Source organism: Lutra lutra, chromosome 16 (assembly GCF_902655055.1).
Source record: "Lutra lutra chromosome 16, mLutLut1.2, whole genome shotgun sequence".
Taxonomy (NCBI): domain Eukaryota; kingdom Metazoa; phylum Chordata; class Mammalia; order Carnivora; family Mustelidae; genus Lutra; species Lutra lutra.
This window is the reverse complement of record NC_062293.1, coordinates 58,978,624-59,237,609: the sequence shown is the minus strand read 5'-3', so window position 1 is coordinate 59,237,609 and position 258,986 is coordinate 58,978,624. Positions and strand designations below refer to the sequence as shown.

General features: G+C 59.5%; 30 protein-coding genes across 83 annotated transcripts in view; 18 read left to right on the top strand and 12 right to left on the bottom strand.

Annotated features, from left to right (window-relative positions):
• DLG4 (discs large MAGUK scaffold protein 4) overlaps positions 1 to 15,918 on the bottom strand; it is a 22,209-nt gene extending 6,291 nt beyond the window's left edge. The window contains exons 1-9 of one of the 11 annotated variants that reach the window (XM_047708488.1): positions 15,820 to 15,918; positions 15,493 to 15,533; positions 6,429 to 6,593; positions 3,035 to 3,088; positions 2,839 to 2,898; positions 2,503 to 2,627; positions 2,236 to 2,405; positions 1,980 to 2,116; positions 1,689 to 1,833 (exon numbers count right to left, since the gene is read on the bottom strand). In XM_047708488.1, coding sequence (XP_047564444.1) covers positions 1,689 to 1,833; positions 1,980 to 2,116; positions 2,236 to 2,405; positions 2,503 to 2,627; positions 2,839 to 2,898; positions 3,035 to 3,088; positions 6,429 to 6,509 — 772 coding nt within the window. In that variant the 5' untranslated portion in view covers positions 6,510 to 6,593; positions 15,493 to 15,533; positions 15,820 to 15,918. Of the gene's footprint in view, positions 1 to 1,688; positions 1,834 to 1,979; positions 2,117 to 2,235; positions 2,406 to 2,502; positions 2,628 to 2,838; positions 2,899 to 3,034; positions 3,089 to 3,742; positions 4,004 to 6,428; positions 6,594 to 9,454; positions 9,515 to 14,416; positions 15,161 to 15,492; positions 15,534 to 15,819 lie in introns of those variants that run through there. The other 10 variants (XM_047708482.1, XM_047708483.1, XM_047708484.1 and 7 more) reach the window with 10 other exon arrangements.
• A 1,208-nt stretch (positions 15,919 to 17,126) lies between these two features.
• On the top strand, positions 17,127 to 22,468 carry ACADVL (acyl-CoA dehydrogenase very long chain). Its single transcript, XM_047708489.1, has 20 exons — positions 17,127 to 17,289; positions 17,376 to 17,451; positions 17,721 to 17,786; positions 17,874 to 17,946; positions 18,034 to 18,098; positions 18,205 to 18,339; positions 18,781 to 18,925; positions 19,180 to 19,309; positions 19,426 to 19,551; positions 19,938 to 20,136; positions 20,280 to 20,384; positions 20,817 to 20,903; positions 20,987 to 21,049; positions 21,146 to 21,247; positions 21,321 to 21,418; positions 21,495 to 21,567; positions 21,661 to 21,733; positions 21,816 to 21,888; positions 21,983 to 22,058; positions 22,174 to 22,468. Exons 1-20 carry the CDS (start codon positions 17,228 to 17,230, stop codon positions 22,312 to 22,314), a joined length of 1,968 nt encoding a protein of 655 aa, XP_047564445.1. The 5' UTR covers positions 17,127 to 17,227; the 3' UTR covers positions 22,315 to 22,468.
• Positions 22,469 to 22,538: 70 nt separating this feature from the next.
• Positions 22,539 to 30,162, bottom strand: DVL2 (dishevelled segment polarity protein 2). 2 transcript variants are annotated; one of them, XM_047708476.1, is made up of 15 exons: positions 29,695 to 30,162; positions 27,279 to 27,348; positions 26,842 to 26,987; positions 26,611 to 26,720; positions 26,351 to 26,486; positions 26,152 to 26,242; positions 25,940 to 26,009; positions 25,719 to 25,858; positions 25,554 to 25,630; positions 25,017 to 25,084; positions 24,737 to 24,865; positions 24,485 to 24,616; positions 24,192 to 24,371; positions 23,625 to 23,846; positions 22,539 to 23,494 (listed from the first exon to the last, which is right to left on the bottom strand). In XM_047708476.1, the coding sequence occupies exons 1-15, from the start codon at positions 29,886 to 29,888 to the stop codon at positions 23,049 to 23,051; spliced, it is 2,211 nt and encodes a 736-aa protein (XP_047564432.1). In that variant the 5' UTR covers positions 29,889 to 30,162; the 3' UTR covers positions 22,539 to 23,048. The 2 variants fall into 2 exon arrangements, with proteins under 2 accessions (XP_047564432.1, XP_047564434.1); XM_047708478.1 differs by having other exon boundaries at positions 26,623 to 26,720.
• A 496-nt stretch (positions 30,163 to 30,658) lies between these two features.
• PHF23 (PHD finger protein 23) lies at positions 30,659 to 34,996 on the bottom strand. Its single transcript, XM_047708490.1, has 5 exons — positions 34,742 to 34,996; positions 33,171 to 33,202; positions 32,910 to 33,002; positions 31,566 to 32,403; positions 30,659 to 31,466 (listed from the first exon to the last, which is right to left on the bottom strand). Exons 1-5 carry the CDS (start codon positions 34,773 to 34,775, stop codon positions 31,252 to 31,254), a joined length of 1,212 nt encoding a protein of 403 aa, XP_047564446.1. The 5' UTR covers positions 34,776 to 34,996; the 3' UTR covers positions 30,659 to 31,251.
• An 863-nt stretch (positions 34,997 to 35,859) lies between these two features.
• GABARAP (GABA type A receptor-associated protein) lies at positions 35,860 to 37,932 on the bottom strand. The gene is made up of 4 exons (XM_047708494.1): positions 37,706 to 37,932; positions 37,060 to 37,138; positions 36,801 to 36,919; positions 35,860 to 36,351 (listed from the first exon to the last, which is right to left on the bottom strand). Exons 1-4 carry the CDS (start codon positions 37,793 to 37,795, stop codon positions 36,271 to 36,273), a joined length of 369 nt encoding a protein of 122 aa, XP_047564450.1. The 5' UTR covers positions 37,796 to 37,932; the 3' UTR covers positions 35,860 to 36,270.
• Positions 37,933 to 39,056: 1,124 nt separating this feature from the next.
• On the bottom strand, positions 39,057 to 45,213 carry CTDNEP1 (CTD nuclear envelope phosphatase 1). The gene is made up of 8 exons (XM_047708493.1): positions 44,421 to 45,213; positions 41,776 to 41,842; positions 41,570 to 41,688; positions 41,282 to 41,353; positions 40,803 to 40,919; positions 40,511 to 40,622; positions 40,016 to 40,100; positions 39,057 to 39,710 (listed from the first exon to the last, which is right to left on the bottom strand). Exons 1-8 carry the CDS (start codon positions 44,520 to 44,522, stop codon positions 39,650 to 39,652), a joined length of 735 nt encoding a protein of 244 aa, XP_047564449.1. The 5' UTR covers positions 44,523 to 45,213; the 3' UTR covers positions 39,057 to 39,649.
• Positions 45,214 to 45,593: 380 nt separating this feature from the next.
• Positions 45,594 to 51,598, top strand: ELP5 (elongator acetyltransferase complex subunit 5). Of its 2 annotated transcripts, XM_047708491.1 has the most exons (8): positions 45,596 to 45,766; positions 45,923 to 45,983; positions 46,073 to 46,153; positions 47,916 to 48,130; positions 49,457 to 49,638; positions 50,343 to 50,438; positions 50,534 to 50,634; positions 51,239 to 51,598. In XM_047708491.1, the coding sequence occupies exons 1-8, from the start codon at positions 45,724 to 45,726 to the stop codon at positions 51,351 to 51,353; spliced, it is 894 nt and encodes a 297-aa protein (XP_047564447.1). In that variant the 5' UTR covers positions 45,596 to 45,723; the 3' UTR covers positions 51,354 to 51,598. The 2 variants fall into 2 exon arrangements, with proteins under 2 accessions (XP_047564448.1, XP_047564447.1); XM_047708492.1 differs by lacking the exon at positions 50,343 to 50,438 and having other exon boundaries at positions 45,594 to 45,766.
• Positions 51,599 to 51,856: 258 nt separating this feature from the next.
• Positions 51,857 to 54,597, bottom strand: CLDN7 (claudin 7). Its single transcript, XM_047709068.1, has 4 exons — positions 53,431 to 54,597; positions 52,522 to 52,686; positions 52,351 to 52,435; positions 51,857 to 52,254 (listed from the first exon to the last, which is right to left on the bottom strand). The coding sequence occupies exons 1-4, from the start codon at positions 53,651 to 53,653 to the stop codon at positions 52,092 to 52,094; spliced, it is 636 nt and encodes a 211-aa protein (XP_047565024.1). The 5' UTR covers positions 53,654 to 54,597; the 3' UTR covers positions 51,857 to 52,091.
• Positions 54,598 to 62,938: 8,341 nt separating this feature from the next.
• On the top strand, positions 62,939 to 68,974 carry SLC2A4 (solute carrier family 2 member 4). The gene is made up of 11 exons (XM_047706265.1): positions 62,939 to 63,582; positions 64,905 to 65,021; positions 65,150 to 65,322; positions 65,413 to 65,537; positions 65,650 to 65,765; positions 65,868 to 66,030; positions 66,129 to 66,316; positions 66,487 to 66,591; positions 66,732 to 66,833; positions 67,272 to 67,475; positions 67,953 to 68,974. The coding sequence occupies exons 1-11, from the start codon at positions 63,550 to 63,552 to the stop codon at positions 68,154 to 68,156; spliced, it is 1,530 nt and encodes a 509-aa protein (XP_047562221.1). The 5' UTR covers positions 62,939 to 63,549; the 3' UTR covers positions 68,157 to 68,974.
• A 540-nt stretch (positions 68,975 to 69,514) lies between these two features.
• YBX2 (Y-box binding protein 2) lies at positions 69,515 to 75,197 on the bottom strand. Its single transcript, XM_047706279.1, has 9 exons — positions 74,873 to 75,197; positions 74,194 to 74,257; positions 72,721 to 72,754; positions 71,802 to 71,891; positions 71,062 to 71,346; positions 70,802 to 70,902; positions 70,371 to 70,548; positions 69,990 to 70,074; positions 69,515 to 69,892 (listed from the first exon to the last, which is right to left on the bottom strand). The coding sequence occupies exons 1-8, from the start codon at positions 75,132 to 75,134 to the stop codon at positions 70,024 to 70,026; spliced, it is 1,065 nt and encodes a 354-aa protein (XP_047562235.1). The 5' UTR covers positions 75,135 to 75,197; the 3' UTR covers positions 69,515 to 69,892; positions 69,990 to 70,023.
• Positions 75,198 to 91,277: 16,080 nt separating this feature from the next.
• EIF5A (eukaryotic translation initiation factor 5A) lies at positions 91,278 to 96,167 on the top strand. Of its 3 annotated transcripts, none has more exons than XM_047706290.1 (6): positions 91,278 to 91,458; positions 93,295 to 93,480; positions 94,764 to 94,868; positions 95,045 to 95,176; positions 95,260 to 95,333; positions 95,493 to 96,167. In XM_047706290.1, the coding sequence occupies exons 2-5, from the start codon at positions 93,316 to 93,318 to the stop codon at positions 95,320 to 95,322; spliced, it is 465 nt and encodes a 154-aa protein (XP_047562246.1). In that variant the 5' UTR covers positions 91,278 to 91,458; positions 93,295 to 93,315; the 3' UTR covers positions 95,323 to 95,333; positions 95,493 to 96,167. The 3 variants fall into 3 exon arrangements, with proteins under 3 accessions (XP_047562246.1, XP_047562245.1, XP_047562247.1); XM_047706291.1 differs by lacking the exon at positions 91,278 to 91,458 and adding an exon at positions 91,721 to 91,825; XM_047706289.1 differs by lacking the exons at positions 91,278 to 91,458; positions 95,260 to 95,333; positions 95,493 to 96,167 and adding an exon at positions 91,513 to 91,825 and having other exon boundaries at positions 95,045 to 95,182.
• GPS2 (G protein pathway suppressor 2) lies at positions 95,818 to 99,096 on the bottom strand. 2 transcript variants are annotated; one of them, XM_047706281.1, is made up of 11 exons: positions 98,957 to 99,096; positions 98,595 to 98,757; positions 98,135 to 98,244; positions 97,943 to 98,055; positions 97,728 to 97,807; positions 97,555 to 97,637; positions 97,202 to 97,355; positions 97,029 to 97,118; positions 96,851 to 96,930; positions 96,669 to 96,764; positions 95,818 to 96,540 (listed from the first exon to the last, which is right to left on the bottom strand). In XM_047706281.1, exons 2-11 carry the CDS (start codon positions 98,686 to 98,688, stop codon positions 96,457 to 96,459), a joined length of 984 nt encoding a protein of 327 aa, XP_047562237.1. In that variant the 5' UTR covers positions 98,689 to 98,757; positions 98,957 to 99,096; the 3' UTR covers positions 95,818 to 96,456. The 2 variants fall into 2 exon arrangements, with proteins under 2 accessions (XP_047562237.1, XP_047562236.1); XM_047706280.1 differs by lacking the exon at positions 98,957 to 99,096 and having other exon boundaries at positions 98,595 to 98,950.
• Positions 99,097 to 99,196: 100 nt separating this feature from the next.
• Positions 99,197 to 110,366, bottom strand: NEURL4 (neuralized E3 ubiquitin protein ligase 4). Of its 4 annotated transcripts, none has more exons than XM_047706251.1 (29): positions 109,841 to 110,366; positions 108,652 to 109,096; positions 108,358 to 108,423; positions 107,909 to 108,207; positions 107,628 to 107,739; positions 107,456 to 107,544; positions 106,879 to 106,951; positions 106,502 to 106,766; positions 106,071 to 106,252; positions 105,661 to 105,746; positions 105,376 to 105,538; positions 105,087 to 105,285; positions 104,917 to 104,993; positions 104,738 to 104,816; positions 104,269 to 104,444; positions 104,050 to 104,181; positions 103,535 to 103,680; positions 103,225 to 103,449; positions 103,049 to 103,147; positions 102,800 to 102,961; positions 102,462 to 102,626; positions 101,794 to 101,952; positions 101,307 to 101,486; positions 101,141 to 101,228; positions 100,951 to 101,058; positions 100,653 to 100,797; positions 100,409 to 100,521; positions 100,166 to 100,331; positions 99,197 to 99,851 (listed from the first exon to the last, which is right to left on the bottom strand). In XM_047706251.1, exons 1-29 carry the CDS (start codon positions 110,120 to 110,122, stop codon positions 99,647 to 99,649), a joined length of 4,686 nt encoding a protein of 1,561 aa, XP_047562207.1. In that variant the 5' UTR covers positions 110,123 to 110,366; the 3' UTR covers positions 99,197 to 99,646. The 4 variants fall into 4 exon arrangements, with proteins under 4 accessions (XP_047562207.1, XP_047562208.1, XP_047562209.1 ...); XM_047706252.1 differs by having other exon boundaries at positions 104,275 to 104,444; XM_047706253.1 differs by lacking the exon at positions 108,358 to 108,423.
• Positions 110,367 to 110,392: 26 nt separating this feature from the next.
• Positions 110,393 to 136,067, top strand: LOC125086802 (uncharacterized). Of its 9 annotated transcripts, XM_047706272.1 has the most exons (11): positions 110,537 to 110,692; positions 110,789 to 111,062; positions 111,591 to 111,767; positions 112,134 to 112,241; positions 112,378 to 112,449; positions 112,675 to 112,763; positions 112,879 to 113,118; positions 113,540 to 113,773; positions 113,866 to 113,994; positions 114,243 to 114,375; positions 114,525 to 114,572. In XM_047706272.1, exons 2-10 carry the CDS (start codon positions 110,992 to 110,994, stop codon positions 114,317 to 114,319), a joined length of 1,197 nt encoding a protein of 398 aa, XP_047562228.1. In that variant the 5' UTR covers positions 110,537 to 110,692; positions 110,789 to 110,991; the 3' UTR covers positions 114,320 to 114,375; positions 114,525 to 114,572. The 9 variants fall into 9 exon arrangements, with proteins under 9 accessions (XP_047562226.1, XP_047562228.1, XP_047562223.1 ...); XM_047706270.1 differs by lacking the exon at positions 110,789 to 111,062 and having other exon boundaries at positions 110,393 to 110,692; XM_047706267.1 differs by lacking the exons at positions 110,537 to 110,692; positions 110,789 to 111,062; positions 114,525 to 114,572 and adding exons at positions 131,439 to 131,442; positions 136,057 to 136,067 and having other exon boundaries at positions 111,195 to 111,767; positions 114,243 to 114,367.
• Positions 115,166 to 126,838, top strand: ACAP1 (ArfGAP with coiled-coil, ankyrin repeat and PH domains 1). Its single transcript, XM_047706256.1, has 22 exons — positions 115,166 to 115,404; positions 115,959 to 116,016; positions 120,020 to 120,139; positions 120,315 to 120,368; positions 120,462 to 120,520; positions 120,752 to 120,935; positions 121,075 to 121,119; positions 121,241 to 121,336; positions 121,486 to 121,560; positions 121,642 to 121,751; positions 122,697 to 122,748; positions 122,844 to 122,944; positions 123,236 to 123,359; positions 123,463 to 123,674; positions 124,115 to 124,184; positions 124,307 to 124,401; positions 124,501 to 124,670; positions 125,204 to 125,376; positions 125,778 to 125,887; positions 125,974 to 126,084; positions 126,425 to 126,474; positions 126,654 to 126,838. Exons 1-22 carry the CDS (start codon positions 115,352 to 115,354, stop codon positions 126,752 to 126,754), a joined length of 2,223 nt encoding a protein of 740 aa, XP_047562212.1. The 5' UTR covers positions 115,166 to 115,351; the 3' UTR covers positions 126,755 to 126,838.
• KCTD11 (potassium channel tetramerization domain containing 11) lies at positions 126,959 to 130,225 on the top strand. The gene has a single exon (XM_047706288.1). It carries the CDS (start codon positions 128,288 to 128,290, stop codon positions 128,984 to 128,986), a length of 699 nt encoding a protein of 232 aa, XP_047562244.1. The 5' UTR covers positions 126,959 to 128,287; the 3' UTR covers positions 128,987 to 130,225.
• TMEM95 (transmembrane protein 95) lies at positions 130,363 to 132,161 on the top strand. 3 transcript variants are annotated; one of them, XM_047706285.1, is made up of 7 exons: positions 130,363 to 130,676; positions 130,826 to 130,882; positions 131,076 to 131,156; positions 131,259 to 131,279; positions 131,432 to 131,512; positions 131,644 to 131,731; positions 131,851 to 132,161. In XM_047706285.1, exons 1-7 carry the CDS (start codon positions 130,508 to 130,510, stop codon positions 132,023 to 132,025), a joined length of 672 nt encoding a protein of 223 aa, XP_047562241.1. In that variant the 5' UTR covers positions 130,363 to 130,507; the 3' UTR covers positions 132,026 to 132,161. The 3 variants fall into 3 exon arrangements, with proteins under 3 accessions (XP_047562241.1, XP_047562243.1, XP_047562242.1); XM_047706287.1 differs by having other exon boundaries at positions 131,432 to 131,546; positions 131,851 to 132,006; XM_047706286.1 differs by lacking the exon at positions 131,259 to 131,279.
• A 5,539-nt stretch (positions 136,068 to 141,606) lies between the features above and the next one.
• On the top strand, positions 141,607 to 148,521 carry TNK1 (tyrosine kinase non receptor 1). Of its 7 annotated transcripts, none has more exons than XM_047706259.1 (13): positions 141,607 to 141,657; positions 142,853 to 143,077; positions 143,215 to 143,285; positions 143,413 to 143,604; positions 143,788 to 143,943; positions 144,070 to 144,353; positions 144,535 to 144,808; positions 145,960 to 146,054; positions 146,354 to 146,518; positions 146,787 to 146,872; positions 147,195 to 147,493; positions 147,576 to 147,671; positions 147,809 to 148,066. In XM_047706259.1, exons 2-13 carry the CDS (start codon positions 142,900 to 142,902, stop codon positions 147,920 to 147,922), a joined length of 2,010 nt encoding a protein of 669 aa, XP_047562215.1. In that variant the 5' UTR covers positions 141,607 to 141,657; positions 142,853 to 142,899; the 3' UTR covers positions 147,923 to 148,066. The 7 variants fall into 7 exon arrangements, with proteins under 7 accessions (XP_047562215.1, XP_047562219.1, XP_047562216.1 ...); XM_047706263.1 differs by having other exon boundaries at positions 141,617 to 141,657; positions 142,913 to 143,077; XM_047706260.1 differs by having other exon boundaries at positions 141,618 to 141,657; positions 142,877 to 143,077.
• A 1-nt stretch (position 148,522) lies between these two features.
• On the bottom strand, positions 148,523 to 153,009 carry PLSCR3 (phospholipid scramblase 3). 4 transcript variants are annotated; one of them, XM_047706277.1, is made up of 8 exons: positions 152,855 to 153,009; positions 152,466 to 152,643; positions 151,965 to 152,203; positions 151,827 to 151,869; positions 151,477 to 151,697; positions 151,054 to 151,215; positions 149,330 to 149,491; positions 148,523 to 149,246 (listed from the first exon to the last, which is right to left on the bottom strand). In XM_047706277.1, the coding sequence occupies exons 2-8, from the start codon at positions 152,470 to 152,472 to the stop codon at positions 149,190 to 149,192; spliced, it is 891 nt and encodes a 296-aa protein (XP_047562233.1). In that variant the 5' UTR covers positions 152,473 to 152,643; positions 152,855 to 153,009; the 3' UTR covers positions 148,523 to 149,189. The 4 variants fall into 4 exon arrangements, with proteins under 4 accessions (XP_047562233.1, XP_047562234.1, XP_047562232.1 ...); XM_047706278.1 differs by having other exon boundaries at positions 152,466 to 152,647; positions 152,855 to 152,971; XM_047706276.1 differs by lacking the exon at positions 152,855 to 153,009 and having other exon boundaries at positions 148,523 to 148,872; positions 149,177 to 149,246; positions 152,466 to 152,848.
• Positions 153,010 to 159,257: 6,248 nt separating this feature from the next.
• TMEM256 (transmembrane protein 256) lies at positions 159,258 to 160,371 on the bottom strand. The gene is made up of 4 exons (XM_047706292.1): positions 160,218 to 160,371; positions 159,901 to 159,932; positions 159,577 to 159,657; positions 159,258 to 159,478 (listed from the first exon to the last, which is right to left on the bottom strand). The coding sequence occupies exons 1-4, from the start codon at positions 160,300 to 160,302 to the stop codon at positions 159,335 to 159,337; spliced, it is 342 nt and encodes a 113-aa protein (XP_047562248.1). The 5' UTR covers positions 160,303 to 160,371; the 3' UTR covers positions 159,258 to 159,334.
• Positions 160,372 to 160,882: 511 nt separating this feature from the next.
• Positions 160,883 to 176,338, top strand: NLGN2 (neuroligin 2). The gene is made up of 8 exons (XM_047706255.1): positions 160,883 to 161,855; positions 164,266 to 164,967; positions 168,630 to 168,680; positions 170,824 to 170,973; positions 171,143 to 171,328; positions 171,457 to 171,649; positions 171,984 to 172,580; positions 173,353 to 176,338. Exons 2-8 carry the CDS (start codon positions 164,511 to 164,513, stop codon positions 174,224 to 174,226), a joined length of 2,508 nt encoding a protein of 835 aa, XP_047562211.1. The 5' UTR covers positions 160,883 to 161,855; positions 164,266 to 164,510; the 3' UTR covers positions 174,227 to 176,338.
• Positions 176,339 to 176,776: 438 nt separating this feature from the next.
• SPEM1 (spermatid maturation 1) lies at positions 176,777 to 178,102 on the top strand. Of its 2 annotated transcripts, none has more exons than XM_047706283.1 (3): positions 176,777 to 177,000; positions 177,110 to 177,167; positions 177,353 to 178,102. In XM_047706283.1, the coding sequence occupies exons 1-3, from the start codon at positions 176,866 to 176,868 to the stop codon at positions 178,093 to 178,095; spliced, it is 936 nt and encodes a 311-aa protein (XP_047562239.1). In that variant the 5' UTR covers positions 176,777 to 176,865; the 3' UTR covers positions 178,096 to 178,102. The 2 variants fall into 2 exon arrangements, with proteins under 2 accessions (XP_047562239.1, XP_047562238.1); XM_047706282.1 differs by having other exon boundaries at positions 176,777 to 177,009.
• Positions 178,103 to 179,984: 1,882 nt separating this feature from the next.
• Positions 179,985 to 182,131, top strand: SPEM2 (SPEM family member 2). Its single transcript, XM_047708011.1, has 3 exons — positions 179,985 to 180,360; positions 180,524 to 180,581; positions 180,733 to 182,131. Exons 1-3 carry the CDS (start codon positions 180,223 to 180,225, stop codon positions 182,064 to 182,066), a joined length of 1,530 nt encoding a protein of 509 aa, XP_047563967.1. The 5' UTR covers positions 179,985 to 180,222; the 3' UTR covers positions 182,067 to 182,131.
• Positions 182,132 to 182,702: 571 nt separating this feature from the next.
• SPEM3 (SPEM family member 3) lies at positions 182,703 to 187,115 on the top strand. Of its 2 annotated transcripts, XM_047705903.1 has the most exons (5): positions 182,703 to 182,903; positions 183,046 to 183,103; positions 183,202 to 183,710; positions 183,807 to 183,973; positions 184,268 to 187,115. In XM_047705903.1, exons 1-5 carry the CDS (start codon positions 182,766 to 182,768, stop codon positions 186,984 to 186,986), a joined length of 3,591 nt encoding a protein of 1,196 aa, XP_047561859.1. In that variant the 5' UTR covers positions 182,703 to 182,765; the 3' UTR covers positions 186,987 to 187,115. The 2 variants fall into 2 exon arrangements, with proteins under 2 accessions (XP_047561859.1, XP_047561858.1); XM_047705902.1 differs by having other exon boundaries at positions 183,202 to 183,973.
• Positions 187,116 to 188,738: 1,623 nt separating this feature from the next.
• Positions 188,739 to 190,878, top strand: TMEM102 (transmembrane protein 102). Its single transcript, XM_047707268.1, has 2 exons — positions 188,739 to 189,442; positions 189,544 to 190,878. Exons 1-2 carry the CDS (start codon positions 189,229 to 189,231, stop codon positions 190,857 to 190,859), a joined length of 1,530 nt encoding a protein of 509 aa, XP_047563224.1. The 5' UTR covers positions 188,739 to 189,228; the 3' UTR covers positions 190,860 to 190,878.
• Positions 190,879 to 191,774: 896 nt separating this feature from the next.
• FGF11 (fibroblast growth factor 11) lies at positions 191,775 to 197,751 on the top strand. The gene is made up of 5 exons (XM_047707271.1): positions 191,775 to 193,135; positions 194,791 to 194,901; positions 195,103 to 195,206; positions 195,476 to 195,674; positions 195,960 to 197,751. Exons 1-5 carry the CDS (start codon positions 192,943 to 192,945, stop codon positions 196,034 to 196,036), a joined length of 684 nt encoding a protein of 227 aa, XP_047563227.1. The 5' UTR covers positions 191,775 to 192,942; the 3' UTR covers positions 196,037 to 197,751.
• Positions 197,752 to 197,859: 108 nt separating this feature from the next.
• CHRNB1 (cholinergic receptor nicotinic beta 1 subunit) lies at positions 197,860 to 206,947 on the top strand. 7 transcript variants are annotated; one of them, XM_047707265.1, is made up of 11 exons: positions 197,861 to 197,992; positions 198,080 to 198,219; positions 198,809 to 198,853; positions 199,372 to 199,481; positions 199,567 to 199,675; positions 199,975 to 200,122; positions 200,446 to 200,655; positions 204,775 to 204,998; positions 205,430 to 205,611; positions 205,935 to 206,082; positions 206,374 to 206,947. In XM_047707265.1, the coding sequence occupies exons 1-11, from the start codon at positions 197,932 to 197,934 to the stop codon at positions 206,512 to 206,514; spliced, it is 1,518 nt and encodes a 505-aa protein (XP_047563221.1). In that variant the 5' UTR covers positions 197,861 to 197,931; the 3' UTR covers positions 206,515 to 206,947. The 7 variants fall into 7 exon arrangements, with proteins under 7 accessions (XP_047563223.1, XP_047563221.1, XP_047563220.1 ...); XM_047707264.1 differs by having other exon boundaries at positions 199,552 to 199,675; XM_047707262.1 differs by having other exon boundaries at positions 198,809 to 198,922; positions 199,339 to 199,481.
• Positions 206,948 to 207,980: 1,033 nt separating this feature from the next.
• Positions 207,981 to 223,291, bottom strand: ZBTB4 (zinc finger and BTB domain containing 4). 9 transcript variants are annotated; one of them, XM_047707257.1, is made up of 6 exons: positions 223,129 to 223,288; positions 220,689 to 220,737; positions 215,094 to 215,184; positions 214,777 to 214,846; positions 213,250 to 214,334; positions 207,981 to 212,581 (listed from the first exon to the last, which is right to left on the bottom strand). In XM_047707257.1, the coding sequence occupies exons 5-6, from the start codon at positions 214,323 to 214,325 to the stop codon at positions 210,622 to 210,624; spliced, it is 3,036 nt and encodes a 1,011-aa protein (XP_047563213.1). In that variant the 5' UTR covers positions 214,326 to 214,334; positions 214,777 to 214,846; positions 215,094 to 215,184; positions 220,689 to 220,737; positions 223,129 to 223,288; the 3' UTR covers positions 207,981 to 210,621. The 9 variants fall into 9 exon arrangements, with proteins under 9 accessions (XP_047563213.1, XP_047563212.1, XP_047563207.1 ...); XM_047707256.1 differs by lacking the exon at positions 220,689 to 220,737 and adding an exon at positions 215,426 to 215,533; XM_047707251.1 differs by lacking the exon at positions 220,689 to 220,737 and having other exon boundaries at positions 223,129 to 223,291.
• Positions 223,292 to 223,351: 60 nt separating this feature from the next.
• On the top strand, positions 223,352 to 227,260 carry SLC35G6 (solute carrier family 35 member G6). The gene is made up of 2 exons (XM_047707269.1): positions 223,352 to 224,440; positions 224,925 to 227,260. Exons 1-2 carry the CDS (start codon positions 224,438 to 224,440, stop codon positions 225,936 to 225,938), a joined length of 1,017 nt encoding a protein of 338 aa, XP_047563225.1. The 5' UTR covers positions 223,352 to 224,437; the 3' UTR covers positions 225,939 to 227,260.
• A 111-nt stretch (positions 227,261 to 227,371) lies between these two features.
• POLR2A (RNA polymerase II subunit A) lies at positions 227,372 to 249,861 on the top strand. Its single transcript, XM_047707249.1, has 29 exons — positions 227,372 to 227,847; positions 235,655 to 235,787; positions 235,929 to 236,065; positions 236,158 to 236,331; positions 236,420 to 236,701; positions 236,951 to 237,112; positions 237,230 to 237,450; positions 237,624 to 237,756; positions 238,208 to 238,332; positions 238,428 to 238,638; positions 239,326 to 239,535; positions 239,622 to 239,790; positions 239,975 to 240,069; positions 240,204 to 240,407; positions 240,524 to 240,746; positions 241,109 to 241,292; positions 241,662 to 241,833; positions 241,922 to 242,027; positions 242,121 to 242,326; positions 244,972 to 245,196; positions 245,339 to 245,585; positions 245,785 to 245,885; positions 246,551 to 246,655; positions 246,732 to 246,914; positions 247,158 to 247,361; positions 247,508 to 247,694; positions 247,796 to 247,909; positions 248,055 to 248,204; positions 248,305 to 249,861. The coding sequence occupies exons 1-29, from the start codon at positions 227,755 to 227,757 to the stop codon at positions 249,459 to 249,461; spliced, it is 5,913 nt and encodes a 1,970-aa protein (XP_047563205.1). The 5' UTR covers positions 227,372 to 227,754; the 3' UTR covers positions 249,462 to 249,861.
• The last annotated feature ends 9,125 nt before the right edge of the window (positions 249,862 to 258,986 follow it).

The window sequence follows — 258,986 nt, the reverse complement described above, 5'->3', positions numbered from 1 at the left end:
TTAGGTGAGACTAACTGGCAAAGTTTAAGGTGTGGCCAGCTGACCCCCCCATTATTATCTCCCCAGCAGCCTTTCACCCAGGAGCTTGAATGGCCACTGAGGGTCACTGCCTGGTTCTGGTTTTTTGCTGGGGACAGCAAAATAGGATATTCTACTTTTTTTTTTTTTTTTGGAGGAAGGAGCACTTATCAGGAGGAATTACGCTACAAAAAAGAACCTTCCCTTGGGCCGCCTGGCTGGCTCAGTCGGCAGAGCGTGCGACTCTTGATCTAGGGGTTGTCAGTTTGAGCCCCACATTGTGTGTAGAGCCTAGTAAAAAATAAATAAAAATTTAAAAAATGGGACGTCTGGTGGCTCAGATGGTGAAGCATCTGCCTTCGGCTCACATCACAATCTCCAGGGTCCTGGGATGGAGCCCCACACTGGGCTCCCTGCTCAGCAGAGAGCCTGCTTTTCTCTCTCTCCAATAAATGAAAATCTAAAAAAATAATAGTAATAAAAATAAAAGGCATCTTGCCATTATCAACTGTTTGGTAATTCTGAGGTGTGGTTTGTCCGAAAAAGCGAGTAGACACGCATCCCTCTCTCCCTGCATTTGCCAGGGGTTCCTAATGGAGGGGCCCCTAGCACCCTCCAAGGGTGCCCAATTACTCTCAAGCAACATTATGATCTCACAGACTTTCATATGGTAAATGAGTTCTGACTGACTCGCCAGTAGGAGCCCCTCCTGGGTCTTTAACACAACCCGGCAATCTTGGCTATCTCCATTGCTTTCTAGGCCAAGACTGAGAACTGGCCCCTTCTCCAAGGAGCCTGGGTCCCTCTTGGTAGGATAACTACCATTCATCGCGTTAAGGAAAACATCTGTGTTCCTGGTTTACTACACTTTCACGTGAAAACAGAAGCTGAATTTGCTCCGTCTTTTCCCTGAGTCTAGCTGAAACAATTTTATGATGTTAGTCCCTCGATTATTGAATACAACGAATCGTATTAAAAAGTTTCCCAATACATAGGGTGCCTGGGTGGCTCAATGGGTTAAAGCCTCTGCCTCCAGCTTGGGTTATGATCCCAGGGTCCTGGGATCAAGCCCTGCAGCATCGAGCTCTCTGCTCCGCGGGGAGCCTGCTTCCTCCTCTCTCTCTCTGCTTGCCTCTCTGCCTGCTTGTGATCTCTGTCTGTCAAATAAATAAATAAAATCTTTAAAAAAAAAAAAAGTTTCCCAATACAAAACCACCTGAAGTTTTTCTGGAACAAACCCCACTTTGAGACAGTGTAATTCCCCAACCTGCTGCTGTGTTTGGTCTATGACTGTGTCCCTATAAACTTCCACATCTCTCTTCAGAAGGAACATGAGGCCTATGTTTTCCTTCTCTGATGTTACCTTTGTGACCATTTGAAATGCCCTCATATGACGAAACGTGAACTTTTTTTTATCTTTTTTCTTGTTCAGAAGGAACGTTAAGAATTATCTATTTCCTGAAAATTTGAAAAAAAAGTGAGCCACAAAACTGTCTGGGCCTTGTGCCTCCTGGGGAAGAGACCACGGATGATCTTTTCTAGGTCCTCCGAGGTGACTGATCTTTCCATCTAGGAACAGGAGAGAGAGTTTCTATCTGGCAGTCACCGGGATGTCCCTGGGGGTCACCAGGATGGGCCGTGGGGAGCTGAGAGGGGTGGAGAGCGCTCACAGGTCGTGATGTCTGGGGGAGCGTAGCTGTCACTCAGGTAGGCGTTGCTGGGCTTGGCCACCTTCAGGTAGACCACGTCATATGTGTTCTTCAGGGCTGCCACAGCGTCCTCGTGCATGACATCCTCCAGCCCCACGCTGTTGACCTGGGGCCAAGGAAGGAGAGCTCAGATGGAACCGGAAACACCCCTGAGACAGCCGCGCCGTGGGAACGGTGATGCGGAAGGTGGGGCCTGCCTGGGTCGGGAGGCGAGCCCCAGGTACGGGCTGGCAGAGGGATGGGGGTCCTCACCGCTAGAATCTTGTCCCCGATCTGCAGTCTCCCGTCCTTGTGGGCGGCACCCCCTTCGATGATCTTCGTCACGTAGATGCTGTTATCTCCGGGGATATGCTGGTTCCCTACACCCCCTGCGATGCTGAAGCCAAGACCTGGGTGGCGGGCAGGGCAGAGGTGGGCGCTCTGGGGCCGGGGGGGCGGGCCGGGGAGTAGGCCTGGGGGCGGGGGTTCCAGCTGGGATAGGGGCGGGGACATGCGCTTGGATTACTACCTTTAGGGCCCTTGATGAGCTTGATCTCCACGAGCTTCTCCGCCGGGGGCTTCCGGCGCATGACGTAGAGGCGGACAATGGAGCCTGCCTCCTTGAGGGCCTCCACCGCGGCTGAGTGGGTCACCTCCCGCACATCCACTTCGTTTACGAACAAGATGCTGTCGTTGACCCTGAGGCAGCAAGGTGGGCCTGAGCCAGGGGCTTCGTGCTGCCCCAGCCCTCCCTTTCCAGGGAACCGGCACCCTAACGCCTGTATCCCCTCCCCACCTGAGGCGGCCATCCTGGGCCGCAGCCCCGCCAGGAATGATCTTGGTGATGAAGATGGATGGGTCGTCTCCAATGTGTGGGTTGTCAGTGCCACCTGCGATGCTGAAGCCCAGACCTGAGTTGCCCTGGGCAGGACAAGGGGAGGAGTGTCAGCCCTCCTCCCTGCCCGCTCCAGGCAGGGTGACTGGGGGTGGGAGCGTGCACAGGGGTTGGGGAGCTGTGACCAGAGCAGGAAGGGACAAGGCTAAGAGCCTGGCACCCACAACACACAGGCACAGAGACAAGCACCGACAGGGAGGCAGGGGGAGGGGACCTCGGAGTGGGGAGCCTGCTCACCCTTTCCAATGTGATCTCCTCGTATTCCATCTCCCCCTCTGTCCCGTTCACCTGCAACTCCAGCACGGACCAGAAACACAGCAACAGTGAGACAGACATCCCCGCCTGAGAGCTGGCCCCCACCCTGAGCTGGGACCCAGGCCTTCCCTCTCTCCCTCCTTCCTTCTGCAAGGGCCCCAAAATCTAAACAACTCACATATCCCGGGGCTTCTAGGGTGTCTGTGTTGACAATCACAGGAGGAGAATTGGCCTGTGAGGGGGAAGGAGATGACGAGCTGCCTGAGCCTTGGCTCAAGAGGAAGCCCGTCATCCTCGGGGTGGGGGTGGGGGGTCCCCACCGGCCTGGCTACCCCTTCAGCCTCTTAACCAAGCCTGCTCTCGAACCCCTCAAGGACCCAGCTCAACCTCTACCACAGACATACATGCACCTGGGCCAGGCGCTTGCTGTGCCCAGCCCAGGCCCCCTGCACGTGGAAGGAGGTGTCTGAGAAAGCAGGAAGGGAGGGAGAGACAGCCAGATGGGGGAGCAGCAGATGGTAAAGAGTGGGGGGGGCAGGCAAAGGGGGAGCTTCTCACCGGATGTAACACCTCAGGCTGCCACTGCCTTATGTGCTACACACACCCCAGTGCTTCCATGTCCACCGGGTCCTGCCCCCCCTCCCGGCCCCCCACCTCGTCCCTGTCGGCCTAGATACACCCAGAAACCTTAAGAACCCTCCCTCGGATCTGCCCCTCACCTTCACACACATCTGCCCTAAACCCTGGGTGCCCGGAATCCGGGGTTCCCCCAGCTGTAGGCCCCTCCCTCCCTCTCCCCCACCCGCCAGCCAATCTGCCCCTTCCTCCAAGGACTCTGTTGCCTAGCAACGGTATCTAAGCCCAGCCAAGGCCTGGCGAGACCCACCTCCAGAAGGCCCTGTCGCCAGGACAACGGGAGGGGGGAGATGGGCGTGGCCTAGGGGCGACCAGAGTCCCCAAGGCAGAAGGGACCCGCTAGCCCCGCCTCTCCTGCCCTGGGCCCCGCCCCCCGGGAGTCCGGCGAGAGCAGTCTGGGCTGAAGAGGTTTGTGGGCGCAGCGCATCCTGAACAGCCCCTTCGGCCCTCGCGTACGCCCCTCACCCTACGCAGAGTGCACAGCACGTCAGGAAGGAGGAGTGGTGAGAGACATCCGGGTCCTATCTTCTCAGCTACAACACCCCCCCCCACGCCCTGCTTCATTCAGGAAAGGGTTAAAGTGGGGCGTGCCCCGGTCCTGACGTCAGTCGCCTCCACGACGCAGCAGGGTCTCTAGGCTCTGGGGCGGGGCCAGCTTCAGCCGGTCCTAGGGGCTTCCCCAATTGCCAGGGCAACCGAAGCCCCGTCTCCCTGGCAATGGGGGAGGTGGCCAAGCGCTTCCTTCCGGGGTCCCCAACCTGTCTCCTCCTTAAACCAATATTTATTTGGAGCCTACCAAGCGCAAGGCGCTCGTCCCGGATTCCCCAGACTCTTCCATCCTCCCCTCCTCTCTCCCACCGCGATTTCTCAACACCACACACTGCTTCTCAAGCTCCGTCACAGATCTCATTTCGTACCCCTCCATCTACTAACGCCACCAACCTCTGACCCTTCCAATCTCAGCAAACGCTGTTATCCAACCAATGGCCACTGACTGCCAAATCTCATTCCACACGGCCAGTCTCCATCCCACAGCCCATCCTCAATCCCCCGCCCATCGCTAGCCTAGAGCCTCCTTCCCCAGAAGCCTCCTCCTCAGCTACCTTCATCTGCCTCCCACCCCTCTTTCTACAGCATCCCACACCCTCTACCCGTATCCCTGTCCCACACTGCAGTTTCCACCTTCCAAAGCAGCCCTTGTCCTCTGCCCACTTTCAGTCCCTATCGCCACACCAGCCCCATTCCCCCTCAGTGTCCATCCTAAGTTCTGACTTCCTGGAGAGATCAGCACCACTCTCCCTCATCCCAGCTTCAAACCCTCCAGACTGTCCCCAAATCATGATCCTTCATTCTCAACTCCCTCTGCAAACCAAGGCTTCTCCTGTCCCCCAGCTCAGGCCTGGTCCCCAGAAGATAGCCAGCTGGCTCAGGGCCTCCAGCCAGTTCCCTTGCTTCCTGAGTCCCGATCCCAACACTCACTAGGCTGAGCCCACTACCACCTGGCACACCTCCCTCTCCCACGCCCCTCCCCAGGGACATCATGGTCCCATCCCACAAAGAGCATGTCTGGTCGGCCTTCCTCGACTCCCTGGCTCACAGCACATTCCATGCTGTCTTCTCTCCTCCAGGGCCTTCCTTCTGGTCCCTTCCATCAGCTCTTTCTGGGCCCTGACTTCATAGCCTTGCCCTGTCCATCCCCTGCCCCCAAGGCCTCTGACCCTTTCGTGGTCTCCCCATTCTGCTCCAGGCCACAGAATGGTTTCCCTTCCCTCAGAACTCCTCCTCACCCCAGAACCTTCAGCCGCCCCCTCCCTGCCTCCTCATCCACAGGCTCAGAAAACCTCCTCTGGGTCTCCTCTGGCAAAATGTCAGCAGCCTCCCCCTCCCCCTGGCATCCCACAGGATTCTGGAATCCCACCCCTGCCCCCATAGCCCGCCTGCTGTCTCCCTTCCTCCCCATCCTGTGCCCCCACAGGAGGAGACTGAAGGGGAAGCAGCAGCGGAGTGGGCTGGAAAAGGGAAGGTCCCAGAAACAGGGTCTCCCAGGGGACCAGAGATGAAAAACATAATGTGAGCACCAGGGAGGAGGAGATGGGGAAGGAAACAGGTGGTGGCGAGCAATAATGGGGGACAGGAGGGACCCGAAGAGGAAAAGCGCGGTGGGGGAAGGATGAGAGAGAGGGGTGGCTGGAACGGGGAGAAGGACCAGGGAAGGGCAACTGGGAGAGGGAGAGCTGGCAGCCAGAGCAGGAGGACTGAGCAGCGTGGAGGGCCTGAGCTGGGGCTCGGGGAGGGAGCAGGAGAGTGCGTGGGAGGAAAAGAGAGAAAGCATCCAGAAGCAGCAGCCAGCCAGCCAGCCAGCCAGCGGGAGGGAAAGGCAGGGAGGAGGGGAGCAGAGGCTGGGGCCAGGACTGAAGCAGAAAGGCCCCACGACTGGGAGCCTCCGACCAGACAGATGGAAAGGGCTGGAGACTCGGGGACACAGAGAGCCAGGCCCAGAGGCCGGAAGTGGGGGGAGGAGGCGGACGAGGGACTAGAGCAAATGAGGGCAGCAGAAGCTGGGAACAGAGCTCAGGCCACAGAAAACAGAAATGGAGATGGGGGTGTGAAGGAATGCAGAGGGCCTGGGGTGGGAGGCATCCTAGGGGCGCACATATCTCAGCACACACGTGCATGCACACACTCAGGCACACGTACCCTGGCTGTAAGCTCTACACCCACTCCCACTGGTCTGGCCTGTTTCTCCTGGGTGGGAACGAGGTGTCTCCGGCCCCCCCAAGGGCCCCCTCCCCAGGCCCCAGGAGCCCAAGCCCCAGGCGCCCCGTCCCAGCCTCCTCCCAGCTACAGCTCTCGCCCTACCGGCCCTTGTGGGTGGCTGGCGCTCCGAGGCTCCAAGGGCCGGCTGCACTGGGGAGGGGGCCACCTGAGTCTCCTACCTTGAGGGGAGTGAGGTGGGCGTGGCCCACGACCCCGTGGACGGCCTCGAGGTGGGACAAGTTCCTCTCCGCCACGTGCATCAGCTCGGGGGCGTTTACCTGGTTGGGGAGGTGGGCCGGGCTGTGCTCCAGAGGGGGCGTGTCTTCATCTTGGTAGCGGTATTTCTGGGGATGGGGACGGAGGCGTCACTGGGGCTGGCCCAGGGCTGCCAGGCTGCCTGCCCGGCGGCCTCCTCTGCCCCCACCCCTGCCAGTGCAGTGCGGAAGGCCCCGGGGCCTGACCAGTTCCTCCCCCTCCCTCTCCTCCAGCCCCATTGGCTCCCCACTTTCCACCCTCCCCCAGCCCCTCTCCAGCTAGGCCACCACCGCTCCACAGGCTGGGCCGCCACCGCTCCCCTCGGTGGGTCCCAAATCCCAGCCCCTCTCCCCAACACCCCCCTGCGCACCCTCCATGTCCCAGGGCCCCGCCTTCCACCTGGCACACCCCTCTTCCGGCCTCCTTTTCTCCAGCCCCACCCAGGCCTTCAGGTTCAAGTCCCTGCCACATCCATTGAGGGCCCTCTGACACTCTGTATGCCCCATTACAACGCCCATCCCCAACTTCTCAGCTTCCCGAGGCATCTTCACCCCACTCCTCGCGTCTGTAAGCTCCCTCCTCCATACTCAAGCTCCAGCACCCTCCCCCCAACCCCATCTCACTCCCATCCCACCCACCGGGCCTCAGTCTCCCCAATGCAGCCTCTACCCCAGGAGTGACTGGCTCTCCAGCACTGGTGGGCCAGAGGCAGGGACTGTAGTCAGGCCCTTGGACTAGCAGGTACTTGGCATCAGCCCCTCAGGCAGGACAAAGCTAAACTCATCCAGCTCGTCTTCCACCGGCCCCACTGGTTCCCAAGTAGTCCGCAAAGGGGCCCCCAGGCGTCTGGCCCCATCCCTACAAACGCCCACAGCCCAGCCAGCTAATCGGATATACTAGAAGGGGATGGAGAAGGCAGGGAGAGGAACGGAGGTAGTAGGGCTCAGGAGGGGGGCAGGGATGGGTGTCTTTCCAGGTTGACTGACTGGGGAAGGGGGCAGAGCCCGGAGTCTCAGAGTCCATTCCTAGTCTCCCTATGGCTTTTAGGGGTGCGAGACTCAACATGACCCCTGACTCCCTTCCCAACTAACCACCAGTCATCTCATCGGACTCCTACGCTAGCTTAACAAGGATGCCAGTAAATGAGATTAACTGGGGCCCAGAGAGAGAGGAAAAGGACAGCCGGATACAGCACTGAAGGGCGGCAACCCTGCCTGGGTCTTCCCACACCGGCCTCGGTCCTCACACTATCCCCCTCCTCAAAAGCCAGCCCCCACAGAAGCAGACCCTCCTGAAACTCCAAGCTCAGGGAAGGAGGAGGAGGGTACCACAGGCACGGCTCCCCCAGAGGCGGGAGAAGACAGAAGACACCCCCCTACACACACACCCCCCACCCCACCGGACACACAGGTAAAAGAAGGCAGAAATCCCCTCTCAAGAAAAACATCTGAAAAGCTGAGCACCCCAACCCTGGGAGGGCAACAGTTACAAGATCCAACTAGAGGAAGCTTATCAAGGTCAATGCCTGATGCTCAAGCAAGATTCTGAAAATGAAAATTCGGAGGATGTAACCCAAGTTCAGCCATAGCTGGGGGCGGGCAGCAGAACAGGTTTGGGACATGCGGCCAGCCACAAGCCTCTCCCACCCAGGACAGAGACGTGAGAGACGAGAAGTTCCCCTAAGAAAGAAAACAGGGGCTCATCACGATACACTCCGTTTTCTGGGCCACAGACTTGGAAAAAGAATCCTGAGCTCCAGGTTTCAAGACCAGCCTTTGGGCGCAAAAAGTAGAGAAGGAGGAAAAGCGAAGGGGCGGGGAGAGTAAGCTGAAAAGCGCCCCCCACCCCCGCCCCAGAGGCTGGGCCATCTTGGATAACGGAACCCCACGACCTGAAGGAGGGTGTTCACTGCACACCCTGAAACGGTGGTCTGCAGCCTGGATGGTGCCCCAGAACTGGGGGTCCAGGGGAAAGGGGAAGAAGCAGCTCCCGTCTGTACTTCCCAGGAGTCCCATAACCTTCCTGGTCCTGAGGCAGGGCCCAGGGGGGCAGCTTCCAGTTTCTCCAAGACTGGGGAGGGTTCAAACCCCCTGCCCCTCCACTTTCAGCCCACCTCACAGGGAAAAATCCCTGAACCTGATGAAGAAATGTCAGGATGCACATAAAGCACATGGGATCGCAAAAATTCATTGTTTATTCTAGAGAGTAAATGAAGGTAAAATTTTATCCCAGTGAGACTGCAGACACCTCTCCCTGCCCCCAATCCCATGGGGGTGGGGGACTGTCTAGGACTGGGGAGGAGACTCCCCTGCATTAGAAGACCATGTGAGGGAAATGGGGTACAGGTTTCAGAATGTGGCTGAAGGAGGTTAGGGCCCATGTTCAGTCCTGGGAAATTTTCAGATAACTACATGTAGTAAGGGTTGGGGGGGGGCAGGGAGGAAACGTCTGGAGGGGTGGGGCGAGGGTAATTCCCAAACTGGGAGGTGGGGGATCCGGGTCAGCACCCCTTGGTCCCAGATTACAGGACCACAGAAGCAGGACAGGCAGGAAAGGAGGGTCCCCTCTTTTACCCTACTGGGACTCAGCCGCAAGGGCTATAGCTCAGATGCCATTGGGACCAAGTCTGAACCCCCAACGTGTCAGGGCATAGGCAAGTAAAAGGCCTGGGGATCCCTGTTGTTCCTTCCCCTTGGTCCTCTCATCACTGGAGCCCCAGCTGTACAGAATGACCTGGAACCGGGGCTTGCACCCCCAAAATAGAGGGGTGTCAGTGAAAGCGGGGATGTGGATAAGAGGGGCGACCCGCTGCCCCTGTCCGCGAGACACTGCAACCCAGAGACCCCGCGCCAAGCAGAAGGAAGAGCGACAGCACTTGAAGCTTGCACCCTGAGATTTGGGGGGTCCGGGAAGAGGGGAGCGGGGCCGGAGCCCGTACCGCGGCACGTACCACGCAGAGACACATGGAGGCGAATCTGTTCCGAGCCGACATGGAGAAGGGGAGGGGGACTGAGGGGAGGGGGCGGGTGGGAGAGCAAGGGTCCCAGGGTTGGGGGAGGGGGAGGGGCAGAGGGGCGGGGGCTGCGGCGGACGCGGCGACTGGAGGCTGCGGCCGGAGGGGGGGGGACGGCGCCTGCGCAGTGCGGGAGAGCGTCACGATGGGAGCGTGGGGGTGAGGGGAGACCCTCTTAGCCATCAACTTCCCAGGTTCCAGCTGTTTCTCTGTGGACTTCGCCTTCCACAGGACACGCCTATTCCGACCCCTCTACGGACTGACCAGTTTACAGATAACAGTTCTCACCTAATCTCCTGCCCCGGAAATCACCAGGCCCATAACGACTCCCAAACCTCCCCGGGCCACTCATCTCCAGCCGACTCCGATGTGCGGGAAAGCAGCAGCACTTCTGCCTCACTGCAGAGGGACCCCCGGAGGATCGAAAATGCCTCCCACAAGCCCCTCCCCGCTACCTCCCCAAACAGGGTTATTACTGCGGACAGCACCCCCCCCCGCCCCCCCCCCCCCCCCCCCCCCCCCATGCCGAGACATCTATTCTAACCTGCAGCCCAGCCCCACCTGCCAGCCAGGCGACGCTCTTCAAGCGTTTACGGACCACCGGTGCTGGTCGTCCTCTCGAATGTAACTGCCCTTTAAATCCTCCCTTTCAAAATCATATCCCCTAATCCGCCCACAGAGACCTTGAAATTAGTGCAAATACTAACCCTGCTCTAATGCAAACATCCAAATAAACAGTCTTCAGACGCGTTTGGGGTCCCTGTCCAAATAAATCCCTGCACATAATGAGATACTCCTGATTTTCCAGTATGCCCGCCCGGGATACCACCGGAGGGGCCCCTGGCTGGCTCAGTGGAAAGAGCGTGCAACTCTTGATCTCGAAGAGTCGTGAGTTCGAGCCCCACGTTGGGAGTAGAAAGTACATAAATAAGCAAATAAACTTAAAGAAACTTAAAATTATCTATATCTACATGTATCTCACCAGCCATCAACTTCTGGGAGTCCTTAATGTATCTTAAAGCTTGACCCTCCACATTCGATTGCAGTCTCTTCAATTTATTTCCAAACCTTTAAATTAGGAAATACTTCCCTATCCCTTTCTTTCACGTCTCAAGTTCATACAGTACTTCTCTTCCTTTCTGGCTGCCCTTCCCACATCTCAACATCACCTTCATGATTCTGAATTCCAACTTTGTTAGGAGAATGCTCCCAAATATATCTATCTCCCCCACCTCCAAGCTTCAAAAAACATTCACCCAAAGTAAGATTTGGCCTGCAATTGGCTGTGACCCACAAATCTTCCAGAACGCCTCAAAACGACTGCCCCTGAGGTTTGCATTTTCCCGCAAACGACTAACCCTGAAAGCACCTCTTCCAAATGTCCTTCCATTAAACGCCCACCTTCCCGGCTCTTAGAGCCCAGCGAGCAGTCTCCTCAAATTTGTCCCTCGGGCTTCTTTATAATGCCCACAGGACAGAGAGGATGGACTCAGAGGCCCCAGAACCTCGCCTATGTCCCTCTCTTCCCGTTGATCAGAATCTGCTGGGTGCGCCCCCAAGATGACCCCCAGCGCCCTAGTTTCATGTCTGGCTGGAATGCTCGCATCCTTCGGAGGTTGCCCAAGCGGAAAGGAGCCAACTTGAAATTCCTTCTAGAATAGAAAATGCACAGGCCCCGGTTCTCCGCCAGCGGGCGCTGTGGCCCCTGAGACCCTCCCCTACCCCCCATTTCCTTTTTCCCTCCATTTTCCGTTTCCCTGTTGCCTGGCAACGCAGCAATCAAGGACTTTGCTGTCGCCTAGCAACCGTCTCCCTGGAACAGAGAGCTGAGGTAGGAGGTTGTGTTCTGATGAAATCTGAACAGGCCTCCATCTTAGGAAGACTGAGACGTCAGACCGCCCAGCCCTCGGATTCTCCTTCTCTCTTCTCCAAAGACCCCCCGCATCCCGCAGTTCCTTAGACAACAGGCCCCTCAAACCCCGTCTCCTGTCGGCACAGGGGACCAGGCCACGCCCCTGCCGGGTCAGCCCCGCCCTCACTTCGGTCAGGTTACCCCGCACTCAGGCCCCGCCCCTTCCCAAGGGCTGCTGCCCGCCTCCCTCGACAGAGTAAGCCAGGCCCCGCCCACCTCCCCCCCATCCAGGAGACCACGCCTCCGTCCACTTCCCGCCCATTCGCTCCCCCGGCCTCGCCCACACTGCCCCTCCGCCACGCCCCTGTCCGCCAATGAATGAGGCCGTTGGCCATCCTGCCCCGCCCCCGGCTTCCCGCCCGGGCCCAATGAGGACCACCCGGAGGGTTTAACCGCTTCGCCTCCGGGGCTCGGGCCCAAAGCCCCCGGTCTTTTCCCGCTTTCCCCCCTCCCCCCCCGGTTCTGCTCCGCCCTCCGACACCCGCGCCCGGCCCTCAAGTCCGCCACGCAACTTCAGTCGTCGCCGGTTGCCATGGCAACGGCGGCAGTAGCGCGGGGAGAAGGGGGAGGGACGGGGGCGGAGTGGGAGCGAGAGGTTCTCCGAGCCCGACGCCGGCGAAGACCCCGGCGCGGAGTAAGACGAGGCGATCGCTAGGCAGGCGGGAGCACGACGCGCGGGGCCTGGCGCGGGCCCTCCATAAATGTTCCCTAAATTACTGCGGCAGGAATCTAAATATAGGCGATGAAAGATGGAGGACTCCCAGACGGGGCTGGGAAGCCTGAGACCGCAAAGCCTGGGCACCCCCGACCCCACCCAGCACGTTGGGCGCGGGGGGCGCTGCGGGGCGGGGGGGGGGGGATGGGGAAGCAAGTGCCTCGTGCCCCCTGCTGGCTCCTCCCGGGCTACCCTCCGCTGCCCTGAATACAGAGGGACCACAACTCCCAACAGCCCCATGGACAGCAGGCCCCTTACACCGAGGGCTCTTGTGCCTCAAGGCCTTATGGGAGTTGGAGTCCCCGTCATCCCGAGACTGACAAGTTTTCCGGCCAAGGAATGTGGCAAGCCTGGGTCTCCTCCACGCCTCTGTAAAACCCCAAAGGCATGATTGATCCTCTCTGCGCAAGGCTCCTTCCCTCGGGGATGCTCGCCGTGGGCTCCATCGAAGAAGTAGGAGTCTGGATGGGAGGCGAATAAGCTCCCCCTCCCAGAAGAGCCTGCCAGCCAAGCAAGCCCCTCACCCTCGCTCGCGATCGCGTGTGCGTTCACATGTTGGAAGCAGAGCCCACACATTCCAACTGGCTTTCTGGGTACACCTGAGCACAGGGTACCACAACCAGGGAACCTAAGGCTGAGGGGCAGGCTAAGGGCAGGAGACGGGAGAAGCAAAGGACCAGACAGACATTAAGGAGACCAGGCCCGAGTAAGGGAGGCATGAAAAATCCACTGACACTCCAGGGAACAGGGGAAGCAGGAGCCTGGGGAGGAAGCCTGGAGCCACAGAACTCGGGGGGTTGGGGACAAGCAAGTAGCCCGAGAGGGCGAGGGGACTCGGGACCCAAAGGTCCTAGGGCTCCAGTCTCTTGCATCCATTGCTCACACGTGCACGATGCATGTGTACACACATGTGTGAGTTTGTGGCAGGGAACATGTGTGTCCTCAGCTCCCTCCCCTGAGAAGCTGCAGTTCCCACTAAATATAACCCCCTCCCCAGCCTGTGACTCACCCGGACCCCGCCTCCGGCCCCCACTTCCTGTCCCACCCCCCAACCCCCAGCTGCCTGCCACCCGCCCAGGCCTCCCTCCACACACCAGGCATCCAGCTTGCCAGTCCCAGAGTCTCACAGCCAAGACCTAGGTATTCTGCACCCCACCAGGAGCTCGCCTGTGTTCCCCATCCAAGATCTGCCCTTTCCAGGCTCCAGCCACAGGGACACCCTCGTCCAGTCCTCTGCCACTTGCTACCAGCTCTGCCCTCCTCCAACTCCTTTTCACCCTGGTAACCTGAAATCCAGGTGTCCTCCCCCACCTTGATCCCCTGTGTCAGGAGTAAGAGGAACATTCCCCTCCATCTTCTCCATCTTCTTCTCTTCCCCTTCTCCTCTTCTCCTCTTCCCCCTCTTCTCCCTCTTCCTCAACAAGGGGTGGATACAGTGTGGGAGGAGACGGGGACAGTAAGCACCTGCCTGGGCCACCCCCAAATTCTGCACCACCCACCTGCTCCCCCTCCTCAAATCCCCTGTCTCCCAAAAGCTCTCCTCCTCCTCCTCCTCAGGGTCTGGCAACCTGGGCTGCTTCTTCTCCCTCCCATGGGAGTATCCCAGACCCTCGCCTCACCTGGTCCATTCCCTCCGGGGATCCTATGTCAGGCCCTAGCCCTCTGACAACTCCCAACTAAACCCATTCTGTAAGATCAAACCCTAAATGACCAGTTCCCTGTAATTGAGCGTACCCCGAAATGTATCTACCACAAGATGCTTGCTCTGTAGGTTGAAGGCCCACCCCTTCTCTGCCCGCCGACACCCCCAGACCATTCAGGCACAACCAATAATCGTCTATCCCCATGCCAAGAGCCCCCTGAAACTGGACAAGACACCTGGAAGCCAGTTTGTTGCCAAGGAGGGCAGAGGACCCCCCTCACACAGTCCACCTTCTAACATACAAGAGCAGGGCTCCCCTGCGAGCCAGGCTTCTCCTTAGATAAGTCCCCTCCAACATCGTTGGTGAACCCCAAAACCCATTAGCCCCCCAAACCACAAAACAGCCCAAATTTTCCATTTCTCTACAGGTACAAAGGGATCACTCCAGGGGGCACCTGTGGCCAAACCCAGCATTATCTCAGATGTGAACCCCAAAACTAAACCATGACCCCCAAATGCATCTTTTGATGCTGTCGCTCCAGGGCCCCCAGCCTGAAATGAGGCCTGCCTAACCCTTCCCCACAAACTCATACCCTCCTCCCAGGGCAAAGCCCCCCCCATCATGCTTACCTTGGTTGTCACTATACAGAGACAGTCCATGTTGGGGGGGCTGGCCGCGGCGGCGGGTAAGGGGCTCTGACTTCATCGGAGTTTCGTTCCTCCCCTCCGTGGGTTCTCACCCCTCCCCCCTCCGCACCCCACTTTTGCAGGGGGGGCCAGGATGGGGGGAGGGGTGAGAGGGGAAAGAGGGGGTTGGAGAAGGGGAGGGGAGGGGAGCGTGGGAGGGAGGGGAAGGGGGCCCTAAAAGGGGTCCCCAATGGAGGGGAGGGGGCTTGGGGAGCACACCCCGATTCTCAGGAGGGGCGGGGGCACCGGGGGCTGGCAGCCCCGGAGTTCGGGGGCTGGGGCATGAGCTGGGGTGGGGGTGGGGAACTGGATTTCGGGGAGCCCCGGGGGAGGGGGGGGTCTTGCCTAACGGCCAGGGGCTAGGGGCCGTGGCGGGGGAGTGGGGTGGGGGGGTCGGAGGCGGCAGCGGCCGAGGGAGCCGTGGAGCCGAGGAGGGAAGGGGAGAGAGGAGGAGAGAGGAAGCAGGGGGAGGGAGGGAGGGAGAGAGGAGCGAGGATGGGGGGGTGCCTTGGCAGAGTTAACTGCTTCAGTGCCGGCAGGAACCCGGATAATGGGAGAGGAGAGGAGAGCAGCAGCAGAGGCCCTGAGGCAAAGATGGAGGCCTGGCCAGGCACCAGCGCAGACGACAGAGATCAGGAGGATGACTCCTGTTTCTCAGAGGGGGAAGCACCCCGCAGTGGGGCTGGGAGCACCCATGCTCCCTTCAGTCCTGGGGCCCGGCCCTGGCAGGGGGCAGGGCCTGAGGGAGGGGCTGGCAGGAGGGACTCCCTGGGGGAGGGGAGGGGCGAGCCATCCCTCAGGAGGTCTGAGAAGTGACTGTCCTGGACTCTTCAGTGTCCTCAACTGGGGCCCAGGAAAGGGGGGAAGCAGGAGGCGGGGGTGGGGGGGGCAGTGGAGAGGGCATTCTCTGCACCCCAGACTCAGGAGTTTGCCCTCAGGGCCCCCAAGTCGCCCAAGCGAGCTCAGTCATCCCCTGCCTGCCCGCTCCCTGAGGACGGGGCCCCACCTCACCCCCTTACCTGGCTCTCCGAGATGCAGGCCTCATAATAGTCCAGGATGTCTGTCACCAGAACAAGCTGAGTTACCCTCCCCCACCCCTGCCTCCCAGGCCACCCCTGCCACCATCTCGCCTCCTGGTGTCTGGCTTGGGAGGAGCACTTCCAACCACGGCAGCTGGATCCTGAGGGAGGACACTCTAGACTCCTGACCCCTGCGTAGACCCCCCCTCCCCCCGCTTGCCCCATACCACCTGCTCGCTCCCGACCAGCCCCCAAGTTCAGTCACTGCCCAGGCAGGCCCAGGCCACCCTTTCCACCACTGCCCCTCAGAGAATTGGGGCTACTCACCCAGCAAGGCCTGGAAGAGGTCACTGTGCAGCACGGCAAGGAGAGGGGGTGCCCATCGCAACAGTGGGGGGGCCAGGAGCCAGAGGGCTGAGCGGGGGGCTGGCGAGATGCAAGCAAGGGACGAGTGGGACAAGGAAGAGACAGAGGGACCAGCACACTCACTCACCTTCCCCAGCCTGTGCTCTTTCGACCCACATTCTATGGGAAGGTTCAGGAGAAGGGTCCCCGAATCCCAGCCCCAACCCCACCCCACCCCGCCCCGCTCAGCCCCCAGGCCTTTCCTCCACAGAACTCTCGAGTTTCACCTCTGGGTCTCTCGGACATCTCTCCCCTCTGACTTTAATCTCCCTAATCCGATGGGTTGGAGCTGAGCTGCCTCCCCACCCAGTTCTAGCTGTTAGCTCAAGTGGGCAGTCCCACCTTCCCCTGGTGCCTCACAAGCCGTCCCCTCTCCCCAAAGCCGGGGGGTGAGTTTGCTACACTTCCCAGAGGGGCTGGGGGACCAGGTTCACCTCCAAGGAGGCTCCTGCAGCCCAAAGGAAAGGCAGGTGAGTCCAGATCTCTCCTCTTGGATGTGTCCCCAGTGGGTGGCAGGGCGGAGGTATAAATCACCTGGGATTCCTTGGCCTAGAGCTAGAGAAGTAGGTGTGTGTGTGAGGAGTGGAGGGGACGAGACTGCCTACAGGTCCTCTGGGGCTGGGAAAAATCCAGTGTCAGAGATCTAGCCTGAACACATGGTCTCAGGAAGGAACCAGGGAAGAGAGAGACGTTGGGGAAGATCTCAGAGGCTCTCAAGGCGAGGCACTGAATTTGCGGGCTCGGAGAGGGTCCTACTGTGAAAACTCAGCTGTTTCCAAAGTCAGTGACACCTCCCATGTCTCAGGACAATATACCTGGTTCCCCCCGCCCCACCATGTCCCTCCTTTTCGTGTTGATGGTGATGGATTCCACAAGGGACCCCAAAGGGTCGCCTTTCCCTCCTCTGCCTCTGGCATCTATCTTAACTTCTTCCTTCCCATCTCTTCCTGCCGACTCCACCTGGAAGTCCTTCTCCTGGTCTAGCCTCCATCCCTCAGGCTGCAGTCGCCTAAGCTCCTCCCTCTTCCGCCCCAGCCTATCCCTTCACCCTCTCCGAGGGCTACATTTTCGTTCGGACCGGCGGGATGTAGGCGTCTGGGGAAGACGGGGACGTTTGGAGATCGCCCTAGGTCAACCAGAATGCAGGGGCTGGGGGGCGCTCCGGAACTACGGCTCCCAGCATGCCCGGGCGACCGGAAGCCCCGCCCACCCGCCTCCCGGTGCATTGTGGACGATGAGTCAAGACTGAAGGGAGACAGCCAGACTTTGGCAGACGGGACAACGGCGGTAGGTCCGCGGGTGTGTCAGCGGCGGCGGGAGCGGTTCGGAGATGCAGGCGACTCGGATGGCCCCGAGCGTGGGGCGGCTGCTGCGGAGGTTGGGGGCCGCAAGGTGCGTGTCTGACGGGAGGCATGGGGCGGGGGGTGGTGGCAGCGGGGCAGGGGACCGGGCCAGGACTGAGCCCCCTGTCCCCACAGCTCGCGGCCCAGTGCGCTCCTGGGGCAGCCCCCGCCCGGGCCGACCCGCCGACCCTACGCCAGTGGGGCCGCTCAGGTGAGTGACGGCGGGCTGGGGCGCGCGGCGTGGGAGTGGGGGCTCCGCCTCGGCTGCCCCTTCCCCACCGCCGGCAGGGGTCTCCCTCCGCGTCCCGGGCACCTGCCGCCCGGCCTGGCGCCGAAAGTAGGGGAAAGGGCAGGCCAGGGTGCCCTGATGATGGAACTAGGGGAAAGGTCGCCGCACCCTCTCTCCGCCCGCACCCAGCCTTTCCCCCTGGCTCTCCGGAAGCCCCTTCCCCGGCCTCGCTAACTGCAACCTCTCCCCAGGCGGTTCTGGAGAAGTCAGATTCCCTCTCCCCCGAGGCCTCGACCAGGGAGAACCAGGCCAAGGCGGTACGTGGCCTCCAGGCCGGGAGGAGCTAGATCAGGGGCTCACCCGCCCCGCGGGCAGCTGCCTGAAACCCTCTTCTCCCTGCGCAGGAATCGAAGTCCTTTGCTGTGGGGATGTTCAAGGGACAGCTCACCACTGACCAGGTGTTCCCTTACCCGTCTGGTAAGGGCTCTGCAGAGCTGGGTGGGGCAGGGCAGCGTCCCTCCGTGACCTGGGTGACCTGACCAGCCTGTTCCCCATCCCCCACAGTGCTCAACGAGGACCAGACACAGTTTCTCAAAGAGCTGGTGGGGCCTGTGTCCCGTTTCTTTGAGGTGAGGAATGACTGTGGTGGGGAAACAGGGCTTTGGTCCCTGATGGCATGGGAGAGGTGTGGAGCAGCTTAAAGAGTCTGGATGTATCCTCCCTGGCCTTCTCCAGGAGGTGAACGACGCGGCCAAGAATGACATGATGGAGAAGGTGGAGGAGACCACCATGCAGGGCCTCAAGGAGCTGGGGGCCTTTGGTCTGCAAGTGCCCAGCGAGCTCGGTGGTGTGGGCCTTTGCAACACCCAGGTGAGAAAGCAACCCGCCCTCCGCCAGCACCTCCATCTCCGTGGGCTCCAACTTCACGGATTAAAGCTCCTTTCTCATGTGACCCAGGGTTTAGGTTTGTGCATGCCCCTGGGGCCTCCGGGATGGTGACTGTGCCAGTCCGTACACACAGTTCCAAACAAAACAAATTTTCCAGCATGTACGCTTCCAAAGAAAACCATGAACTATATGTAGTCCCTTGGGCCCACGGACCTCATCTAGGTTCACAAGTCCTGGCGCAGAGGGACTGACAGTGGGCTAGAAAGCTTCCCTACTAGTGTCCCTCTCTGCTGTGGGGATATTTCCTCTCTGCAGTCACTGTGGGGGGATGCCCAGGTCAGGCCGTGCCCTGTTGTCCACACTTTCCTGCTAAGGCCCCCACACAGCCAGCAGCAGCCCTGGATGCCTGCTTTACCCCCGCAGTATGCCCGCCTGGTGGAGATCGTGGGCACGCACGACCTTGGTGTGGGCATCACCCTGGGGGCCCATCAGAGCATCGGCTTCAAAGGCATCCTGCTCTTTGGTACAAAGGCCCAGAAAGAAAAGTACCTCCCCAAACTGGCATCTGGTAAGGCAGCCCCGGGAGACCAGGGACTGGGGGTGTCCTGAGCTTGGTACAAATTAGGCTGGTGGCATGGAGGTCACCGCATAGCCTGCGTGTCAGCTGGAGGGGATTGTGGGAAGACATCAGTGTGCTGGCTGGGAACAAGAAGAGGACCTTGGCCAGAAACACTGAGGGAGCTGCCTGTGGGCACGGTGGGGGTTAGTGTGGGGCCTCTGATGCCCACAGGACCCAACTTAAAGGTAAGCTCTCTCCGACAGGAGAGACCATAGCGGCTTTCTGTCTAACCGAGCCCTCCAGTGGGTCTGATGCGGCTTCCATCCGAACTTCTGCTGTGCCCAGCCCCTGCGGAAAATATTATACCCTCAACGGAAGCAAGATTTGGATCAGGCAATCTCCTCCTTCTCCGCCCGCCCCCCCGTTTGTCTCCTCCTCTCCACCTCTTCCCAGTTTCAGGCCCCACTGCTCCGTCCCCCGCACCCTGACTGCCCCTCATCTTTCTATAGTAACGGGGGCCTGGCAGATGTGTTCACGGTCTTTGCCAAGACCCCAGTCACAGACGCAGCCACGGGGGCCGTGAAGGAGAAGATCACAGCGTTTGTGGTGGAGCGGGGCTTTGGCGGCGTCACCCAGTGAGTGGGTGTGGGGTGGAGACAGAAGCGGAGCCCGGAGTGGGGGGCGTGGCGCACAGCACTGCAGTCCAGGGTTACAGGTCACCCTGGGGACCCTGGGGACATGCGCGAGACCCAAAGTGGCTGGGCTGGACAGCATGTTCCCTTTGGGATTAAGCTGCACACAACTAATGTAAGGCTTTGGCTCCTGCAACCAGTGAGCTCAACATCTGGGAGGCTAGAGAACCAGGTGTCCTCGCCATTGGGCCTGCAGGTATTACTGCCTACACCCTCTCCCCCAAGTGCAGCTGCCAGGCCTCCGGGGCTCCTACCAACGCCCCACCCCCTGCCCGCCCCCCAGCAACCTCTTGAGCCCACGTCTGCTTCTATACCCTGCCCCATCACAGTGGGCCCCCCGAGAAGAAGATGGGCATCAAGGCCTCAAACACAGCAGAGGTGTACTTTGATGGCGTACGGGTGCCGGCAGAGAACGTGCTGGGCGAGGTGGGGGGCGGCTTCAAGGTCGCCATGCACATCCTCAACAATGGAAGGTTCGGCATGGCCGCAGCCCTTGCGGGCACCATGAGGGGCATCATTGCTAAGGCGGTGAGTGCCCTCCCCAAGTCAGCCAGCCTGACGCAGAGTCACCCCATCCCCCAGGCCCTCCCTCCCCTCCCAGCCCTACTGCACCCCTCTCCCAGCAGAGGGACACTCCAGAGCCACACGGCCACGCACGTGCCCTCTTCCAGGTGGACCATGCTACTAATCGTACCCAGTTTGGGGACAAGATTCACAACTTTGGGCTGATCCAGGAGAAGCTGGCCCGGATGGCTATGCTGCAGTATGTGACTGAGGTGAGGGCCTGCCCCCCTCCTCCCCCCAGAGCCCCTCGGCCTTCCTCCCAGTCGGGTTGGACTACAACCCCCAGCAGCACCTGGGGCAGTGGGTCTCCAGCTTTACACCAATGCCCTAGGGGATGCGGGGAGGCATAGTCAGCTCAGCCGCTGCAGGAGGAGAGCCGGGCCCTTCTGCCAGAGATCCCTCAAGTGGACTCCTACACCCCCACCCGTAACTCTGCACCCCTTCCAAAGAAGTCCAGTGCCTAGATGCTTCAGCGGAACCGGCTTGGGGGAACAAATGCTTCCCTGTGCCTCCTGGGGGGGAGCTAGGAGGTAAAGGCAGGGGCCACTGGGAGCTAGGGCAGACCTGGTCTGGGGGCCTTTGGGTGATCAGGGTGAGCCTGACGCTGCCCTTTTCCTTCCCGTGTCCCAACCGTGCCACCTCAGTCCATGGCTTACATGGTGAGCGCCAACATGGACCAGGGAGCCACGGATTTCCAGATCGAGGCTGCCATCAGTAAAATCTTCGGCTCGGTGAGGTCCCCAGCCTACAGGGTGGGAGAGCCCAGGCGGGGAGCTCGGCTCCAAGACGATCTCACGTGGCTCTCGGTCCCCAGGAGGCAGCCTGGAAGGTGACTGACGAGTGCATCCAGATCATGGGCGGTATGGGTTTCATGAAGGTACAGACGCGCGCTCTGCCTGGGGTGGCCATGGGGGACAGGAGGGGTGGACGGGGCCGCTCAGTGAGGCTGGGGCTCTGGCTTCCTCTGTGGCAGGAACCTGGGGTGGAGCGGGTTCTCCGCGATCTGCGCATTTTCCGGATCTTCGAGGGGACTAACGACATTCTCCGGCTGTTTGTGGCCCTGCAGGGCTGTATGGTAAGAAGGAACTGGGCAGGGGAGCGGTGGAGAGGAGAGCATGTCTTGACTGTTGGAGCCTCTTCCCACACAGGACAAAGGGAAGGAACTTTCTGGACTTGGCAACGCTCTAAAGAACCCCTTTGGGAACGCGGGCCTCCTGCTAGGAGAGGCGGGCAAACAGCTGAGGAGGTAAGCTTGGGCCGGTTGGGGCAGGGGCCAGGATGGGGCGTGGCGACTAACCTGTCACTCTCCCCATTCCTCGAAGGCGGGCGGGGCTGGGCAGTGGCCTGAGTCTCAGTGGCCTGGTCCACCCGGAGCTGAATCGGAGCGGAGAGCTGGTAAGCAGCTGGTGGGGGGATGGCAGTCTGGGGGCGGCGGGGGGCTGATGCAGTTGGGCCCCTTGAGCGCTGGCGCCATCCCTCTCTGTGCAGACAGTGCAGGCCCTGGAGCAGTTCGCCAGCGTGGTGGAGGCCAAGCTGATAAAACACAAGAAGGGGATCGTCAGTGAGTGAGCCCCGCTCCCCCACCCCCCGGTCCCTGCCCCCCCCAGCTTTCACCCGCCGACCCTGAGCCCCCTACCTGACAGATGAACAGCTGGTCCTACAGCGCCTGGCAGATAGCGCCATCGACCTCTATGCCATGGTGGTAGTCCTGTCCAGGTGAGGCAGCAGCCCAGGCCGCAGGGAAGATGGGGGGAGGCACCTGGGGCGGGCTCACGGCCCAGGGTCGTTTTCCCTTCCTGCTATGCACCAGGGCCTCAAGATCCCTGAGCGAGGGCCACCCTACAGCCCAGCACGAGAAGATGCTCTGTGACAGCTGGTGCATCGAGGTGAGATTCAGGTTACCAAGGGCTAGCAGTGGGGCGGGGAGGGGCGGGTGCCGGCGGGGGGGGGGGGGGGATGCGTGCAAGGCCTGGGCCTAAACCCCTTGTCACCTGTCCGCAGGCGGCAGCCCGCGTCCGGGAGAGCATGAGCGCCCTGCAGTCTGACCCACAGCAGCAGGAGCTCTTCCGAAACTTCAAGAGCATCTCCAAGGCCTTGGTGGAGCGAGGCGGCATGGTCACCAGCAACCCCCTCGGGTTCTGACCGCTCCCCGCTGGGGCCTGGCCTGGCACGTGCCTTCTCTCACGCCCAGCTCCCCTCCCGGAGCGCTGGGTCTGCCTTAAAGAGGGCCTGGCCCTGGGGCCCTGCGGCTTACAGGCCCACGTGCGGCCTTTCAAGTAAAGCTTCTGACAAGCCACTCTGCCGCGGTGTCTCGTCTCTTCCTCGCTACCTGCCTCCCTCCCAAAGAAAGGAGCCAGAGGCAGCGAGAGTTTGCCCCTATTGCTTTATTTGGTTTTATACAAGTGACGACTAAATAAATATAGTAACAAAAGCAGCTACGTGGGCCCCAGCACCAGCACCCCAGCTTCGTCTGACTGCCGGTTGGGGTGCCTGCCCCATCCTCCTCCTGAGGTACCGCTGCCCGGCCCCCGCCCTGCACAGGACACAGCTGACGGGGTGGGCAGAGCAGGAGGTCACATTCTGGGGTTAGAAGGGGCCCGGGAGACAGGGATTCTTCATATAAAAAGGGAAAGGTCTACTAAAAAAAAAATCCAAAAATATGAAAGTCTATCTCAACCGCCCCAAGGCTTATAAAAACAATAAAGCTAAAAATAACCAAAGGTCCCTTGTACACCCCCGAGAGCAGGGGAGGGACCAGGCACTGCCGGTGAGAGTCACAGTGGCAAACCCCGTGGTGGGCACGGGACGGGCAGAAGCACCAAACACAGACCAGATGGGCCGAGGGAAGAGACTAGACATGGCCCCTGCTGTGCACTCTACATGACATCCACAAAGAACTCACTGGGGTTGCCCATGGCCATGTGGAAGCTTTGGCGGCTCGCTGTCAGTTCAGGGGGCACAGAGCCCAGGTCTCTGACCGGAGGGGCCCCTGGGGGCTGCACAGCTGGAGGGATGGGGGGTGGAAGCGGGGGCATCACAACCACCATCATAGGGTTGTAGGGGAGGGCTGTCCCCGGGGGTGGTGCATAGGGATGGAGCCCAGGCTGGGCTCGGAGATTGGGCGCACCCCCTGACGAGCCTCTGGAAGGTGGAGGGCCCACATCAGCCCCGCTAGGATCCCCACCCCGCCGGAGGCTGCCCCCGCGGCTGGAGGGCTCGGACTCACTGCCACTGCCGGATTTGGACTCAGGGGCCCGCTCCTCTGGCCTCCCTGTACGCCCTGCCCCCCCATCGCTTCGCGCTGACCCACTGCTCCGGCTCCCTGTGGGGGTGGAGAAGATGAGGCCACCTGAGCCTGGGCCTAGCATCCCTTGGCCGCCCCAGCCTCTCCTCCCTGGTCCCCCAGGGCTGTCCCCAGGCTCCAGCGGTGCTGGCATGGAACAGTGACTTACCCTCACTGTGTTGGCTGCTGGCACTGCCGCCCCCCCCGTAGGTGTAGGACGAGAGCTCATGGTAGGGCGGTGGCTGGGGGCTGTATGGGTGCGGGGTCGGGTACTGGTAGGAGAAAGTAGGCAGCAGGGGCCAGGGGGTGGCCCCGGGCAGAGGAGCCAAGGTGTCCTGGTCCGATGCCCCACTGGAGCCGTCGTTGTCATTCAGGGACAGGTTGACGAGATCTGAGAAGCAAGGACAGGAGACTGGGAGTCACTGCTTTGAGAGAACCATCCAATCCACAAGGGGGATGAAGAAGAGGGCCACCACGGTCAGGGCAGAGCTTGCCCAGGGCCACCAGTCCCACATGCTCTCGTGAGACTCAGGAAGACACGGCCTGCCCCCAGCCCCAAGCCCGGCGCAAGCTTGTCCACAGAACACAGCTCAGTGTCATCAGCCAGGGCAGGGCCTCACGCAGAACACATGCTGCACAACTGTCCACGGCGGCCCTGGCTGGCTTCTGGGCTAGGGGTGCGGCCGGAGGGGCAGGACGAGGCGGGAGGAGCCCCGCTCTGGGGGCCAGGACTCACAGCTCTCGCAGCCACCGCTGAGGTCCCCGAAAACGTAATAGCACTGCTCGGAGAAGGTGATCTTGTTCACGGTGTGTCGGATAAGGCCGGCCTTGAGCAGCCCACTAGCATACTTGCGGGCCTCCCGCCGCTCAGGGAAGCCTTCCACGTGATGGTAGAGCCAGTCGACCACGTCCGAGCCTGGGGGCACCCAGAGCAGAGAAGCTCAGGTTCTCCTCCCCGCCTCCCACCTCACCCCTGCCAGGCCCATCCCCAGCAGGGCCCCCCCCCACCTGCCCAGGACCTAGCCGTACCAAGAAAGGCGTTAGGGATAGTGATCTTGAGCCACATGCGGTCCCGAACTTCCAGCCCAGACTCCGGGGCTGCCATGGCCTTGGTCACAGATGCCATGTCCGTGTGGATGGAGAGACCCCGGCCCTCGCAGCCTGTTAGAGAAGAAACAAGGGATCAGGGGTAGGGCCCATGGCCGAGGTGTGGTGGGCCACAGCACCGGCAAGAGGCCTTCCACGGCAGGGGGCAGGGGGTGAAGTGGGCTGGGGGCTCACCCTCAGGCAGGGAGGAGCCCGATGTCATGGTGCTCATGGACGAGGAGCCCGGATAGGCTGGGAAGGTGCCCGTCAGCGCAGCGGAGTGGGACACCCAGGCAGCGGGGTCGATGGGCTGGATGGGCTCATCTGCGACAGAGAAGCCCCCCCCCCCCCCCCCCCCGTGATGATGGTTTCCCCGCTGCTCCCATCCCACCCCTGCCCCGTCCCTCCCCCACCCCTTCCTGTTGCCTGGAGGCCCAACCCCAGCTCCCCCATCTCCTGCCCCTGCAGCACTCACTTCGAGGAAGAGTAAAGTAGGCCTGGGGAGAGGGGTCCCAGCACTTGGCCACTGTCAGCACAATGGGGCTGTGGGGAAGGGAGCAGCAGTCATGCAGGGGTGGTACAGGGTGGCGGCCACAGATGGGGCTGGGCTGCAGGACTAAGGTGGGGAGACCCCAGTGCAGGGGACCCACTGCCACGGACACCTCTGGAAACACTGCTGACACACGCAAGAAAGCACACGCGGCCCGGGGCCCTGGGGAACCCGTCCAGGAGGCAGGAGGCTAAGCCCTGCCCTTTAAGGACGGGGACAGACATGCGTACACACGCGCAGATGTGTGTGTACTGAGACTGCGCACGCATGGACCCAGAGTGGACAAACCAAGGCAGGACAGCATCCCCACCCCGCACGCAGGGAGAACCGGCGAGGGGCCCTTGGAGGGCTTTGCAGCTCCGAGCTCCCAATCCGGGTGGGGGTCACACAGGCACCCCCTTGCCCCGTGGGTGTTCGTCACGGTCCACGGTGCTGCCCCCGCTCTGCGGGCCAGAGGCTCACCCGGGCTTGTGCACGATGTCCCGCAGCACCCGCACCGCGTCGTCGTTGCTCATGTTCTCAAAGTTCATGTCGTTCACCTGGAAGCCAGGCCAGTGGGCTCAGAGGTGCCCCTGGCAGCCACCCCACTGCCCACAGCCCACACCCCGCGGCTGCCGCGCACCCCACCTGCAGTAGCATGTCGCCTGGCTCGATGCGCCCATCTGCCGCCACTGCGCCACCCTTCATGATGGAGCCGATGTAGATGCCGCCATCGCCCCGCTCGTTGCTCTGGCCCACGATGGAGATGCCCAGGAAGTTGTACTTCTCTGCAGAGGGGGTGCGTGCGATGAGGGGAAGCCTGCCCAGCACGCAACCCCCCTGGCACCATGCCCCGCACCCCCGCGTACCCATGTTCAGTGTGACCGTGATGATGTTGAGAGACATGGTGGAGTCGGTGACGCTGCTGAAGGAGGAGGCCTGCGGGGGACATGGGGAAGGAGCGAGGCTGCCTCCAGCGGCCCACGGACCACCCCAGAGTCTCACTTCCTGTGCCCCTGTGCCCCCTAAGCCAGGGCCCCTACTTCTCCAAGGTCCAGCAGCCCCAGGAGCACCCCCTCACCCTCTCCAGGCGGGGTGGCCGCTGTTTCCTCCGCCGCCGGTGGCGTTTGAGGAGGCGGGAGGCACTGCTCTGCTCCGTGGAGCTGCTGAACCTGTCAGGAGGTCGGCAATGGGGGCTCGTGGGCAGAGGTCGTCATGGGGCAAGGCAGAAAGATGGGAGGCGAGGCGGGGACGCGGGAAGAGAGGGGGCGGGGGCATACCTGCTCATAGTGTCCTCCTCGTCGGAGTCCCCCAGGCTGGTGCTCTCCAGCTCACTGGTCATTAGGGTCGAGGAGCTCTCGTACCCAGCCAGGTGGCGCTCCAGCCGTGAGGGGCCACTGGGCCTGTGGCCCCCCGCTGCGTGCAACCAGGAACCTCAGGAACACAGGCCTTATGCCGCTTACCTTCATCACAGCTCAGGCCTAACCCCAGGCCTACCCAGCTCCCCGTGGACCCGACCCTTGGGGCCTGCCCCCCTCACCGCCATGCTCACTGCTGTCTCTCCTGCGAGGCCGTTCCCGCCGCAGAGACACAACCGACTCTGTTTCTGTCTCAGGCTCCAGGTTTTCCCGGCTGCTGGACACATTGGGGCTGGGTGGGCAGAGATGCATCAGAGGAACAGGCCTTCACGTCTTCAACTTCTCCCCAGCGAGGGGCGCTTGAGGCACCCCCTCACCTCCTTCCCCTGGACTCAAGAATCCCAAAGACTCACTGGAAGGACGGAGGCCTGGAGTCCCCAATGCCACTGGTCCTCTCCGGAGGCACAGGGGGTAACGGTGCGGGGGGCGGCGCCAGTTCTGTCCGGGGCTCGTGGGCTGGGGGAGTCATCTCAGGTTGGGGGTTATCTGACGACACTAGCTGGAGAGATGCCATGACCAAAACCGGCTCAACCAGGAAGGCAGGCATCCAAGATGAGAGAAAGGGAAGGGACTGGGGGACAGGACCAGGTCTGAGCGAGCACAGGGCCAGTGAAAGGCCCAGAAAAGGCAGGAGCAAGCAGTAGGAGCTCCAGAAGGAGGTGAGGAGCTCCGGCTGGCTCTCCAAGCGGGTGAGGCAGCAAGGAGCCAAGGCCTCCAACTCCGGGCCAGGGGGCAGGGGGCAGGCAAGGCTCAGAGGAGCCTGGAGATGTGGGAGGGATGGGGCGCTCACCCAGGACACCACCCTTCCATTGAAGCAGGGAAGGCGGGCGTTGTCATCTGAAATCTCCTCCTTCACCACTCTGCCAAGAGACAGCATAGAGGCCAGTGAGAACGGCCTAGGGCCCCCCACGTGCACCCCATTCAAGGCTCCTCCCGATACCTCGTCCAGATCAAGGACATTGACTTTCCCGCAGCCTGACCAAGTTCTCGTCCCTGATGCCGAAATGCTTCTTTGCTCTCACACCTGGGGAGTCTCCAGATTCACCCCCTTCCTCCTCCCCCTCTCCCCAACCCATCTTCCGGTTTTGACGCTGCTCCAAAGATTTCCTTGGGTCTAATTCAAACCTCTCACTCCAATGTCAGAGGCCGGCCCATCCCCTCCGGTGACCGCAGCTGCCCCAAATGTATGTTTAACCTTAGGAGCCCCGTGGGCACGTCCCCCAACCTCCAGCCTGCTCCTCACACGCCATCCGCGAAGCCTTGGGCCTGAGATCTGTAGTCTCCTACTTTCCTTAGTTTCCCCCATCTCACTCTCAGAAGACCATCCAAACGTGCCACTACCTTTCCCCACATAAAAATACCCGTTACAGGGCGCCTGGGTGGCTCAGTTGGTTAAGCGACTGCCTTCGGCTCAGGTCATGATCCTGGAGTCCTGGGATCGAGTCCCGCATCGGGCTCCCAGCTCCACGGGGAGTCTGCTTCTCCCTCTGACCTTCTCCTCACTCATGCTCTCTCTCACTGTCTCTCTCTCTCTCTCTCTCTCAAATAAATAAATAAATAAAACTTAAAAAAAAAAAAATACCCGTTACAGGGAAGACTGGTACTTCCTCGCCAGGCTGAGCCCTCCCAAGGACAGGTGAAGCCCGGCTTCCCATTCCCCTGTGACTCATCTGGCACAGAATTCTATACTAAGAAGCCCAGCCTTGGGGTCATCTCTCCCACAGGTTCCCTGGGATGGACGGCACTTGTCCCTTATTCTCAGCCACCATAGGCAATGCTGGATGCCTGTTCTGTTCCGCACTTTATTCTGGTCACATGGCAAGGAACCTAATGCTTGGTGAGCATGACCAGCTATCTGTTGAGTAAACATATGAACTATGCAACTCCTCGCCCTAAACAGACTCACTCTCTCATACACACACATCCTTGCCTCCAAATTAGGACAAACCTGTCTGACTAACCCTTTAGCCTAACATGGATCCAGAAGCCTGAGTATGTGATGACTTAAACCCATTTGTTATCAATGGGGCAACTCAGCCTCAATGACGACCACCACTCCATGTCACTATAACACAGTACTCTTTGCCACGTGAACCAGTCTCGGCGTAACCTAGTCTGGCAAATTATTCCACTCTGTGTGACCTCATTTACAGACTAGTCAGCTCAATGCTAGTCACAATTATAACTCACCAAAAAATCACTGTGCATCGCTTACCCGGACTAACCTTTTTCCACTACCTGTGTCCATTTCCCGGATTATGCCGCTAACAAACAGAAAAACCTCGATCTAACTCCCACGTAATTCCTAAGACAGGCCCGCTTTCCCAATGTCCAGCAATCTTTTTAGTAGAGGCCACTCCGTCTGCTATCCTCGAACCCGAACTGTCCTGGTCTAACTCAGCCTGCCTTCAAGTGCTGAGGCGGGCTACCTGGAGGGCTCAGGTCAAAAAGTATAAATGCATTTATTACTTAAAGTCCTAATCTACCCCAAAATGACCCAAATTACCCCAGAACAGAGCAATATGTTTTAGCAACACCCTAGAATGTCCCCTCATGCAGCCGTCTGCACCAATGCAGACCAGATTAACCCAATAGGGCTGTCTGCTCCTCTACAGACTGTCTCCGTAGAAATTAGGCCGCAGCAGAAACTCAGATCAACCAATCCAACCCGGTAGAGATCAGAACGGCCGAAGTTTCTCCAGGAGAGCCCAGTCTGCTCCAAAGCAGGCTAGACCATCCCCATACACCGTTCTCTGCGCTAGTAGGGACCAGAGCGTCCCCAGACAATCCCGCTTGCTGTAATAGATCCCAGAACATCCCAAGTTATCCCGACACGGTTCAATCTACATCAGTGGATTCCGTAACCCTCGCAGAGCCCGTGTGCTACAGCACTGCTCCGAAGACACCGAGCCATCCAGAATATCCCCAAATCAACCAGGGTGCCCCCACCCCATTCCGGTAACGTCTAATCTTCCCAGTCTGGTTTGGCATAGCACGGTGCGTCGTCCTACGGCTCCGTGCGCCCCAATCTGTCCAATATAACCTTGCCCGTCCTAGGATACCCAATCTACCGCCAGCCCAATGCCCTCTGCTGCACCGGCGCCCCACAAAAACCAGCAAGGCCCAGAGCAGACCTGGGCCCCACCATGGAGCCCCATCCACCCTAGCACAGCCCCGGTCGGTGCCAGCCTAGGCCTCGCGCTCACCCGAAATCCTGATCCATAGACTTGAAAAAGTACTTAGCGCCCGCGGGCCGCTGCAGGACGCTTTTGAAATCGCCGAGGGTTATGCGCTCGGCGGGCACCGGGATCTTCACCAGGTAGGGAGTCTCCTCCTCGTCCAGGTGGTAAATCACCTTCGTCTCCCCGACACCACCGCCCCCCGCGCCGCTGCCCGCCATGGTCTCGCCCGCGCGCTCCCGGGCTCCGCCGCCCACCCAGGGGGCTAAGCGCCCCCGCCGCGCCTGCGCACACCCGCACCCCGCCGCGCGAGCGCCCACAGCACCGGCCGGGCACAGGAGAACTGCAAAAGGGAAGGGGGCGGGGCCCCAGCGGGGTGGCGGCCGACGGAATGGGGGGGCGGGCCGTGAGGCTCGACCCGAAGCCGCTGACCGTGCCGCCGCCGCCGCCGCGCGCCACCGCCACCGACGTCGCGGGCGCCCTTCAGCACCCCGCCCACCTCGCCTCATGTCACGTGGTCCGAGTCGGCCCGCCCCCGGTCACGTGACTCCCCGGGTCACGTGACCGACCCGGCTCCTCCTAGCGCCCCCGCCACGTGACCGTTGCTTTCAGCCACGGTCTCCAAATCCTCAACGGCCCCGCCCCTAAATGTGTCCCCACCCGCGTCCTCCCGGGTACCCCCGCGAAGCTGGCCCCGGCCCTAGGGGGCTGGCCACCGGCTCCCACCCCCGCTCTGCTCCGCTCTGGCGGGGAGCTCCAAGCAACGCGGATTCCCCTGGAGCGTGCGTGTTGGGGGGTACGGGCTGGGGGAGACGGGGTTCCTTGGCCGGGGGCGCGGTGGGAACAGCAGGCCAGCTGCGGCCGCGAGGCTGGGGGGGGCCCGGGGAGAGGCGCAGAGCCCGGCCGTTTTCCGCTCGGACTCGAGGTGGGCTTTGGTCTTCCTGCCGGCCTGTCCACCGCCTCCCTCCTAAGCAGGACAGTCAGTGAGGGCTAGAAACACAAAGAGCCCACTCCGCTTTATTTACAACACGCAGGCTGTCTGTACAAACAGCTGGCCGCTAATATTAAAAACACGAGGTGAGCGAGGGGATCGTCACCTTTCTGTTTTTCTTCCTCCCTCGGCCAGACCCTGGTTGGTACTCCGCCTCTGAGCTGCCCTGCCCGAAAGGGGAAGTCCAAAATTAAAAATACAACCGGTGTAGAATAAATGGGGAGATAAAAGAAAAGAGGAGGAAGGGGAGTGCTCTATTTACACTAGAGTTTTATAGACAACTGTCCCATTCCACCCCAGCTCCAACCCTGGCCCAGAAAGTGAGGGGCAGCAGGTCTAAGGGACAGAAATTAAGTGTCTAGGGACCCAGACAGCCTCCCACCCCCAGCTGTAATGGGTCCACGTTCAAGTCCACAAGGTGGGAAGGAAAGGTTAAGGTTGGAACGTGAGACACTCATTTCCAAACGAGCCTCCCTTGGGAATTCCTGCCTTGAAGTGGGACAACAGCCAAGCTCTGGGGAAAGGCCCAGGACCCTGAGGCTCAGTTCCCAAGTCACGTTGTCATTTGAAGTCCCAGCCTGGAGACGGCGGTGTCAGGGCTCTCCGGATTTGGGAGGCCCCCCTACCCGCCGGGCCTCTGGCCGCAGTTCCTTGCATTTCTGGCAGTAAAAGAAGTCGGGGACATTGGTCTTCTTGATCTTAGCACAGGAGAGGTGGATCCAGGTCCCACACAGGCTGCACTCAATCATGGGCCGCCCCGCAAAGGGCTTTCGGCAGTAACATGTGATCAGGTCCCATGAGTCATCACCTGGGGAAAGAAGGTCTGGTTGGTGTTCTGCCTGAGCTCTTGGGTCCACAAGCGCAAGCCATCCTCCCAGCCTACCCTGGGCCTCCGCAGACCTCTCACCTGATTCTACCATGATGTCTTCATCCATGACCCGCATCTCGCCCTCACTGGAGCTGGCATCTCCATCCTGGCTCGTCTCAGTGCTGCCCACTTCCTTGCTCTCGCTGTCAGTGGGAGGGGCTCCTTCGGGATGCACTGCGGCAGGGGGCCTAGGAGCCTCAGGGGGTGTTGGCAGCACCGGGGCTGGGGCTTCACCCCCTACCACTGCTGCCATGTCATCCTCCTCCTCCTCTTCCTCTTCCTCCTCCTCCTCTTCAGAGTCTGTATCACTGGGGGGGGCCCGGGGAGGCCCAGGAGGTGGGAGTCTGTCCCCCCGATCTGCCTTTTTCAACTTCCGTTTCTTGCTTTTCTTAATTCGAGACCTCTTTTCCCCATCCCCAGGAGCGGGCCGAGGCCTCCGAAGCACCCCAAAGCCAGCCCCGCCTCCCGGCCCCAGCTTTCGGTTCTTTCGGTCCTTCTTTCGAGGAGGTTGGGAGAGGTCCCCCTGGGAAAGGGGTACTGGGGTGAGAGCAGCAGGGGGCCTGGAGGCGTGTGTCAGGGATGTGGGGGACAGTGGAGATGCCATTTTGGGCCCATCTAGATCAAAGAGAGAGTCCTTGAGCTTCATCTTCTCAAGCAGGGTTGCGCTGTCAGGGGCCTGCAGGCGAGAGAAAGTGGACCTCGGGGGTCCTGGTTGAGTGGGACCTGACTGAGCCGCCCTTCTCTTGGATGATTTTGCTTTCTTAACAAAGGTCTGGATGGTTCGGAGGTCTGAGGGGGCCGAGTCCCAGCCGTCACTGTCTGCCGCACTCTCACCGCGCAATGGAGAGCTGGAGCCAGAGGCTGGCCAGTCACTTTCCTTGAAAAAGGGGAGAGACCAGGGTCAGTAGGCAGCCTGGTGACATCTCAGCCCCTCTACGAGCTCAGCTTAAAAGCCAAGAACAAGATCTACCCCTAAATATCCTGCCCAGACCACCCAAAGTCACTACACTCAAAACTGCCCCTCTGCAATTCCCCTGAGAATCTCCTCTTGAAAACCTCCCTGTTGTCTCCGCCCTCACCTTCTGGCCATCTCCCCAGTCCCACCTGCCTTACAGCACCATCCCCCCCAGACCAGAACCCGATTTATCTGTTTCCTCAAATGCACTGAGATGAATCTTCCACAAACACCCCCAGGCCATTCACTGCTGTTCAAGCCACCCCAAGGCACTAGTTCCCCCACCGGTTTCCAATCTCCAGGCTCTTGCCCGTCCCATCTGATAGGCTTCTCCAGTAAAGTAGCGCAGTCCCCTCTGCCCCCCCCCCCCGCCCTTCTAGGTCTAGGACCGCCTCCCCCAAGCTAGTCGTCCGTTCTCCACTCCCTACCTCTTTGCTAGGGGGGATGTAACCGGCATAGGCCAAGACGAAACTGCAGAATTTGTTGAAATCCTCAATGGTTCTCCGGCGCTTCTCTGGTGGCTGAAAGGAAGGAAACCTGTATCGCAAGGAATTTAGGAGGGGCATTCCCGAAGGCACAGTCCCTGCAGTGAAGGATCTAGAAAAGGCAGGGGAGCAGGCCGAGGGAAAGAGGGCAGAGGGAGGGCATCAGGCAGTAACCCCAAGCTGCAAAGGGAAGGGAAGGCTCACCTGAGTTTCTGGCTTCAGGGTCGGAGGTGGATCTGTGGAAGCAGTAAAAGCTGAGTCAAGGCCCCACCTCTCAATCTCGGAGGTCCAAAGCGACCCCCCGCTTTCCTCAGGTCCCCCAGCCAGGCCAGCAGGTCCCCAGCTGTGCGGGACCCGCCCCTGCTCCCCCTTCCGCCCTGCGAGGGGCGGAGCCAGGGCGCGGCGCCCTCTCAGGCCTCGCTATAGCGCTCCCCTTCCCCCCACCGGAGGCCTGGCGCCCCGCCCCCCCAACTCACGGTTTCTCTAGACTCCAGTCTACTCGATCTCTTGGCGCCCCACCCCGCCATACCGCTCCCCGGACCGAGCTCGGGCGGCCGCCTGCCCCTGTCCTTCACACGCGCCCAGTGCCCCGAGTTCCTCCCTGGTCGCGATCTACCGCCCGGGGCCCTCCGAGACCGCGCTCGCAGCCGCCGGCCCCCGGGGTCCAGGATGACCACGCCGAACCGCTCCCCGCCCTCTGGCCCCTTCTACTCGAGCACGAGGCCCGGCGCGCCCCTCACCCCCACCCTGAACACACACAGGCACACACAGCCAACGCCACTCCGCGGCCGGGACGGACCAGAGAGCGCTAACCCGGACGCGGCCCCACCTGCCCCCCCCCCATACCGCGCTCCCCACAATTTCGCCGTCCCTCCGCCCCCATCCGGGGCCTTGGCCCCTCCCCGTCTCGAGCTCCTCGGGCTCCCCGCCGGGGCCCCGGGCCCAGTTCCGAGCCCTCCAGCCACCGCCCCCCCCCACCCCCGTACTCACCACCAAGTGACTAGGCTGCGGACCCCTAAACTCTAGCCCCCCCGCCACCGGCTACTCTCTCCCTCTACGGCAACCCCCGCTGCTGCCGCCGCTACCCCCCTCACCCTCCGCAACTCCCAGGCTCTAGCCCTCGCCGACCAACACCCCCCCCCCGCAACTCGCCGGTCTCAACCCCCCCACACCCCGCCCCACCGCCCCTACAACTACCCGGCTCGCCTCGCTTCCCAGCGCTCTCTCCCCACAACTGCCCGCCCTGTACAGGTCTCTCCACCGCAGACAATACCCAGACCCCCTCTTCTCCCCACAACTATCTGCCCACCCCTCCAACAATCACCGGGCCATCTCCGGCAGCAACTACCCGGAGCTCCACCGCCACAAACTCCCCCACCCCGGCGAACTACCGGGCTCCTCACTCAGTCCTCTCCTACATCCTCCCTCCTCAACAACTCTCCGGCTTCCAGACTCCCCCAGCCTCCCAGCCTCAGGGCCCCAACGTGCTGGAGGCCCTTTCGGCCCCTAACCCCCCGAGCTCCGGGGCTCCAGCTCCCACTCCCCACCCCCCCACACACATTAACGACGTCTGATCTCCAACTACCCCCAGCCCAGTCTTCCACTCCTCTTTCACCAAGATCCCTCAACTCGTCTCTCTCCCACCTCCGGGGGCAGGCCCCCGACCCCCTCCCCGCGCTCCCCCGCTGGGCTCCGGGGCTCGACCTCCAAGTTTGCCAATTGATTGCTCGCCCGCCCCCCACCGGCTCAGCGCTCCGTGCCGGTCGAGAGCTCACCTTCGGGACTGGGCTCCGCCATGGCTTCCAGCATCGCCCCCTTCCCTCCTCCCGGTCCGGCGCCCCCCTCCCCTGAGCCGGGGGATCCCGGTGCCGCCTCCGGTGCTCGGTGCTCCTACTGCCTCGCTCCACAGAGGTGTCTGCCTCGGCCCGGTTATGACTCCAGTCCGCTAGCCGCTGCCGCCACCTCCCTCTACCCCTGCCTCCCGCACTCCCGGACCGGGCCCCCTCCCCCCGCGCCACCGGCCGCCTGCTCCCTCCTCCTCCTCTCCTCACTCCTCCCTCCCTCCTCCTCTCCCCCCCTCCCTTCGCGGGCGCCGACGCGCAATGCATCAAGGGACTTGTAGTCCGTCCGGCTACCGCGGAAAGGGGACCGCATAGGCCTCCGGAACTTCAGTTCCCAGCAAGCCGAGGAAGGGCGCAGGCGCACTAAACCGCTCCCCTCTCCCGGGGAGTGGCGGGGAGATTGGGAGCAGAGGGTAGAGCGGAAGAGCGCGCGCAGGTTCCTGGGAAATGTAGGCTGGGCGGGACTAAGAAAGAAGGAAAAGAAGGGATTAGAACTCTCGGCCACCATACTGCCTCTTTCTGCGGCTCTTCTCCCCCCGGTGGACCGTCCCACTTCCGGCCAGACGAAGAAGTGGTTGCTGGGGGATGAAGTTCTCCGGATGATAATGGCTCCCTCCTCCCCGTCTTCTCCCTCCTTCGAGTTCCACCCACCCGCGCGAAGTCTGGTCAAGTGAGATGCAACCGAGGACAGAGTCCTCTGACCGGTTCCCACGCACGATAACCTATTCCTTAATCTAAGGGCTGTAACAAACTTGGATGCATTTCTCTGAAGCAGGTATTTTCAAACTTTCTCCCCAGGAACCCAAGGTAAAAAAACCAAACCATGTATTTTTTCACATGGGGACCCATAAGACACGTCTATAAAACTTTTAAGTTTGACGAAATGACACTCGGAGTATTCCATCGCAACAAAAACGCTTTTTCCCCCCTCAAGGAAAAACTCAGCATCAACAGAATAAACCAAATTACTCTCCCTCCAACCTCCACTTTCCCCACCAAAGGACAACTAAAAAAGGAAAAGGGGGCGGGAAGCAACACAAAGCAAAATCCAGTTCAGCTTGGTGGTTTCCTCTTTATTGATGTGCCTCCTACCTTCCCCCCACAATTTCAGTCCCTTCCATCTACCCCCAAAAAAGAAGGTAGTGAAAGGAAGGGAATGTTGGGGTTCTGAGCCCCTTGGGCAGTTAGAAAGGGAACAGAAACCAAAACAATCACTGGGTGGGGGTGACAGAGATTGACAACCGAGAAGTCTAAAGCAGAGTGGGAAAGCTGGTAAGAGAAAGGGGAGAGAGGAGAGGTCTGAGAGGCCACCTCCCCCGGAGCCCTCCGGCTAAGAAGGGCTGGAGGAGAGCCTCAAACATTAGGAAGTGCAGGTCCTGAAGAAGGGAGGTGGTGGTTGAGCCCAGAGGAGGAGTAGGTCAGGGAAGGGGGGCCACCTCTTTGTAGAATGAGACCCCCCCACCTCAGGGGCAGCAGCTTCGCAGACCGTAGACACTTTCATCACTGTAGGCGATGTACAGAAAGAAGTCTTCTTCGTGGTGCTCCTGGGGTGGAGGCAGAAAAGGCTGACTGGGCTGTAGCTACCTAAACCACCCACTTCCCAGACCCATTCTTCACAAGCCCCTTCCTCTGAAGAGCCCCCAAACCCTCCGGCCCTGGCCCACTCCCTCACTTGCTCCAGGACTCAGCAGCCAAGCCTATTAACCCTAGCAGCAGTCCTGGGCAAAAAGATCTCAACTGTTCTCTGATGCCCTGGGGGAGGGGGACTGGAGAAGAGGGAGGATCAGAACCACAGTTAGGGCTCACTGTTTCCTCCCTCCTCTCTACTCCTACTTGTCCAAACCTTCAACCTGAACTACCCCAAAATCTTGAAGTCAAAGATAAAACTGAGAGATAAACAAGGTGCTCCTCTAAGAACTGCTGACCTGAAACTCTTTTCCCCTCAAGCTCTTCCCACGTCTCTCCAAAGTCTCGATCCCTCCCGCCGCCATACCTGGTATAGCTGACCCATTGTGGCACTGGTGGGTGGAATGACATTGTTGACAAAGAAAAACAAGGCATCCTCAGCTCGGAGATGAATTCGCTTCCGGATCAAGAAGTAGAACTGACCAACTGCCAAAGAGAGAAGGTATGACAAAGTCCCAGAGGTCTCAAATGGCCTCAAACAACAGTCACCGTGAGGAGCCTCTTCCCGCAGAGACTGCACTCCCACCCACAGGAAAGCAAACCCGGACCTTGGGGCAGGACCGCACCTGTGAGATCAGAAGGCACCAGGTATTTCTTTTTGTCCAGGTCTCCTATCCGAGCTTTGGGAGCCTTTTCTACTATCACCTGATAAAGAGAATATGAAAATTAGGAAACATTGAGGGGACAGCCGCACAGTTACACCTGTCAGGAACTCAAGTAACAAAATTCTAAGCACCCAAGCCCACCCGACTCGTCTCTCTTTGTCTCGGAACACGCGGAGCAGCCTCGAGTCGAGATCGTGACCCCACTGCGTCGGACTCACCTAAACGTCCACGATAGCCCAGCAGGGCGTCCTAATAAACAACTCTCTTAACCAGGCAGGGATGACTCTTCTGGGCGGACTAGAGCGTCCATCCCAAGAACCCAGCTACCTGAGGGGGGATGGCCATGTGCAGCTCAGGCTGTCAACCTCCCTGCAGCCTACCACACCGCTCCCCGCGTCTCTCCCTGCCAGCCACGTCCCCTCACCCCCAGCTCGTCCGCTGCCCCACTCAGTTCAACCGCGGGTCACAGCCACAGGAGCTTCGGGCCGGCTCCCAACCCAGCTACCGCCCGGCAGCCCGATGCCCGCGCTGCGCGGCCGGACCCCAACCCCGGGCTGTGGCGTCAGAGCCAGCGCCCCGCGCCCTCGGCCCTGGCTACGGTCCTCACCGGAACCCGGTCCGGGTATTTCTTTCGGATCTTCTCGCCCTCAGAGCGGCGTTTCTCGAACGGATGCTCCTCTTTATACACGAACTTCATCCTCCCGGGAACCGGGCTGGACCGGGCAGGGCTGCGGGAACCCGGGGGGGGGGCCGGGACGGGGGGCGGCGGCGACGGCGGCGACGCGCGGGCGGACTCAGCGGAGCGATCCCGAGACTTGCGCCACTTCCCTATTCACCAACCCCGCCCCCGACCGTGCGGGGCCGCCCCGCCTGCTAGGTTACGCCACTAGCGCAGCGGCCCGGACGCCGCCAGCGTAGCACCGCCTACGGACGGCCCCCTTCACGCCGCCTGCGTAGTCGCTTTGGAACCAACTTGTGGACTACGCAAGCGACGTAGCGAAGGTGGTTGGCTTGTGCTATCCTCGAAAATAACCGAAAACCCACACTCCGACCTTCCCCCAGCGAGCTAGAGACCCATAGGGTTAGGAGCTGCTAATTATAACGAGAGGCTTGGTTCTCCCGAAGTTCTTTTCGGAAACGAGATGAAAGGAGGGGGGATGGGGGAGGCAGAGGTAATTATGAGCCTAGCTATTCACGAAACGCGCTGGTACGCCGAAGGCGGGCGCTGACACCAAAACAAAGTAGTGCCCAAACGGGAGAGCTGGGTCTCCGGAAGGAAAGGAGGGCAGAAACGAAACACCTGTCCGGTGAAACGCACACAACGCTTAGGTTCCAAGAAGTGGCAATAGGGGCCGAGAGGAGGTTCAAAAGGCAGGGACTACGTCGGCGCGGAGGAACACTGCCAGGTCCGTGCCGGCAAAAAAAATCATGTGATCTCGGAGAAGGGCGGAGCATCACGTGGCGGCCGCGGGAAGTAGAGCCGGCTGCGAGGAGGGAGGGGCGCCGAGACGGGGGAGGGGGCGGAGCCGGCGGGAGGCGGGCGCGGGCCGAGGGCTGAGTCGCCCGCCGCCTGCGGGCCGCGGCCGCCGGCTGCCGGCCCAGTCCACGTCGGTGCCCCGGCGTCCCGCCTCTCCGGTTTCTGGTCCAACTTTCTCCTCCCTTCGTACCACTGTGTCCTACTGCCCCGCCCCTCAAGTTCCCTCGGGTCTGACAGCTGTCCTTTCACTCCCCAGCAGGACACCCATCCTGTGGCCAAGTCCCTTCCCGCCAAACGGTCTGAGGTCAAGATTCCTTCTCCTTCCCCCAAAGCCAACAGCACCTCTCCCCGAACCTCGTCCCTGCTGCAGTCTTTCTCCACCCCCCCCCACCCCCGGCCCCGCCCCGTCAGGGGACAGGGTGGATGTGAACAAAGGCTCCTCCCCTCATTTCCCAACCCGGAGAGAAGGACCTAGGGCAGCTTCGGTTTCCAAAGTTATAATGCATGGTTTAAAAGAGAGGAAAGAAAAAAAGAGAGAGAGAGAGAAAGCTGGTTACAGGTCTGAGGGAATCTAGGAAGAAGGGAAAATAGAGGGAAAAGGTGGGGGGGACACGTTGGGGGAAAATCCAGTGGCCCAAAAATCCCAGTTTCCCACCCACAGCCCAGCCCTTGGAGTGAAGAATTAGATCAGTTTTGTACAAGAGTTTTTAAAAAATCAAATCACAACAAAGCTGGCTTGGCTTTTCTTTGAGCCTCGCGGTTACCGAATGTCTGTCTGTCATTCTGGCCAGTCCTGTCTCTCCACCAGACATCGGCTCTCCTAGGCCTCCGCTTATGTCCCAGTCTGGGGTTTCCAGGGAGTGCGAACGCGAAGTTAGAGTGAGGCTGCTTCAGAGTCTGGCCCACGTGTCCATCCAGACTCCATGCGGAGTGCAGGGCTCCCAGGGCAGAGAGGGGCGGGAATGGCAGACCCTGCCCACACAGTCCTCACCACTGGACAGGGCGGCAGACGGCATCCCGAGGGCTCACCCTCCCTTCCCCCCCACCCCGACTCAGGTGGAGGGGGAGCAGCTGTCACCAGAGCCTGTGTTGGTGAAGGTTTCGGCTCAGCACAGAACGAACATCCGCGGTGAACCTGGGACGACAATAACTTGAGTTGGCGGCGCCCTCAGAGTGGATACCCTCACAACACTGGTGTCAGGCGGCCTCATGGGAGATGGGGGGCCAGAAATCATCACCATTTTCACATGAAACTGAGGTCCAATGTGCCCAAAAACCCACTGGCTAAAAGCGATGAGCTTTACTGTAAGGAGTCCTGGGTTCAAATGCTAAGTTCTTAAGGGAAAAGAGGTAAATGAGTCAAACAGGACACATTTTTATTCCCTCTTGGGATTCCCCCACCTCCTTTCATCAGAGATCTAAGTGTCTGACTTCCCTTACCTGAGCGCATCCAGCATCGGAAGCAAGTTGAGAAGGGCGGTATCGCTGGGGTCACTGAACCACGATTTGATGGGGATGGCGTTGTCTAGGGCGGGTCAGATGGATGCCCGTGAGAATAAACAAAGTTCAAGAGACAGGCTGATTTTTCTAGCTAGGGTGGGGATCGTTCCCTTAAAACATGTTCCTCTCCTGACCCACCCAAACCCAGCAACCTAAGTAAAACCTTCCTCATTCAGCCTCCAAAAGGAAAATCAACTTTTAATCACCGTATCTCATGGGAGCATGAGGCTTCTAGACCACTGTGTCAGGGAAGCAAATGTGGGGGGAGCAGCCCGATCTATGAAATGGACATGTGGGGTAGGGGCACCGTCTCAGGAGCAAGGGAAACACCTCGCATCCTGACCCACAGTAAACCAGGAATCCCAGCTCCAGGCTTTCCGAATCCCTCCTCAAAACCACTTCCCAGTCTGCCAGACCCGCCTCCTTGTCCTGTACCTGGGTGGCTCCTGTAAGCCCCTGGGGAGTTATCCAGGATCACGATGCTGGAGAGGTCGCTGTGGACCACAGAGAGGTCCTTGATGTAGCTGCCCAGTTCCAAAGTGCAGTGCTGGAAGGTAGGGCGAGCTGGGCATCAAGGGGAGACCCGTCTCCCCCATGACCATGGCCCGGTCCCCACGATGCCCGGAGTGGCTAACTCCCACCAAGGGGGTGATGCCGCACACCTCCCCTGGCCCTCCTAGAGAGTCCCACTCCAGGACAGAGCCCTGCATGCGGGGCCACGCCTTACCTGTCTGTAGTATCTGCGCTTGAGAATGCTCCTGCTGTTGTCTAGTTTGTCGGCCACCGCAGAGCCGTAGATCTCCATGCTAGCTGTGAACACCACCAGCTCGTACCACTGACTCACCTGAAATTGAGCAGGGGAGAGGGAGGTGTCGGTTCTAGACACTCGGTTCTCTTTCACTAGGACTCCAGCCCTCTAAATTCTGAAGGCCCCCACGCTCCGAGTCTTGGGCACCACACGCCGTTAAGACACAAAGCTGCATGAACAGACGATCAGGCAGCCATGGAAGGACAGAATTACATCCGCACAGCACGTGAACCCAAGCTCCCGGAAGCCATCCAAGCTCTCACTGTCCCACAACCTCCCCTCTCCAAAACCGCCTGCACCCCTTTCTCTTCGGCCCCTACTTCCTGTGAGCCATCTGATTCCCCAGAACCCTAAAACCATTCCTTCCTCAGAGTTCCCCTTAGTATCTGCGAACTCACCACTTCTAAGAAAAAGTCCACATGGGGCCTCTTATGTACAAAAAACCGGACGGGATGTTTGTCTATGACCACCTGTGGAGCAACAGGGAAGGGTGGGGGTGTCCTGAGCACCATAGCACAGGCTGAAAGGACACTCGCACCCTCCCACTGCCCACTCCCCTACTTCAGGGTGCCACTGGTGCCAGAGGATGGGCGCAGGGACCAGACGCTCTGGGACTGGGAAAGGAAGTCCGGGTCGGAGCGGAGCAACAGACAGGGCCATCCCATCACTTCCCATCCCGCACACACCTTAAGGATGAAGTCAGGAGGCGTTCCAGGCCGGACAGTGGGCCTCAGCACCCCATCGTGATGGGAGTGGATAAGCGTCTCATCCAGATCCAGCACCAGGATCTTCCTCTTGACCTGACCTGAACCACAACGCGAGGGGTCAACCTCCAGCCCACACCTTGAACCCTACCACACCTTCCAGGGGTCTTCCCAGCCAGCATACTCACCTAGCCGATTCCGGGACACAGGAGATAAGGGGAGGATATCATATCGAACAGTCTGATACTGAATTACCTAAAAATAGCGAAGGAGGGGATGGAACCCTCGTCAAGGAGATCATGCCAAGGAACACTTGCTGTGTGCTGGGCATCATGCAAGTCAATGAGGGCTATTTCACTGAACCCTCCAAACTCTCGTAGGAGTAACATAAGACAAACAACATCATCATCTCTATTTAAACACGGAAAAGCCCAAGGCTTAGCCGGGACCACGTATCTTATTTGGTCGTCTGTCCCCCCATCCCCCCGTTAGAGTGGAAACTCGGCGAGAGCATGCATGTCATCTCCATCACGCCTGTCCTCCGAGAACTCTGTCACAGGACGGCTGGTTGGTATCAGGGTCAATGTGGTGGTGGTACGAGGATGGCACCCATGCCGTCGGACCCCAGCCCCCACTCTCTTGGCTAGGACACTGTCGTGCTATGCCACAACAGAGCAATGCATGGCCCTTCGCACGTCCACCCCAAGGTTCCTTTGTCACCACTCCCATCACCTCCCTTTGGGACCCGAGAGCGGCAGATTCCTTCGTAGGCTGAGAGGAAGAGTCAGGGGAGGAGGTCCTTGGGTACCTAAGGGGAAGGCAGGATGAGGGAATCCAGGGGTTGTCAGGTCAGCTAAGTTCCCCTGGCTGGGGGCCACCAGACCTATTTTAACCAGCCACCTGTCCGCTTCTGTCTCTACCAGCCAAATCACAAGTGGCACAAGAACTCAGGCCTCTGACCTGCCTCCTTATTCCGGAACCCAGGGCAGGGCGCACAGCACTGCAAAGCCCCATCTGCCAGCATGACGGATGGGGTGTTGGGAAGGCCAGGGTGAAGTAAGGGCCATGAGGGAGGTGAGGAAGGGACAAGGACGTCACCACCTCAACCTTCCAGCTTCTCCAGGCCTCCCCTAGAGGCTCCTATTTCTAGCACCCAGATCTCCCTCACCCAAGCCTGGCCATCCCTTCCTCTGCTCTCCTCTGCTCAGCACAGACGGATGCTCTGCTGTCCATCCCCAGGCCCCAGCCTCAACTGAACGAGGCAACCCCCTTACAAACCACGGGGCCCTCTCCCCCTAATGCCAAGGCATCTGCCCTTTTCTCCCTGGGCCGGGATGAGGGCCACAATGGGGGCCGCGACAGCTCCGGTGTCCTGCCCTGCTATCTCGGGTTGCACATGCTGGGCATGAAGGGAATGCTCTGAGCATCTGCCAGAAAGGGTGTGGGGGTGGGGGGAGACACCAGATTGGAAGGGAAGACAAAAGGCTGCAGGGTCCGCGCTGCCCAGAGGAGACCAATTTTGCAAGTAACTAGCACCCGGATGAGCACCCAGAACAGAAATTTGGTGGGAAGGGGGTGGGCTCGGAGCAAGGCCAGACAGAGAGCACAGCAGTTAACGTAAGAAGAAAACCCCAGGAGCTAGCCCCATACACATCGCAGCATTTCCGACCCCAAGTTCTTCTTGGCTGTTAAGGGTTTCAAGGAAACAGCCCTGCCTACAACTATGACCACCCAGAAACAATCCTCACCCTCAAGTCAGGAAGTGATAGAGGAGACACCAAATTCAAGGCCAGGCCCACTCCCCCAAGTCAGTAAGTCAACCGCCACTGCCACTGCCACCTCCCCAGCCACCACCCAGGGCTCTCTGGAAATTGTCCGGCCGAAGCAGGCCCTAACTGCTTTTATTCTGCCAAGTTTTACTGAGGGATGCCAAAGAGGACAGAGCAGAGAACTTCTGCACCTCGGCGTACTGAACCCTCCCCAGACTCCTTTCAGAGGACTCTCCCCAGTGGTGAGAACACAGGAGCACATTCACTACATGATAGTGGGCTCTGGCTGGAGCTTTGACCTTGGGGAAAAGCTCAGGGGGAGGGAACCCAGAGATACTGGGGTACTTCACTGCCCACAGTGTCCCTCACCATGCTGGGGTCTCCCGGGGAAGCAAGCGTGCCCTCCGGTGCACGTCCACCACTGACAGGCACCCATCTTCCCAGAGAGACACCCAAACTTTCACGGGCTCCCTTCCCTCCAGCCCGATGTGAAAGCATCTCTCTTGGTCCCAGGGTCTTGACAAAACCGGATACCCACACAAGTTTCCAGGGCCTTTCTGGAGGAGTCCCCTTAATGCGACCCGCAGCGGTTTCTCCTCACACCCCAGGCTTCCCCCGAGTTCCCCTCCTCGTTGGTCACACACGCTTTCCCACCCACCCCTACCCTTGACACATAACCCGGGCTCTTCCCTGGTAGGAGACCTAACGCACGGAGGGTCTTCCACAAGCCCACGTCGGCAGGGTTGGTGCCATCAAACAGGTGTTCCCTCCTTTCGGTTTCTCTAACAACTCCGGCTTCCCAAACGGCGCCCCACCCACCACCCTGGCCCCCAAAAGTTGCCAAACCCTGTCCCCGACAAGCACCCCCATCTCCATTCTACTACAAGGGTCTCCCCCCTCCCCATTCCGCCCCAGGCCCAGGGAAAGGTGCCCCAGGTCTCTAACGGGAAGAGCCGCCCGGGGGACTCCGTTCCGAAGCCCAAACAGAGGCCCGACAGTTTGCGAAAACCCGTGAGCACCGCTGACAGAGCTTCCCACCACCACCAGCGCCCACCGCAGCTCACCGTGCGGATCTGCCTCCGCAAAAGGTAAATGAAGAAGCTCCAGAGCTTGGCGGCGAAGGCCACGAACGTGCGCAGCCCCAGCAGACACTGCGTCCGCATCATTCCGATGACCCCGGCACCGCCGGCCCCGGGGCCCCCGCGGCCCAGCTCCGCCAGCCCCCCGGGGGCAGCCCCCCGCCGCCGGGAGGGGGAACGGGGGCCCCGAGTGGCAGGAAAGGCTGCAGAGAGGGGCGCGGAGCGGGCGGCTCAGAAAGCCACCCCCGGCGAGGGGAAAGCCCAGCGGAACCGGGAGCTGGGGGACAGGCGTGGGCAGCCCGCGGGGGCCCACATGGGCGGGGAGTGGCACCGACGGCTTCGCGGAGGTTGCGGGCCCAGACGGGTCAGGCTAGGACGGGGTCCTCCGAGACCAGGAGGGAAGGGGATGGAGAATTGGGGGAGGGGGCAGTGGGGGAGGGGGCCGGGGAGAAGGGAGGGGGAGGGGAAGGGGGGGAAGCGGAGAGTGGCCCGCTGCGCAGGCGCGCTAGGGGGCTGCCCGCGGGAAAGGGCGGGCGGGGGCCGCGGCAGCGGAGAACCGGCCGCTGAGCGAAGGAGCGGGCAAGGAGGGGGAGGGGGAGCCGGAGGGCGCGGACGGCTAGGCCGGAGCGGCCTCCCCCTCCCCGAAGTCGGGGGTGCCTTAGCCGCTGGGGAGCGGGACTGCAGCCTCTGCAGCTGGATTTCCCACTCTGACAGGCGCCATTTTACCGCCCTACGGGCTCCCTCCTCCTTTCTTCCCCCCTCCTCTTCCCCTCTGACACTGCTTCCGGTGGTGACGTGTATTCGCTTCACCCGGACTAAAGTTCCCCCTCCTCGGTCTAAGGGGGCGGGTGAGGAAAAAGGAGTGAGCTCCCCGCGAGGCCGCAGTACCGCGCAAGCGCGGAAGGCGGGGGCGGGGCGGGGCCTGGGACCGAACTGGCCCCGCCTTGAGCGGCGTGGGCGGGGCGGAATGACGTTCCTCGCGGCCGAGGTTGGGCCGTCGGACTGGCTCGTGCAGCCTCCTTCCCCGCCCACCGGCAACTGCCCCAACGGCTCTTCCGGCCCTAGTCGTGCAAAAAAATGTGAAGTGTCTGTGCTCCGGGACTCGGGAGGGGCCCCTCCACGTGAGGGGACCAGCCGGGATGTTGAACATAATCGCCTCATTCCAGACGAGGCCGGGTGTCGGTGGTGGGAGGATTCATGGTGTCCCTCCCCTTTGCCCTGAGGGGGCGGGTCAGCGGGCCGTGACGCCATCAGAGGGCGCCGGAGAAGGGACCGGCGCGGATTGGAGATGGAGTCGGTGCTGGCTCTGGGCGGGCTGGTGCTGCTGCGTGGTGAGGGCCAGAGGCGCAGGGGCTTCCGAGCCGGGCTTCCGGGGCGAAAACGGAGAGGAAGAGCCATGTGTCCCAGGCGAGGGGTGGCCTCCAGGGGCTCGTGAGGACGGAAACCTCCGCTTTCTCACGCTGTTTATCGTCCCCCGCTCTCCCCAGACTCCGTGGAGTGGGAGGGGCGCAGTCTCTTGAAGGCGCTGATCAAGAAGTCTGCACTGTGGTGAGTGTCGCCCAGCTTGTCCCCGGGGTCCCCGGGGCAGAGGGGGAGGCCCGGGCCCGACTCGGTGACACGCTCCATCTCTGCCTCAGTGGGGAGCGGGTCCACATCCTGGGCTGCGAAGTGAGCGAGGACGAGTTCCGTGAAGGTTTTGACGCCAGTGTCAACAGCCGGTACGTTTGGAGCGGGCGCATTCCGTGTAGGGGTCTCCTGGGGAGTCCGCGGGCAACAGCAAGCGCAGAACCCGGTGTGTACTGGCGGCCGCTCAGATGCACATTGAGTGAACGGATGTGGGTCTTTCCGGAGGCGCAGATTCGTAAGGGACGAGCAGTGTGAGTATCTGAAGAATCCAGAGCATAGACCGGAGAAGTGGAGAGGAATAGAGCGCGATAAGAGGCCGATAAAGCACCCCTGACTTTGCGTCAGGGGATAAGAGTAAATACATTCTGGGGCACCTGGCTGGCTCAGTGGGCAGAGCCTGCTACTCCGGACCTCAGGGTTGAGAGTTCCGGCGCCACGTTGCGTGTAGAGGCTGCTTATAAGTAAAACTTTAAAGAATAATAATAATAATAATAAATAAACATTCTGCCTTTTTGTCACTCACAATCTCATGGTACTTTATGCAGACGTGGATTCCAGAGTTGTGCCAGCCCTAGCTGCAAGCTCCTGAGCAATTTGTCCTGGAGGCAGAGGGACGAGCCTGTGCACATTTGGGCACGTGGGTGAAAGAGTGCTGTTTGTGGGAGGTGGGAGAGCTGCTTGTGTCGAGACAGATAAAAAGGCACCTCATAGCACAAGGTCTTACAGAGCGGGAAGGAGGGTTTAGACGTTATCCTAAAAGTGGCGAGAGTCATTTCGGAATTTGGGAGGAGAGTGATAACAGCCGGTGTGGAGAAGCATCCCGAGTGGAGAAGGAGGTTAGAAAGGGACAGCCTGGAGACAGACCTGGGAGGGCGGGCTGCTGGCAGTTTTCCAGGTACACTCAGGCACATATGCGCTGAATTCCGGTTATGAAACGGGTGCTGCAGTAGGTGCAGGGAATGAGACAGGAGTGGTGCCCGCCCTAATAAATCCCAGGGAGTGGTGTTAGGAGGTGACAGGGGTCTGCTGCTTAAGATAGTAGCAGTAAGGATAGAGAGTTTAGGACAAACGTGAAAGGATTCTAGCAGGTAGAATTTCCAGGACTTACAGACTGCTGTGGGGGAAGAGGTCAGGAGGCTCCTGAACCCACCTGGGTGCCTGGTTAAAGACTCCTCTCTGGTCTGGATAGCTCAGTGGGAATCATGCCTGTCTGTTCGGCGCTAAGTTTGTATCAGAGGTTGTGACGGGTTATGTTAAGGCATTGATAAGAGAAGCAAAAGATAGAGAGGAGGGGTCCGGAACAAGTTTGGCCACCATGAATCCTGCCCCGGGACTTCTAAGCCATGCCACGCTCCCTTGCCTGCACTTGCTGTTACTGTTTTATTGGCAGGTGGTGCCTCGCAACTTAGTTCTCGACCTTCTCGAAGCTGTTCTGCTAGCAGGAACCACAGGTCCTGTCTTCTTTTCTCTGTTCCTCCGGGGAACAACACTTAGGAGATATTTGATGATGATGATAGCTGACATTTACCGAGTATTTGCTGTGTGTCAAGCGTTATTCTGAAGATCAAGCAGTTAGTATCCCTATTCCCCAGTTGAAGAAACTGGGCCTTAGCTTAAGTAATTTATGAGTCGGGTGACCTTGGGTCCGTAGTAAAGCCAAGCTTGGCGCTCAGGGCTTTCTGACACCAAAGTCTGTGCTTTCAAACACTATGTTGTATTTCTTGGTATCCTTTTCACTGATATTTAGGATATTAAGTCAGAAAAGTACAGCCCCAAGGATCACAGGGTGAAGTTCAAGATTGAGAGAAGGGGGCAGTGTTAAGTGTTACGTTGTGTCCTGTTTTCCCTTTGCAGGCTGATTTACCATGACCTCTTCAGAGATCCTCTCAACTGGTCTGGGGAGGCCCTTCCGGGGGGACCCCTGGAAGCCTTGCAAGCCATGTGCAAGAGGACGGATCCTGGTCCTGTCACCATCGCTCTTGATTCCCTGAGCTGGCTGCTGCTGCACCTTCCCTGTCCCGCACTCTGCCAGGCCCTCTGTGCCCTCAGCCAGCAGCACTCCCGCCCTGGTGAGACTCCTTCATTCTTCTCATATACCTTCCCCTGCCAAGGAGCAAGCCCCTTTCCAGCCTAAGAAAAAACATGTTAGAGATCTCCGGTTGGGCCTTATAACATCAATTTGTTGTCTGTCTTCCGTCCCGACTTTACCATGATGCCACTTACCACTTTACTATTTCTTTTCCAAGTTCTTTCTTACCTGTTTCATTCATTTGCACAACAGATAAGAATTATGCAACGTGGCGGGTACAGTTCTAGATGATGGAAAGGTAAGGACTAGCTATAGTCAGATTTTTGTTCAAAGTCCCGTAGAGGATACAGATAGGTAAATAAGCAATTATGATAGTCTGATAACAGCCGTGATGATAAAGGAACAGGCACAGAGTGCCTTCGGGAAAGAGCTGCCTGGAAGAGCAGGCCAACTGGGGCAGACCAGGGGCCCTGGGAGTACCCCTGAAGTAGACTGTGGATTCTCCAGTGGGCTCTCTGGAGTCAGACGCCCAGCCTTGTGTTAAGGTGTCTAATCTCCCAGGGTTTCAGTTCACTCTAGAAGCAGGAGGGAGAGGGAGGGTGTGTGTTCAGTGGGCTAAAGCCTCTGCCTTCAGCTCGGGTCATGATCTCAGGGTCCTGGGGTCGAGCCCCACATTGGGCTCTCTGCTCAGCGGGGAGCCTGCTTCCCCCTCTCTGTCTCTGCCTGCCTCTCTGCTCACTTGTGGTCTCTGTCAAATAAATAAAATCTTAAAAAAAATTTTTTTTTAAAAAAAGGCAGGTGGGAGGGTGAACAGGTAGTATTAGGGTGAACCATTAGTCTGTGTGGGTAGGTCAGATGTGCACAGATGTCAAGTAATAGCAGTTTCATGTGGTTCAGCCTAAAAATGCTGGTCTCTGTAGGGACTGAAATGTGACAATATACGGCACAGTGCCTAACACTTTGTCAATGTGCCCAGAAAGGGAGAAAGAAAGGGAAGGAACCAAAGGCGTTGACTGGGATCACAGCGTAAAGTTCCCAGACCTGCAAGGAGTTCAGTGTGTAAGAGACTGAAGCTGACGGGAGGCAGAGAGCAGGTAACGAAGGGGCTGACTCCATCCCGAGGAGCTCCCGAGCAAGGAGCTCCTGAGCAAGGAGCTCCCGAGGACTGAAGTCCAAGTGAGCCGTGTTCAGATTCGCAGTAATAAGGTGAGGGCAGGAGTCTCCAGGACTGCGAGACCAGCCAAGGGAGGTCAGCCCCGGCAGAGCCGCATGGGATGGCGCCTCATCTCCCATGCGTTTCCATCCTACGCCTCCATCCCAAATGTTCCCTCCTGCCCTTCACGCCCCTCCCTCCTTGTCCCTCCAGGTGGCAGCTCCCCAGTAGAGCCTGTGCGAGTGCTCGGCCTGCTGCACGAAGAGCTCCATGGCCCAGGCCCGCTGGGAGCCCTGAGCAGCCTGGCCCAGGCTGAAGTGACCCTGAGTGGGACCATGGGCCAGGCTTCGGCCCACATCCTCTCTTGGAGGCCCCAACAGCGCCCAGCCCGTCAGGTCAGGAGAACCTTAGGGAAACACAGAAGGTCAGGGTCACACAGAAGGGGAAAGAGCTGATGTGAGGGGCACTTCCTGGTGTGTCATCGTTTCCCTCATTGAATCTTCATGGCTGGCCCGTGAGGTGGTTTTATTCTCCCCATTGAGTGGCTTGGGGAAGGTTCCCCACAGTTCCAGAGAGGACGTGGTAGAGCCAGCATTTGAACTCAAAGATGGCCTGACTCTGATCCCATGAGCTTAATAACCAGGGAGAACTGTCACCTTCCAAGAAATGGCAAAGGACAGGGGGCGGCTGGGTGGCTCAGTGGGTTAAAGCCTCTGCCTTCGGCTCAGGTCATGATCCCAGGGTTCTGGGATCGAGCCCCGCATCATCGGGCTCTCTGCTCAGCAGGGAGCCTGCTTCCCCTTCTCTCTCTGCCTGCCTGTTTGTCTACTTGTGATCTCCATCTGTCAAATAAATTAAAAAATCTAAAAAAAAAAAAAAAAAAAGAAAGAAAGAAATGGCGAAGGACAAAAGCCTGGGAGCGGTCCCTGGGGGAGAAGGCACGAGTTCAGATGGGAGAGGTCTGAAGGAGGGCTGAGGAGGCACCAGCAGGAGCTGCGGGCCCCTCGTTACACAGATGCTGTTCCGTCTGAGTTCCTTTCCCTGCTTTGCTCCGTAAGATGGAAAACACCTTTCTGTTCCTACTCTGTCTTCTCCGCAGACCCAGTGGTTCTCCATCCTGCCTGACTTCAGCCTGAACCTCCAGGGAGGACCCCCGCTGGAGTCCCAGCCCGACCCAGAGCCTCACACACCCCCGGTATCTAAGGGTGCTGGGGCCAGAACGAGGGAATGCGGGGGTGGGGTCGGGGATTCCAGCCACGAGCAGAGCGGAAGCATCCTCTGTACCTCCAGGTGGACCCCACAGCTCACGTGACTTTCAACCTGCACCTGTCCGAGAGCGAGCGAGCAGCCAAAGACAGCCTGACGTTGCCCTTCCAGTTCAGCTCTGAAAAGTAAAGCTAGGGGCTGGGCACCCTGTTCTTGGGTAGAGCCTGTCCTGGGATGGGACGGGAGGGCCAGCAGGTTATCGGTTAACCTCCCAGACTTTATAGGGGCTGAAGTCCACCTCCCGAGAGGAGTCTGGGGAGTGGCTCTCTATCCACTCTTCCTCCCAACCAGGCAAGAGAGCCTTTGTGTGTCTCTTCTCTCCAGGAGAGCCTTGGGTCTCTGACCAGCCCAGACCAGACCCTGGGGAAGTTTCCAGGCAACAGTGTTGGGAGGACAAGAAGCTGGATGGGTGTGGTGGGCAGGTTAATAACGGCCTCACTCTGCGCGTGTTCTCTGCCTGCTGTGTGGGTGGGTGAAGCAAGCCGGCCAGGATCCTTGCCCTCAAGCTCTGAGAACGGGAGGTGTCATTAGGAGAGCGGTCCAAGAATGTCTGTCCCAGTCCAGGTGGCGCTCCGGCACCAACCGAACAGGGAGGTCAGAGAAGGAGACATGGACCAGGGAGCTATGGAGGGACAAAGAAGAGGGGGTCTGTCACCAGGAAGGGAGTGTGTAGACATGAACCCCAATCCCTCCCTCACCAGCCCCCATTCTCCCCTTCTCCTTCCTCAGACAGCAGGCTCTGCTGCACCCTGGACCCAGGCAGGCCACCGGCCGCATCTTCTATGAGCCAGATGCATACGACGACCTGGACCAGGAAGACCCAGATGATGACCTGGATGTCTGACTGGCCTGGAACTGGGAGGAGGAGAAAGACCTTGGACCCATAACCATCCTCCCATTGTTTGCGTTGGCCTTGCCCTGTCCCTGTCCTCACCTTTGTTCCCTGGGTCGCAGAGGCCCTGCCCTGTGACCTGTGAGTCAGAGAGTAGCTTCCCCTCAAGACAAAAGGTGGGAAAGGGGCAGTCGGGGAAGGTGAAGAGAATGGGAACCCCTCCCCTCCCTGCCTAATAAAGTATTTTTCTTTTGAAAGGAACTTGGGTAGTCACTTAAGCAAGACTGAGGAACAGAAAAGCTGAGGGAAAGCAAGCACCTGAGTCTTTCAGGGTTAATAGTGTTGGGGCCCGAATGACAAGGAATGGTGGCACAGGGAGAGCCGTGCACACCACTGATGTTCAATATGGGGTCTATTTTAAGCCAAAGCAGGTACATTTAAAGGTTCCGGGTTCCCTGCAAGGATTTGGGCTGGAAGAAAGCAGAGGCCCTGAAGCGGAAAAAAAGAAGCCTACTTTCCAAAACATACTTTTTTATTACTGTACAAAAAGCACACCCAACACCCCCCCTTTGTCTCCCTCCCCCCTCCCCTTACCCTCACCCTGAGGGGAACTGTATGTACACAGTGTGCTGGGCTGGGGTGATGAGGCTTCAGCTCTGCACCCTGCCCATGAGCTGAGATCTGCCCCAGGTTATTTCTGGTACCTGGGCATACCAGAGGCTGACCAGCTGGGGCAGGGGTGGTCCCAGCTCACACGTACTCCTTGGCAGAGTTAGGCTTAGGGTAGGAGCGGGGTGCACGGTACCCAGTTTTGTCCTCACTCCCAGGACAGGAGCAGGAGAGGAGGGCACCTCCCAGGATGACCAGAGCAGACCCTGCCCAGCCAATGAAGATGGCAGGACCAAACTCGTACCTACGGAGAGAGGGGGCTGGGGTCAGAAAGCCCACCTTTCCTGACTGGGGAGCCCAGGCCTGGCGTCCCCTTGGGAGGCAGGGCTCCCATACTTACTTAAGATTCATGGGAACCAGTGGGTTATAAAAGTCGGTGACAATCTGGTGGCCATACCAGGAACACGCTACCAGGGCAGCAAGACCTGGAGAGAGGATGGTTCAGATGTTTTGGCAGACCCCAAACCAGCGCCTTACACACCCTTGGTCCGGGATGCAGGGCCGAGCTCACCTGCCACGATGAAAATGATCCCTCCGGTCGTGGCTATCCGGGCTTTCTTCACTTTGTCGTCTCCCCCGCAGTTGGTGCACTTCATGCCCATGGTGGCCACGAACATGGCCAGGAAGCCCAGCACCAGGGATACCACCATCAGGGCTCGGGTGGCCTGCAGGGCCGCTGCGGGGAAGGGGGAAGGACGCCCTCATTGCTGGACGTGCGGGCCGCTGGCCTGGGGCCCCTTAGGCGCCCGAGCCCGGGACCGAGCAGGTGGGTCCCGCCCCTCGCGGCTCCACGGCCTTCCCGCCCCGCCCCGCCCTCTCTCGGCCCTGGGACGCGCCCGGGGCGCAAGGGTTTCGATGAAACTGCCCGGGGTTGGGGGGGGGGGGGGGGGCGAGGCCAGCGGAGGCCCACGGAGGCAGCGAGCGGAGCACCCCCGCGGCCGAACGGTCCGTCCCGCGGCCCAGCGCTGACCCCGCTATCGTGGCCACCGGGTTTGTGGCTTCGGCTAATCGGCCGATAAGATTACAGGCCGCAGGCGGCGGCCCACGTCTGTCGGGCCCAGCGCACGGCTCCCCGGTCGACCCCGCGCCCTCCGCCAGGCGCCGCCTTTTGTCCGGGAGAAAAGGGCGGGAGACGGAGGCCGCCACCTGCGCGGGCCGGCGCGGGAGGAGAGAGCTGGAGGGGGTTGGGCCGCCGGCCGCGGGAGGGGGGGGCGCTGGGGAGGGAGGGGGCCTGGCCGGCGGGGGCGCAGGCGGACGTGCAGCCGCTGGAACCCGAGCCCGCGGCCGCTTCCGCTTCTTCCTCCCTGCCCGCTCCCCGGCACCCCCGGGCGTCGGGCGGTGGGGCCTGGCGCCCCTTCCCGCTCCCCGTCCCGCGCCCATGGCTCCGGGCGCGTCCGCCCCGTCCGCCCCGCGGCCTTACCGGACAGGGCGAGCACCGAGTCGTACGATTTGCAGCTCATGAGGCCGGTGCTCTGCGTGATGCACTCCATCCACAGCCCCTTGTACATGGCCTGGGCCGTGATGATATTGTCGCCCGCGTACGAACTCATCTGCCACTGCGGGATGGCGGTGCACGCCACCAGGGCCACCCAGCCCAGCAGGGCCATGGCGAAGCCCAGCAGCTGCAGGCCCGAATTGGCCATCTCTGCCCTCAGAAAGACGGGGCGGGCGACCCTGCGGTAGAACAGACAAAGCCTGGGGGGTCGGCCCCACAAAAAGACCACTTGCAGTGGAGTCTCGAGTCACCCAAAGAGAAGGGTTTGGGTCCGGTGATTCCAAATCTTTTTGTCACCCGAAGAAAACACAAACCGATCCTTCTTCCGGCGGGCGAGGGTCTTCAAGCTCAAGGAACAGGTTCCGCCCGAGGACTGGTGGTCGAAAAAGCGATCGGCGAGGGCCAGGCGGTCCCCCCTGGCGCTCGCGTAGACCCTACCCAAACAAAAGGCGGAGGGGCAGTATGCGCGCGATCCCGGGGGCCGGCGGTCCCCAAAGTACCCTGCGCTGTCGGCCTGAGGCTGCCGTGAGAGGGAGAAGTCGCTCAGCCGAGAGCGGGCAGGTGCGGGCGGACAGGTGCGGCGCACCTGAGTATTTGTAGGGCGTCAGGGGCGCGCCCCCGCAGGCACCGGGAGCGCGGGGCGGGCCGGACCGCAGGGGCGGCCGAGAGTGACCTGACGTCACCGAAGGGACACTCACCTGAGCCGGAAGTCCTGGCCCCCACCCCTCCAGGCCCAGGTGAAGAGGAAGAAACCTGAGCGCCAGGGTCACGCCCCTTCTCTTGCAGGGCTGGGACTGCCGGTCGGGGGGAGGTGGAGGCTTCTCCGGAGTTCCGAGCTCGGAGTCAGCCCCTCGGGACTGGACTTCCCTTGGGCACCAAGACGCCTCCTCACCTCTACCCAGCAGGTGCGCCTGGGATACTGCGGAGCTGGCGGGATGCCCCGGGACCCTGGTCTCCGCCTCCCCAACCCCCCCCCCGCACCGGCAGGGACTCTTGGTTTCTACGCACGGCGCTCTTTGTCCCGCCCTACTTTCGCCCCCACACTCTGCTCTTTTTTTTTTTTTTTTCTTTTTTCTTTCCCTCTCTCTAGTTGGCTACCCTAACCGTACCCAGCTTCGGGAATCCTGGTCCCAACCCTCAGAATTCCCGAGCATGGAGCTTTGGCTGCCTCCCTGGAGTCTCTATTCCCAGAGCCACCACCCTGCTGCCCCTGTCCCTTCCCCTCCAATTGACTCCTGGCTTCCTGGCACCGTGCCCCAGCACCCCATCTTGGCTCTCCATTCCATTCCCTATCCCTGACATAATGCAATGCCCGGGCCCCTTGCGTTCCACCTCCCGCCATCACTATCCGCATCCCCCAGCCTCCTTCCTAGCAAAGCGACAAAAACAGAGGCCAGAAGTCAGCAGAGGGTGGGGAGCGGGGTAAGGCCTCAGTCAGATGCTTGGCCACACCCGCCATTCCCCTCCCTCGGAATCTTTCCAGACCTGTCCTCCACTTTCTCGCTTCCCCGTCCTTCTACCCATACACACGTTTCCCTTTCCTTCCTTCTGAGCCTGGACCTGACTCTGCACACTGTCCTCCCTAACGTCCAGCTCCCCCGTGCCTTGGCCTCAGCCTTCAGACTCCCACATGGCCTTCGGGCTTCTGCTCGCTCTCCCCAGACTTGTCCCGGCCTCCCTGCGGGCATCTCTTCCAAGCGCCTCCATTCACTCACCCTCCCTCTGAGTCTGCCTTTCAGTCCCTTCTCTGCCCGGGACCCCAGCAACGCCACATCCCTGTCCCCTCGCCCAGAGCCCTCCTGACCCACCTCTCCTTCACTCTCTGACTCACACCTTCCCATCTTCTTCTTCCTTTTTCTCTCCTTTTGCCCTCAGCTCTCTCCCATTTTCCGTTTTTCTTCCCCCTCTTAACCATTTCTTGATAAGGCTCTCCTTTTCTGCAGTAAAAATATTAAAGGGACACGGCACTACGTGAATTACCCTGCTCTTCTAATGGACTTTAATGAATTATCTGTCATTTGTTTTTAGTTTTCTATTTTTTTTTGACTAATGGTGAGTTGTTGTGTTTTTTGTTGCTTTTTATTTTTATTTTTTTTATTTAAAGTTTTTTTTTTAGGTTTTTATTTATTTATTTATTTGACAGAGATCACAAGTAGGCAGAGAGGCAGGCAGAGAGAGAGGAAGGGAAGCAGGCTCCCTGCCCAGCAGAGAGCCCCATATGGGGCTTGATCCCAGGACTCTGGGATCATGACCTGAGCCAAAGGCAGAGGCTTTAACCCACTGAGCCACCCAGGTGCCCCTGTTGTTTTTTTAAGGTGTTGTCCGGCTCCAGAATTTCATGCTTCTTGTCCCTGCACTATACCCAGCTCGTCCCCAAGCTCGCAGCTGCCCCCCAGGCCGGCCCACCGTCTCCGCCCCTGCCTGCACACCGAAGTTGCCTCTAAAACCACATCCCTGCTTCCCTGCTTGTCCTTCTAACACCCATTCTCCTGAAGCGAACATCTGTTTGTTTGTTTCAAACTTAGGTCTTGTCACTTTCCATTTAAAATCCTTAAAATCTGGGGCACCTGGGTGCCTCAGTGGGTTAAGCCTCTGTCTTTGGCTCGGGTCGCGGTCCCAGGTCCTGGGATTGAGCCCCGCATTGGGCTCTCTGCTCGGCGGGGGGCCTGCTTCCCCCCTCTTTCTGTCTGCTGCTCCCCCTGCTTGTGCTCTCTCACTCTCTCTGTCTTTCAAATAAATAAAATCTCTGTGCCTCTGCCACCCGGGCCTTCTCTCTGCTCCTGACGTGTACGACTTCCCTTCCCACCAAGTGCCCTTCACACACTCTGTTCCCTATGTCTGGATGCTGTCCTGCGTGCACCTCCACGCGCCTCCCTCTACCTGGCTAACTGACCAGTCGCCTGGTGGCGGTGACAGTGGCGATCAGCTCAAATATCACCTCTGCGGGGAAGCCTGGCCTGACCACCCCGCCCTACACTGAGTCACAGCACCCGCTGAATGCTCTCCCTCGCTGCTATTTAAGCCTTAACTTGGAAAGTTCTTATCACAGTTCCAAACTATTTACTCTGCGTGATTATTTATTCAATGTCAGGCTCCCGCTGTAGATGCATCTGGGTTTATCGCCAATAAATATTTGATGAGCACATGAAAAAACTACAAATGAACAATATTTTCAACCACTCGTTCAACAGATACTTCCTGCGTGCCTGTGCAATGACCCAGGCTCCACGCTCAGCTCTGGAGACACAGTGGAAACAGGACCGACGAGGGCACTGTGCTTAGATTCTAGAGGGAGGAGGCGCCGGGGGGCTCTGTGGGTCAAGCCTCTGCCTTGGACTCCGGTCATGATCCCGGGGTCCTGGGATCGAGCTCTGCATCAGGCTCTCTGCTCAGCGGGGAGCCTGCCTCCCCCTCTCTCTCTGCCTGCCTCTCTGCCTACTTGTGATCTCTCTCTGTGTGTGTCAAATAAATAAATAAAATCTTAAAAATTAAAAAAAAAAAGGTTCTAGAGAGAGGAAGCAGACCAAAATGGTGCCTGTTGAAAAGGCAATAAAATGGGGCGATGGGATGAACCACGTCTGATGTTTGGGGCCAGATAATCCCTTTTGTAGGTGACTGTCACGGGCATCATAGGGCATTTAGGAATATCGATGAGATGCCAGTAGAACCCTCTTCTGAGCGCAGACTGACCATCCAAAATGGTTCCTGATGCCGCCAAATGTCCCGTGAGGGGAGGGGCAAAATGGGTCCCCGTTAAGAGCCACTGATTTCAAGTGTGACCAGTCAACATCACTATGACGTTTTGCTCTAGTAGCCTGCAAGTCAACAGCTCGGCACAAGGAGTAAGAAGGATGAATGCTTGGACTTAACCAGAGTTGGTTAAAATCTCCTGTACTCCGTTCCAGATTTCGCCTTGTTTCTTCATTTTATTTATTTCATTTTGAGAGAAGGAGAGCACGTGATGGTGGGGGTAGAGGGAGAATCTTAAGCAGGCTCTGTGCTGAGTGTGGAGCCCGACACAGGGTTCGATCTCATGACCCTGAGATCATGACCTGAGTCGAAATCAAGAGTCAGACACCTAATTGACTGAGTCACCCAGGTGCCCCCATTCCAGATTTTAAAGCGTCGACTATCCGGAGCACCTGGGTGGCTCTGGGTTAAAGCCTCTGCCTTTGGCTCAGGTCATGATCTCAGGGTCCTGGGATCGAGCCCCGCATCGGGCTCTCTGCTCAGCAGGGAGCCTGCTTCCTCCTCTCTGCCTGCCTCTCTGCCTACTTGTGATCTCTGTCTGTCAAATAAATAAATAAAATCTTTAAAAAAATTTTTTTTGGGGCGCCTGGGTGGCTCAGTGGGTTAAGCCGCTGCCTTCGGCTGAGGCCATGATCCCAGGTCCTGGGTTCGAGCCCCGCGTCGGGCTTTCTGTTCAGCGGGGAGCCTGCTTCCTCCTCTCTCTCTGCCTGCCTCTCTGCCTACTTGTGATTTCTCTCTGTCAAATAAATAAATAAAATCTTTAAAAAAAAATTTTTTTTAAAAAGGGTCGACCATCCTAAGTATTAGTGAGGGTATGGAGAAACTAAGCTCTCATACATTGCTGATGGGATGTCAAATGCTACGACCACTTGGGAAAACAGCTGCGAGCCAAGTTACAGACTCAGTTGTAATATAGTCCAGCTGTTCCACTCCTAGGTATTTTCCAAGAGAAATGAAAGCACAGCGTCCAATCAAAGACTTGTGCATGAATGTTCCCAGCAGTGTTACTCATAATAGCCCAGGACTGGAAGTAATCCAACGGCCCATCAGCAGGTGAAGGGATAATCAAACTGATTGCCATTGATAATCAAATCAATAATTTTCAACAATAAAAAGGAATGAACTCTTGAGACACACAACGTAGATGATTGCTGTAAAGTGAAAGAAGACAGACAAAAAGAGCCCACATTGGGGCTCCTGGGTGGCTCAGTGGGTTGAGCGTCTGACTCTTGGTTCCGGCTTGGGTCATGATCTCACGGTTGCGGGACTGAGTCCCACATTGGGCACTACCCTTGCCAGGGAGTCGGCTTGGGTTTCTCTCTTTTCCTCTTCCCCGCCCCCACTTGGACTCACAGGTGCTCTCTCTCTCTCTCTCTCTCTCTCTCTCAAATAAATCAAGAAATTTTATTAAATCTTAAAAAAAAAAGAGTACATTCTGTATATTTCCTTTTGCATAAAATTCCAGAAAATGCAAAGTGCTCTAGGACGACAGACGGCACTGGTTGCCTAGGGCGTGGGTGGAAGGGCAGTAGGAGGGTTACAAAGAGGTAGAAGGAAACTTTGAGGGATGGTGGATGTGTCCATTCTCCTGATGACGGGGACGGTTTCGTGGGTGTATACATCTGTCAAAACTTCCCAATTCAGACCTTTGAAATATGCCCAGTTTATTGTTTCTCAATTATACCTCGGTAAAGCTGTTGAAAAAAGCAAAAAATTAAAAATTCAGTTCAGGGGCGCCTGGTGGCTCAGTGGGTTAAAGCTTCTGCCTTTGGCTTGGGTCATGATCCCGGGGCCCTGGGATCGAGCCCCGAATCGGGCTCTCTGCTCAGCAGGGAGCCTGCTTTCCAATCTCTTTCTGCCTGCCTCTCTGCTTGCTTGTGATCTCTGTCAAATAAATAAATAAAATATTTAAAAAAAAATTTCAATTCAATCTCCTCTGAGCCCTGTGTCAGTGTTAATATCATTCACTTTCTCCTTTTACCAAAGAGGCAAAGAAGGCACAGGGGGTTTGGGTAACTCTCCCAAGGGCACGGCGTTGGTAAGTGTCAGAGCCGGGCTCAGGCACAGGCAGTGTGAGCCCAGAGTCCGTACCCTTCACCGTTGCTGGGAGTCCGGAATGGCAGGACACAGTGTTGCACTGCTGCTGGACGTGGAGACAGGGACAGTCATTCTTCAGAGCAAGCTGGGAGTAGGGACTCAAATTGGGTTTAAACATGCCCCGGGACTCAGAAATCCCATTGTGGGCATAGTTAAAGATAATAGACGTTCACAGAGGCAGAGACTATCTCCCAAACAAGTCCTCCAAGGGGCCCATAACACAGCTCGTTGGAAAAGGGCATCAGCGCATTCTGCGTCGCCACGGGGACTGTGGGTGACAGGGGTCCTCACCCGGCGGGACTGTGAGCAAGTAAAACGTGGTGTGAGTGACACTGTGGGGTACTATGCAATGAACCTGATCATGACAAAGCATGAATGAGGTTAAAGCACAGTGCTTATTGACAATAAGTAGGACCAGGATGAAACGTGACACTATTGGGGCACCTGGGGGCTCAGTGGGTGAAGCATCTGCCTTCCTCTCAGGTCATGATCTCAGGACCTGGGATCCAGTCCTGCGTTACGCTCCCAAGCCTGCTTCTCCCTCTCCCTCTGCCCCTCCCTCTGCTAGTGCTTTCTCTCTCCTCTCTCTCTGTCACATAAATAAAATCTTATAAAAAAATAAAAATAAGATATAGATTAATCGGAGAAAGACAACTATCATATGATCTCCCTGATATGAGGGAGAGGAGATGCAATATGGGGGGTTAAGGGGGTAGGAGAAGAATAAATGTAACAAGATGGGATTGGGAGGGAGACAAACCATAAGTGACTCTTAATCTCACAAAAGAAACTGAGGGTTGATGGGGGGAGGGGGGTTGGGAGAGGGGGGTGGGGTTATGGATATTGGGGAGGGTATGTGCTATGGTGAGTGCTGTGAAGTGTGTGAACCTGGCGATTCACAGACCTGTACCCCTGGGGATAAAAATATGTTTATAAAAAATAAAATTAAAAAATAATAATAATAAGATATAGATTAACAAACACAATGCACAACAGATGGTGTCATTGACTCAATCCTCTGCACCCGAGTCCCCGATCTATAGACAAGATGTGGAGAAGGCACAGAGAGGGGCCCCAGCATTGCCAGAGCTCAGGAAGCAAGGTTGCCTTCCAGAAACTGGAGGCAGAGTGGGCCTGTGGAGTAGGAGCTGGAGTCAGTGTGTCTGCCAGGGTCCCCGGGCTTTCTCAGGCCCCCCCAGCCAATCTCTTACCTATCGTGGGCTGAACACAGCCAGAAGGCAATGATCACAGGAGCTTGGAAAACAAGCCTGCGGGGATTAACGCCCCGTGGTAGAGGGCAGAGCAGAGGAAGGGCTACAACTGGTTCTATTGAATGGGCCACGATCACTCATCAAGGTCCACACACACCCTTAGATCTCCCATGCAAGGTCCCTTCCTCCCCTCACCCCCTCATGTCACGTGCCTCTCCTTCCTTTTCCTTCTTCTTCTTTTTTTAAGGTTTTATTTATTTATTTGACACAGAGAGAGAGGCATGGAGAGAGGGAATACAAGCAGGGGGAAGTGGGAGAGGGAGAAGCAGGCTCCCTGCTGAAGGCAGATGCTTAACTGACTGAGCCACCCAGGTGCTCCCCCTTTTCCATCTTCTATCAGCAACCTTGTTCCCACTTTCGGGCCGGTTCTCCTACTCCCTTCCAGCTCTCCTGGTTTCTCACTCGTCTCCTCTCCCACTTCCCCATCCCTCTCTCTAGGCTCTTGGAACTATCTTCTCTACCTAGTTCTGACTTGGTTTCTTTGAGTGCGCTTTCCCCAGGGGTTTAAAGCATCACTAGAAGCATCACTGAGGAGCCCATCAGAAACAAAACATCTGAATGAGAGCAGGCATGCCCATGAAGAGGACCCAACGGTGAACTTCACCAGCTACACTGACTTTTCATCTGTCCCCCTCCCCTCACCCCTCCACTCCCGCCTGTGCTTCCTGTACCCCCTCCTTGCTCCAAGGCACCTTGCTTGACTTTTCCCTTCTCCCTGTCCTTCCCCCACCCCTTGTAGGAGTCCAGCAGTTGGTTCTTCCTTTATCTCTAGATTGGTCCTTCCCTGCCTCAGTCCATGGCTTCTGCTCCTTTGGGACTCCGCTATGCTTAGCTCTTAGCTCTTCATCGACACCCCCTTAGTGAGACAGGTGTAGCCATTCAGCCAATAGTTCCCTCCTTGGTGACTGTTCCCCAAGCTGCGTTGTTGGCCAGAAGGACCAGACCGTCATGCATTCACTCAACAGGTGCTGAGTGCCCGCCACCAGGCTGGACGCTGGGGACACAGCTGGGGACACAAGGTGACGTTCTCTCAAGGTTGAAGTACAGAGAAGAAATGATGCCAGTAGTCTACATCGGGGACACAGGGCTTTGTTTCCGGAAAAAGCCAGCAAAGGTTTCAGAGAGAGGATGAGCATTTTTTCTGAAGGGCACCCAGGGGAGAAATGGCATGGTGTGCCCTGGTACAAGGAGTTAGGGATTGGTTAGAACCTGAGGATAGAGTCTAGAAGGTGGGGCAGAGATGGGGCAAGAAAGGCAGGTCTTTTTCGCTCTGAAAAGGGGTTTGAACTTGAGAGTGGGGACAACAAAGAACAACTGATTTTTGGGGAGGGAGTGATGAACTTGAGCTTTTTTTATATTGAGCTCCGCCCTCCGCACAGGGGAAAGTAAGGAGCGGGAGGTAACGGTGGGCAGACGACACCTCAGCAGTCCAGGTGGAGAAGAGCAGACGAATGTGCGTTTAGGAGGTCAACACACCCATGCCGGTAACTAGCTGGACAGGGCGTGTTGGTGGGGGAGGGGTTGTGGGGGGGAGGAAGGGAGCATGACCTCCAGGATGCTCCCCCAATGGGGAGAGGAGGTCAGGAGGCAGGGCAGGTGGGGACATGCGGATCATGGGAGCTCCCCCGTGCTGCTGGCAGCTGAATCCCCGGATCCCGAGCTGCAGAACCGGGCCTGCGCTGCACGTAAGGAAGCCTTGGAGAGGTGGCCCGGCAACGGCCAGGGGCCCCCCAGACGGCTCCGCCCGGACGCGCTGCGGATCCTCGCTCTCCCTCCAGGTGGCACCACAGTCCCGCGCGTCCGAGGCCCGTGCGCCGCGCCCGGGCCGCGCTCCGGTCCGCAAGCGCCAGCTCTCAGGTCGCGCCCTCCTCGCGGAGGGTTCACACCCCGAGCGGCCTCAGGAGAGCGTGTCCAAGTCGTCCACGCGGCGGGCACATTCGCGGCAGCTCAGGGACCTCAGGCCGGTGGCGTGGTTGGTGAGACCAGCTGTCCCTCGGGCCGCCTCCGGGAGCCAGTGCGGGGAACCGGGGTAGGGGAAGGGCCAGACAGGCAGCGGCCAGAGCGCGGATGCGCGGAAGGAGGACCGTCAAGCCCCGACACCCGACGCGCTGGGGACGGAACTTCCTGTGCCCCAGGGCCATCCCCACGTGGGAAGCACGTCTCGGACCCTTTAAGGCTCCGTCTCCCTGCCCTCCCCCGCCGGGGACCGGCCGGGACACCGGGGACCTGACATTTGGCGTCTCCCAGCGCGGGAGCTAAAAATAGCCGCGGTGGGTTACTCCAGGCCATTGCTCCCCAGCCACCCCGCGCGCCCGCTCGCGCGCGGTCCCGGGCCGCCCGAGCTCTCTCCGGGGCCAAGCGTGCCTGCCGCATCCCCTCCTCCCCGACCCCACGGTCCCCACCCGCGGCGCCCACTTTCCGGCGCTACCCCAGCCCCAAGCCCGGCTGCCAGGCCGAGTCCCCACGCGAGGTGGGGAGGGACCTGCGTCCCGGGACCCTTTCCCCCAAACTTCGCGGTGGGAGGCCGGCAGGCACCCACCCCGCGCGTGTAGCCGGGCACGCTGGGGAGGCGGGGCCTCGCCGGCCAACCCGCGCCGCCGGGCCAGACTCTGAGCCTTGGGCCTAGGGAGGGGCGTGGGCTTCTGGGCGGGCTCCTGGCCAATGGGTGATGCGAAGGGCGTGGCCCGTGGAGGGTTGCGGGGGCTCTTCGGGCCTCTCCCCCCAGCCCGGCTCCGCCAGATCCCCGGGAGCCCTGCCGCTCTCTGGGTCCGTGGCTCGCGGCGGTGGGTCCCGCCGGTCTCGCCCTCCGCACGCCGCTCCGGGACGCCCGTCGCCCCCGCGCCCTCTGCCCGCCGGGCCGGGGCCGCCGACCCCCAGTCGCCTCCCTGTTAACTGAAGCTGCTGCGCCCCAGGTTCCTGAGACAAGATGCCGTCGGGCTTCCAACAGATCCGCTCGGAAGTAGGGTTCAGCATGCGGGGGCGGGGCGGGGGCGCAGGGCCCGCTTTTCTCGGGCTGGGGTCGCGGTTGGGGTCAGCTAGGGGGCGGTCCCTGCGCAGGCGCAGGGGGTGGGGGAAGTGGGGGCCTGGCTATTTATACACGAGCCGGACAACCCGTGACTGTGGGGTTCCAGTCCTTCCAAGAGGCTGAGTGGGTCTGGGGGGACCGTCCGGGGACATAGGCCGCCCCGCGGTTTCCCGAGCCCAGGGTTCTCCCCTTCTCCAGGGCGCGGCGGGGCGCGCCGGGATCGGGGACACCCTGCCCCAGATCCAGCCCGAGAAAGCAGATCCGGGCTGGTCTTGCCCTCCTGGAGCTGTCCGTGTGTCCCGGCTCGCGGGAAGTTTTTCGAGGAGCAGAGGCTCTCGTGGGCCCCCACCCCCACTCCTGGCCGTCCTCCAGGACGCTGAACTTTCCCTTGGCCCCATGGCTGGTGGAGGGGCTGAGGGGAGTGTCAGCCCCCCCTCCCCCAGCTCAGGTTTCGGCTTGGAGACAGTGTGTGCCGCCAGCGAGCGGCCACCGCTGCCACCGCCCCTCGCACCACCTTCCCGCCCCCATCCCCTGGGCACGGCTCTCCCAGGCAGAAGCTGGGCACGGCCCCCCGCCCCCTGCGGCAGAGCCTAGAGGGGGAGGGGAGCCCGGGGCGGAGACAGAGACGGCCACCCCAAGGGCCCTATGCGGGCAGGAATGACCGCGATGTCCTTTTTGGAATTGTCCTTCTTGGGCGTGTTGGGGGCCTCCAGGAGTCCTCTGAGAGCACCCCCAGAGGGGACAGAAGAGGACAGAGGCCTGTGATAAGGCCCTTGTCGGTTTATAAATCCTGCACCGTCAGGAATCCCCTTAGCATTTGATTTTGATTTTCTCGTTTTCAGGGACAGGTAGGCAGAGCAGGCAACATCATTCCTAGGGCCCCTGACTCAGAGGAAACCTTAGCTTCAGAGTGGGAAAGTGACTTGCCCAAGGTCACACAAATCTGAACTCCAGTCTTAAGGCCAAAAGCCTCCCCCAAGGTCACCGAGAAACAGTGAGGTCAAGATCTTCAAACATTTCTCAGCTCGCTGGACTCAGACATCCCGTTTCTCCTTCATGCACGGTGACATGTCCGGTGACTGCTGCTGTTTACACTGAGTTCCTCATCCCTATTCCTAATATGGCCCAGTTTCCCTCGGCCAACATGTTGGATGGAGCCCAGCATCTTCAGGCTCCAACGGGGCCCGGTCCCCTGGACAAAGGGAAGAAATCATGATTCTGTGTGACCCGCCTCCTCTCTGCTTCTGCCCACCCAGGACGGGGAACCCCCCCAGCAGCGAGTCACTGGGACCCTGGTCCTTGCTGTCTTCTCTGCTGTGCTCGGCTCCCTGCAGTTCGGCTACAATATTGGGGTCATCAATGCCCCGCAGAAGGTGAGGGGTCTGTGGGGGACAGAGTGGGCTGTCCGAACAAGGAGGGGGCAGGGGACAGCGTGGGAGAGAGCCAAAGGGAAGGTCTCCGCAGGCTGTCACCCCTCCATTGTCTCCCCCACACATACCAGGTGATTGAGCAGAGCTACAATGAGACGTGGCTGGGGAGGCAGGGGCCTGAGGGACCCGGCTCCATCCCGCCAGGCACCCTCACCACCCTCTGGGCTCTCTCCGTGGCCATCTTCTCCGTGGGCGGCATGATCTCCTCCTTCCTTATTGGCGTCATCTCTCAGTGGCTAGGAAGGTATGGGGCTGGTGGGCGAGGGTTGGGGTTGGGCAGGAAGAGGGCCTCCGCCTGGCACCCCAACTCTCGGCCCCACTCCTTGTCTGTCAGGAAGAGGGCGATGCTGGTCAACAACATCCTGGCGGTGCTGGGGGGCGCCCTCATGGGCCTGGCCAAAGCCTCGGCCTCATATGAGATGCTCATTCTGGGACGTTTCCTCATTGGCGCCTACTCAGGTACCCACCCAGCCCCGCACCACGCCTGGCACCCTGCTCTCCTCCGATGGCTCTGAGCTTGGGGGTGGGAGTGGCCAAGTGCCCTCACCCCTGTCTTCTTCCCTTTGCCCAGGGCTCACATCGGGGCTGGTGCCCATGTACGTGGGGGAGATCGCCCCCACTCACCTGCGCGGTGCCTTGGGGACGCTCAACCAGCTGGCCATTGTCATTGGCATTCTGATCGCCCAGGTGACTGGGCCTGGCCTTACTGGGTGGCTGGGGGTGGGGGGTTGAGTGGGGGCTCTTGGCTGAACGGCCTGCCCCCTTTCCTTCCCACGCGTGCTCCCCCAGGTGCTCGGCTTGGAGTCCATGCTGGGCACCACCACCCTCTGGCCCCTGCTCCTGGGCATCACGGTGCTGCCCGCCCTCCTGCAGCTGGTCCTCCTGCCCTTCTGCCCGGAAAGCCCGCGCTACCTTTACATCATCCGGAACCTGGAGGGGCCCGCCAGGAAGAGTGAGCTTCCCCCCACTGCCCCCACCTTTCTAGCACCTGTTCTGCAGGGGGGGGCTCCCCCGCCCCATCCACTCAGGCCCCACCCTCGTTACCTGTAGGTCTGAAGCGCCTGACCGGCTGGGCTGACGTGTCGGGTGCGCTGGCTGAGCTGAAGGAGGAGAAGCGGAAGCTGGAGCGGGAGCGCCCGTTGTCCCTGCTCCAGCTGCTGGCCAGCCGCACCCACCGGCAGCCCCTGGTCATCGCGGTGGTCTTGCAGCTGAGCCAGCAGCTGTCGGGCATCAACGCTGTAGGTGGTGGGCAGCCTCGGGCGGGGCGGGGGTGGGGCGCAGCCTGGGAGAAGGGGAGCCCACAGCCCGCCCCCCCGGGGGATCCAGTGCAGGGCGGTCCCAGCGTGGCGCAGCCTGCGAGGGAACGAGGGACACACTGCCAGCCCCCTTCCTTCTTCTCCCCTCGCAGGTCTTCTATTATTCAACCAGCATCTTTGAGTCAGCGGGGGTGGGGCAGCCGGCCTATGCCACCATAGGGGCCGGGGTGGTCAACACGGTCTTCACCTTGGTCTCGGTAATGGATGGTGTCTCCTCCCCCGTTGGCTTCGCGTCCCCCAGATGTCCCAGCCTTCCTCCCCTGGGTCCCCCCCCCACTTCTTGTGCTCCAGAGGCCCCCCACCGAGGACCCCCACCGAGCCCTGACGCTCCCGGCAGGTGTTCCTGGTGGAGCGGGCTGGACGCCGGACCCTGCACCTCCTGGGCCTTGCGGGAATGTGCGGCTGCGCCATCCTGATGACTTTGGCGCTGCTTCTGCTGGTGAGGCCTGGGGCAACCGGGGCAGGAGTGGGGTGGAGGTGGGGGGCATCGGTCCAGCCCCCGGGAACAGCCCCGGGAGGCTCTGCGCCCAGCCAGGGCCAGTCCTCAACACCTGCCTGTGATCCCTGGGGCGACCGGGTGCTCCCGAGGCACGCAGGCTGTCCTGGGGGCCGGGACGGAGAGCCCCTGTCCAGTCCCAGGAACGGTCACTCCCCAGGGGCTGCTGCAGAACCAGGAGAGGATGGACCACCTTGACCGAGAGGGCATCCGCATCCCCTGCGTAGGGCAGCAGTGCGACAGCCAGCTGGGTGTAGACACTCAGCAGGGCTCAGAGGCCTGCGCCCAGCTGGGGTGGCGGGCTCGTCCATCACCAGCCCGGAGGGACGGACCTCAGGTCTCCTTGCAGCCTGAATTCCTTTCCCTCCCCGCCTGCCCCAGGAGCGCGTTCCTGCCATGAGCTACGTCTCCATCGTGGCCATCTTTGGCTTTGTGGCATTCTTTGAGATTGGCCCCGGCCCCATCCCCTGGTTCATCGTGGCCGAACTGTTCAGCCAGGGCCCCCGGCCAGCGGCCATGGCCGTGGCCGGCTTCTCCAACTGGACGTGCAACTTCATCATTGGCATGGGTTTCCAGTATGTGGCGGTAGGTCCCCTAAGCCTCGTCCCTGTGTTCAGCTCCTTAGGCCAGAGGGGGGCACGTCACGACCAGCCCGCTTGCTTTCCCCCTCCTGGCTGGGAATTACTCTGGTGGACCACGTGGGCTCTGAGAAGCACCCACAGTCCCAGGAAAGAAGGGAACTGAGGGGCATGGGCTAACAGCGAGGGGTCTTCAAAACCAAGTGCAGCCCAACTTACAGTAAAGCCATCGGCTTTGGGCTCCTACTGCCAGCGGTTGGGAATCTGCTCCCCGCGGCGCTACCGTGCTCCAGGCGGGAAACGAGGACAGGTGTTAGGAGGCAGGGGACGGAGATCCTTTCCTTCACTCATTCCCGGTTTCCCTGGGCCTGCAAGGGAGCCACCTGCGTGTCCATCATGCCCCCACTGGCCGGGGCCCTGGGCGCCTGCTCCCGAGAGCGCGCCGGCCCTCCCCTCCGCCAACCCCTTTCTCCACCCGTCCCAGGAGGCTATGGGGCCCTACGTCTTCCTTCTCTTCGCCGTCCTCCTGCTTGGCTTCTTCATCTTCACCTTCTTAAAAGTGCCTGAAACCCGAGGCCGGACGTTTGACCAGATCTCGGCCGACTTCCACCGGACACCGTCCCTCTTAGAGCAGGAGGTGAAACCCAGCACAGAGCTCGAGTACTTGGGGCCCGATGAGAACGACTGAGGGGCCGTGCTCTTGCCCCTCCGGGGACCCCTCCTCTCCTGTGCAGCCCTGCGGCCCGCTCTCCCTCCTTGCTCCCAGGGCGACACCCCTGCAGCCTGGTAGAAGTGGGAAGCTGGTGGGGACCGTGGTCTGAGCAATCCCCCATTCCCCTCGCGTGACTCTTGGATTATTTATGTCGTGGTTAGGCTGTGGCCATCAGGGTGGGCCATTCTCCGGACTCCCCCCGCCCTCCTAGCCCACCCCGCCCCCACCTGGCCACCCTTCCAGAATATTCTTGTCCCTTGCTAGAGAAGGGGTTGTGGGGAGGAGAGCCCCCCGGTGGGACGGAAGCAGGAGCAGGACTGGAGCAGAGAAGGTAGCTTTCTGCCATCTTGGACTCCTCCTCCTCGCGGGCACCTTCTCTGAATTCCTGCCACATAGACTCTGGGTGAAGGGGGTCCCGCCTTGACCCCTCCCAGACAAGGACGCACCTCCCAAAGCCCAAGCTCATCTCTCCTGGCAGGCTCGGCTCTCTCGCTCAACCTTCCAGGGCAAGAGGGCTGTGTGCCCATGTGTGGTGAGAGGGACTGCCCCTCACTCCCTTCTCCTCTGCCTTCAAGGATGTTCTCCCCACAAGCTTCTGACCAACTAAGGGCAAGAGGAGTTTGAAAGGCTGCCTGTAAACACGGGGTGGGAGGAGCCCTCAGATATTTTTGTATATGTTTGCAGAAGGGGTAGAAAGAAGAAACCAAAGGTCTGTTGTACTAAATGTATATATATACATATAGATATATATAGATAGATAGATAGATCCATACATAAAGTCACTGTTTGCGACATGCGTCCTGTCGTGGAGGCACCCGGGACGGGCTGGACAGGGACTGCAGTTCCCTGGTCCCCTCTGCATCCTGCTGTCCCTCTCTACCTGCCTTAGCTCGAGGCCCAAGAATCCTGTGGCTGTGCTCACTCTGTCCCCATTTCTGCTTCTAGTCGTTGCCTTTTTTTTTTTTTCCCCTTAAAGTAAGCTCTACACCCAACAAGGGTCCTGAACGCATGACCCCAAGATCAAGAGTGGCCTGTGCTACTGACTGAGCCAGCCGGGTGCCCCTGGTCGTTGTTTTTACGAACAGTAAATGCTCAGTAAGTTGCAGCCCCGGGTGGCAGCCGCTGCCTTTGGCACTTTCCAGAACATTCCTGCAGGGGAGAGGTCAGCCCCAGGGTAGGGACAGGACAAGTGAATCTCCCCGGGTGGGGGGAGGCACCCTCAGACCTGCGCCCAGGAGGAGGGCTCCCGCCCACCGGGCCAGCCCTCCACCCTCTGCCGCCCCCCTTGGCAGGGAGGTACCGGCGAGTCCACAGAAGAGAGGCAGACACCAAGACCATGGGGAAAGCCTGGTTTTGTTTTTACTGGAGGCTCGGGTGGCACATGACAGTTCATTAAATGGCTTCAGAGGTAGGGGCTAGAGGAGAGACCAAAAATAAACTGGGGTGGGAGAGAAAAGCAACCAGGAGGAGGTAGGAGCTGGCTGGTTCCTTCACAGCCTGATTTAGGGGAGGGACGTTGTGCTTCTTAACAGTAGGATGGCTCCCTTTCTTCAGCCCTTGGTAGGGACAGAGAAAAAGCAAAAGGCTGTTGCTTCGGCCCTCCAGAGTCTCAAGGAAAAGGGGAGAGCTGGTGTTTTGATGTCATGAATTCTGGGAAGGGGGCAGGGGATGCTGGGTGGGGTACAGGGCGGTTGGAAAAACTGGCAGATAACCTGCGTGAGAGAGAGACAGCGACAAGTCGTGACCGGGGACCCCTCCTCAGGCCCAGCATCCCATCTCTGGGCCTGCCCCCCGGGTGCAGCCGCTCACCAGATGGTAGCTCTGGGGGTCCTTCGTGTTGGAGTTACTCCAGTATGGTGGGTGGGGGGTCCCCACTGTTGATGGGGGCTGAGGTCTAGAGAGAACAGGGCTGGTCATTTGAGACCCTCTTACTCTTGAGAGCCCCCAACTTGAACCTTCTTCCACGTTTTTCCTTCCCCTTCCTCCCACAAGCAGGGAGGCTGGGGCTCCAAGCAGAGTGAAAGGGGGTCTGGGGGGACACCTGCCTGAAGGTAGAGGACCCAGCAGCAGCAGTCTGGGCTCCCTGGTGTGTGGGGGAAGGGGTTTACAGGGGCAGAGAAGGGAAAGGAAATGGGCTGGGGCTGTTTCTCTTACCCCCCTTGCCCCCCACCAAGCAGCCCAGGTCCTCACCTCCGGGGCTATAGGCTGCCTGGGTCCGGGGGGTTGCTGCCGCCGCCGCTGGAAGTAGGGGCGGTTTCGTGGGCGCTGGGGCTCAGGCCGGGAACCATCAGTGGGGCCTTGGTTGGGCTTGGTCTCGCCATCCCCACCTTCTGTGGTAGGCTGCTGGGGTGGCCTGGGGCGGAAAGGCCTGGGGAGACAATTGGGAGACCCTGGAGCAGGCAGCGAGCTGGTGGGTTCCATCTTCCTCCCTCCCAGGGCTCCCCCAGAGGAGGGAAACCAGCCGGCTTCCCCCCCTCCCCTTGGGCACTTAAGCAGCCATCTCTCAGCTGCTCTGGTCCCTTGCCGCCAGCCTCAGGCTCCTCTTAGCCTCGCTCTCCACCCCCCCACACCCACCAATGCCGGACGGCAAGGGGAAGACAGCCTGGGAGAGGGAGCCTTACCTTCGGTACCGAGGCCGGAATCTGGGAGGGGGCACGCGCTCATCTCCCTGCTGGTCCCCCTCCAATGGGGCCGTCTCTTTGGGCTCTACCCCGTCGGTGCCCTAGGAGCACGCAAAGGCCCGGGGGGGGGGGGGGGAGTGGGGGAGGGGCGACAGCGTCCAGGGCCCCCAGCATCTGGACCCGTTCCCTGCAGACCCAGAGATCTGTGTCCACCCCTCCCCCGGGTGCGGTAGCAGCCTCCACACGCCCAGGACCCCCACCTCTATAGGCTGCTGCTGGCTGGGGGGCCGAGGGCCTCGCACAAAGCGCCTTCGGTAGAAGAAGGGAGGTGGGCGCCGCCGCCTGGGCCTCTGCCCCGAGTCCTCAACTCGCTCGCCTTCGCTGCCCGGTTCTGCCCCACCGGTCGGTGCCTCTGCCACCATGGGTGGGGGGGCAGCCGGGCGAGGCCGGGGGATGAACCTACGGAACCTGCGCCGATTGGGGGCGTAGCGGCTGCCCTTCACGGGCGCACCCCCGGGCCCGGTCACGTTGGCAGCTTCGGCACCCTGGGGAGAGGTGGGGAGCACGGCAGAGCTCGCCCCAGCCACGACCCAACGCCCCCAAACCCGCCTCCCCTCCTCCCAGGTAAATCCACCCCCTCCAGCTGCCCTGCAGCAGCCCCAGGCCGCGGTCTCCTGCCCTCCTCCAATGGCCCGGGTCTGCTTGTGGACGCTTTGAGGAAGGGCCCCTCTCTAACTCGCCCTTCTTGGGTAGTTGCTATTGGACCCTGCGGGCTGGGGTCGGGGAGGAAGAGGGCGGGCTCCGGACTCCAGTAGAACCCACTAGACGTGCTTGGTGCATGACAAAGGAACCTGGAAGTCATCAAGGGCTCTAGGATGTCTGGCGAAGGCCCCAGCCATCCTCGGGACATCACTGCCCCACTCCACTCCATAGCCTGGGCTAACTGGCCCGAGGAAGAGGGCCCTAGGGAGGGTCGCCCCAGCCCCGCCCCAGCCCGAACCTTCTCTCCCTCCACGACATCGAACTCCACTGTCTCCCCGTCTCCAACGCTGCGTAGGAACTTCCTGGGGTTGTTCCTTTTAATGGCCGTCTGGCAGAGGAAAGGCCATGAGAAAGGTGAGGGCAGCAGGCCCGGAGTCTCCCTCACCCCTGCTGGATCTGCCACCCCATTTCCTTCTGTTCACCGTCCATCACGGGTGCAGCGGGGGTGGAGCGCGGAGGCAGGCCAAGTTCAGTGGGGGAGAAGCCGCAAACCAGAGGCAAACCAGACGCCTCCCAGCACCCTCGCCCTCAGCACTGACCCTGGGACACACTCCCCCCTCCCTTCAGCCCTCAGGGATTTCCCAAAGGGAGGCCAGAAGCAGGAACTCAAAGCAAAACCAGAGGCAGAGACTGTCCTAAGTTGCAGAGCAGGCAAAGTGCCCGGTGCTTCTTACCCGAGAGCTCCCACCCCCAGAGTGGTGGTTCTCAAGCTGCAGCCGCACCAGTATCACCTGGAGACCCCTTCAGACGGACGGCGGCCCCTCCCCCAAGCCTGACCACTGCAGCAGCCCTGAGGTGGGCGAGGGTTCCCAGGGCCGGTGATGCTGCTGCCTCAGGGACCACACTTTGAGAACCACCGAAAGTAGCTCCACCCTGTGTCCTCTCTCTCAGAACAAGGCCTAGGGTTCATTCTTGAGTAACAGGTCCCAACGTGGGGAGTGAGCACGCCATGGCCGGGGGGCAACAAGCGCATTTCTCACGCAGAACGCGTGACACATGTGGGGCCAATGGCGGTTAATACAGGCACCTGAGGCGAGGGGGAGGAGGGGACCACTTCCTGGCGGGCATGCTGTTGTGAGGGGAAAGCAGGCAGATGATGGCAAAGGCCTTCCGGGAGGGGGTGCGTTCTTCCCCACTCCCCGCCCCCCAGCTCTTACCTGGTGAACAAAGACATCCTCCTTGGTGTCATTCCTGCAGAACGGGAGGGGTTGTTGGGAGGGGCTTCGGGGAGGCCTCCCCGGGTGGCCAGACCCCAAAGGAGCAGGCCCATCCTCGCCCACCACCCCGGGCTCCCTGGGGGGGGGGGGGTAGACAGGCCCAGGGAGTGATAAGAGCTGGGAGCTGGTATGAAGGGAAGAATAGCAAAAACCTCAGTGAAAACCCTGAGTTTCCTAGGAGGGGGAGGCAAAGTCACCTTGAAGATGCTGGGCCAGCTCTTTACCTGCGGAGGACTCACTTCTCTGCCCCAGGGGCACCTTAGAACCTGGCAGTGCCGAGCAGCTACCTCTGGCCAACACCCCCGCCCCAGCCCCTATCACGGCTGGAAAATTCCTCTCCAGGTCTTCCCTTCTATAGTCTAGAAGGAGGGATAAAGTGTGGATGGGGGTGTGGGGTCAAGGTGCAGAACGAGTCTGAGAAAAGGACAGTGTTCCCAGGGGCTACTCTAAACATCCCCAATACTTTATTCTCGCCCTCAGCCCAGGGGTGAACCCCAGGGTCAGCCACCGCCACCCCAACATACCGAGGGACCAATGGTGGGAAAGAAGAGTGTTTTTGACCATTCTCGATCACGACTTGCCTAATACCCCAGCTTATCCTAGCACCCCATGGGGGGGCAGGGGAGAATGGAGAGATTTTTCTCCAGAACTTCCCAGGAGCCCTCGGTTTCCAGAATTAGAGAGGGATCCTTCCCTAGATCAAATGTGCTGGCTTTAAGGCACTTGGATCTGCACAAAGGTCAGCCTGCTAAGAGGGAACTAGGGCCTCCTGGGAGGGATGGGCTGGGCAGGGTGCCCGGGCTGGGGAAGGGCCCACTGGGGGAGACCTGGCTCAGCTCAGAATCTGCCACTGTAGCCCCTCCCCGAGAACGGGAGGGTTGGAGATGCCCAAATGAAGGAAAGCAGCAGCCTGCGCCGAGGCTGGCTTCCTTCCCCAGCCAGCCGCCGGCCGCGCCCCTCCCCAGCCTCAGCCGGGTCAGGGTCAGGTGGGGGGATGCAGATGAGCCAGCAGCCCTCTATGGGACATGAGTCAGGGGAGGGCTCCTCCAGCGCCCGAAACAGGAAATGAGTGAGAATTCCAGCCTGGAGCCCCGAGGCGAAGACAGCAGGTACATTCTGCCCCAAAGGCGAGGCAAACTAAACCGCAAGGTGAGCCAGACGCTAGCGAGCAGGCAGCGCAGAGCCAGGTTTGCTAGGTTCCTAGGTCATTAACTCTCCGCTGCCCTTGGAGGTGCGCAGGCGCCTTCATCTCGCCCACGTCTGCATGGCGGCTAAAGACTTTCAATCAGCGTCAGCTGGACAGGGCAACCATGTGCCTCAGCAGCCGGGAGAGAGGAGTCCGGAGGGTGTCCAGTCCCACCGGCCAGTTCGGAAAAACGCTCCTTCCTCCCCCTCCCCGCGTTTCTCAGATACCTGTTGATGAATCCGTAACCATTCCGGACGTTGAACCATTTCACAGTGCCCAGGACTTGGATTGCTGGCAGGCAGAGACGCAGCGGGAAGGGAGGGAAGAGACGAGCTGGGCTCAGTTTGGAGAGTCCGCAAATCCAGCCTGCCTCCCCTTTACCGATCACGCGTAACTTCAAGCCACCGGTTTCTCCCAGGAACTCCAAGGCTTGCTTTCTGATCCCACGTCCACCAAATGGACGCGCCCACACAGCGGGGCCCGGGCTTCCAAGACCCTTCCAACTCTAAGTCAGGCTCCTCGTGGGCTACAAATCCACGCCCCGCACCCAGAACCAGGTACTTGCCGGGCCCACCAAGTCGGGCCCTCCCAGTGGAAGGGCTTCCAGGGCACCTGCTTCCCTGGCTGAGATTCGGCTAGGACTAGGCCGAGGGTCCCGCCGCGGGGCCGGGCCGTGCCCAAGGCCCCAGCGGGACCCGCCCACCACGCTCCCCACCCCAGCAGGGAAGGCACAGCGGGATTTACCGCCCGCGGAACTCACTCAGCTCAGCTGCCCCCAGCCCAGCGAGTCCTTGGAGCCGCAGGGCCAGGCCAGCCTTCGGCTCTCGGGACCGCGTGGGCTCCGCGATGCCCCTCCCCCAGCCCGTCGACCCCGCAGAGCGGCTCTGGCACGCGCCCGCCCCTCACCCAGCACCGGCTTGTCCGCCTGACTCCGGGCCGGGGGCACGGGGGTCCCCGACGCTGCCGTCGTCGGGTTGCCAGGGGTGCGGGGACCCGGCGCCGAGGGGGTCCCGGCGGCGGGGCCCGAGGCGGCTCCGACCCCGCCGCCGCCCGCCCCGCCGCCTGCTTTCTGTGGCTCCCCCGCGGGCACCGGTACCACCACTGCTACCACCCCTGCCGTCGCCGCGGGGGCCGCTGTCGCCACCGCTGCCGCCTCCGCCTCGCTCATCCCGCCGGGTCCGGTACCGGCCCCCGCCGCCGCCACCTCCTCCGCCGCCGCCACCGCCCCGGCCCCTCCCCCCGGCTCGCGAACCCGCCGCCCCGGTCGGTCCTCGCGCCCAGAGCCTCGCCCGCACGCCGGCAGCGGGCCCCAGGCCGAGGCCAATCGCAGCCCGCAGCCGCGGCGCGCGCAGGCCCCGCCTCCTGGCCACAGGCCAATCGGAGAGGAGCAGCCCACACCCCCGCCCGCACGCCGGCCACGCCTCCCGGACTTCGCGCGGAGGCCGAGGCCCCCGGCTCGCTGCCCCGTAAGTACACCTGGGCCCCACCCCGCACCCGTCACATGACCGCCGCCAGCCCAGCCATTGGTCGTCGGCCCCTTTCCCCTCCCCCTCCGCCCCTCTCCACCGGCCGCGGGAAATCAAACGGGCTGGTCGCGACCCAACGGCCACCTGGCCTCTGCGCGCAGGGCGGGGCAGGGGGCGCTGCTCCGGGGTTGCCCCTGACGACCCGGGTGGGGGGCCGGGGCCAGCGCCGGCAGCCTCCGCACGGGCTGGGGGCGGCACCGCTCCCCTCCGCCCTCGAGACGGCGGGTGCCCGCACTTCGCCTGTCCCCGGGGGACGCCCCGCACGCCCGGCACCGGTGCCCGCCCGCGCCGTGGAGCGACGACTTTCCGCTCGCAGTCGCGCTCAGTCTTGCTGTCGAGGTAGAAGCCTCAGAGCAGACCGCGGCGCTCCGTTTCCGTGCGGCCCTCGCCCCTGCCATGGCTGTGCGACCTCGCCCGAGGGAGGCGGTTCCCGCGAGCCGCCCCCGGGGCACCCGCAGGCCCCCCACCGATTCGGGGTCCCGCGCGCCGCGGCCGTCCGGGCAGCTCCGGGCCGCTCCGTCCGCCTTCTTCCTTTCCCTGCGGCCTCGAGGCCTTCGCGCGGGCTCCTCCACCTGCGCGCGTCGGGGACCCTCGGCGCGACCTCACGGGCACACCCTCCTGCTTCCCTGGGCACGCCTGCCTCGGCCCCTTCCCCGGCCGGCCGGCCGTGAACCGCACGGCGCAAGGACTCGGCGTGCTGGACGCCGGCAACGCCGCTCGCTGCTTCTTGAAAGCTGCGCGGTCCCCGCCCCGCACGTGGAAAGACGGGGGTCCCCGCGCGACGGCCGCCCGGGTTTCGAGGGGGCCCGGGCGCTCGCCGCCAGCTGCAGTGTCGCTCCCGGCCTGGTGCGGCTCCAGAAGTCGCTCCCTCCGGGGCCGCCCCACCCCGCGATCTGGGCGCCGCGTATTTTTAACCGGACGCTGCTCCCGGGCCTGCCTCGTGCCGGCAGGCGCAGCGGGCTCCACGTGCGCGTCCCCTGTCCCCGGGTCCGCATGCCGGCAGCGGCCAATCCCGGTGCCGGCGCGCCCTCTGCCGGCCGCTCCCGGCGGCGCCGGCTTCCTCGCAGTCCCGGGCACCTGCTCCCCGTCCCGCTCCACCCTGCGGCCCTTCCCGAGGCGACGGTTCTCTCTGTCTCAACGCGGACAGAAAAGAGGGGGAAAGTGAGAATCACCAGGCAAGGCCGGGAAGGATGCAGAAATGACCGCCTTCCCTCGGGCTGTTTAGGACCGAGGCACCTGTGTCCGGCCCCTGCCTGGAAGAATGCAGAAGCAGGAGGGCAGGGCTGGGGCAAGGCAAGCGAGAGACCGCACAGGGTGGCCCCGGGAGCAGAGGGAGCGCAGGGAAGGTGCCGAGGGAGTTCTGGTGTAGACTGGTTCGCTGCACTATGAGACGAGGGGAAGTTTGGAGGAAGGGGAGCCCTGCCTGCGGTAAGGTTAAGAAAGTGTTAGGGGATCCCGGGTGAGGGCAGTTAAGAACTCTTGCTCATAAACACTGACATTCTTTATCTCCACAGACAGGAATTAGCAGATGCCACAGAGATAAGCAGTTAATTTCCCTGTTCTGTTGAAGGGTTTCCCCGTGCGATTTCTTCTGGTGATTTAAGTATGTTTACCAGCCAGAGCTAGGAAGGACTCCAGGCATTCTAGCCCAAGGCCTTCCTCCTCTGCCACTCTCTCTCCATTCACTTCTGTCCACCTCAAGTTCAACGTCTTGCCTTGTCTTGTTCACGGTGTTTAACAAAATGAAAGCAACACCCCCCACCCCCACACCCATCTCCTTAGCTGTCCTCGCCCTTCGCAGCCCTATCAAACACCAGGTGAAGCAGTCTTCATGGCCTCTGCTTCCTTGTATTTCCTTCCCTCCCTACCAAATCTGGTTTCTCCCTGCCCTCCCCGACAGGTCTTCGACAACGGTCCCCAAGCCCTTCCTAATTGGTTTTGGTGGCCACCTGTCCCCTCTGCAGCCTGCATGTCCATCCCTGAGCCCCTCCCACCTCCCAGCAGACCCAGCCGGCTCTCTCCAGCCAGTTGCCCCCAGGATCCCGAAACCCGAAGAGCCCACATATAAGCCCCTTGTTTTCCTCCCCCTCCACCCGCTGCTCCTCGCTGACATGACCACGCACCCACAGTCATTCTGCGGTGTCCACCACTCACCTGGAGAAGTTTCCTTCGGCTGCCCCGGCGTAGCACGGCGGAGGTGAAGATGCTGGTATCAAACCGAGACACTGAATGAATGATCGAGAAGCTGGTGCTGGCTGTGCCCCTCGTCCCAGATGCTCCCGGCGACTCCCTGCCCCAACACACACAACTTCTCGCTGCTCGCACCTCCTCTCCCTTTTCTCAGCTGCTCCAGACCTACAACCTCAAGTACCTCTGCTCCCAGTCCCCTCTTCCACGTTCAGCAAGCACTGCCAGATCCTTGACCTTTCCTCTGCCTCTGACTTTGCTTACCTCCTCCTCCTGGAAACCTCCTCCTTGTCTTGTTCTGTTCGTAATATGAGTTAATATTGATTCAGTATTTCCTATGCACCACACCCCGAGCTAAGGATTTTAGATACCCTCAATCGTTAATTCTTTATGACAACCTTGGGAAGGGAGTGCCGTCCTTATCCCCATTCTCCAGATAAGGAAGCTGAGGCTTAGTGGGGTTAAGCAACCAGCCCAAGACCACACAGCCGCGGAACAAGCCAGCGGGGCTTCAAAGGCAGGGCATATCTTCTGAGTCACCAGCCTCCTTCCACTGTGCTGTGACCATACTTTTCCATCCCTTCTAGTTCTTTCCATATGTCACGCTTTTCCTTCCAAACCAAATTTCTTGAAAACCTGTCTGCATTACCCGGGCTCTGCTTCTTCCCTTGGCCTGGCATCTGGGAAAGACATTGACACCTGCCGTCCAGCCTAGTTCTACAGATACCTTTTTGCCCTTGTTGCTCTACCTCGGTCTATGGGGCAGGTGCACCTGGAGACCGTTTCATTCTCAGATTTCTCCATGGGCTCACCAGCCTTCCTAAAAGTCAGAGCCCCTAGTTCTTCTCTCGTTCTGATGCTATGACCTCTCTTTTGTGTTCCCTTAGGAACCTATGTTGCAGTCTTAATCCCCACACCTGTGAATTGCGACCGTGTTTGGAAATAGGGTCGACAGGCGTAATCAAGTTCAGGGGGTGTCACTAGGGTGGCCCCTCACCCAGCGTGACTGGAAACTGCCATGTAGAGGCAGCCGTGGAGGGCAGGTGCCCCATGAGGACGGGCCGACGCCCCGGTTCCACAAGCTGCAAGGAGCGCCTGGGACCATCAGCAGCTGGAAGACAGAAGCGGCTTCTTCAGAGAGAGGACACCCCTGCTGACATCTGGGTTTCAAACTTCCCTCCTACAGAACTGTAAGCACAAATTTCTGTCTCTTTTTTTTTTAAGATTTTATTTATTTGACACACAGAGAGAGAGAGCACACAAGCAGGGGAGAGCGGCAGGCAGAGGGAGAAGCAGGTTCCCCGCAGAGCAGGAGCCCGATGCGGGACTCGATCCCAGGACCCTGGGATCATGACCTGAGCGGAAGGCAGTCACTTAACCAACTGAGCCACCCAGGTGCCCAGAAATTTCTCTTTTTAAACACCAAGCTTGTGGTTCTTCAATACGGCAGTCCCAGGGAACCCAGAGCCAGCTCAAACCCAGATGACTGTCCAGTCTGTGCCTCTAGCCCCGGCCACCTGAGCTCCAGACCTGGGATGGCCACCTGCCAGCCGCAAATCCCCAGGGTCCCCTGTCCTGATAAAGGGCTCCACCATAACCAGACCCAGAGGTATGAGTCCCACCGTCCCCACCCAGTCCACACCACCGGCAGCCCCTGCCAGCTTGCCCTCCCCTCTCGGGACTGCCCCCTTCCAGTCCATTTTGCAAGAGGTACCCCAGGACTTCACCTGCCAAGTAGCCTACCAGACACCCTGTCCTACCGTCCTGTTTGATTTCCTCTGTAGTAATCACCCATACCTGCTATTTCCCTATTCATATTTTCTTGGTTTTTTTTTCAAAGATTTTATTTATTTATTTGAGAGAGAGAGAGCATGAGAGTAGAGAGGTCAGCAGGAGAAGCAGACTCCCCGCCAAGCAAGGAGCCCGATGTGGGACTCAATCCCGGGACTCCAGGATCATGACCTGAGCCGAAGGCAGTTGCTTAACCAACTGAGCCACCCAGGTGCCCTTTCTTGGGTTTTTTTTGTTGTTGCTTTTTAGAAAAGATTTTATTTTATTTATTTGATAAAAAGAGACAGCTAGAGAGGGAACACAAGCAGGGGGAGCGGGAGAGGGAGAAGCAGGCTTCCCGCCGAGCAGGGAGCCTGATGCAGGGCTCGATCCCAGGACCCTGGCATCATGACCTGAGCCGAAGGCAGACACCTAATGACCGAGCTGCCGAGCGCCCCTATTTTCTTGTTTATGATGTACGAGCTTGAGATCTTGTCTGTCTCAGTGCTGAAAGCTCTAGCAGGGGACCAGTGAATGTTTGTAAATGTAGTAATGAAGGCAGCCAGAAACATCTTTCTGAAATGCAGTTTTTTTCCCTCCCAATACTTAGGCACCTTCAAAGATTAATTTATTTATTTGAGAGAGAGAGAGAGAGAGAGAGCAAGCGAGCACGGGCAGGAGAGGCAGACGCAGAGGGAGAGGGAATCTCAAGTAGACTCTGCACCCAGCGCAGAGCCCCGCACGGGGCTCGATCTCATGACCCTGAGATCAGGATCTGGCTGAAACCCAGAGTCGGACACCCCACCGACTGTGCCACCAGGCGCCATGCCCAGCTCATTCCCTATGGCCTATGGTCCATCCACTGGGCACGTGACCCAGAGAGGTTCTTTTATAAAAGGTCTGCAAGGAGCCGGTCATGAGAATGGGGAGGTGGGCAGTTAGAGGCAGTGTCCGGCCTAGGGGTGTGCTGAGGAAAGTGGAAGGTGTCCACGTGACTGGCTCAGCCTGTGAACCATCTGGCTTCAGCTCAGGTCACAATCTCAGCATCTCAGGATGGAGCCCCGCATCGGGCTCCTGCTCAGCGGGGTGCCTGCTCCCCCCTCTGCCTCGTCCCCTCCCTGCCGGCTCACGCTCTGTCTCTCTCAAAGAAAGAAGTGACAAGTCCGATGCTCTATGGCCACACGGATGGACTCTACCAACACAGCACTTAGAGAAAATGAATAGGAAACCGAAAGAGATGTACCACAGTTTCGCTGGCTTAGGAGACCCCGTCCCACAGACAACAAGTCACTGCCTGCCCTGCATGTTCGTCCTGAGTCCCTCCCACCTCCCAGCACACCCAGCCAGCTCGCTCTAGCCAGTTGCCCCCAGGCATTCCAAGCTCGTCAGAATTCATAAAGATGGAAAGATCTACAATAGCACAATTGCCTATAGGAGGGAAGGGACAGAAATGGGGCCAGAGATCAACAAACAAGATGAACCAATTAAGCAAATTTAGGATTGAATGAATGAAACACTCTGATCTGCTTGAAATGTTTCTGTGACTTCCCAGGAAACACTGGTAGGTAAAAGTCAAAGACCCAAGACTGAGTTAGCTCTAAAGACCCAAGATCTGGCCCTGCCTCTTGTCCTGGCTGCCAAGGCGCTGCACATCCAGGCCTCAAGCACTCCCTCTTGTCAGGTCTTCGGACCCTAGTCCAAATTGCCCGGTAGAGCAGCCACTAGCCACCTGTGGCTACTGAAGTTCAATTAAAATGAAATACAAAACCCACCCATGGACAGCGGTTGAGGTTCGAACACAGACACGGGACGTTTCTGTCCTCACGGAGAGTTCCAGAAGACGCTGTTGCTGCACAACCATCTCTTGAAAGCTCAGCCTCCATCATGCCCCACCTGCCCTCCAGATGCAGGGAATCCTGCTTTGAATTAGTTTCCTGACATTTACTGGGACCTTCCTCTGGCCACGGAAGGACGAAGATGAGGGCACCTGGAGCCGTGATGATGACCGCAGTCCCTGTTGGCACCTCTGCAAGTCGTCTAAGAATATTCCAGGGGCTCCTGGGGGGCTCAGTTAATGAAGTCGGGCTCCCTGCTCAGCGGAGAGTCTGCTGCCCCCTCTGCTGCTTGCCTTGCTTGTGTGCCCTCTCTCTCTCTCTCTCTCTCTCAAATAAATAAATCTTGAAAAAGAATAAGAATATTTCAGGCAGGGGTGCCTGGGTGGCAGAATCCATTCAGCGTTGGACTCCCAGTTTTCAGCTCAGATCCTGATCTCAGGGTCTTGAGATCAAGCTCCTAGTCAGGCTCCATGCTCAGCGCAGAGTGGGTTGGGGAATCCCTCTCCCTCTACCTCTCCTTCTCCTTCTCCCTCTGCCTCTGCCCCTGCCTCTCCCTCTGCTCCTCCCACTAGTGCTCAGGAAGACAGGGCCCGGAGGGACGTCACAGTTTATGCTTTGACCTGAAGGAGGAGAAGAGGCTCTTGAAGTAGCTGGTGCAAAGGGCCTGAGGCAGAAAAGCCTTGAGCCTATGGGAGAAAAAAGTTTAGTGAACCTGGAGGACGGTGGGGAAGGCAAAGCCCAAGGAACCAACGCCGTGAAGTCTGGATTTTGTTCCGGTAGCGACAGGGATGCTCTGAGAGCTTTAAAAGGAGGCGTGAATCCGATGACCTGTTCCATTTATTCATTTTATTTTTTTTAAAGATCTTATTTATTTATGTGATAGATCACAAGTAGGCAGAGAGGCAGGAAGAGAGATAGGAGGAAGCAGGCTCCGTACTCAGCAGAGAGCCCGATGCGGGGCTTGACCCCAGGACCCTGAGATCACGACCCGAGCTGAAGGCCAGGGGCTTAACCCACTGAGCCACCCAGGCGCCCTGACCATTTATTCATTTTAAAGAAGCTTTATTTTTAAGGATTAGATTTCTGCATAATCTTGACACCCAACGTGGGGCCCAAACTCCTGGTCCCGAGATCACCCATCACTTGCTCCACCGACCAGGCAAGCCAGGCGCCCAGTCATACAAACTTGAGTTATCAAAGCACTTGGGTTCACAGCAAAACTGAGTGGAGAATATAGTTTCTCCTACACCCCTCCCCCCCCCCACACACAACTTCCCCAGCTCCATCTGCTAGTAACACCTCCCTGGGCTGCCCTGCGGGAAAGAAACCCGAGGCAGGCGGTGCAGATTTGGTGGGGGCAGCGGGGATGGAGAACACGGACCGCTTTGAAGTATGTTTCTTGGAAATCGCACCTGCGGGGCTTGGTGGTGGGCTGGACGGGGGCGAGGGGACGAGGATCAAGATGTCCAGGGCTGGGCAGGTGGTGATGCCACTTATTTTTCTGCCAGACACTAGAGGAGGGACCTCGTTGGGTGCTTGGCGTGGGTCTTTCTTGAAACGTGGGCGAGGAGAGCTCATGCCGGGGGCCGGAGATGGGTCTGCCTCTGGGGACAAAGCCAGGGCCATGCCCCAGAGGATGGGGTGAGGGCTCTAGGAAGCAGGGAGCAGCTCTCTCTATTTCTCCCAGGTTGGGAAGCAGAACCAGAGAGGCTGAGTGGTGGGGCCAAAGTCAGGCAGCGAGGCCAGGCCTGGGAAAGGCCTGACAGGGTTTGGCAAGTGCTGGAGGCCCACAGGGGCTCTGGAGAGCAACAGGGGTTGGGGAGGCCATGAATCCAGGGGGAAACTTCTCCTGAGCTGAGTTGGCCCCTGAGTGATTGTCCAAAGCCCTTTCCTGGGTTCCTCGGTGGCATCGGATGGTCCCACAGGCCTGACACCAGGGGTGGCACGAGCTTCCCAGGCAGGCTTCAGAAGGTAGCGAGGGTGGAGAGACATTTTTCTGGGAAGGCTGGTCTTTGGGGCCTTTCAGATCAAACTCTGAGATCATAGCTCAGTCGGGGCCGCCGAGGTAGCTCCTGAGACAGCTGGCTCACCTGCACGGAAGGGCTGACGTGGGGGTCGTCCTCTTCCTCCGGAGAAGGGGGAAGGAGGGACCTCGCCTCCACTCCAAACAGGTAGGAGGCTTGGGCCCAAGCAGGGCAACCCTCTTTCTTGTTGAAGTCCCACCTTTGCAGCTGCTTTCCCCTTTGGACAGATTAGGATTTGGGGATCCCGCTTGTCTCTGAGCTGCTCACCTCCCCCTCTTCCTTCTGGATTCCCTCTGGGCTTCTGGACGTTTCTCCTGCTTGGGCGCCCTCTCCCCACCCACCCCATCTACTCCTTCTGTGAACATCCAGAGCTGGGCACACGCCCCAGCTCCATGGTGGGCGCTAGGGAGGCGAAGGCCCAGGTGTCACAGCCTGGCGGGGTAGAGGGCCACGTGGTCTGGAGCTGGGGAGGGAGGGGTGAGTCCGGAGGGGACAAGGCATGGACAATGCCCTCTAAGGTGGCCTGGGCAAGAGCAGGAGGCCGAGCCAGACCCCTTCCCTGGCCACGGGGGCCAGAAGGTCGACAGGAATGGGGTTAGGATTGGGATTGAGCACTGGTGAGCGGCCCGGGGACTGGAGATGCTGGACCAGAGGCTCCGTCTGCCCTTCACAGACGCCGTCTTCCCCTTACCTCCTCTCTTCCGTCTGAGATATTCTTTTTTTTTTTTTAAATTTTATTTATTTATTTGACAGAGGGAAAGAGAGATCACAAGTAGGCAGAGAGGCAGGCAGACTCCCCGTTCAGCAGAGAGCCCGATGTGGGGCTCGACCCCAGGACCCTGAGATCACGACCTGAGCTGAAGGCAGAGGCTTAATCCACTGAGCCACCCAGGCGCCCCCGTCTGAGATATTCTTTTCCTGGGTCTGGACCGGCTCCAAAGGGTTGGCACCGGCTAACGTTTCTTCATCCCCATACACAGAACTCCTGGACCCTCCCTCGTCCTAATGAGGGCCCAAACTTCTGCAGGGCCCTCTACTCGGAGGTCTCCCGCGGTCAGAGACCTGCCAGGCTGCCCAGCTGTGTTGGGTCCTGTCCTGGCGCTCACTGAGCCACCTCTGTCCCTGAACAGGCCGTATCTCTCTGCTCTGCCGTCACCTGGCCCCTCTGAATTCCTTGGCCTGTCCACAGGGCCCGGCACGGAGCAAGGCCTCCACTGCCACCCGGAGAGGGAATGAATGATCACCGGGAAAACTCTGCAGTCGTTTGCCCCTGGTTCCTTCAGCTTCCTTTCCCCGGGGCCAGGGTCTATGTTCTGTCCCTAGCCCCGGACCCTACATTCTTGGTCTGGTTTCTACAAACCTTGCTGACTCCTTTCTCAAGCACCAGACTCAGCAAGGCCTGGACTTTCCTGTAGGGCTTTTCCTCCAGGCCCAGAACCAAACCTACTTCATTCTCAGGCCCTCCCTCCACCTTCTTTTTCTTAGCCTCCAAAGAGTCAAGGTCAACGTCACAAAGATCCCCCAGGCATCTTCTCAGAGCTCCTCCTACTCTCACACCGACTCCCATTCATTAACCTATCACTCACCAGGGCTGGCCACATAGGTACTCACACACTGGAGGCCAAGGCTGTATGTTTGTTGATTATCTGATAACGTCCCCCTCCTGGCTGTTCGGAAAGGGCCCATGCCAGGAAGTAGGGACGCCACCGCTGTGTCTTAAGTAGCTGATATACTTAGCAGACTCAGTAGATGTTCATCACAAGAACGGGTAAGTAAGTCAGTTCAGAGTTACGGCCAGAGTTACGGCTATGACCGCAGCTGGCAGCTGTGAGAGCAGGTCCCCGAGGCCCTGGCCCAAAGGGTTTCCCATTCACCCATTCTCAAGTTTCATTCAGAGTGTTTGACTTTTATGCAAGCCCTTGAGGGTAGATGGAAGAATTCAATAGTCCTTGCCCAGATCCGCTGATAGGAATAAATTCTCATTGTGAGATATTTGTACCCCCAGGGTACAGAGGGTACCTTCTGTACCCCCTCTGACCCTCTCCTGTTTTCTGTTTTCTTTCTATCCGGGAATTGCTTCTGTTCATTGACTTAATTTACCCTCTCCTGCAATGGGGAATCTGTTCAAAGTGATCTCAGATGTATGTTTTAAAAGGCATAGCAAAAAGTTCGTAGGAAAATACAGTAAAGCATTAATAGTCGCCTCCGGGCATTGGGTTTATGGCTTATCTGTTTCTTATTTCCAAAATGTTTTTACAAAAGAGTTCTGTTTTCATAATAAAATTTGACAGAATCTTTTTCATCATTCTCTTGACACACCTGGAGCTGCTTCCCTTTCTGTGAGGGACAAGTCCCACTGAAAACAGAAGGTTTGTCCTCAACCCCAGCCCTGCCCACTTTCCCAAGCTCAACTTGGCTTGAGACTAACATGCACATCCTATCAGAGCTGGCTTCCGAGAACCTCGGGATCCCAGAATCTTTTTTTTCTTAAGATTTTATTTATTTGAGAGAGAGAGAGAGCTTATGAGCAGGGGGAGCAGTGGAGAGAGAGAGAGAGAAGCAGACTCCCCGCTAAGCAGGAAGCCTGAGGCGGGACTCGACCCCAGGACCCTGAGATCATGACCCAAGCCGAAAGCAGACACTTAACGACTGAGTCCCCCAGGCGCTCTAGGATCCCAGAATCTTTTTTTTTTTTTTTTAAGATTTTATTTATTTATTTGACAGAGAGAGATCACAAGTAGATCACAAGTAGATGGAGAGGCAGGCGGAGAGAGAGGAGGGAGCAGGCTCTCTGCTGAGCAGAGAGCCCGATGCGGGACTCGATCCCAGGACCCTGAGATCATGACCTGAGCCGAAGGCAGCGGCTTAACCCACTGAGCCACCCAGGCGCCCCAGGATCCCAGAATCTTAACAGTATTTCCCAATCACTGCATTTCCCTGCAGGAATGACTGTGTCGATATGGTCTATCCCCAGACACATCGACCAAAGGCACCATTGACCTACTCCTTGAGCTCACCTTCTTCATTCAGTTAACCACTAAATTCTATCAATTAGTTCTCTAAGACGTCTCTGGCGCTCCGCTTCTCCTCCCGACCTCACCTCCAGGGTCTTGATTTAGGTCTTCATTCCTAATTACCTGGTTGAGGATCTCCACTGGTCTCTTGCCCCCAGCCCAGCTCCATCCCCCTTCCCCTATAGAAGAAGTTGATTTTTCAGAACAGTTTTGGATGTGCAGCCAAATGGAGCAGGGACCTCGATGTTTCCTGTACACCTCCTGTCCCCATGCACGCACAGCTGCCGCCTCTATCAACATCCCCCACCAGAGTGGGACATTTGTTGCAGCTGATGGATCTACCTTGACATTGACACGTTGTGATCACCCAGAACCCACAGTTTACCTTACGGCTCCTCTGACCTGAGCTGAAGGCAGATGAGATGCTTAACCACCTGAGCCACCCAGGCACCCCAGGAATCCTCTTGACTCTTATTTCTGCCTCCCCAACCCGCAGATTTCACCCATGCTTTAAGGTCCAGTTACTAAAACGCTGCTTTCCGAGGGAACTAACTCCTAGACCAAACCCTGAACCACATGACAGCTTCCTGAAGTCCTTCTTATCTCCCATCCCTCACTCCTTCAATCCATCTCTCTCTATCCTGGACTATCTTGACCTAACACTACTCTGTGTACATCAGAACCACCTTCCCTATCCGTCCGTGCTGTGCTGCGGAGTCGTTAACAACCAGCTCTGGACAGAGGGACCCCTGGGTCAGCACACAGCACCTGCCAGTTTCCGTGGTTGGAAATACTTGCATCATGGCCAATTTCAAGCTACCAGCAAGACAGTATTGAACATGTAGTTAGGAAGAGATATTAGTTAGGAAGAGATATGCACGGGGCGCCTAGGTGGCTCAGTCGGTTTAGCATCTGTCTTTGGGGTCCTGGGATCGAACCCCAAGTTGGGCTCTCTGCTCAGCAGGGTGCTGCTTCTCCCTCTCCCTCTGCCTGCTGCCCTGCCTGCTTGTGCATGCGCTCTCTCTGTAAAATAAATACATAAAATCTTTTTTTAAAAAGGGAGAGATGCGTACAATTGGTTCTTAAACCTATACAAGCAGCCTCCCCCACACCACGGGCTCCCATTCGAGACTTCCCCGGTGTTCCTTAATGTGTTCCTTATATGACTGTTGTGACCCTCCTGTAGATTTAAAATTACTTGGAAATAGAATGTTTAGAAAGTCTCCCAGAGTAGATATAAACTCATCTGGCAAACTTCCTTCTCAGCAGAGCATGGGTGCCCTCTGAATGATGACCCTCTGAGAAAAAAATGAGGAAACAATGAGCTGAATCTCAGGACAGCCTCCAAAGCCATGGAAAGTCTATAGCAGGGTCTCTGGAGAGTTCTGCCCAAATGTCTGAATTTTAATCTTGGGGAGTGGGTGTAATCTCAGAAGGTGGGAAAGAAATGCGACTTGCCGTTAAGGTACGATCTGATCAATTGTATTCAAATCAGTTCTTAAGAAAGAAACTTTTTTTTTTTTAAGATTTTATTTGACAGAGAGACACACAGTGAGGGAGGGAACACAAGAAGGGGGAGTGGAGGAGGGAGACGCAGACTCCCCTCTGAGCAAGAAGCCCGAGGTGGGACTCGATCCCATGACCCTGGTCATGACCCGAGCTGAACGCAGTCGCTCAACCGACTGAGCCATCCAGGTAGCCCTGCCAGGTACAATTTTAGGAGCTGCGAACACAGTAATGAACAGAACAGACAGTTTCCCAGCCTTATTATAAGGCTCTATTCTAATGGGGATGGCCAGACGTTAGCAAAGCCATCACACAAATAAATGGATGTGAACAGTGTGTGGCAGAGGCTGTCATGTTTGCTATGAGAACACAGAATGTGAGAAGCTGACCAAGTCTTGTAGGTCAGGAAAGGTTTCCCTCGAGAAGGGACTCGGACTGGCTGCAAAAAATGTGAGGGCTCACGGAGCAGAGGACTGCGCCCTGGATGGTGGGGACTCTACACATGGAATGCAAGGAAGGTTCTTCCGGGTACGAATCGTCTCATCTCTCTACAATACTGTACGGTATTTTGCCTTTTCTTTCTCTGAATGTGTAGAACTCAGTCTTCTATTAAGATGATTTGTGCCTTTTTTAGTTTGAATGGAAATTCTTTTTTTTTTTTTTATTTGACAGATAGAATCACAAGTAGGCAGAGAGGCAGGCAGAGACAGAGAGCGGAGGAAGCAGGCTCCCTGCTGAGCAGAAAGCCTGATGCGGGGCTTGATCCCAGGTCCTGGGATCATGACCTGAGCCGAAGGCAGAGGCTTTAACCCACTGAGCCACCCAGGCACCCCTTGAATGGAAATTCTTTTTTTTTTTTTTTTAAATATTTTATTTATTTATTCGACAGATCACAAGTAGACAGAGGCAGGCAGAGGGAGAGAGAGAGAGAGAGAGGGAAGCAGGCTCCCCGCTGAGCAGAGAGCCCGATGCGGGACTCGATCCCAGGGCCCTGGGATCATGACCTGAGCCGAAGGCAGCGGCTCAACCCACTGAGCCACCCAGGCGCCCTTGAATGGAAATTCTTAAGGGTTGTTGTCACCTGGCATCCACGCAATATCGTGGAACTTGTGCCTTGGGTCAGCTAGGACGCTTCGCCAATGCCTCCCGGAACAAACCGATGAAGATGGTGCCATTAAGCACACGAGATGTTGCTGTACGACCATGACGGTACTTTAAGTAACAGCTTTATTGCGATATAATTAACATCCCATACAATTCCACTATTTAAGGCATATAATTTAGTATTTTAACATCTGAAGAATGCAGCCTTCGCTGCAATCGATGTTGGAACATTTTCATCACCCTAAAAGTCACCCTCTGCCCCTTTCCCCGTAGCCATCAGCAGGCACTCCGTCTCTCCATTTCCCTCCAACCTCTCAACACTAGGCAACTGCTGATCTATGTAGTCTCCACGGATTTGCCTATCCTGGACTTTTCATGTAAATGGAATTATATACTATGTGGTCTTTTGTGACTGACTTTCACTGAGCATAATGTTTCGAAGTTTATCCTTTCTGTTGCTGAATAATATTTCATCGTGCGGATGCACCCTATTTTATTTATCCTTTCCTCAGCTGGTGGACATTCGGGTAGCTTCTGCTCTTGGGCTACTATGTATAAAGCTGCTTTGAAGATTCCTGAAGGAGTTTTTTAAATTGAGGGGAAAAACCACATAATGTAAAACCTTTTACACCAACAATTCAGTGCCATTTAGTGCATTCACGACGTTCTGCAGCCATCTTTATTGAATTCCCAAACATCTCATCACTCTAAAGTAAAACCCCATGTCCGTTAACCCCACTGGTCATTCCCCTCACCCATCCCAGCACCCGGCAGCTCCCATCTACTGCCTGCTTCGACGGATTCACCGATTCTGGACGTTCGTGCTCATCAGATCGTGGGCTATGACCTTTAGTGTCTGCTGTCTTTCCCTGAGCGAGCTGTTTCTGAAGGTCACTCCGTGGAAGGGAAGACGACGTCCCTTTTTCGTGGTTGAATAACATTCCGCAGCGGGGACAGACCGCGCCGGGTGCCCCCGCGGACGGGTGTTTGGCAGCCGCGCACAGCGCGCGGCCCGTGCTCGCCTGCGGAGGTCGGAGCCCTCGTCTGTGACGCGGGGCACGTGCCCAGGACGGGAACTGCTGGGTCGCGGGGACAATAGCGTCTGGGGGAAGAGCGGGCCTGGGTTTCCGCGATGCGCCCAGGCAGCTGGGGGTCTCGTGTTCAAGCGAAGGGGAGGTGCTGCGGACCGTGGCGAGGAGGGACCAGGGAGTGACGGCAGCTCCGTGGCCCGCCCTTCACTCAAGCGGGTGTCGCAGAGACACCGACCGGGTCGCGGGCTAGCTCGCAGCCCGGGGCCGGGCCGGCGGCTCGGCTTCTCCACCGCGCCGCCGGAAGCCGGGAACCGGGCGAGGGAGACTACAAAGTGCGGGGCCAGGGGGCAGCTTCCTTCCCCACGAGGAGGGCCGGGGGGGGGTGGGAATACAATCCGAGGGACAGGCTGCCTCCCGTTTCATGGTCCTCCGACGCGACTCCGGGGAGGGCAGTGGAACGGAACGCGCCGCCTTCGGTTTTCTAAGGGCGCTCGCAGACGACGGTTTCGGAGACGGCAGGGAGCACATGGGGCAGAGGAGGGGAGAAAGGCCCCCGGCGCCTCCCCGGGGCACAGGCGCACGCCGCCCCTCCGGCCGCCCCAGGCAGCCAGCCGTACCCCGCGCTCCCACAACATGGTGGCCGCCACGCGGCCGTTCTAGCCCGCGGCTGGAACTCTATGGCCGAGCCGAGGCCGGCCGCGCAGGGCGGTGAAGCTGAGCTGGGCGGTAACCCGACCACACCAGCGCGCTGGGAAGTGTGTGCGGAAAGAGCCCTCCCGCGCATGTGCGGGAAGGGGGGATGGGCTTCGAGACTAGGAGCCGACCCCGCAGTGCAAGTTTTCTGAAACGTGTGAGTCGTTTAAGTCCAGTGAAAGCCGAGGTGGGGCGTTTCCCAGACGCATGCGTCCTCGCCGAGACCGGCGATATAGCGGCGTGGTCTTTTCAACGCCCGGCGTACAGACGACGTCTGAGGTGGAAGGGGCGGTCAGGAATCCCAATACGCATGCGCTTTGAGGCCGAGGCGTTCCCTTCAGAGGGTGTGGAGTGCAGGGCTCCTCTTTGCGCAGGCGCAGGTCCTGTCCGGTAGGGCTAGTGGTCTATCACGGGAAGGGAAGAGGAGGTTGAAGGGCTTGAAAAACCGGGTGCGCCTGCGCACTGCCTACTTGTGGGAAGAGTTCGGGATTTGTGAGGGGCGGGGTCACGCAAACGCGTCATTGGACGGGTAGGTGGGAGGGAGGGTGGAGCTCGGGGAGGGTCTTTGCGCTTGCGCAGTGCGGGGGTGGAGGGCGGAGGGGATAGATAGCACGCTTGCGCGGCTGTCACAGGGCTGCTTGGTTGGTCAGTGGGGAGTCGGCGCCTGCGTACTAAGACCCGTGTGCAGCAGCGGCGGCGGCGGTAGAGGCGGCGGCGGCGGCGGCGGCGGCGGCAGCGGGCTCGGAGGCAGCGGTTGGGCTCGCGGCGAGCGGACGGGGTCGAGTCAGTGCGTTCGCGCGAGGTGAGAGCGGGCAGGCCGCGCGTGCGCGGAACCCTGGTTTGGGCCTGGGAGTAGAAATGGAACTGCGCGAGGGTCGGGGAGGGGGCAGAGGGGAGCGGCGGCGGCCGCCGCGGCACAGGGTTCGGCCCGCGAGCCGGGCGAGGTGTGGAGAGGCGCGGGCGCGCGCCCCGGTTGGCGCGCGGGGTGACGGTTGGGGCCGGCTGGGTGACGTTGGAGCGACGCAGGGCGGGGGACGGCGAGCCGCGAGGCCGCCACGCGGGAGAGGCCGCCGGGCGGCCACGCCGGGGCGAGGGCCGGGGGCCAGATCGGCCCGCCGGAGTAAGGGGACCTGGGCCGTTGAGAACCGGGCGCCGCGCGGCCACGTGAGGTGGGGGAGGGGGCTATTCGGTGAGAGGGCATGTGGGGGGGGGTTGGCGGCCGGCCGGGGGGGAGGGGAGGCGGCGTGGCTCCGGCCTGGCGCGGCCTTTGAGGAGGGGGTGCCGGCGGCATCGGAAGTGTCCCCTACCGGAGGCTGCCCTCGGGGTCGGAGGCCGCATGGCCGAATGTGGACGGGGGCCGCATGGCAGCGCGGGGACCCCTCCCCCCCAGATCCCGGCCACCGGAAGCCCCGGGAGGCCACATGGTGGGCGGGAGCCGGCAACCCCCCGGCGCGGGGAGAGGCAGTCCTCGCGAGCGCCCAAGGGAGCTTGGAATTTTGGGGAGAGGGAAGCCCGAGGCCCGGATCCTGATCACCCCGGAGAGCCCGCTGCGGGCATATGTTAGCGCTCCCCTGTCCTATGGGCCCCCGGAGCTCTCCCCCCAACTCCGCTGTGAAGTGAGGCGGCCCGCAGGTGTAAGTAGCGCGCTCCCTTGCCGGGCGGCCGGAAAACCGGAGAGACCCCGGCGATTGGACGGCAGCCCAACTCCTGCGGGCCGAGCCGACAGCGCCGTCCAGTCTCGGGCGCAGAGCTCCACGCCGCGCCTGGTGCGCTTCACCTTGTCACTGCCCGCGCCGCTGCGTCGGGCCGGGGAGCGCCGGCGCCGCCCGCCCGGCAGAATTTCCACTACTTACTAGCACCAGCGTTTTGCTTTCATTTTATTGTCATTCACCACTCCCCACTCCGCTCCGCAAGGAGCCCGCAGGCCCGGCCAGAAAGTCGACAGTGCCGGTGCATCCTGGGAAAAGTGGGAGGGGCCCTCGCGGAGAGGCCGGGTTCCTGGGTTCCCTTTGGGAAACGAGATGGAGGTGTTTGGCCAGGGGAGAAGTTCGAAAACAACTCTGCTTTCCCCTCCTCGGCTGTGTGTGCAAATGCGTGCTGGAGAGGCGGGAATCCCCCAAAGAGGCCTTGTGGTTTCCTGTGCCAGTGACTGGCCTGTGTGGGGATAGGGTGGGGGGTGTAACAGGGCCGGGTGGGGCCCTGTCCTCCGGTCTCCACCCTCCCCTTCCCCCCCCCCCCACGATAGCCCCGCCCTTCTGCTGGCTCATGGCTGCTCACCTAATTATAGCCCTGGTTGTGTGTGGGGAAGAGGGGTGGTTGGTTTCAGTGGCAAGTAACACCTGAGTCTTCCCCCTCCCCGGAGTCAGCCTTGGCCCATCTCCGGGATTGCACATCCTGACTCCCTGCGGCCTGCCTTTCCCCACCCACCCCTTTACGTTCATTTGGGCTGCGGGTCGAGCCTCCGTCCCCCACCGTTCCCAGACACGCAGCAGGTCTTAGGTACTTGTGGTTTCAGTCAGTATTTAATCTGGGCCTGGTGACTCTCCTTTAGGTGGTGGTGGAAGGAAAGGGCTTGGGATGGCGGTGAAGCTCTGTTGGCCTCCACCCTGACTGACTCGGGTTCTCTTTCTGACTCTAGTTGGAATCGAAGCCTCTTAAAATGGCAGATGATTTGGACTTCGAGACAGGAGATGCGGGGGCCTCAGCCACCTTTCCGATGCAGTGCTCAGCATTACGTAAGAACGGCTTCGTGGTGCTCAAAGGCCGGCCATGTAAGATCGTGGAGATGTCTACCTCCAAGACGGGCAAGCATGGCCATGCCAAGGTTAGAACTTGATCTCTCCACATCTTGCCTTCCCCACACTTGTCTATATCCGTGGGGCTCCCAGCAGCAAGCCGTCCTCGGTCCCAGCCCTCTCCGTTCCTTCAGCACTGGCTTACTGTCCTGTTCCTTGCGCTCAGCACTCAGCCCTGGATACTTTCCACCTGTACTTTTCTGAGGGCTTCGGCTCTTCCTTGGTGAGCCTTCCCTTTCTGCACTCTTCCGGGAGTCTCTGGCTTCTGGGTGCTCTGTTCAGGTGCTCACGCCTTCCTCCTGGATTTCACTTTCTGCCTCTATTCCCCTGAGTCTTTGTTCCCAGGGTTTCTCCAGGCCTAATGCTGGAAGCAGCCTTTCCTGGAGAGCACCAGGATACCCCCGAACCTCCAAGTTATCTTGCTGTCCCACAGTCCCCACCAGCTTTCCCTTTGGATCTCTGATGCCGTGTCTGCCAAGCCTCTGCCTGCCCCCTCCCCTTGAGTCCCCTGAGCCGCCCCCTCGCATTCTTGGATCCTGACATTCTGGCTAGTGCTTCCATGTCAGTTAAGACTTTTCTACCCTGGGAAACTTTTTTTTTTTTTTTTTTTTTTAATTTATTTATTTGACAGAGATCACAAGTAGGCAGAGAAGCAGGCTCCCCGCTAAGCAGAGAACCCGATGCGGGGATCGATCCCAGGACCCTGAAATCATGACCGGAGCCGAAGGCAGAGGCTCAGCCTACTGCGCCCTTCCCTGGAAAACTTGACTTGGCCCATCCTTGGGTTTCTTAGGATTTTGTTCCCTAGTTGGTCTGTCTTGCCTTGGCCTGGCGTTCATCCTGGGTTTCCTCGTTCATGTCTAGATCCTTGTCTGAGTTCTTTTCTGGTTTTCTTACTCCCTGGGGCAGTTTGTTCTCCCTGAATTCGTCCTCCTCTCTGCTCTCTTCCTTTCTCATTCCTTTTTGTCGTCCCCAGTTCTGCGCCTTTTACCCTGGTGTCCGGATGCTCTTTCAAAGGTCTTACCTAGTGTCCCATGCCCAGGGCTCCTCGGTCAGTGTTCCCGTAGCTCAGGGTAACTGGTGGCCCCAAGTGTGCCCTACGATTTCCCTTGTCAGTCACCCCCAACCTGAATGGGGTCTGTCTGCCTCTTGTTCTTGCTGGACGCCTTATTTCTTGAGTCGATTTGCTTGGTTCCGCCTCCCCCGATCTTGCCCCGACAGCCTAGTCTGACTTCCCAACTGTCAGGGCATCTCACCCTCTTTCCGCCCTGGACCCGGCTGGGTTTCTCTTTCATGTGATGCGTACATGCAGGTCCACCTGGTCGGTATTGACATCTTTACTGGCAAGAAATACGAAGATATCTGCCCGTCCACTCATAATATGGATGTCCCCAACATCAAAAGGAATGACTTCCAGGTACACGGGTGGGTTCGTGGTTTCGGGGAGGGGTAACATTGACTAGAGGAGCTCCATGCTGTGGCGGGGGGGGGGGGGGGCGCAGGACAGCGGGGAGTTTGCAGCAGTTTGCAGCCCTTGTTTGTACTCAGACCCTTTATCCTCTGCCTGTTGCTTACTCCCCTCTCTGCCCCCAGCTGATCGGCATCCAGGATGGGTATCTATCACTGCTCCAGGACAGCGGGGAGGTGCGAGAGGACCTTCGCCTGCCCGAGGGAGACCTCGGCAAGGAGATTGAGCAGAAGTACGACTGTGGAGAAGAGATCCTGGTACGGTGCCCCCCGTCGTCTGCCCCGTTGCATTTTGCCTCTTCTTCTGAGCTCCCTTCTGACTCTCCCCTTTGTACCCGCAGATCACGGTGCTGTCTGCCATGACAGAGGAGGCAGCTGTTGCAATCAAGGCCATGGCAAAATAACCGGCTCCCAGGTGAATGTAACGTACTCCCCCCAGCCCACGTCTTGTCCCCACCAAAAACCTGCTCTCTTGTCCCTCATCGTTCTGGACTTCTTTCCCGGCCCCCTGCGGGATCCTCACCCTTCCTGGGGGTGGTGATCTCCTGCCTCACCTGGTCTCTCTCTTCTCCAGGGTGGCGGTGGTGGCAGCAGTGATCCTCAAGCCTGCAGAGGCCCCCTCCCCAGCCTGGCCCAGCTCTGGCCTGGGCCTTGGCTGGACTCCTCCTACACAATTTATTTGACGTTTTATTTTGGTTTCCCCCACACCCCTCTCAATCTGTCGGGGAGCCCCTGCCCTTCATCCTGCTCCCTCGGCCAGGAGTGAGTGACCCTTGGCCTTGGTGAAGCTGCCCTCCTCTTCTCCCCTCGCACTACAGCCCTGGTCAGGGAGAGGGGGTGGGTGCTGCTTGTGGTTTAGTGGGATTTTTGTTTTGCTTTTTTTGTTTTTCTTTTCTTTCTTTCTTTTTTTTTTTTTTTAAATTCAATCTGGAATCAGAAAGCTGTGGATTCTGGCAAAAATGATCCTTGTACCCTCCCCCCACTCAGCCCTGCTCTGGTCCCTTGTTTCCCCATGGCCCTTTACCCCAAGCACCACCCCACAGATGGGGGACCAGCCCCCTCCCCTGCCTATGTCTCTCCCCAAATCCCGTTAGCTGGGGAGGGAAGAAGAGGAAAGGGGAGGGGACCTGCCCCCTCCTCAGGCATCTGGGAGGGCCCTGCCCCCATGGGCTTCACCCTTTCCTGTGGGCTCTCTCCCCGACACATTTGTTAAAATCAAACCTGAATAAAACTACAAGTTTAATATGAAGGCCCCAACTCGGTTGCTTCTTTGAATTAAATGGGTGTTTACTGATCAGAACATAAAAGTTAGAAACCACAGGCACTGGACACTGAGCTTGGCAGCTGAGCTCATTACCCGCCCACTGTCCTCCTGTGACCTGCCTGCCACCCCTCCCCCTCCATACAGCCCTGGCCTGGGCAGGGAGGCAACACAAACGGCAGCCAGGGGTGGTGAGGTGGATTTTATTGGGCTGGGACACACCAGGGACCCTCACCCATAGCGGGGGCTGGGGGTCAGCGAGAAGACAGTCTGAAGATCACTTGTGGTAGAATCGCGGGTTCTGGCTGTGCTGGATGAAGGGGAGCCGAGGGCCAGGCTGGCTGGTAGCTGCAAAGCCCGACTGGTGGTGGGGGAAGGGGGGCTCTGTCGGTGTGCGCCCCCCTCCCCAGGGAGAGGGAAAAGGAGGGGTGGGGGCCACCTCTCCTACCCAGTCCTTCCCCCGGAAGCTAGTGGGATTCCCGTCCTTACCTTCCCTGCCGGTTGCATCTGCACAGGGAGCTGGGGAGAGGCAAGGAGTCCCGGGGCTGGATGCAGAGCTTGGGGATGCATGGGGCGCAGGGAGGACTGTGGAGAAGAGAGTTAGGACCTGAGGCAGCCCGGGGCGCCCCTTGGCAGAGAGCTGCCCCTGACCTCCAAGACGCCATACTCACAGAGTCTGAGAAACCGGTCTGCTGGTTGGCGTGTTCCATCTGCTTCTGTAAGGACAGGGCACCGCCAGGCTGGAGGAAGCCTAGGAGGGGAAGGGGGCGTGTGCGGCATGAGTAGAGAGAGGAAAAGGGAAGCGTGGTGGATGCTGGGAGCCAGGGCTGGGGCGCGGGGTGGCCTCACCTGTCTGGGTGGGCTGGAAGTGGCCGTGCACCGCGTAGGGCTGGGGCTGTGGCTGAGATAGGTACTGCACTGCCGGGAATGCCGAAGGCGCTGAGGGAGGCAGGGGTACAGGCAGTCGGGCCTCCTTCCCACGGCTGGGGGAGCCGGCTCCTCCCTCTCTTCCTACTACTCACCTCTGAGCTGCTGACTGGGGCTGTAGGCCGGCTGTGTGGGTCCGTAGTGCGGTGGGGCCTGAGCGGTCCCATAGGCCCCACCAGGGCTGCCCTGGAACTGACCGTGCTCTGGGGTCCCCGCGAAAGCTGCTGCCGAGCCCACGTAGTGCCGGGTCTGCGGAGGGAGGAGGAGCGCTGACTGCTGCGGGAAACTGCCCCAGAGCAGCGCCCTGAGCACCGTGCGTGTGCCCTGCGTCCGCTGTGTGGTAAAGCACCACACAACGCCACGACTGGGACGCAAGTTGCACGAAGGCGCCTGGGTCTGCGTGCAAGTAGCCGGGAAACCAGTGCGCACCACACCCAGTCCTCCTTACTGTCAGCACTTGGGGTCCGAACATCTGTTTGGCCCTGTCAGCTGCCATGAGGGTGCCCGGGCGGCTGTGTCCTCCAGGGCTCCCTAGACAGGGAGAGGGGCTTCGTGAGGCTGAAGTGGGTGGCTGCAACCCCCAGGAGGGCATGTTCTAACACAGTGGTCTTCATTTCTCACCCTGCATGCTAAGGAGGTGTGTGCCTGTGTGAACCGTCAGGCTCTGCGGGTACGCGGCTGACGTCAGAGTGGTCAGGTCGCTGCGATGAAAGGCGGGCAGGTCAAAATCAAGGACAAGGACAAGTGCCCCCTCTTCTGCCATTAGACACGGATCTGGTGTTACCCGATCCTAGTTACACTCTGCTCTGATTTTATTTTTAGCTCTCCAGTCCCACCTCTGCTCCTTTCGCCTCCGTTTCTCCTCCTCGTGTAAAACTTTCTTGAGCTGCAGGAAGAGCTGGTGCTTCTCTTCCTGTAGGGCCAACAGCTTCTCCTGCAACTTCAGGATCTGCGGAGGGAGGGGAGAGGGGCTGGAGACAGGAGGACCAAAGGAGGAAAGAGCTGGGACAGATCGAGGGGTCGCTTACTTGTTCCTTGGTCTCCTCTAGTGACATTCGTTCCTCCATCTCCTTCTTCTTCCTCCTCTCCTGCTCTTCCTTCATCTTCTGTTCCATCATCTTGTCCACTTCTTCCTCCTCTGGAGAAGAGGCAGAACGGGAGGACGGCAGGGTGGTTAGAGTACCGGAATGTCAGAGACCGAGCTCCTGCAAACCCGGTTATCACAGTGCCCCCTTGCCCCCTAGGCAATGGCTCCTTCCGTCGGGAGGGGACGGGGAGGGAGGCTTTGTTCGGTGCTCTCCAAGGTCCTTCCCTACCCAAGGGTTCTGGACCTCAGACCCGGCCTCCAGCTCCCACCACCGGAGGGGCCGTCCCGTCCCATCTCTCCTCCGCGCGGCCCCGGCGCGCTGCTCCGCCCGTGGTGGGGGCCGGCCCCGGCGGAGCGCTGCCGCCCTGGGCCGTGTGTCCTCCCGCTCGGGCCCGGCTCACCCTGCCGCTTGCGCTCCCGCTCCATCATGATGTGCCGGTGCAACGCCCGGGCCATGGCGTTGGAAAGCTTGGGGCGCTCCAGGAGCGCCGGCATGGTGCTGCCGGGGTCGCTCGGGCCGTGGGCGCCCGGCTCTGTCACGGACTGCCAGACCTCCGACCGGACCTGCCGGGACGCGGGTGCTCAGGAGGGTAGCGCCGGGCGGGCCGAGGCGGAAGCCCGCCGCCGCCGTCGCCCCGGGGGATCACGCGCCCGGCGCCCGCTCTCCTCTCCCCCGGCCGATCCCGGGTGTCCCGCGTGCGCCGGCGGGCAGGGGTCTCTGGCCTCGGCGCTACACACCCCGGCCCCACCGGCCCCTCCCTACCCGCCTTCACTGCGCTTTCCCCGCGGCTCCTGCGCGCTTGGGCCGCGCGTCACTTCCGGCGGCCGGGCCGACTCTTTCCGGAGCAGGGGCGGCCGGCGGCCTCGCGGCTCTGGCGCAGGGAAGGGCGGAAGCGGCCGCGACGGGTGCCGGGGGCGGCCAAACCCCGTCGGCGCGTCCGGCGCCCCCAGCTGGGTGGACCCGGGTCTCGGCGGGGGGCGGCGCGAGAGAGAGGCCGAGGCGCGCGCTCCGGGACGGCGTTTATTGGCTCCTTGGAACCCCGCGTCCGTCACAACTGTACAGAGGCCCACCTTCCCCGCGCCCGCCCTCCCCTCTCCGCCCGGCGGCCAAGGAAGCGGCGGCTCCGGGGCGGGGCGCTGGGTCTGGTGGCGGGGGTCTCCTCGGGATTCACAGTAACAGGAACGAAAACGGAAATAAATTAAGTGACACGGGGAAGGGAGTCCAGGGAGTCGTGTTCGCCAAGTCAGTGCATGAGGGGCGCTGCCGGCCCCGAGCCCCGCGGGGGGCGTGCGCCCTGCACGCGGAGACGCGCTCCCCTTCCAGCGCGCGGCGGGCGGGCTCCGGCGGGCGGACTCCGGGCGCGTCCGCCAGGGCGGGGTGCGGAGTTGGGCCGGCGGCACTCGGAGTCCGCGGGCCGGGTCCCCACTGTGCTTGTCGTCGAGAGGCCGGCCCTCACTCCACCCGCACCAGCAGAGCATACAGGAGCGTGGCCCCCTTCTCCTTGGTCACCCACTCGAGTTCGGCGGGGCTGAAGTGCGGGTCGGGAGGTTCTCGGAGGGCGGCCGAAGGGGGCCCGGGGGTGTAGGAGCCGGGGCGCACGCACACCTGGAACGCCACCTGGGCCTGGTGCGTCCGCTGGGACTTGGGGTCCCGGAATCTGTCGTGCAAGGAGCAGAAAGCCGGCCGTGAGGAACTCGGGCTTCCTCCTCCCCCTGCGACATGCACGGCGGCTCCGTGCCTCGGGGTCACGCCCGCCGTCTCCCCATCAGCCCGCTGGCCCCCTTCTCCAGGCCTCTGCTCAAAGCTTCTTCCCGAGGTGGCCCTGACCGTGCTCCAACCGCTTGGGGGGCCCACTGCGCTCCACTCTGTTTTACTCCCGTAGTGCTAGTCACCTTCAAAGCTAACCGTTCTAGAGTGTCCCGGTGGGAAGGCGGAGGGCAAGCCGTGGAGACCCCGCCCCCCTGTACTCACTGCACTTTGGATGCCAGGGTCTCGGCCCCAGCATACTGGAGGGAGGGGGAGAGCAGCACCGGAGGGGGCTGCTCCTCCCGCGGGGGCGCGCAGTTCTCCCCAGGCTCCTCAAACCCTACCCCGGGCTCGCCTTTCAAGGGCCGGCAGCTCAGGATGGAAGCGGTGCCTGTGGGGGAGCCAGGTCAGGAACATGCCTGGGGACCCGGGCCCCACCCGCCCTGCCTCTTGCTGGTCCCAGGGTACCTGCTCCCAGCTCCCCTCGGTCCAGCACCCTCCGGACCGCTGCCACGTTGCTCCCGTGATACGCCATGTGCCACTTCTTGGTCAGCGTCCCAGCTTCCAGGCGTGGATTCACCCTAGGACGGACCCAGGGGACACTGGACACAAGCAGCTGGCTCACGGACACCATCCTCTGTCCCACGGGAGCCTCCCTCGTCACCGGGGGAATGAGTGCTAAAGGAGACACGCAACCTTGGCCCAGGAGTACCTGAGGTTGAACCTGCACCAGCCGAAAGGCAGCGCGTACTCCCGGGGGGGCTCTCCACGGCGCCTGTGGGCCTCGTCCCCTCGAAGCTTCCGGCAAGACTCACAGTAGCACAGGCTCCGTTTCGGAGGAGGGATGAAATAATCCTCTGTGGGAAAGCGAGAGGGAGTCGGCTGCGGCTCCCGCCCGGGGTCTCCAGCACATAGCATCCCCTCCTCTCCTGTGGGTCCCTCAGGCTCCCGGCATGGCCCCGCCCTGGCAGCAGGGAGTGCTGCGGGTTCTGGGGGGACCGGGGACTCACCAGGAAGCAATAGCAGTTCTTGGAAGCGGGAGCAGAGAGCGTGGTATTCGCAGCTCTTCAGAGGGCCAGTGGTGGGCAGAGGGCCCCAGCACACACTCTCCTTGATGCCTGAGAGGGCGGAAGGCGGCAGGGTCGCAGGGACAGCAGGGGCAGCGGGGCCACGCGGGTGGGGATCTGGGGGCTGCCTCACCATCCACCATGTCCGCCTTCTCCATGTCCCCCTGGGTGCCAGCACTCTTCCCACTGGTAGCTCCCGGCTCTGGACTCACGATTGTCACCTGCAGGGGAGGTGTGATGAGGGAGACCCACCCCCGCGCGCCCCGGCACTGCCTCTACCCTGCCGGCAGCCTGCTCACCTGCTCGCACTGCCCGTAGAGGTCCACGAGGGCGTGGCAGGGCTGGGGCACATCTGGCACAGCCACGCCCTGGTCTATCCCGTTCACGTGCAGGTGCAGCCCTCCAGAGCCATCCAGCCGCAGGCCCAGGACGGTGCCCTCAGGACACGTGTCCAGATTGGGCCCAAATTTCTCACAGATCTGGGGGTGGGGAGACCTACTGTCTTCTCAGAGCTCAGACCACAGACAGCAGCCACCCCTGGGCTCTGCTCCACTTCCGGCTGCCGGTGCCTGGGCCTTGCCTCCACGCTCGCCCCGTGCCCAGGCTCTACCCGCCACCCGCTGGGCCCCCACAGCCACACTCCCAACGGCAAGGATGTAGGCGGCCCTGACAAGCCTGAGTCTAGATGATGACATGCTCTTGCTTACTCACTAGAGGATTTCCCCACACAGCGCCCCCGATAGCTGTGACCCCCCGACCAGGGACCTCCCGCCACCCCCCAGCCACCTTGAGACCGTTGTGGAAGATGCCGCGGCCCCGCAGCAGCCAGGCCGCCCGCTTGAGGCCACAGGCTGACGCGGGGAAGTTGAGCCTCTCTGGCGGGCATGTGATGACGCCCAGGACCAGCGAAGATGTCCACTGTCGGTTCAGGGAGTCTATCCGCACCTGGGGGACAAGGCGACTACTACTCCCCAGTCACGGCCCCCTGCGAAGAAGCCACCCAGCGGCCCCGGGCTCTCCATCCAGGGCAGGAAGGGGTGCTGCCCTTTCTGAGGCTGGAGGAACTGCGAACTGCAGATTCACTGGTTTCCTTCCCTGTGTCAGCCTTGGTGCTGTTGCCTGGGCAAGGGTGCCTGTCCCCAGGGGCTGCCTTCAGCAGGCTAACTAAATCTTTTCATCTGTAGCAGAAAGACCCCCTCCTCGGGCAAAGCCCTCCCAGCATGCATGTGCAGGGCCACACATCTTTCTCGGGACTCCCCCAGTCCCTCGCTACTGCTCCCCTCACCAGTCACAGGGAGGGGGACTTCCTGAGAATGGCTCTACAGATCCCACCGCGGGGTACGGACCAAAGCCCCGGAAGCTCCTCCAGGGGGCTTGCCTCCACTCTGTCCTCAAATGGGGGGTGGTTTCTCCAGGAGGGCTGGTCCCTGGGACCCTGGGCAAGAGGAACCCACCTGGACCAATAGCTGGGGCACCAGGGGCTGGCCGATGACGACGACGCCTTGGTTGTAGCTGGCCACCCGCGTGGCCGTGCGGTTCCCGTTGGACAGGAGGATGTTCTTCCCATGGTTTTCCAGGAACTCGAGGGCCATGGGCATAACGGCCACTTGATTCTGGTCCTGGTGCGGAGGAGAGACAGCACTGCCAGGGCCACCCATGCCAGGCCCAAGCTAACCCCTCCCAGGCATTTACACGGGGCTGGTGTCTATGCCTCTGCCCACCGGGATGGAATCAGAGAACCCCAGAGCACCCTGGTGTCCCCCGGCCCCGTTCGCCCGCCGCAGTCTCTCACCCGCAGGCCATGCTCCTCCCCGTCGCCGTCCTCCTCGCCCTCGCTGCCAGTGTCGGAACTGGGAGAAGGCGGCTGGGTGCCCTCTGGCTCCTCCAGCCGTGTAGAGCTCACGACAGACACGCTCCGTACCGGCCCATAGAGATCCAGCACGGCCCACACGTTCTGGGGGCACGCACACGACACGGGAGTCAGACCCCCGTTGGGGGCCTCAAGCCCGCTCCGCAAACCCAAGGAACAGCTCAGCCTGACCTTGGCGATGCCAGTGGCCGCGGGCCCCATGTCCTCTCCGTCCACCAGGATGTGCATAGTGTCGTCGGCGCCCCGACGGATGCCCACGCGGCTCCCCACCTGGGACCCAGAGTGGATGAGCCTCAGCCCACAGTCCCCCGATACCCCCGCCCCCGCCCAGGAGCCAGCTGCCTCACCCCCAGCCTCTCGAGGTTCCGGCCATAGTTCATCCTCTGGAGCTGCCCGTCGCGCCTCACTTCACAGCTGGTCACCATCCAGGTGGTCTTTGACCGCAGCTCAGGCAGAGAGGGAGGCAGCCCCGGGCCGCCGGCTGCGCCAGGCCCCATCTCCCCCGGCGCTAGTGTGGTCAGCCCCAGGCGGAGGGAGCCCGCCCACTTCTCGTCCAGCTCCTCCACCTTCACCTGACGGACAGAGAGCACGGGGCTGCCACGGGCACGGGGACGGGTAGCAGCAGCCTGGCCCCATGGAAGCGAGCCCGCTGCCCACCTCGAAGACCTCCTCCGTCTTGAGCTCCTTGGTGCTGAAGACGAGGCCGTGAGCATAGCCGGCCGCGCGCACCGCCCTTGTGCCGTCCTCCTCCAGAGTGACGTTCTTGCCGCAAGAGCTGTGGAAGCGGTGAGTCACGCCGGCCACTGTGGAGAGATGGGACCCCCGGAAAGGGCAGCATGGGGGCCGCAGGCTCCGAAAAGGACGGGGCGCGGAGCTTTCAGGTGAAACAGGAAGTTGCCCTAAAGGCCCCCTTGGCCGTTGCTTCTTGAACGCCTCTCCCTGCAGGGAGACCCGTTTTCAAAGCAGACGGGCCCCATTGTTGGGCAGGGGGCGAGCGGGGTGCCCAGTCCACGCTCCAGCCGGAACCCCCTCCCACCTTCCTGGGGGCGTCCCACCCTGGCTCCCTCCCTCCCTGCCCTTGTTCCCTGCCCGGTCTGCAGCCGCCGGCCACCCCCACTCCACCCCCGCTAGGGAAGCAGAGCCCGCCCGCCTGCCCTCCCCGCCAGCTGAACCTGGGGAGTGCAGGGGGAAGGACTTCTCAGTGGCGGTGTTGCTGGTCGCCAGGCTGTTGTCCATGGGGCCGGTGGCGTTGGTGATGGACACCTGGACACACTGGCCATACAGATCCACCACCGCATACACGTCTGGGTGGAGGAGGAAGGGGTCAGGGGCCGGCCGGCCCCGGGCGGGGCGGCAGGAGGCTGGCAGGCCAAGCGCCACCGAGCAGTCACCTTTACCCGGGGGCAAGCCTGAGCAGGCGGCGCCCTGGTCCTGGCCGTTGATGAAGTAGTGCAGGTCACCCTTGGCCGTGCGCATCATGCCGATGCGTGCACCCGTGCCCAGTGCGTCCAAGTCGCAGCCGTAGTTATTGCGCATGGTGTTCCCGTCCTGCATGATGGCCGTGCCGCTGTGGGGCGACACGCATGGGCCGCTGAGCACCCCACTCCGGGCCTCGGTCGGGGACCTCAGCTTGGGGCCGGAGACCCGGTCCTGAGTCTCAGCCCTCCAGGATCCCCCTGCAGAGGGGCCGCCGTAGCGCATGTGCGGAGGCGGGAGGGCCGGCCAGCGGCAAGGGGCAGGGGCAGCCACCCCCACAGGCGTGTCCTTGTCCATGGCCACCGCAGGCCCCATGCCTGGCCCCCCGCACCCTCGCCGGCACCACCCAGCCTGCCCGGCCTCCCCCGAGCCAGGGAGCCGAACCTCAGCATCCAGGTGTCATAGTCGATGTCCGTCATGGTGTTGGGGAACTCGAGGTCCTCCGGCCGAATAGCCGTCACCCCTAGGAGGAGGCCGGCGGGGCTCAGAGCCAAGCCCCCGGCAACAGGCAGCCCGCACCACTCCAGCACACACACGCGCACACACACGCACGCGCCTCTCACCAGCCTCAATGGAGCCTGACCAGCGGTCCACCATCTTCTGAATGACAATCTCAAACAGCTCTCCGTCCCGCAGGGCCCTGCCGGGGACACGGTGGCTATCAGACGGGCCCCGCACGGGTGGCTGAGGCCGGGTAGCGGGAGGCGGGGGCCGAGCCAGCGCCGACACTGACCGGTTGGAGATGACGATGGCATCGTTGAACTCGCTGCGACAGTTGTGGCGGAGTGCCGTGCGGCCCCCGTTGGTGATGACGGCGTTACTGCCGTGCAGCTGGTGGAAGCGCAGGTCAGAGCCCCCAGCGCCTGATGACGAGGAGCTGGGGGACACCTGGTTGTTCCCTTCGGGGAGCGGCTCAGGCACGGAGGGCACCTCTGGGAGAGGGGACAGAGCATGTGAGGCTGCAGTGTTCTCTGAGGCCCCCCGAGGCCGCCCCCCACCCTGGCCCCGGCCCCGGCCCTCACCCACGTCGTCCACAATGGTGGCCTGGGCCGCCTGGCCGTACAGGTCCACAACAGCGTAGACACCCGGGGGCACGTTCCAGGCTGCAGGGCCCTGAGTCATCCCGTTGACAAAGAAGTGCAGAGTCCCATCCTCCCGCCGCACCACGCCCACCGTGTCCCCTGCCTTGGAAGAAGGGGGGCTGGAGTGAGGAGTCAGGCAGAGTTCCCGGGGGGGCTGGTCCAATGGCAGCCCCGCCTGCCCCACTCTCTGCGCGCCGCATCCCGGCGGTGCCCCCACTCTCCCACCTTGAGGCGGTCCAGGTTGTGCCCATATTCGTCTAAGATGGTCGTCCCATTGTGCATCACCCCATTCCCAGTCATCATCCACGTTCCTAGGGGGACAGGGAGTGGCAGAGGACATAAGCGGGAACCAGGGCTCCGCTCTGCTGCACAGCAGTCCCCATGTCCCTCCCCAAGGCTGCTGGCCCAGCCTGCCCAGTGTCTCTTCCCAGGGCCGGGCAAGAAAACTGCACATCCCCGCACCCCACAGGCCCAGTCCACATGGTGGCGCTCCGCCCCTAAAACAGTCCTCCGCCCCTAAAACAGTCATCACCAGGGGCATCAGGAACGACCCAGCTGGGGACCCAGTGTCAGGGCTCTGGGGACAGCTCCCTCCCTGGGACCCTCTCCTGGCCCTGGCCTGCCTGGGAGCTCACCGGAGCGCAGGTTGGTCATGGTGGAGGGCAGCTGGAGGTAGGCGGGGTTGTGGGTGGTGACCCCAATCTCGATGGAGCCGGCCCACTTGTCCACCATCTTGTCAATGCGCACCTGGAACACCTCTCCGTCCCGCAGGGCCCGACTGCTCAGCACCACGCCGTGGTTGAAGTCATCAGTGGCACTGAGGACAGCGAACGGGGACTCAGGCGTGAACCTGTGCTCCGAGCATGCCCAAGCTTAGCCCAGAGGTGCCTGCCTGATACCCACTGCTCGAAGTCAACCAGAGAAACTCCGTTCTCCGCAAAGCTCCCTACTCGCCCGTCCCAAGCTCCCCAGGTCAGAATCCCTCTGCCTCCTGCTCCTCCACCCCCCGTCCCCCAATCCCATCAGAGCCCCTTCTGCAGGCTTCTCCCCACCCCATGGGCCATACTGGGGCCTCAGGGCAGTGCGTCCCTCGTGGGTGATAGCTGCTTTCTGCCCGCAGTTGGGGTGGAAAAGCAGACGCTCGGGCTCAGCCTGTGCGGCGGGGGCGGCGCGGCGGAGTGCCCCCTCCGGAGACAGTGCCCGCAGGATGGCATTGTTCCGGCGCAGGCGGTCGCTGTGGTTGTTATTATGGACGATGGTCACCTTCACAGCCATCCCATACAAGTCTACCACACCGTACACCACTGGGGGCGTCAGTGGGGTAGCCACGCCTGGGTGGGGGGAAAATGGAGGGACCAGCATCAAAGAGAGGCAGAACGAGGAGGTCCGGAGCCCCTGCCCCCAAAAGCCAGGGCCGGTGGCCTGCTCTGGGCGTCCCCTCACCCTGGTCGATGCCGTTAATGAAGAAGTGTAGGGCAGAGTTGGACTTCCTCGTGAGGCCAATGTGGTCACCTTCCTAGCCAGAGGAGAAAAACAAAGGTCTCAAATGCATTCCCCCTCAGGCTCCAGGCTTGTCCTCCCGCCCAGGCCGCAGGGGAACAGCTGCAAAGATGCCACAGTCCCGAGCCCCCAGAATGTTCCCGGCTCCCGGCGGGAAGCCACCTTATAAATAAATGTCACCTCGCCCACCTCTCCAAGCAGTTTAAAAAATGCTAACGGGCTCAGCTAAGACATTAGAAGAAAACGGAAAAAAAAATTATACCCTACCACCGACAACCCTCGAGCTTCTCACCTCGGGTCACTGCCCCACAGCCACACGGTGAGAGAGAGTGACCCCCCGACTCCCCAGATCTGCAAGCCTAACCATTGGCCAACCCTACCTTCTCAAAAAGAAACTTCAGACGAGAGAGCAGAGGCCTTGCTCTAGGCCGCAGCAGAGACCGTGCGGACTGGGCAGGGAAGTGAGGGATAAGGTGGCCCCAGAGAGGGGCCCCCACGCTGCACCCTGCCCCCCCCTCACCTGCAGCTCGTCCAGACTGAACTCACAATACTCCCGGCGAGTGCCCTTGCCGTTGGTCAGGATCCCGCAGCCGCTCATCATGATGGTGCCTAGAGAAAGGGGGGACAGCCCAGCTAGAGCCCCCGCGGCCCTCGCCCAAGGAAGGGGCCTCCGCTCTGCTGGGGACTGGTACCTGACTGCAGGTTGGTCATGGTGGCTGGATACTCAAGGTTGTTGGGGTTGTGGGTGGTGACACCGATCTCAATGGAGCCCGACCACTTGTCTACGAGCTTGTCAATGCGGATCTTGGGGGGAGTGACAGCAGGAAGGGGGAGATGTGGCAGGTAAACGCCGAGAAGGGACCCTCAGACTGTTCTCTGCACCCCCCACCCCCACCCCCGCCACTATCAAGGATCAAGCCCGTCTTTGGGTCCCGGAAGGCGGGGTGCAGCCAGCACCCAGCAGCTCGCACACCTCGAACATCTCGTTGTCTCGCAGGGGACGGTTGGTCATGACCACCCCGTTGTTGAACTCATCCAGGGGCCGGCGGCGCTCGGCGGTCTTATTGTTGTTGCTTAGTTTGATGAGCGTCCCGCACTTCTCGTGAAAGAGCAGGGCATCGTTGGAAGTGAGGACGGGCGAGGTGGCGGCACCGCCAGACCCCAGTCCTTCCCCTGCCGGCGGGGAGCTCAGGTTCACATTTAGGAGCCCCCCGTTGTAGGCAGACAGGATGGCGTTGCCCACCACCTCGGAGAGCTCCATGCTGGCAAAGTCTGCGGCAGTGGGATGGAGGGGGAAGCTGGAATGAGGCGCTACCTCCTCAGGCTCGCCACTCTCCCCCTAGCCTTCTCCTGAGGCCCCTCCCCTCACCTCGTCCACCTCACTTCCCGCTCCCCTGCCCGAAGCCTCCCAGAAGCCCTCACCATTATGCGACTCAAGGCTGTTAGGAAACGTCTCCGGCCGGGCCTGCGCTGGGGACACCATGAAGGCTGGGGACCAGGCGGGATGGGAGGGGAATAAGGGTTCAGCCCCTGCTGCAGGGCCCACAGCCAGGAGACCCCACTCCTCTCTCTAGCCCCTGCTTTCCCCTTCAACAGACTGGGGTAGGGAGAGTCTGAGTGACCCTGCTCACACCCAGCCTCTTTGCCACTTTCTCTCTCCAGTTCCTTCAGCCACTCCCTCTGCCCCACCCCTCCACCACTGCCCTGTGTTCTCACCTTCATCCCCGGAGGTCCCCTGTTCGTTCAAGGCAGAATCTTCAGGGGGCGCGGAAGGCTCGAGGGGAGGGGTGGGAATGGGAGTTGGGGGGCTGAAACCTGGCTCAGGGGGCAGCACGGTGATCTGGGTGCACTTGCCATAAAGGTCCACAACGGCCCAGACACGAGCCGGAAGGCCCGTGGCAGCCACCCCGCAATCCCGCCCATTCACCCAGAGCCGCAGCTCCCCGGCAGCTGTGCGCTCCACGCCCACACGGTCCCCTTCCCCAAGCTGGTCCAGGTCCTGCCCGTACTCCTCCAGCACAGAACGTCCGTCCCTCAACACCGAGCAGCCTGACACCACCCATGAGCCCCCCTTCAGCCCCGTGGCGCTGCTCGGGAAGTCCAGTACGCTGGGGTCCAGTGCCGTCACCCCGATCTCGATGGAGCCACTCCAGGAGTTGACCTGTGATAAGGGCGGTGGACAGTGGCTCAGGATGGGCCCCCATGGGTCTCCCACCACTAGGAACCCACATGTCCCAGACCACTGTGTCCCCCTCTTCCCACATCCCCCGGCAACTAACTGGTTTTTCTCTCTGGAGACGTGAAGCAGTGGTCTCCGTGACTCCTCAGCCACGGGGTTCCCAGCTCTCCACGCCCACACGCCCTGCTCTGGGGTCCCACTCCCCTCCCCACGCAGAGTCTCTCCTAGGCTGCGCTGCACTCACATTCCACCTCTTCCCCATCCCACCTCTGAGCACCTGGCCTCTTCACCAATTCACACACAGTACACACACCTCCCTCTCCCCGTGTCTCTCTTCACCCATCCTTCCGCGGGAGCGTATCCGCCAGTGGTTGGTCCTTCCCTGCTTCTCCCCTCCCTTCCCATCACATCCCTGACATCCCTCCATCCTCCACCTCCCGAGGCGATCCCAGGAGATATGGTCCCTAACCGTTCCTGGGGACGAAGTCCGGCGTCCCTGCCCTGCCCCTGGGTCTTGAGGAAACACCAGCTGTCTTCGTCCCTTTCCCCGTGAGACCGAACGTTTCTGCTCCGTGCTCCCCTCCCGCCCGTCGCCCGGTGCCCCGCAGGTCGGTGCCCTCTCGGCAGCCGGCTATGCGAGCCAACCTGGCTGTCCGGCCCGTGTCTGCCGCTCGCCCGCTCCCACCAGCCTCCCCCTATCTCGGTTCCGCTGGCCCCGCTCCGCACCTTGCGGTCGATGCGGACGGTGAAGACGCGTCCATCGCGCAAGGGCTCCCGGCTCAACACCAGCCCGTGGTTAAACTCCTGGCCAGGCTGCTGCCGCCGCGCGGTACGCCCACAGGCCGACAGGCTCACCAGGCGCCCAGTGCGCGGGTGCAGCTCCCCGCCGCTGCCCAGACCCCCGCCGGACCCCGGCCCTGCGCCGCTCCCGCCGGGGCCCACACCCCCACCCGGCCCCGGCCCGGGGCCTCCCCCAGAGCCCCCACTCCCACCCGACCCCGCCGCCATTGCCGCTGACACCGGGGCCGCGCGACAGCCGCGCTTGGCGGCACCGTGGCAACCGCGGTGCACAGACTCCGGGAGGGAACAGGACTCGGGGCTGGGGCCAGGTATGCTTTACGGCACTGCCGGGCGACGGCGCATCCCCGGCTGGGGAATTAATGACCACCGCGGTGGGAACGGAAGGACGACGGGGTCGGGCGGGCTTGCTTTACGGCACGGCGAGGTGACGGAGTGGGCCCGACAGCCGTGCAGACGAGGGCAGGGAGCTTTTGCGACCGCGGTAGAAACGACGGCCGCAGGCGTCTTTACGACGCAGGAGATGCAGGCCCTCCCCACTCCTTCAGCTTTGCGACAGCGGCCCCGCTGGCCCCGCCCTCGCCGAGGCAGGCTACTCCTAGAGATAGTCGCTTTCTGGCGAGAGGGGAGCAGGCGTCCCCTCCGTTGCGCTTTCTGCGGGCGGGAGCGTGGCCTCCGTGGGATTCGGAGAAGAGACCCTGTAGCTTTACGCATGAAAACCTCGGCCCCCCGCACCCCGAGAGCGCACGTTTCGCGACAGTGTCGCCACGCCTCCACTTGGTATCTCCCCTCCCGTGAGAGGCAAAGCGGGCCGGCTTGCGGGGATACTAGGGCCCACGGCATTTCTAAGGAAGCCCACCTTGAACTCCCATCCAGCCAAACCCTTAAGTCGTAAGGCCGCGGACAGAGTCCAGCAAAACCCTGGCCGGCGGTCTCCGGCGACGGCTGACAGTCTGCCCCCAAACCCCAGCTCTGAGCGAGCTCCCGACCCGACCCCGAGCTCGCGCGGAGGTGGGAGGGCCGTGACGTCACAACCAGGCTTCTTGGCCCAGGACAAGGACCCTGATTGTGATTGGATAATGCGGATGAAGGCGGTGATGGGGAAGAAGGGCGGGAACAAATCCCAGAGACAAAGAAAGAAGGCCTTTGGGTGGGACACAAAGGGAGGGGCCCTGGCCCGAGGTCCCTCTATAAAGCTTGATTCCGGGGCCGCGGCTTTAGGGAGCAGAGCGGAAGGACACCCCGGCCTCGGCCCGACGGTCCCCAGCCGGCCGTGGTGGGGGCGGGGCCGCGGGGCGGGGTCCAGTGGAGCTGGGAGGCGGGGCGGGGCCGCTGAGAGCGGCCCCCCGGGTGGGGCCATGGAGAGGCAGGAGGCTCTGGGGGCTGCTAGCGGCCTCCGCGGGGAATCCCCGGGAGCGGCACCCAAGGGTGTGCCAGAAGGAGTCGGAGCGGGCGAGGCCGATGCCGGGCCGCCGTCCGGGGTGGTGCCGTCTCAGGGTTCTGGGCCCTCCCCGCACTCCGGGGAAATCGTAACTTGCGCTCCTGGTTCTAGCCGGCCCACCGGGGGGGTAGCTGTCCTCGGTTCGGGGCCCCACCGGCACCCGGGGGAGGTTGCGGGCCTCAGCGCCGGGTCCGGGACACACCCTGACGGATTACATGCCCCCTTCCCTGAAGCCAGTGTGTGCGGGACCTGCAGCCCCGGGTCGGGGGGCTCTGGGGTGTACAGCTGGGAATGCAGTCCATCGCGCTCCGGGTCAACCTGCTTGAACCTCCACAAACCTTGTGAGGACTGGCCCCGCAGCATCCTAAAGACCAGCACCACCATCCTGATGCAGAAATCCCTCAGCGCTGAGAAGTACGGAATCCAGCGCGGCCGGCTCCCGGCGCCGAGCCCGAGGGAGGGGTGCCGGACATTGTCGGGGGCGGAGCTCGGGGAGGGGGTGGAGTCCCGACAACCTGGAAGCCGGGGCGGCCGAGGGCCATTGGGTGGGAAACCCGAGGTCCCGGGCCTTGTGGAGAGCAGCGGGTGCCGGGTCCACGCTGGCTACACAGTGCGTGCAGATCATTAGGTGTAATCCCGATCCCCAGGCTCCTCTGCATCGGACACGACGAGAGGGTACAAGGAAAAGGTTTTGAATGACTGAAGGAATGAGGGAGGGTTGTAAGGAGGAGGTCGCCGGGAGGTCTCCTCCCCGTTTTTTGTGTCCTTCCCCTACTCCAGGAAAAAGGCCCAGCGGTGGGATGAAATGAACATCCTGGCCACCTACCACCCCGCTGACAAGGATTACGGGTTTATGAAGGTGGATGAGCCCAGCACCCCCTACCACAGGTGTGGAGCACTCAGCCCTAGCCTTCAGCCCAGACCCTTTGCTATTCAAAGGGGGTTTGGGGAGGCAGAGAGGTCTCAGGGACTGGATACTGCCTGGTGCCCCGCCTCTCAGCCCTGTTCCCTCCCTCTGTCGCAGGCTGCAGGACAGTGATGAGGACATGCCTGGGGCGGTCTCTCACACAGTGACTCCCCAGGCGCTGGCCGAAAGGTGAGAAGCCCACCCGAGATCAGTAGGGATGTGGGGCCTCTTCCTTCCTCCACCCCTGGGGTCAGAGCCCCCTCTGCTTTTTGGCCACCAGAATGGGAGGTACTTCAATTCCTAGCAGGACTGACCAAGGCCAAGGTGGGAGAGAGCCAGCCAGCGAGACCCCATCTACCACCTGCACCCCTTGTCCTCTCCCCTTGAGTGCCAACTAGTGTCTCTCCCCTTCAGGTTTGCAACAATGGACAATTTCTACCCCAAGGTCCTGCGGTACCATAATAACAGAAGCTCAGAGTCTTCAGACATCTTTTCCAAGACACGTGAGATGAGGGGTCGGGGCTGAGTGGAAAGGGGGGGGCTGAGTGGAAAGGGGAGGCAGAGTGAACCCTCGGCGGGAGCCTGGCAGGAAAGCCCAGCTCTTACCATGGCCCACAGACTCCAGTGATTTTGACAAGCACCGAAAGTCACACTACGATGAGGGAAAGTTCCTCATGGCTCAGAAAAGCCTTCCCTTCAGTAAGAACAAGCCCTGCCATGGGGCTCGCTCCAGTCTGGGCAGCGGCGTTCGGGTCACGGAGCGCAGGCCTGTGGAGAGAGGCCGGATGGGAGGACTGACTGGAGAAGTCCAAGATGAGATTGGTCTGGTGACCAGGAACCATGTCCCAGAAGTCAAGGGTTAGCATGGGCCTTGAGAGGGAGGTGATGGGAGGCAAGCCCAGGGAAGACAGAAAGCAGCTGGGGGCATCTGGGTGGCTCAGTGGGTTAAAACCTCTGCCTTTGGCTCAGGTCATGGTCCCAGGGTTCTGGGATCAAGCCCCACATCGGGCTCTCTGCTCGGCAGGGAGCCTGCTTTCCTTCCTCTCTCTCTGCCTGCCTTTCTGTCTACTTGTAATCTCTGTCTGTCCAATAAATAAATAAAATCTTTAAATAAAAAAAAAAAGAAAGAAAGAAAGCAGCTGGGGTGGGGTCCTCAGCACGACCCTCAGGAAGCCCGAGAAAGGCGTGGGGGATGGAGAGCTCACTGGGGTTTCCTAACGTGGGAGGAGGGCATAGAATGGAGATGAGAACCCAGGGCCTGAGCTTCTCCCCTGTGCAGGGGACACCTGTGGATCCCTGGATGCCCCAGGCAACCGGAAGACTCAGCGTGATTGGGATGACTCCTCAGATCCCCCTACCTTCAGAAACCTGTCCCTGCCTTCAGCCACCGTCGTGTGGGACCAGGACATTGATCAGCAGCGCAAGGAGTATTATAGCAAGGGAAGGTATCTCAGATGCTCTCCCCACCCAGAGCTTGAGGAGGACACAGAAGACGAGCCCGAGCAGCGGGACAGTGAGAGCTGGGTGGGGTCAGCCCGGGGCAGGGGGTGCCGACAACCAACAGACTTGAGGGGTGCCCCAACCTTGACCCCCTGATCCTGCCAGGCTCCGCACATTTTAACTGGGTGATTGAGAGTCCCACAGGCACTGAGGTCCGTCTACTGGAGCATACAGGAAGCCCCGTTCAGGATCCCCAGGCCTCCGAAGAGTCCCTGGCAGGGACATCGCAGCCTGGTGAGGGCACTGAGCCACAAGGCCTGGCTCTTGGCCAGCTCGCATCCCCCCAGCCGCCCTTCTTTGCATACCGGGGTAGATCGCAACAGATGCCAAGAGCAGCCTCAAGCATCCTGGTGTGCAAGGCCCAAGTGATACAGAGAGGAAGCGGGGAGGCTCCGAAGGGACAGGAACCCCCTCTAGCTTGGGACTACCCGCTGGCCCCACGCCTCCTCCCTGACTCCTCTCTGCCACTCACCACATTGCAGGGGCTGCCCTGTCCTCCAAAGACAGAGCAGAGTCAGGCTGGTGTCAGTGGGTGATATCCAAGGGGCTCAACTGGTGAAGCCCAGAAAGCTTGGAGAAGGAACTTGGAAGCAGCCCACACTCTCCAGTGCAGATGTGAGCCCGGGCAGGGAGGAGGGGCTGCCTGTGCTGGCCAAGGAGGGAGAGGGCCTGAGTGGGTAGCTTCTACGGAGTTTCAGGGGGGCAGGGGCCAGATCTCCCACCTATTACAAGACAGCCAGTGACGCATCCCTTTCCTTGTCCAGACGAAACCCTGCGGATTCGATGGACACAGGAAGAGGAAAGCAGACAATGAAAACTGTAGCCAGCCTGGGATGGGATGGGGGCCAGCGTCTCCCAGGTCTCACCCCTTCCAGGTGGACAATAAAGAGAAGTGCAGGAGCCTGGGTGCTGTGACTCATTCACGGAGGACGGGCTTGCTCAGTCACCGAAGACGGGAGGAGGGAGGGACCTCCGCACACAGGAAACCACAGCGAGCAGAGCAGAGAAGAAAGCTGGGAGCAGCCTGGCCAACTGGACTCAGCAAGGGCCTTCGAGGCCCAGAAGCAAGGCTGCAGCAGGGGGACGGCACTTGGTGTGGCTCAACCAACCTTATTTGTACCATCGTTAGCATCTTTAGTTCTTCCAACAATCCCGGGGGCTGGGGGGGGCCATCATCCCCACCTTCCAGATGAGCTAACCTGAGGAATCAACGAGCTTGCCCAGGGTCCCTCCGAGAGACAGAATGAGGACTTGAGCCTATATCTGCCAGCCCCCCCAACCCCTGTGTCCCCCAAGGAGAAAGGCAGGGGGCCCAGGGCTCCCAGGAGGAAGGGGATAGCCGAGTCTCAGTGGGCGGGGCTGTGGCTTCTCCGCCTGGCCCCGCCTCTGCCCCTCCCGGGCACAGCCAGCAAGTGTGAAGTGAGAGGTCCTCCTTGGACACCCCTTACCCTTGGAGAAGGAATTGAGCTCCCCCCCACAGGCTCTTCCCCAGGAGAGGACCCCCTCCTCCTTCCTCATCAACCCCTCCGGGGGCAGGGAGCGTCTCCATTGTGTACCCCTGCCCGTCAGGCCCAAGACAAGACAAGCTGAGATGACCGTCAAGCTGGATTTCGAGGAGTGTCTCAAGGACTCGCCCCGTTTCCGGTAAGTGTGCACAGGTCTGGGGGGGGACACGGGGTGAGGTCCGACCCCCCTAACACACACACACACAGCCACCGTGCACACAGCACACAGCCTTCCCCAGGCCAGATGTCCTTCCAGGGGACAAGTTCACAAAGGGACAAGATCAAACTCGAGGGCCAGAGTAGCACCTCCACTAGGCGACCCCGGGCTCTGATGCTCTACACCCCCTTTCCGGGCAGAGGGGGCCGCTCCAGCCCGTCTTCCCCCCAGAGTTGACACTCTCTCCTCCCGTCCTGGGGACCCCTGCCCCTCCCCCAGCACCTGCTGGGGCGGTTAGCAACTTCCTGCCTGGGCCACATCCACCCTCCCATTACCCTTCCTGCTCGGCCTGGGCCCCACGAGCTCCCACACTACGCAGAGGGAGGGAGCCCAAGAGGGCGGGTGGTCAGGTCCCCTTCACCTATCAGTTTTTCTGTCTGTCCCATTACACACTAACCCCAACGCCAGCCTTCCTGGGGGGCCCAGACCCAATGCACCCAGACTCTGTTCCCGTGACCCCGTGCCTCTCTTCCCAGAGCCTCCATCGAGCTGGTGGAAGCCGAGGTGTCAGAACTGGAGACCCGGCTGGAAAAGGTGACGGGGGAGAGGCAACCCAGGATGGCATTAAGATGAGAGGGGCGGGCTAGGGAGAAGAGTGGAGACTCCCAACAAGTTCTTAGAGTTGTTGAATGCTAACCGCGTGGGCTGAATACTGTGGGGGCCACAGAGAAGGAGGTGGGAGCTCTGTACCCCCAAGGAGCACAGGATCTTGGAAGACCAGACTCCCTGTGGGCTTCCTGGGTCAGCCTTCCCCTGGGCCCTGGGCCTCCAGACACAGGGACGGCAAGATGTTTGCCCCCCGGGCAGCCCACAGACGGCCTTGGGGAGATAAACCAGTGAGTGAGACACTTAAACCTCAGACAGGAAGGCCATCCTGGGCCACTTTTCATAAAATGGGCACACTCTCTACCCCCTCCCCGACTTGGTTTTTCTCTGTAGCTTTCACCCCACTCTCCCATGGGATCTTTATTTGCCGCATTTGCTTTCTGCTGCCCCCTGATGAGTCGCTGCAAAGGGAGGGAGTGACGGAACCCAGCCTGTACCTGTTAGCACAGTGTCTGAGGCTCAGGACCGGGGCTCGGCCCTTCTGGTCCTCTGCTCAGGGGCTCACGGGCTACAGTCCCACCTGAGGCGCAGGGCTCCCCTCCAAGCTCCTGAGGGCGTCTGCAGACTCCAGGGCCTTGCCCGGGCAGCCCTGAGACCTCCTCCCATGTGGCCCTGGCCCTGGGCAGCTCACGTCATGGCATCCAAGGCCCGCAGAAAGGTCTCTCCAGTGTGTGCTGCCAAGGTGACATCAATTTGGATGGAAATGCAGCCACAGGAGCCGCGGGTGGCTGTCCCCTCCCTCTGCCACATGGCATGACCATGTGGAGCGCTGTCTTGTGCCTTTGGCCATATTCCGTTGGGGTAGGATCAAGTCACGTTTCTCATGCTGGTGGGGAGTGATGCAAGGGAGGGGCCCATCCAGGGTCATCTGAGAGCATGTCTGTCACCCTTGCCAATTTGCATTCTTTTTTTTTTTTTAAGATTTTATGTATTTATTTGTGTGAGAGAGAGAGCGAGAGCGAGCGAGCATGAAAAGAAGAAGGGTCAGAGGGAGAAGTCGACTCCCTGCCAAGCAGGGAGCCTGATGCAGGACTCAGTCACGGGACCCCAGGATCATGACTTGAGCCAAAGGCAGTCGCTTAACCCCCTGAGCCACCCAGGCACCTGCCAATGTGTGTTCTTGTTTGTTTTCCCCTGCTAGAACGTAAGTGACATGAAGAACTTTTATGTTCTGTGTTTGCTCAGTCCTCAGTGCCTATCCCACAGTCTGAAAGTTAGCCAACCACCTATTAATAGGTAACATATTTTTATATATAATTTTTTAATTTTTTTTTACAGATTTATTTATTTTAGCAATAGAGTGCCTACGAGCAGGGGAGTGGGAGAGAGAGACTCTCAGGCCGACTCCTCGCTGAATGTGGACCCTCTCCTCTCCCCCTCCCCTCCCACATGGGACTCGATCTCTCAACCCTGAGATCATGACCTGAGTCGAAATCAAGAATCACACGCTTAAGTGACTGAGCCACCTAGGAGCCACTAAGCCTTTCTGAGTTAATTACAGACTTGCAAGAAGTTGCAAAGATAGCATGGGGAGGTCCCATGTACCCATCACCCAGCTTCCCCCAGTGCTGGCCTCTTGTATAAGGCTAGTATGTTACTAAACCAGGAAAGTGATGAGGGCATGACGCAAGGAACTGCCTAGAGAACTTACTTGGATTCTACCCATTTTGCATATACAGTTGACCTTTGAACAACCTGAGGGTTAGAGGCGCTGACCCTCCATACTGTCCAAAATTTACATATAATTCCTGACTCCCCAAAAACTTTACTGATAGCCCGCATTGATCAATCATGGAAACAGTCTATGAACATGCATTTTGTGTGTATCATATGTAACATATACTGTTTTTACAATAAAGGGAGTTAGAGAAAAGCGTTATCAAGAAAGTCAGAAGGAAGAAGAGTACCTGGTAGGGTCAGTCCAGAGAGCGTGCAACCCTGGATCTCCGGGTCATGAATGCAAGCCACATGTTGGGTGGGGCGCCTGGGTGGCTCAGTCAGTGAAGCTGGGATCAGATCATGATCCCAGGGTCCCAGGATCGAGTCCCACATGGGGCTCCCTGCTTCGAGGAGCATTTGCTTCTCCCTCTGCCTCTCCTCTCAGCCCCACTCGTGTTCCTTCTCTCTCTCAAATAAATAAATAAAATCTTAAAAAAAAAAAAAGCCACATGTTGGATGTAGAGCTTACTTAAAAAAATAATAAACAAAATTTTCAAAACAATGAATCATAAGAAAAAATACATTTACAGTACTGTACTGTGTTAATCAAAAAAATTCACTTAGAAGTGGACCAGTGCAGTTCAAACCCATGTTCAAGATAGATTGTGCTCTTTCTTTCAAAAAGTCTTTGTAATTCAATGGCATTTAATCACATGCATAGGTTCTTGTAACCAGAATCACATTTAAAACACAAAAATCGGGGCGCCTGGGTAGCTCAGTGGGTTAAGCGTCTGCCTTCGGCTCAGGTCATGATCTCAGGGTCCTGGGATCGAGCCTCACATCTACCTCTGGGCAGAGTGTGGTGTCTGCTTAGGATTCTCTCCCTCCCTCTGCCTCTGCCCCTCCACCCCTCATGCGCTCTCTCTCTCTCTCTCTCTCTCTCTCTCTCAAGGAAGGAAGGAAGGAAGGCAGGAAGGGAAGGGGGGGAAGGGCACAAAACTCTACCACCAAAAGGGACTCTTCAGTGCAGCCCTTTGTCCTGCTACCCTCGCCTGCCTTCTGTCACCCGCAGCAAGCTCTTATCTGTTCTTCTCCAGACTTTTGCCATTTCTAGAATGTTCCATAAGTGCAATCGCCCATTATGTGGCTTTGTGGCTTCTCTCTTTTTCTTCTCTCAGAGTATGCCCTTGAAGTCCACTCAGGTTGTTACGTTTCAGCACAAGGAGTTCCTGTGTGGATAGTCCGTGCCTTTGCATCGCTGAGCACTCTTCCGTTGGCACGAATGGACCAGTTTATCCCTAGTTCAGTCTCAGGAAGGCTCATTTTTGGAGAAAGGGTGGTAGGTAGGGAAGAAACAGACACTCAGGATCCCAGCTGCAGCCAGTGACACTGTGAGTGTCTGGGTCCTTGCTCCTGACCACAGACAGCTTGCGGTGGTACCTGATTAGGTCAGGTGGTGGCTGGTCGGATCGTGGCTGGTCTCCCGACCATGACTCACCCTGTCAGCCACCTTCAGGTCCAGCTCTATTTCCCTGCAGCCTTCGCCAGCCCTCAAAAGTGTCTTTCAGTTCAACCAAATTTCACTGATGACCCAGGGCCCCAACTCTCTGAGCCCCCGCCACCCTGGGATTTCCCCACACAACTTCCCTGGTGGTCTCCTGCCCCCTGGGCTGAGCTGAAGGGCTCCTTAGACACTCACTCTGTCCCAGCTGTGTTGACTCAGGTCAGAGCCAAGTGGTGTCCCCTCGGGGACCGTGGTTCCCAAACTAGGGTCCGAGATCAGGAGACCTCACTCAAGTGCCTGGCTCTTCCAGAGAGACCCTCCTCGGGCCAGACGCAGAGGGCCCCCGGAGCACCCTAAGGTGCCATGTTTGCCCTGGCCTGGTGGCCGGACGGCTAATTCATCTTAATGAGGGGGAAGCTCAGTGAGCATGGGGTGGGATAACTCCAGACAGGGAAGGACTGCCGAACCTACCCCCAGCTGGGTGGCCATTTATCCCACAAGCCGGATACTGACTGAGGCTGGGGTTTCCGGGGAGTGCTGCACCCAGGCAATTGGGGGCAGGGAGGGAGATGGGGCAGGGGACAGGGTGAGGTGACACTAGCTTTGGTGAGAGGCTGGGAGGGGTTTTTAGCTGGGCACAGAGCCTTGGGGGCAAAGATGCAGACTGAGAAATCTCCCTGCAGAAGGGAGAGGAGGGGCGCCCAGTGTGGGGGTGTCGGCACTGTGCAGTACAGGGCATAACTCCCCCTTAACCCCGTTGCTTCTTAGCTCCTCAAGCTGGGGAATGGCCTTCTGGAAAGTGGGCGCCATTACCTTGCCGCTGGCCGTACCTTCGTTGCGGGCATTTGTGACCTGGCCCGCCTGGGTCCCCCAGAGCCCATGATGGCGGTATGTCGAGCCGGCTGGGGTCTGCAGTGCAGAGATCCTCTGGGGGGGGGGCTAGGGTCTCGGGGTGCAATCCAGAGCAGGGCTGGGGCTGTGGCCTGAGACAGCCCTGGCAGGCTGAGTGCAGACAGCCCGCCGGCCCACGCCTGGTACTCTGTTTCTGCCTCTCCGTGCCCAGGAGTGTCTGGACAAATTCACTGAGAGCCTTAACCACAAGCTGGACAGCCACGCGGTAAGGGGGGCACAGGAGGGACTAGTGGTGGGGAGCAGCGCTGTCTGTGGCCTGACCCTCCCCTGCCCATTTCTGCTCCCCGCACGCCCGCAGGAGCTTCTAGATACCACCCAGCACACGCTGCAGCAGCAAATCCAGACCCTGGTCAAGGAGTGAGTTGGGAGGGGAAACCAGTCTTCTGTCCCTCTTCCCACCACCGTAAGGGCCCCCCTGAATGGAGAAGCTGTGAGGTTGGGGGTTTCTGATCCGACTGCTGTCCCCCATCCCCACACCCCCTTGGAGTCCGGACTGGAAGGCCATGCATGGGCCGCCCAACTGGGACTTCTCTGCGGGGGCTGGTGGGGGTACCTTGTTCTGCGCATTACCCCTTCCCTCCACCACAGGGGTCTCCGCGGGTTCCGAGAGGCTCGCCGGGATTTCTGGAGGGGGGCTGAGAGTCTGGAGGCTGCTCTCATCCACAACGCTGAGGTCCCCAGGCGCCGGGCCCAGGAGGCAGAAGAGGCGGGAGCTGCCTTGAAGACCGCCAGGGCCGGGTACCAGGGGCGAGCGCTGGATTATGCCCTCCAGGTGCCTCCTGCCACCTGTCCCCCTCCCCGTCCCCTGGGATCCCAGGGCCTCTGGCCCCTCAAGGCTGGCAAGGCCCCCGTGCATTGGGAAGGGGCGCTGTGTTTTCAAGACTGACCTGAGGTCTTTTGGGGACCCTCAGATCAACGTGATTGAGGACAAGAGGAAGTTTGACATCATGGAGTTTGTGAGTTTCGGCGTCCATGAGGGCAGGGTGGGGAGGAGCTTGCTGATGGGGGCCAGGAGGGGAGAGGGAAAGCCAGAAGGGTCCCCTGTCAGCTCTGCACCCTGCCCACCTTGTCGCCCAGGTGCTGCGTCTGGTGGAGGCCCAGGCTACCCATTTCCAGCAGGGCCACGAGGAGCTGGGCCGGCTGGCCCGGTATCGCCGGGAGCTGGGCGCCCAGGTGGGGCCCCGGCGGGCTGTGGGGCGGGCAGTGGTGGGCACCGGGGTGGGCAGGCTAGTGGTGGAGGGAGGGAGGGGGCTCTGAGAGGCCTGTCCGGGCATGGCTGGGGGAGGTCGGGGGGCACCTGAAATGTCCCCCGCTCCGCCCAGTTGCACCAGCTGGTTCTGAATTCCGCACGAGAGAGGAGGGACATGGAGCAGAGGCACGTGCTGCTGAAGCAGAAGGTGAGGCCTCCGGGTATGGTGGGGCCTGGCTCAGGCCCCTCTGCCCGCTTCAGCTGCCCTTTGACTCCCTTGTGCCCCCAGGAGCTCGGAGGGGAGGAGCCAGAGCCAAGCCTCAAGGAAGGGCCTGGCGGGCTGCTCATGGAGGGCCACCTCTTCAAGCGCGCCAGCAACGCCTTCAAGACCTGGAGCAGGTGAGGGGCGGGGGGGCCCCAATTGCCCAAACCCGCTCCATTCAGCGTTTTTTGAGTGGTGACAGGGTACTAAGTGGTGAGAAAACAGGCAAAACCCACTGCCCCCACAGACCTTCCATCCCCAGCAGCAAAGCCGTCCAGTCAATCCTGTTAGGTTGGAAACGTGAGAAAGCAGGGGTGCAGAGAGCTGGTGAGGGGCTGCCGCTCTAGAGAGAGTGGTCTGGCTGGCTTCATGCGAAGGTGATGGCTTCCCAGTGAAGACCTGAAGGACACCTGGGTGGAGAAGGTTCTAGGCAGGGGGAGGAGCCAGCGCCGAACCTGGGAGGGTCAGAGGGACAGAGAGGGGCACAGGGGTGTGGACAGAGAGAGGGAGGAGGGCGCGGGGAGGGGGGATATGAAGCCAGAGCCAACTAGAGGGCCTTGCGGGCTTCCCTGGGGACTTAGGAACCATTGCAGGGGTGTGGGTGGGGGGGGTCACCTGCTCTGACTCGGCTCCTTCCCATAGAGGATATTTGCGCAAATTGGAAGAACCCCTTCCCTAAGATACTTCCATCTGTCAAACTGGCAAGCGACTCAGGGCCTCTGGCGGGCTCAGTTGGTCGAGGCTAGGACTCTAGATTTTGGGGCCGTGGGTTTGGGCCCCACGTGGGGTGGTGAATTACTTCAAAAAGAAAATTACAGCAGGAGCCTAATTTATTGGAAAAAAGCATTTTACTGCCATCTACTGGAACATTGTCTTCACAATTGCTCAAACCTGGGTTGTCTGGGCTGTGAGTAGCTTCTGTGTGCGCTGGCATAGCCCTGTGCCCTCCCGACAGGATGGGAGGGTCTGCCCGGCTCTCACCGCCATCCTTATGGGGCAGAGGGCACAGCCTGTCCAGTGTCCCTGTCCCGAGCTCCTCCCAATGCCCCCCACACTCACGACTCTCTTTCCGCCTTCTCCAGACGCTGGTTCACTATCCAGAGCAACCAGTTGGTTTACCAGAAGAAGTACAAGGTAGGCAGGCAGCGTCCTGGACGCCGGGGCCCAGGGACCCTCAGCCCCCGCTGCAGCTGGCTGGCTGGCTGCCCCTGGTCACCTTCCTCTTCCAGGACCCCGTGACTGTGGTGGTGGACGACCTTCGCCTCTGCACGGTGAAGCTCTGCCCGGACTCAGAGAGGCGGTTCTGCTTTGAGGTCGTGTCCCCCAGCAAGTGAGTATAGGGCCCATCGCAGAGGCATCTTGGGAGGTCCCCATGCAGCAGCAGGCATTAACCCTTCGGCGGCTGGATTGGGGGGAGGCCATCTGGGGGGTGTCCTGGAGGGAGGGGATGGGGCGATGGGGTATATTTAGAAAGATTGGACCATGTGGTCCCAAATCTCTGTTCGGCTGGTGTTTCGCATGTTGGGATGACTGGGCCCCGTCAAGTAGCATGTCAGCTAGCCGACCCTGGCACATGGCTCCCGGGGCCTCAGACTGCCCCCTCTGCTCCCCACTCCCGTAGGTCCTGCCTCCTGCAGGCTGACTCCGAGCGCCTCCTGCACCTGTGGGTCAGCGCCGTGCAGAGCAGCATCGCCTCGGCCTTCAGCCAGGCCCGCCTGGATGACAGCCCCCGGGGGCCCGGCCAGGTGCCTTCCCGTGGATGATGCAGGGAATGGGGGTCCCCGGGGAGGGGAGGCCCACCCCTTCCCCAGGCCCCAGGGCCACTCTCTCTTCCCTTGTCTCCCCCAGGGCTCGGGATACCTGGCCGCGGGCTCCTCTGCTACCCTGGGCTGTGGCGGGATGGCCCGGGGCAGGGAGCCTGGTGGAGTGGGGCATGTGGCTGCCCAGGTGCAGGGCGTGGACGGCAATGCCCAGTGCTGCGACTGCCGCGAGCCAGCCCCGGAATGGGCCAGCATCAACCTGGGTGTCACCCTCTGCATCCAGTGCTCTGGCATCCACAGGTCACTCCCCGCCACCCCCATGGGGGCCCCACTCCTTCCTGCTGGGGGAGGGGGAGGGGGCCAGCTGGAGCCCAGCGTACAGGCTCCGCCCTCCCTCCCACCCTGCCCTGCCCTGTGTGAGCCAGGGCAAGGAGTTTATTGGCTTGAGTGGGGTGTGGGGTCAGGGCTCTTGAGGGCAGGGGAACCCACGAAGAGCAGAAAGAGAGGAGAGGCCACAAGGCCTCTGCGAGTCTGGCAGAAGCGGGGGTCGGGGGTGGGGGGGTGACCATAGGGTGAGAGAAGGGAGGTGGCTGGAAATGATGAGGCTGAAAACTGACCTGGAGGAGAAGGGAGAAGAGGGAGCAGTCGGCAGAGCCAGGCCAGGTGGCCCCCAGCCCTGTGGCCTCCTGGTCAGTGCCTGCGGCCCCACAGCGAGCCTGACCCCCACTCTGGCCCTCCAGGAGCCTCGGGGTTCATTTCTCCAAAGTCCGGTCTCTGACCCTTGACTCGTGGGAGCCAGAGCTGGTGAAGGTGACTTGGGGCACCACGATGAGAAGGGGGGCGGGGTGAGTTCTGAGCTGCGTGCCCCGAGGGCTCAGACACTCACCTCCCTCCCACCTGTCTGTCTCTGCCTCTGCCTGCGCCTCCGGAAGCTTATGTGTGAGCTGGGGAATGTCGTCATCAACCAGATCTACGAGGCCCGCGTGGAGGCCATGGCCGTGAAGAAGCCAGGGCCCAGCTGCTCCCGGTGAGGGTGGGGGTGGTGTGGAGGTGCTTACAGGGAGGAAGAGGGTCTGGGACTGGAGGAGGGGAGACGGTCCCCCTCTTCCCCACCATGCTCTGCCAGGCAGGAGAAGGAGGCCTGGATTCATGCCAAGTACGTGGAGAAGAAGTTCCTGACCAAGCTTCCTGAGATTCGGGGACGAAGAGGCGGCCGGGGGCCCCCCAAGGGGCAGCCTCCTCTGCCCCCCAAGCCTTCTGTCAGGCCCCGGCCAGGGAGCGTCAAATCCAGGCCAGGTATAGCCTTGTTCAGACATTCACGGAGCCCGGCTGTGTGCCCAGCACTCTGCCAGAAGGCACAGAGCATGAGGCCCTGGCCTTCCCCTTGCCAGTGTTGGGGGCTGGGGGGCGGCCCACACCAGCATGGGTTCTTTTTTTCACAAGGCAAGAGTTTCAGGGGTTAAGGGAAGGATGGGAGGGAGTTTAGGGCTGGACACAGGCAGGGAGGGTCTCAACTGCATGAGATAAGTCAGGAGTGAGGAGCCCGCTGGGGGTCCCAGAGGCGGGTGGAGGGCGTGTGCTTGGCCAGAGTGTAGGGAACGGGGCGCGGAGGCTGAGTGCTCACTGGAGATGTCTGGGCCGCCCAGATAGTTGAACGGAAAGAGGTTAATGAATGATACTGTCCCTGCCCCATGCCCCCGGGCCTGACACACCCCCCCAACCCTCCACCTCCCACTGCAGTCCTGGGAGTCCCGCAGGCCTCCCTGTAGAGCATCTGGGGACTGTGCTGAGGATTTCATACCAGACTGACAGCCGATTCCCTCCACCAGAGCCCCCGTCTGAGGACCTGGGCAGCCTCCACCCTGGGGCCCTGCTGTTTCGAGCTGCTGGGCACCCTCCCTCCCTCCCCACCATGGCTGACGCCCTCGCCCATGGAGCTGATGTGAACTGGGTGAATGCCGGCCAGGAGAATACCACTCCCTTGATCCAGGCCACAGCTGCTGTGAGTCTCACTGACCTCCCTGTCCCACCCTTAGGCTCCTTCCCTCTGATCCCTCTCTGATTTGGGGCCCACCTCTCACCCCTCCTCTGACCCTGTAAGGAATGATGACCAAGAGACACTGGTTGCTAGGGTTGTGTGTGGTCTGGGAGCAGACCACCCGGGTTTGAATCCAAGCTCCCACCGCTCACAGTTGTGAAGCTGTGTGTGCCTCAGTTCGCTCATCTGTAAAATAGGGTCACACACCTCATGAGATTGTATTGTGGACTTCACGGGTCAGTACAGCTAAAGAGGTAGAGCAGAGCCCAACACACCATACCCCAGCCCCTGGACAGACCCCATCTTAAAACATCTTGGGTCAGCTTCTAAAGATGCTACCTTCTGTTCTCAACCCTTCTGTGCAGAATTCTCTTCTGGCCTGTGAGTTTCTCCTCCAGAATGGGGCGAACGTGAACCAAGCGGACAACCACGGCCGGGGGCCGCTGCACCATGCAACCATTCTGGGCCACACGGGGTAGGGGCGGGCAGGGACCCCGGCTGTGGGAAGGAAGGGTGCGCGGATGGGGTGAGTGGCCGGCTGAACCTCGCTATCCTTTCCAGGCTGGCCTGTCTGTTCCTGAAACGAGGGGCCGATCTGGGAGCTCGGGACTCGGAAGGCAAAGACCCTTTGACCATCGCCATGGAAACGGCCAACGCCGACATCGTTACCTTGTAAGGAGGTCTAGGGACAGGGCCAGCGCTTGCCCGACCCACCTGGGGCGGAGCTAACGCCGGGCCCCGCGAGTGGCCGGAGCCGGGGAAACCGCGGGCGGGATCCGGGACCTGGCGGGGAGAGGCTGTTGCGAGTGTAGACTGGGGCGTGGAGCAGGAAGGGGGGCGGGCAGGGTCCACGGATGGTGAGGTCCGCCCGCGTGAGGGGCTTCGTGGCCCGTGCGCGTCTGCAAGCACTGGCCTCGGGGGAGCAGGCGACTTTACCACCGCAGCTCCGAGGGTGGGCAGCTGGGAGTGGGGCCGCCACGAGAGTCTCCGGGCCGTAATTCCTCCCCTCCAGGCTCCGCTTGGCGAAGATGAGAGAGGTGGAAGCGGCCCAGGGCCAGGCAGGTAAAGAGCCTCCCGCCCCGCCCCACACTGCAGTTCTGGGCTTCTGGGCCCTGAAGGCCCGCCGGGCCGCCCTGGTTACTTCCACCGCCGAGTCCACAGAAGCGCACCGGGCGCGCGGGAGGGCGCACGTCCCCGCGACGCCGCCGAGCGCCCGCCCAGCCCGGCCTCCCTCCCCTCAGGAGACGAGACGTATCTGGACATCTTCCGCGACTTCTCCCTCATGGCGTCGGACGACCCGGAGAAGCTGAGCCGCCGCAGTCACGACCTCCACACGCTTTGATCCCCGGCTCCCGCGGGCCCACACCCCCGACCCCGTCTCCCCCGACCCCCGCTGCCCCTGGGCCATTAAAGCCTCCGCGCTGTGCGCCTCGCGTCGTGCTTCCCCCGCAGGGCGCCTCCCTCGGGTCAGGCCGGGCGGCGGGCGCGCAGGGGGTCTGCGAGCTCAAGCCGGTTAGGGGCCGCTCCCGGCGGGCGAGGTGGACGCGGCCTGGCCCCGGGCGGGTCTGGGGCGGGGCTCCCGGCCTCGGGCGACGTGGCCAGATGCGTCCGGCCGGGGAGAGGCCGCCCGCGTGGGCTGGGGGACCGGCCTCCCGGAGGGGGCAGCTGGCGTCCGGCCGGGACGGAGAGGTGGGGTGTGGCCACCCCGGCCGGCAGGCATCCCTGGAATGCGGCGGCTCAGCACCCGCCCCCTCGGGAATTCCCGACGAGAGCGACCGGGCGGACACCGCCCCCAAACCCGGAACCGCTTCTCGTGCCACGCGCTGGGCCGCAGACGTGAGGTCGGGCACACCTGGGGGCCCGCGAGGCGGTCGCGGCCACATCCGGAGCGACGCGCCTGAGTCACCCTGGGGACCCCACCCCCGCCCGCGTGCGCCTGTCTTGCCCGTCCGCCCCGTCTCTCCGGTTCCCGACTCTCGGCTCCCACCTCCACCCGAGCGGCGCGCGAGCCCCGCGGGGGCGGGGGGCGGGGCGCCAGGGAGGCGGGGCTGTCTCTTAAAGGGCCCCGGCCGCTGCCCCTAGGCCACTTCCTGGGGGCGGAGAGGACTGCGGCGGCTGCGGCGACACCCGGGGAGGCTTCGGCGCCCGGGTCCCGAGACTCCCCGCTGCTCCCATCAGAGTCTTCCGGTGGTCCCGGCTCGCGCTGAGCGCGCATCCCCGCCCCCCAGCCGCTAGGGAGGCACCTCCGCGGCCGCTCCGGTCAGCCCCGCCTCTGCCTCCCGAGACCCGCAGCGGAGCCGGGCCAGGCCAGGCCTGCGACGGGCTCCTGGGGCCCTGCGTGCACTCGCCCGCGGAGACGACGATCTGCCCGAGAACTCGGAAGGTGGGTCCTTCCGAGGGTCGGCCTGTGCTCGCCACCGTCACCTGCTGGTTGGATTCCGGAAACTCGCTGTCTGAAGCCCTCAGAGCCCAGCTGCTGACCCTCCGCCCAGAATCGAATGCGTCTGGAACGAAGTCCTGTCTCCCCTCTCTGGCTTCCGCGCTTTTCAAGCGTTCTCGCAAGCTTTCGGCCGTGTCTGTGCCCGGAAACCGTCTCCCCCACTACCAAGGTAGCTGGGGTGAACCCCAGATCTTACTGCCTTGTGCTCCAACCTGTGCATCCAACCCTGAGACAGTCTGAACTTTATGACCCAGTTCTGCCCACACCCAGGGAGTTCCGCCTTTTCTTCTCTTTTGGTGTCTCCTGTACTCCCCCAAAATTTCGCCGCCGCCTGTGCCCTCTTCGCCCCCCTCTTTTGGGGGCCCTGTGACCCTGAATGTGGGGGGCACACTCTATTCCACCACTTTGGAGACCCTGACTCGCTTCCCAGACTCCATGCTGGGGGCCATGTTTAGGGCGGGCACCCCCATACCCCCCAACCTCAACCCCCAGGGAGGCGGCCACTACTTCATCGACAGAGATGGCAAGGCCTTCCGGCACATCCTCAATTTTCTGAGGCTGGGCCGCCTGGACCTGCCCCGCGGTTATGGGGAGACAGCCCTTCTCAGGGCAGAGGCCGACTTCTACCAGATCCAGCCCCTCCTGGATGCCCTGCGGGAACTGGAGGCCTCTCGGGGGACCCCTGTACCCACAGCCGCCCTGCTCCACGCAGATGTAGATGCCAGCCCGCGCCTGGTGCATTTCTCCGCGCGCCGGGGTCCGCACCACTACGAGCTGAGCTCCGCACAGGTGGATACCTTCCGAGCCAACATCTTCTGCACGGACTCCGAGTGCCTGGGGGCCATGCGGGCCCGATTTGGGGTGGCCAGTGAGGGCAGGGCAGAGGGAGGCCCACACTTTCATCTGGAGTGGGCTCCCTGTCCCGCAGAACTCCCCGAGGCTGAGTATAGGAGACTGGGTCTGCAACCTCTGTGGACTGGGGGGCCCGGAGAGCTACGGGAGGTGGTGGGCGCACCCGGCTTCCTGGAGGAGGTGCTGCGGGTGGCTCTGGAGCACGGTTTCCGTCTGGACTCCGTCTTCCCTGACCCTGAAGACCTGCTCAACTCGCGATCTCTGCGCTTTGTGCGGCACTGAGCCTGCCGCCCTCCCGTCTGGCCGGGGTGGGGGAGAGGGTGGACAGCAAAGGGAACGAAGGCCCCCCTGAAGCCTCTTAGCTCTGCCTCTGGAGCCGTGAGAGTCAGGGCTCCCGCTGCACCTGACTGGAGCCCAGGCGTGGGCAGCAGCTCCCAAGTCTGAGTGCGCTGAGGGCTCACAGCCGCGGGAAGGGTCTGGACTGGTGCTCATTCTGGGATGGGTGGGGAAGGTTCTCAAGTTTGTTCCTGCCAGAGACTGGCGGCCTCTAGTGTCTCCTTGGTGGAGCTCAGTATTCAAGGTTCTAGAAAAGTCGGGACACCTCTCTGCCCAGGCTCAGCCTAGCGGGACCCTGGAGGGACACTGGAGTGTGGGAGAAGGACTTCGGATAGGTGTGATGTGGTCTCCTGGACCGTGGATTCTCCTGCTGCTGAATGGGCCTGCTCTGGCCTGACCAAAGAGAGGCCAGAACACTCTAGAATATAGGAAGCGGATTCTTTGCCGTGTCTCAGGTCTAAGGGAGACAGGCTACACCCTACCCTAGGTTGGCATAGGGAACTGGGGAGAATGCCCATACTCTAGACACCCAAGTGTTTTCCAGGGCCCCATATTGCTGGAGCCGGCCACAGGGACGAGGGCGGCATCTGCTCAGGTCCTGGGCTTGCTTCGTTCACGTGCTCACGTGTGCCAGCCAGTGTATCTGATCGACGTGTGGGTCTCTGCCGTCCTGGCTCCTGTCTGCGTTGCTGGAGACAGTATCCGTGGGCTCTGCATGCCCAGGCCGGTTTGGGGTTGCCCGGTGACTCTCTTGAGTAAATTGAGAGTGAGGAGTTTCATCAGAGGGGGGTGGGGGCTGTGCACATGCATGTGTGCTCACATCACCACGTAGGCAGGACCGACCGGCGGAGGTCTGAGCCACTAGGATCTTCCCGGTGGAAGGTAAGAGAAGTCCCTGGGCCCAACCAGGCCTAGGAGGCCCATACAGAACTCTCCGTTGCTAAGGCAACTATGGGCACGTTGCTAGGAGATGGCTGGGAAGGCCCAGGCTGCCCAGGGCAGAGGGGAGATGAACAGAAGAGGTGGGAGAGTGGGGGGAGGACAGGGGAAGGGGTGGGATTTCTGGTTCCCCCACGAATGGGAGACTCATGCACAGCTTCTTCACTGGGGGAAGCACTCGCTCATTATTTATCGCTGGTCATGATTTACAAGAAGAAAAATAAAATTGCTTTGTGGAACCTCAAACTTGTCAAGACTGCTGAGGGCCAGGTTGAGGGGCGCTGTCCCCTTTGTAGCAGAAGCCCTGCTTTCTCTGCCCTGGTCTTCAGGTCCTGAGTTCCTTGGGCCCCACCTTTGCCCCAGCCAGAGATAGAACAGGGGTACCATTCCAGAATGTTCTAGAATCCCCAACTGTTCTGGAACATGCTCCAATCTCCAGGCAAAGAGTTGGAACTAGGATCATAGCATTCAGAGGCCTTCACAGCCTCAGTGGGGCAGGCACCCGTCTGCCACCTGCCAGCAGGCCTCATGTGGATGCTGGCCTTAGGTGGAGTTTTCTTGGCGACAGCCCAGGCCTGTGTCCTCTGCCACCTCCCAGACCGTGACTTGGCGGGCCGCCTGGCTAAACTCTGCAGCCGAGTAGAGGCACGGTGGAAGGACTGTAGGGCCTCCTGGAGCTTCCCCGCCTTTGCCTTGGGTAAGCTCAGACATCCAGGGTACGGGGCCACCACACCGGGAGTGGCGCAGTCTGTGGCTTCAAACCACAACCTCAGACCACAACCCTCTCTGGACACTCTGGCCTTTCCCCGCGCGGAGAGAATCACAGGTCCCCGCCCGTCTCCACAGATGAGACGTCCATGAACAATGTCATAGAGAAGACTCACAGAGTTCTGAGGGTCATGGGTGAGGCCAAGGGGCAACGCACGACCCAGGGCCTTGGAGGGGCAGCCGCGAGGGGGCGGGGAGGCAGGGGCAGGGCGGCCAAGTGGAGCCGGGAAGGTGTGATCCGCGATCGGGGAGGTGCCGCTTGGGAAGGATGGAGGTGAGCCCGCCCTGGCAAGGCGCCGGGAGACACCCCTGCCCTCTGTCTCCGCAGAGATCAAAGGGTCTCTCTCCTCCCTCCCTTTGTATCGGCATTGGCTGCAAAACACCAAGCTCCCCGCCTACACCAGGGAAGGTACTGATGCCGCCAGGGATGGGGGCGCCCGGGCGCTCGGGAAAAGGGGGGGCGTGGCCGAGCGGCTCCCCTCCCCCCACCCCTCCTTGTCTTTGCTTTCAGCTCTCTGCGCGCCTGCCTGCCGTGAGTAGAAAAGGAAAGAGTAGTGAGGACGCGGGCATCTGGGGTGCCCGAGGAGAGCCTGGCTGTTGTGGCGGAGGCGGCGGGTGGGGGGGACTCTGGGAGGCGGAGCCGGGGCTTCCCCTGCCCCAGCTCGTTCCCGCTGTGTCCTGCAGGGGGCAGCACCGTCGTGTACAACTGCTCCACCTGCCAGGAACTCGACGTCTGCTGCTGGCCCCGAAAGCGCTGCCTCCCAGGTTCTACCCCCCCGCCCGGCCTCCCCTGGCTCAGGTCTCTGAGCTCTCGGCCACCACCCCCGTCCCCCCGCCCACACCGCGACGGCTGGCGAGGTCGCCGGGTCTCTCACTGCTTCCTGGGTTCCCTGCAGGAAGTCACGATCTCTGGGAAGCCAGGGTTCTGCTCCTCGCTCTCCTGGTGGCTGCCTTCCTGCTGGGTGTTCTGAGCCTCATGGTGGAGTGAGTCGGGGGCAGGGTAAGGGCGGCAGGGGCCTTGTCACTTCTGAGCCCCCCAGTCCCTCCCCCGGCTCCACCCTGCCCTGCCCATCCCAGGCCTCCCACTGTCTGTCTGCCCTCAGGTCCAGTTACTTGGAAGAAAAAAGGACGAGTGAAGGTTTCTATGGCCTCCCAGCCTCCAGTTCTAAAGACCATGAACCCACAACCTCCACTTCCCTCCGAGGGGATCAGCCAGCCCCTGAGTTCCACTCCCGGAGGTTCAGCCTTCCAGACCCGGAAGCCCAGACGTCCCCTTGATCCCAGTGTCAGAGGGCCTCCCAGGACCCAGGCACCCCACTGGAAATATCCTCCCCTCCAGCCCTCAACTAATCAGACAGGAGCAGCCAGCGGCTGGTTCCAGGAAATTATCTACAGAAGGAAAGAATACCCTCCTCGCCACCCTCCCACTCCCCCTCCCGCCTGTTCTCGGAAAGCAGGGGCCGCCTGCCCCAGAAGCTCCTCCTGGCCCTCTTGTGACTGATTGGGAATCCGGGAATGAGTGTTTTGGAAAACTCCCTCCAGAGCTGAGACCACATCAGTCAGCCTGCTGGCAGGGTCTCCCTCCATTTAATATTGTGAATCCGTGGCCTCCCACAGAGGCGTCCCTCCTGCCAAGGCCAAGTAAACCTGTTGTCAGATGGCCTCCACCCCTGCCTGGCCTCTGTCTGCAACTGGGGAGGGCAGAGGGGGATGGGAGACTCAGGGTGACACAGTGGTTCTTGGCTGGAAGGACAGTGGTAGCGGGGGTGGGGGGTGGGTTCCACCCCAAGAGACCTTTGGCAACATCTGGGGATGTTTTCGATCAGGGGATGTGCTCCTGGCATCCAGTGGGTGCAAGCTGGGGGTGCTGGGCTCCACAACACACAGGGGAGTGGTCTCCAACAATTCTCCCGTCCCAGGACCTCAGTTGTGTGTGCTGGAGAAACCCTGGCGTTGGCCCCTCAGCTATCAGAAGGTTTCGGTTGGGTGGGTGGAAGATGAAATGTGAAAGAGTTAGCCCGTCACCAGCCACAAGTCTCAGTCCGAGGGCCTGGGCCTGGAAGGGATCCCGGCCTGCACCTAGACCCGTGGTTTTCAAACTGGGTACCTGGAGGCTCCAGGGTAAAAGCTGTCATCCAGCCGTCCATTGCAGTCATCTGGGCAGCTTCAAAAACTACCCGTCCTGGGGTGCCTGGGGGGGGTCAGTCATTTGTGCATGACTCCAGCTCAGGTCATGATCTCCGAGTCCTGGGATCAAGCCCTATGTCCAGCTCCCTGCTCGGGGGAAGCCAGCTTCTCCCTCTCTCTCTGCCCCTACCCATGGTTCATGCTCTCTCTCTCTATCTCTCAAATAAAATAAAATTAAATTTAAAAACCAACAAAAACAACCCACCACTCAGTGGGTTAAAGCCTCTGTCTTCAGCTCAGGTCATGATCCTAGGGTCCTGGGATCGAGCCCCGCATCGGGCTGTCTGCTCAGCAGGGAGCCTGCTTCCCCCTCTCTCTCTGCCTGCCACTCTGCCTACTTGTGATCTCTCTGTCAAGTAAATAAAATCTTTAAAAAAATAATAATTTTTTTTTTAGATTTTATTTACTTATTTTACAGAAAGAGATGTAGCGAGAGAGGGAACACAAGCAGCAGGACTAGGAGAGGGAAAGCAGGCTTCCACGGAGCAGGGAGCCCGATGTGGGGCTCAATCCCAGGACCCTGGGATCATGACCTGAGCTGATGGCAGAGGCTTTAACCCACTGAGCCACCCAGGTGCCCCTAAAAAAAAAAAAATTATTAAAAAAAAAAAAAAAAACCGGGGCACCTGGGTGGCTCAGTGGGTTAAAGCCTCTGCCATCAGCTCAGGTCATGATCCCAGGGTCCTGGAATCGAGCCCCACATCGGGCTCTCTGCTTAGGGGGGAGCCTGCTTCCTCCTCTCTCTCTCTCTCTCTGCCTGCCTCTCTGCCTACTTGTGATCTCTGTCTGTCAAATAAATAAAATCTTAAAAACAAAAACAAGGGATGCCTGGGTGGCTCAGTTGGTTAAGCAGCTGCCTTCAGCTCAGGTCATGATCCCAGCATCCTGGGATTGAGTCCCGCATCGGGCTCCTTGCTCTGCAGGGAGCCTGCTTCTCCCTCTGCCTCTGCCTGCCATTCTGTCTGCCTGTGCTCGCTTTCTCTCCCTCTCTCTCTCTGATAAATAAAATCTTTAAAAAAACAAAAACAAAAACAAAAACAAAACCCACCAATTATCCATCCCTGGGCCTTATATCCAGGAATGCTGGATTTAGTGGTGTCGAATGGGACCTCGGTTCATATTACAGCTAGCCAAGGCTAGAACCCCTGTTTTGGGGTGCCCATGTAGCACACGCCATGGAGAAAGGAATGCCTACCTCTTCTAGGAAAGTACCTTCCAGTTTATTTCACACATTCTAGTCCAATCTGTTATTTTGCACCCAAAAAAAGAGAGACCCAGAGATCATATATCAAATTCCTACAATTTGCCCAAGATCATACAGCTTGTTCATCCATTCCTTTGACAGACTCCTAGTGAGCGCCCCAGCCGGGATGAGAAGCCATGGCTGCTGGCCGCCCAGGCCCTACGGCTTCCTGCTGGTCTGTGCCAGCTGCCTCGTACCCCTCGACACTGTACCCATTTTCCAGGCTCCACATGTGGGAGTTGTCCTTGTTTTCACACTCAGTGCCCAGTGGGTCAACCGATTCTGCCCCTTCTTGAAGGACCTCTACCCTATCTGTGCCTTCCTCCTGTCCTGTGGCCCCAGCCCACTCTAGACCCCTCTGACTGCAGACGCCAGTCTCCCAAGGGTGCCATCTGACAGCCCACTCCCCTCTCCGCTGCTGCACCTTCCGTAGGCACACGGATCTTCTCGAAGCGCCACACTGTGGACGGCTTCCCGTCCAGCGTCAAAAGATGGTTCAGAACTCGGGCTTTGTAGTCGGGCTGCCGGGGTTTCAGATCCTGGCTCTGTGTCTCACCACACCTCGGGCAAGTTATTGTAACTTCTCCGTTCCTTGAAAGGCAAATCACGCAGTTCATTGATTCGATGGCTTTTTCTGTTTTTATTCTGTCTACATTTTAACAGCTCGGCCGTCGAAGACACGTTGTGCCATGATGTTCTATATCACCAGTGGTGATCTCTTCACTTCGGGGAACTCTGCCAGCACTTGACCCTCACAGGATTACTGCGAGGTTCAGATAAGTTCAGGGATGATGCTTGGGACAGCGCCCAACACGTGCTGGGCCCTCACTAAGCATTAGCCGTTGCGATCTCTTACTGAAGTCCTTCCCTAGCTCTTTCCTGCCTATGGAATATAGACCTGGACATTGACCCTGACATTCAAGGTTCCCCACGTCTTATAGGGTCCTCATTCCGGAGCTGACCAAACCCAGCTTGACGTGGGATCTCTACCTGAATGCCCCACAGGGCTTTCGGAGTCTCCTGGTCCAAACCCACTTCCCTCCCAGACCCGCGCACTCCTCTTTTGGCATTTCCCTCAAGGTTAACAGCAGCGCTGAGCGTCTGATGGACTGTCCCTGGCTCTCATGCGCGTGTGTACTTCTCAGCTGTGAGTGTCCTCTGCAGTCTGGTCCCCACACGTCCCTGGGGCTCTGTGCCTCCACAGCTCTGCCCACCCCAGAGCCACACTGCACACTGGTAGTTGCCCAAACCCTTTGTTTACTCCTGGCTCCTTGCCTTTGCCTGGGCTCGTCTGCATACCCCGATGCCCTTCTCCCTTGCCTCTGATGTCACCTCTTCCGAGAAGCCTGCTGGGAGCTTCTCAAGCGGATCTGAGTGTCCCTTCCCTAAACATCTCTCCTGTGGCACCTGTTACATCAGGTTGGTGGTGTTTCCTTAGAAACCTTCCCTCTAGGGACGCCTGGGTGGCTCAGTTGGTGAAGCGTCTGCCGTCCAGTCAGGGTCACGATCTCAGGGTCCAGGGGTCAAGTCCTGCATTGGGCTTCTTGCTTGGCGGGGAGCCTGCTTCTCCTTCTGCCTCTGCCTGCTACTCCCCCTGCTTGTGCTCTCTTTCTGTGTCAAATAAATAAATAAAATATTTTTTTAAAAAGATCTTCCCTGAGCCCCTCACCCAAGAAGAGAGGCTATTCAGGCTCTGGCTGTTTCAAACAATAGCCCCTAAATTCTTTGACACGTCTCCTGTGGACAGGCAGGGTCTATGCATGCCTTCCTCTATCTCTGGCCAGCTGAATGTGCCAGGAGTGACACTGGGCCACTTCCTGGGCCATGTCCTAAAGAAACCGGCAACCTCTGCCTTCTGTCTCCTGGGACATCCACTCAGAAACCCAGTGCCATGCAGTGAGGAGCCCCAGCGACGTGGAGGGTCCACACTGAGGAGTTAGGTCAAAAGGCAGCATCGACTGTCCCCGTGGGAGGATAAGACAGCCCCCAGCTGTCAACTCACCTCCAGACCCAGTCGAGCAGTGAAAACCCATCCCTACCCTGTCCTGGTGGAACTCCAAATTCTCAGACCCCAGGAGCATGATCGGAGAGTCAACCCGTGCCTCCAGGCCTATGGCTCGGCAGCAGACCGCTGGAACCGTGGGGCAGATAAAGGAGCCAAGGACCTGGCACCGACGGGCCCTATGTTCATGATGGAACTCGCCGCGCCCTTCCAGCTACGAGTCACTCGCCAGCCCCAGACTCCGTCTCCTCCCTGTAAAACGAACGTAAACGCTGGCCACCCCGGAGGACGATGACACGTCCGACGTGATTCCAAGTATTTCACACTCTGTATTAGTCACCTACAGCTGCATAACAAATTGTTCCAAAGCTTAATGGCCTAAAACAATAAACCTGATCTCAGAGTTTCTGTGGATCAGAAATTCGGGAGCAGCTTTGCTGTGTGGTTCTGGCTCGCAGCTTCCCAGGACGGTGCTGTCCAGATGTCGGTCAGGGTCACGGAAATCTGAGGTTTGACCGGGGCAGGAGGACCATGTTCAAGCTGGCTCACTCGCATGCCTGGCAGGTTGGCGTTGGCTGTGGGCAAGAGGCCTCTGTCCCTTGGCGTGGGGAGCCTCTCCCTAGGACCGCTTGTGCCTCTTCATGACACAGTGGCCAGAGTTCTCCAGAGGGAGGGGCTTGAGAGAGGAAGGCGGAAGCCACACTGTCTTTCTGCGCTATCCCTCTGATTCCCTAGCTCGGCCCTGCTCCCCCAGTAGGGCGCTGTGTACAACGACATTAATGCGGATGGGGGGTCATTGGCCTCCACTCTGGCTGCTGCACATGTGGACGCAGGAGCACAGAAACAGGAAGTAACTTGCTTAGAGTCACCGATGGCAAGTGACAGGGTAGGGACTCCAATGCTGGTGATCAGACCCCGGAGGTGGGCTCTATGCTATGCTCCTTGGTGACCTTGGAGGAATAGGGTGGATTCAGGGGCACTTCCCACTTCGGAAAGCAAACCAGCAGGGACGTACAGCATGGTGGGCTGGCTGGTGACTCTAGCGAGGCAAATCCAAACTGGGAAGGGACGGGCCTCCAGGAGTTGGGGGATGGAGATGGGGTGATGGAACAGGAGGGTTTCACTCCAGGGTCTAGGAAGAGCTAAGCACGGGAGGCCAAACGGGGAGAAGGGCAGGGACAGGTTCACTGGGATATGCTGATGGGGGCGGTTCAGGCTCTCCCATCAGCATCACTCCCAGCAAAGGAGCTCCTGATGTCAAAAAGTCTCCTTGGCCTCCCCCAATCCAGATGACATCATCTCACCCATTTGTTCATAAAAGGTTACTGAGCACCTACCCTGTGAGCCAGGCCCTGGACTGGGCAGAAGGGACACAGCAAAACCCAGACAAGATCGAGTCTTTTTCTGCCTGGAACTTGGAATCAAGCAGAGGGAGACAGACAAGTTACTGGCAAGGTCAGAACAGCAATGAGTGCAATAACGGGAAGCAGAGATGTCGGGGTTCAGGCCTCCTGCCCTTAGCCAGATCAGGATAAGGGTAGGAGGACTTCCAAGCAGAGGGAACAGCCCCACAAAGGCCCAAAAGAGAGAGAGGGATTTTCCCCTGTTGAGAGGTTGGCATAGGTAAGATGGCAGGGGACAGGCCCGCGATCTCAGGGAGCAGAGCAGGAAGGGAGGGGCTATGGGGGCGCTGATGTGGCTCCCTGTAGGAGAGGAGAGTTTTCCGCAGAGGGATGGGCCCTACCCCCCACCCAAACCCAAGGTAGTAGGTGGGGAAGATACCAGAGGGCCTTTCTGCTTACCCTTCTGGTTCCCTGCCTTCTGGGCAAAGACTTGGCCGGGGCTGGGAGTGTGCTCATCTTTCTCGGATGCAGAGCCCACGGGGCAGGGCTGGGGTTGGGGAAAGGCAGACCGAGTGGGACTGGTGCCCGACCCGGGCCTCCAAGCTTAGCAGGACGCCCCATCTCAGCTTAGAAGGGGTGCCCCCCGAGAGCGGTCAGGCAGCACTTCCCACACAGGTGGGGATGAGAGAAGCTTAGCTCCAGAAGTAAGATGGGAAGAGGGAGAAGGGGAGGAAAAAAGAAGCTTCTCACTCCCTGGGTTTTTCCCAAGCTAAAGGCAAAGGTGGGGCTGAGCCTCCGTGTCCAATTTCCTGCTGGAAAAACAGTCTGATTTCCTGCTGGAGCACAGGACCTAGGCCCAGAGTCCAGTCGGGGAGGCCCCCTACCTTCATCTCCTCTCCATCCCATTGCCAAGGTCTCAGCAGGGCCAACCTCTCTCCCCTGAACCGGCGAGAACCTCTTCCCGGAGCTCCCTGTGCTTCCTCTCTCTCTTTTTCCCAGTTGCTTACGCAGCCGCCTGGTTCTCTCACTCCTCTCCTAAAACCATCCAGCGGTTATCAGAGCCCTCAGATAAGGCCCAAGCTCCTGACCGTGTTCTCCAAGGTCCTGTAGAGTGAACCCCACCAGGCCAGGGATCGTGTCTGCTTGTTCCCTAGAACCTGAGACAATGAGAGCTTGCTGAAGGACGACATGGTGCCTGACCTGGCTCCTGCCAGCCTCTCTGGCAGCAGCTGCTTCCTGTGTCCCCATGTCCTCCACATGTATGTGTTCAACTCCTGGAGGACCTCTGGTGCTCCCAGATCTGTGAAGATGCTGGACTTTTGGAGGAAAATCAGGTGTCACGCATTCTTCCCCAAAAAAGCTCAGGGAACCATGTGATCCCCATCAAGAACTCGGACAACACCAAGATGAGTCTCAAAAAACGTTTTGAGTCCAAGAAGCTGAAGGCAATTACAGCCTGTGACTCCATCGATAAGAAGGTCAGGAGCAAGAAAAAGTGATCTATGGGGGCCCCTGGGTGGCTCAGTGGGTTAAGCCTCTGCCTTCAGAGGGTCATGATCTCAGGGTCCTGGGATAGAGCCCCATCAGGGCCTCTCTGCTCGGCAGGAGCCTGCTTCCTTCTCTCTCTGCCTGCCTCTCTGCCTACTTGTGATCTCTCTCTGTCAAATAAATAAATAAAATCTTTGGGGGAACTGTTATGCTGAAAAAATTTAAAAAAAAAAACTAAAAAAAAAATCTTTGGGGGAAAAAGTGATCTATGGGTTTTAGACATGAGAATGGTCACTGGAATTGACTAACAATGGACACAAGGCAAGTTTCCAAGATCACTGGAATGTTCTGGGTCTTTATCAGCATCAATACACATGTACATCGGTTGAAATGCATTGAGCTGGGGTGCCTGGAGGGCTCAGTCATTTAGATACCTGACTTCAGCTCAGGTCATGGTCTTGGGTCTTGGGACTTGGCCTTGCTTCAGGGCTACCTCCTCAGCAGGGAGTCTGCTTGTCCCTCTACTTCTCCCCCTCCCCTTGCTCATGCACTATCTCTCTCTCTTAAATAAATAAAAATCTTAAAAAAAAAAAAAAGAAGAAATGCATTGAGCTATACAGTTAAATCTGGGCATGTTCCTAAATGTGTTATACCTCAATAAAGTACTGTCAGCATACAAAGTTGCCAGTGTTCGTATCAATGACAAAAATCCCTCAGACTATGGATTAAACAGCACATAAGACATAACCAAAGAGAGAATTGGTGAACTGGAAGACAGACCTAAGGAGATTGCCTGGATGGCATCACAATGACCCAAAGATCGAAAGATATAGAAGAGAGTTTAAACAACATGAGGGATGGAATGAAAAGATCTAGAATAATGCTAATCAGAGTCCCCAAGGGGGAGAGCCAAAGAACGGAGGAAAAATAATGTTTGAGGAGATACTAGCTGAGAATTTTCCGAAACCAATGAAAGATATGAATTCATAGATACAGGAAATACAACACAGTGATCAGAATGAGTAAAAAAGAATCCATACCTAGATAATTTTTAATAGAACTACAAAATACCAATGATGTCTTAAAAGCAGGGAGAAAGGACAGAGGAATGCCAGACTGAGCAGACTTCTTCGCAAACAATATGCACTGTACCTGTTACATGCCTACACTGTCCCAGATACTAAGACTAGGAACAAGAGGATGAGGGGCGCCTGGGTGGCTCAGTGGCTGGGCATCTGCCTTTGGCTCAAGTCATGATCCTGTGGCCCTTGGATCGAGCCCCGCGTCAGGCTCCCTGCTGGTGGGGAGCCTGCTTCTCTCTCTCCCACCCCCCTGCTTGTGCGTTCTCTCTCTCTCTGTAATAAATAAATAAAATATAAAACAAAACACAAGGATAGACAAGACAGATCCAGCCCGTACCATGAGGATCCCACAGTATAGCAGGGACATCAGATGTGGAGGGAGCTATTACAGTGTGATAAGCTGGCCTTGCTGGAGGGCAAGAGAAGGCAAGGAAACCAAACAGGTTGAACTGTAAACTATAAAAAATTTCCCATCAGTGTTGGAATACCCTGTATGCTTACCAGGTTGGGGTGGGTGTTTCCCCCCAAGGGACTCTGGGGACAGCTTGCACATCCTTCCTTGGGACAGAAGTAGACACGCCAGATGTCCTGAGACTCGTAACTTCCTCCCTGGGACCCCTGAGGGAAAAGGAGAGGAATGCTCCTCCTCAGAGCCTTTTTGGAGGTTCTGGACTTCGACCTGTGGCCCCTATCCCTGCAGCCAGTGTACAGAGATTACGGGGGAAGGAGGGTTGGGCCAGAACGTGGCCAGTTAAGTGCCAGTTATGGGGAGGGGTGCCCTAAAGCATGGGGTGCTGCCCTTGGCCACCCAGACTAGGTACAAAGCGGAGATGGGGGGCAGGAGCCCACCCACACACAAGACCTCCCGCGTGTTCTACCCTGGGGAGCTCCCAAAAGGTCCTTTTCGGGGCAGCACACTGGACCAATATTCAGAGCCCGGCCAGGGACAACGGTTCCAATCTTAGACCACGTGGGCTGAGGGCTGACTTCTTGCACCAGCAACACCTGTCCGCCCTGGTTCCATTGCAGAGCGCCCTGCGCTACCCTGCCTCCCCCCATGTGGGGGCTAGGACGCCCACTCTCCTGTTTAGCCTCACATTCCCAGGGCCTGGGCAGCATTTCTCCATCTGGTGCTGATCCGCGTAAGGGGTGGGGCTCTGGCCGGGAGAGGCGAAAGATTTGGGGAGAGGGGACACGGGGGACAGGACCCCAAAGTCCCAGGAAGCCTGGGAGGGATGAAAAGTTCTTTGAAAGAGGCGGGAAAGAGGATGTAGAGGAAGAGAGAGGGAAAAGACGGGAGAAGGGTTTCTCCGGGTCTAGCCCGGAGGAGGAGGGCCAGTCGGCCGCCGGGGTGGCGCCCCCCCTCCCCCCCTCCCCCCCTCCCCCCCTCCGCCGCCTCAGGCCTTCCCGGGTTGGGGGCGAGAGGCGTGGTAGGGCTACCCCGCTCGGCGCCAGGCCCCGCCCCTACGGCCTGCGGCCCCGCCCCCGCGGCTGCGGCCCCGCCCCCCGGGATTTAGTGCTGGCGGACAGGGTGGTTCCGCCGCCGCAGCTTCCGCCTTCGCCAGGTGAGGCTCCCGCGGGGAGGGGACGCGGGGCACAGGGGCCGCAGGAGAGGCCATTGCTTGGGGTGCGTCCGCGGATGCCCTGTTCGTCTTCCCTCCCCTCCGCGGCCGCCTTTCCTCCCTTCCCCCTTCGGGTACTGTCCCCACCTCATCTTGCTGGCAGTCTCCCTTGGTCCCGGCCTCCTCCCTCCTCGCCCCTCCGCGCGCCCAGCCCCTAGTTCAGCCCTTCGTCAGGGTTCAACTAAAAGTGGAGGAGGGCGTCCAGGTGCGTGTAAGGGAGAGTGCGGTGCAGGCAGCGCCCGCAGCTCCCGGCCTTGGTTAGCTCAGACTGGGGGAGTTGCCTGGAAGCCCTGTCGGATTGAGTGACTCAGGTGTGCGGGCAGGGCTCCTGCAGCTGAACGCAGGTGGGTGTGGAAGGGACTGTGCACCCGGCAGCACCTGGCTCCGTAGGCAGTGCCTGAGCTTAGCTCAGCCTGCACCTGACCGCGCGGGTCACAAATGCCCAGTGATTTCAGGCGTGGCCTCGGGTGCCGACCAGGCGGTGAGCCTGGGCATCTCGGAGCCGATGGGCCGTGTGCGTAGTTCAGGGGTGTGCGCACATGGACCCTGACCGTCTCGTGTGCTGTGTGTTTTTGTGGACCTTGAAGACTCCGACACGTGAGGTGGTGTATCTCAGAGGCCGTGAACCTCAGTGTCACCGGTAGGCGCGCAGGAATGGTTCACGGCAGCGTTCTGGAACACCTCGGACTTGAAAGGCCATGTGTCTGGGTGGCTCAGCCGTCTTTTGCAGCATGTTTGTAGGTCTCCGTGTGTGTGTGTGTGTGTAGCAGTGTTTCAAGTGTGGAGGCAGGTTCCTGTGTGTCTGGGCACGTGCATCCGCAGGGCGGAGGCACTGTGTGCTTAGCATATCTGGGCATCCCCGGCAGGGATGTGGTACCTGAGTGTCCTAGGGGTCCAGGAGCAGGGTGCTGTCCTATCTCAAGAGTGGGAAGAGGAACATACATCAGGTCTGCAGAGCTCTGGGATCTCAAGTGTGAGGTGGGGACCGTAGGTATGTGTGGGGAGGGGTTTTCCTGGGGTTTGTAGGAGTGGCCTGATTCCTGCCTTTCTTTGATGCATCCCTCCCTCTGCACCTGAGTGTGTCTGATGGGATGGGGGGGCGGGGAGTGGAGCTCGAGGCCCAGTTTCTGCTGTCTGGGAGTCCCATGGGCTTTGTGTCTAGAGCTGGATGCTTGGACCTCCGGGATGCCTTCTCCAGACATGGTCCCCGAGGCGAGTCCACTGTGGCTGCTGAGGCTGCTCCGGGACATCCAGCTGGCCCAGTTCTACCGACCCATCCTTGAGGAGCTTAATGTAACCCGGCCTGAGCACTTTGACTTTGTCAGGCCCGAGGACCTGGATGGCATTGGAATGGGCCGGCCTGGTAAGGGGCCCCTGGTCTCTTCTTCCTCAGCCTGCCCCCCACCAGCCCTCTTCTGGCCTGTAAATCCTCCTGCGTCCCGACCTGCCCCCACGGCCCATCATGTACCACCCACGTGCCCTGATTCTGACCTTCCCCAGCCCAGCGCAGACTCGCGGAGGCTCTGAAGAAGCATCGTTCGGGGCTCAAGTCAAAGAACTGGGTCTACAAGGTGTGTGTTTTGGGGTGGTGGGGGCAACAGGCTTAAAGGGCCAGCTTAGGCCCAGGACTGGGGCGGGCCGAGTGTCAGGGAGGAGTGGTACAGGGTTCCACACACTTAATTCCCACCCCTGCTTCAGATCCTTGGGGGCTTGGCACCTGAGCAGAAGGAGACCACCTCAGCTCCCGACAGCCCCCTGTCCCTCCCTGAGCCCGAGGGGGGACTCAAGTGTCTGATCCCGGATGGTGCTGTGTGCAGAGGGGAGCTGCTGGGCTCTGGCTGCTTTGGCGTGGTGCACCGAGGGCTGTGGACGCTGCCCAGTGGCCAGAGTGTGAGTTCGGGGAGCCTCCTTCATTCTGGGTGCTGGGGCCAGCCGCCGCACTGGTCTTTGCTTCTTCCTTCCTTCCTTCTTTCTTTCTTCCTTTTTTTTTTTTTTTAATTTTGGCTGCCCCCTGCCCTGCATGTCCTCTCTGCTCTGGGTGCCAGAGAGTGTCCTTTCCCTGGGACGCCCCAGGTCCCAGTGGCTGTCAAGTCCCTCCGGGTGGGTCCTGAAGGCTCCGTGGGAACAGAGCTGGGGGACTTCCTTCGAGAGGTGTCCGTCATGATGAACTTGGAGCACCCGCACGTGCTGCGTCTGCACGGCCTCGTACTGGGCCAGCCTCTGCAGATGGTGAGCGGGCCGGGACAGCAGCTCCCAGGGCAGGCGCGCGATGGGAGGGAGGGAAGGGGCCAGAGGCCGGGGTGGGCCGCGGGGAGTGGGGCAGAGCTCTGCTCACGCGGCGCCGCGCTCCGGCAGGTGATGGAGCTGGCGCCGCTGGGCTCCCTGCACGCGCGCCTGACCGCGCCGGCCCCGACACCCCCGCTGCCCGTGGCCCTGCTGTGCCTCTTCCTGCGGCAGCTGGCAGGGGCCATGGCGTACCTGGGGGCCCGCGGGCTTGTGCACCGAGACCTCGCCACACGCAACCTGCTGCTGGCTTCCCCGCGCACGGTCAAGGTGGCGGACTTCGGGCTGGTACGGCCCCTTCGCGGAGCCCGGGGCCGCTACGTCATGGGCGGGCCCCGCCCCATCCCCTACGCCTGGTGAGGGGCCGAGGGGGCGCCGATCCGGGCGGCGTGGGCGTGCCAGGCCCCGCGGGGAGGCCGGGAAGAGGATTTGGGAGGGTTTGGGAAGGAGATCACGGAGGGCGGTGGTGGCGCCGCGGAGGTCGCGCTGGGGGACACCCCCCCCCCCCGGCGGCCCCCTTCAGCAGCGTTTCCGCAGGTGCGCACCGGAGAGCCTGCGCCAGGGGGCCTTCTCTTCTGCGTCGGACGTGTGGATGTTTGGGGTGACGTTGTGGGAGATGTTCTCCGGGGGCAAGGAGCCCTGGGCCGGGGTCCCGCCGTACCTCATCCTGCAGCGGCTGGAGCAGGACCGGGCCCGGCTGCCTCGGCCTCCCCTCTGCTCCAGGGCGCTCTACGCCCTCGCCTTGCGCTGCTGGGCCCCCCACCCCGCCGACCGGCCTAGCTTTTCTTACCTGGAGGGGCTGCTCCAAGAGGTGGGAGCCCCTACCTCCCCCACACACCCCGTCTCACCTCCCCGTTTTCTCCCAGAGTTGCACGCACAAGACTAACAGATAATTCCCAGGCTGGGGTCTGGGACAGACCAGCAGATTAGGGCTCTACCTGCAGGGTGCTCAGAGCCCTGGGGAGGCAGCTTGGCCTACACAGATGCAGGCTCAAGGGCTGGGGGCTGGGCCAGAAAAGGGGGCGCTCAGAGCAGCGGGCTGTTGTGGGTGTCTCCAGGCAGAGGTTAAAGCAGTTCAGCCGGCCACTCAGGGAAGACAGCACGGTGACCTCAGGGGCGCCCTGCAGGGATGAGGAAGGAGCCATAGATAACCAGAGCTAACGCAGGGTGCTTGATCTGTGGAATGTACCACGCTAAGACACTTAGACTATCTTCCTGCACCACTCCTTCATTCTCACCATCCAGGAAGGCCACTGTTTCGTGGCCTTTACAGATGGGGCAGTTATGGCATTGACATTGAAGGGCTTTGCCTAAATTCACAGAGTAAGCAGAGGTGCAGTCTTAGGTCAGTTAAACCAGCGAAATGACCCAAGTCACTGAACTCTGTTGTTGAAGTTCAGTCTTTACTCCGAGGGCACCTGGGAGCCATGGAAGGGTTTTGGCGGGGGTGGGTCAGAAGCCCACGTTATGTGCTCTGTCGCTCTGGCTTGGGGCAAGAAGGGATAGGAGGCAGGACACGGAACATGGGAAGAGCAGGTAGGTGACGGGCTGCAAAGCAGGAATGAAATGATGCCAATGTCTGGTTCACGGTCAAGGCAGTGGGGCCGGAAAGAAATGGAAAATTTCTGGAGGCCCCGGGAGGCAGAGCTGTGTGTGGAGTAAAAGCAAGGTAGGGCACATTCGCTTTGGTTCCCCTAGGTAGAGACAAGGCCCCCCTTTTTTGCTTGCTGACCCCTGGGCTGTGTCCAGCTTGGCATGGACTCCAGGTCTGCCTCCCCTCCTGGATGACAACCGGGGGACGGGGACAGTCCCACCCTGGGCCCAGGACCGAGGACATAGCTGGAACGGGTTTCATTGTTGGGGGCAAGAACAGAGAGGAGTCTCCTTTCTTCCCTGCTCCCACAAAATTACCCTTTGGACTCAGGCCACACCCCCTGATACCCTCTCCTCCTGTCTCTGCAGGCCTGGCCTCCTGAGGGACGTTGTGTCCAGGATGTCATGGAGCCAGGAGCCCTAAGGATGCAGACTGGTGACCCCATCACCATCATTGATGGCAGGTGAGAGCCTCGTGCCACCCACACCCAAGAGGAGGACTCCCAGCCCACCTTCCTGACGCGGGTCCGACCTGCTGCTCCCCAGCTCCTTGAACCCGGCTTCTCTGCCTCCCCTCTACCCCACTGGGCCCCGAGAGCTGCACTACCATTGTGGTGGCCTCCGGCTGGAGCCCCAAGCCCATAGAGCCCTTTTGTGTTTGGGAGAAAAAAAGCTTCCCTTCCTCCAGGCAGATGCTTGCGAGCTGAATGCGGGCTCGCGCCCAGCCCCCACCCTGCGCCTTCACCACTGCCTCTTCCCACAGCCCCGACTCCACAACCTGGAAGGGCCAGAATGGCCGGACACTCAGAGTGGGCAGCTTCCCGGCCTCAGCGGTGACGCTGGCAGACGGGGGGGGCCCGCCAGCCACCCATCCAGTCCAGAGGGTCTCCCCTACCCAGGGAGAGCGACAGCAGGGAAGCGGAGATGGGTGGGCACCTGAAACAGTGGGGTGGGGTGTGGAGAGGGGACACAGCTGGGCTGGGGGAACCACATCCTGCAACTTCTCTGGAAAGGAAGCTTGGAGAGGGGGCCCGGGAGAGGCTGGAGGGAAGGCTGGGCTCGGCTCCCAGCTGGAGTGTCCCCTCTGAGTCTCCGCCTGCCTGGGAGAGCCCCCTAACATTTCTGGGGGAGGGGACACCGCTAGTCAGGTCAGGGGTGGGGGTGTGGAGAGTGAATGGGATCCCTATCTCCCACAGGGACAGAGGGAAGGCAAAGCTTCGGGATTTACCTCCTGCACGGGCCCAGAGAAGGAATAGGAACGTGCCCCTGCAGAGGATGAAAGGTGGGCGTGGCTGATGGGGACCTGGCCTCCGGGGTCTCGGGATCAAGAGCGACTCATCGAGTCTCCCCCTGCCTGGAGTCCCAAACTTGGCGCACTTGACTGGACAGCCCGGCTGGACTTGAGGGACTGCCCACCCCACTTCCAGCTCCTGCCACCTCGGCCTTTTGGGGCCTCCCCTGCCTTGACTTGGGTGTCTGCTGGGCACACCCTACTGTACCCCTAGCCAAGGGTCACCCCAAGAGCTGGGCACAGAGTGGGGAGAAGGCAGGGCCCTGCGCCTGTGCTCCCTCTCAAGCTCTATTTTTTTTTTCTCAACGTATAGTCATTTCCAAGAGTCTGGAGTCTGTTCTGTCCCTGGGTCCCCGCCCCACAGGGGGTGGTTCGAGCCCCCCTGAACTTCGTCATGCCAGAGCCGTGCCCCAGGGACCCCCAGGCCTGCCATCCCGGACTTCTTTTGCCTCCAGCCCTTCTCAGCCCAGCCAGCCCCCCAGGGAGCGGCCTCCTTGGCCCAAAAGGGAACCCCCCCACAGCCAGCCCTCGGGAGCACCTGCCACTGGCAAAGCCACCGTCCCCTCTGGAGGCCTCTTGCCCGACTCTGAGCTGCAGAGGAGGGTCACGGAGGTGAGCTCTCCTTCAAGTGGCTGGTGTCCAGAGGGGGCTCTGGGCTGGGGCAGCGGCCTGAGCGAGGCTTTGTGCCCCACAGGTGGGGCTGAGCGTGCACGGAGTCACCCACCAGGAGTGCCAGGCGGCACTGAGGGCCACTGGGGGAGACGTGGTTTCTGCCATCCGGAACCTCAAGGTAAAGCCGGAAATTGCTCTCCGGTTCCTGCCGCTCCCGTGGCCCCCACCCGTCGCCCGGCACTCACTGTCCCCACTGCCCAGCACTCACTATCCCCCCCACCCGGCACTCACTGTCCCCCCGCTGCCACCCCACAGGTGGACCAGCTCTACCATCTGAGCAGCCGGTCCAGAGCCGACTGCCGATGCATCCTGGAGCATTACCAGTGGGATCTCTCCGCGGCCAGTCGCTATGTCCTGGCTCGGCCCTGAGCACTGCTCCCTTGGGCCTGGATACCAGCCCGGATGGACGGCCTGGCCATGTGGGACCAAGCGGAACCAGAAGGGATCCCACCAGGGCAGAACTTCCTCCGCGGGGAGACTGTGCCGGAGGCAGCTGCAGCAGGAGCTGGGGCCGGGCATGGGCGAGCATCTCCTCCCGTGCCCGTTGGCCTCTAAAGGCTCCAGCCCCCTTGGCTGGTTCATAGAAGCATCTAGTCCGGTCTGCCTACCGTATTCCCAACCAAGAGAACTTGGAGAGACACATCACATGCACAGGAAGCTTCCGCTTGCTCAGGAGGACTTTGGGAACAGCCATCCAGAGCGGCCGGGCCCCACCACGCCAGACTCTGCGTGCGCAGCCATCCCAGATGGCAGAAGCCTCCCTACGGACTCGGGGTACGTGGCCCAGACTGCTTGGCTCAGTCCGGGGCCACGATGGAGGATGGCGTTGCCCTCTTGAACTCAAAGACACTGGACCTGGGCAGCCTGGATGGCGAAACGGGCCAGCCCCCCCCCAATAGGCCCCCCTGTTTCCCTGGGTTTCTCCCCGCACCCATGCTTCTACTCTCCTATAACATACATCTCCCAGTATCCAAAAGTTACAAACTTTATATGAATATAACATACAAAGGTGCAGCCTCCTTCCCTGGGTGAGGAAAGGATGGGATGCTTGCGTAAGGCACGGGAGCTGCTAAGCGCCGGCTGTGGGCAAGGCCCAAGGGGGAAGGACGTTGGCACCGGAGGGCAGGCCCTATAGCTGTTGACAGGGAGGCGGGGATCCCTCCTCAGAGGCCCACGGTCTGAGGCTGGACTCGCTGGCCAAGCCGGTGCGGGGGGAGAGCGGCCTTCGCCGCCATCTTTGGTGCTGCAGGGCCCCAGCCCCGGCTCTGTCAGAAAACCCCAGGGCTCTGGATTCCACAGACCACACGTGGAGCAGAGGCCTGGTAGAGGGTGAGAGGACGGGGAGGGGAGGGAGAGTCTGAAAGCGGATATGCCTGCACGCTGGGGGCTCGCCAGAGACGGCAGTGGGAGGTTGCAGGGGCAGGGCTCTCCTATATACCCTTCTCTGGGGGCTGAGGTGAAGGAGGCCGGGGAATGAGGGTAGGGGTAGGGCCGCGTGGCCCCTAGACTCTCAGGCATCCCTGTCTGTCCCCTGTCATGTGCATCCACGGAAGGGGCTGCCTCTGAGGAGGGGCTGGGGCAGGCCACCATCTTGGATCCCTGTTGAGGTGATGGTCTCCTCACCCCGAGGTGGCCTCTAACTGGTGATGGCCGAAGGCCCAGCGCCTCCTCGCTTCTCGAAGAACATGTAGTCCTGAGGGGAGGGCACTGTCACCAGAGCTCAAAGCCTGGCGTGAGAGCAGAGGGGCAGGAGGGGAGGCAGGGCAGCCAACTCACGATGAGGAATGTGGCTCCCAGCAGCACGGCCTTCACCCTCACGTCCAGATCCAGCGGGAACTGCAGGCCGAAGTCATCTGCATCCGTGAGGGCCTCTCGGAGCAGCCCCCCCCACTGCTTGCTGATGCGGCCCACACTGCGGGACTCATCTGGGGTCTTCACCTGGGGGTGGGGGGTGGGGGGCAGAACCCAACTGGGAAGGATGCGACTGACCCCCCACCATCACCCCACACGAACCATGCAGGCCCTCCACTCGGGGAATCCTTCCGACAGCCCCAGGTTTCCACGTGACATCGGGGGAAACTGAGTCAGCCTAGGTCATGCTGTGTGTGTATAGCAAAAATCAGAATTCGGGCTCTGATGCGTGGCTCTTAAAAGGCCACACGTGAGAACAGAACATCAGCGGTGGGACATGTGGAAATGTGACAGGCTCGTCTCAGCGCAGGGTTGCCGGCTGGGTTTGTTCTGGTTACCAAAGTACCCGGCACCCATGGTGGGTGCCCTGGGTGCCCTGAACACAGTAGCCTGGTCAAGCAGGGCTGGGCAGGCTGAGCTCTAGGAGCCCCCCAGGCTCCTGGAAGGCTGTGGCTGCCCGAAGGGGTGGTTTTCCTCGAATCTGCAAAGTAGGACAGGCCCTGTCCACCATCACATGCCAGCTTCGTCCACCCGCTTCCATGGGGGCAGCAGTAAGCGGCCTGTGAAGACCCAGATTTCCACGGGCCTCCCTGGGCCCAACAGCAAGAGACTCTGCCGCTGAGGGTGGGAACTCACAGTGATCCCCTGGTCCTTTTCCTAGGCTTAGTCTTCATGACTGGAACGATGCCCTTCCCGTCACCTTTCCCCACTGCCCCCCAGAGCTGGGGCACTCCCACAGACCAGTCTCAAGATGAGGAAGGGCTTCTTCCGGCCAGCCCTGGGGTCCCAACTGCAGCCCCAAATAGGGATTCTTCACAATTAGGTAAAAGGGAGACTGGCCCTTTTACCTAGACATGGCACCGAGGTCTCCATGTTCCTATCCAGAGCTCACCGGTGATCTTCCCATCATGGAACCTCCACCCACACACCAAGGTGACTCCAATTTTAAAAGCAGGCTTAGGCCAAACACCTCATCAACAGCCTTGGGAAGTCTGTGGGCTTCTACCTATTATCCCTCCCTTATCTGTACGGGTGACTATCCCTGAGGGAATTCAAGTGTCGGTGAGATGCCTGTCTTCTAGAAACCTTCCCCTGAGAGTATCAGCACTTGGGCTCTCCTGGCAGATGAGAGAAATGCATGATGACAGGGATACAGATCACCCAGATTCCCAGTTGGAGGGGCTGTTTGGACTTCTAGGTTGACGCGGCAAGTGGCAGGATCTTAGCAAGTCTGGTGCTTGCTCCTGGGTCTGGGTTCACAGACTCCTGCAAAGCAGCCATGTGGGTCCAGCCCACAGCAGACTTGCCCTAAATCAGACCTGGCCTTAGACTCTTTCCCCTTCCACACAGGGCTGCTGACGACCATCAGCACTGGTCCCTAAGATGACACCCTCTTTGCCAAGCTTTCATTTCTCAGGACCACAGGGACATCCCTTCCTGAGTGGAGGAACCCTGGAAGTGTGGTACGAGTCACAGTGGGTTTGGATGTTAGAGCTCAGGGTCTTGACCTTCGTGTTGGCCATCCCACCTCACAGAAGCTGCCATCTGGGTTTATGAAGGTCCCAAGACTCTCCCCTTATTACCGGTACCTCAAAGTTGGTGTCTGTGCCGCAGCCACAGGTCCAGCAGGGCCCCACCACACGCAGGACGGTGCGGCGATCGGCATCCTGGATGGAGAACTTGGGGAGGAAGGGGTGCCAGGTCTGTAACACGTGGCCAATGGTGGTGCCGGGTGGAGCCTGGACTTCCATCTGGAGTGGGAGGCAGACAGGATCAGCCGAGCCAGGGCACCCCGGCCCAAGCTCTCACCGGTCAGGCCCTGTCATCCGTCTCCCTGCACAAGACCTTCCGTCCCCTTCGCTAGACCACCTGTCACCGCCCTCACGGCCGCCCATCTCGCCGGCCCAAGCCCACGCCTCGTTGCGAGCGGACGGTGCTCAGTCAGTGGTCCTCCCCACGATGGCCTGGCCCCCAGCCCGAACCCCTCATGGGCCCCAGCCCTCCCCGCCCACCTCCTGGAGGCCCCACGGGCAGCAGCCACAGCCACAGTGGAGCGGGCGGAGCAGGCGGAGCACCTCACGGTCACCGGGGTCCACTACACGGACACGCAGGGGCCGGCGGGCGCCGCAGCACAGACGCGCGCAGCAGTTGCTCTCCTCCGCCGCCTGACCCAGGGGCTGTCCGGACCCGGAGCGCAGTTCATACCGGTTACAGGTCTCCCAACCTAGGAACGCTGCCACGGGGAACAGGCCGAGGCTCAGGCACTGGCACCCCCGAGAGTGCACCCTCTCCGCCGCACCCCACCCCCCCCCACCCCCCCCCCCCCCGCCATGAGGCCCGACCTACTCCCCCTTCCACTCACCTTCCACGCGCTCAGCCTTCTGGTGAATCAAGATCTGATCGATCTGGAAAGAGAGTAGGGTGGGCGGCGATGTCAGTGGGTTGGCCTGGACGCCAGGGTCCCCTCCTCATCCCGCCACCCCTCCTCCCTCCCACTCACCTGCACCAGGAATTCGAGGCCGGAAGGCACCCCGGGCAGTGGCAAGAACGGGGCGGCAGGCCCTGGGGCTCCGGGGCCGGGAGAGGGGAAGACAGAGAAGCCGGGCGCAGGGGCAGGTACGTGGGCGGGCACTGGCGCCGGCCCGGGGGGCCCGGGGTGCAGCGCCGGCTCCGGGTACCCCGCGGTCACAGGGTAGGGAGGTAGGGGTGAAGGGGCGTGCCCTTTGTGGGGCAAGTAGCCTGTCGAGGGGGACAGGGGTGGATTAGAAGGGGACCCGCGGCCTCACCCACTTCCCCCAGGCGCCGGGCCGCGAGGCTGCGGAGTGGGGAGTGTGATGGGAAGAGGCCGAGAAAGATGCGGCGGGGGAGCAGGGCGGCGGCTCCCGGAGGAAGGGAGGGGCCCACGCAGCCAGTCGGAGCACATTCCCGGAGGATGGGTTCGACGCCCGGCTCCCGAGTCCGTGGGGGGATAACGGAGACCCTCCGCCCGGCGCCCACTTACCTGCCATGGGAGAGGGGCGAGTTGGCGGGATACCGGGGTGTCCGGGAGGCTCAGTTTGAGCGGCGGAGGCAAGTTCGGGCACAGCCAGACAGACCCAGAGACAGACACAAAGACGGACAGGCAAACGCGGACAGGCGGCTGCGCCCGCCCCCGGCCCAGGGTCTCTAGGGCGGCGCCTCTGACTCAGGGAGAAATCGAAACTGTCAGCGGGCAGGGCGGGGTACCTGCGACCCTGCATTCCCTCGGGGGCCCCAGAACCGCCCCCTCCTTTGTTCTCCCATTCTCCGCGGAGGCGGCTGTTGGCAGACGGCAGGACAGATGGACCCGCGGCCCGACCAACGGCCCGACCTCCGGGGAGGCGTCCTGACCCTTCGGTGCCCCCTGCTCACCTGAAGCCCCTGGAAGAGCTGGGGTGCCCAGCTCCCGGCCGCTCACAGGAGCTCGGGGAGGCGGGACCGAGAACTGACCCCGCCCCTCGACCCGTCCAGGCCCCGCCCCTCCCGGCCCGGGCGGTGCGCCTGCGCACAAAGGAGGCCGGCTCTCCGCTGGCGGTGGACCATGGGCTGCGCGGGGCGGTCGGCGTCCCCTCCTCCTCCGCTCCGCAGCCCCAGGCCGGAGGACGCTCGCCTGGGGACGGCCGCCGGCGGAGACCTAGCCCTGCGACCCCGCCAGGTCTGCGGGTGCGGAGGGCTCCGTGTCCCTGGGTGGGAAGCTAGGGCAGCTTGCGCGGCGCTGGACCCCAGGCTCCTCCTCCCAAGGGCGGTTCGGGCCCCGCTGACGCAGCGGAACACCCTCACACTCCCTCATTGGCTTCCAGGACTGGTCCCCGGTTCCCTTTCGGCCTCCCGGGGGCTGCCTCGCGGGCTCCTCTCCGTGACGCCGCAGTCACCCACGCAGACACCTTGCAACTCCAGTAGTGCCTGCAGGAACCCCAGGCCACGTGGTGACAGGCCGCCCAGCGGTGTCAGCGGTGACCGTGCGGCGCAGGGAGGGGAGCGGAGGAGGCAGCGTGGTTGGCAGGAAAGCTTCCCGAGAAGAGTGGCCTCTCCGTCCTGAGCAGAGGCCCGCAGTTGCGAGGAAGCCCAGGGCCTGGGGCCCCACGGGCTGAGCGGTAAGACAGGAGCTTAGACAGGGAGGCCAGCGCACGTGTACGGGCCTGCTGGGAGCCGGGACTTGGCACCGGGGACCACACGGAGCCCACCGCAACACTTTCAGACCCAAGAAGAAGGTCGATTCTGTGTTTTAGAGAAACCACTTACACCGCAAAGTGGACCGTGCAGGCACCTGGGACAGTCGCTTGGGGAGAAGATGCTGTGTTAGTGCCGACAGATAGACGTGGCAGACTTGGGGGACACTTAGACGGTAACATAGAACTTGTTGGAGGGGTGAGATGTGGAGGTGAGGAGTTCAGTCCCTGTCTGGTGACTAGGTCACCCCTTGAGGTCACCCCTCAAGAGGGACACAGGGAGAAGGTTTGGGGGTGACAGTGAGCTCCTTTGCCCCTATGTCCATGCTCCTCCGGACTGGTCAGCTGCTGCCACAGCTTTCATCATCGTGAACTTCAGACCCAAGTGCCTGACCTCTCCCTGGGTACCCCTTAGTACCTCAGATTCGACTTGGCCAGAACCATAAAAACATACGGAGATTCGGTTACTCAGCAAAGACTCTGTGAGCACCTACTCTGTGTCAGACAGCACTGATAGGAACACATAGTGGGTTTTTGTTTGTTTTCTTAGATTTTTATTTATTAGAGAGAGAGCACGAGCATGGGGAGGAACAGAGGAAGAAGCAGGCTCCCCACTGAGCAGGGAGAGCCCATGCGGGGCTCGATCCCAGGACCCAGGGATCCTGACGTGAGCCCAAGGCAGACGCTTCACCGACTGAGCCTCTTGGGCGCCCAGGAATCTACAGCAGTTAAAAGAGAAATTAAAAATTGCTGATGTCCCGTGGCTTGCATTCTAGTAGAGAAGAGACAGAAAATGTAAAGTATTCTAGAGGGCAGATGTGATGAGTGCTCTGAAGAAAAATAGGGCAAGGTAAGGAGGATACAGGTGGTGGGCAGGAGTGGCGCTACCGAAGGGGGTGGTCGAGGAAGGTGCCACTAAGGAGGTGGGAGTTGAACAAAGACCTAGAGGTCAAGGATCGAGCTAGGTCGACTTCTGCGGAAGAACGTTTCGGGTGGAGGGAACGCCAAAGGCAAAAGCTCTGCCTTACCTGTTCAACAGACAGAAAGGAGGCCAGTGCGGCCGGAATGGAAGGAACCAGGGAGAAGTAAGAGAGGTCATAGAAGCCCGAACCACATACAGCCCTGCAGACCACTGGATTGGACTCTGAGTAAGATGGGAAGGGTTGCAGGGTTTGGATGGAGACCGGAAACTGACACTCAATCAGGGGTCCTCAACTCTGGCCACAAGAGAGAATCTTCTGGGAGCTTCACAAAATACCTCTGCGTGGGCCCTGGGTCCTATCAACTCAATTAGAATATCTGGGGTCAGTGTAGACAGGAGACCTTTTTGAGAATTTCTTAAGATTTTAATGTGCAGCTAAAGGCTGAGGACCCCGATGTCACAGGGTGTCTCTCTCTCAGGCTGCTCTGTCTGGAGTAGGCAGGCAAGGTAACTAGAACTAGAAGTTCTTGGAAGAACTAGGTGGGGTGTGATGGGGGCTCGGACCAGGGGCCGAAGTGGTAGGTGACAAGCAGGTGGTGAGATTCCGGGTTTGCATTTAAGCCAACCAGCCTTGATGGCTTGCTTGGGTACAGAATGTGAGAAAACGGGCAAGCGAAGTTGACGGGGGCTGGGCGCAGGAGGCCCTTCCTGACGGGACTCTGCTCCTCCTGCTTGGTCATTTCCTGCCTGCCCACTCCATCCTGCGCTCCAGAAACTCCAGCTCTCCCTCCTGACTTGTCCCCAGTGTGGTTTGTCCCTTTTCTTCTGGTGAACTATTCACGCTGATGCCCTGCAGGTGGGCAGAAGCCTTACCAGTCCCCCAAAGCAAAAGGAGCCTGCCTCCGTACCTACATGTAACACCGATCACGCTGGAACAAATTGCTTTTGCTAGGGTCTGTCTACACTGCTGAAGTCTGAATGTCTTGGCGTGTACAAGAAGGGAAGGACTTATCACGGGGAGCTGGACAGAAGGGAGTTTGGATCCCGGCTTACACCTGGCTGTGATACGGACAAGCTGCTTCCCCTATGCTAGCTTCACTTCCAGCTGCCTTGTAGGACCCGCAAGAACTGGAAACCACAGCGCCGTGATAACAGGGACCAATTACTAAGCGGGCCTTATTTATCTTGGTTCCTCAAGGGCCCCCCTCCCACACTGGCAGGGTCAAAGCTCAGGTGTTAAGGATCATAGTACAGGGAAGCTTGCCATTCCCGATGTTGGGGTCTCTTCCACGTGGAGGTCCCCCGCTGTGCTGTCCCCACGTGCTGCCTGGGGTGAAGGATGGAAATGCAGCAGGAGCCCTGGACTGGGCGCTTGGAGCCTGGGGATCCCGGGCTGGCTCCGCCACTGGCACTCTGGGCCTCTCTGGGCGTCCCTCTGAGGCTACATTTTTGTCCTCACTAAAATGTAGAAATATTGTGATCTTGTACTAATACACCTCAACTCATGCCTCCTTCCTGGATATAAATGCTTCTGTGGCTCCCCACTGCCCTCAGAAGAGCCCGACTTCTCAGCCCGAGGCTCCCCGCCCTTTGGCCCCCGGTATCCACATTTTTCACTACAACCCTCTCCTGGTTTTCAAGCCATTCACCAAAATTTTTTTTTCTTTTTTAAAGATTTTATTTATTTGACAGAGAGAGCACAAGCAGTGGGGATTGCAGTCAGATAGAGAGGGAGAGGCAGACTGTCAGCTGAGCGGGGAGCCCGACGCGGGGCTCCAACCCAGGACCCTGGGATCACGATCAGAACTGAAGGCAGAGGCTTAACCGACTGAGCCACCCGGGCACCCCTGGTCACCAGGAATTCTTTCAGGTCGCAAGTCCACTGGGCTCTCGTCTGCTTCAGGGCTGCCTCAAAAGCTCCTACCCTGGTCTGGAACACACCCCCGCCCCCTCACTGCATCCTTCAGGTCCCTACGGAACGTTTTCGCACACTGCAGCTGCTACAGGAGTCCAGAGGTCAGAAGGGACTAGGGCGGGAGACAAATCCTAGGTTTAAAAGTATTCAGATTATAACTGAAGATGGAGGCTCACGGAGATTACCCCCAAATCCTCCATTTAGAGAAACGGCCTGTACTTTTTCCGAATGCACACCTTCGGAAAAACTAAGCATGTGCCTCCAGCACACCACACAGATATGCACTCGATGAAACACACAAACATGGAAAGTAACAAAGCTGATGTTAAAATACATACACACAGGTGTTCTAACTCTTCATTGAAATTTGAAAACCATGGATCTAAACTGGGCGGCGAAGGGGAAGCTGGTAGGTCAGCCACAGCGAGAGGGAAAAGCAGGAGGAGTGACAGAGAAGCAACAGGTTGTCGGGATGCCTGAGGGGCTCAGTCGTTAACATCTGCCTTCGGCTCAGGGCATGATCCCAGGGTCCTGGATCAAGCCCCACATCGGGCTCCCTGCTCGGCAGGAAGCCTGCTTCTCCCTCTCTCACTCACCTGCTTGTGTTCCCTCTCTTGCTGTATCTCTCTCTGCCAAATAAATAAATAAAATCTTAAAAAAAAAAAAAAAGATCGTGTTCTGAGGACAGTGTGGCCAACTGTGTCCCATGCTGCAGAGGCCGAAGACAACAAGATTGAAACCCATCCGCTGGATTGCGCAACCAGAGGTCCTAGAGAGTCACAGGATCCTTCCAAGGGCATTTATGGGGAAGAGATGGGATGGGAGACCAGCCGGGGTCAGTGGGTGATGCGTAAGCCTGAGTCCAGAACTTCCCTGAGCTCCCCAACTACCTGCTTGGATGTGAACCAGGCATTTCAGAAGCAGCCCGTCCAACACCTGCCAACCTGCCTCCTCTGATCTGCCTGTTTTTCTCATCCTAGTAACAGCACCTCCAGCAGGTGTATAACCCAGAAGGCTCCCACTCATTCAGCACTTATATCCAGTCCATCAGCGGGTCTCATCGGCACCACCTTCGAAATGCATCTGACCTGGGCCCTTCTGACCATCTCTTCCACCCTAAGCCAAGCCACCACCATCATCTCGTACCTGGGCCTCCTCTCCTGCCTTCCTCCGATGGGTTCTCCAGGTCTTCTAAACGTAGACATCAGATCCTAGCATTCTCTGACTTCAAACCTTTTAACCATTTAGCTGTGTTACAAATGAATTCCAAGTGCCTTACCACTCCTGGCAAGGCCCGCATGGGCATCCGGGATCTGGGGCCCTCGTCACTACCCATCAGCCACACTGGTTTTGCCCCTTCTCCAGTGCACCTGATTTTCTCCTGCCTCAAGGATTTTATTTTTTTTTTTTTTTTTTTTTTTTTTTTTTTTAAAGATTTTATTTATTTATTTGACAGAGAGAAATCACAAGTAAGCAGAGAGGCAGGCAGAGAGAGAGGAGGAAGCAGGCTCCCTGCTGAGCAGAAAGCCCAATGTGGGGCTCGAACCCAGGACCTGGGATCATGACCTGAGCCGAAGGCAGCGGCTTAACCCACTGAGCCACCCAGGCGCCCCTGCCTCAAGGATTTTAAACAGCTTCTTTGCAGTCTGTTCTGAAGGTTATTCTTCCTGTCTAGAATATGCTTCCCCTCGGGGCACCTGGGTGGCTCAGTTGTTAAATGTCTGCCTTGGGCTCAGGTCATGACCCCAGGGTCCTGGGACTGAGCCCTGCAGCACTGTGCTTTCTGCTCAGCGGGAAGCCTGCTTCTCCTTCTCCCATTCCCCCTGCTTGTGTTCCCTCTCTCTGTCAAATAAATAAATAAAATCTTCAAAAAAAAAAAATATATATATATGCTTCCCATCCAACCTTGTACTTGATCAGCTCCTGCTTCAGTGGACTTCCTCTGTGACGGCTTCCCACTCCCCCTACTCCCCTTCCCTACTCCACTACCCTACAGTCCCCCTGCCTCCCTGTTCTTTTCCTTCAAGCACAGAGCACAACTCACAATGACCTATTTGTACGTTGAGTTGTTGAAATCCGTTTCTACTCCTAGATGGGCAACTCCATGGGGAAACGATGGCGTCTATCTTGTTCAGACTTAAATTTCCTTGTAATGTGTGTCTGACACATGATGACTAATTCACGGGCCCTGGCTGCCCCCTACATCTCTTCGGGTTCCCTACCTACCGTCGGTGCCTCACCAGCCTGCCTGGCCACCTTTTCTCACTCTCCTGCCTCAGAAATTCCGCCCACCCACAATGTTACTCTTCCCTTCCCCACCTCTGCTCGGGCACCATGAAGCATTTCCTGACTGCACCCCCCATACATGATGATCTGCCCCTGTGCTGAACCCCAAGGTATTTTTATAACTAATGGCCGTCCACCTGTGTGTCCTGACTGCTAGAGTGAGGGCTCCGTAAATCTGTGGGCTGCCAGGGCTGAAAACCACCACCCTAAAGTAATCTTCAAGTTCCCGTGAGCATCGGAACCACAGGATGAGCTTATCAGAACCCAGAATCCCAGGTGCCAGAGAACACTCCAGTAAGACTCTGCGTGGCTTCTAGCATTTTACAGCTCCCATGCCCTCCGGTCTAAGAACCTTGTAACAAGTCAACTTGAACTGAACAGAAGCCCCAGACCGAAGAAGACTCAGTCTTAGGAAAGGGAGGGAGTCCAGAGGCCAACCATCCCTACCCTTCTTCCTCCAAGATGAACAAAGACTCAAGTGACTTTATTTGCCTTTCTCTTTTAATCCCCTCCCTGCTCCAACTCTCAAAGAAGGACCCAGAAAGCAAACACACGGAAGCTCAAAGAGCCAAGGCAAGCCAGCCCAAGATAAGCAGGCTCCCTCCCACCGGGGCCAAAGTCTGGATGCCGGGGTCTCCACTCAGAGCCTGGTAGTAAAAGCTGGTGCAGAATAAGGCGGTTCCCGAGGCCAGAAGTAACCCGGCCTGAAGGAGATAGAAGAAGAACACAGGCCAGTAAGAGAAGGGCAGACCGAGCGGGAGCGGGTGGGGCTTGGTCGAGGTTAGGCGCGGGGTCAAATTACCCAGAGGGGTTTTCTGCAGCGGGGCACCCCTAACAGGGCCAGGCTGTGTATGAAGTGGTGTTTGTTGGCCTTGTCAAACAGCTGTAAGGAAAAGAGAAAGGTGGTTGGGGGTGGGTGCCATTTCCCCAGCAACGGGGAGCCTGGATCCCATTCGGCCCCCAACTCGAGTCGGGCTGGCCTCCCGCGCAGGCACCCACGGCTCAGGCCGGCCGCCCTCGGCACTCCGGGACCCCGCGCCCCGCTCCCCTGCGGCTCCCCGCGGCGACCCCCGACTCTGGGCTCCCGGAGACCCGGAGGCGGGGAGCCCCAACGCGGGTGCTTCACCTCCTTCCCGTAGGCATCCGGAAACTGGGCGCCTGTGGAGGGAGAGGCAGAGGTTACCCGTCGAAGCGCCGGCGCGCCCGCCCCAGCTCCCGGCGGGACCCAGGGGGACCCTGGCGACAAGGAGTGTCTTCCACTCTGATTGGTGGAAGCACGCACGGGCACTGCTGGGAACCAAACCGGACCCGCCTGGAGGGGCTGTAAAAGGGCCGGGGCTCCGAGGGCTGTCTGGCACTTCCCCCAGGCCCCGCCCCTGCACTAGACGCCCCCACCTCCCCGCAACGGGCGTCGCAGTGTGAGCTGCGTCCCCAGCCCCTGACCGTGCGCCCCGTAGGAGGCCAAGCCCAAGGCCCCGGCTCCGGACAAGGCGCCCAAGCGGCGGAAAGCAACACCCGGGCCGGCCATGGCAGTGGACGGTCACGCGCTGGACCAACACCGCCCAGGCCACCCGAGAGGCCAGCCAATCCCGGTCTCCCATGCAAATGAAGTCCACAAGTGCCCAATCCAGGCCGTGTTCATTTCAGCGCCCGGGTCCTCACCCGGGTACCTGCGCCTTTGTAAAACCTCTGCTGAGTGGCGAAGCCGTCTGGCGGGCGGAGAAACGGGAACCAATTAGCGGCGGAGGAGCCGAGCGCTGAGGGGCGGGGCTGGGAGGCGGGACTAGAGGATTTGCGTCACGGATTGGCCCACTTTCAAAGTTGATCGCTTCTTCTAACACCTACCCCCCCACCTCCGGCCAATTTCCAAAGATCCCGGTCCCCACGCAAAGTTCCGCCCCTTTCCCCACTGGCTCCTCCTTTCCAGCTTTAAACCAGACCCACTCCCAAAAAGAGGCGGCCGCTCGGATAGCCAAGCCCCACCCATCGCCGTCAAACCCCGCCCACTGTAGAGATGGTTCCTCCCACAGATGCAAGGCTCCGCCTTCTTCACATGATGCTCCGCCCCCTATAGTCTCCCCCCCCCCCCGCCGCGCCCCCAACCCACCAACCCCCAGAGCCCCGAGGGTGGGAGACCTAGGGAGGGGGGATGTCTCCACCCTGCCCTGGCCCGTTTCGTCCATCTGTCCGTCCGTCGGTCTGTCCGCTCCCGCCCCCTTCCACCGTCTCCAATCCCCCCACACTCTGGAGGGCGGGCGGGCGGGCAGGCGGGTGCGAGCGAGGGGTGTGCGCCGCTCTCTCCGCAGGGGGCGGGGGAGGCGGCCGCGCGGTGACGCGCGGGGCTGCTGCGGCTGCTCCGCCGGCGGATCATCACTCTCGGGCTGGGATGGACGCGGGGCGGGTGGGCCCTGGCGCGCGGAGCCAGGAGTCCGGGCCTCCTGGCTGCTGAGCGTCCCCCGAATCCTCCCCCTTACCCCCGCTTCCCCTCCTAGGAGCCCTGTCGACCCCCTGTCGACCCACCCTGGGGCTTCAGACTCGACTCCCGCCCTCCTCTGACTCCCTGGACCTCCCCCTCCCTCCCGCCCTCGGGATCGACTAGATCCCTCCCCCCTCCCAGAGGATTCCGGCTGGATCCCGGCCCCTGCACCGCTGATCCTGCGCTCCCGGGCTCCTGGCCCCTGGGGATTGCCGTGGACACCTCCTCCCGCACCCGATCCCTTAGGATCTTCCGCCTGTACCACCTTCTGATCCCTCGAAGACGGCCCACGGAGCCAGTGGATCCCCAATCCAGTCCTTTCTTGTTGCCCCTTCTTCGCTCTTCCGGCCCCACTGCGGGGTTCCCTGTTCTCGGGTTCCTCCTGACCCCATCCCCTACCTCTCCTTTCCCCGGGGATCGACTGGATCCCGGCCCCGCCCCCCGGGGCTGGGGCGATCCCCCTCCCCCGCCCGGTGAGGCGCTGCGGGCGGGGGCTGGGCCTGCGGGGCCGCGGGGGCTCAGAGGCCGCCGCCCCCCTCCCGAAGCCCGTCCGCCCCCTACTCGGAGCCCTGGATGGAGGCACCACGGCCCCAGGGCTGAGCCAGGTAGGAGCTAAGCCGGGCCGGGAGGAGGGGGATGCGTGGCGGTCCACTGGGGTCTCCTTTTCCCCATCTCTCTCCCTGCGCCTGGTTTCCCCCCAGCCTGCTCTGTCTGCGTGTCTCCGCCTAGGGATGCTCTCGCCGTGTCTCTGCGTCTCGGTCTCTTTGTCTCTGCCTCTCTCCAGCCCATGAATGATCCTTTGAATGGGCCCACAGACCCCGTGTGTTCCCATCTCCCCCTCCCCCTCCTTCTCCCCTTCCCGGCCAAGCCATTTTCCCCACTGCAGGAAGGGGGGGGGCTGCGGCCTGAGCCCCCCTCCCTCAATTCTCCCCGGCTGGGGGAGTCAGGCCCGGGCAGGAATGGAGAGAGCAAGGCAGAGAGGGATAGGGAGAAGGAGGGGGAGTAAGATGTGGCAGACAGAGATGGGGAGAGAAAATGGGGGAGACAGAGGTAGGAAAGAGGGGAGAGGGAGAGAGAGAGAGAGAAGGGGCTTCGGGGAGAAACGTGGGGAAGAGGTTTGAAGGAGAGAGATGAGAAACGGGCGAGGAGGGAGATGTAGAGGAGAGAGATGGAAAAAGACTGAAGGCAGAAGCTGGAGCAAGCTGGAAGAGGCCGGGAAAGATGCTCTCAGGGAGCGCTATGGAGGGGAGAGCGATGGGGGGAGGGCTCCAGTGGGAGGGAAGAAGGGAAAGAAGCTGGCAGCCAGGAGGCCCGGGGCCCAAAGTACCTGAAGTGGGGGGGGGGGCAGAGTCAGACCGTGTTAGTAGGAGGGGGTGGGGGGGTGGGGGGGGTAGGGCTATGGAAGCAGAACACAGCCCTGCACGGACAGAGGAGATCCTGAGGGAGCCAGCCCCAAGCCCCCTCCTGCTGATGGGGGACAGGAGCTTAAGAGGACCTGGAGAGGGGGAGGGCATGACTGGGTGTGTGTGGTAAGGATTCCTGTGTCCTCATCTCTGGAATAAATTGACACCTGCAGAGAGCCTGGCTCCGAAAAGCCCGCGTCAGCAAACAGCTCTGGCAGCTGCGGGGGGGGGGGGGGGGTGTACAGGGGGTGCTTGCTGAAATGACCTGGGTGTCTGCCCCTTTGGTCTGATCTTGTCTCTCTTCCTGCCCCTGCTGTCCTGAGCATCCAGGCATCAGAACAGCAACTGTGGGGGGGCTGGCAAGGGGAAGGGGAGGTAAAGAGCTGGGATGGGACTAGAAGAAAGCCGAGGTTTGCCCCCAGGACGTGGGTCAGAACGCCATGCGTGGAAAAGGCATCTGGGCTCCAGAGCTGTTCGAGACTGTCCCGGGGTGGGGGGGGGTGTCGGTGGCTGCATCTGATGCCCTCCAAACCCACCTCAGCACCCCTTCTCCCCAGCCAGAGGCCTGGTCACTAGGACTAGGCTCTGATTGGCCGACAAGGGGCAAGAGGCGGGTCTTTAGGGTTCTCTATGCCCCAATCTCCCGCTCCCCTCAACATATACACTTCTTTCTCTCCGCTAAGGTTGGGGAAAACTCTAGTATTCTCACTCACACCTCTGCCCTCCTGCCCTGAATGGACCCCATAACCAAGCCAGCCCCTTCCCCTCTTCCTCCAGACCCCCTCCAGGGTTAAAGCTGCAGCCGGTTGCCGAGGTAACATTGCGGGGCAGCATCCTGTCGCCCAGCAACCGGCTGCAGGATCACGCATCTGTCCCTGGATTTGCCCCTCCAGCAGCATCCCCTCCCTGCTCCAGCCCCTGCCTCAAGGCACCTTAACTTCTGATGGAATAAACGAGGAAGACCTGGGGTGAAAGGGATCCGTCCCCTCCTCTGGTGCACAGATCCTTAGGGAATGGGCTGTTGAAGGGAGGAAAAGGTGCTTGGACTGTGTGGTCCCAAGAATGGCCTGGAGTGGGGGTTCAGTGCCCTGAAATTACAGCTCAGGAGTAATTAACACGTATAAACAAACCCGCTACTTCCTGCTAATTAATGACTTGGTATTTTTATTTTCTCTTCCTTGTCTATCTCATCCCTCCCAGGGAGGTGGGAACTGGGACTCCTGAGTCCCCAAGGAGAGCCTGCCTGGGGGGGATAAAGCAGCTGGAAGGGCGGTGGGGGGTGGGCGTGCGGGGTCCAGGGAGCTGGCCCTCCTCCTCCTCTGGTTCTGTCCTGGGCGTCTATCACATCCCCACCCTATCCCCAGCCTTAGACTTTTCTATCTGGGTCCCTGCTTTGGGGATGGGGGTTACTGGGGTTGGTGGGGGCGGCAGAGGGCCTGAGGGTGGCAGAAGGGGGGCAACTTGGTCTGAATTCCAAGTCACTAACCACTTGTCTCTTGTTTCCCTGTTCCCTTCTGTCTGCCCTGTCCGATTTCCCTTCCCTTCTTCCACTTCTCTGTATTTTTCTGTCTGTTTGTCTGTCTCTTGCACACCCCGTCCCTCCACCCTGCAGTCCGGGCCTGCCTTCACCTTCTCCCACTTCCTTCCCCTTCCCCACCCCTTGCCTCCTCCATGGAGAGGAACAGACCCTTTCTCTGTCCAGTCTAACCCAGGTCCCTCCCCACCCCCCTCCTCCCTCCTTTCCCCCGCCCCCTCCTCCCTACTGGGGCGAGGGGGGGCCTCCCTCCCTCTCCCCCCCCTTCTCTCTCTCTCCGAGGGGGGGGGTCCCGGGGAGGGAGGGGGGGTCCCCCGATCAGCATGTGGCTCCTGGCGCTGTGTCTGGTGGGGCTGGCAGGGGCTCAACGGGGGGGAGGGGGTCCCAGCGGCGGCTCCCCGGGGGGCCCGGGCCTGGGCCTCAGCAGCCTCGGGGAGGAACGCTTCCCAGTGGTGAACACGGCCTATGGGAGAGTGCGCGGTGTGCGGCGCGAGCTCAACAACGAGATCCTGGGCCCCGTCGTGCAGTTTTTGGGCGTTCCCTACGCCACGCCACCCCTGGGCGCCCGCCGCTTCCAGCCACCCGAGGCCCCCGCCTCCTGGCCGGGCGTGCGCAACGCCACCACCCTGCCGCCCGCCTGCCCGCAGAACCTGCACGGGGCGCTTCCCGCCATCATGCTGCCCGTGTGGTTCACCGACAACTTGGAGGCAGCCGCCACCTATGTGCAGAACCAGAGCGAAGACTGCCTGTACCTCAACCTCTACGTGCCCACCGAGGACGGTAAGGGCGCGGGCACCAGGCTGGGCACCCCGCGGACGCAGCCCACACGCGTGCACGCAGACCCTCCACCCCGCGCCACCGGCCAGGCCCCCGCAAGAGGCCGCGGGTCCCTGCAGGCTGCGCGGGCCCTCCCAGGGTGGGACGGGGGCCTGCCAGGCAGTTGCAGGAATGGTCCCGCAGACAGCCACCCGGGAAGGTCCTGGTGCCCGCAGGGCAAGCCGCAGGTACCAAGCTGGGCTTAAAGACCCCATCCCCGCCAAGGCACACGCACACTGGCTCCCGACGGGGAGCGGGCATTGGAAGCATCTGCCCTGCCTAGACGCCCACTCCGGCCACTGCCCCACCTCCCACCCCAGGCCTGGGCTTGTCCCTGAGCAGTCCCCGCTTTGGATCCTTCTACAGCTCAGAGACAACAGAGAAGTCTCCTTCTTCTTCCCCCGGTGCACAGGCACCCTTCTGTGTGTTGCACCATTGCACGCCCAGCACCAGCCCGAGCTTAGTGCACTTTCCTTCCAAAGCTCTGTCCCCTGATCCCTACACACACACCCCCCTCATTCACAGCACAGCCCACCCATCCTCATGAGAACATCTTTCCCTCCGGGGTCCCCCCACTCCAACAGACCGGCTCTGCTGGGGAAGGAGCTGTCCCGTTCACCCCTTGCCCCCGCAGTGCTCCCAGCCCCCAGCACAACATCCTGGAAGGTCGTCCACCAGCCAACCTTCAGCCCTGGGAGTATATCTCACAGTACCTGCCTGTCTCCTGCTGAGGTGCTCAGCCCAACTTCAACCTGCCCCAAGGCCAGCCTCATGAACAGCCCCATGTTATCCTTCTGACTCTCTGTATCACTCCAGAACACCCCAGCACCACCACAGGGACCCCCCACTCCTACAGCATCCCCCGCAGGCTGTTTTCTGCCAACTGTATGTATACACAGGCCTGGTACCCAGGAACCCCTGTACGGACACCGTATGCCCCCACTACCCGCACATCAGGTGCGCACATACCACGATACCCCGGGAACCACAACTCATCAGCACGCGGGGTCAGGAACCCCACCAGCCTGCACACTGACCACGTGCTCCAACGCCCACATAGCCAGATGCCCAGTGCCCGCACGTAGCACACACCCCAGCGCCTCTCGGAAGCTATGGACCCTATTGCCCGCTTAGACCCGTGCTTGCCAGTATCCCTGGATACAGGTCATGTGTCCTAGTAACACCCCTACAGAGACCTTGGCCCTAGTAATCTTCTATGTGGCCACTCACACCACAGCCCCCAAAGCCCTCAACACTTCCCAAGCATCGCTTACACCAGCTCTGCCTAGAGACCCCCTGTGTCCCAGCTCGGGCTGGGACAGCACGCCCAGCAAGCTTATACCCTCCCTGCAGATCAAGCACTCGAACACCTCACTCCCAGCTGCTCGGGTATCGCCATCTACCCCCTATCAGCAGTGCACCCTAACCCAGTCCCACCCCTCCCGTGGTAACCATGCCTCGCAACCCAGGCCCGCAACGCACGCAAGGATCCCCTGCTCCAACCCTGTCCCCATTCCAGGCACCCTGATCCACTCTTCACCCCAGTACACTCCAGACGCCCTCCCCAACACCGTCACACCCTCCACGGGAGAGCCATCCACTCCACATCCCCCTGCCCTCTCGTGGGCCCCCTGCCCCGGCAGCCTGCCCTCCACAATGGCCTCTGAATCATTTGCCCCAGGACCTCCGCACAGCCTGTCCATCTCCGTGCTTTCCACTCGTGGGCTCTCCCCCGGGCTCCTGGCTCCTCGTAGGCTGTCCACGCCGGTGTCGCCCTCCGTGGGCTATCCCCTCGCCCCTCACATGGACCATCCAGCCCAGACTTCCCACCAATGAGCTGTCCAGCCCAGCACCTCCAGACACAATGTCCACCCTGCCCCCACAGCACCTATGCCCACACCTTCTGTATATATTTTTTTAAGGTTTTATTTATTTATTTGACAGAGATCACAAGTAGGCAGAGAGGCAGGCAGAGAGAGAGGAGGAAGCAGGCTCCCTGCTGAACAGAGAGCCGGATGCGGGGCTTGATCCCAGGACCCTGGGATCATGACCTGAGCTGAAGGCAGAGGCTTTAACCCACTGAGCCACCCCGGCAGCCCCCACCTTCTGTATTTTTAACCATCGCTTATCACAGACCTGCCTGGGGCCTGACACATGCAGGTGATCTCACTGAATCTTCACACCAGCTCTGCAAGGAAGAGGTTGACTCAGGCATGAGCACACACACACACTCACACAATAATCTCATGCTCACACGTGCCCTGCTGACTTCATCCCCATCCCCATCCCCATCCTGTTGTAGAGAACAGACCCCAATCCTAATGGGTCCCTATGGGGCCGTCATCACCAGTTGGGAGAAGCCTTCCAGAGGCTGGCCTGGACCTCGATGACCCATCCCTCCCCATGCCAATGAGGAGAAGCCAATCAGTGAGGGGAACCCCCTCTGCTTTCTGGCTTCCAGCTTTTCGCCCTGACCAATTCCCCCTTCTGCAAGGAGCCTGGGACCAAACTCTGAGCCCTGCCTGGGGTCTTTCCGTGACCAGAGGCACACTTCATACCTGCTAGCACCTCCTGGCCCCTTATATGTCAGGGTGGCTTAGGGCGCTGTGTTTCCTGTTCCCTATTTGTGGACTGAACCCCAAATTGGGGAGGGGGGCTTTCTGGCATTAGAGCAGTGTTGGGCCGGGGGCTGGGTGGGCTGGGGGACAGGAGGTGCTCATGTCCCCGGTGGGGAGTTGACCGTTTTCTGTGCGGGGAGAATAGGCCTGGGTGAGTGGTGGGGTTGGGGGGTGCAGAGGGAAGAGGTGAAGAGGAGGGCAAGACCTGATGACCCCTTTCCCTGCTTTGCCCCACATCGGGGAGGTGGGGTGAGAAGCCAGGTCCCCGAGTACGGATGGGAGAGGAATGCTGGCCAGGTGAGAGGCTGCGCAGGCGGACAGGCGGCCCTTGCTGACCTGGCCCCAGCACTCCAGTGGGGAGCCCAGGGCTTGAAGGGCTGTGAGCTGCAGGGGCGGGCGGCCCCCAATCCCACCCTACGCTCTGCCTCCAGATCTTCCAGATGGGCCCTTTCTGCTGCCGCCCCTCCCTCGCAGCCTGAGGGAGCAGGCAGGTGCTGGGCTGGCCCCGGAGAGGGCCGGGCTTGAGTGGAGGCGCTGGTGGCACAGCTGGTGGCACAGCTGGCCGTGGCCTCCCCGGCTTGGGGATTGGGGCTTGGGGCTTGGGGCTTGGGGCTTGGGGCTTGGGGCTTGGGGCGGGCCTCCCCTCTCCACCCCACCCCCACCTCTAACACCATTTCGTTTCCAGCAATTAGCAAACACATCTCCAAGCCAAGTCTCTATGTCTTAAAACAGGCCGCAGCCCACCCCACCCCCCAAACCCAGCCTTTTCTTTGGGGCATGACTTTTTCCGGGGAGGGGAAACAAATATGGGTTGTAGAAAACGTTTTTCTCTTTTCTTGGTTTCTTTTTCTTGCAAACGAATTTTGCTTTTTTTGGCTTATTTTTTCTGCCCTCCACCCTCCCCTTTTCTGCTTTCTGTCCTCCCCTCCCCATCCACCACCTCCCCCCGACCCCCATCTTTCCCCACAAAATTGTCCTTTTTTCTCTGTTTTGTGTTCCCGGTCTTAGGTCCGCTCACAAAAAAACGTGACGAGGCGACGCTCAATCCGCCAGACACAGGTAGATTTAAAAACCCCGCTGCTGCATGTGGTTGCTGATTAGAGGACGCTCAAGGCCCCGCCCCTAACTAAATGCCCCTCCCACCCCCGCGGCCCTCAAGGCCCCCCCCCAAGTCGTTTCTCCCAACTAAAAACGAAAAAGAAAAGAAAAGAAAAATTTGTAATAATTGGAAAAAAGAATTACGAAAACTTCAAACGAAATTTGAACAATGTTGGACCCACTAGTGAACCTGCAAGCAAAGCCAAACACGGCCAAAATTTAAGTGAAAAAAGAAATTGGAATGTCAGAGGGGGAAAAAAAAAAAAAAACCACCAAAGAATTGGATAAAACGTTTAGAGTTCAGCAGCAATTTGGACTGTTTGGAAACTTGCGACATGTAACATTTGAAAAAACAAAACAAAACAAAACCAACTTTAATTTCGAGTAAAACTACATTTAAAAAAAAAAATTTAAGTTGGCAAATTGATGGCACCATTGAAATGTCAGAAACAAGCCTAAAATTTCCAAAAGCCTGTCAGATGCAGAAAATGCAAACATTTGAAGCGCATTAAAGAATCTGGAAATTTTTGAAAACAGGGCCCAATATCTTGAAGTTTCACCACAAAATTTTGAAAAAAAATGCAAAGAACTTTTTTCTTTTTTTCTTTTTTTCCAAAAAAAAAAAAAAAAAGGATCTTTTTGGTTTTTTGGTTTTGGTTTTTTGGTTTTGGTTTTTTTTTTCTTTTCTTGTTGAATCTGCCCCCCCCCCCGCCCCCGAGAGCTTCTCGCTTTTTGGTTGTTGTTGTTTTTTTCTTTCTTTCTTCTTTCTTGATCCTGTTTTTTTGTTGTTGGTTTTGAATTTCTTGTCGCCCTGGCCCCCCCTCCCTGCTCCTTCCCTTTCCAACCCCCTCCGACCCCCACACTGGGAGTGGAGGTGCAGGGTGGGGAGGAGGGGGGTAACTGAGGACTTGAAGAGAGAGGGCCTTGCAGGGAGGAGGCTCCTGCCTGAGTCTGGCTGGAAGGCCACCGAAGGTTCCAGAAGGAGGGCAAGAGCAGGGTTTGGGGAGGACACAGAGAGGGTAGAGCCCACCAGGTGGAGGGAGGTGGCAGAGAAGATCTTAAGAGACTGGAGACCACAAGCTGTCTGCAGGGGTGGGGGGAACTTCTCAGTGTCCCGTGGGCTCACCTTCTGGCAGGAGAAAGTTTCTAGCGGGAGGACGGAGGCGAACAGAGCCGCTGGGGACTTGGAGGCCCAGGCTAGTCAGGGATTGCGAGTGTCGTGAGAGAGGAGGGCCTGTGGGCCATGGGGGACCCCAGCCGGGCGCCGTGGTGGAATCATGGGGGGCTGCTAAGAAGGGTACTTGGTATTGCCTTGGGGGCCATGGCAAGCCCTCCCAGACTCCCCCCTCTTCTGGAATCTGTCATGCCTCAGCCCAGTGATTCATGGGATCCTTTGGGGACAGGGCAAGAGGGGCGTCCAGTGCGGAAGCCAGGGTCAGGCCAGTGTTGGGGGGGCGGGCCTGGGACTAAAGAGCTGTACCCTGGCTTTATCAAGCAGGCTTTTTCCCACCCTGCCTCCTCCTGCCACGGTAATTAGGCTGGGGGTTGCCATGGTAACTGGGGAGGTGACCTAGAAAGGAATTAGGGCGGGGAGGAGACCAGGCCCCCAGGGACCCTAGGCTGGCACCCCTCACCCACAGACCGGGCTGCCACGTGGACCTGAGACCCAAGGTCTGAGTCCAAGGAACCGCCCGGACCCTTCCAGCATCTCTAGCACTAGAGTCAGCCTCGGGAGTTTTTGCTCTTCCTCCGAGCAGGAAGGAGATTTGCTGTGTGTGTGTGGGGAGGGGGTCCCCTGCATCCAGCAGATGCACTGGGGAGGGTCGCCCCCCCCACCTCTTAGGCTTCTTGGAAGGTCTGTCTGGCATTTGGAGGAGTGCCGTGGGGCAGGCCGGCAGGAGGTGGGGTGGGACCTTTGGCCAGGGCTCCTGGGGAGGGAGGGAGGGGAATCCGGTCTTGCCCCCCGCAGGGACGGGAGAGACATGTCCCCTGAGCTCCGGGCTGGTCCTCTGCTGGCCCAGGAGCTGGGCGGTGCTGGGGCTGGTCTGACCGTATTCTTGTCCCCCAACCCTGGCCCACCACCGCCCGCCCCCTCCCCACACAGATATCCGGGACTCCGGGAAGAAGCCGGTGATGCTGTTTCTGCACGGTGGCTCCTACATGGAGGGGACCGGGAACATGTTCGACGGCTCCGTCCTGGCCGCCTACGGCAACGTCATTGTAGCCACGCTCAACTACCGGCTTGGGGTGCTCGGTGAGGGCGGGCAGCCACTCGAGGGCCTGGAGTCTGGGTGGGGCAGGGGGCAGTGTTCCTCTAGACCAGGGGGAAGAAGAATGGCTTCTGGGCTGGACAGAGCTGCCCCAGAAGGGGGGTGAGGGTGCTCTGACACCCCCAGGAAGCCCCTTTCCTCCTGTGCTTCCAGGCTTTCTCAGCACCGGGGACCAGGCGGCCAAAGGCAACTACGGACTCCTGGACCAGATCCAGGCCCTGCGTTGGCTCAGTGAGAACATCGCCCACTTTGGGGGTGACCCCGAGCGCATCACCATCTTCGGATCAGGGGCAGGGGCCTCCTGTGTCAACCTTCTGATCCTCTCTCACCATTCAGAAGGTATGCACACACCCCCCCCACTGTGGCCTGCCCTTCCCATCCCCATTCCCACATGCCCACCCCACCAGGTTCCCCCTTCCCGCCCTCGGCAGAGGCAGCCCAGCCTGAAGCCCGCCCTGTCCTGCCAGGGTTGTTCCAGAAGGCCATCGCCCAGAGCGGCACGGCCATCTCCAGCTGGTCGGTCAACTACCAGCCGCTCAAGTACACGCGGCTGCTGGCGGCCAAAGTGGGCTGCGACAGGGAGGACAGTGCGGAGGCCGTGGAGTGCCTGCGCCGGAAGCCCTCGCGGGAGCTGGTGGACCAGGACGTGCAGCCCGCCCGGTATGGGGGAGGGAGCGGGCAGGGCTGGGCCTCCACTTTCCTTGCCAGTTCCCAGGACGTTGAGGGTGAGAGGTGCCTGCGGGAGTTCCGATCGGCTTCAGGCCCCTCTGCCAGCCCAGCCTCCTTCCCTCGGGAGCCCGCCCCAAGTGCAGGCGCCCAAACAGAGCGAGGTAGCATGAGGGGCCACGAGGCGCATCAGGGAAGACTTCCCAAGAGGCCACGTGCCCCAAAGGACTCGGGAGATTTCACCCGGGGCAGAAAGAAGGGCCCGGTAGGCTAGGAGCTGAGAGGAGGCCAGGGAGAAGGTGACGAGACCCTGACCGCTTCTCCCCAGCTACCACATCGCCTTTGGGCCCGTGGTGGACGGTGACGTCGTCCCCGATGACCCTGAGATCCTCATGCAGCAGGGGGAGTTCCTCAACTACGACATGCTCATTGGCGTCAACCAAGGAGAGGGCCTCAAGTTCGTAGAGGACTCCGCGGAGAGCGAGGACGGCGTGTCCGCCAGCGCCTTTGACTTCACCGTCTCCAACTTTGTGGACAACCTGTACGGCTACCCGGAGGGCAAGGATGTGCTTCGGGAGACCATCAAGTTCATGTACACGGACTGGGCCGACCGGGACAATGGCGAGATGCGGAGAAAGACCCTGCTGGCGCTCTTTACAGACCACCAGTGGGTGGCACCAGCTGTGGCCACCGCCAAGCTACACGCTGACTACCAGTCCCCTGTCTACTTTTATACCTTCTACCACCACTGCCAGGCCGAGGGCCGGCCCGAGTGGGCAGACGCAGCACACGGGGACGAGCTGCCCTACGTCTTTGGCGTGCCCATGGTGGGTGCCACCGACCTCTTCCCCTGCAACTTCTCCAAGAATGATGTCATGCTCAGCGCTGTGGTCATGACCTACTGGACCAACTTCGCCAAGACTGGGTGAGGGCCAGTGGGGCTGGGGGGGCCCCCCTGCAGGCCAAGGCGCGGGCACACACCCCTGCCATCTTTAGCGCCCCTCTCCCCACTCCGCATACGGTCATTCCTCCATCATTGCCTGGGCTTCCTTGCTGGCTTCAGCTCCGGGTCTGTCTCTCCGGGCCTCTTCCTCCCTCTCTCTGGGCATTCTGTTTTCTTTCTGATGCCCTGGCTTGCGTCTCTGTGTGAGAGTTTGTGTCTGTCACTATTTACATCTCTCTCACTTTGAATCCACTGATTCAAGTTTTTTGCTTGCTGCTCTCACCTTGGCTGGCAGTCCCCTGCCTCTGTCTCTCCGTTCCTAACTGTGTCTCTCTCCCTCAGTCTCAGATTCTGCCTCTCTCGCCAGCTAGCTCCCTGCCCGTCTCTGCCCCTCTGTCCTCATCTCTGCCCGCCTCCGCCCCTCCAACCTCATCTCTGTCTCTGCCCCTCCAGCCTCATCTCTGCATGTCTCTGCCGCTCTGTCCTCATCTCTGTCTCTGCTCCTCTGTCCTCATCTCTGCCTGTCTGCCCCTCCCACCTCACCTCTGCCTGTCTGCCCCCCCACCTCACCTCTGCCTGTCTCTGTCAGTCCCTGTCTCTTCTGCCTCTCGCTTCTTGCTTCTCGGCCTTTCCTTCTGTCTCAGGGCCCTCTTGCCCCCCGCGTCTCTGTGGGTCTCCCTGCCCACCCCTCCCCCACACGTGCGCCCGGGCCTCCCCCTCACTCCTCCTTCGCCCCGCCCTCCTGTGCCCGCAGCGACCCCAACCAGCCGGTGCCGCAGGACACCAAGTTCATCCACACCAAGCCCAACCGCTTCGAGGAGGTGGTGTGGAGCAAGTTCAACAGCAAGGAGAAGCAGTACCTGCACATCGGCCTGAAGCCGCGCGTGCGCGACAACTACCGCGCCAACAAGGTGGCCTTCTGGCTGGAGCTCGTGCCGCACCTGCACAACCTGCACACGGAGCTCTTCACCACCACCACGCGCCTGCCCCCCTATGCCACACGCTGGCCGCCGCGCCCACCTCCGGGCGCCCCAGGCACGCGCCGCCCCCCGCCGCCGGCCACGCTGCCGCCTGAGCCCGAGCCCGAGCCGGGCCCCCGCGCATACGACCGCTTCCCCGGGGACTCCCGAGACTACTCCACCGAGCTCAGCGTCACGGTGGCCGTGGGCGCCTCGCTCCTCTTCCTCAACATCCTGGCCTTCGCCGCGCTCTACTACAAGCGGGACCGGCGGCAGGAGCTGCGGTGCCGGCGGCTCAGCCCCCCAGGCGGCTCAGGCTCCGGGGTGCCGGGCGGGGGCCCCCTGCTCCCCGCCGCCGGCCGCGAGCTGCCGCCCGAGGAGGAGCTGGTGTCCCTGCAGTTGAAGCGGGCCGGGGGCGTCGGGGCGGACCCCGCCGAGGCCCTGCGCCCCGCCTGCCCGCCCGACTACACTCTGGCCCTGCGCCGGGCCCCGGACGACGTACCTCTGCTGGCCCCCGGGGCCCTGACCCTGCTGCCCAGTGGCCTGGGGCCCCCGCCGCCCCCGCCGCCTCCCTCCCTGCACCCCTTCGGGCCCTTCCCCCCGCCGCCCCCCACCGCTACCAGCCACAACAACACGCTACCGCACCCCCACTCCACCACTCGGGTATAGGGGGAAGCTGGCGGGGGAGGCCCCCCTCCCCAGCCCTCCCCGCCGCCGCTGCTGCCGCCATCACCGTGGCCGTGGCCATGGCCGCCGCCGTTGGGGGGGTGGGGCAGTGCGGCCCAGAAGGCAGGGAGGAGGACTGGCCACAGGCTTCTCGCGCGCTGGAGATGCCCCGCGGTGGGAGCGCCAGGTGGACATGGGTTTCTGCACCAGGATGCGTGTCTTTCCCATGCCAAGAGGCCCATCCTCTTCTTTGGACCGGGGCCTCGGAACAGCTGGGGGGAGTTCCGGCCCCTCCATTGGGACACCAGTCTTGGGTGTGTGGAAACGTGGACGAATTTTCCCACGTGGAGGCGTGCTTTCTCACGAGGGGGTGTGTTTTCCCATGTGCAGGGTGAGGTGTTTTTTTTGCTGCCCTGGACACATGTTGGCCCCCTCAAAAGAATTCCTGCGGGGATTTGTACCCCAGAATCCCATTCCCTCCTGCCTTCCCCCTCCCCCCCGCCCACCTCCCTATCCTGTGGAGACCCTGGAAGTGGTGTGTTCCTGGACAGTGACCCTTGGGAAGGAACCGAGGAAATCAAGTTGTCCCCCCCCCACTCCCACTGCGTGCCCCCCCCCCACCCGCCCCAGCGAAGCATGTTTATCCCCCGTGGCCGATGTCAGATGAAGCCGGTGCTCTGGGTGGGATTCCCTGCGGGGGGGAAGGGAGGAGATCTGTGCGTCCCTGGGCTGCCTGGGAACTTGTTTTCCCACGGGTCCAGGACGCATCTCTCTGAGTGGAAACATGTTCTTGCATGTGGATGTGTGTTTTCCCATGCAGATGGCCCCTTTCCTTCCAGCTTCCCCCCCCACGGTCCCCCAGACTTGAGGCCTAGCACTTAGCTCCTCCCCACCCAGTAGGTGGGAACAGACTTCAGACTGACCGAAGCGGAGGGGGGAGGGTACAAATCCTGGGGGCAGACCGCGGCTGGTCTCCCCCACCCAAAAGCTGCCAAGTCCGGGGGCCGTGGCATGCCACCCACGGAGGCCATGCATGTTTGACCAAAGCCCTCACTGGGGTCTGAGAACAGCCTTTCCCTCAGTTCTCAGACCACTGCTCATCCGTGCCAAACTGGATTAGGTAGGCTTTGGGGGGGAGACCCCCAAAATGTTCCAAGGATCCCCCAGGCCTGGGCCAGGGCAGGTAAATATGGGGACAAATGGGATATGGGGGACAGAAGTGGCAGCGAAAGGGGTCCTGCCTGTGTCTCTCCTCCCTTCCCTGTGTCTCATCCATCCCTCTCTGCCTCAGTGTCCCTCCCCTCTTCTCTGTCTCCCTCCTTGAAGCCATCCAGTGTCAGTGTCAGAACACCTTATCCCCTTAGCCACCCACCCCCTTCTTTGACGAGGCCCCCCTTCCCTCAGCCAGGGCTGAAGGAAAGGAGCCACGGAAAGAGAGCATAGGGGGAAAGGCTTCACGGGACAGGCTGGGGAGAGAATGAGGTCAGCAGTACTGAGAACAGATGGAGGGGGCGGTGGGACCGGGCTTGGGCAGATAGCAGCAGGGCGAATCTGAAAGGTCGTGTGCGGTGACCGCCCCAGAGAGGAATCGCCTGGGGAGAAAGGGTTTGGGCCTCTGGGGAGAAGAATGGTATCAGGTAGGGTTTAAGGGACATCAGTGGAGGAAAATCCTTGTCTGCTGGGGGCAGGTTCATTAGTGCCAAACTTGAATAGGGGGTGGGGGGCTGTCTTCCACTGACACCCAAATCCGGAATCCCTGGTCTTGGCTCCCCAGAACTCTGCCTCCTGTCCCTTCTCCCACCTCCCCCCATGGAAACTTAGTTCTTTTCTGACCCCTCCTCTTGCCTGGTCTAGATCCTCTCCAAATGGCCATGCCCTCTAAATGCTAGGGACCTGGGCCCTGAACCTTGTAGACAGAAGCCCCCCCAAACTGGGGCATGGGAGGGGGGCTGGGGGACCCCATGATTCAGCCACGGACTCCAATGCCCAGCCCCTCTCCCCAGAACAACCCCCAGACAATCCCACCTCCCTGCCCCAACCCTTCGCGGCTCTGTACACATTTTTAAACCTGGCAAAAGATGAAGAGAATATTGTAAATATAAAAATTTAACTGTTGGTTGTGCCTGCTGTGGTGGGGCAGGGGGCGCTTCGAGGAACTAAGCCTCAGGTCTTCCACTCGGCCGGTGAGGGAGAGGGAGGTGGTCTGAGCCCACAGCCCATTTCGGGGAGCAGCTCAGAGTGCAGAAAGGGGGGAGTGGGTGCTGGGGTACGGTTGCCATGGTAGTGGGGTTGTGTGGGGAGTTCTGATCAGGGCTCAGGTGTGCGCAGAGGTCTGAGGCTGGTATAGAGAAGGAAGAGTCTGCGCTCGTGGGGGCAGACCCCGACAGGCCAGGGGGCGCACGGGCTGGTCCAGGCGACAGGCATGCCAGGTGAAGGGTTCGGCCTCTGCCAAGGCCTGGGCCCAGGCTGGAGGGCCACCCACGAGCCCAAGACTCTGCCTCTTGGCACATTGTGAGGGAGTGCCCCGGCATCATTGTGACCCACTTGCCCCCAGGAGCCCCTGGGGCAGGCAGGCAGGCTGGTGGATACTGTGGGCACAGTGGGCTGGGGGCCTAGGGGCCCCGGTGGCCCTAGGGACCCCCATGGCCATGGCTGAGCGGCCACGGCCCGGGTGGGCATCGTATCACAGCTCCAACAGCAACAACTGTCAGGACCTGGGCAACTCCATCCTGTTGCTACTGGGTCTCGTCATCTGCATTAATATTAGCATCAACATGGTGACGCTGGTCAGGGTGGGGTCAGGCGGGTGGGCGCTGGCCGGACGGCGGCAGCGGGAGGCCTGGTGGCCAGGGCCGGCCCGGGGTCATTGTGTCCTCCCTCACCCAGCTCTGGCGCAGACTCCGTGGCTTCTTACACCAAGTGTTCCACATTGTTTATGAGAAAGGTAAGCAGGGGGGCCGGGGGTTGGGGGCGGGGGGGCACAGGAGAGGCAGGAACCTGGCAAGCCAGCCCTGAGCCAGAGCAGGCCCCTTCCCCTCCCGCTCTCCCCTCTCAGCGGTGCAGCCTCCCCCCTGCTCCTGCATACCCGCCAGCCTCCCCACCAGCCTCCCTCCTCTCCTTGATCTACAGAAGCTTCTAAGCCATCCTCCCTGGGGAAGCCACCCCAGCCTCCGAAGCAGAGCGCCCCTGCAGTCCACCTCCGATGTACCATGGACCCTGTGAAAATGACTGTGACCCCCCCGCCCGGTCGCCGTCACCGCCACCGCCGTTCTTCAGGCCGCCGCGCCCACCGCCCGGCAGCCTGGGTCCCCGACACAGACGACGAGGAAAAGCCCCCACACCAGCACCCAGCAGTCTGCTCCCACCACTGGGATCAGCCCGTAGACTGGCAGGGCCTTCAGTCCACGCAGGGGTTCTGGGTTCCCTGGCCCCAGGACGCCGCGGAGCCCCCTCCCCAGACCATTCGCTTCCAGCAGGCCGTGGAAGGCGGGCCCCTCAAAGCAGAGATGCGCTCAGAGCTAGGCCTCGAGGCCTACGTGTACCCGGTGAACCCCCCACCCCCCAGCCCGCAGGCCCTGAGCCACAGGAACAGCGGGGTGGGGCCGGGGGCCCAGGCTGAGCCCGAGCCCTGCGCCCCCGCCCCTGCGGCCCCGCCGCCGCCGGTCCTGGGCCCTGCCCACGTCCCCGATATCCCCCGGCGCCGCTCCTCGGGCCGCGTAGTATATGACGCCCGAGACGTGCGGCGGCGGCTCCGGGAGCTGACCCGCGAGGTGGAGGCCCTGTCCCACTGTTACCCACTGGGCTCCCCGTCCAGCAACGCCGTCGAGGGGACAAACAAGGGCTGGGTATACCGTTCTGTGACAGAGAGGTGACTGGGACGAAAATAAAAGGAAACGAGGAGGTGGTCCGCGGTGGTGTTGGGGAAGCCAGGGCCCCCACAGAGGTCCCAGTGACTCAGAGAAGGGTCTCCCTGGCCACAGGGGCCTCAGGAGCCCCAAGGACCCTTGTCAACCTCCTGGCTTCCCTGGGCCCTGCCCGCAGCTCTCTCCTAGCCCCTGATGAGGCAGGTTCCCACCTGCCGCTCCCCTGTTTTCTTTCATGCCCAGAACAGCCCCCCTAGGTCCCAGCCCAGATCCTTAAGCTGACGTGCACTAGAGGGGAGAACCCATCCCTGTGGCCCTAGCCCCTCAGCCGCCTGGTTTCGGCCAGAGCCCAGGGCTGGGCTGAAGCCCCCAGGTGTGATGTGCGCCACCCCCGCCCAAGCCCTGGTTTCATTGAGCGGGGCTGCTGGGAGGGAGGGCGTCCAGGCCTCCCCACGCCCCAGTCAGGACCGGAAGCTCCTGTAGCCGCGAGCAGGCTTGGAGCCAAGGACCACACACGGGGGACATTCTCGAGGGCTGCCCTCTGAGACCTCACTGCTGCGGTTAGCACCTGCCTGTCACCGATGAGGAGATGGAGGCTCAGGGAGGAAAGGTGACTCATTCACAGTCACATAGTCAGCCTGGCCCCTCAGGCTCCCACCTGCCTCAGTCGACCACGGGAACTCGTCAGAGCATCCCAACCACACGCAGCAGGGAAACGCAGGCCCTGCCCTGCTCCTAGACGGCCCGCGTCGCACGCACACTCGCATACGCATGCACAGACATGTGGACATGCCCGCGGCCACCCGTGTGCCTGGGAACTGAAGCCACGTGAGTGTGCCCCGGCTGAAGACCGCGGACCCCACCTTCCATAGCAGATGCGTGCGCGGAATGTGGACAGACAGGCCTTCTGTGAACCGGCCTTTTGCTCTGTTAGCTTTCAGCCAACATCAATGATCACTTTGATTCCGTTCAGTGAGTATCGAGCACCCACTATGTGTTTAGGGGCTCGAAGGGGAACGCCCACTGGGTGTTGCCTTATTTCCATCAAGTTGTTCACCCATCGTGCAGACAAATGACTCAAGGGCCCCCGGGCGCCACTTCCAGGGGCCCCAGTGATGAACCTGCTTCTGAACAATCTCTTGTCAACAATGACATGTTTGTGCTTTGTGAATTTCAGGAGGTTTTCTTAAGGGGGCATCTAACAGTTCTCTGGCTGGGAGGGCTAGGTCAGTGGGAGGGCAGTTGGTTAGGAAGGAGAAAGAGCACGGTCGGGGGTGGTCCCTGGCAGATGAAAGCAACTGGGGCGAGTGGGAAGTCAGTCTTGCTCCGAAGCGAGGGGGCCAGTGGGCTTGGTGACCACAGCGTGTCGCCTGCAATCCTTGGCCAGGGGGGGTGGGGGAAGGTAGGTGCTAGAGGAATCATCGCAGGGAAACAGGAAGGACAGGGAGGGAACGGCACAGTGGGGTGACCCCGGAGGGGACTCTTGCTGTCACCCTAGCTGCTGGCCCCAAGTAGGCATGGGTCGAGGGGACCAACTCCACAAGCTGCCTTGATGTCTCATGAGAACGACGACTTGGAGGAAATTTTTTTTTTTTTTTTTTGACAGAGAGATCACAAGCAGGCAGAGAGGCAGGCAGAGAGAAAGGAGGAAAGGAGGAAGCAGGCTCCCTGAGAGAGCAGAGAGCCCGATGCGGGGCTCGATCCCAGGACTCCGATTATGACCTGAGCCGAAGGTAGCGGCTTAACCCACTGAGCCACCCAGGCGCCCCTGGAGGAAATTCTTTATGGACCGTTCAAGCCCTGTGAAAACCATCTTACAACTATAGCGACCCTATTTTCAACTCACGAATCCGGTGACAACTTAAGCAGGCCCCTGTGGGAGACAGAGACAGACTAAACTCTGGGATATCCGGGGACGGGGGCCCCGTCAAGTGGCAGCCAAGGGCGGCCATGGCCATCTAAGGGCGAGCTGAGTGGATAAGAATGGCCACCTCTGCATTGTGACTCCCCACAATGTCCCTCATTATGACCCAGACCCTTCACCAGCTGGTAGCTGTCCCCAGGTCCCGGCATGAGTACAGTGTGGTCGGGGCTTGGGGGGGGCGGTGGCCCAGGTGGCCCTAGGGCCCCCCCGCCATGGAAAACCAGCTCTGGTATGACAACGTGGGGTGCTGTAATCAGTATCAGGAACATCCGCAGGATCCCGAAGATGTGCTGCTGCTGCTGGTGGGCCTCATCATCCTGGTGAACATTGCAATCAACGTGGTGACCATGGTCAGTGCTGGCGGTGGGCCGCCCCCACAGGCAAAGAGGGTGGGGGGGGGGCGCCTGCACCTGCAGGAGTGTGCTCTTGGCTGGGAGCCAGGTAGGAGTGTGGCGGGGGCAGGGGGGCGGGTAGAGAGCCGCCTGGTCCTCACTCCCGCGCCCCCCTCCCCAGATGTGGCATGGGCTCCAGAATGCCTTAGACAAGATGACCTCTCGGATTAATCAGAAAAGTAAGTATGGCGGCAAGAGAGGTCAGGGACACGGCCCCCTTCCTCCCACCCCAACGTCACCAGCACAACCCGAGAAACCCATACCGTCCTGTTCCCAACCCTGAGCTCTTTTGACAGTCGTCCCGACCTCACGGACTCTTGTCACCCCCAGATGAAACCTCCCAGCCTTGTGAAAGTCCCACCAAGGATCCCCCTGCCAAGCCCCAAGACGTCCACGTCCACTGCACCCTGGAGCCCATGGAAGTGAAGCTGGCCCAGCCGGCGTGCTACCCATCCTCCTCCTACCACCATCTCCGCAGCTCCCGCTCCTGCCGCTGCCGCCGCCCCTGCCGCCGCCGCCCCCGCAGCCGTGGCCCCCGCCAACACCACGGCCACCGCCACAGCCACCACCACCACCACCACGACTCCTGCAGCCACCAGTGGGGGCCGAAGAACCAGAAGCATTTCTGCCACAACCGCTCAGCCTTCCGCAGCCACCGTCAAGGCCGCAAGATGTCCCAGCTGCGGGTGGTGCCCTCCTTCGGGGGGGACCTGGACTCCTACCTGGAGGAGGAGGACCTGGCCTTCCCACACCCCAAGTACCCACGGGGCGGCTGGGGAGGGCTTTACCCGCAGAGGGGCCTGCCCTCCAACGTGGGACTCTGGGGCCGCCGGGGCGGGATCCTGGCCAGTCTGCCCCCACCCTCCCTCTACCTCTCGCCCGAGCTGCGCCGCATGCCCAAGCGCGTAGAGGCCAAGTCAGAGCTGCGGCTGCAGTCCTGCGGGCCCCACTGCTCCCAGTCCCGAGTCTGGGGCAGCATGGAGGTAGAGCAGTGGGCCTCGCCTCCACCGCCCCTCCGCCGGCTGCCCCCCAATCCCTCCTGGGTCCCCGCGGGGTTCAGCCCTTACCCCTCAAGTGGCCAGCTCCTCTATGACTCCTGGGACCACCAGCGGCGGGGTCTGGAGGGCTCCGAGCCCCCGCCTGCCCTGGTGCCCCGGGGCTCCCGGCCCGAGGCCCGCGAGCACTGCTCCCCCCAGGCGCACCGGCGGAATGTCCCCGGCCACGCTTACAGCCAGCCCAGCCGCAGCCCGCACCCATCCACGGGCCACCTGAGCTACAACGCCCGAGAGCCGCACGAAGTCCGGCGCCGGGCGGCCGAATGGGCTGAGGCACTGCCGGCTTGGCACCCTCTGACAACCTCCACCTCCCTCACCATGCTGGGCGAGACCACCTACCAACGGGCCCCGGCCCCCTGCTCGGCCCTGCTCCCCCATTCCTCCCAGCCCCTGCCCGAAGCCCAGGTCCCTGAGCCCCCCCAGCCCCAGCCCACCTTCCTGCCGCTCAGCAGGAACCCGGGGGGCACTGCCAGCTGCCAGGTCTACGACAGCCTGGAGCTAAAGCGGCAGGTGCAGGAGAGCCGAGCGCGGGCCAACTCGCTGCCCCCACCCTCCGTCTCGGCCTCGAGGCCGTCGCTGCACCGGAGCCGGACCGGGAAGCTTCACTGACCCGCGGAGACACTGGGGCCTGGGGGCGCATGGAGAGGCAGGAATAAAGAACAACAGAGTTCGGGAAGCACTGTGGTGTGTTCTGCGTTTGGGAAGGGCCCCTCCTCCTGTCAGCCTGCGTCCCCGTGGCTGTGGCCTCCGTCCCCCCTGGCAGGACCCTGGTCCCACCCCATGACCTACGAGGCTCTTGCAGCCGGGAGACCGGGAGACCGCCACCACCCATGTCTGAGCAGCTCTGGGTGGCTGCCCTCCCCGGTCCATGAGTGGGCTCCGCGGCTCAGCCCCACACGACACGGTGAAGGTCAGATTCCAGGCCGGTGCGTCCTACCTCGGCTCAGATCCAGGGCCACTGCCCCATGGAGAGCAGGGAGAAGGCCAAGGCTCTGAGGCCAAGGTCTTCCCAGCCTCGGGAGTGTTCGAGGGATCGAAGTAGGGCAGTGAGGGAACAGAGGAGGAATGAGGGCCCCAGGGCAGGGCGCTGGCTTCCAGTCCCGCTGGACTTTGGGGGCTCAGGTGAGGAGAACCTAGTACCAGAGCAGGCTGTCCTAGGCCCTCCATTTCCTCCCCTCCCTCATTGTGACCCAACACCTGCCCCATTGTGACCCAGTCCCTCGCCCCCTCCCCCACGAGAGGAGTCTGGCTCCTAGTGAGTATGTGGGGGCCACGGGGGGGGCCCAGGTAGTCCTGGGACCCCCGGCCATGGGTGAGCGAGCCCACCACGGAGCTCAAGTGTGCTCTGGCACCAACCCCAGGAAGTGCCAGGACCTCGGAGACTCTATCCTTCTGATTCTGGGCAGTGTCATTTTGCTCAACGTGGGGATCAACGTGGTGACTCTGGTCAGGGCGGGGGCAACAGGGTTGGGGGAGCCTCACGGTGGGAAGGGGCCAAGGTGGGTAGGCTGCCGGGATGGGGCAGAGCACGGGCTGGGCAGCAGGGCTCACTGCACGTCCGGGCTCCCCCCTCCCCTGCTCCCCTCAGCTCTGGAGGCATCTGAAGAGCTCCCTGCGGATCCTTTTCCATCATTTTTTCCCTAAAGGTGAGTGGACCCCAGCAGGGCCTCAAGGAATGTGGGCCCGTCCCCTCTCTCAGCCCCTCAGGAGCCCTGGCCTTGCCCCCTCCCCACTGTGCCCGCAGACAAGCATCCCAGCTGTGCAGGCGGCCATCCCATGTGCACCCGCTGCTCCATGGACCCCAAGAACCTGTGCTCGAGAGTCTCCTCCCGCTTCCACCGTCGCCCCGGCTTCCTGGCCGGGCACCCTAACCATCTCAGCTCCTGGATTCCAGACATGAACGACGAGAAAGCTTCTGGGTGCTGCTGGGTGCCACCTCCGTGTGGGCACACCGGGGCTCCCGTGGATGCTCCCTGGGGACCGTGGAAGGAGGGGTTGATGGGAGCTGGGGAAGCCCCCCAGGTCACAGCCTTAAAGGCCCAGGCCCCCTTTATCTCCAGGCACCAGACACCTTCCCAGTTCCCCAGGATGAGCACGGTGGACGTGGTTCCCCTCCTCTTGCCCCATGAGAGCAAGACCAACACCCCAGACTATGACCCACCCCGTGCCCCCGCCCAGACCCACACCCACTCCCCAGCCCATACCCTTGAGCACACCACAGCCCAGGCCCAGACCTCCTTCCCAGCCCATGGACCTGAGCGCACCACTCCCAGGGCCCAGACCTCCTTCTCAGTCCACACCCCTGAGCACACCACCCCCAGGGCCCAGACCTCCTTCCCAGTCCACACCCCTGAGCACACCACCCCCAGGGCCCATGCCTCCTCCTTAGCCCATGCCCCCGAGCACACCAGCCCCCAGGCCCAGACCCTCCAAACCCATGGACCTGAGCACACCACCCCCAGGGCCCAGACCTCCTTCCCAACTCACACCCCTGAGCACACCACCCCCCAGGCCCACACTTCCTTCCCAGTCCATGCCCCTGAGCACACCACCCCTGGGGCCCACGCCGCCTCCTTAGCCCATGCCTCTGAACACAATACCCCCCAGGCCCAGGCCTCCTTCCCAGCCCATACCCCTGACCACACCACCCCTGGGGCCCACTCCTCCTCCCTAGCCCACGCCCCTGACCACACCCCCCAGGCCCAGACCTCCTTCCCAACTCACACTCCTGAGCACACCACCCCCCAGGCCCATACTTCCTCCTCAGCCCATGCCCCGGAGCACGCCACCCCCCAGGCCTACACCTGCTCCCCAGCTCACACCCTTGAGTATAACCTGCCTCAGGCCCAGATCCATTCCCCAGCCCAAGCCCCCAAGTACCACTTCCTTCAGGCCCATACCTACCCCATAGCCCTCACCCCTGAGCACATCACCCCCCAAGCCCATGCTGCTGAACACACCCCGGCCCTGGTCCATGGCCCCGAGCACACCGCAGTCCAGGCCCATACCTACCCCCCAGGCTTTACCCCTGAGCACACTCAGCCCACTCCTGCCCAGGCCCAGAACCCTGAGCAACCCCCAGCCCATCCCCTGGGTCACACTCCTGAGCACGTAATAGCCCACAGCCCAGCCTGCACTCCAGCCCATGATCCTCTAACCCACACCCATGCACCTCACCCGTTGGTGCCCTCTCCCGCCTCTGCCCCAGCCCCTCCCCCAACTACCCTTGTCCCAGCCCCTCCTCCAGCCCCTGGCCCAATCTCCGTCCCAGCGCCTGGCCCAGCTCTGGTCATGACCCTGACGACCACTCCTGTCCCCACTCCGGTCCCTGTCACCACCCGTACCCCCATCCTAACTCCTATTCCTTCTACCCTGACTGCCTTTGGCCAAGACCTCTCCACTGGCCACGTGGTCTACGATGCCCGCAGGGTGAAGCAGAGCGTGCACCATATGTGCCCCCCTCCACCCTCTGGGTATTCCAGAAAGGATGTGGGCACCCTCCGCAGGCCCCAAGAGGGGCAGGGTCTGGACAGCTCTGGTACAGTGGAGCCAACAACGAAGCAACCCAACAGGGACAGTGCCAAGCCCTCCACAGGCTCCGTCCTGGGCTACCTGGAGTTGGGGAATGTGGAATGGAAGATCTCGAATGATGCCAAAGACAAGTTCTTACAGCCCAAGACCTTCCCTTATTTCAGCGTCCATCCCTGCAGTTCGGAGAGGAGACGCAAAGATTCTCAGACTCCGGTCTACCCCAAATTCCTTGTCTACTCCAAGGAGGCCACACCTTCTCAGTGTTGCTTTCATTCTCTGAACACTACCCAGAGCTCAGTGAGCACCATCCCTCCCCCATGCACTCTTTCTCTGCCTCTTATGTCCCCCAGATCCTTTGTCCCTCATCAAGCCTCCAACCACCAGCAGCTCTCTGCCTCAGTGCGACCCCCCACCTTTCCCCCAACCTCCAAATCTTCTCAGTCCGTCTCCTCTTCCCAGTTCCCCATCCCTCTACACTTCTCCAAGACTTTCCAACCCCCAATTCCACCCCAGCCCCCTAAACTTCAGGGGAGTCTGGGCCTCAACCAAGATTCTGGCCTCCAAAGGACTTCAAGCCTTTCAAAGGACTTGAGAGTTCCCAGGAACACAGGCCTTGCTGAAGATCCAGGCCTAAACAAGCCCCCAGGCCCTACTCTAGACCCTTCTCTCTGCAAGAGTCCGAGCCCTTCTCAAGATTCTGGACTTCACAAGAATCTGGTCATTACCCAAGATTCTGGCCCCCAAAAGAGCCTAGATCCTACTCAAAATGCAGGTATCTTTAGAAGGCCATGTCTCACCCAACCTTGTAACCTCCACAAGGACATACCATTTCCCCAAACTTCCGACATTCAGAGGAGTTCAGGCTTTATGCAAAACTCTGGCGTCTATAGGAATCTAGAACAAAACCAAGAGACTATACACCATAAAAGGCAAGATCTCTCCCAGACAACAGGCCTCTGTAATAGTGCGGGACCCTCTCAAGATTCTGGAATTTACAAGAGCACAGGTCATGCTTGTGAGCTGGAAGTCTCCAGGAGTCTAGGCCTTCCCCAAGATCCTTGCCCACAGAAGAGCCCATACCAAGACTCTGAAGTCAACAGGTGCTCAGGCTTGATGCAAACCTCTGGTCTCCATAAGAGCTCAGGACTTACCCAAGACTCCGGAGACTACAAGAATCCAGGCCTGACACAAGCCATTGAAGTCGAAAGGAGATGTGGCCGGACACAAGACGTTGGAATTTACAGGAGCCAAGAATATAACCAAGACCCTAACTTCCACCAGTACCCAGGAATTAATCAAGATCCTGGCCCCCATAAGGGCCCAGCCTTTACTCAAGACCATGTCCTCCCCAAGACTCAAAGCCTTATTAGAGAATCCAGCCTCCACAAGGATTCACCCCTTAGCTCACATCCCAACCACCCCAAGAACCCAGGCCTTGCTCTAAGTACCGACTCAGAACAAGTCTTGGGCCTGCCTCAGACCCCAAAGTCCTCACTGTGCCCGAAGTTATGTGCATCTGAGCAGGCTCCCCAGAAGGAGGACCCACAACAGCGCCTTCCGTGGCTGCCTGTCCCACCTAGTCAGAACTCCAGCTCGCCCAAGCCCCCGGCGGTGATCTACAATGACCTGCAAACCTTCTCAGAGGTCCCTTTGCTAATTGAGCTGCAGCCATCCTCCCGGCGAGCAGGTGGCCAAGACTGGGCGTACCGTCCCGTGGATCCGGTGCCTTCAGCCTCCCAGAGCTATCGCCAGATGTCTATGCCTCCCAAAGTCAACTGGAAGCCCTACTGCCCTGGGTCAGGCACCCGGGTTGGGCATGTGGTCTTCGATGCCCGCCAGAGACAGTTTGGGGTGGGCAGGGACAAGTGTGAAGCTCTGTCTCCCAGACGCAGTCGCCAAGAGGCGTGCAGCAACCCCCCGGAGACCACCAAGGAGTGGGGATATCAGAGTGTGATGAGAACCTTGGAGAAAGAGGGGGCAAAGGTGCATCAGGAATAAAGAGGCGAGAGAATGATTGGTTGTTTGGGGACATCTGCCCTAGCCCTGTTCCTGATGCTGTGGCCCCCCCACGGGGCCCAATGAGGGCTGCTACTCTATCCCTGCCCCTGTTTCTCCTGCATCCCTGTGTGGCGGAACCCCCGATCCCCAAGGCCCAGAGCTGCCTCGTCCAATACAGTGGCCATGAGCCAAATATGGCTGTTAAAACGTAAATTAATTAAAATTAAAATTTAGGGGCGCCTGGCTGGCTCAGTCGGTAGAACACGTGACTCTCGATCTCAGGGTTGGGAGTTCAAGCCCCATGTTGGGCATGCACGGAGCCTACTTAAAAAAAAAAAAATTAAAATTCCGTTCCTCAGTCTCATTACCTACATTTAAGTGCCCGGTAGCCATGTGTGGCTACTATATTGGATGGCACAGATTTAGAACCTTTCCACTGTCACAGAAAAACCTATCGGACAGCAATGCTTTACAGTTTACAGAAACTTTCCTTTCCCTTGTCACTCAAACCCAGCATCTTCAAAGCTTGCACAGAACCCAGAGAACTTAGTCGTTTTCAGTGTGACTGAGAGGCCACCCTCTGGGGAGGAGGGAAGGAGTAGAGACACCCTATACCCGATTGCCCCCCAGACTGTGAGAAAGAGCCTAGCCTTCAGTCTTCCCCCCAACCAGGTATGTGGAAACCCGCCTCCCCCGTTCTGGGCTGTGTTTTGGGCCTCAAGGTTCCTGAGGGCGAAGAGATTTGTCAGGGACTCGGAACCCCTGAGATTGGGGCTTCCCAAATCAAGCTCGATTCTGAGAGTCCCCTCCTACGCAGCTCTTTGCTGTGGACGTGGGCCGACCTCACCTTGGACATAGTCCTTCCAGGGAGGGGTGCAAAGGGAATGTCAGAAGTCTGGTGGTGGACTGGTCTGGTCTGCGGGCCTGTCCCTGGTTCCCTGTGGTTCTGTCTTCTCATTCTGGGTCCCAGACTCATCCTGGGCTAGAGCTGTATCTCTGGTGGCCGTGGTCACTGAAGGTGATTTCCTCCTGAGAGTGTTCCACTGCCCTGCCCCAGCCCGGGTGGGATTTTCCTCCGGACTTGATTTTCAGTCCTGATAACACTTCTGTGTGGGCGCATGAGCTGGCCGACCCCGAGGTGTGTTCCCCGCCAGCACTCATGGGTTCGAGGTGGGCATCACCAATACCTATGTCCCTTCCCTGAGCCAGATGTTTTTTCCTGGGTCACCACCTGTGTGTGCTTGCCTGACACTGACCTGGAAGGGATGCCTTGGCACCCAGCTGGGAGCCCCTCTCCAACACCTCTCTGGCCGCACCCTACCATGTGCAGCCTTTATAGGCTGCAGTCTCGTCTCTCAAATGAAGTTATGATTGCGTGGACGACCCCTCCTAGATCTAAGCGACCTGGACTCCTCTACTTCCACAATAGATGCGGAGGCCCCTGTTGCCCCCCAGACCCCTAGGGTATGTCCCCCTTTATTATTTGCTCTTCGGAGCCATCCTGTTCCAACCCCACGGAGTGTTCGCGTGGGCCTGACCTGGGCTTGAAAGTCACAGGAGTTGATCTCCACAGAAACTACAACTTCCATCAGGCACTACTTCAGCGGAACAGGAAAGGATGCAGGGGCGTGGCCTCAGCTCCACCGCAGCTCGGGAGACAAACTACAACCCCCAGCACAGCGCGAAAGCTCAGCAGCGCGGAGCGCGACAGATCTCCGGCAGGAGGCGGGGCCGGGCCGGAACTGCCCGGACGGCCTCCAGAAGGGGGCGTGGCCCCAGCTTGGGGGCGTGGCCTCGAGCTCCAGGAAGAAGCTACCTGTTGAATCTTTCTGTCCGCTGCCTGCCCACCCCTTGCAGCTATCCCTAAGAGGGCAGCCGCAGACCACAAGCGGTTTCCGAAAGAGAGGTAAGGGGAGGCAGACCAGGGGCGGCGGCGGCGACTATCAATATCCCGTCGGAGGGCCCAACAGCTACCTTTTACCTGCTGAGTCAGGTGAGCCGTTCCATGGGGGCGGGGACCAGCATTTGAGAAAAGGGCAACGGCGTTGGAGGTATTTATTTGTTCGGTTTCAAGACTAAATTTAGAGCCCTTCAGCTACAGACCTTTTGACGAACTGTGCCTGGGGCACTCCGGCGGCCCTGGGAGGAGAGAAGAACGCGTGCGACTTTTTGGCCGCAGAGGAGCGGCCCGTCTAAGCGTCCTCCCGTCCGTGTTTTCCTTCGCCCCAAACGGCTGAGCCACATGGCTTCGGCGGTCTGGGGGAGTGCGCCCTGGTGGGGCCCGCCGCCCCCAGCCCCAGCCCGGCCGCTCACCGACATCGACTTCTGCTCCGGGGCGCAGCTGCAGGAACTAACGCAGCTGATCCAGGAGCTAGGTGTGCAGGAGAGCTGGAGTGACGCGCCCAAGCCGGGACCCGACCTCCTCCGGGCCAAGGACTTCGTCTTCTCGTTGCTGGGTAAGTCACCCTCCCCGCCTCCGGCCACTAGCAGCCTTGAGCCCCGCCCCACCCCGCCCGGGCTTTGGGCCGTGCCCTCCCGAACCCGTCTCTTCCCGTAGGTCTCATTCACCGTCGGGACCCCCGGTTTCCTCCCCAAGCAGAGCTCTTGCTGCTTCGTGGTGGGATTCGCGAGGGCTCCCTAGATCTGGGACCTGCACCCCTAGGTCCTTACATCCGGGGACCTCATTACGACGCCGGCTTTACACTCCTAGTGCCCGTGTTTTCGCTAGACGGCACTGGGCAGGAGCTCCAACTGGATGCGGAGTCCTGTTCCGCGTGGCTGTGCCTCCCAGAGCAGGTCCGCGGAACCTCGATCCGGGAGGCTTGGCGGGATTGCCTAGGACCTCCAGTCCCAGGAGGACGTGACTCCATCCGCCGAACCGAAAGTGAAGGAGGTCCCGAGGGCCCCCAAACATCCATGGACCAGCACGGTTATGTCACTGAACCTGAGCCAAACGTGTCTTTAGAAAAACCCTCTAGTAACGTTTCCAGGCCCAAGCCGCCCGAGCAAGACAGAATCGATCACGGCTTTTCCACCCCACTGAAAAACCTGAATGGTGACGTCAGGAAAGCAGCCGTCCTCAGCCCAGTCCCACCGCCGTTGGAGGACTGGGAGGCTTGGCCCACACTTTGCCCCATCCAGGTGGCTACGTGGTTCTTTGCTTCACTGGCCGCGGTGGCTGAGTCCCTGTTCCCGGTCCCGGGTGCCCCACGCTTGGTCCACGCCGCCCGCCACGCGGGATTCACCACGGTCCTCCTGGCCACGCCAGGGCCGCCGCGCCGCGTCCTGCTCTTCGACCTGATTCCCGTGGTGTCTGTGGCCGGCTGGCCCGAGGGTGCTCGGAGCCACTCGTGGGCTGGCCCGCTGGCCCCCGAGTCGTCATCCTTCTACTTGGTGCCCGGCGGCCACACCGAGGGGCCAGGCGCCTCCGGCTGGCAGCTCTGCTTCGCCCGCCAGGAGCTGGCGCTCAAGGCGCGCATACCCGCTCCGCTGCTGCAAGCGCACGCGGCGGCCCAGGCGCTGCTGCGCCCGCTGGTGGCCGGGACCCGGGCCGCGGCGCCCTACCTCCTGCGGACGCTGCTCTACTGGGCGTGCGAGCGGCTGCCCGCGCTCTATCTCGCGCGGCCCGAGAACGCGGGCTCCTGCTGCCTTGGGCTGCTGGATGAACTGGGCCGCGTGCTCGAGGCCGGGACGCTGCCCCACTATTTTCTGAGCGGCCAGAAGCTCCGCGCGGGGGATGGCGCGGCTGCGCTGCTCGGGGCGTTGGCCCGGCTCCGCGGGGACCCAGCCCAGGCCCTGCGCGCCGCGGTGGAGGAGGCGAAGGCTGCACGCAAGGGGGGCGGCTTAGCGGGCGTGGGAGGCGGGGCCCATTAAAGACGCTGTTCCTACCCGCGTGGAAAGGTGCTTCTGTTGGCCAGGGGGATGTGGCGGAGGCTGCTAGCCCATCGCCGAGGAGACACACTTGAGCGTCCTGGGTCGGAAGAGCACCGCCGAGAAGGCCTTGAGGATTCCTCCCCATCTTCCTGCCCTGTCCCTGGCACCGGTCGTCCCATTTCTGGCCCCTTTACTCCCCAGATCTGTGGCCAGCACCCGTCCCGGCTCGGCGCATCCTCCGGCCACCATCTTCCCAATTTTTATGGTCTTTTGGGAGTCAGTAGGGAAGGAGTGGGGGTGCATTTTTGCTGACAAAACGCAGCAGGAAGGTGTGGAGACCAGGGACTGACCAGTTTGGCTCGCACAAAATCGGAGAGATTAAGAAGGCAGGCCAGGTTGCGCCCCGGGTTGGATCTCGCCACCGCCCCTCCCCTCTGCAGTTAGACCCCACTTTCCTCATTCAGTTCTGCCCTCCCAGGCCGGGCAGTAGGGTCCCTTTTCCCACTCTCCCAGCGTCCGCCATTCCATCCATCTTAAGCTCAACCTCTCCTCCCATCCAGGGTTCCGTTCAGTGCAGTCACCTCCTTGTCTCTCCTCCTCTGAACCCCAAGACGTGCGGCCTTGCCTTGGCTCCGCCTGCCTCTAAGACCGTCCCCACTCCCTGCCTCCAAGGAACCCCGGGGTTCCGCCCGCCAGGCTGCACCCGCCCCCTCTTTCCCGGCGTCTCCGCCCCCTGCCCCGCCCCCGGGCTGGCTCTCCGAGGAGGGGGAGCTGCTGTCGCCGCCGCCGCCGCCTCAGCTCCCCACTGCCGCTGCCGCTGCTGCCGCCACCGCCGCCGCCGCTCTGCTTGGTCCAGCCGCCCAGCCCGGTGCTCTGACTTCGCCGGACCAGGGCGCTCTGCGGAGACACCCTTCCTCCTTCCTGGGGTCCGGGGCGCCTAGCCCGGCGTGGGGGGAAGCTCCGCTGGCGAGGGACAGGGAGGGAGGAGCCTGGAACCGGAGCCAGTGCCACCCGTCGCCGGATCAACAAGACAGGACAGGTTGAGGGGCGTCGGGGAAGGAAGAGGGGTGCTGTAGGCTGTCCCGGGGAAGACGAGAAGCCCTGTCGCAGAAAGCCCTGATGCACTCTGACTTGTAGGGGGCCTGTTCACAGTTGGGAACCGGTGATAACGTGGGTGCACTCCTCTTGGGGGCTGATTGGATTGGAGGGCGTGGGATCTAAACAGCACCAGCTGTCCCCGAGGAAATTAAGGGGCAACCAGGGGAAGAAAAACAAACAAACAAACAAAAAAAACGGACGCTCCTTATCTCGAGGTGACAGAAGCCCTCCAGACAAGCCCTAGGAAGGGCGGATTTGGAGGTGACTTCAAAAGGGGTGGAGGGTGACAAGGTGAGGAAAGGGGCACAGCAGCTGGAACCATGTACCACTAGAAATGGAGGTGACTTGGTGAAAAAAAGGTATGGCCCAGAGACAGGGTCTGGGAACCCCTAATCGCTGAATGGGGACAGCCTGGGTTTTCCCAGACAGTTTTGGGGGACTTCATTGAAAAAAGTGGGGGATCCTTTCCACTTAGAGGGTGGCAAAGACACCAAGGTTGAGTTCCTCCCTGACATTGGCAGTGCCCCAGCAGGGATGGGGTTGAGCTAATATATCAACGCTAATGACCCGCACCCTTTAGGTTACAAGAGTGGATTTGGGAGGAGTGCGGGTCCCCAAAATAGGGTGGAAAGGTGCCTGGGACTATTGGAACCACATCTTGCAAATTTTGAGGGTCTTGACTTTGGCCTAAGGGAAGTGGGGACAGGGACAGTGAAGAACAGGGTAGTTTCCAGTAGGGGACAAAAGTCGAGGGTGGGGTCAACAGATACACAGGGCGCTGGGGCCAGTCGAGCTAGCACGGGGCCCCAGGTGGGAGCTGGCGGCTAGGGGTTGGGGGGCCTGGGGCTTATCCTCAGGTCCCGTGGGTGAGGCGGTGAGTTGGGACCCCAGCGTCGAGAGGATGCCCTGGTGAGCGGGCTTCTCTTGAGGAGCCCAGCGCGCTCCGGGGCCCTGCCAGTTTGGGGGTGTCTCCTCCCGGGGCGCCATGGCGGCTCTGGCCAGTAGCCTGATCCGGCAGAAGCGGGAGGTTCGCGAGCCCGGGGGCAGCCGGCCCGTGTCGGCACAGCGGCGCGTGTGTCCCCGCGGCACCAAGTCCCTTTGCCAGAAGCAGCTCCTCATCCTGCTGTCCAAGGTGCGACTGTGCGGGGGGCGGCCCGCGCGGCCGGCCCGCGGCCCTGGTGAGTGGCTGGAGCGGGGTCTCCCGGCCTGGGGTCTCTCCGCCTGGGAGGTTGAGGCCAGGGACTCCGAAGGATGGGGCCCGACTGAGGGGGGTTCCCCGAAAGTGGAAGGGGGTGGGCCAGGACCACAGAGTCTTTGCCAGACGATGCCTCAGTTTCCCTTCTCTTTTGCCCATAACCCGGAGTCTCCTTGCTGTCGAGTGCAAGGGGAAGGCTTGGGGGGCTAGGTCTGGCGCTCCCAAGCCTCGCGGCTCCGGCTCGCCGCCCCACCCCCCAACGCAGGAGTCCCCACCCCCACCGTCCGCCGCCTACGTGCCGGCTCTCGCGATTCTTTCAATGCCAGGCGGAGGGGTCTGGGGGTTCCGGACGCCTGGGTCACCCCGAGGGTTTCTGCAGCTCTGGCAGCCCCGCCCCCGCCCCGGTTCTCCCGCTCCTCCACGCCTTGGCTCCGTTCCTGCTGGCCGAGCCTCCCTGGCTCGGCGCCAATCTCCCCAGCTCTCCCCCGGGTGTCCTTGCAGCTACCTCGCCGGCCCGCCCCTCTGTGCGCCCTCCTCAGTGACCTGCGCCTCGAGAGGGGCGCCGGCCACCCCCATTACCCCCTGCGCGGCTCCGAAAACGGCTTCCCCATGCTCTGGGGGACCCTCTGCCGCGAGGAACTCAGAACCTACACCGGGCGAGAGACCCGCGCGGAGACTGGGGGGTCGTACCACCTCCGAGGGGGTACGGGGAAGTCGACCGAGAGCAAGCGACCGGGCGGGAGAGTGGCGAGGGTTGGCGCGTGGTCCCCGTCCAGGCACGACTGGCAGGAGTCCCTCTGGGCCCGCTCCCAGCTCCCCCAGGGGCAGCCCCCTCGTGCCCTTCTCCCCCCCCCGCCTCCGGCCCTCCGTAGTGGTACGGTCCGCAGCCCACCCTCTGAGTGGGACCTGGCCCCCACGTGACTCCGCCCGGCTGGCCAGCTCCCCGGCCCCCTTCCCCCATTTCCTAGGGTTTGGTACCGAATGTCCCCCACCTCAGGCGGGTTACCTGGCTGCAGGGGAGAGGCTGGGCCTCAGGGAGGGCCGGGCCCCCGCGAGCCCGCGGACTGACAGACAGACAGACAGATGGGTCAGTGTCAGACAGGCCGGCGCTGGGCCAAGGCAAGGCCCGCGCCAAGCGAGCGGCAGCCGCAGCAGCAGGTGCTGAGTCAGCGTCGGGCCCAGTCCCACCCCCACTCCTGAGGGGGCGCCCCGACCCTGTGGTCACCTCGCCACCGCCCCACAGTCACAAACACTGGCCCTTCTGCAGTCCTGCCTGCCTCCCTCCGTCCTCTGCCTTCTGATGGCTCCCCCCTTCCTCTTCCCTCATCTCCCCTCCCCCACTTCTGGTGGAGCTGTAGAGTAGGAATTAAGCCATTTAAATAAATTTCAATAAATTAAGCCAGAAAGCTGGGGGTTAGAGGAAGCAGAAGGGATCCACACCGGGTCTTCCTCCGGAGTCAGAGAGAGGTGGGAGAGACCCTGCTTGGAGGATCAGAGAGCTGAGGCCCTGGAACCCTCGACCTCCCCATGCATTCTCCCCTCTTTCTTTCCTCCCATCCCGCCAAGTGGAGGAATGGTTCTGGGAACAGAGATGTCATTTTCGAAGATGAATGTCTCTCTCTCTCTCTCTCCCTCCAGAGCCTCAGCTCAAAGGCATCGTCACCAAACTATTCTGCCGCCAAGGTTTCTACCTCCAGGCGAATCCTGATGGGAGCATTCAGGGGACCCCAGAGGACACCAGCTCTTTCAGTGAGAGGGGAGGCCAGCGGCTGGGTGGGAAGGGAGAATGCGGGGACAGGAGGGGACCATCCTATTCCCACTTCCGGTGCTGTTGTTTTCTGTCTGGCTCTTTGGCCCCCAAGGGAAGCGGTGGAACTGGGCTGGGGGTGGGGGAGGTGGGCTGTGGGTCTGAGGCCCCCAGCACTGATGCCCCCCTCTCCCGACCCCCAGCCCACTTCAACCTGATCCCTGTGGGGCTCCGTGTGGTCACCATCCAGAGTGCCAAGCTGGGTCACTACATGGCCATGAACGCGGAGGGGCTGCTGTACAGCTCGGTGAGACGGCGAGGATGAGTGACCTGGGGTTTGCCCCTCTAGTCTAGTTTCCTTTTATTCCAGCCCTCTGCCCCCCAAATCTAGGGGGTGACCAGACTCCCCCTCACCCTCCCTTTCTCCCGGTGTCTGCATGGAGTGAGAAGTGGGCCCTCCCAGCCCCAAATGTGTGGATTCTATCCTGGCCCTTGGTCTTCCCAAGGCCCCTTTCTGTCCAGTGATACGTCTTTTTTTGTCTCTTTGTGGGCCTTTCTCGGTCTCTGTCTCCTCAGCCACATTTCACAGCTGAGTGTCGCTTTAAGGAATGTGTCTTTGAGAACTACTACGTTCTGTATGCCTCCGCACTCTACCGCCAACGCCGCTCTGGCCGGGCCTGGTACCTGGGCCTGGACAAGGAGGGCCGAGTCATGAAGGGAAATCGAGTCAAGAAAACCAAGGCAGCTGCCCACTTTGTGCCCAAGCTCCTGGAGGGTGAGTAGGGACTGCGGAAAAGCTGGGCCACACAGGAGGGTACTGGCCTTGATGTGGACATTGAGTGACATGCCAATCAGGGCCTGCAAGTATCCAGGAGGACACCTGTTATGCCAAGTCAAGCCAGGAAGGCTTTGGCCTTTGGGGGTTTGGGGAGCCCTCCTCCTGTGGGCTGGGGTTCCCAGAGGATGAGTGTTGGGGAAGGGCACCCTTTCAGAGCTCTGATTCCTTCTAGGTCTCTCGGGGTCTAATTCTCCTTCCTGCTCCTCTCTCTCCCCTTCACAGTGGCCATGTACCGGGAGCCTTCTCTCCACAGTGTCCCTGAGACCTCCCCTTCCAGTCCCCCTGCCCCTGAAATGTAGTCCGTGGACTGGAGGCTCCCTGCCCTTGCACGGAGCTGGCCACTCTCACAGCCTGTCCCCTAGCCCTGTTCCCGGCCCTGCCCCAACCCCTGCCGCCATACTCATGCCCTGAGCAGCCAAGTCCCAGCAGGTGCTCTATCCTAAGGGAGCCGAGGGGCTGGCTGTGACTCCCCACCATCCCTGACCCCAGGCTTCCAGCTCCTGGGAGGAGTTCAGAGAGGGGGATTCTGAAAATGGTCCTGGGTGATCACTTCTTTCCTTCCACACAGCCCCTCAAAGCCTTTTCCCAAGAAGGCCCAAGGGGGGATCCAAAGCCGAGAGAACAGAACCCCAGGCTCAGTCAGTTCCTGGAGCCCTATGCCCTCTTCATTGCCACTGAGCCATAGATTTATAGGTCCATGAGAGCTCAGGATCAGTTTCCTTTTTGCCCGACTCCACCGCCTGCCTTGTTCTGGACGGGTTCTGGAACACCGGGCACCCTGGTCAGGGCCCTTTTCGCACTAAGGCTCTGTGCTGGAATGCTGGCATGCTGCCAGGCTCTGCTCTGGATCCAGCAGGCTTCTGTCCTTGACCCAGATGGACCCCTGGTTTCCAGGTAGAGGGAGGCTAGATTTGAGCCCTGTCCAGCTGCTGGCCTTGGCCTGAACTAGGACCAGTCTCAGATCACCACAGTTTTAACTTTCTTATCCCAAAGACACCCAGTTCTAGAGCATGGGGTTCTAGATGCACATGGAGCCATAAGTCCTTCTGAATCTCAGCTCTAGGACATAGACCACGACTCTCAGCCCTTCCCTCCAGCATGGAACTGGGGCCTATACAGCCATATTAGTGCTCATAGAGACCCACCCTCCTACCTTCTCTAGTAACGCCTATCACAGGTGAGCTCCGGAAAGAACCCAGCTCTGATTCACCAAGAACTTTGTTGATGAATCAAGAAACACTTCTGGTTTTTCCTAGACTTTCTAAAAATCCGATTCTTCCTATAGAACACTAACGTTATTTTTACATGCTGTTTCCAGCTCGGGCAGCTCAGCTGGGGTCCTGCCAGGGAAACGGAGTCTGAGGAAGGGCAGAGGAGTTTGGGAAGGAATCTCTGCTCATAGCAGGGAAGCTGGGATGGCCAAGGGGCCAAAACCGTGGCATTATGTTGGCTGTGCCTGGGTTGGGGGCACGTGAACACTTAGCTACCTCAGTAGGAATTCCTTCCAGATCCCCTTTAAAGCTGAGGTCTCTAAGGTAATGGGTCTAGAATGAAAAGAACAAACAGGACACAGCATTGCTCCCCAGTGCAGGACCCCAATTCAGCAATAAGTTCTGCCCCTCTCCCCTACAAGTCAGGCCAAGGACAGTGAGGGCCCCTTGGGCTCTGAGACCTCACATAACCCCAGAGCTTCTGACTTAATAGAACTTGCTTTACCTTACAGCTTATAACTTCAGCTAAGTTTTAGATACCCAAAAAAGGCCTGACTAGATTTTTCTGAAAAGCGTGGAGAGCTAGGGGTAGGCCTGAAAAATATCAGGAGCCCACCAGTGAACTAGGGGACCTGGGGAGACCCTAAAGGGAGAGGCTCTATTTCTCGCTTGTTGCAAGAGGGGTACATACTCCCCTGGCCCGCACAGACCCCCGCTCAGGATCAACCCATCTCCTGGCTGCTCCCACAGGACAGGGTCTCCACTCCATGCTTTCTCAATTAAAGAAGATTTATACAACTGAAGTGTCGTCTGTCGTCTATGGGTGGCGGGCATTGGCAGTTGCTTGGGGCGGGACCAGGTCCCAGGGGCGGGGCGGGTGGGCTGGCGGCTGCCCCCCAACGACAGGTGCACATTCCTGGGCGTCTCGTCACTTCCCCTGCGCTGGCGAGCCGAGCGAACTCACTGAGCAACGCGGCCGGGCTATGACCTCAGAGGCGCTGCTGCTGCTGGTGCTGGGGGCGCTGGGGGCGCCGCTCGCCCCGGGTACGTCTGGGCCTCGGGGTTGGGCAGTGACGGGGCCAGGGGTCGTGACCGGGCACGGTGGCTTCACTTCGAGCTCTCCTCCTCCAGGCGTCCGCGGCACGGAGGCGGAGGGCCGGCTCCGCGAGAAGCTCTTCTCTGGCTATGACAGCTCGGTGCGGCCGGCGCGGGAGGTGGGGGACCGTGTCGGGGTCAGCATAGGCCTCACCCTGGCGCAACTCATCAACCTGGTGAGGGCGCACGCCCGGGCTGAGGTCCCGCTGGCGGACCGGCCGGGGGCGTGGCTTTGGGCGGGGCGTGGGGCGAGGCCAGGCCGGGAGATGGACGGGCGGTTAGCGGAGATTGGGTCGAAATCGGACCCATGGACAAGCTGTGGGCTTGGCTGCTGGACGGACCGCGGGTAGAGCGGGGTAGAGCGAGGAACCCTGAAGGGAAGCCGGGGCCGCGGGACTGGCTGGGGAGCGGGACTTGAGGCGGGGTCGCAGGCTGGGGCGGAGCTTGGTGCCGGATCGGGCTTGCGAAACAACAGCCGGCGGAGATTCAGCGCGGGGTGAGTTACGGACTGGGGTGGGGCCCGGGGCGGGGTCGGGGTGGGGGGGGGCGAGCGGGCTGGCAGCCGGATTAGCTAGCGCTGTAGACCGCCGGAAGTTTCTGAGGTAGAGGCGGGGCTCAAACCAACGCAGCATCTAGGGGGAGGGGCTTGGAGCCAAGAGAGGGGAACTCTGGAAAACGGGAGTTTCCAGATAGACCTTGACCTGCCGAGCCCCTTCATTTCTCTTTGCTCACGTCACTTCTACTCTTTAAACTTTTCCCTTCTAGAACGAGAAGGATGAGGAGATGAGCACAAAGGTGTACTTAGACCTGGTATGCAGACCCCACGGGGTGGGAGAGGGTGTCCCGCTGCCTTCCCAATTTCCTCCCATGTCCGGCTCGGTAAGAGCAGTTCCTGCATCACGACCTCAGAAAACGGAACGGAAACGGAAGCTTCAGGAAACAATACCTATCTTTACTCTGGGAGCTGCATTCCACGCATTCCTTACTCTAATTTTTTTAAAACACTGTTTTGGGGCCACTAATTTGATTTCTGATCCACTAAAGGGTCGTGAACTGCAGCTTGAAAACCACTGTTTCAGTGGCTAGCTAGTGCAATCTCCTCATTTTTACAGACCAAAAATTTGGGGCCCAGGGCGAGGGAAGGGGAAATTAGTTGATGGGGTCCCAGCGAGTAACGGTGCAGTCGGAACCAGAACCCCGATTTCCCGAACCATAGCCCAGGCCTGAGGGCTCCCCTTCCCTGCCCTCCCTCCCCGGCTTCCTGCGGACATCCCACATCCCCTCCCGGGCTCCAGCCCCCGATAGCCTCTCAGCCTCTGCTCCCACAGGAGTGGACTGACTACAGGCTGAGCTGGGACCCCGCGCAGCACGAGGGCATCGATTCATTCCGCATCACAGCTGAATCCGTGTGGCTTCCGGACATTGTGCTCCTGAACAAGTAGGCTCTTCCCTAAGACCGGGAGGTGGGCGGGGTCTCCTGAGGGCGGGGTCTGATTCCAGCTGAGAAGGTTCCGCCCCCGCAGCAACGACGGGAATTTTGACGTTGCCCTGGACTTGAACGTCGTGGTGTCTTCCAATGGTTCAGTGCGCTGGCAGCCTCCAGGCCTCTACCGTAGCAGCTGCAGCATCCAGGTGCCCTGGCTTCCCCTGGGAACCCTGCTTCCCCAGCGACTACCGTCCCTCCTCCATCATCCCCCATAACCCTCCTATCGCGCCCATCCTCCTGATTTGGCGTGGTTTCACCTTCTCTGCCCACGATCGCTGACCTGCAGTGTTTCTCAGTGACCTCGCTTCCGTTGCCCATAGCCTCCCTTAATAATCTTCCAATTCATCTGTGGCCCTATGTCCCTGTGACCTGCCTAATGACCTCCCAAGGCCCCCAACCTCGAACAGCTCTCTGGCAGCCTTTGGTGACTCCCCGCTCCATCCAGGTCACCTACTTCCCGTTCGACTGGCAGAACTGCACCATGGTGTTCAGCTCCTACAGCTATGACAGCTCAGAGGTCAGCCTGCGGACCGGCTTGGGTCCCGACAAGCAGGAGCGGCCCGAAGTGCACATTCATGAGGGGACCTTCATTGGTGAGTGGGCATGGTTCCCCCACCCATGGGCTCTATGATTTCCAGTTTCTAAGAGGCTGATAAATACCCTCCTTCAGCAATGCCCGCTACGACCCTGTGGGGTCGGCAAAATAAGTGGGATTCTCTACATTTCGCAGATAAGGAAGTGGAGACTCGTTCAAGTTCATCAGAGACGGGTTGCCCCGCCCAGTGTCCACAGCTAGTGTCTTATCCCATCAGCCACTCCCAGGTCTAGGATGTGGCAGAGCAAGCCATATCTGGCGACAATAAGGACAGGTCCCACATCTGTGTCCCTTTCTTCTCTCCCCTCTCTTTCCTCCCAGAGAATGGCCAATGGGAAATTATCCACAAGCCTTCTCGGCTAATCCAGCCTCCCACAGATCCTAGGGGAGGCGGGGAAGGACAGCGTGAAGAAGTCACCTTCTACCTCATCATTCGCCGGAAGCCTCTCTTCTACCTGGTCAACGTCATTGCCCCATGCATCCTCATCACTCTTCTGGCCATCTTCGTCTTCTACCTGCCACCAGATGCAGGTAAGGGAGGAAGAGCCCACAACCCACCTTCTTACCAATTGCTCAGCTTCCCGTCCACCCGGAATCCAGGCAAGGTTTTTGGGCCAGCCCAAGCCATCATGGATTGTGCTGCTGCAATCTTGCTCAGGTTTTCCCTTCAGCCAGAGGCTTTTCCTGGATCCAGGTTTTCCCTCCAACCTCAGGCTGGGGGTGCGGTGCGGTGGGGGGCTTTGCAGCCCAGATCTCTCCATCTAGGAACTCCTGAACCCTTTTCTGCAACCCAGGTCTGTTGATCTAGGAACTCCATAACCCTTTCCTCCAGAATCCTAAAATCCCATCCTTGGAACCGACCAATTCCTGGGGTTACACAGCACTCCCTTTCACTTTCCCCAGTCCTGGTATACACCCCCCCACACCCCCCTGTTATTTTTCAGACACCTACTAGCCCTTTGGGGATTCCTTTAGAAATAACAGCAACATATCTGTAGGAGAAAGCATAATGTAGTTACAGAGTAACCTTGGGCAAATTCCTTCCTATTCGTCCCCACCCTAATAGGATTATTTTGAGGATTAATTGAGTTAATAGAATTATGCCTGGTACCAAGTAAATTCTATGTAAGTGTTGGTATTATTTTTACTATTTTTTTTAAAGATTTTATTTATTTGACAGAGAGAGATCACAAGTAGATCACAAGTAGACGGAGAGGCAGGCAGAGAGAGAGAGGGAAGCAGGCCTCCCGCTGAGCAGAGAGCCCGATGCGGGACTCCATCCCAGGACCCTGAGATCATGACCCGAGCCGAAGGCAGCGGCTTAACCCACTGAGCCACCCAGGCGCCCCTATTTTTACTATTTTTGAGCACTTGCTATAAGTAGTACAATGAACATGTTACATATAACTCAATTCCTTTTTTTTTTTTAATTTATTTTATAAGGGGGGAGGGGCAGAGAGAGAATCTCAAGTAGACTCTGGGCTCAGCACAGAGCCAGACATGGGTCTCGATCTCATGACCCAGAGACCACGACCCCCCAGAAATCAAGAGTCAGTCCCTTAAGCGACTGCATCAGCCAGGCACTCCTACATTAACTCAATTCTAATCTTTAGAACAACTTTGTGAGGTGAGTGCTGAATTGTCTTCCCCTTTTACAGAAGAGGTCAGAGAAGCTGAGAGAGTTTAAGTCATTTGCCCCAGTTTCAGCTAGAGTCACAGACCGGTAGCGTCTCGATTCCAACTCTGGTTGGTGGCAGTCTGATTCCCAGACTGGAATCCTTAACTCTGTCATTTAAAGTATGCTTTCCGGGGCGCCTGGGTGGCTCAGTGGGTTAAGCCGCTGCCTTCGGCTCAGGTCATGATCCCAGGTCCTGGGTTCGAGCCCCACATCGGGCTTTCTGCTCAGCAGGGAGCTTGCTTCCTCCTCTCTCTCTGCCTGCCTCTCTGCCTACTTGTGATTTCTCTCTGTCAAATAAATAAATAAAATCTTTAAAAAAAAATAAAGTATGCTTTCCTTCTCTCTGGCATCGAGTTCTCTGTCTAGGGAAGGAAAGTGATCCAGCTCTAGAACAATCTTCCAAATGTAACTTCTCTATTTTTTTTTCCCCAAATGTAACTTCTACTTCCTCCCAGAGCAGGGCAAACCTTGGAACCCAATATTATAGGACTTAAGTAAAGTAGACCATAAAAGTTTTTTTTTTTTTAAGATTTTATTTATTTGACAGATCACAAGTAGGCATAGAGGCAGGCAGAGAGAGGGAAGCAGGCTCCCTGCTGAGCAGAGAGCCCAATGCGGGACTTGATTCCAGGACCCTGAGATCATGACCTGAGCCAAAGTCAGCGGCTTAACCCACTGAGCCACCCAGGCGCCCCTGACCATAAAAGTTTTTATTTCAATACCTTCCTTGAAGTTTGAGGTGCCTGTTTTATGTCCCGGGAATAATCAGCCACCTGGCATCTCTGTATATACTTTGTTTCATTTTTAGATCCTTCAAATTGCTATTTAGGTGCTAAAATGGGCTACAGGGGTTGGTCTGTTCATTCATGCAATGGTATTTGTTTAGTATCTGTCATGTGCTAGGCACTGGGGCTCCATCAGTGAATAAAAGAGACAAAACTCCTTGCCCTTGTGGAGTTTACATTCTACTGGGGAGACCGTCAATAAAGCAAATACATCTATTAGATAGTATATTAGAAGAGGACGGGTCCTAAGGAGGAACATAAAGTAGGACGAGTGGTAGAGAGGATGAGACTGGGCGTTATTTTATTTTATTTGTTTTTAAAGATTTTTTTTTATTCATTTATTTGACAGAGAGAGATCACAAGCAGGCAGAGAGGCAGGCAGAGAGAGAGGAGGAAGCAGGCTCCCTGCTGAGCAGAGAGCCCGATGTGGGGCTCGATCCCAGGACCCTGAGATCATGACCTGAGCCGAAGGCAGCGGCTTAACCCACTGAGCCACCCAGGCGCCCCTGGGGTTATAATTTTAAATAGAACAGGGGGCACCTGGGTGGCCCAGTTGGTTCAGTGCTTGATTCTTGATTTCTCCTTAGATCATACCTCGGGGTGTGAGATCAGCCCCAAGACAGGCTCCATGCTGGGTGTGGAGCCTGCTTAAGATTGTCTCTCTCTTGGGCGCCTGTGTGGCTCAGTTGGTTAAATGACTGCCTTGGGCTCAGGTCATGATCTTAGAGTCCCAGGATTGAGTCCCACATCAGGGTCCCAGCTCCATGGGGAGTCTGCTTCTCCCTCTGACCTTCTCAGCTCTCATGCTCTCTCTCTCACTCTCTCTCTCTCAAATAAATAAATAAAATCTTAAAAAAAAAAAAGTTGATTCTCTCCCTCTCCCTCTCTAAAAAAATAAATAAATAAAAATAAAATAGATCGGTCAGGGGCCCCTGGCTGGCTCAGTCGGTACAGTACATGACTCCTGATCTCGGGGCTGTGAGTTCGAGCCCTGCGCTGAGTGTAGAGATTACTTAAAATTTTAAGAAAAAAATAGAATGGCCAGCGAATGCCTGAAATAAAAAGGAAATATTTGACCAATATTTGAAGGAAGAGTTGAAGGGGATGAGAGAATGACCCTGGCAGATAGATAACTGAAGGAAGATGTACCAAGCGCAGTTAACAATGAATGCAAAGGCCCAGAAGTGGGAGTGAGTCTTGCATATTCAAGAGTGAGCCAGGATAACTGAATGAAGGAAGCCGGGAGAAAAACAGTAGGAGATAAAGTCAAAGAGATAATGGGAAGAAGGCATCGTCAAACAGTCAAACACAGTCAAACAGTCAAACACAGTCAAACACTCCGAGGTCTGGCTTTGATGCTCAGGAAGATGCAAGCCACAGGAAGGTTTGGAGAAGAGAAGTGATACGATCTGATTTACATTTTAACAAGCTCAATCTGGCTGCTCTGTTAAGAACAGTCAGCAGGGGGACACCTGGGTGGCTCAGTGGTTAAGCAGCTGCCTTCGGCTCAGGTCATGATCCCAGTGTCCTGGGATTGAGTCCCACATCGGGCTCCTTGATCATCAGGGAGCCTGCTTCTCCCTCTGCCTCTGCCTGCCATTCTGTCTGCCTGTGCTTGCTCTCTCTCCCTCTCTCTCTCTGACAAATAAATAAATAAAATCTTAAAAAAAAAAAAAAAAAAGAACAGTCAGCAGGGGGAAGTAGGATGAAGTGAAGAGACCTTTATAAAAACTCAGATCTGAGTTCGTAGTGTTTTGTAGAGATATATTTTGAAGGTGGAGCCAGTAGGGTTTGCTGTGGATTGGATATGGGATAAGAAAGTGAAGAGAATTGAGAATGACTGACAGGATTTTGGCCTGCCCCAGGATTGGTCATTCATGAAATGGGGAACCTGTGGGAGGGGCTGGTGATCAGGGGATTCGGTTTGGGACAGGTTTAAGATGTCTATTGGGCATTTAAGATATCTACTGGACATCCACCTGCTAACATTCAGTTAGCAGGTGGCTATAAATCCGGGGTTTAGAAGAGTAAGTCCGGGCTGGAGGTATAATTGTAGGAGTCATCTGCGTGCACTTGGCCCTTCCCAAAGCCTGTGCTTGTGTGGGCTGGAAAACGGTCACTGATTAGGCCATGGAAATTGCCTTCTGGCAAAGCCTGACCCTTCTGCCTTCCTCTCTGCCCCGTAAGGAGAGAAGATGGGGCTCTCGATCTTTGCCCTGCTGACCCTTACCGTGTTCCTGTTGCTGCTGGCAGACAAAGTTCCTGAGACCTCCCTATCTGTCCCCATCATTATCAAGTACCTCATGTTTACCATGGTCCTCGTCACTTTCTCCGTCATCCTCAGCGTCGTCGTCCTCAACCTGCATCATCGCTCACCGCACACCCACCAAATGCCCGCTTGGGTCCGCCATGTAAGATGGACCTCGGTGTTAACCCTCGGTGCTAGCGTTCGCTGTTCTGTGCCCGTATCGCCCCTGCAGCCCTCCTACCACTTTCAACCTCCCCTTTCTCAGACCCAAGGGAGAACTACAGCTCCTGGGGTGGAGCGTCTTGGTGCCGAGGCCTGTTGGGTGTTGAAACGTTGCGCAGTCGACACTGTCATGTCCTAGATCCTATCTTTCCTTCGTCAGCACTGCCCATCCTGGGTTCCAGGGACACATTCCCAGGGTCTGCAACCCACTTCGGAGCTCTTGAGGCTGCGTGGCTCGGCGGGACGCGCGCACGCAGGCGCGGGGGTGGGCCGGTGGATGGGGTCGGCGGGCGGCTTCCCCTCGGATCTGAAACCAGGAGCGCCTCCCGCCCCCCCCCCCCCTCCGCGCCAACTCGCCTTTCTACTCTGCAGATCTTCATCCACAAACTCCCTCTGTACCTGGGTCTGAAGAGGCCCAAACCCGAGAGAGACCTGATGCCGGAGCCACCTCCTGTGGCCCTCCGGGATTCTCCAGGAAGTGGCTGGGGTCGGGGAACAGATGAATATTTCATCCGGAAGCCACCGAACGATTTTCTCTTCCCCAAACCCAACAGGTAGCACCTACTCCCCGTCGCCTACAAGTAAGAGAGAGCGGGAACCACAGTTCCCAGAAGACTGTGCAGAGGCAGGCAGCTTGAGGTCCCGGAAGATGCCCTTGAGGATCATGGGAATTGTAGTACCCCGTTCCACCGCCTACTTTGCGGAAAGGCGGAAACTAAAGCGTAGAAAGATGGGAGGAATTGCGGAAGGCTGGAGAGGTCGCCGCTGGCGGGGAGAGCCTAAAGGGCCTTCTCACGGTTTGAAAACTGACAAGAGCGTTGGAGGAGGGAGTCGGGACGGAGCCTAGAGCGTGGCCCAACTGTCCCGCCTCTTCCAGGTTCCAGCCTGAGCTGTCTGCCCCGGACCTGCGGCGACTTATCGACGGTCCGACCCGGACTGTGGGCCTGCCTCCCGAGCTACGGGAGGTCGTTTCCTCGATCGGCTACATCGCCCGGCAGCTGCAGGAACAGGAGGACCACGATGCGGTAAGTCCAATGACGGTGGAGCAGGGCAGGGCCTGGGTGGCCTTGGCTCCACCCGCAGACCGCGGCTCCGCCCCCAGCACCCGCTTTTGCTTCTGATTGGAAGCTTGCCTCCCTTGGTCCCGCCCCCCTGTGTTCCGACTGGCTCCTCGCCCCATCCGTTGCCCGCAGTTTCGTTTTCCTCCGTCTCGCTGCCCGCCCCTGTCTCTGAGCGGTAGGACAAGGACAAGGGTACAGGGCAGGCCTTCCCTGGGGGTCTGGAGCTCAGGCACAGTCTACTCTGCCTACCCCCAGCTTAAGGAAGACTGGCAGTTTGTGGCCATGGTAGTGGATCGCCTTTTCCTGTGGACCTTCATCATCTTCACGAGCGTTGGGACCCTCGTCATCTTCCTGGACGCCTCGTACCACTTGCCCCCCGCCGACCCCTTTCCTTGAGGACAGAGGGCCAAGACACGAGTCCTCGGCCAGCTGAGCTGAGAGTGGGCAGTACTCCCAAGGCCTGTCCCTTTCTCCCTCTCGACTCCACTAGGAATCCAGGCTTCGCACATCATTGCCTCTCTGGGGAGAGCGCCCAAGGGGGACGGGTCCGAATGAAGCCTTGGGCCCCAACAGAAATGCACTATCCGTTTATTTATTCTTTGGTTTCTTGTAGAAGTTTCTTTGGATATCAAAGCTAGGTTGCCGGGAAAATGGAACAAAGAATGAGTAGATTGTACGCTCTAGGAGGGCAGGGACTGTGTCTTATTCGCTGTAGTATCTCCAGCACCTGGCACAGGGCCTGACCTATGGGATGGTAGGTGCTTCACAGTCGTTGAGTGATTAAGGATTTTTTCTTTCCTGGAAGGAAATACACCAGTTATTATCAGTGCTTATGTTTGCATGTTGAGACTTGTGGTCATTCTCTTTGTTTTTACTTTTCCGTAATTTATTGTTTTGTAATAAGTGAAAGGATGCATTTGAGGGGAGAAAAGAGCACTTTAAAAACCTTCATTCAGGTTCCAGCTTCAGTGCTCAAACTTTAGATAGGTATTAAACCGCTCTGGGCCTGAGATTCCAGGACTGTAAAATGGAGCTAAGAATAGTATCTGTCCCCAAGCCTGAGGGTCATATGAGATGGGAGCAAAATCTCTACCCAGTACACATCAGAGGTTGCAAACTGGTGTGTTTGTGTGACGTGTGTTGTTGACCTGCACAATTTTTAGTGTGAGTTAGCTACTTTAAAAGTTCGGATATTGCACAGAGAAATTTGTATTTCTGGCTTCTCTCGGGGAAAAAATAAAAATTAAAACTGTGGTAACACCAGACCCAATTCCCCTGTTGGCAGCAATCTGCTAGGGCCGTTTGAGTGTGGCTGCCCACCCTGGTCAAGGTATTTGTTCCAGAATTCCTCAAACCAGCCCCCCACCCCCACCCCGCCCTGCCCAGCGGACCAGCTTGGCTTGTTTTACCTGCCCATCCCTCCATAACAGTAGACAAAATTAAGGGGAGGGGCGTGGTGAGAAGCAGTTGAAGACAATGAAAGTCCAGGAGTAGAAAAAGAAAAGGTGGTCATATCTCACGACCATCCCACATTTTATGCCCACTGCTTTTCGATTTGGAGAATGAGTGGTGCTAGGTGTAAGGCGTGCCGGACAGTGGGATCCTGTGCCCAGCAGGCTGTGCGAACTGGGCTGAGTTAATGTGTCTACCTGGAGGTCAGACCAAAGTCAGCTCGAGCACTAGCGGCTGCAGCCATTACAGGGAGGTGCGCAGGGTCCCCAAGCCCTCAACCTCCTCGGCGGCTGGAGGCTGTGCTCTCAGGGATCATCCAGCCAGCTCCCAAGGGGGGACAAGGGAAGCACATCTCCGTCCAGCCTGCCACCAGTCCCGCAAAGAACTGCACTTGGCATTTCACTGCGGAGCACAGTTTGTCTGTCTTGTTGGTTTATTGGCCTAAAGAATTGGACACACACACAGATGCGGAGATAAATATTGGTCAGTTTCTCTAAATCTGGGTCCTCACTACATATAGAGCTACAGTCTGTAGGATTCTAAACCTTGCGTGCTGTGGCACAGAGCCAGTGGCCTTTCCACTCCACCATCACCCTTCTCCCCAGGGAACACCGGGAAAGAGGGCACAAACTGACAAGACTTGAATCATTTTCCAAAGACGAAATTGCAAAATCCCAAATTTCCAACGTCTGAAATTCACAATATTAAGTTCCCCAGCTCGGATACACGTATTTTGATCTCCAGTTTGCCACAACCTCATTTGTTGCCCAGAACCACCAAATTCTGGAAGCTAGTTTCCTAAATCATATTTGCCAAAAAAATAAATGTCTGCAATCTCAGTTCTCCCAAAAATGTCTGTGGTTTTGGAATTTTGACCTGTTCTGAAACGCAAATCCCCCGGTCCGTCCTCAACTCCTTAAGTTTCCTGTGCCTTTCTGCCTCAGAGGAGTGCAGGTTAAGGATAGAGGGGAGCTGTCATCGCGTCTGCCCCCTGCCTCCAAGGCTTCTGTCTCTCTTGTGGTTCCGCTGTGTGTGTGCATGTGTGTATGTGTGTGTGTATATAGGTGTGTATATATATATATATAAAATTTGTGTGTAGATATATATATATATATATATATATATATATGTATGTATTCTTTATTATGTTTTTTTCGCAGTTTTTCTAAAGTGCCAGAAACAAGATTTGTGGGAATTTTTTAGTGATTTTTTTTTTTTTGCATTTTCCCGTTTTAAGCATTTTACCCCCTTAAAAATTGGAACTTGGTACATTCAGTAGGAAACTCCACTCGGACTGTGGCCAAGACCAGGAAAAGTGCAAAGAGACAGAGGAGGAGAGAAGGAATGACACTCCTCCATGGTTAACATTCAGGAGCCTGTCAAAAACCTCCCCCTTGCTATAGACTCGGAGGGTAAGACGAGGCAGGAGGATGCTCCTGGTCCCTCCCCCAAGCTCACCTCCCTCCAAAAACTATGATCTTGCCCTTTTAGCCGAGAAAGAGGGAAGCCATCTTGGCCCCGGAAAACAGTAGCTAGGATAAAGCTCCCATCTAAATGGTGGCAGCCTTTCCCCTTTTTAAACTGCACTCCTCTAATTCCCATTTACCAGATTTGCTCCCCCAAACTGGCTCTCCCCTTGTGAGCTGTTTTTTTTGGGGGGGGGGGTTGGGAAACGTTCATCCAATCACAAGAGTGGGGATGCCCAGTCGTCAAAGAGAATTAGGAGCAAACATTTCTTCAACTCCCCTGCTGGAAGGAAACATATGGACCCCTGACCAGGGTTAACTAGTGCAAATTAGGGATTAGGGACTGTTTAAGGTCCCTGCACCCCATCCCTAGGCTGGGATCTTTGGGTGTGGGGAACTGAGTCAAAGAGATGGGGTGTAAGGTGCTATTCTGGAGGAAAAGTTGGTGGGGATACCCCAAAGCCCACCAAGGGAGTAGGATGGTTCCCCAAAAACCACCTGGAGTGAATGGTGAGGAAACGACACTGGGGAAGATGGAGGTAAAGGTAAGGATGGGAGGTCATGTGCAAATCTTGGGCTTAGCCACCCATCCAACCCCCATCACTTTTCTGGCTATTTGGTCTAGTCTGGGAGAAACCATCAGGAAGCAAAAACAAAAAACAAAAAAGGGAGAAAGTAGATTCCCTTCCCCATCCCATATGGAGCTCCTCCCCACTGACCCCCAAATCTGATTTAGCCCAGAACAGGCCATAGGTAGAGGCAGGAAGAGGTGCGATCTGCTCACCTCTTTGCCTTGGAAGGATCTGGAGCTCACTGGATTTGGGGATCAAGACAGGGCCAAGATTCGTGCTGCCCTGGGCTGGGAAAGTGCTCAGCCGTGGAACAGAAGGGTAGCCCTCCCGGCAACACCTCCTTGACCTGAATCGGAAGAGGCCATCTCCAGAGTAGGAGAGCGAGGAGCAATACGGAAGACCCAAAGGCATGGGAGCCCAGGAAGGCATGGCATCGTCACGTGAAGGAGACAGGGACGCAGAAACCCACCCCTGGGGAGAATGGAACTAGAAGCCATGCTCCCAGATGGGCGGGGGTCAGGTATCACAATGGTCTGGTCCAGGCCCTGGGCCACGAAGAATGGAATGTGCTAGGAAGCGTCTAGGCAGGGGCTTAGAGAAAGCTTCAGAATGAGGGGAGGTCACTAGGTGAGAGAGATGGTTTCCCCCCGGGTTTACGAATCAGGAGGGTGGGTTAGACATTCAGAGCTGGTGGGGGCCGTGAGTAGAGATTCATGTAAGTATATTGCTCAGTTGCCCCGAGGGCTGGAGAAAGGATGGGAGCTGGCCCTGCCCCTCACAGAGGCCATTCCCTGGAGGAGAACTGAGAGGGGAACCACCCAAGATCCCTTCCCAGGAGATGGGAAAACTACAATCTCACACAAAGCAGCCTGACCCCTGAGCTCCAGGGGCCCCCAAGTCCCTGCACAAGAGTGTGGAGGGGCTCCCAAGGGGCAGGGAAGCCAGGGAGCTGGTAGTGGCAGGGGGTTCAGGGAGGGTGGCATCTGGTGAAAGGGGGGAGGTGGGCCCAGAGCTCACCCCACATCTCCCTTCTGGGTTCTCTCAAGCCCTGCCCTTTCCCCTTCTCCCTTAGGGGGAACCGGTGGGGGAAGAGTCGGGGGAGGTGGGGTCGGGGGAGTAGGGGGCGCGGCTTGAGGATTGACTGCGTAGCCAAAGACCCCCGGAAGGAAGGGAAGGGCCCCCCCACCCTTCTCATCAGGTAGGACCATGTTAAGAGCAACCGGGAGAGCAGCCAGGTTGCTGAAGTTGTAAGGGTAGGCGGCAAGGAGCTGGGGGCCGTAGACGAGCGGGTAGGGTTCTGGGTAGAAGGTGACTTTGGCAGCCCCCATCCCCTCCACGCGGTCCCCCTCCCCAGCGCCCACCGCCCCCTCGCTGCCAGCTTTGCCCCTCCCGCCGCCAGGTTCCCTGCCGCTCCCGATCAGAGCCAGTGGAAATTCCTGCACCGGCGGATAGGCATAGGTGCCCCCTCCTGCCACCAGCGGGGGCTCCTCACCCCCCGAGATGACAGGGTCCTGCAGAGAGGCGGCCTCAGGCGCTCCCTCCGCGGCAGCCGCGGCGCTCCCGCCCCCCGCCTCCCCACTGGACGAGGACACCTGCATCTCTTGGGGGGCCTCCTCCTTGACATCCGCGGCTCTGGCGCCAGCGCTGCCCTTGGAGTAGGCGATGACGGGCGTGGGGGTGCCTCCGGGCCGCTCGGCCGCGTGCCTCTGCCCGTGGCGGCTCAGGGCGGCCGCCGTCTTGCACACCTTGGCGCAGTGCGAGCAGGCGAAGCGGCTGGAGGGCCTGCGGCCGCCGCGGACCCCGTGCGCGCCGCCGCCGTGCGCCTCCTGGTGCTTGCGCAGCTTCCGCACGGTGGCGAAGGTCTGGGCGCAGTCCCCGCAGCGGTGCCTCCGCTCGGCCCGGGCGCGCCCCGCGGGGCCCTCGGCGGCCGGCGCGTCCTCCCAGCTCCTGCGCTCCGGCTTCTGCCTCCAGCGCGGCGGCCGGCGGCCTCGGGGCAGCACGCCGCCCCCGCCGCTGCCCGCGCCCGCCGCCCCGGCCTTGCGCTTGGGCTTGTAGGAGTAGTAGGGCCGCCAGAGCTGGTCCTCCCCGCCGGCCCGCGATTCCTCCTCGTCGTCGTCCTCGTCCTCGTCCTCGTCGTCGTCCTCGTCCTCGTCGTCGTCCTCGCTCTCTTCCACCTCCTCCCCGCTCAGCTCCCCGGGGCGCAGGTCAGTCTCTGAGATGCGGCGCTTGACAATGGCCTCCTCGCCGATGCGCACAGTGATCTGACACAGTGGAGGTGCGGCCTGGAGCTGAGAGGGGCCCCGGCCAGGCCCGGCAGAGGGACCCCCACCCCCGCCAATCCCGCCGGCTGGCTTGGCCGTGTAGGTCAGAGTCCTTCCAGCCCGTGGGTTGCGGCCCTTGGCCTCCTCCGTGGCGGTGGCCGGGCCTGCGGCGGTGGCCGGGCCGCCCGCGGTGGCGGGGCTGCTCGGCGTGGCTGCAGGTTGGGGGGGAGGCGGTGGGTACTCACGTTTTTTGGGGGGCCTCGGGGGCGCAGTGTAAGTGATGACCGAGGCGGCTTGGGCTCCCCCCGCGGCGGCCGGCCCCCCCCCTGCGCCACCACTGCTGCTGCGCCCGTGAACAATGACGGAGGGAGCAGGGTGGGCAAATGCGATGACGGAAGGCGGGGGGCCGGGCTGCGGGGCGGGAGGGGGCCCGGGCGGGGGGCTGGCAGGCATGGCTACAGGGGCCGGTGTGTTGAGGCTTGGAGAGAGGGGGGCGTCGGGGGCCGCCTGGCTGTAGGTCTTGTAGGGCCGCTTGGCAGCCCGCATGGGGAGCAGGCGGTACAGCTTGAGGGTATTAAGCTTGGGCTTGTAGCCTCCATTGGGCGTCTTCTCACTGGCTAAGAGCCCGGGGCTAATGCCGTGGAAGGCTCGCTGGTGGGTCTTCAGATTATAATAAGTGACAAAGGTCTCCCAGCAGAAGATGCACTGGTACCTGGGCCCGGACAGCAGGGAACAGGGCGGGGACAGAGACACGGGAGTCAGGGGGCCCGGAAGCCGGGTCTCAGCTGCCCTAATCATGCACTCAGACCTACGACTCCCTCACCAGGACGTTCGCCCTCCTTTCATGCCGCTGGTCCCATCCTGCCAGCCTCCTGAGAGGTACAGCCCTAGCTCGGTGCCCCCACTGGCTGTGAGGTGCTGGGCCCCAGCAGGTCTGTATGTGAACAGGGAATAATCACGCGCCTCGCCTAACCCCCGGAGCCTTCTCTGAAGCCCCGCTGACGGATGGGGGGTGTCTCACGAGCAGGGACAGGTTGGGGGAAGACACCTTACAACTCCCCATGGTCCTGCATGCGCCCCCCACCATCTCCTCCTACGGGGCAGCTTCCTCTTCCCCCGCTGGGGGACCTTCCCCACCGCACCAGGTCCGACCCCAGGCACCCAGAGGTGCCAGTGAGCATTGGGGGAGGGAGAGCCCAGGCTGGAGGGAGGCGGCTGCACCCCTGACGAGGAGCGGGTGAGCAGGGTTGAGGGGGTGAGCACGCAGGATTCCCGCGACTTACTGGGTCCAGCTCCCACACCCCTGTAGTCTGCGGCCAGGGCCCCACCCCCGCAGCCCCCCCACGCTCCCCTACCCCGCCGTGCCGGCCGGCGGCTCACCTGCGCTCCCCGGTGTGCCACACCTCGTGCTTGGTCCGGTACTCCGCCAGCGCGAACACCTTCTCGCAGTAGCGACACGGGTACTTCCTGCGCCACGAGTGCACGTTGCTGTGCCGCTTCAGGCTGGACAGCGTCACGTAGGAGCGCTCGCAGGCGGCGCACACGTACAGCACGTGGCCGCCCACCACCTTCACCACATGCTCGGGGCCGCCGCGGAAGCCCACCGGCGTCGGGAGGGCCGAGGCATCCACACCGGCGGGACCGCTGGGCGCCGAGCCCCCGGAGGCCAGCCCCGCAGACCCCCGGGTTCCGGCCCCGCGGCGGCACTGCGCCTCATGGGTCTGCAGCCGTTTGGGATGGATGAAGCTTTTCCCGCAGCGCGGGCAGGGGAGGGGCCGCCGGGACAGGGGGGCCTGCGAGTCAGAGGCCTGGGCCTCAGCCCGGTCCCCCTCCCACTCCCCAGCGGGCCTCGGCCCGGGCCCGAAGCTGTCGTCTTCGGGCTGCGAGGTGGCCATGGGCGCTGGGGCAGGAGGTACCCAGGCATCGCCTCCCTCCCCCAGGCCCTGCAGGCGGGAGATGCCCAGACGCCGCCCCAGAGCTCCGATCTCTGCCACCGCTGCCCCGTCCCCTCCGCCGCCAGGTAGAGCAAGCCGGGCGCTATAGATGAAGTTGAGGACATCAGAGAAGGCAGCTGCGGGGACCCCTGGCAGCTCCAGGACCCGGGGTGGGGAGGAAGTGGGGGGTGAGGCTGGAGGAGGGGAAGAGGAGGAAGAGGAAGAAGAGGAGGAGGAAGAAGAGGAGGAGGAAGAGGAGGAAGAGGAGGAGGCAGCTGTGGTGGTGGCCGGGTTGGGGGCAGGGCCCCCAGTAACTGGTGGGAGCGGGAGTGGAGCTGAAGCAAGGAGGGCCTCTCTGAAGAAGGGACTGGAAGCAGCCAGGACACTGCGGTGAGCGGGGAACTTGGTGTCTCCAGCTATGAGGGTGACGTCACAGAAGAGGCCTCGGAGCCGCTGCTCATTGAGCTGACGCAGGACAGCGGGGGCATGGGACGGGTCCGTCACCTCCGCTGGGGGGGGCATGGCGCCAGCCTGGACAGGGGAGAAGAGGCCCAGGGAGGACGTCAGAGGCCCAGGGGAGGTGGGGAGGGCCTCTGACACCAGGGAGATGACTTGGGAGGGCAGGGGGCAGGGGTCTGTTGGTCAGGGACTGGAGAAAGTGACAAACTTCCGGCTGCAGAAGGCAGGGGTTGACCTTAGCCACGCTCGCCTGGCCAGCATCCAGCCCTGGCACGCCAAACACCCGGGGCTGGAGGAGGCCAGGGCCGGCTCAGGTCAAGATGAAGGTCAACAGGTCAAAGGTCCCAAAGTCGCAGACCAGAGGCGTCAGCAGTGGTCACCTCTCTCCCTCTGGGAAGAGGATGCCGCTCCGCACATGACTACTGACCACTTCGCCAGGCTCTGCAGCCTCGGAAAACTGCCCCGTGTCCGGTCCCCCCACTTCCCCGGGCTGCGGGCCCTCCCACCGCCTCACCTGAGGGCACAGCCAACATGGAGCAGAGCGGGGGAGGCTCAGCAAGTCCCTTCTGCGGGGCTTCTTCCTTCTGGGGAGACACAAACCGCGTCCTCAGGAGCGGAGCTGGCACGGAAAGGACCCCGGGGGGGGGGGTGGCGCAGGACGTGGGGTCAAGGATGGATGCCCGGGCTGCTGGGCTGACCCCCTCCCGGGGGCCCATCCGGTTCTGGGTTGCCGCCTCTGGCCGGAGCTGGTGGTCACACTCTTCAGTGCGCAGCCCTGTTCTGCCGGCCCAAGAAGCACCAGCATGAGGCAATCTGCGCGTTTTGATTCACCTCCACGCGACGTGGCAGCGTAGTGCAGTCCCATAGGTCCAGGGAAGCCTCTTGGATCGCTCTCAAGTCCCTTTGGCCCAATCTTCTGGGGCTCAAAGAAAATCAAAGATTTGCATGTTGTCTTTCATTATAATCATCTCATTTGCATATCAAAACAGATTTCCTAGAGCTTTTTTATTGGGCTCAACTGCCAGACAGTGGATCTAGCAGAGGACCTGCACACACGCCCACACCCACACCCACACCAGCACACCCCAGCCCCGTGTATCCTGGAGGAACTTTCTGGTGCCTGGGGACCAGCAGGGACCACAGACTGACTGAGACATACATACGCCAGCTTGTTCCTATCTCTGAAGGGCACTGGAAAGGCCACCAGAGCCAGCACCAAGCAGCTTTGGTCCCTCTCCTTACTCTGAACGCTGGTGGCTTTGGGACTTTGGCTTAAAAAGGAGGAAGGGAAACACAACCTCTGAGCTCAGCTCTTGCTAGAGGGCCCTCCGAAAGGAACAGCGGGCGAGCCCGACGTGAGCTGTGGCAGTCACTGCACAGAAAGCCCCGCACAGCCACTTCCCCGGTGGTGGGCACCCTTGGGACTCTGGGGTCCCATTTCTCAGCGGAAGATCTGGGTTCCAGGGCCATACAGTCGCACACAGCTGGGAGTAACAGGGGCCTGCTGAGCACAGGCCCCTCTCGTCCACCATCCAGGAAACCCCAGAACCCTCTCCTTCCCCACGCCCTGGGCCACACGTGCCCTCTGAGCTACCGTGCAGCGGGAGTTCCTCATAAATCCCCCCTTTCCACCAAAACCCCTCTATTAGTCATACCATCTGGGCAACAAGGCCTCCCTGCCACAACCCATGTCATGTTCCCGAAAAGACGGCTCTGATTCCTCTCCTGGAGCAGGAGGAAGGTGGTAAAGAGGGGTGCTGTTCAAAAGCTCCAACACCCCAAGTGTGAGGCACACACCAGCATGGGTCAGGTGCTCCCCCAAGCTGCTGGATCGCAGGTGGGCCGGGAATCCTACAGAAGCTACCCCATGCGCAGGCCTGTGTCCAGCTCTGGGGGTAGAGTGAGGAAAGATGGAGAGGGCTCCCCCCTTCCTGGGCTGCTGGGACCCCCAAGAGTTAAGTGCTTCACTTGCATGACCCTCCACTCCTCGTCACTACTCTAAAGGGAGCGACTCGGCTTCCCCATTGTAGAGGTTTTAAGTCATCTCCACTCCCAACATGGGGCTCGAACTCACAACCCTGAGGTCAAGAGTCGTGCGCTCCACTGACTGAGCCGGCCAGGTGCCCCAGCTTCCCATTTTAAACGGACAACCTGGGGGGCTCAGTCGGTTGGGCGTCCGCCTTCGGTTCAGGTCATGATCCCAGGGTCCTGGGATCGAGCCCCGCATTGGGCTCCCAGCTCAGCAGGGAGCCTGCTTCTCCCTCTGCCTCTGCCTGCTGCTCCCCTGCTTGTGCACACTCTCTCACGTGCTCTCATTAATAAATAAAATCTTTAAAAAAAAAAAAGGGACAGCCTGAAGCTAGAGATGCCGGGTAGCTGGCCCAAGAATGCGTGACCAGCGAGTAGCCTGGCTGGGGTCTGATATGGGGAAGTCTGGCTAGGAAGCCTGTTTTCTTCACTGGAACTGAGTTCACCAGGAAGGACAACAGGTTTCTAGCTGTGATATTGTGACCCCGTAGGAAATAGGTATATTTGGTCTGCATCCCCATTCCTGACACAGTGCTCCTAAAATTCTTATAATTTCCCAAGTGATAGAGGGGCTAGGAGCACCTTTTGTGCTAATATCTGGTCTTTGACCCTGGTCCCTGACACAGAACTCCTAAATCCTCTGGCATTTCCTGGGTGACAGGAGCATCTTTTGTTCTCAGTGAGGTGACCTGGGTGGTCTCCCGGAGAGTTTCAGGGTGAGAGCAGGTCACCCCTAAGACCTAGCCACGTTTAGAAGCTCGGGGCTTGGGCGCCTGGGTGGCTCAGTGGGTTAAGCCGCTGCCTTCGGCTCGGGTCATGATCTCGGAGTCCTGGGATCGAGTCCCGCATCGGGCTCTCTGCTCAGCAGGGAGCCTGCTTCCTCCTGTCTCTCTGCCTGCCTCTCTGCCTACTTGTGATCTCTCTCTGTCAAATAAATAAATAAAATCTTTAAAAAAAAAAAAAAAAGAAGAAGCTCGGGGCTTTCAGCTCACTGCCATCCTCCGTGGAGGGGACAGGGGCCGGGGACTGAGTTCATAACTGACCACGCCCACGTGACAAAGCCTCCACCACGGGGTTCGGAGAGTTTCTGGGTCAGTGGCCGCATTCACCTGCCAGGAGGGTGGTGTACCCCAACTGGCAGAGACAGGAGGGCCTGAGCTCAGGACCTCTCCAGACTTCAGTATTGTAGCTTGTCATTTGGCTACAATATTATGCAATTATCATGCAGTAAACCAGCCAACCCAAGTAAGCATCTCCCCCAGTTCTACCGGCCATTCTAGCAAATTCTCGAAGCTGAAGAGAGGGTCATGGGGAACCCCGACATTTAGCTGGCCAGCCAAAAGTATGGGAGGCCCGGACTCATGGCTGACATCTGGAGCGGGCCGGCTCAGGGGACTGAGTCCTTCATCTGCGGGATCGGACTGTACCTCCAGGGAGACAGTGTCAGAATCGAGTCGAATTGTGGGACCTCCAGCTGGCGTCCGAGAATTGGTCCGTGTGCGAAAAACCCCCACGTTTGTTCTCAGAAGTAGATAAGTAGTTCTCTAGTAAAGAATCAGTGGTGTTTCGTTTGTTTTTTTTAACAGCACTCGCTATTAACCTATTTACCTGCCCATCTAGTACCTTTTGTGAAAATCGTGAAAATCAAAGGAAATAAAATTCGAAGAGGGACCCTTTCCTCCGGAGGAGATAGCAGGCCTGCATGGGGGCACACAGCGGAGGCTCACCTCCAGCCCCGCTCCCCCCATCGGCCCTGCCTGCCCACCTGCTCAGGCATGTGGCCTTGGCGCCTACCACCCCGTGGCTGGGTGCTAACAGCCAACGTACCTGCATGAGGCCTGTCAGAGCTCCTGAGAACCATGGAGGTCCAAAGCCCGCCCGGCCCTTAGAGATCCCCCAGAAACATCCTCATCGCGGTCCGTGTAGCTGTCATTTAGGAAATCCTTGTGTGACGAGCACAGTGCAAACCATTTTATCTGCATCGACTCATGTCAACACTCAACAGGACTCCGGACAGCCACAGTGCGGTCTGTCATCGACCCCACAGTACAGATGAGTAAACGGAGGCTTGCAGTGTGCCAAACTCCTCACCGGAAAGGGGAAAGGATGCAGTGGTGAGGCGATCTGACACCACCACTCCGTCTTGCTGCTAACCAAGTTGGGGTCGGGACCCAGCTCGCCAGAGTTCAACTGCCCATTGCTGGCAACTACCCTACGGGGTTCTATGGGAGGTGAAGACTGGAGTTTTGTGAGCCTGGGCAAGTTCCCTAACCTCTCTCTCTCTCGGGTTCTTTGTCTGTAAGGTGGGATAATGCGTCGTTCGCTTCGGAGGGCTGTCTGTAGATCAAGCGAGCTCCTGACGGGGAGTACCTAGTACAGTACTTGGTACTCGGTTAAGTGCTCAGCAAACACTATAGCTCTTATTATTATCTTGGAACTCAGTCCCGGAAAGTAGTGGAGGGATGTGGTAAAGAAGAGGAGGCAGAAATCAAGCTCAGGGCAGGTTGGTGGCTCTGTGGTTTTTTGTTTTTTATTTGTTTTCATGGTTTCCCCGTTCTTGACTGGCTATGTGACCTGAGAGGTGTGACGGAGGGGGTGCTCTGAGTGCCTCCTGCTGTTCCCTCTGCCTGAAATGTTCTTCCTCGGATAGCCCCACGCCTCGCTGCCCTACCTCCTTGAAGCCTTGCCCCAATTTCCCTTCTCCAGGAGGGCTTCCTGGCCGCCCACACCTCCCTACACTTCCTAGACCTCTTCTCTCCTTTCCTCCTTGGCACTTAGCGAAACACTGCTCGTTTCTCTCCAGAATGTAAGCTCCGAGGGAGGGAGGTGTCCCCTGCTTGCTCACTGCTGTCGCCGCGGCTGAGACTGGGCCCCCGTACATAATGGGAGAGTTCAAAAACATTTGGGGGAATGAATGGATCTGTCTCCTTCAAAGTCATCCCAGGGTTTGTCTGCCCTCCGGAAGGACGCCAGCCTCAGTGCGGACCGACCGGCCAGCAGCTGGAGAGGAGGAGGATGACACCACCACGATCGGGGCACGTACACTTTGCCCGATGTGCTCCCAGGGTTTTTGCGTGGATTGTCGCACCGCACGATTTCCTCTAAAGTTGGTATTTATATCATCCCAATTTTACAGATGCGAAAACTGAGACTCGTGGGGCGTGAGGGGGCAGGAATGACCTGCTGAAGGTCACGCAGCACGCGAGCACCAGAGTCAAACCCAGACCCGGGCTCGTGTGAACTCGGATACGAACTCTTTCCCCTCTGCCAGACCACCGGATCCTGCTCTGAAGGGCCTACGGGCGGCCAGCGGGTGACAGACATCACCACTAAGGTCTCACGTGCTAAGCCCTAACTGTGTCACGTCTGACTCCGCCCTTTCCTTGGCTCCCCACGTCCAGCCCTCACCAGGCTGGGTCAGATCGGCCGCCAGGGTGGGAAATGGCTCTGGAAGCCTTCCCTTCCACCCACCTCTGGCCCCTGAACTAGCTCAGGCCTTTGTTAACACTCGCCTGGCCCAAGGTTAGTCTCCTGCCTCCAGGCCTACCTCCTGGCATCCAGCCCTCCTCTTGCTAAGCGTCCCTGTCCCCAGCTGGCTCAGGCCCTATGGGCCATGGGCTCAGAAACCTTCACTGGCCCCCACTCACTCAGGGGTAAAATTCAGATGGCTCAGCCAGCCATTCAAGGGTCCAGTTCCGATCCTCCTCTCCAATCCTGCCTCATGTTAAGACTCCCTTCAGGCACCCAGGGGGCTCTCCCACCTAACGTGGCCCCTGGCCCCCCCCGTCTTTGCCTGCACCGGCTCTCCTGCCAGACACGAAACCTCTCTCTACCCTTCCCGAAGCCCTCCAAAATGTAATTCAAATGTCACTTCCGCCGTGGCCCTCCCTGACCCACAGGCCAAGGGCAGTCTCTCCTGTGCCTAGCTCATCAACACGGGGTACCCCTGTGGCCAGCACCCAGCACCCAACTGTAGGTCCTCACTGCCTGGTTGGGACTCCCCGCATCATTGTCAAAGCACGCTGGTCTTCTGAGATGGCCTGGTACAGGTGCTAGGTTCTGCAGAAATGGGAGAGAAGTGTGTGTGGGGGGGTGCACAGAGAGGCCCACAGAAAGCTTCATTCAGGGGCGCCTGGGTGGCTCAGTGGGTTAAGCCGCTGCCTTCGGCTCGGGTCATGATCTCAGAGTCCTGGGATCGAGCCCCGCATCGGGCTCTCTGCTCTGCGGGGAGCCTGCTTCCTCCTCTCTCTCTGCCTGCCTCTCTGCCTGCTTGTGATCTCTCTGTCAAATAAATAAATAAAATCTTTAAAAAAAAAAAAGAAAGAAAAGAAAGCTTCATTCAGAAAGGCAGCAGAGAACGGCCTGGAAGAGCACAGAATCTAGAGCTTTCTCTCTTACCAGCAAGGTGGCTTTGAGCAAATTACTTAACTTCTCTGGGTTCAGCTGTCTTCATTGGAAAAAGGGAGATGATTCGAACACCTCCTTCCACGGGGTGTTGCAAAGAGTAAATGAATGAGGACGTGGAAAAGCACGGAGAACAGGGCCCGGGACACTGTGCGTGCTCAATCTGAGTTCACTGCCACTGCTATGGGCCCGGCCCTGAGAAGGGGCTCTACGGGGGGCTGGCACGGGCAGAGCCCCCAGACTGGAGCTGCCGTCCAGGCACTTTCCCATGTGCCACTTACGTCCCCGTCAGAAGACCAGGGCAGGGATCCAGTCCCATTTTACGTATGAGGAACCAAGGCTCCCTCAAGGCCAGAGTCCCTCAGATCTAGTCCAGACGCCCCTCCCCTCCAGCAGGCCATAATGGACCCGCTGTGTCTGCCTCCCACAGCGGCCAGCAGCCCCCCACTCCCATGGCACGGAAGGGCCTGGCCCCAGTGCCCTCCTCACCCCCTCCCTGCGCAGTACGTAACCGCGCCCCCCCCAGCCAGGCCAGGCGCAGCGCACACACCTCTCATTCCTACACACACACACACACACACACACACACACAGGTGAGGAAAACCTGTTCTGAGCAATCTGCCTTGTGAGTGAATTCCATTTCCAGACCCCTCCACAGGGGCAGGAGCGGCCCCGTGTGCGTCACAGAAGAGCAGGAAAAGCAGAGGTACGACGGGGAGGGGGCAGAGAGGAGGGTGAAGCCGGAGGAGGGGACTGAAAACTTCGTGTTTCTTTTTTCCATGTCAGTGACAAGAGTCACACCCGGCCTTTACGTAAACACGGCCAAGAATCCACCCGGGGCCAAGCTTAGTTTCCTTGCCACCACCAGGCCTCTCCTCCCGGTGACCCTGACACGGACCCCGCACAAAGACCGGCCAGGCCACCCCAACAACACCCAGGCCTCCTGCCTGCTGCCCTTGCTCTGCCCCATATTTATCTCGCTGCCTCCTTCATAACAGATCCCTACGGCAGCCCCACACGTCCGCTCAGCCACACGGAAGGCAGGCACGCACACACAGCTTGCGCCTGATCTCCCGGGGCTGAGGCCCACATTGCCCTTGTCACGCCACCTCCCTCCCCACAAGTGTTTTCTGACCGGCTCGCCTCCCAGCCCCACAGCATGGACAGGCTCCCAAAAACAACGTCACAAAAGAATCCCATAGAGAATGTTACAGACACACAACCTTGCCCTCGCCTGGCTGCCCAGGATCCCATAAACACAACCTGTATGTTCCCCCAGCCCGGGGCCCGTGGCCCCGCAAGTACCTGGGACACACCCTGGGGGCTTCTCACTTGCCACACAGATCCTGGGGACCTGAGTTCTAGACCTGCTTCCCCCCACTGTGCAACTCACTCCACACACAGACCCACAAACCCTGCGGGCGGGCCATCCTCGCCAACACGGGGCCACACCTCAGCAGGGCACAGAAAGGGGACCCGGACGTGACACCTTCTGACCCAGAGGTACACAACAGCCCCCTCCAGACGGCACATACCCGCCGCCGGCAGGTGCCCTCCACAGCACATACCCTAACCACGCCAGCTGCGCAGAAAACAACAGTTCATAAATAGTTCATGTGTGCAAGAAAACACATGCCAGCAGCAAACATACATAAAACCACACATCTGACAAAACTCCGCATGGATTGTGCCCTGCTTTCCTATGCTGACCTGTCACACAGAGCCACAGGGCCACCTCTTGTAATTCTGCCCCACATCCCTGGACACCCCTCCACAAGACTCTGTTCCCGCGGCTCAGGGAGGGCCCTACCCGGACCCCTGGCCGCGGGACCAGCAAATGGTGGTGCCGGGGGAGAGGTTTACCTTGCCCCACAACACAGCAGGAGACACACAATCTCCGGGACTCACAGTCACAACCCTGCCCCGACGGCACGGCGGCTCCGGGGCCCCTGCTCGCCCTGCGCACCCCGCACACCCCAACTCCGGGGCGCTGGGCGGCCCACCCCTCCCCCTCTCTGCCTGGCTCCTACGCCATCGCCCTCCCAGCAGCTTGCAGCGCCGGCCCGGGCTCACACCCGCCCCACCCCACCCCCAACCTGCCCCACGGAGGGGTGGGGGGCGCCGGGCTGCAGAATTAACCCTTTGGGAAGGGAGGGAGCGCGAACCCCTCCCCGGCCTTGGGCGATCGCGCCCCCGGGCCGCCGCCGGGTCGGACGCCGCACCCGGGCCCCCTTAGTCGCCCCCCAGCGCCGCGCGCGCCTGGAGGCGGGGCCAGACTCAGCCCCCGACCCCTGAGCCCCCAGGTCAACCCCAGAGGGGAGCGGTCGCAGCGCGGGGCGCGGCTCGGGCCCCCGCGGCGCCGGGCAGGCGGGGAGGGGGCCCGGCTGTTGGCTCCGGTCCGCCCTGGCCCTGCCCGGTTCGCCCCGGGGCCCACCTGACTGCGATGGCGCCGCGTCCGCCAGGCCCGGCTCATCCCCGTGGCCGCCCCCGGCCGCTCCGGTTTCGCCCGCCTCCAGCTCCGGCTCCGGCTCCGGCTCCGGCCCCGGCCCCCCCAGCGCCCGGCCCCGGCCCGGCCCCGCCGCCGCCGCCGCCGCTGCCGCCGCCGCTGACATCATCGGCTCCCCCCGCCCCGGTCCTACCCCCACCCCCACCCCCGGAAACAGTACCCCCCCAGCGCCGCCACCGCCGAGAGGAGGCCGGCGCAGCGTAGCCGACACCGACGCAGGGCTCCCGGCTCAGGCTCCGGGGAGAGCGTGCCCGACGGCCTCGGCCCGGACGGATCCCGGGACGGAAACGGCGCCGCGCCGTGCCGCCGGACGGGTGGACCCCAAGCGGGCGCAGGTCTGGCCGCGGCACTCCCGCGGGCCCGGACGACCACCCACGCCCTGGCAAAAGGACGCCCCCCCACCCCCACCCCACGCCCTGCATGCCCTTCACTCGGCGGGGCCCAGCGCCCAGGGCACGCACACCCTCTCCGCAGACACACAACATGGCAGGCTCGCGATCCAGCCCAATGGGACCCACAGACCGAGGCTCAGCACACTCACGGGGCCGGCCCTGGACACACGCACTTGCCCACCCCCCTCCCCAGAAAGCCACAGAGCCCCCCACCAGGCTGCAGGCCAGGCAGGCCCCAGCCGGACAGAAATGACTACCGGTGCAGATGAACACGCAGCTCGAATTTTGTCCCCACCGGCAGAAACCTCCACATCTATACACTCGTGCAAAAATGCAGAGGCCTTGGTGTGCGCCTCCTGGGACACCACCACCAACACACCAGGTGCGAGCACACACAGAAGAAACACGCATTCCTGAAACTCCAGAGGGACAGTCCCAGAGACTCCTCCCTGGTCTTCAAAAATTCAGAGCTGGGGAGACCCTGGAGCCAGCCCTCAGAGCTCCTTCCGGCAAAACCTTTCGGAAACAAGGTGAGACGTACATAAACAAAGTTACATAAAGCCAAAGAAGTCTCATCACAGAGCTACTCAGGAGGGAAAGAAAAAAAAAAAAAAAGGAACGAGACAATCTTCGGAGCCAGACAGACATAGAGCCAGCCGGGTTGGAAACAATGAGAAACTAGGCCCACCCCCACCTCAGGAAGGTTCCAGGGAAGAACCCCCCCCCCGCCCTCAAGAAGGTTCCAGGGAAGAACCCCACTCCCACTCCAGCCAGGTCACAAGGGCTAGAGCTCCAAAGGGCCCAGGGCCCCTGAGCCAGGAGTAGAGGAGGAAGTCCAAGGAAAGATGGTGAGTGTGGGGGTCATGGGGGCATGGCCCCCTTCCCAGAGCTCCTGACTGCTCCCTTTTGTCTCTTCCCCTCAAACTTTCCCAGCTGTCCTGGAGACTCCCACAAATGAAACTCACAATGGTGTACCCGGGCGTCCGCGGAACCTGTGACATCACACCAACGCCCAGCATCTGAGGCTGCCTACCCGTCCCCAAACCAACAGAGCCCCCCTGGGTCCCTTTTCTTCTCCTCGGAACAGCTTACCCAGAGAAAAACGATACTTGGAGACCGCTTACTCCCTGCTTCCTGCTTTAGAGGCCCCTGGCCCACACTGTACCCCCTCATCCAGTTTCGGGCCCTTTCTAGCTCCCGAGGGTTCTCAGCAAGACAGCCCGACCCCGCTACTGTCCCGTGAGGTCGCAGACCCCACCCTGACATTCACCCCACCCCCTGCTCCCCGGGGCTACGGCTGCCCTAATGCCCCAGCTCCTTTCTCCCCCACAGGCTGGCAATCACCCTTACTTCAACCTGCCCGACTTCACCCAGCCATCGCCGCCCTCCACTCCGGCCAGTCTCCCCCCGCACCAGCGCTGCCGGCCCTCCGATGCCACCAAGGGCCTGCTCGTGGCCCTGCTGGGTGGGGGCCTGCCTGCTGGCTTTGTGGGCCCCTTCTCCCGCATGGCTTACCAGGCCTCCCGCTTACCCTCGCTGGAGCTGCTCATCTGTCGCTGTCTCTTTCACCTCCCCATTGCCCTGCTACTGAAAGTGCGTGGTGACCCCCTGTTGGGACCTCCCGATGTCCGGGGCCGGGCCTGCCTCCATGCCCTGCTCAACGTCCTCAGCATTGGGTGCGCCTACAGCGCGGTTCAGGTGGTGCCTGCTGGCAACGCAGCCACGGTCCGCAAGGGCTCGTCCACCGTCTGCTCCGCCCTCCTCGCCCTCTGCCTCGAGAGCCAGGGTCTCAGCGGCTACGACTGGTGTGGTCTGTTGGGCAGCACCCTGGGACTCATCATCATTGTGGGACCTGGACTAGGGACGCTGCAGGAGGGGACCACGGGCCTCTACACCGCCCTGGGCTACGTGCTCGCATTCCTGGGCGGCCTGGCACTGTCGCTGGGGCTCCTGGTCTATCGTTCCCTGGACTTCCCCTCTTGTCTGCCGACAGTGGCCTTCCTGTTTGGCTTGGTGGGGCTGGTGGGCTCGGTGCCAGGCCTCTTCATACTGCAGACCCCTGTGCTGCCCAGCGATCCTCTGAGTTGGAGCTGTGTGGGGGCCGTGGGGATCCTCGCCCTGGTCTCCTTTGTGTGCGTGAGCTATGCAGTCACGAAAGCCCACCCTGCCCTGGTGTGCGCCGTCCTGCACTCCGAGGTGGTGGTGGCCTTGATGCTGCAGTATTACGTGCTCTATGAGACCGTGGCGCCTTCTGACATCATGGGGGCAGGCGTGGTGTTGGGCAGCATCGCCATCATCACCGCCCAGAACCTCAGCTGTGAGAGGGAGGGGCAGGTGGAGGAGTGAGATCTGACCGGAGAGCCTGGGGGTTGGGGGGGGCAGGGGGAAATAGGAGGAGGAGAGACTGGAATACAAACATGGGAGAAGCAGCGACCGGAAAAGAGCTGATACCGGAGAGGGACACCCCTTGGAGTCGGGTGGAGAGGGGCTCTTCCTAGATTTGGAACAAGCGTGGGGACCAAAACACGTGATGTCTAGGCTGGGGCTTGGGGATCAGGGCATAACTACAGCGCAAGTGAGGTCGAAGGAGCCAACGGAAGGGCTGAGAAGCAGGCCCGCCATGAGCCATGGGGAGGATTTTTCCCTCAGCAGCAGAAAGAGCATTGGGGCTGGAGTGTTTGGGGGGGGGGGGGTTCAGGCAAAGGGACAGAGCGAGCAGCTGGGGTCAGGGAGTGTGCCTCCCCCCCCCCACGAGACACGGTTTCCTTCCCTCATGGTTATGCCTCCTCCCCCCCCCCCGTGGTGACGTGACATTGACATCAAACAAGGATCACTCTGAATGTGGCTGTGCAGTTGGTGTCATCTCTGCTTTGGAAGGAGAGTGAAAGTCCTACTCCGCTCTCATTGGAGAATCCCTTGGGATCCCTGCCCCCCTCCCCCCGCCAATCTGGTTTCTGAAATATTCTGGAAGGGGGTAGGATTTCCTAACGTTCAGACGCCTTGACCCTGAATCCCCCAGGACTTCTGTGTCCCGCCCCGTGGCTAATCTGCTTTTCCTGGATTGTCGCAGTCCCGTGATCTCTCCCGGACGGTGGCCAGCCTCCTTCCGGAGAAGGTCCCCTGAGCGGCTCGGGCCGGGGGCTCCCGGGCCAGAGTTCCGTACAGCGCTCCTTGGGAGGTCCGGAGGTGCCCAACAGTCCCAGGAGGCCGCTCGACAAATACCAGCTACTTCCGGACAAGCGATTGGCCTCGCCATCTTGATAGGTTCATGCATATTCAGCATGGTACTGCATATTCATGACCAAGAACGGCCCCCGGCGCTCCCCCCCCCCACCCCGCACCCGGAACCCTCTTGGGAGGATCCGGCCGGCCCCGCCTCCTTCATTACCGATTCGCAGAACAGACCATTTTCCAGCGGAGGGAAGGGGGGGAAATATTCATGGGAGACTTTTGCTGAGGACGAAAGCACGGTCCAAACTAGAATAAAAGCGGCCTGTATTCCATCTTGGTTCTTTAAACTTAAATCTCAGGGCGGGAGGGAGCAGAGCGGGCAGGCGGCGGGGTAAAGCACGTTCCCCTCCCCCGCGTCCCTTCTAAAGGTCGCCCAACCAGGGAGCCGAGGAGGGCCCACCAACGACTCGGGAGCGCGCTCCGTGCAGGCCGGCGCAGGCGACCCCGTAGCGCAAGGGAGGGCGGGAAAGGAAGGGGCGGGGAAGTAGGGGCGAGTCTATAAAGGGCGTCATTCGGCCAGCTCGCTCCTCAGAAGCGCCGAGAGCGCGGCCGGGACGGTTGGAGAAGAAGGCGGCTCCCGGAAGGGGGAGAGACAAACTGCCGTAACCTCTGCCGTTCAGGAGCCCGGTTACTTATTTATTCGTTACCCTTTTTCTCCTTCCTCCCCCCGAAACCTTTTCCTTCCCCCCCTTTCTTTTTTTTCCTTTTTGGGAGACGAAAAATCTCCGGAAAGGGGGAGGAGAGCTCCTTTCGCTCCTTTTTCACTTCCCCGCCTCCTTCCCTCCCCCACCTCTCCCTCCTCCGGCTTTTTCCTCCCAACTCGGGGAGGTCCTTCCCGGCGGCCGCCCCGACGGGGTCTGAGCACCTAGGCGGAGGCGGCGCAGGGTTTTTGTAGAGAGGTTTGCGCCTGCGCAGCGCGCCGGCCTCCGCGATGCACGGGGGCGGACCCCCCTCCGGAGACAGCGCATGCCCGCTGCGCACCATCAAGCGAGTGCAGTTCGGAGTCCTCAGTCCGGATGAACTGGTAAGCGGCCGTGCCCTCTGCTCCCTGCCGCGGCGCGGGCGGGGCCCGACGGTGGCCGCCAGGGGGACGGGCCGCCGGAGCCTAGTGTCGCGAGGATGTGAGCGAGCTCGGCGCTGGGTCCGGGACGGGGGCCGGGCCGCCGCCGCCGGCGGGGGGCCGAGATCGGGGCCCCGACGCCGAACGACAGTTGATCAGCCCGGGGCTGGGGTGGCGGGGCGCTGTACAAGTTCGGATGCGAAGCTGGACCCCACATCTTTGTTCCCCCGCCCCCTTCCATCACTATTCACTGAACGCCCGCTGTGTGATAGACCTGACAGATACTGAGGTCGCAGAGCCGGAGGAGACGCAGGAGGACCCTGCCTTCCACTGGCAGTGTCCGTGGGAGGGGGCGGCCAACAGTCAACATACAAATAAAGGAGCAAACCAGACAGCTGAGTTCTTGGCTAGTGCTTTGGATGGAAGGAAGGGGAGTTAGGAGTGAGGCTACTGTGGGCCGGGTGATGTCAGGGTGCGGGAAGACCCTTCTGTGGAGGTGATGCTTCCTGGATGAAGAGGAGGCAGCCAGGTCTCTGGGCCACAGATCCCAGACCGAGAGCTTGTCAGACGGCAGGTGCAAAGGGCCGGAGGGAGCCATGAACTTGGTGTGTCCCAGGGGTGGGAAGAAGTGCCAGTGCGACTGGGGTTTAGAAGGGTGAGGAGAGTTAGCAAAATCGGCTGGAGAGACATGAGAGTGGGCAGGCCTGGTGGAATGTTGTAAGTCATAGTAAGGAACCTGAGTTTAATTTCATTTTGAAGATGAAGCCTTTTGTAAGCCGGAGAGTGACCTCAAGTTTACATTAAAAACAGAACAAAACTAGTAGTGCTTTGGTTGCTCTCTGAAAAGCTGATTGTGGGGGAAGGCTAAGGAAGAGGGTGGGAGAGATCAGGGTAGAGGGGGTTTTGGGGGAAAGCTGCTGGTGACTCGGACTCCTTTGTGGAGTGAGCTAGCAGAAGCCAGGTGTCTGGGGAGAATGGCCGCATTTGTGGATGGAGACCCTTTTGCTGGAGGACAAGGCATAGCCGCTTGAGAGTTACGTCAGGAGTGAGAGCCTCCTGAGCTCACATCATACCAAACCATAAATTCCAGGTGCGGTTAAGCTTTAAATCCAAAAAGCAAAACTGCAGAGCTCCAGCGCAGTAGAGGGCTTGTGGGGGCTGATTCCAGGGGCAGACCCCCTTGGTGGGAATGAATGAATGAATGAATTAGCGGTAAATTTTGAGTGCCTATCATGTGGCCAGGCACTGAGCGAAGCGTTTTTTCTAAGATTTTAAGTAATCTCTGCACCATAACAAGAGCCTGAACTCACAACGCGGAGATCAGGAGTCACTTGCCCCTCCGACCGAGCCAGTCAGAAGCCCCAGCATTTTGTATACAAGGAAGAACAGGGCACGTTTCACTGTGTAAAAATAATAGCCACTTGTCTTTTTCAGGGGCACCATGGACGCCTAAGAGACAGATTGGGAAACGATATTTGCACTGTGATAGTCGAGGTTAGGTTTCTTGATACACAGAGACCACTTACAAATCAGTAGGAAAAGCACACACCTAGACAAACAGATAAAGGATACAAATCAGCAGCTCCCAGAAGTTACAAATGGCCAATAAAAAAATACTAATAAAGGCATGCAAATTAAAGTTTTTTCCTTTATCTGATTTTTCTCCACTGGCCAAAGTATTGGGAAGTAGGCATGCTTACATATGGTTGGTAGCGGGTTAAACTGTTAACAGCCTTTTTAGGGGACAGTCTGACAGTTCTGTCCATCGTTTGATGTTTGTTCTTTGGTCGAGCATTACCGCTTCTAAAATTTTGTCTTTAAAGAAAAAGCTCTGAATTTTTCCTCTCAAGCATGCCCTTCCCCGGGTCTTGCCTGGTTTAGCAAGCACACAGTGGCCATACCATTCCCCCGCTAACTCAGGCCAGACACCTGAAAGGCATCTTTGCTACTTCTCACAACTTCCCCTTGGTCCCTCTGTCAGTCTGTCAGCTCTGCCTTTCAAACTCGCCTGGAATCTGGCCATTTATGACCATCTCCATCTGGACCACCTTGTTCCAGCCCACCATCCTCTTTGCCATGAGCACTGCAGTAGCCTTAGCCCTTACCTGTTCCTTCCGCTGTTCGCAGAGCTGCTAGAGAGCTCTTTTTTATTGTGTCTTGCGGGAATGGAATCCTTTCAGAGGATCCACACTGCTTACTCGGAGCTGTAGTGAGGTCCTGGCTAATCCAGCCCCGCTTGCCTCTCCAGCTCATTACCAACCAGACTCTTCTTTGGGTCTTTAAGCATAAGACCTGCCTGTTCTTCCAACCCCGCGAGTTTGGTCCTGCCTCAAGGACTTTATTACTCCCTGTTCCTGCTGCCTAGCACAGCATTGCCCAGACCTACCCAGGCTTACTCCTTTTTGTCCTATCGTTAGCACGGTTGTCCTGAGCACCCTGTTTAAATAGCATCCCCCCTGCATCCTGTAACCCCTGATCTTAATTTTAAGTAATCTCTACACCTTGTTGACCTGAGCCGAAGGCAGAGGCTCTAACCCTCTGAGCCACCCAGGTGCCCCTCTCTACACCTTGTTGGGTTCCAACTTACAACTCCAGGATCAAGAGTTGCATGCTTGGGGCGCCTCAGCAGCTCCATCCTTAAGCCTCTGCCTTCAGCTCAGGTCATGGTCCCAGGGTCCTGGGATCAAGTCCCACATCAGGCTCCTGGTCAGCAGGGAGCCTGCTTCTCCCTCTCCCACTCCCCTGCTTGTGTTCCCGCTCTCCCTCTGTCTCTCTCTGTCAAATAAATTAAAAATCTTAAAAAAAAAAAAAATGTTGCGTGCTCTTCTGACCGAGCCTATGGGGAGACCTCTGACCCGTCTTGACTTTATTTTACTGCGTAGTTTGGCATTGTCTGAGAGGATCTGTTTTTCTGTTTCTTGCTCTCTGAGGAGAATGTAAATTTCACGAGGGACCCTGTGCTCACCTCTGTAATTTCAGGATTTCAAAGTGTGCCTGGTACATAATCATGGTGTGATGAGAATGAGTTAAATTAGTGAGTGAAGGAAGTAATTGGAAAGGACACAAAGATATGTGTAGAAGGGTTTTCATCACAATATTGTTTGGATATGATACTGCTTGAAATTATAAATTGTCTCCATATTTACCGATAGGAGTTCTGTGGAGTTACCTCGGGGTGTGCTCTTAGACTAGAACAGATCTTCCCAACAGGCTAAGTCCCCTGTTCCCAGACCGTGCTGTGCCCCCGCAGCAGGCTGTCGGCCCAGTGAGAGATTTTAAGTTTTCAAGAGAAGTACAAGGTGAGCTACGGTTGGTCCCCTGTCCTGGGAACTGGGAGTTCCTGATAGTCTCCTTTCGACATTAGGTGGCGACAAACCCCTTTCGGTGACGTCATTATCGCGGGGAAGCTGGGTCTTTAGCAGTTCCCAAACACAGGACAAAAAAATCAGAGTGGTGGGGCGCCTGGGTGGCTCAGTGGGTTAGGGCCTCTGCCTTCGGCTCAGGTCATGATCCCAGGGTCCTGGGATCGAGCCCCACATCGGGCTCTCTGCTCAGCAGGGAGCCTGCTTCCTCCTCTCTCTCTGCCTGCCTCTCTGCCTGCTTGTGATCTCTGTCTGTCAGATAAATAAATAAAATCTTAAAAAAAAAAAAATCAGAGTGGTGCTGTCCCCTCGGATTCCAAGATCTGCCAGGTTGTACCCGGCCTGACAGGTGTCAGAAGTGCCATTGTGGTTATTTGGGAAATAAAAGCAATATTTCTTTAACATATTGCAATCTCTATTTACGGGTGTTTTTGTAGATGGCTACGAAGTGGTAGGGGATATAGGTATTTGTTAAGTCGTCTGGCCCTGGACCCCGGGAGTGCTGGGAAAGTTGCTAACGCACTTGAGCCCCCAAGGGCACTGTGAACCCAAGTCCAGGGATCTGAGAAGGAAGTTACCAGGATGCAGAGTGAGGCCGTGTTCTTGGAAGAGTGAGAGCGTGTCTGCATTTTACAAACCCCGTGGCTGGCTGTTCACAAAACAGAGGCCGCCTCTGGTGGGGGTGCGGGGGGGGGGCTTTAATTTCTCCCTGTGGTGTTCGCAGCTGGGACAGCTCACCTGTGTCTGAGAGAATAGATCACTCCGGTGTGCGTAGGAGGCCTCTTGTGGTACAGGCGGTGTTTAAGAGTAGTGCGTTCTAGAAGTCGTGGGGAGGGTGTGTGTCAAGTCCTGAGGGCCCTTGGAATTCACTGCAAGACGGAGCTATGGCCTCTGCCGTTGTGTGGTTTGGATGTTGCGGAGTCCCGAGGGGGAGGCAGCTCGGGAGGGTCCCGCACTCAGGCTCCATGCAGAGCTGCTAGGAAGTCAGCAGAGCAGGGGAGGCGGCCATGCTGGAAGAAGTTGGCTCCTGTTCCTTACAGCAATTGTCTACCGTGAATAGCACCAGATTATTTATTTATGCCCCAGTTTATTCCAAGAAGAATTTAGAACATGCTATATCCTTCTAGATGTGCCCTATGTTGGTGGACCAGAAGCTTATTCTTATCTTCAAGTTATTTATAATCGGGGGCAGGGGGCTGGGGGTCTCGGTCGCTTAAGCGACTGCCTTCGGCTCAGGTCATGTTCCTAGGGTTGTGGGATTAAGTCCCTCGTTGGGCTCCTTGTTCAGCAGGGAGCCTGCTTCAACCTCTGCCTGCTGCTCCCCCTGCCTGCACCGTCTCTCTCTCTCTCAAACAAATCTTAAAAAAAAAAGGATTAAGGGTGGGATTTCCTGGACACAGTACAAGTGTTTACTGGCGCGGTGCTAGGTGCTGATAGAAAGTGAAGGAAACCTGATCCTTGCCCTCGAGGGTTGCAGTCCAGGGTTGCAGTCCAGTGGGAGAGACAGACAAGTAAACAGGAACAGCCGTTGGGGGTGAGAGCCCTGCTGGTGTGTGGGGTGGGACGGGTCTCCATCCCAGGACCCTGGGTTGTGCCCTGCACCAAAGGCAGACGCTTATCTGAGCCACCCCAGGTGCCCTTAACATTTTATTCTTCAGTAATCTCTATGCCCAGCGTGGGGCTTGGACTCAGGACTCCAAGGTCAAGTCACACGCTCCACCCCTGAGCCAGCCAGCTGCCCCTAAAGAGAAAGAATATTTGCTAAGAATCTGTGGCAGGCTTCTGTCCTGCAGCCTCGGGCAGCCCCTGGGAGCAGCCGCCCCTCAGGACGCTAACCCTTGTCAGATGACACCGGGCGCCTCACCCCTCTCACACGGGTAGTGAGAGGAAGGGTTGGGGGCTAACATGGTTTGTATATAATCTGAAGTGACAGTTTGTTACCTTGTGGTAGGGAGAGAGTCCAGAACCTTCCAGGACAGCTCCTGGCCCCATCTTGATGCCTGGAAGCAGAAGAGTCCTTAGCAGGTGGGTGGCTTGGTGGGCACAGCCGTCCCTCTTTTCTCCAGGCTCTCTGAAGGTGCTTCCCGGCAGCCAGGGGCCCTGGCAGTTGAGATCAGTGTAACAGACAGTCACCAGAAGCCGTGGGACCTGGGAGGACAGAGAGATGCTGGCCGTGGGGAGATGCTGTTACTCTCCGGGGAGGCAGTGGTGGAGGGTTAGGGAAGCGCAGAGGCGCTTGTTTTTGTCCTGCTGTCCTGCCGAGCTCCGAGCTGAGCTCGGATGTCATGCTGAGCGCAGGAGGGTGTGAAGACTGGATTTCTGTGTTGAAGGCGCCCCAACTGTGCAGGTGGGTGGAGAGAGGCAGGCTGGCCGCCTGGGGAGCCCCTGATGCCAGCCCATCAGAAGTCCTGGCCTGAGGCAAGTGGCTGGAGGCTCCGAGGCTGGTGGGAGGCGCAGACAGCTGTGCCAGGTGCTGGGGCAGGATCGGATCAGGGCGGGTGTTTTCCTGAGCACCTGCCGAGTCTTGAGCTTAAGCAGGTCCTCGACGTTACATGGTCCCACGTGACAGAGCCGGGATGGTAGACCAGAGGCCTCCAGCTCCAGGCCACGCCCTGGTAACCGGTCTGTCTGTTAGAGCGAGCGAGCTCGAGGAGGGGTGCGGGAGAGGGAGAAGCAGAGCCCCCGCTGAGCAGGGAGCCCGCCGAGGGGCTCTATCCCAGGACCTGCAGATGATGACCTGAGCTGAAGGCAGACGCTCAACTGACTGAGCCCCCCAGGTGCCCGTTGATTCAGTAGATAGTTTGATATGTGAATCCGGAGTTTAGGAGAAAGGGGAGGCCCGCAGGCGGAGATCTGGGCGTCACCGGGGTCGAGGGAGCGCTGGGGATGGCAGGCCCGCTGCCTCGAGGGTGCGGAGGAGCTGAAACCTGGGGGCAGAGCACAGTTTGAGGGGCAGTGGGAAGCAGAGGAGCCGGGGAAGGAGACGAAGGTGGAAGGGCGACAGGGGCTCCCATGCAGGCGGCCCCCCGCGTCTCAGGCGGACGAGCTCGGAGTGGGGCGGTGTGCCGGGCAGGGCCCCGCTCCTCGGTCTTTCAGGCCTGCTTTCAGGGCTGCGGCGCCAGCAGGGGTCATGGATCATTGCAGCGGGCCGGCAGGGGCTCCCTTCCCTTTGCCTCCCCCCTGTGATGCCGTGGAAACAATGCACAGCGATCCCGGCTCTCTCGCTTTCTAGCTGCCTGTCCTTCGGCCTCTGGTGTCGTCATCTGTGAGATGCGGACAGTGATGCGTGTTTTACCAGTTAGCCATGCAGAGCAGATGAGTCCCCTAGTGCTGCGCTGGGCCCCAGAAGGCGAGTCCCAGGGAGGCGAGCTCGGAGCAGCGGGACGGTTGTGTGTTGGGCCCGGACAGGGTTGGGTTTGAGTCCTCCTGGCCCCTGGAGGTGGAGGTCTTGGACAAGTCAGTTGACACAGCCTCAGCCTCCTCCTATGCGAGCGACACGACCTCCTTCCCAGAAGGTGAGCTGATCGGCGTAGAGAAACAAGCTGCACAGAGGGCGGTTGGCCCGGCACGAGGGGGACATGCAGGTCAAAGCTTTTCTTAAGTTTAAGTTCGTCCCTCTGGAAGTTTAGTAGGTCAGACCCAGCTAATGTCAAAGTCCTTGGCTCTCAGTGTGCGAGAACTAAGGCTTCCTCAGCCCATCTCTCAGCCAGACATGCTTCTGAGCCCTTCCGTCACCTGCCCCAGCCTCCCTCCCCCAAGGGGTCCCTCAAGTCTGACGCCCCACCTTTCTCAGGATTCCGTCTTCGGTTCTGCCTCTTTCCTGGGGCACCGGGGCACCCTTCTGCTCCAGCACCTGCCTCCCCCATCTCATCCCAGCATCTCTAGCTGAGCAAGGACCGGGTCAGGCTGCTGGGGCCTCGGGAAGGAGGTGATGAGGACGGGGGTGAGCAGTGGCGGGCTTCAGGAGCTGAAGCTAGGGGCCAGGCATGTCTTGGCAGGCTGCAGCACTGTCCCCTGCCAGGGACCGGATTCGGGGCTTGAATTCAGCTTTGGGGAAGAAGCAAGGCATTGATTTTTTTTTTTTTTTTTTTTTTTTTTACTCCTCCTTGAAACAACTTATTTCTTTTGGGGGGTAAATCCTATGGATGTCAGCGATCTGGCATTGAACCAGAGGGGTGTGTGGGGTTGAGTTGGGGAGATTGGCAGCTTATATAGAGGCCAGGGTCAGCTGCACACAAGTCCTGAGCACCCTCTCCCACTCGGACAGAGACCAGGACCCCCGGCGCTGGCACCCCCAGAGGAGCGGACCCACTCATGCGCCCTCCTCCTTTGAGGCCTTCGTATGTGAAGGCTGGAAACCAGGAATCCTATTTAGTTGTTACTGTTTTTTGTTTGTTTGTTTTCTGTAGAAACGAATGTCTGTGACAGAGGGCGGCATCAAATACCCCGAGACCACAGAGGGAGGCCGCCCCAAGCTTGGGGGACTGATGGACCCGAGGCAGGGGGTGATCGAGCGGACTGGCCGCTGCCAGACCTGTGCGGGTGAGAGCTGGGGGCTGGCGTGGGGTCCCCACAGGAGGGCGGGAGGCTTGGGTCCTTGACCACCACGCCCAGGGGCGGGGACCCCTGGGGAACCTCTGAGGTGCCAGCCAGGATGAGGGTGTGAGGTGTGTGTCCCCACAGGAAACATGACGGAGTGTCCTGGCCACTTCGGCCACATCGAGCTGGCCAAGCCCGTGTTCCACGTGGGCTTCCTGGTGAAGACGATGAAAGTGTTGCGCTGCGTCTGCTTCTTCTGCTCCAAGCTGCTCGTGGACTCCGTGAGTGGGGTTGGGCCCTGGCCTGGAGGAGGGGTAGCTCCGTGGGGGGACCCAGGCGCAGCCCGGCCAACCCTCCTCTGCTCTGTCCCCAGAACAACCCAAAGATCAAGGACATCCTGGCCAAGTCCAAGGGGCAGCCCAAGAAGCGGCTGACGCACGTGTACGACCTGTGCAAGGGCAAGAACATCTGCGAGGGCGGCGAGGAGATGGACAACAAGTTCGGGGTGGAGCAGCCGGAGGGCGACGAGGATCTGACCAAAGAGAAGGTAGCGGCCGGCAGGACCGCCAGGGCGGGGGCAGGCTGGCGGAGGGCCGGCGGGGTCTCGGCACTCACGGCCCCTCTGTCTCCGGCAGGGCCACGGGGGCTGCGGACGGTACCAGCCCCGGATCCGGCGCTCGGGCCTGGAGCTGTACGCGGAGTGGAAGCACGTCAACGAGGACTCCCAGGAGAAGAAAATCCTTCTGAGTCCGGAGCGAGTGCACGAGATCTTCAAGCGCATCTCGGACGAGGAGTGCTTCGTGCTGGGCATGGAGCCCCGCTACGCGCGGCCCGAGTGGATGATTGTCACCGTGCTGCCTGTGCCCCCGCTGTCCGTGCGGCCCGCCGTGGTGATGCAGGGCTCTGCCCGCAACCAGGTCAGCAGCTCCCGGACTGTGCCTCTCCATGGGGTGGCCAGCCCCAGTGGCGGGAGCCCCTGGGCTGTGGGCGGGTGTGGGCAGGAGTCCCGGGGTGGAGTGCAGAGGCCCAGGTGACCGAGCCACCAGCCGGCCCCATGTGTTCACATGAGGCCCTTGGCGTGGTTGGAGGTCACGGCGGTGCTTCTGTGTATGGGAGGTGAGCGGCCAGGCCCGCGGGGCGGTGACCGTGTGGACCTCTGGCCACAGGATGACCTGACGCACAAACTGGCGGACATTGTGAAGATCAACAACCAGCTGCGGCGCAACGAGCAGAACGGCGCGGCGGCACACGTCATCGCCGAGGACGTGAAGCTCTTGCAATTCCACGTGGCCACCATGGTGGACAATGAGCTGCCCGGCCTGCCCCGCGTGAGTCCCTGCGCCGCCCGCCCTGCGCCCGAGCGCCGCCCGCCCTGCGCCCGAGCGGGAGGCAGCATGGGGGGGCCCGGGCTGACTGCGCGGTGCGCCCACCCCATCTCCTCACAGGCCATGCAGAAGTCGGGGCGGCCCCTCAAGTCCTTGAAGCAGCGGCTGAAGGGCAAGGAAGGCCGGGTCCGAGGGAACCTCATGGGCAAGCGAGTGGACTTCTCGGCGCGCACTGTCATCACCCCCGACCCCAACCTCTCCATTGACCAGGTGGGCGTGCCTCGCTCCATCGCTGCCAACATGACCTTCGCGGAGATTGTCACGCCCTTCAACATCGACAGGTGGGCTTGGCCTTCAGCGGGGGCAGGGATGCGGGGGCAGAGGGGCGTGGTGGAGGGACACATGTGGGGAGCTGGAAGACTGGGGCAGAGAGCGCTTCCACTGGGGCTCTGGGGTGCAGGCAGCATCAGGGCTTCGGGGAGCTCTGTGCTCAGCGCACCTCTGCTCTCTGCAGACTCCAGGAGCTAGTGCGCAGGGGGAACAGCCAGTACCCTGGGGCCAAGTACATCATCCGGGACAACGGCGACCGAATCGACCTGCGTTTCCACCCCAAGCCCAGTGACCTTCACTTGCAGACCGGCTACAAGGCACGTGGCAGGCTAGGGCCTCCCTCCCTGCCCCCAGCAGGAAGCTCTCTGGAGCGGGGGCCTCTGAGGCTGTCCTGTTCCTTAGGGTCCAGGCCTGGGGCGTCTCTAAAAGACCCCTGCTGTCCTCAGCAATCTGCGGTGGCCGGGGTGGGGAACGCACTGGCCCGAGTGCGGCGCCCTGGGTGTATATGGCCAGTCCAGGGAGGCGTGGAGCAGAAGGCTTCACATGCAGAGTGTCTAGGTACCCCCCCCCAACCCCCCGCACCAGAGATCCTTGAGGCTGGGCGATGCTGTGCTTTGTTCCCTGGTGTCCGGCCCGGAGAGCTGGTCGCTGCGTGTTGCACGTGAAATTGCACCCTTCCATCGTCTCTTCCAGCTGCAGAGCATTTCTGGCCCACGGCCTCTTGCTTGTAGCAAGCCCCATCCTCTGAGCCTCCGCTTGCCTCCCTAGGTGGAGCGTCACATGTGCGACGGAGACATCGTCATCTTCAACCGCCAGCCGACTTTGCACAAAATGTCCATGATGGGGCATCGGGTCCGCATCCTCCCCTGGTCTACTTTCCGCTTAAATTTGAGGTCCGTCCCCTGTCCCTGGGCGGCGGGTGGGGCCGAGCGGCTGCCTGATGCTTCCCTGTGGCAGATCCAAGCCGGGTTTCTCCTGGTCACTGCAGTGTGACGACTCCTTACAATGCGGACTTCGACGGGGACGAGATGAACTTGCACCTGCCCCAGTCCCTGGAGACGCGGGCGGAGATCCAGGAGCTGGCAATGGTGCCGCGCATGATCGTCACCCCCCAGAGCAATCGGCCCGTCATGGGCATCGTGCAGGACACGCTCACGGCCGTGCGCAAATTCACCAAGAGAGACGTCTTTCTGGAACGGGTGCGTGCTTCTGCGGTGGGGGCCCGGCTCGGGTGGGCACTGTGACCAGGGTGGCGGGGAGACGCCGGGGAGGAAGAGCTGGGACGTGTGCCCGGCAGGGGAAGGGAGGCGGTTAGGACAGTCAGGGGCCAGGAGGGGTTTATGGCTTTAACGCCCAATTCAGCTTTTTATTTTCTGTTTTTTTCCCCGTTTAATTTTTTAAGATGTATAATTTCAGCTACTGTTAGAAGGCAAAGGTGAAGGAAAACACATGATCTAATTATGGTTTTATTTCCTTTTTCTTTTATCTTTTTTTTTCTCTTTAAGATTTTATTTATTTAACAGAGATCATAAGTAGGTAGAGAGGCAGGCAGAGTCAGAGGGAAGCAGGCTTCCTGCTAAGCAGGGAGCCCGGTGTTAGGCTCAGTCTCAGGACCCTGAGATCGTGACCTGAGCTGAAGGCAGAGGCTTCACCCACTGAGCCCCCCACAGGCACCCCGGTCGTTTTATAACTATTAGAAGTAGTTTATGTTTATTGTTCAAGAGAAGAGAGACACAGAGTCTCATGATCATAATGAACTTGTCATTAAAAGTTTGGGAAATCCTCTCCCTGGCATCTGCCTCCCCAGTCCGCTCTCACCCGCGGGTTCGCGACCTTCCCCGGCGCGGTCCTGGGGCTGAAAGCTGCCGTTGCTTGTTCTGGTACAGGGAGAGGTGATGAACCTGCTGATGTTCCTGTCCACGTGGGACGGGAAGGTGCCGCAGCCAGCCATCCTGAAGCCACGGCCCCTGTGGACGGGCAAACAGATCTTCTCCCTCATCATCCCCGGCCACATCAACTGTATCCGCACCCACAGCACCCATCCCGACGATGAGGACAGCGGTCCTTATAAGCACATCTCTCCTGGGGACACCAAGGTAGGATCCGGCCTCCGCCTGGGTGAAGGCAGGATTTGGACAGGGGCGCCACTGCGGGGGCCTCGAGTGGGGTGCTTTGTACGCAGGTGGTGGTGGAGAACGGGGAGCTGATCATGGGCATCCTGTGTAAGAAGTCTCTGGGCACGTCGGCTGGCTCACTGGTGCACATCTCTTACCTGGAGATGGGCCACGACGTCACTCGCCTCTTCTACTCCAACATTCAGACAGTCATCAACAACTGGCTGCTGATCGAGGGTGAGCGGAGGGCTCCGGCGAACCCGCTCCTGGAGTCCGGACTCCCTCTTCTTTCCGTTCTTCCGTCCTTCACTTTCCTGCCTGGATTTGGGGTCCCGCTGCCAAGTGTCTTGGCTGTGATTCCATTCCAGGTTTTAGGGGGGAGTGTAAGGAGGGAGTTGGTGATGCCGCTCTGTATTCCTAGGTCATACCATTGGCATTGGGGACTCCATTGCCGACTCCAAGACCTACCAGGACATCCAGAATACTATTAAGAAGGCCAAGCAAGATGTGATAGAGGTGAGTAAGAAAGCCGGCTGAGACCCAGTGACAGCCGCTCTGACACGTGGAGGGGACGTCAGCGATAGCCAGGTGGGTGTGAGGGGAAGGGAAGCAGAGCGGATGCCGAGCCCTGCCGCCTCCCTCGCACCCAGGTCATCGAGAAAGCTCATAACAACGAGCTGGAGCCCACCCCGGGGAACACCCTGCGGCAGACCTTCGAGAACCAGGTGAACCGCATTCTCAACGACGCCCGAGACAAGACTGGCTCCTCTGCCCAGAAGTCCCTGTCTGAGTACAACAACTTCAAGTCCATGGTCGTGTCTGGGGCCAAAGGTTCCAAGATCAACATCTCCCAGGTGGGAAGCCTCGTCCCTCCAGATGTGGGCCGCGGGGGAGGTGTGACGGGGCGGCGTGCTGGGAGTGCGGGCTCCTCAAGCAGAGGGAGTCAGGGGCATCCCCCCTCGTTCCCTAGGTCATTGCCGTCGTCGGACAGCAGAACGTGGAAGGGAAACGGATCCCATTTGGGTTCAAGCACAGGACCTTGCCTCACTTCATCAAGGACGACTACGGGCCCGAGAGCCGTGGCTTCGTGGAGAATTCTTACCTGGCCGGCCTCACGCCCACCGAGTTCTTCTTCCATGCCATGGGGGGTCGCGAGGGGCTCATCGACACGGCTGTCAAGACTGCCGAGACTGGTGAGGCCTTCTGGCCCGGCTGCTGCCGGGGGGCCCCCGGGGTGGGTATGGGGGAGTTCCTGGGCCGGGGATTTTGTCTCTCCTGGAAAGAGTAGCAGTTGGAGGTCAGGAGCCGGGGAGGCGGCCCGCGGGACACACACGGCCCACTGCAGCGCTCCCTGGTGCAGGGACAGGGCCCGAGGTCTCTTGCGACTTGTCCCCTGGGGGCTAGTTCCTAGGAGCCCCCTCTAGGCCCTGTCTCCAGCTGGTGGTGGGCGCAGCGTTCATGGAGGGGCGGGGGGGGCTGCTGTCTCTTGTGAGGGTCGGTGGGTGAAGGCGTCGGCGCCCTCGGTGCAAGTGCCCATACCCCTCCCCCCGCGCAGGGTACATCCAGCGGAGGCTCATCAAGTCCATGGAGTCGGTGATGGTGAAGTACGACGCCACGGTGCGCAACTCCATCAACCAGGTGGTGCAGCTGCGTTATGGCGAGGACGGCCTGGCCGGCGAGAGCGTTGAGTTCCAGAACCTGGCCACCCTGAAGCCGTCGCACAAGGCTTTCGAGAAGAAGTGAGGAGGCTGCAGCGGGCGGGTCCTGGCCCTGGGGCTCTCGGCTGGCCTCCTAGGACACCCCTTCCTGTGCGCAGAGACGTTGCCCGCCCAGCGCATGTGCCTTGAGGCCACCCGCCTTAGGGCACGGTGGGGGCCGACCTGAGACCCGCCCCGCCTGGTGCCCGATGGGATCCGAGCAAGCTCAGGTGGCCTGGCCCCAGCTCGGGTCCTGCTGGCAGCCCTGGAGCCCAGACCTTGGATTTCTCTGCCCCGGACACTTGGCCCTGGAGCCCTGTTCTGCTGGCCATGCGGCTTGGAGCCTCGCGGTGCTCCTTGCAGGGATCGGGCCTGGGCCCGCCTGCCCCTGACCGCTCCTGCCGCCCACAGGTTCCGCTTTGACTACACGAACGAGAGGGCGCTGCGGCGCACCCTGCAGGAGGACCTGGTGAAGGACGTGCTGAGCAACGCGCACATCCAGAACGAGCTAGAGCGGGAGTTCGAGCGCATGCGTGAGGACCGGGAGGTGCTCAGGGTCATCTTCCCCACCGGCGACAGTAAGGTGCGAGAAGCAGGAAGGTGGGGCTGGGGCGCCGCTGCCCTTGTGCAGCCATGCCCTGCTCTTGACACCCCCTGCCGCCCCCCTTCAGGTGGTGCTGCCCTGTAACCTGCTGCGCATGATCTGGAACGCTCAGAAAATCTTCCACATCAACCCCCGTCTGCCGTCCGACCTGCACCCCATCAAGGTTGTAGAGGGTGAGTAGCGGCCCGGGGACCCCTGGGCCAGGCTGCGGGACCGGAGTGAGCCCGGCCGCGGTCTACCCTCTCTTGACCTCCGTTGACCCCCAGGAGTCAAGGAGTTGAGCAAGAAGCTGGTGATCGTGAACGGGGACGACCCCCTGAGCCGGCAGGCGCAGGAGAACGCCACGCTCCTCTTCAACATCCACCTGCGCTCCACGCTCTGCTCCCGCCGCATGGCCGAGGAGTTTCGGCTCAGCGGGGAGGCCTTCGACTGGCTGCTCGGGGAGATCGAGTCCAAGTTCAACCAAGCCATCGTAAGTCGTGGTCTCAGCCCAGCCTCGCTTTCCTCTCCTCTGACCTGTGCACTCAGCTGGGCTCTGAGCGCAGCCTGCCTTTGCCCACCAGCGCCTGGGGGTGGCTCTCGGTCACTGAGGGTCTGTGCTCTGCCAAGTCCCACATGGGGGGCTTTGTGCCTCCTTCCCTGGTGGGCTGTTTCCATGACGCAGACACAGACACTGACACTGGGCCTTGGACAGATGGGTGACAACTCCGGTACGGGCAGTCGTACCGCAAAGAAGCCACGTGGCTGGGATGAGAAATGGGAGGGTCGTTCTTTCTTTTCTGAAAGTGCCTGTTGTGTGCGGAATTCCGGTTTAGGTGGAGGTAAGGGACAGGGGGAGTGAGCAGGAAAGTGATTCAGACATACCGGGAGAGACCATCGCTGTCTCTAATGGAGGTTTTTACAGGGAATTGGGAAGACAGAAATGTCTTACAGGCATGGCTCTGAATAAGCGCACGGTAGTCTGGTTTTATAAATGAAATAATTAAAACGCATCAGGAAACACTGTAAATGTGATTGAAAGAAGGAAGGCTTAAGTGAGCAGAAGGACATCGAGTGTTCGAGGATTACAAGATTTGTGCTGCTAAATGGCCATAATCCCCAAAGTGATCTACAGACCCAGCACCGTCCCTGTCAGAGCCTAGCTGCCTTTTTTGCAGAGATGTATAAGCTGATCCTAAAATTTATAGGGAATTGCAGAGGATTCAGAGTAGCCAGACAGTTTGGGAAAACAAGATTGGAGGACTCCCACTTCCCAATTTCAGATATCCCTGTAAAGCGCACATCTCAGGATCGCACGGTGCTCACGTGAGGATGTAGAGACAGGTGCACAGAACTCGAGTTGACGGCTTGCGAGTTAAACCATCACGTTTACAGTTGTTGTTGTTTTTTAAGATTTTATTTATTTACTTACTTGATAAAGACAGCAAGAGAGGGAACACAAGCAGGGGGAGTGGGAGAGGGAGAAGCAGGCTCCCCACTGAGCAGGGAGCCCCATGCAAGGCTCGATCCCAGAACCCTGGCATCATGACCTGAGCTGAAGGCAGATGCTCAATGACTGAGCCACCCAGGGACCCCTACAGTTGTTACATCTTTGCTGAGGGTGCCAAGTCGTTGCACGGAGGAAAATAAGTTTTTTTAGCAAATGATGTTGGGGGCCTCACTGGGTTCTTAAGTCCATTAATCCAACTCTTGGTTTCAGTTCAGGTCACGGTCTCAGGGGTTGTGAGATCAAGCCCCATGTTGGGCTCTGCACTCAGCTCGGGGGGTGGGGGGGCTCTGCTTGGGATTCTCTTGCCCTGCCCTCCCCCACGTATGCTCCATTTCTCTCTCAAATAAACTTTAAAAAGTAGTAGTGCTGGGACAGCTAGGCATGCATGTGCAAAATGCTGAAGTTGGATCCCTACCTCGCGCTGTGTAGAAAAATTGCTTCAAAATACATTGAAGATCTACGTATAAGAGCTCAAGCTGTAAAAAGTTCTAGAAGAAAACGTGGGGTAAATTTTCATGATCTTTGCTTAGACAGCAGAGTCTTTGGTTTAATACCGAAAGCATCCGGCTAAAGAGCACAAAACAAGACAGATGGGGCTTCGGCCACATGAATGAAAATCCTGTGCTTCAGAGGACACCGGCAAGAGAGTGAGAAGACGACCCAGAATCGGGGGAGAGCTTTGCACATCATCCCGCATGAAGAATACATAAAGGACTGCTGCGAGTCGGCAACAAAGAGAGAGCTAAGGCCTTGGATAGACACCTTCTCGCAAAGAATACACCTAAGTGGCCAGTAAATGCACGAGAAGAGATGGTCAGTGTCGTGAGCCGCCCAGGAAACGCAGCTGTAGCCCAGTGAGCCACCACCTCGTGCCCCTCGAGTTAGGATGGAAAGAGGCTGTGGGCGAAGCCATGGAGCCATGGGAATTCTCCTGGGCCGCTGCTGTGGGCAGCACAGCCACTGTGGGGCCACTGGGGGTCACGTCCCGCTGCTCCTCGGCAGAGTGGACGCAGGTACCGTTTGAACCGGCAGATCCACTCCTAGGAACATACTCAAGACTGGACAGCATGTGCACAAAAACGCAGCACACAGACGATCGTGGCCCCATCGCTCATAACAGCCACACTGTGGAAACAGCCAAAACATCTGTCCGCGGACGGGTAAGCAGGACTGCCAGCACCGCACAGAGGAGCGTCTTGTGGTCGGGGCAGCAAGGTGCAGAGCCAGAAGACAGCGATGAGCCTTCGGTTGCTGCGTGCGCAGAGCCCATGTGCATGGAGCCTGTGTGCACTAGGACTCTCTCTTGTGGGAAGGTTAGAGCTGATGGCGTGTGGTCGTGACCTCAGTGAACAGAAACTTCGGGGAGCCCCCCACTTGGAGCACTGATGTGACCCTGTGTGCAGCCCGTGACTTGAGCACGCTCTAGAAGTTAAGGTCTCATGTGGCCCAGGGCCGCCCCCCGGGCATGTGGCATGGAAGGTGAGGAGGAAGGGGCGCGCGAATCCGACTTGCTGTGCCGGGTTCCTGTCCTGTCCCAGCACCCGTGTCACTGTCTTGACCGCAGCTCGTCGTCCCTCGCCAGAGGGAGGTGCTCGCTTTCTCTGATGCCGGCTTTTCTTACTCCGTAGGCCCATCCTGGGGAGATGGTGGGCGCCCTGGCCGCACAGTCCCTTGGAGAACCTGCCACCCAGATGACCTTGAACACCTTTCACTATGCCGGCGTGTCTGCCAAGAACGTCACCCTGGGTGTGCCCCGTCTCAAGGAGCTCATCAACATCTCCAAGAAGCCGAAGACGCCTTCACTAACTGTCTTCCTGCTGGGCCAGTCCGCTCGAGACGCTGAGAGGGCCAAGGTAGGGGCTGGATGGCTCAGCTTCTGGCGGGAGCAGGAGGGGGAGTGCTCTTGCCCTCCAACGCCTTCTCTCTGTAGGGAGGGCTTGCAGAAGCATTCAGAGCTCCCTATATGCCTATGTCCCCAACCCCTCTTGTTCCCAGGACATTCTGTGCCGTCTGGAGCATACGACACTGAGGAAGGTGACCGCCAACACAGCCATCTACTACGACCCCAACCCCCAGAGCACAGTGGTGGCAGAGGATCAGGAATGGGTGAATGTCTACTACGAGATGCCTGACTTTGACGTGGCCCGCATCTCCCCCTGGCTTTTGCGGGTGGAGCTGGACCGGAAGCACATGACCGACCGGAAGCTGACCATGGAGCAGATTGCCGAGAAGATCAATGCGGGTAAGGCTGCCCGGGCTCTGCATCTGTCCCGGCACTGCCTGCTGGTCCCCAGTGAGCCCCCAACCTCCGCCTTCCGTGGGGCTGCTCCGTGTTACCCTTTCTTCTAGAAGGTCCTGGGAGGGACAGGGGAAGCTGGGAGAGTGCCATCGGGGAGAGTCCTGTGGCCGCCGTCCTTCTCACGGCCCCTCCTCCACACCAGGTTTCGGCGACGACTTGAACTGCATCTTTAATGACGACAACGCCGAGAAGCTGGTGCTGCGCATCCGGATCATGAACAGCGACGAGAATAAGATGCAAGAGGTGAGGAGACCGGGGGCCGCGGACGGCGCTGGGCAGCCTCTCTGGTGACCAGAGGCGTGAAAGCGGCATGGAGTCCGGCCGGGATTTCCAAAACTTGTAGCAGCAAAACCATTTGAAAGTTGGGGTAGCAGCTGTGTGGCCCCGACAGGTGGCATTGAAGCAGGGGAGGCCCTGGGCTGTCCCTCCGCGAGCCTCCCGCGTGAGGGCCAGGGCAGGGCTAGCTTGTCTAGCTAAGGCGGGTGACAGCAGGTGCCGCGGGCCCAGAGAGTGCGCCGGAGCGGTGATTTCAGTCCTGGGCACAAACACGCGCTGAACAGTGGGAGAGTAGATCCAGGGATCTGGCAGGAGGAGAGGCCGGCTGCCCACAGGAGCCCTTTGCTGCTCGGGTGGCGGCCACCACGAGCGGGAGGGGCTGCAGCTGCCGGCGGGGCCCTTGGAGCGCACGAGCTCCGGAAAGCCTGTCGGGAAGGCGGGCTGCAGGAGCCTTCTCTGGGTCTCTGTCAGGATCGCAAAAACCAGCTAAAAAGTAACGTCACGGACCACGGAGGGCAGAGTCTGGGGCCTGACGTGCCTCTTAGGCCCCTGGGGCGGCTGTGGTCTGGGGTGAGCATGGGAAGAGGAGGAGGGTGGAGGGTTCCAGGCCCCGGGCCTCGCTTTCGCTGCAGGAGGAGGAGGTGGTGGACAAGATGGACGATGACGTTTTCCTGCGCTGCATCGAGTCCAACATGCTGACCGACATGACCCTGCAGGGCATCGAGCAGATCAGCAAGGTCAGTGTGCCCCTTCCTCCAGCGCCCCCCGCCCCCTGCCGCCCCCTCTCCCCGCCACTCACGCCCTCCCCTGCAGGTGTACATGCACCTGCCGCAGACAGACAACAAGAAGAAGATCATCATCACGGAGGACGGGGAGTTCAAGGCCCTGCAGGAATGGATCCTGGAGACAGACGGCGTGAGCCTGATGCGGGTGCTGAGCGAGAAGGACGTGGACCCCGTGCGCACCACGTCCAACGACATCGTGGAGATCTTCACGGTGAGCCCGCGACACGCCATCTCCCCCCTCTCTTCCCGGGATCCCGGGTGTCTGACAGGAAGCGGCCCCTGCCTTCTCTCTGGGCGTTCACTCGCTCACATTTGTCCAAAGCTGAGTCCCACATTGAGTGTGGGCGGCTGCGACCCCCGACTGTCCCTCTGCGGGTCCGGGTGGCAGGAGGAGCTGGGGGAGAGCAGAACTCCTCGGTCTTGTCCCATCACTCCGCCCCCCCTGCCGTGCCAGGTGCTGGGCATTGAAGCCGTGCGGAAGGCTCTGGAGCGGGAGCTGTACCACGTCATCTCCTTTGACGGTTCCTACGTCAATTACCGTCACTTGGCTCTGCTGTGTGACACCATGACCTGTCGTGGCCACCTGATGGCCATCACCCGACATGGGGTCAACCGCCAGGATACCGGGCCTCTCATGAAATGCTCCTTTGAGGAAACGGTAACGATGGAGCAGGGGGGTACAGATGGAGAGGGGGCGGGGAGTGCTGTAGGAAGATGGGGTGTGCCAGAGTGACCTGGGCAGTGGCCCCTCGGAGCACGGGGTGCGGAGCTGTCTCATGGGCCCCCCGTCGGACGGTCGTGCAGGTGGACGTGCTGATGGAGGCCGCCGCGCACGGAGAAAGCGACCCCATGAAGGGAGTGTCGGAGAACATCATGCTGGGCCAGCTTGCACCAGCCGGCACCGGCTGCTTCGACCTCCTGCTTGATGCCGAGAAGTGCAAGTATGGCATGGAGATCCCCACCAACATCCCCGGCTTGGGGGCCGCCGGACGTGAGTAGCTGGGCCCCTGCTGCCCAGACCTGGCCGGTGGGCGGCAATGGGGAGGCCGGTCCCCGGGCGCGGTGCTCAGGAGTCCCCCTGCTTTTCCGCAGCCACTGGCATGTTCTTCGGCTCGGCGCCCAGCCCCATGGGAGGGATTTCTCCGGCCATGACGCCCTGGAACCAGGGCGCAACCCCGGCCTATGGCGCCTGGTCCCCCAGTGTTGGTGAGTGACCCGGCCCGCGAGGAAGGGCCTCTGTCCGGGTTGTCAGAGGCGGGTGGGCTGCGGGGGTGAGATGGCACCCCACCAGGGAGCTCTGGGGACGCCGCTAGGCTCCAGCTCTGGTTTGAACTCCTGTTGCGCTTCGCAGGGAGTGGAATGACCCCGGGGGCAGCCGGCTTCTCCCCCAGCGCCGCCTCCGACGCCAGCGGCTTCAGCCCCGGCTACTCGCCCGCCTGGTCTCCCACGCCGGGCTCCCCGGGCTCGCCCGGCCCCTCCAGCCCGTACATCCCCTCGCCAGGTGAGCTGTCCCTGTCGGTCAGGGTCAAGTTTCTTCCTCCCCAATCCTTCCTTTGGGGTGACTTTCCATCACTGAACTCCTGGCTTTTTCCCCCCCACAGGTGGTGCTATGTCTCCCAGCTACTCCCCGACATCACCTGCCTATGAGCCTCGCTCCCCTGGAGGTTATACGCCTCAGAGTCCCTCTTACTCCCCCACCTCACCTTCCTACTCCCCCACCTCTCCATCCTACTCTCCAACCAGTCCCAACTACAGTCCCACATCACCCAGCTACTCCCCGACCTCGCCCAGCTACTCCCCAACCTCTCCTAGCTACTCCCCGACCTCTCCTAGCTACTCCCCAACCTCTCCCAGCTACTCTCCAACTTCCCCGAGCTACTCTCCCACTTCTCCCAGCTACTCTCCGACCTCTCCGAGCTACTCCCCGACCTCTCCCAGCTACTCCCCCACCTCTCCCAGCTACTCCCCCACCTCTCCAAGCTACTCGCCGACGTCCCCAAGCTACTCTCCTACCTCCCCAAGCTACTCTCCCACATCCCCAAGCTACTCGCCAACATCCCCAAGCTACTCGCCAACCAGCCCTAACTATTCTCCAACCAGTCCCAATTACACCCCGACATCTCCCAGCTACAGTCCAACGTCACCGAGCTACTCCCCGACTAGTCCCAACTACACGCCCACGAGCCCTAACTACAGCCCAACCTCTCCAAGTTACTCTCCAACTTCACCCAGCTACTCCCCAACCTCGCCGAGCTATTCCCCGTCAAGCCCACGATACACACCACAGTCTCCGACCTATACCCCAAGCTCCCCCAGCTACAGCCCCAGCTCCCCCAGCTATAGCCCCACCTCACCGAAGTACACCCCCACCAGCCCCTCGTACAGCCCCAGCTCCCCAGAGTACACCCCGACCTCTCCCAAGTACTCACCTACCAGCCCGAAATACTCGCCCACCTCCCCCAAGTACTCACCCACCAGCCCTACCTACTCGCCCACCACCCCAAAGTACTCCCCAACATCTCCTACTTACTCGCCGACCTCTCCGGTCTATACCCCGACCTCGCCCAAGTACTCGCCCACCAGCCCCACCTACTCGCCCACCTCCCCCAAGTACTCGCCCACCAGCCCCACCTACTCACCTACCTCCCCCAAAGGCTCTACCTACTCACCCACTTCCCCGGGCTACTCGCCCACCAGCCCCACCTACAGCCTCACCAGTCCGGCCATCAGCCCGGACGACAGCGATGAGGAGAACTAAGGGTGCACGGGGCGTAGGGCAGCCTGAGCGGTGCCTTCGTGGGGTGCAGGCCCCCGGCCCGCCTCCCTTGTACATAGCACCTGTGACAAAGTTCTTCGTTGATGTTCTGGTCCCGTTTCCACTGGGGCTTCTTGTCTTGTTCTCTACCTGTGCTGACTCAGAACCCACTCCTGGCTGTGGTGGTCTCCTTCCTGCCCCACCCGCCCCAGGCCTGTCCCCACATCGAGGCTCCCTCCTTGCCTGTGGCTTGATTGGGGGTAGAGGGGATGTTAACTTCTTAGGGGTAGTTCCTGCTCTGGGTCGTTCTAGCTGATCCTTGGGAAGAACAAAGCTAAAGCTGCCTTTTGTCTGTTACTTTATTTTTTGAAGTTTAAATAAAGTTTACTAATTTTGGCCAAAAGTGCGTCAGCATCATTGTGGGCAGCACACCTGGGCCGCCGCCTGCCCGGGCCACTCCCTGCCACCGAGAGGCGGGCAGCCCAGAGCTGACGGCTCTCTACTCTCTGGACAAGCACCTGCCACAGGCCACGTGCTGCTTTCTGCCAGCGTTATGGTCCCCCAGGGGTGGCCCTTGCCCTCCGTTAAGGCACTGCTGGACATAACAGCTTTTTAACCTTTTATTACCGTGATTTGGAAAAGTCCAGAAAGGTCCATGTGCCGCAGAAGCGGAAGTGTCCCCGTCCTCCACACCACCACCAGGAGGCACATTTTCTTCCAGTATTTCTCCTGCGCGTTTCTCAAGTCCCATCTAACCACTTTTTGTTTTGGCCTCAAAGCAACAATGAGAAGGTTCTGGATCCTGTAATAGCTTTGAAAGTGGCTGTGAAAGGATTCAGGGATAATTTGTTACTTTTGGCCACTCCATATTTTCTTCTGTTAGTTTCCTGTTAATGTGTGTATCAGCTTCCTCCATTCCCTGCTAGATATTTCTGCTTTGCTTTGGATGTTTTAAATTTTTTAAATTTTTTTAAATCAGAAGATTTCAGAGAACAGTATAAAACATTAAGCCCAAGATCTAACTTGATCACTGAGGTTACAGGTTATAGATGCCATTTTGCCGTATTTAACCCCAATCTTAAATTGTTTCAAAAGAAATGACTTGTTCTTATAAGAAGAATATATATTTGTTATAAAAGATCAAAGCACCACAAAAAGAAACATCAAGTCTTCCCAAGTCCCACCACCGAGAAGCGAGCACCACCATGGTGAACGGAATTCCAGGCATCTGCATAGATCACAGGGTGATAGAAAGTTAGAAATTGTTGAAGGGGAATGGGATTGCTTGAGTTTGGGCCATGAGGATACCATGGACTGCCTTACAAACAGCCAGTATTTCTCACCGCTCTGGAGGCTGGGGGATCCAAGGTCAAGGCCGCTGGCTTCTTGGTTCATAGATGGCCATCTTCTTCCGAGTCTGCGGAGGGCAGAGGGGTGAGGGAGCTCTCTGGGCTCCTCTCAGGGCATTGATCCCCATCATGAGGGCTCCACCCCCATGCCCTAAGCCCTTCCCCAGAGCCCCCCCCTCCAGATACTGTCACATTAGGGACTAGTTTCCAGCCATGGGAATTTGGGAGAGACAAACATTAAGTCCATAGCGTGTGCTATGTAATAAATTTGATAATTTTTTAAGGAGAAAAAAATTAAGTGAATTCATCAATCTGCCAAATGTCATATCGCTAGTTCTCCATGAGCACCATTCCTGACAGGTCCCTCAACGTTATGAAAACAAAACGAATAAAGGAAAAGCAGAATCAGACCCACAGATTCTGAGAACAAAGTGATGATTGCGGGGGGAAGGGGAGGTCCAGGCTTCCCCTAATGGAACGAGTAGGACCTGGGGTTGAAAGGCACAGTGGAGGGATTAGAGCCAGTGGGATCCTGATGGCATCCCAAGGGAACAGGTGGCAGCCGCATGGGGGTGAGCACAGCGGCACGTGTCAGTCATCCACTTACTATGTCACACACCTCACACTGGCGTGACATTGCATGTCAACCGTGCTTTGATAAATACATCATAAAACTATTGCAGTTGGTAATGTTGGGTTATTTTTTAAAACATTAAAAGTTCAGGGGCGCCTGGGTGGTTCAATGGGCAAAGCATCTGCCTTCAGCTCAGATCACGATCTCAGCGTCCTTCAGAATATTATTTAATGTATTGGAACTTCATATTAATGAAATCATAGCGTGTGTCCTTTGTGACCTGCTGCTTTTAGTCAACATTGTTTTAGAGATTCGTCCTGCTGAGGTTTTTAGCTACTCGTTCTTTTTTAGTATCAGATCCACCTTCTACACTGGTCAGATTATAGACCTCATCCTCGGGCCGCCCGGCCAGCTCGGTCAGGGGAGCTGCAACTCCTGAGCTCAGGGTTGTGAGTTCGAGCCCCACCTGGGGTGTGGAGATGACTTAAATAAATAAAACATTGAAAGAGAGAAATGCATCCTTATTCATTACTCTTTTCCAGTATCCTGCAGGAGTTTTATAGCTTGGGATCGCACATCTAGGTGAATTTTAATCCACTTAAAATTGACTTGTCTGGTGTAAAGAAGTGGTTTCATTGTTTTCCACATAAATAATCAGTGGTCCCAGCAAAATTTGTGAAGTGACTCATCCTGATCAAATGACATTCTTTACCAAGGCGTTTTCATAGGTACTTCCAAATGTTTCTAGATTCTTCTGTCCCTTGGGTCTATTTTCTCTTCCTCTGTTTTGTGGTTGTTTTTTAATTTTCTCTTCCTCTGTTACTACCACATTATTATTAAATATATATATATTTTTTATTTTTTATTTTTTTTATAAAGATTTTTATTTATTTATTTGAGAGAGAGACAGTGAGAGAGAGCATGAGCGAGGAGAAGGTCAGAGGGAGAAGCAGACTCCCCATGGAGCTGGGAGCCCGATGTGGGACTCGATCCCAGGACTCCAGGATCATGACCTGAGCCGAAGGCAGTCGTCCAACCAACTGAGCCACCCAGGCGTCCCTATATATATATTTTTTAAAGTGTGCATGCAAGTGAGGAGTAGGGGCAGAGGGAGAGGGAGAGAATATTAAATGGATTCCATACCCCATGCAGAGCCTGACGCAGGGCTCAATCTCATGACTCTGAGATCACGATCTGAACCAAAATCAAGAGCCAGCCACTTGAACTGACCAAGTCACCCTGCTGCCCCTCTGACCACATTACGTTTAATTGCTATGCTTTTTTGTTAGAATTCAAACATCTGGTAAAGCACCGTTCCCCCACCCTCGTTCTCCAACAATGTTTTGGGAATTTGGGACCCTTTGTTCTTCCACAAAATATTTAGGTCTAGTCCCTAATAACCCATCAAAGATTTGTGTTAAAGTTTCATTAAGTCCCTCTTTTTTTTTTTTTTAAGATTCTATTTATTTGAGAGAGAGAACGAGCACTGGGGAGCGACAGATAGAGACGCAGACTCCCCGCTGAGCAGGGAGCCCGGTGCAGGGCTCGAGCCCAGGACTGAAATCATGACCTGAGCTGAAGGCAGTGGGTTAACCGACTGAGCCACCCAGGTGCCCCCTTGGCCCTCTTGGAGCTCCATCCTATGAACCACAAGATCAGGGCTTGAGCCAAAACCAAGAATTGGTTGCCCAACCCACTGAGCCACCCAGGGGTCCCTCTTGTCACTTTGAAACAATGAACTTCTGGCCTTGTTGATTTGAATTAATTGATTCTAATTAGTTAATTTTTGTTCTAGGCTATATTGTTCCCTCCCTTTCTACTTTCTTTGGACTTATTCCACTATTCTTTTCATGGCTTCACTAACTTGGGCATGCTTTTTCTCTGTAAACATTGATGTTGTATTTTAAAGAAGTTAAGAGAAAAACAAGGGACTTTCATATTTACCTAGTGATGTGGCATTTCCTATGCCTTCTCCTTCCTGAAAGTCTGCTTTTCCTCCTGGTGTCTTCCCTTCAGCCCGAACAACTTCATTCAAAATTTCTTACAGATCCAAGTTGCTGGCAACATGTGGTCTTAGTTTTCTTTTGTCTGAAAATGTCCATTTCATTTTCATTACTCAAGGATGTCCTCATTGGGTATTAGATTCTGGTGTGAGATTTTTATTTTTATTTTAGCACTTTTTTTTTTCTTTTCTCCCATTCTTCCCCCCACCCCCAGCCTCCTCGATTTTACTGAAATGTGATCGGCGTAGAGCACAGTAGAAGTTTAAAGTGTACAATATAGTGACCTGACTTACATATATTGGGAAATGATCACCATCGTAAGTTCCTTCATCATCCGTCATCTCACACAGATTTTTGAAATGTTTCTTTTCCCTAGTGATGAGAACTCTTGGGATTTATTCTTAACAACTTCCCAGTATATGGTGCAGCAGTGTTAATGGTGAGCAATGGGGCTCAGCAGGGAGACTGCTTCCCTCTCTCTCTGCCTGCCTCTCTGCCAACTTGTGATCTCTGTCTGTCAAATAAATAAATAAAATCTTTTTTTTTCCAAAGACTTTATTTATTTATTTGACAGACAGAGATCACAAGTAGGCAGAGAGGCAGTCAGAGAGAGAGGAGGAAGCAGGCTCCCCGCTGAGCAGAGAGCCCGATGCGGGGCTCGATCCCAAGACCCTGGGATCATGACCTGAGCCGAAAGCAGAGGCTTTAACCCACTGAGCCACCCAGGCACCCCAATAAATAAAATCTCAAAAAAAAAAATTTTTTTTTTTTTTTGGTGGCGCCTGGGTGGCTCAGTGGGTTAAAGCCTCTGCTTTCGGCTCAGGTCATGATCCCAGGGTCTTGGGATCGAGCCCCGCATCGGGCTCTCTGCTCAGCGGGGAGCCTGCTTCCTCCTCTCTCTGACTGCCTCTCTGCCTACTTGTAATCTCTGTCAAATAAATAAATAAAAATCTTTTAAAAAAATTTTTTTCGGGGCGCCTGGGTGGCTCAGTGGGTTAAGCCGCTGCCTTCGGCTCAGGTCATGATCCCAGGTCCTGGGTTCGAGCCCCACATCGGGCTTTCTGCTCAGCAGGGAGCCTGCTTCCTCCTCTCTCTCTGCCTGCCTCTCTGCTTACTTGTGATTTCTCTCTGTCAAATAAATAAATAAAATCTTTAAAAAAAAAAAAAAATTTTTTTTCTTTGGTGCCCATTTACAATCCCACCAAAAGTGCAGGAGGGTTCCCTTTCATCTACATCCTCACTGGCATTTTCTACCCCTTATCTTTTTGATGACGGCCATTCCAATAGGAACAACAGGATATCTCATTGTGCGGTTTTTTTTAAAGATTTTATTTATTTATTTGACAGATCACAAGTAGGCAGGCAGGGAGAGAGAGAGGGGGAAGCAGGCTCCCCATTGAGCAGAGAGCCCCATGTGGGGCTCGATCCCAGGACCCTAGGATCACTACCCGAGCTGAAGGCAGAGGCTTAACCACTGAGCCACCCAGGCGCCCCTCACTGTGGTTTAGATTTGCTTTTCCCCTCAACTAGGGGTGTTGAGCAACTTTCCATGTATCCATCAGCCAGTCACATACCTTCTTCAGGAAAATGTCTATTCAGGTCTTTACCCATTTTTAATCAGACTATCTGGGTTGGGTTTGCTTTCCATTGAGGTGTTATGAACTCTTTATATGGTTTGGGTATGAACCTCTTTTTTTTTTTAATTTATTTATTTGAGAGAGAGAGAGATAGAATGCATGAGAGAGAGAGCACAAGGCGTGGGAGAGTCAGAGGGAGAAGCAGACTCCCCACCGAGCAGGGAGCCCAATGCGGGGCTCGATCCTGGGATGCTGAACGGTCTGTGTCCCCCAGATGCCTCTCTCTCAAAAGCTTGAGATTTTTTTTTTTTTTTTAAATCTGCGATTTTCAACTGCTTGACTCTGGTGTGCACTGGCATACTTTTCACACTTTTAACATTTATCCTGATCGGCTTTCCCTGAAATTTTTTACTTTGTAAATATATGTCTTTCACCACATTTGGAATTTTCCAGGTATTATTCTTTCAAAAAATTATTTTTCTGTTCCATTCGTTTCTCTCCTCTGACAGTCAATAACATTAGGCTTTTTTATTTTGGTCCATGTGTCCCTGAGGCTCTTACTAATTTTTTCAGTCTCTTTTGTTTCTCTCTCTCTGTTCTTAGTTAACTACTATTCACTCATTTTCGAGTGTACTGACTTTTTTTTGTTATCTACGTTCTGTTATTCCGTAAGCCTATCCAGTGGACTTTTCCTATAAGATACTTACATTTTTCCTTTCCAGACTTTTCATTGGTATGTACAGTGGATTCTCATTACTTGTGATAATTGTGTTACATGAAGTCACTGTGAGCACTGAATCAGTGAACGCTGAGCTATTACTCACAGGAGCCCAGGGGGCTCAGCTGGTTGAGTGTCTGCCTTCGGCTCAGGTCATGATCCCGGGGTCCTGGGATCGGATCCCTTGTCTGGCTCCCTGCTCAATGGGGAGCCTGCTTCTGCCTCTCCCTGCCCACCCCCACACCCCAGCTTGTGCTGTCTCTCTGCCCCTCTTTCTCTGTCAAATAAATAAGTAAAATCTTAAGAAGGGATATATATATTTATCCCTTCTTCTTAAGACTTTACCTACATACACATTTTATATTATTATAAAATATTTTTATATTTTTATTTATTTAATATATAATTTATTTAATTTATTTATTTATTTATTTATATTTTATATTTATATATTATATTATAAATATATTATAATTAATCATATATAATTAATTATAAGTTATATATATATAATTAATTAATTATAAATTATATATAATATATTATATAAATATATAATATATATTTTATACATATTTATTTATATATAAATATATATTTATTTAATATATAAATAATATTTATATATTATTAATATAATATTAATATTATAAAATACTATATGGGTGTGTGTGTGTGTGTGTGTGTGTATAAAATTTCTCTTTACCAAAATTTTATGTACTCTACGCCCAGCGTGGGGCTTGAACTCACAACCCCAATTAAGAGTCACAGGCTTGGGGCGCCTGGGTGGCTCAGTGGGTTAAGCCGCTGCCTTCGGCTCAGGTCATGATCTCAGGGTCCTGGGATCAAGTCCCGCATCGGGCTCTCTGCTCAGCAGGGAGCCTGCTTCCCTCTCTCTCTCTCTCTCTCTCTCTGCCTGCCTCTCCGTCTACTTGTGATCTCTCTCTGTCAAATAAATAAATAAAATCTTAAAAAAAAAAAAGAGTCGCAGGCTCCACTGACTGAGCTAGCCAGGTGCCCCTCTTTACTGATATTTTCTGGGTTGTTGTTTTTTTTAAGATTTTATTTATTTATTTAACACACACAGAGAGAGAGAGAGAGAGAGAAAGAACAAAAGCGGGGGAGTAGGAGAGGGAGCAGCAGGCTTCCCGCCGAGCAGGGAGCCCGATGCAGGGCTCGAAGCGGGGCTCGACCCCAGGACTCTGGGATCGTGACCTGACCCAAAGGCGGACGCTTAACCACTGAGCCACCCAGGCTGTTTAATGAGACATTGTCATCATAGCTTCCTTTTACTTTTTTTTTTTTTAAGATTTTGTTTATTTGACAGAGAGAGATCACAAGTGGGCAGAGAGGCAAGCAGAGAGAGAGAGAGAGAGAGGAGGAAGCAGGCTCCCTGCAGAGCAGAGAGCCCGATGTGGGACTCGATCCCAGGACCCTGAGATCATGACCTGAGCCGAAGGCAGAGGCTTAACCACTGAGCCACCCAGGTGCCCCTTCCTTTTACTTTTTTAAGCGTAGTTTCCTTAGGTTGCTTTGGGGTTTTTTTTTTAACATGTCGGACGCTTTAACATCTTTTTTGGTGAAATCACACATATGAGGCTCCCACACCCACTTTCTGTTCCCTGCTTTTTATTCTCTGCGAGTGGACCACATTTTGCCATTTCTTTGAAAATCTTATAATATTCTTGGGGCGCCTGGGTGGCTCAGTGGGTTAAGCCGCTGCCTTCGGCTCAGGTCATGATCTCAGGGTCCTGGGATCGAGTCCCACATCGGGCTCTCTGCTCAGCAAGAAGCCTGCTTCCCTCTCTCTCTCTCTCTGCCTTCCTCTCCGTCTACATGTGATCTCTCTCTGTCAAATAAATAAATAAAATCTTTAAAAAAAAAAAAAGAAAATCTTATAATATTCTTATTGAAAACTGACATTTTAGGTAATATCTTAGCAAGCATAATCGCCCTCCCGTCTCTCTGGCGAACTGTGTTGTTTTCTGGTGCCGGGACTCGGCGGGACTGCTTTTAGGGAATTCTGCTCCCACCCAGTGCAAAGGCTTCGGCATCAGCCCCCAGAGGGGCAGGGCTGGCGGTGCACACAGTCCCCGTGGATAACAGCAGTTTTATTTTTTTTACAGATTTTATTTATTTATTTGGGAGAGTGAGCGCTTGTGTGAGCGAGGCTGGGAGGGGGCAGAGGGAGAGGCAGATGCCCGGCGTGTAGGGTGCCTGAGATCAGGACCTGAGCCCTGAGCCAATGGCAGACATGAACCCACTGAGCCCCCCGGGCGCCCCAGAACTGCAAGTTTAGCAGTGGGCCCTCTGCATCTTCCCCCAAGTTCCCATTTAAGCAAACTACCTGTTTGGTACCAGATCAAGTTCTTCAGCTTTACTAATCACCCATTGATTGCTGCTTTTGACCATGGCCTGGGGCATAAAACGACCCCCAGTCTGATCCAATTATCCGAATGGCTGACCTTTGTTCCAAACCCAGAAGAGCTTTTGGCTGTCTTTCCCCCACCTTGATCTCTTGGGGTTGCGCTTAATTAAAAGGAACTACTTGTCTCCTCTTTTTTTTTTTTTTTAAGATTTTATTTACTTATTTGACAGACAGAGAGATCACAAGTAGACAGACAAGCAGAGAGAGAGAGGGGAAGCAGGCTCCCCGCTGAGCAGAGAGCCCGATGAGGGACTCGATCCCAGAACCCTGAGATCATGACCCGAGACAAAGGCAGAGGCTTAACCCACTGAGCCACCCAGGCGTCCCACTACTTGTCTCCTCTTACCTTGTTTTCCACCAAAACCCCTCGTTGTGGGCCTTGAACTTGTGACCCTGAGATCAAGAGCCCCATGCACCCCTAAATGCCCATTGTTTTATTTATTTATTTATTTATTTAAGATTTTATTTATTTATTTGACAGACAAAGTAGGCAGAGAGGCAGGCAGAGAGAGAGGAAGGGAAGCAGGCTCCCTGCTGTGTAGAGAGCCCGATGCGGGGCTCGATCCCAGAACCCTGGGATCATGACCTGAGCTGAAGGCAGAGGCTTTAAACCACTGAGCCACACAGGCACCCCAATCCCCATTGTTTAAGAGCATGCCCTTTGTCTTGAACTTCATGTTCTGTTTCAAGTAAAGTCAGCTCCTCTGGAGGGGGGTCAGATCTCTGTCCTTAGGAGCTGCCCTGTCCGCTGGGGCTGCATCTCTGAGCCACTCCTCTGGGCGCTGGGTGGTGGCGATGGCCTCTGCTCTCTCCAGTGTGTGTTGGGGTTGCTCATGTCTCTTCTCTTTCGTGTTCTGTGACTTCACCCAGTTTCTTTGA

Bases quoted from the DNA above. Each gene is read 5' to 3' on its own strand.
- ACADVL (XM_047708489.1), top strand. From the start codon at position 17,228: ATGCAGGCGACTCGGATGGCCCCGAGCGTGGGGCGGCTGCTGCGGAGG. The intron at 17,290-17,375 runs GTGCGTGTCTGA...CTGTCCCCACAG, and splicing joins CGGAGGTTGGGGGCCGCAAG to CTCGCGGCCCAGTGCGCTCC. The intron at 18,099-18,204 runs GTGAGGAATGAC...GGCCTTCTCCAG, and splicing joins CTGTGTCCCGTTTCTTTGAG to GAGGTGAACGACGCGGCCAA.
- DVL2 (XM_047708476.1), bottom strand. From the start codon at position 29,888: ATGGCGGGCAGCGGCGCGGGGGGCGGTGGTGTCGGGGAGACGAAGGTG. The intron at 26,010-26,151 runs GTGAGGGGGTGC...TGTCCCCCGCAG, and splicing joins GGCCACCCCGCCTGGAGAGG to GCCTCCTCCTTCAGCAGCGT. The intron at 25,859-25,939 runs GTACGCGGGGGT...CCCCCTCTGCAG, and splicing joins CACGGTCACACTGAACATGG to AGAAGTACAACTTCCTGGGC.
- PHF23 (XM_047708490.1), bottom strand. From the start codon at position 34,775: ATGCTGGAAGCCATGGCGGAGCCCAGTCCCGAAG. The intron at 33,203-34,741 runs GTGAGCTCTCGA...CTGCTTCCACAG, and splicing joins GGCGGAGCCCAGTCCCGAAG to ATCCACCTCCGACCCTGAAG. The intron at 32,404-32,909 runs GTAGGGAGTGGA...CCCTTTTTCAAG, and splicing joins ACATCCCCCCTAGCAAAGAG to GAAAGTGACTGGCCAGCCTC.
- GABARAP (XM_047708494.1), bottom strand. From the start codon at position 37,795: ATGAAGTTCGTGTATAAAGAGGAGCATCCGTTCGAGAAACGCCGCTCT. The intron at 36,920-37,059 runs GTGCGGTCCTGC...TCTCTTTGGCAG, and splicing joins GGTGCCTTCTGATCTCACAG to TTGGTCAGTTCTACTTCTTG. The intron at 36,352-36,800 runs GTATGGCGGCGG...CCTCCACCCCAG, and splicing joins CAATGGGTCAGCTATACCAG to GAGCACCACGAAGAAGACTT.
- CTDNEP1 (XM_047708493.1), bottom strand. From the start codon at position 44,522: ATGATGCGGACGCAGTGTCTGCTGGGGCTGCGCACGTTCGTGGCCTTC. The intron at 40,920-41,281 runs GTGAGTTCGCAG...GCTCAATTTCAG, and splicing joins TGGACTTTTTCTTAGAAGTG to GTGAGTCAGTGGTACGAGCT. The intron at 39,711-40,015 runs GTAAGGGAAGTC...TTGTCGTCCCAG, and splicing joins CCGATGCTGGATGCGCTCAG to GTTCACCGCGGATGTTCGTT.
- ELP5 (XM_047708491.1), top strand. From the start codon at position 45,724: ATGGAGTCGGTGCTGGCTCTGGGCGGGCTGGTGCTGCTGCGTG. The intron at 45,767-45,922 runs GTGAGGGCCAGA...CGCTCTCCCCAG, and splicing joins CGGGCTGGTGCTGCTGCGTG to ACTCCGTGGAGTGGGAGGGG. The intron at 46,154-47,915 runs GTACGTTTGGAG...TTCCCTTTGCAG, and splicing joins GACGCCAGTGTCAACAGCCG to GCTGATTTACCATGACCTCT.
- CLDN7 (XM_047709068.1), bottom strand. From the start codon at position 53,653: ATGGCCAATTCGGGCCTGCAGCTGCTGGGCTTCGCCATGGCCCTGCTG. The intron at 52,687-53,430 runs GTAAGGCCGCGG...CCTTCCCCGCAG, and splicing joins CTCGGTGCTCGCCCTGTCCG to CGGCCCTGCAGGCCACCCGA. The intron at 52,255-52,350 runs GTAAGTATGGGA...CTCTCTCCGTAG, and splicing joins CTGGTTCCCATGAATCTTAA to GTACGAGTTTGGTCCTGCCA.
- SLC2A4 (XM_047706265.1), top strand. From the start codon at position 63,550: ATGCCGTCGGGCTTCCAACAGATCCGCTCGGAA. The intron at 65,323-65,412 runs GTATGGGGCTGG...CTTGTCTGTCAG, and splicing joins ATCTCTCAGTGGCTAGGAAG to GAAGAGGGCGATGCTGGTCA. The intron at 65,538-65,649 runs GTACCCACCCAG...CCCTTTGCCCAG, and splicing joins CCTCATTGGCGCCTACTCAG to GGCTCACATCGGGGCTGGTG.
- YBX2 (XM_047706279.1), bottom strand. From the start codon at position 75,134: ATGAGCGAGGCGGAGGCGGCAGCGGTGGCGACAGCGGCCCCCGCGGCG. The intron at 71,892-72,720 runs GTAAGAGCTGGG...TTCCTCTGCCAG, and splicing joins AGGATGTCTTTGTTCACCAG to ACGGCCATTAAAAGGAACAA. The intron at 70,075-70,370 runs GTGAGGACCTGG...TGTTCTCTCTAG, and splicing joins GGCAGCCTATAGCCCCGGAG to ACCTCAGCCCCCATCAACAG.
- EIF5A (XM_047706289.1), top strand. From the start codon at position 91,515: ATGGAACTGCGCGAGGGTCGGGGAGGGGGCAGAGGGGAGCGGCGGCGG. The intron at 91,826-93,294 runs GTGGGGGAGGGG...TTCTGACTCTAG, and splicing joins GCGCCGCGCGGCCACGTGAG to TTGGAATCGAAGCCTCTTAA. The intron at 93,481-94,763 runs GTTAGAACTTGA...GCGTACATGCAG, and splicing joins GCAAGCATGGCCATGCCAAG to GTCCACCTGGTCGGTATTGA.
- GPS2 (XM_047706281.1), bottom strand. From the start codon at position 98,688: ATGCCGGCGCTCCTGGAGCGCCCCAAGCTTTCCAACGCCATGGCCCGG. The intron at 97,638-97,727 runs GTGAGAAATGAA...CTCCCTGTCTAG, and splicing joins ACACCTCCTTAGCATGCAGG to GGAGCCCTGGAGGACACAGC. The intron at 97,119-97,201 runs GTGAGTAGTAGG...TGCCTCCCTCAG, and splicing joins CCCCAGTCAGCAGCTCAGAG to CGCCTTCGGCATTCCCGGCA.
- NEURL4 (XM_047706251.1), bottom strand. From the start codon at position 110,122: ATGGCGGCGGGGTCGGGTGGGAGTGGGGGCTCTGGGGGAGGCCCCGGG. The intron at 106,767-106,878 runs GTGAGGGGACGC...CCCCCCACCCAG, and splicing joins CATTAACGGCATCGACCAGG to GCGTGGCTACCCCACTGACG. The intron at 101,059-101,140 runs GTGAGGCAGCCC...CCGCCCTCTCAG, and splicing joins GAAGGCGGACATGGTGGATG to GCATCAAGGAGAGTGTGTGC.
- LOC125086802 (XM_047706267.1), top strand. From the start codon at position 111,271: ATGGAGAGGCAGGAGGCTCTGGGGGCTGCTAGCGGCCTCCGCGGGGAA. The intron at 111,768-112,133 runs GTACGGAATCCA...CCCCTACTCCAG, and splicing joins AAATCCCTCAGCGCTGAGAA to GAAAAAGGCCCAGCGGTGGG. The intron at 112,450-112,674 runs GTGAGAAGCCCA...TCTCCCCTTCAG, and splicing joins CCCCAGGCGCTGGCCGAAAG to GTTTGCAACAATGGACAATT.
- ACAP1 (XM_047706256.1), top strand. From the start codon at position 115,352: ATGACCGTCAAGCTGGATTTCGAGGAGTGTCTCAAGGACTCGCCCCGT. The intron at 122,749-122,843 runs GTAGGCAGGCAG...TTCCTCTTCCAG, and splicing joins TTTACCAGAAGAAGTACAAG to GACCCCGTGACTGTGGTGGT. The intron at 123,675-124,114 runs GTCACTCCCCGC...CTGGCCCTCCAG, and splicing joins CAGTGCTCTGGCATCCACAG to GAGCCTCGGGGTTCATTTCT.
- KCTD11 (XM_047706288.1), top strand. From the start codon at position 128,288: ATGCTGGGGGCCATGTTTAGGGCGGGCACCCCCATACCCCCCAACCTC.
- TMEM95 (XM_047706285.1), top strand. From the start codon at position 130,508: ATGTGGATGCTGGCCTTAGGTGGAGTTTTCTTGGCGACAGCCCAGGCC. The intron at 130,883-131,075 runs GTGAGGCCAAGG...CTGTCTCCGCAG, and splicing joins CAGAGTTCTGAGGGTCATGG to AGATCAAAGGGTCTCTCTCC. The intron at 131,732-131,850 runs GTGAGTCGGGGG...GTCTGCCCTCAG, and splicing joins GTTCTGAGCCTCATGGTGGA to GTCCAGTTACTTGGAAGAAA.
- TNK1 (XM_047706257.1), top strand. From the start codon at position 142,801: ATGGGATGGGGGGGCGGGGAGTGGAGCTCGAGGCCCAGTTTCTGCTGT. The intron at 146,055-146,353 runs GTGAGAGCCTCG...CTCTTCCCACAG, and splicing joins ATCACCATCATTGATGGCAG to CCCCGACTCCACAACCTGGA. The intron at 146,519-146,786 runs GTGGGCACCTGA...TATCTCCCACAG, and splicing joins CAGCAGGGAAGCGGAGATGG to GGACAGAGGGAAGGCAAAGC.
- PLSCR3 (XM_047706275.1), bottom strand. From the start codon at position 152,703: ATGCAGGGTCGCAGGTACCCCGCCCTGCCCGCTGACAGTTTCGATTTC. The intron at 152,204-152,465 runs GTAAGTGGGCGC...CCCCCTCGACAG, and splicing joins TCGCCCCTCTCCCATGGCAG to GCTACTTGCCCCACAAAGGG. The intron at 149,492-151,053 runs GTACCGGTAATA...CCCCACCCCCAG, and splicing joins GCACAGACACCAACTTTGAG to GTGAAGACCCCAGATGAGTC.
- TMEM256 (XM_047706292.1), bottom strand. From the start codon at position 160,302: ATGGCCGGCCCGGGTGTTGCTTTCCGCCGCTTGGGCGCCTTGTCCGGA. The intron at 159,658-159,900 runs GTGAAGCACCCG...TTTTCCTTACAG, and splicing joins CGGATGCCTACGGGAAGGAG to CTGTTTGACAAGGCCAACAA. The intron at 159,479-159,576 runs GTAATTTGACCC...TATCTCCTTCAG, and splicing joins GCTGCAGAAAACCCCTCTGG to GCCGGGTTACTTCTGGCCTC.
- NLGN2 (XM_047706255.1), top strand. From the start codon at position 164,511: ATGTGGCTCCTGGCGCTGTGTCTGGTGGGGCTGGCAGGGGCTCAACGG. The intron at 164,968-168,629 runs GTAAGGGCGCGG...TCCCGGTCTTAG, and splicing joins CTACGTGCCCACCGAGGACG to GTCCGCTCACAAAAAAACGT. The intron at 168,681-170,823 runs GTAGATTTAAAA...CTCCCCACACAG, and splicing joins GCTCAATCCGCCAGACACAG to ATATCCGGGACTCCGGGAAG.
- SPEM1 (XM_047706282.1), top strand. From the start codon at position 176,866: ATGGCCATGGCTGAGCGGCCACGGCCCGGGTGGGCATCGTATCACAGC. The intron at 177,010-177,109 runs GTCAGGGTGGGG...TCCCTCACCCAG, and splicing joins GCATCAACATGGTGACGCTG to CTCTGGCGCAGACTCCGTGG. The intron at 177,168-177,352 runs GTAAGCAGGGGG...CTTGATCTACAG, and splicing joins CCACATTGTTTATGAGAAAG to AAGCTTCTAAGCCATCCTCC.
- SPEM2 (XM_047708011.1), top strand. From the start codon at position 180,223: ATGGAAAACCAGCTCTGGTATGACAACGTGGGGTGCTGTAATCAGTAT. The intron at 180,361-180,523 runs GTCAGTGCTGGC...CCCCCTCCCCAG, and splicing joins CAATCAACGTGGTGACCATG to ATGTGGCATGGGCTCCAGAA. The intron at 180,582-180,732 runs GTAAGTATGGCG...TGTCACCCCCAG, and splicing joins CTCTCGGATTAATCAGAAAA to ATGAAACCTCCCAGCCTTGT.
- SPEM3 (XM_047705902.1), top strand. From the start codon at position 182,766: ATGGGTGAGCGAGCCCACCACGGAGCTCAAGTGTGCTCTGGCACCAAC. The intron at 183,104-183,201 runs GTGAGTGGACCC...CTGTGCCCGCAG, and splicing joins CCATCATTTTTTCCCTAAAG to ACAAGCATCCCAGCTGTGCA. The intron at 183,974-184,267 runs CACTTCCTTCCC...CTACACCTGCTC, and splicing joins CACACCACCCCCCAGGCCCA to CCCAGCTCACACCCTTGAGT.
- TMEM102 (XM_047707268.1), top strand. From the start codon at position 189,229: ATGGCTTCGGCGGTCTGGGGGAGTGCGCCCTGGTGGGGCCCGCCGCCC. The intron at 189,443-189,543 runs GTAAGTCACCCT...CTCTTCCCGTAG, and splicing joins CTTCGTCTTCTCGTTGCTGG to GTCTCATTCACCGTCGGGAC.
- FGF11 (XM_047707271.1), top strand. From the start codon at position 192,943: ATGGCGGCTCTGGCCAGTAGCCTGATCCGGCAGAAGCGGGAGGTTCGC. The intron at 193,136-194,790 runs GTGAGTGGCTGG...CTCTCCCTCCAG, and splicing joins GCGGCCGGCCCGCGGCCCTG to AGCCTCAGCTCAAAGGCATC. The intron at 195,207-195,475 runs GTGAGACGGCGA...CTGTCTCCTCAG, and splicing joins AGGGGCTGCTGTACAGCTCG to CCACATTTCACAGCTGAGTG.
- CHRNB1 (XM_047707260.1), top strand. From the start codon at position 197,932: ATGACCTCAGAGGCGCTGCTGCTGCTGGTGCTGGGGGCGCTGGGGGCG. The intron at 198,923-199,338 runs GTAAGAGCAGTT...CCCGGGCTCCAG, and splicing joins TTCCTCCCATGTCCGGCTCG to CCCCCGATAGCCTCTCAGCC. The intron at 204,999-205,429 runs GTAAGATGGACC...TCTACTCTGCAG, and splicing joins TGCCCGCTTGGGTCCGCCAT to ATCTTCATCCACAAACTCCC.
- ZBTB4 (XM_047707251.1), bottom strand. From the start codon at position 214,325: ATGCCCCCCCCAGCGGAGGTGACGGACCCGTCCCATGCCCCCGCTGTC. The intron at 212,582-213,249 runs GTGAGCCGCCGG...GTCCGGGCCCAG, and splicing joins TGGCACACCGGGGAGCGCAG to GTACCAGTGCATCTTCTGCT.
- POLR2A (XM_047707249.1), top strand. From the start codon at position 227,755: ATGCACGGGGGCGGACCCCCCTCCGGAGACAGCGCATGCCCGCTGCGC. The intron at 236,332-236,419 runs GTAGCGGCCGGC...TGTCTCCGGCAG, and splicing joins AGGATCTGACCAAAGAGAAG to GGCCACGGGGGCTGCGGACG. The intron at 240,070-240,203 runs GTGAGTAAGAAA...CCTCGCACCCAG, and splicing joins CCAAGCAAGATGTGATAGAG to GTCATCGAGAAAGCTCATAA.